The sequence below is a fragment of the Emys orbicularis genome, chromosome 22, assembly GCF_028017835.1.
Source record: "Emys orbicularis isolate rEmyOrb1 chromosome 22, rEmyOrb1.hap1, whole genome shotgun sequence".
NCBI classification, from domain to species: Eukaryota; Metazoa; Chordata; order Testudines; family Emydidae; genus Emys; species Emys orbicularis.
In genome coordinates, this window is record NC_088704.1 from 1,653,385 (window position 1) to 1,939,216 (window position 285,832).

The 285,832-nt window shown below is 54.1% G+C and overlaps 2 protein-coding genes across 3 annotated transcripts in view; both read right to left on the bottom strand.

The window, feature by feature from the left end:
- LOC135893325 (paraneoplastic antigen Ma1-like) overlaps nt 1-608 on the bottom strand; it is a 921-nt gene extending 313 nt beyond the window's left edge. Inside the window, exon 1 of the mRNA XM_065421118.1 lies at nt 1-608. This exon is cut by the window's left edge and continues 313 nt beyond it. Coding sequence (XP_065277190.1) covers nt 1-608 — 608 coding nt within the window.
- Nucleotides 609-65,096: 64,488 nt separating this feature from the next.
- Nucleotides 65,097-216,418, bottom strand: RAP1GAP (RAP1 GTPase activating protein). Of its 2 annotated transcripts, XM_065421442.1 has the most exons (24): nt 216,333-216,418; nt 169,297-169,375; nt 143,913-143,948; nt 142,761-142,808; nt 139,080-139,118; nt 137,192-137,377; nt 134,174-134,277; nt 133,948-134,026; nt 132,950-133,003; nt 130,484-130,567; nt 129,460-129,560; nt 129,094-129,223; nt 128,284-128,439; nt 127,284-127,355; nt 126,758-126,844; nt 126,096-126,236; nt 102,607-102,738; nt 100,451-100,528; nt 97,174-97,283; nt 96,381-96,494; nt 70,445-70,565; nt 70,034-70,133; nt 68,472-68,575; nt 65,097-65,273 (listed from the first exon to the last, which is right to left on the bottom strand). In XM_065421442.1, the coding sequence occupies exons 1-24, from the start codon at nt 216,416-216,418 to the stop codon at nt 65,097-65,099; spliced, it is 2,418 nt and encodes an 805-aa protein (XP_065277514.1). The 2 variants fall into 2 exon arrangements, with proteins under 2 accessions (XP_065277514.1, XP_065277515.1); XM_065421443.1 differs by lacking the exons at nt 169,297-169,375; nt 216,333-216,418 and adding an exon at nt 145,478-145,552.
- Between the last annotated feature and the right edge of the window lie 69,414 nt (nt 216,419-285,832).

The window sequence follows — 285,832 nt, forward strand, 5'->3', positions numbered from 1 at the left end:
TCAGAGCATTCCCACTCTTGGACAAGTGGCACCGTAAAATCCCTCCAGGTCTCGTAATGCTCCTCCCCTGGGGGTACAGGTGACACCCCCGAGAATGAACATAACTGCTTGTATGGAGCACTTTCATATACCGGCCTCAATGCATCTTTGAGAGTGTTTCCCAGCTCTTTGGCCCATCCCACCAGGCTGGGTGCTGCAGGTGTTGGAGTCCCTTCTAATGCCAAAATTAATTCTTCTCTTGTCCGCTTCTCATCCACCATCAGAGCTTGCAATTTCTGCGCTAAAGAATCCACCTCAAGTGACAGGGGCACACTAGGAGGGGACTGCTCTGCCCCCAGAATTGTCCAGGGAATATCTTCTACTTGCACCTCTTTGGGCACTTTATCAAGATCTGCTTCCTTGGAGTGAGTACATAGTGCTACCATGCCCTTCACTTTGCGGTTGTAAATACGGGTGTGGACCTTTACCCTCCCCAGTATTTCAGCTGCATCTAAGCTCTCCTCAATTTCATTTGGTTCCATCTCTTCTGGGAACCCCGCCACCAGTACAGCTTTGGTTACTGGGATTCGTGCCCCTCGGCACAGGTCTTCTAGTAATCCTCTCTCCATTTTTTTTTAAAGTCACTCAGGAGTTTCTTTGCTCTGTGAAGGAGAGCCCAGGATGCGCAACATAGGGGTGTGCGTGTGTGTTCTGCAAAGTCCCCGTACGGGCCACCAAGTGTAACTTTAGCGCCCACGTGGCCAAGATGGAGTCTGCTCTGCAGGCAGCTCTGGCCAAGAGACGGCGCGCGCAGGAATGCAGCAGGAGAAATCCCTTCCACCCCAGGGCACCTGTTCCAAACCCCCAGAGTGAACACACCCACCCACAGGAAAAGTACAATGGGTATAAGAAAGGGAAATATTTATTTACAGAGGGATGAGAGGAGACATACAACAAGGGGAAATATAGGGGGAGCAGTAGAACAGGGCTGCATCCAAACCAAGGCCCCATGGGCCCAGTGGTAGCACAGTCTGGAAGGGCAGACACTGAGCAATGTGTCTGCACACAGAGTTCAGGAGTCCTGAGCAAAGTTCCAGTCCAGTGGTGAGTCTTGGGTGCTCCTGGTCGTCTTCAGCGCCAGTGAACTTTCCCCCAACAAACCCAGTGGCGTAGCCAGCTTCTAAGAGGAGGGGGAGCAAACATAAAAAAGGCGCCCCCCCTTGGCTCCTCCTCTGGCCACGCCCCCCTTGGCTCCTCCTCCGGCCGCCCCTCCCCTCCCCCCCATGGCTCCTCCGGCCCTGCCATGGCACCCCTGTGGTCCCCCCCTCGCTCCTCCGGCCATGACTGCCGGCCGCCATGCTGCGCCCCCCCGCTCCTCCGGCCACGCCTGCGCCCCCCCTCGCTCCTCCGGCTCACAGCCCCATGCAGCTCTGGGCAGCCGTGATACTGGGTCCAGCTCCGGCCTGTCCTCCTCAGGCGATTCCTCCCTGGCACAGTGCTCCTCCTGGCTCCTGTCCTGGGGTGTCCCCGATCAGCCGCCCTTCCCAGGCTTCAGGTAGGTTCTCTGCTGCTTCCTTTGCGAGAGCCTGCTTGCTACCCCTCTCTCCCTCCGAGCTCCAGCCGCACTCCCTGGAGTTTCCCTCCTTTTTTCTCACTCTCCTCCTCCCCCCAGGAAAAAGATTTAAAGGGGCCATGCTCTCTAAACCCCAAAGGGATTACATCAGTGTTATAGAGGGCAAACAATTTATGAGTTTACCCTTTATAAGCTTTATACAGGATAAAACTGATTTATTTGGGTTTAGATGCCATTGGGAGTTGGGCATCTGAGTGTTAAAGACAGGAACACTTCTGGTTAGGTGCTTTCAGGTAAACCTGCAGCTTTGGGGCAAGTAATTCAGACCCTGGGTCTTTGTTGGAGGAGACGGGAGTGTCTGGCTCAGCAAGACAGAGTGCTGGAGTCCTGAGCTGGCAGGGAAAACAGGGGTAGAAGTAGTCTGGGCACATCAGGTGGCAGCTCCCAGGGGGTTTCTGTGATCCAACCCATCACAGTGGCCTGTCGAGACGAGCAAGGAGCAGCAAGAGTCAAAGCATGGCATGACCTGCCCGGGGAACGTGATCTGCCCACGGTGGGAGATCTAGTGATGTACAAGATTCCAGGTCAACACCATCCATTTCCAGCTCCTAAATCGAAGGGCCCCTATCTTGTCCTTGACCAATTAGGGCCCAGTCTGCTATTATTGGGTACAGAGAATGGAGGACGGGAGTGGGTTCACTGCACGCAAATAAAAAGGTACAAGCAGGGGATTGGGAAAGGGGACATGTACATTTTGTTATGTGTGTATTACAGGTTAATTCAAAAAGGAGAAAAGGATGGAACAATTACTAGTGCTAATCACAATTGTCACATTTACAAATTCTATTCAGATCCCATGATGTAAAGTGTCATAAGGAGAAAACACATGAACGGCTACACATGCAGCCTATGGTAATAAAGCCAATAAAAACTATGAGAATCTCCCCATAGAAAGATGTACCAACAGGAATTTGGTAGTGTCGGTATAAAGTGGCCACAGCCTGGATCAGAGAATATTCCCCGACGAGCAAATGTATGGGAGCCATTGTGGGAGCAGGTGCAGCCAGCACTTTTTAACGTATCCTTTCACTCTATTACATGGGTGGGACGCCCCAAGGAATGGAGGATGGACCAAATTCATCCTAACTGTAGTATGTACATAAAAGGATTGAAACAACAATTCAATTGGTGAGTGAGGGGACACACCTGGAATTGTGGTCGGAAAAGGGGATTGTGGGCAGCAGGGAACATGGAATCTGGGGGACAAGTGGGTAACCAAACAGTTAGTAAGCCAAAATGTGAGATTTCAACAACAAATTAATAAATTAATGGCACAGGAACTATCGGCAGTTGCCACAGGTTGAAGCACAGCAGTAAAGGTAAACTTGCAGTTAACTCATTGGGCAGGGAACCTGGTAACATGGGTGAGGGATGGCTTCAGAAGATTAACATGGGGAGAAATGTGTGTAGGTATTCAAAATGTTCAGTTAATACTGCAGTGGTCAGGAATCTTGGTGTTGCTGTGGATTATCACAGCAGCTGGTGTATTGTTAACTGTATTTGTGTTACATTGTATATGGAAACGATCAAGGGGGGCACAACCCCCTAGAGAACAGCCACTAATTATAACCTATAAGTAATGTAGTAAGCCCTCCCGCCCAGTGTACTAGATAACCCGGACCCAACCTTCTCAGGCCCACTCTAATGGGAAGTCAGGAACACTCATTGGAATAGGTGTGGTATACCTGTACGAGAGAAGGGGCAGGGCACGGAACTACACAAGGGGCAGAAGGACAGATGGAATATTGACACCTTCCACCTTGATGCCTGGGCCTATCAAAAAGTGTGTCGCCATATGTCCTATGCTTTTCCAGGGATACCTGGGCAGGAGGATCCCAAAAGAAAAAGAGAAAAAAAGGGGGTGGAGTGTTAGGTGTGACAGACCCAGACCAGTGGGGTACAGGAGTCTGGTAGAGGGCAAATATACTGGTCACTGGATGAGTAGTTTTCTGTTCCCTGAGTGACCAGAGCAGGGGCTGCACTAGAGTAATCAGGAACCTGCTAGAACCAGTTAAGGCAGGCAGGCTAATCAGGGCACCTGGGTTTTAAAAAGGAGCTCACTTCAGTTGGTGGTGGGAGTGTGAGGAGCTGGGAGCAAGAGGCGCAAGGAGCTGAGAGTGAGAGGGTGTGCTGCTGGAGGACTGAGGAGCACAAGCGTTATCAGACACCAGGAGGAAGGTCCGGTGGTGAGAATAAGGAAGGTGTTTGGAGGAGGCCATGGGGAAGTAGCCCAGGGAGTTGTAGCTGTCATGCAGCTGTTACAGGAGGCACTATAGACAGCTGCAGTCCACAGGGCCCTGGGCTGGAACCCAGAGTAGAGGGCGGGCCCGGGTTCCCCCCAAACCTCCCAATTGACCTGGACTGTGGGTTCTTCCAGAGGGGAAGGTCTCTGGGCTGTTCCCCAACCCACATGGTGAATCTTTGAGGCAAGAAAATCCGCCAATAAGCGCAGGACCCACCAAGATAGAGGAGGAACTTTGTCACACTGGTGTGAGGAGTGGGATCTCGGGGTGCACAGCGCGGCAGAAGAAGGAGGGTGATTTAAACAAAAAACAAAAAACAAAAAAAAAGGGAGAGGGTTTATTTTTTTTCACCACAATGGATGACGTAGTGCGGGCACTGATACAAGCTACGGCGGCCCAGCAGGAGGCTACCCGTGTCCAGGCAGCCGCCCAACAGGAGGCAGTGCGGCTGCAGCAAGAGACTAATCGCCTGCTGATGGACCAGGCTGCTCAAGACCGAGCTATGTTGCGGGAACTGGTAAACCAGGTAAAGTCCCTTACAGAGCTGAATCGCGGCCATGATGGGACGCGGCTCATACGGGCCAGCCATTGGCTGCAGAAAATGACACGGGAGGATGATGTAGAGGCATACCTTCTGGCCTTTGAGAGGACAGCCCTACGGGAGGCCTGGCCTCGAGATCAGTGGTCTGGCATCCTTGCCCCATTCCTGTGTGGGGAGGCCCAGAAGGCCTACCAAGATCTGCCTGAAGAGGCTGCGGCAGACTACCCCCAGCTGAAAGCAGAGATCCTGGCCAGATCTGGGGTAACGACAGCAGTGCGGGCCAAGCAGTATCACGGTTGGAGGTACCAGGAAGACAAAACCCCGCGGTCCCAATTGTATGACCTCATCCATCTCGCACGAAAGTGGTTGCAAACAGAGTCCCGGAGTCCGGAAGAGATACTAGCGGTTCTGGTCATCGACCGATACATATGGGGACTACCACCAGACCTTTGTGCCTGGGTAAGCCAGAACGAACCCTCCACCTATGATGAGGTTGTCGCCCTGGTAGAGAGGCGAAGGACAGCGAGGGAGCTGACCCGACCAGTTAAGGAAGAGGCACCCCGGGTTAAACTAGCAGCACCAAGCCCTAAAGTTCGGGTGACTGGACCACCAGGAGGGCCCAGGTGGAAAAAGAGAGAGGCTGAAGCCCCATTAGAGGCCACAAAGTGTCGGAGCACTGAGGGAGAAGAGGATCGTGATGTTAGACTGCCCAAACCAAGAGACCGGGGAACGCCTAGTGCTCCATACAGATGTTATGCCTGCGGGGAGTGGGGACACATAGCTGCACAGTGTCCCAATGCTGAGGAGCCTATGCAGTGTAACCTGGGGAACTGGGCAGATCCATGCTCCCTAATCCACCTTGTGGGGGTCTCACCAAACCCCACATATGTATACCAGACCAGTGAAACTAAATGGGGTAGGGACCACGGCACTGGTTGATTCGGGGAGTGCTATCACGCTTATCTCAGGGAAGCTCGTGAAGCGTAGTCAGCTGCTGCAGGCTAAATGTACGGGGATAACATGTGTCCATGGGACAGTTAGTTACTACCCCACCATCCCAGTAAAAATCGAGATCCAAGGGAACACTACTGAGGTAGCAGCAGGTGTAGTCCCTAAACTCCCATACCCGGTGCTCATAGGGAGGGACTTCCCAGGGTTTGGAAACTTACTCCCAGTAGGGGGATTGGAGAAAGATGGGGACCCTAAAATTGGTGAGGCATCCACAGCAGACTGTCAACCCCCAATCTTCTCTGAAATATCCCCAGATTTGTTCTCCACTCCCAGACAGGGTAGAAAGACAAAAAGGGAAAGAAGGGCAGCTAAGGCTTTGGGAACCCGAATACTGACCCAAAGCCAGAGGGTCACTCTTGTAGGTAGGTGGACCCGCGCAGCTGAAAAGGAGGCCATGCAGGAGGGAGAAGCACCTGAGTCTGACCTCCACCCTAATGCTTCTGAACCAGTAGAGGCAACAGAGACTGGGCCCCTAGATCTTGGGCAGATTAGCCCCAGGAGAGGAAATTTTGGATGGGACCAGGCAGAAGACCCAAGGTATGACAACATTAGGAAGGAGGTGACTGAAATAGATGGGGTCCCCGTGGAAGGAAAAACCCAGGGACCAGGACCCTACTTCATAATGAAGAAGGATCTCTTATACCGGGTTGCACCAGTACGGGGGCAGAAGGTACAGCAGATCCTAGTACCTCAAAAACACCAGAACGCTGTATTAAGTCTTGCTCACAGTCATCTTTTTGGGGGGCATTTGGGGGTAGAGAAGACCCTGGCACGAGTCCTACGACGGTTCTTCTGGCCCGGAGTACATGAAGAAGTGCGGAGGTACTGTGCCTCCTGCCCGGAGTGTCAGCTGCACAGTCCCCGTCCCCACTTGAGGGCACCTTTAGTACCCCTTCCCATCATAGAGGTCCCCTTCGAGCGAATAGCCATGGACCTAGTGGGACCCCTGGAGAAGACAGCTCAGGACCACCAATATATACTTGTTGTTTTGGACTATGCTACTCGCTACCCAGAAGCCGTCCCCCTGCGGAACACGGCCTCTAAAACTATAGCCAAAGAGCTGGTGGGGATCTTTGCCCAAATGGGGCTACTGAAGGAGATATTAACCGACCAAGGAACCCCATTTATGTCGAAGCTAATGAAGGACCTCTGTACGCTGCTCCATATACATTCCTGAGAACTTCGGTCTACCATCCACAGACTGATGGGTTGGTAGAAAGGTTTAACCGAACCCTCAAGGCTATGATAAGGAAGGTGGTAAGTCAGGATGGGAAGGATTGGAACACCCTACTACCCTACCTTGTGTTCGCTATCCGGGAGGTACCACAGGCCTCAACTGGGTTTTCCCCCTTCGAGTTATTATACGGGTGTCACCCCCGTGGCATACTAGATATCGTCAAAGAGATCTGGGAAGAGGAACCCAATGAGGGGAGAAATATAATAGAGCATGTAATGCAGATGCGAGACCGGATACCCCTATTGTATGGGAACATTTGGAGAAGGCACAGGAGGCCCAGCGAACCCATTACAATCGCCAGGCAAAAGTGCAACAGTTCCAACCAGGGGATCGGGTTATGGTGTTGGTACCCACGGCAGAAAGCAAGCTTCTGGCCCAATGGCAGGGGCCCTATGAGGTGGTTGAACCCGTGGGGGAAGTAACCTACAAGGTGCGGCAGCCAGGACGCAGAAAACAAGAACAGATTTATCACGTTAACCTTCTGAAACCCTGGCATGCACAAGAGGCATGCACAACGGTCCAAAAAGACCTAACCCAGGAAAACAAGCCTTCCAAACAGGTGAGAGTGTCTCCCGATTTAACACCAGACCAGAAGAATGAGGTGTCTGAGATGATCTTCCGGAACCAAGATGTGTTCTCGACAAAACCGGGTCGAACAACCGAGACCTATCACCACATCGTCACAAACCCTGGGGCCAGAGTAACAATGAGGCCCTATCGGGTGCCAGCGGCAAAAAGGGAGGAAATAAAAGCAGAAGTAAAAAAAAATGCTGGAGCTGGGGATCATCGAAGAATCCCACAGTCAGTGGTCCAGCCCAATCGTGGAGAAGGTGGAGGCAGTCCTCGATACCTTCAGGCGAGCTGGCCTTACAGCAAACCCTGCCAAGTGCGCTGTAGGGTTTACGGAGGCCAAATATCTTGGCTACATTGTGGGAAAAGGTCTGGTAAAACCCCAAGTGAACAAGTTAGAGGCCATCCAAAATTGGCCCCAACCAAGTCGCAAGAAACAAGTCCAGGCGTTCCTAGGTGTGGTGGGGTATTACCGACGATTTATCCCCCACTTTGCCACAAGGGCAAGCCCCCTGACAGACCTAGTGAAAGCCCGTGGACCTGATCTGGTGAGATGGTCTGACGCAGCAGAGGAAGCATTCACAGACCTACGGACTGCCCTCAGCAGTAACCCCGTACTGATAGCCCCTGATTTCACCAAGGAGTTTATCCTGCAGACGGATGCATCGGAAGTAGGGTTGGGGGCCGTTCTATCACAGATGGTCGGGGAGGAGGAACACCCAATTCTATACCTCAGTCGGAAACTCCTTCCAAGGGAACAAAAATATGCAGTGGTGGAGAGAGAATGCCTCGCTGTAAAATGGGCCATGGAAACATTGCGCTACTACCTGCTCGGGCGCAGATTTGTCCTCGTGACCGACCATGCCCCTCTTCAATGGATGCAGCGGAACAAGGAGAAGAACACAAGGGTGACCAGATGGTTCTTATCCCTCCAACCTTTCCAGTTCCGTGTGCACCACAGAGCAGGGAGCCGTCATGGCAACGCTGATGGCTTATCACGTGTGCACTGTCTGGCGTCCAAAGCTGCCCAACCCCTTGGCGTTGAGCAGGGGGGAGGGATATGTGACAGACCCAGACCAGTGGGGTACAGGAGTCTGGTAGAGGGCAAATATACTGGTCACTGGGTGAGTAGTTTTCTGTTCCCTGAGTGACCAGAGCAGGGGCTGCACTAGAGTAATCAGGAACCTGCTAGAAGAAGTTAAGGCAGGCAGGCTAATCAGGGCACCTGGGTTTTAAAAAGGAGCTCACTTCAGTTTGTGGTGGGAATGTGAGGAGCTGGGAGCAAGAGGCGCAAGGAGCTGAGAGTGAGAGGGTGTGCTGCTGGAGGACTGAGGAGCACAAGCGTTATCAGACACCAGGAGGAAGGTCCGGTGGTGAGAATAAGGAAGGTGTTTGGAGGAGGCCATGGGGAAGTAGCCCAGGGAGTTGTAGCTGTCATGCAGCTGTTACAGGAGGCACTATAGACAGCTGCAGTCCACAGGGCCCTGGGCTGGAACCCAGAGTAGAGGGCGGGCCCGGGTTCCCCCCAAACCTCCCAATTGACCTGGACTGTGGGTTCTTCCAGAGGGGAAGGTCTCTGGGCTGTTCCCCAACCCACATGGTGAATCTTTAAGGCAAGAAAATCCGCCAATAAGCGCAGGACCCACCAAGATAGAGGAGGAACTTTGTCACATAGGATATAGATATTCAGGCCCACATGTAAAGGCCTAGAATTTAAGAACTTAGGTGTATTTTTATCACTTAGCTAGTTATAGAGGTACAAAACAAAGAAAATCACAGTCCGCCTGTGTATGGCCCTTCTCTGACTAGACAGTCCGAGGCCTGGTTCATAGGCTAAGGCCTTTGGCTAAGCAGCAGAGGCAGCCATAAGCTGGGAAGTGTATGGTCACATCCTCACATTCCAAACTAGTCGCATTGAAATAACGTGCTATTGGGCTGTTAGGAATACAATCCTGTCCTGATATTCCTATCTCCCCCAGATAAAGATGGTCAAAGAAAACTTAGTTTGATAGCATCCTGTCTGGCAAGAAATCACTTCTCAATAGTTGTGGTTATGAAACCCTCATTTCTGTATGTTTTATCTTTATGGCCCCCACTTTTCTATTGTTAATCTGGCTGGTTCTCTAATTGTTTCTGTCTGCTGTATAAGTAATTTTGCTAGATGTAAGTTACTTAGGGTAGTGGGATATAATTGGTTAGAGAATTATGTTACACTATATTAGGATTGGTTAGATAGATTTCAGTAAAATGATTGGTTAAGGTATAGCTGAGAATATTACTATATAAATTAGAGGTAAAGAGGAGTAAGTTGGGATTCGAAAATAAGGAAAAAGGAACTTGGATTTAAGCTTGCTGGAAGTTCACCCCAATAAACATTGAATTGTTTGCACCTTCGGACTTCAGGTATTGTTGCTCTCTGTTCATGCGAGAAGGACCAGGGAATGGGAGGGTGAAGGGATAAGCCCTCTAACAAGCAGTGCGGACTGACGCACATTGATTTTCATCATCTGAGTCAGATGCCACTAACAGAAGGTTGATTTTCTTTTTTGGTGATTCGGGTTCTGTAGTTTCTGCATCAGAGTGTTGCTCTTTTAAGACTTCTGAAAGCATGCTCCACACCTCGCCCCTCTCAGATTTTGGAAGACACTTCAGATTTTTAAACCTTGGGTTGAGTGCTGTAGCTATCTTTAGAAATCTCAAATTGGTACCTTCTTTGTATTTTGTCAAATCTGCAGTGAAAGTGTTCTTAAATCGAACAACATGTGCTGGATCATAATCCGAGACTGCAATAACATGAAGTATATGGCAGAATGCGGGTAAAACCACAAAGCAGGAGACATACAACTCTCCTCCAAGGAGTTCAGTCACAAATTTAATTCATGCATTATTTTTTTAACAAGCGTCATCAGCATGGAAGCATGTCCTCTGGAATAGTGGTTGAAGCATGAAAGGGTATACGAATGTTTAGTGGTTGGTTCAAGGACTTCCTGGGACAAAGCAGGCGCATGCAGAAGCAGGAATCTTTCTCCCAGTTGTGAAGCGGGTACCACTTGAAAACTGAACCCATCGTTTCCCTTGGGTTTTGTCTGATCACCAGTTGTAATAATTTCCCCAGGAAATTATCTAATCTATGTTGCTATCGGTACTCAGTGCTACATTCTCAGATAAAAAGCAACAGAGGGTCCTGTGGCACCTTTAAGACTAACAGATGTATTGGAGCATAAGCTTTTGTGGGTGAATACCCACTTCGTCAGACGTATTCACCCACAAAAGCTTATGCTCCAATACATCTGTTAGTCTTAAAGGTGCCACAGGACTCTGTTGCTTTTTACAGATCCAGACTAACACGGCTACCCCTCTGATACTTGATTCTCAGATAGATTGTTCAGTGGGAAATCCATCCTTTCAAAATGGATCCATTGCAGTGGAAAATAGTGACTCATCTCATTGAAAAGGGACAAGGGGAAGGTTTATGATCCCAGGATGTGGTATAAACCCCTTTCCAATCTGCTTTCACAAATGACTGAACAAAAACTGAAAGAACCTCTGTGTTTCAATGAGACCTAGGACCCACTCATCATATTCATTACTAGACAGGGTAAGAGAAGAGTAATTAAATCTCATGCTTCAGGGCATCAGCTGATCATCACAGGAGTCAGGAAGGGATGAACTCCAGGTGCAGGATTGCCCTGTTGGTCAGGTGAATTGTGGGTTTGCTGTTTGTTTGTTTTGTCTTCCTCTGAATTATCAGATAGTGGCCAGCGCAGGAGGGAAGACACAGGACTCATGGACCAGTAGGCAGATTTGATATGGCAATGGATCAGAAAGGACAATACTCTGAGTCAGTATGGCAAATCTGGCACAGAACTCTCTTGATATAGGGGGAACGAGGCAGTGAAGCTCTTCTTGTTCTTGTTAAATCACAGCTGCATGGCACCTGCTTCAGGCTCTGGCATGAGGCCTTTCCTGTCCTGGATTCAACCTGGACCTCACTTTCAGCAAGATGGCCTTCAACTCCGGGAAACTGCTGCTTTCAATTAATAGCTTGATTTTTCAATCTGTTTAGAAGCTCATACGTGGCATATGGCACTGAGAGAACACGTCAAAATGTGCTTTGAATGTGGATGTCATTGAAATTAGGATTCAGTTGGGGCCATATTGTCTGATCATTAAATTCAAAGAAATGAATAGAGACACATTCACAGAGGATTAGCTCATCTGTAAGACATACACCAGGAGTGAAACCAGAGCAAGTGTGTTTTCAATAACAAATGTGCATTTAACACGTGGAGCTGGATTTACAGCTTTTCAGAAGATGTGCAATGATAACACTGCAGTGGGGGTTAGAGAAGGGCCAGGTCTCATAATGGAGTGGCCAGGAAACGTGAAAAATGTTGAGGTTTAGAAATTCCCTTTCATTCCGCTGAGCAATGATAACGAGATCATTTGAAATTTTTCACCAAAAAACACAAGCGAGGGAGCAACTTGCCCTGTTATAGCCAGTAGCCTGATGGTTGGGGCACTCTCTGAGAGGCAGGGGACTGCCTAATTCAGAGCAGTGACTTGAATCTGGGTTCCCCACATGCCAGGTGAGTGCCTGAACCACCCAACCATGGAGTCAATCTCTCCTCTAGGAGCTGTTCCATTTGGTATAAATAATTAAACATTCCCTGGGCCAGGAAATATGTGTGTGACTCTATAGCCCCTGGGCTGGAAGAGACCCACTGTCAACCTGCTGCTCTAAATCAGGCATAGCAGGGACCTGAGCCTGGGTCTCCCCATCCCTCAGTGATTGCCCCAGCTACTGAACTACTGACTATTTGAGGGTAAGTTAGTCTCGCTCACCAGCAATTCCGCCTGGGACGTGACACACCTTCCACACAAAGGTTTTGTTGAACCTGATACATTTCCATGCAAAGGTTCAATTATAACAAATCGTCATTTTCCAACGAAAAACATTTCATTGAAAAATTCCCGACCAGCTCTTCCTGCACGTCATTGCTTCCTGGCGAGATCGAGGGGACCAAACGCGGCCCTCCTGCGCCAGCATATTCTGCACAGGGCTGAGATCTGTCAGTGTAACAGAGCAGAGACAGGAAGTAAATCACCAGCTGAAACTTGAGGGCTTGAATTTTAAAGATACTGAGTACCACCCACCTCTAACCTCTCCAGCCAGCCCCTTTTACATCTGTCTGTCCGTCTGTCATAGGTTTCAGCCCCATCACCGTAGCAGATGCGTGCCTCCAACATAAGATGAGTTGTAACAGAGAAGTCTCTAGTGGATTACATGGACTCTCTTGCACTTCTCCCTTTTCAGAGTCAAAGCTCTGCTTGGGGGAGGGGTTTTGTTTTTGATTTTTTTTTACATTATTTTATTAATTTCCTCCCCTCTTCTTGGACAGATCTCCTAGACAGAAAATGCTTTGTCCCCAGCTGTCACATGCTTCATCCTGGGCTCTGAGATCTGCATTGTACCAGAGGAGCACAACTGTCTCTGTGGGTTGTAGATCAAAGGTCTGCTTTTGATGTATGTGGGGTTTGATCCATGAATTGCCTCCAAAATTAGGACCTGTGATAAATATAAAGGGAAGGGTAACAACCTTTTTGTCTGCAGTAACATAAAATCCCTCTTGGCCAGAGGTACAGAGAGAGGTACAGAATCATTTTATCTGTAAGGGGTTAATCAGTTCAATTAACCTAGTTGGCACCTGACCAGAAGGACCAATGAGAAAAGAAGATACTTTCAAATCTGGGGGGGGGAGGTTGTTTGTGCTCTCTTTGTTGTTCCCTCTGGATAGAGAGAGAGAGACCAAGCAGGTAACCCATCTCTTGAAAAGATACCTTGAAATGATACATCTAAAATTACAGAAATTGTAAGTAAAGGCAAGGAAATGTGTTAGATTATCTTTTGTTTTAGAATTTTCCCTATGCTAAGAGGGAGATTTATTCCTGTTTTTGTAACTTTGAAGTTGAGCCTAGAGGGGAATCCTCTGTGTTTTAAATCTTTTTATCACCCTGTAAAATTACCGTTCATCCTGATTTTACGAGGTGCTTCTTTTACTTTTTTCTTTATAATATAGTTCTTCTTTTAAGAACCTGATTGATTTTAGTGTCCTAAAAATAAAGGGTCTGGTCTGTACTTTTATTAAAGGCAATTGGTTGGTACATTATTCTCAAGCCTCCCCAGGAAAGGAGGTAAAGGGGCTTGGAGGTATATTTTGGGGAAATAGGAACTCCAAGTGGTTCTTTTCCTGAATCTTTGTCTAAATCACTTGGTGGTGGCAGCAATACCGTCCAAGGACAAGGAAAGGATTTGTGCCTTGGGGAAGTTTTAACCTAAGCTGGTAGAAATAAGCGTAGGGGGTCTTTCATGCGGGTCCCCACATCTGTACCCTAGAGTTCAGAGTGGGGAGGGAACCCTGACAGGACCAATGCCTTACTGGGGCATTGGAAGAGGCTCAGAGCCAGTGGAGAGAAATGCATATAGTCCTGATATGCTCACAGTGGCCTAAGCCATGGAAAAGGTGAGCAGTTGCACCCTGTACAAGCTGGAGCCTGTGCATCACCTTCACATTCGGCTTCTGTCATGGAGTCACCAGGCCAACGCTCTGCAGCTGCTCTGAATGAAGCCAGTCAGGATATTGCCATGGCAAGAACCCTACATGGCTTTGGCCTTCCTGCGTCTGTCCTCGGAGGATTCAGAACCCCTGTTTACCGTGTGCTTCCTACAGCGAGTCAACAGGCACACAGCATAGAACAGAGCTTGCTATCACAGTCCATCTTGGGGGAATCCCGGGCCAGACGCCCTGGACTCCCCCCTCCTCGAGTCCTGCACAGCAGACTGCCCTGCACTCTGCTACCTGGCCACCAACATGCCCGTTACTCCTCCCCCGGGCTTTGTCCTGCTTCCCAGGCAAAATGTCACCTGGTCGCATCCCTCTCCTGGGTCTCAGGTTATGAAGGGCATCAACCATAGCTTACGTACAGGCAGCTGGGCAGCCTCACCACTTGCCCCGAGGGCTTCAGCAAAAGTCACACAAGGTCCCTCACCAAAGGCTCTTACGCAAAGTGGTAACTGGTTAAAAGATAGGAAACAAAGGGTAGGTATAAATAGTCAGTTTTCAAAATGGAGAGAGATAAATAGCGGTGTCCCCCAGAGATCTGTTCTGGGCCCAGTCCTATTCAACATATTCATAAATGATCTGGAAAAAGGGGTAAAGAGTGAGGTGGCAAAATTTGCAGATGATACAAAATTACTAAAGATAGTTAAGTAAGGAACGGCTTCCGTATAAGGAGAGATTAATAAGACTGGGACTTTTCAGCTTGGAAAAGAGACGGCTAAGGGGAGATATGATTGAGGTCTATAAAATCATGGCTGGTGTAGAGAAAATAGATAAGGAAGTGTTGTTTACTATTTCTCATAACACAAGAACTAGAGGTCACCAAATGAAATTAATAGGCAGCAGGTTTAAAACAAATAAAAGGAAGTATTTCTTCACACAATGCACAGTCAACCTGTGGAACTCCTTGCCAGAGGATGTTGTGAAGGTCAAGACCATAACAGGGTTCAAAAAAGAACTAGATAAATTCATGGAGGATAGGTCCATCAATGGCTATTAGCCAGGATGGGCAGGAATGGTGTCCCTAGCCTCTGTTTGCCAGAAGCTGGGAATGAGCGACAGGGGATGGATCACTTGATGATCACCTGTTCGGTTCATTCCCCATGGGGCACCTGGCATTGGCCACTGTCGGAAGACAGGATACTGGGCTAGATGGACCTTTGGTCTGACCCATTCGGACCATTGTTATGTTCTTATCCAATTCCCACCACCTAGGCATTGGAGCAGTACACAGGGAAACTGATGTACACACAGTATTAATACAGGACAGTAAGGCTTACATGCAACATAACAAGGGGGAAAACCCCACTTCATCACAGCTTCCAATACAGTGAATGACAGCAGTTGAAGCTGGAGGTGATGAATGCATGGATCGCTGTGGGCAGGTCTTTGTCTGGGAGGGAGGGACGATGTTTCTTAGCAAGCTAGAGGCGAAGGAGGCATTTGTGGAAACTGTTGCTACCTGGCCATCCAAGCTCCCACTGATGTCAGTGAAAACCACGGTCCAGAATGTGCGTGTTGCAGGCTAAACAAAGGATTGGGAGGAACATTGGGTCCACCCTTGGCAGCTCCTTATGGGGCAGGTGCACTCTCCCTCAACAAGTGACCTCTCAGCGAGGTCCGTGCAGGAGTGGGTATCTGCGTCCTGCAGGAGCCTGCTTGCAAATCACAGTTTGTTGCCCTGTGTGACGGGGCAGCTCCGCCCCGCACTAGCCCCGGAAGTGACAGACAGGTAGCTCTGTCAGCGGAAGTCCCGCCCCGCCTGTACTGGGCATGCTCCAAATGCTCCTTGAGTATAAAAGGAGGGAACTCAGCTCAGTCTGGGCTAGCGGCCGAAGAAGAAGGACCTAACCGGGCAGCTCCTGCAGAGGACCAGCCGACGCTCTCAGAGCCGCTCGGAGCGGAGGCTTCTTCCGACCAGCACGAACCCCTACTGGGGGAGGAACCAGAGGAGGCGATGGCCCCGGAGACCCGCGGAGGACCCTGGGATTCATGGGTGACCCCAACTCCCAAACCGGTAGGAACCGACCTGGGGGGGGGGGGTGTGACAGACTGGTACCTTGCCCCCAGTAAGCCTCAGCGTGTTTCGGTAGGACCACCCCGCTGAGCCAGCAGTAAGGTCCTGCTGCCCTGTAACCAAGGGCTTGTTCTATGGACTTTGGCCACTTGGCCATGTTGCCCTGTAGCCAAGGGCTAATTCCCTAGACTCTGGCCATTAGGCCGTGCTGCCCTGTGACGAGGGGCGTATACCATCACAGGCTCATTCTATGGACTTTGGCCACTAGGCCGTGCTGCCCTGCAACCAGGGGTGGTTACATGGACTCTGGCCACTGGGCCGTGCTACCCTGTGACAAGGGTTTATCCTATGGACTCTGGCCACTAGGCCGTGCTGCCCTGTAACGAGGGGCGTAAACCCTCACACCCCCTCTTGTTTTTGCCAGCTGATCTTGTAAGCTCTTTCGTGCAGGGAGTTTCTAAAGCACCAGGCACATCTGTGGGGCAAGATGACCTAATAGAGGTAGCTCAGCATTTGGGTTGGTGCTCATATTTGTCATGAGGTTTCTCTGTTGTCTCAGGGAGCTATGTATGGGGCCAAAACACCATGAAATATGGTCTCCCTAGCATATTTTCACTCTCCATGAACTGAAATGCTGTGAGGAGACCAGATCTTGCCTCATGATCCAAGAGGACTGTTCTGTGGATACAGATTTCAGTCTCCAGACCCGTCAGGCCAGCCCTTTGCATCACCATGCAATTGTTGTGTCACCTGCTGGCTATGGCACCATCAGTGGAACTGAAGTTTGCACATAAGTCCCATCAGCTCAGTCCCTCCGTCTCCTGGAGCTAGGATCCTGTCAAGCCATTTTCTAGTGCTTTTCCCTGTCAGACCCTAAGAGTCTCAAGCACCAGGGCTTCCATCAATTCCTGGGGAGGGGAGAGGTTGTTCCACAGCCTCACAGCTTTCAGTGCCAGGAAGCGTCTCCTGCTATTCAGCCTGAATGTCACCTCATTTGTGCCACCCTAACCAATTCCTCTACCACCCTGGTTTCACACCCTTCAACTAGATATAGGCCATCGTATCCTGTCATGAACTATCGCTGTGCCAGACTAGATGGATTCATCTCTTTTGTTCTGTCCCATTAATCCCTCCAGTCCCTCAGCGTCTGTCTGTGAAACAAATGCACTATTCCAGTTGTGGTGACTCCACAGCCATACCAAGGGACTATCATTTCCCCGCTCTTGCCATGACCACACACTAGTGCTTGGCCAAAAACTGCACTGGACTTTCTTTACTGGTCCCCATGGCAGCTCTCTGTCCAGTCGGCTGAGCCAAAGCCCATTGAATCAAGGTTTCCAGCTGAGCTCAGTAGGCCTCTTTCAACCTCCAGGCGGCCCAGGATCCCCCCTCCCCCACTGAAGCAGCCAGGTGTTTATCACTGGTTGACCTTTTTGGGTTATTTCGCCCAGCCCATCACCCCAGCTGGAATTGCCGGGGTTTTACTAAATGGAGCCTGGCACCGGCTGTGCCGGTGCTGTTAGGACAGACCCAGGTCTAGCACTGTCACAGGTTCTGTCTCAGTGCAGGCATTCTGAAGGGGGTAACTCCCAGTGGGGCCATTGGAATGCTAAGAAAGGGAGCTAGGGTATGAACAGTTCCTTCTCTTTTCCGATGAGGAGCTTCTGGCCCCTCCACTTTTTCCCTGAACTCATTTGTGTCTCTGCTCCTTTTCCCAGCATTCCTTGCTGTAGCCTGTAATTCCCATGGTCCCTCTGGGAATGATGCCCCCCCCGGATCCCTGGGTTCTGTATTGAAACAGTAACTGGCCCTCCTTAGGTGTCTTTGGCTCAGAAGACAGAGGCTGTTTCTCAGGCACCGAAACCACTTAGGGCTGTAGGGGTCCAACCCAGCCCCATAACCTGACTGCGACAGTGATGCAGATGGTGTGAGCTGTTAGCTGTTACAACTCAAGAAAAAGAGCTTGGAGTCATTGTGGATAGTTCTCTGGAAACATCCACTCAATGTGCAGCGGCAGTCAAAAAAGCAAACAGAATGTTGGGAATCATTAAGAAAGGGATAGATAATAAGACAGAAAATATCATATTGCCTCTATATACATCCATGTTACGCCCACATCTTGAATACTGCATGCAGCTGTGGTAACCCCATCTCAAAAAAGATATATTGGAATTGGGAAAGGTTCAGAAAAGGGCAACAAAAATGATTAGGGGTATGGAACGGCTTCCGCATGAGGAGAGATTAATAAAGACTGGGACTTTTCAGCTTGGAAAAGAGACGACTAAGAGGGGATATGATTGAGGTCTATAAAATAATGACTGAAGAAGAAAGTAAATAAGGAAGTGTTATTTACTCCTTTTCATAACTCAAGAACTATAGGTCACCAAATGAAATTAATAGGCAGCAGGTTTAAAACAAACAAAAGGAAATATTTTTTCACACAATGCACAGTCAACATGTAGAACTCTTTGCCAGAGGATGTTGTGAAGGCCAAGACTATAACAGGGTTCAAAAAAGAACTAGATAAGTTCCTGGAGGATAGGTCCATCAATAGCTATCAGCTGGGATGGGCAGGGATGGTGTCCCTAGCCTCTGTTTGCCAGAAGCTGGGAATGGGTAACAGGGTATGGATCACTTGATGACTACCTCTTCTGTTCATTCCCTCTGGGGCAGCTGGTCTTGGCCATTGTCGGAAGACAGGATACTGGGTTTGATGGACACTTGGTCTGACCCATTATGGTCTTTATTATGTTCTTGTATTATGCAGGGTTGCCACCTCCAGGACACAGAAAAACTGGCTACTGGCCCCCGGCAGCGGGGTACACTACAGTGCCTGCAGGAGGTTGGAGGGGGGGCAAGGGTGCCCTGGTTCACTCTCCACTCCTCTCCCACATACCCCGTGTCAGGGGTGGTGTGAAGGGGCATGTTACAGGGTGTGCATACCCTGAACTGGAGAAGAAACGGTTAACCCCACACTATGGCCAACAGAAGTCCCACCCCTCAGGCCATGCTGGGCATGCTCCAACTGCTGACTCAGAATAAAAGGGTGCAGCCCAGCTCATTCTGGGTTGACTGCCAAAGGGGAAGGACCTTCGGCCGAAGCTCCAATTGAACAGCCGCCACAGCCATTGCCTGCAAGAGCCAGAGACCCTGCGAGCTGGATTGGAGGCCTGGAGGCCAAGGATCCATGCTGAGGAGACCCTGACGCCCCGTGGACAGCAACTTCTGGTACTACGGTAGGAAGTGACCCAGGGAGGGTGAGCGAGTGGTATCTCCCACCCGAGTGAGGTCAGCGTGTTTCGGTGGGATTCCCCGCTGACGGACCGCTCCGTCACTGTTAGGGCCCTGGGTCAGGGCCTCTTGGAGACAAGCAGTCCTGGGCCCCCCTATGCAGGCTGTCACCCCATGGTGGTGGCCCCCACCTTTCCCAGCCATATTGACTTTGGCCATTAGGCTGTAACCCCGGCCTCTGGGTTGTACCATGGTCACCCCAAGGGCCGCCAGGGAGACTAACCACGGTGATATAACTACTCTGCCCTGCCCCGAAGGGGGACGGGGTGTGCATACATCACGACACGTGGTGGAGAATGCGGGCATCAATTGGGCCCTGCTGAAAGGCCCCAGGGGGAGGAGATTATTAGTAGAGTAATCCTCCGTCACCTGCCTACTTGTCGCTTTGCCCAAGATGGAGACCGAGAAGATTTTGAAATGGATGCTGGAAAGTCAGCAGCAGAAGGCAATCCAGCAGCTGCAACAGCAGGCCCAGTTGATGCAACAGATCACGAGTCAACACCAGCTCCAGATAACACAGCATCAGGAGCAGCACCAGACCGAACAAGAACACCTGATCCAGCAAATGGCTGCATCGGCGTGCCGAACCCCAGTGCAATTGGACACCACCTGGGGGCTCTTCCCCCCCTGATCTGCCAATACAGCTGTCAAAAATGGGACCTAGTGATGACCCTGAGGCATTTTTGATGACTTTCGAATGGGTAGCCACCACTGCCAGGTGGCCACCATAGCACTGGGCTACCCTGTTAATGCCCTACCTGACGGGGCCAGCCCAGGCGGCCTACTGGGGGGTTAAACCCACAAGACGCCCTAGTATATGAGAAAGTGAAGGCCGCCATCCTGGACCAGACAGGAATCAACCTCAACACGTACTGATGGTGCTTCCACCAAGAAAGGTACCCACAGCCCAACGTGTGAGGGAGGATGTCTGAGGGACAATGCCTGGTGATGGTTAGAGCCAGAGAAATGGTCGGGGGCTGAAGTAGTGTAAAAGTTACTAGTAACCCCCCCTTAACAAAGCAGCCTTTGTCAACCAGTGGCCATTAGGGGGAAGCAAACACTTCAAGTACACAGTAGCCTGAACTTTTCAACTGTCTTCCCTTTCAAGGCCTTAAGGTAGTTAAAGCTGGTCCCAAGCCGGTTTTCACTAACCAAATAGCAAAAGCATGGGTCTGACAACCACCAATCAAGTGTTAACACGGCAAGGGCCTTTGTCTAAATGTGTATAAAGGATCTGTAAAATGTGTGTAAAACAAAGTTTTTGTACTAAGGTGCAAAGTTCTCCTTTCTTCTGCAGAATAAAGCAACCTTTTCCTTATCCCTTTCTGGCTGTTATTGGCTCTCAGCTAGGCGGACCCAATATTTCGGTAACAGTTTCTGGCGACTCCGCCGGGACTCTCCTAGCTTGGACATTGAACTCCGAACGGCTGCGGCGAACTGGGAATGGCGCCAACGGGGTGTTTCGCCCCTTTTCTCTGCTTCACCACGGCCCCTGGGGTTCGTGTTCCGATAAGGTGAGTCCTAATAGGATAAGAAAACACTATCTGGTTCTGGTTCTGGTCTGGTTCTGGTCTGGTTAAACGGTTAATAAATTTCTGTCTTATACATTTGGGCGTTAGGTGTGTGAATAAAACTGAGCCTCTCATTCGTAATTCCTCAAAGTAAAAGCCATCGTGTGCGATGAAGCTCTGAGGTCGAATTGGGATCCTTCTGTCCCGTCCCCTGTAGCGGTCAGTATTAGTAAAAATTCCTGTAATAAAATCCTATTAGGCCATAATTCCCTCTGTTCTCTGTGTAATTCTCTGTTAGAGTGTCAGCAGGCAAATGGGTGGGTCTCTGGTAAAACCCTCTAAGGATAGCCCTTTAAATTATATGTTAAGTAAATGGCCTTTACCCGGTGTTCAAAAAAGAAATAGTTACACCTTGTGTAAAAATTGATGTGGCTAGTGTTGTGAAAATTGAATTGTGAAAAGAATGTGCATTTTCCCCAGAACATGTGCAGCGTATATTGTAGTAGAGGTAAAAAAAATGCAAACCTACCAATATAGGTTGTGTTGTCTTTTTCAGATCACTGTGTGTTTAAAAGCAAAAGTTAAAAGTAAAAGGCGATCAAAAGTCTGGAAAAGTTAATTGTGTCCCTTTTTAAGTAAGAATTTTTAAGCTGTAAATAGCTTTAAATCTAAAAGCAAGCCAGAAAGCATCTGTATTAATGCAATTTTCTAACTAATAAGGTAAAAGCCACTAAAACCTGGGCTGCCTATAAAACAAATACAAAAAAATATGGGGTAATTCCTCTGTTTTGCCTAAAATCAACAAAAGTATTTGTATATAAAGGAAATATTTTAAGCAATAACTAACTACCCAGAAGGGGTAAACCTCTGTTCTTTTGTCTTTCAGATCATCAAAGAAAACGGATGCCAGCTAAATAGCATTCAACGTACTATGCATTTACTGGCACAATAGGAATTATTTTTGTGTTCTATGGCCAAAATTGTTGTTAAAATTTGCATACCAACAGTCTTTGAAAGCAAAAACATGAAAGGTTAACCCACTCCCCATATTGCCCGTGGGATCCTTCTGGCTACCTCAAATTTCTAGCCAGAGGGCTGGGGAGAAAAAAAAGCTATTAAACACCAAAGGTTGTACCAAGTAAACTCCTCAAAAGTGGGTGTGCTTGTCCTGGTTTGTTGCTCCAAAGCTCTGTAATAAAGTTATTTTACTGGAAGGGTGTATATGGCATACATTAAATAATAAAACTAATGTACTGTATAATGGCAATGTGTACTTATACACCTTTTTCCAACAATGAACACATAAAGCATAAAAGTTTCCTTTGTAGGTTAAAAAAAGCCAAAAAAAAAAGGAAAAGAAAAAAAAACAAAACCAGTTAACTGAAAAAAATAGCTAGCAAGCTCAGTCCAAAGATAAGACACTGGCCCCATCCAAGGACACTGCCCACAGCTAAGACTTGGCTGACAGCCAAGAAAAGGGGGGCCTGAATGTGCCCAAGCAACTATAAAATCTGCAAAACACTGCCGGGCATTAATAAAATGTGTTAGGTTTCTTTTCTCACAGATAAAAGAAGTGCTACCCAAAAACCCTAGCAGCCCTGCCGTTCATTGAAACAAGGAAACTAAGGCCTGGTCTACACTACCCCCCAAATTCGAACTAAGGTACGCAACTTCAGCTACGTGAATAACGTAGCTGAAGTCGACATACCTTAGTTCGAACTTACCGCGGTTCAGACGCGGTCCACACGCGGCAGGCAGGCTCCCCGTCGACTCCGCGGTACTCCTCTCACCGAGCTGGAGTACCGCAGTCGACGGCGAGCGCTTCCGGGATCGATTTATCGCGTCCAGACCAGACACGATAAATCGAACCCAGAACTTCGATTCCCAGCCGCCGAACTAGCGGCTGGGTGTAGACCTGGCCTAAGTGTACGTAAAAATCCACCAACGAAAGACTGCTTTGGCTCCATGCTGGAAAGGCCCTTTCCAAGTCCTGTTAACCACTAACACCGCTGTAAAGTGCCAAGGACTGCCTACCTGAACCCATGCTTCTCACTGTAAAAATACCCCTCCACCTCAAAAGAACTCTCCAACTAATAAGCCTATTTCTCCTTCTAGCTCTGCTGTGCCTTCTAAACAGCAGGAAAAAGAAAAAAAAGACAAGGTGAAGTGCTAGTAACCTCTCCCTTGTCCACTGACAAACCTACTGTGCCTTTGAATTTTTTTTAGAAAACGCAAAACCATTACAGGGTAATGTGCTAGTAACCTCTCCCCTGTATAATGCTGAACCATAACTGTTTCAGGAAAAGAGAAGAAGGAACACTTGCTTCATTAAAACCACAAAGTCCAGTAATTCCTAACTACAAAAGACATTAAAAACTACCCCTGGTAAAAACAAAAAATTATACACTGGCAAAAAAAAAAACTTGTAAAACCCATGCTTAAAAAGTGGTATAGTACTACACCAAAAAAAATGTATTAAAATATTAATAAACTGTAATTAACACTATACTAAAAACTGTTAAATTTTCATTACCCTTATCCAGTTTCCAGATTACCTCTACATACCCAAATTGTTCAAAGGGGGCTGCCATTAAATTAGCACAACAGAGGGCTTGGGTTATTTCCTCTTTAAAAAAAAAAAAAAAAAAAAAAAAACTTAACCAGATCCCTTTGGGATGGGGCCAATAGTGCAGCAGAAGTTTGGAATATTTTTAAAAACCAAAAACATAATAAAAAATTGGGGCACAGCTAACCCAGGTACAGGCTGGAGTTGGTGAGTTACATGTTATCTCCGCCCTTAGTTCAGTAACCCAAAAGTTGCTAACAAAGATGGTATTGAATATCACTAAGGCTGGAAAGGCATTGCAGTAAAATCTAGCATGTTCAGAAATTCAGAATTTCCTGAATAACCAGCTAATGGCCATTCAAAATGATCTAAAGCATCAGGCTTGGCCCACTGCCCTTACAGACACATCAGGAATACCATCTGATCTGTGGCCATGAAAACATACTTAAAAACTTTCTGGGTGGAAGTCCAAATGTTCTCAATGCTCCTTCCAAGCATATGAACCAATTTGGGGGGGGGGGGGAGGGGGCTTGTGCTCGCATCGGGGAAAAATGTTGTTTCTATGTTAATCATTCTGGCTTAATTAAGCAGAATTTACAAGCCATTAAAAATGCTGCTGTTGTTTTCCATGCTGTATCTCTTAATCACACCTTTAGTTTTAAAAACCTTCTTCCAGACCTTGGGTCATGGTTTACGGGGCTCTTTCAAACAATTGCTAAATGGATTTTTTTCTCTCTTTTCTTTCTATGTGTTATTTAAATAATAATACAATGTGCCAAATGCCTGTGTAATGCTATAATCAAAAGCTCTGCTGTCCATAAGAAAACCCAGTATCTGTCCCTCCAGGTTAATCGCAAATTGCGTAACAGGCCTAACAATTTTTGGATTTGTCAGGCCCGAAGGGGGGACTGTAAAAGTTACTAGTAACCCCCCCCCTTAACAAAGCAGCCTTTATGTCAACCAGTGGCATCAAAGCCCGATGCCAACTCTGTCCACATATCTATTCAAGTGACATCATCATAGGACCTAATCACATCAGCCATACCATCAGGGGCTCGTTCACCTGCACATCTACCAACGTGATATATGCCATCATGTGCCAGCAATGCCCCTCTGCCATGTACATTGGCCAAACCGGACAGTCTCTACGCAAAAGAATTAATGGACACAAATCTGACATCAGGAATCATAATACTCAAAAACCAGTGGGAGAACACTTTAACCTGTCTGGCCATTCAATGACAGACCTGCGGGTGGCTATCTTAAAACAGAAAAACTTCAAAAACAGACTCCAACGAGAGACTGCTGAGCTGGAATTGATATGCAAACTAGATACAATCAACTCAGGATTGAATAAGGACTGGGAATGGCTGAGCCATTACAAACATTGAATCTATCTCCCCTTGTAAGTATTCTCACACTTCTTATCAAACTGTCTGTACTGATCTATCTTGATTATCACTTCAAAAGTTTTTTTCTCTTACTTAATTGGCCTCTCAGAGTTGGTAAGACAACTCCCACCTGTTCATGCTCTCTGTATGTGTGTGTATATATATCTCCTCAATATATGTTCCACTCTATATGCATCCGAAGAAGTGGGCTGTAGCCCACGAAAGCTTATGCTCTAATAAATGTGTTAGTCTCTAAGGTGCCACAAGTACTCCTGTTCTTTTTGCGGATACAGACTAACACGGCTGCTACTCTGAGGGCCATTAGGGGGAAGCAAACACGTCAAGTACACAGTAGCCTGAACTTTTCAACTGTCTTCCCTTTCAAGGCCTTAAGGTAGTTAAAGCTGGTCCCAAGCCGGTTTTCACTAACCAAATAGCAAAAGCACGGGTCTAACAACCACCAATCAAGTGTTAACACGGCAAGGGCCTTTGTCTAAATGTGTATAAAGGATCTGTAAAATGTGTGTAAAACAAAGTTTTTGTACTAAGGTGCAAAGTTCTCCTTTCTTCTGCAGAATAAAGCAACTCTTCCTTATCCCTGTCTGGCTATTATTGGCTCTCAGCTAGGTGGACCCAATATTTCGGTAACAGTAGCATGGAGCAGTTTTTCCAGATCCTCCAAAGGGGAGGGAAGGCGTGGGTACAGCGGCAGCAGCTGACAACGCTTACAGAGGCTGTAGAGCTGATGGAGGACTACTTGATGGCTGACCGGGCTGGAGATGCGACTGCGGTGTCTCAGGAGTCCGAGGAGGAAGGACAGACAGGGTGAGGGGAACTCTCACACAAATGGATCCAGGGCCATCACGGCCCCTTCCCCGGCCACCACCTAAAACCACAACCCTTGAACGCCGGCACCCGGTCAGCCGAGCCCAGACCGACAAGGTAGACGGCCCGCAGGAGGGGCAGAGCCCACCTGTCATGGTGTGCGACTCACCGCTGCGGCGCCTCCTGCTGGTCATCTCAGGGAATTAGCGTTTCCAGCCTCTGGAGCGCCCTCTGCAGGCCGGTGTCCCGCTGCCGTTGGCCCCCATGTCCCTCCCAGGACCTGATGCCCCTTGTCTTTGGGGTGCTGCCCCCTGGCAATACCCACCTTGCCTCACTCGTGGGCTACTGCCAGTCACCATCTAGCCCTCGCTCACTGGGGCAGACTGTAGTGTAAAAGCCACTCATCACAGGCAAGGGGGATTTGGACCTGCTGCCTCTGCTTACCCGTGGGCTGCCCCCTGCAACTGCAGTACCTAATTGGCCTTCCACTAGGCCACAGCCTGGGGGGTTTCCAGGTCGGAGCTCCCCAGTTCCCTTGGCCTTCCCCCAGCCCTGCTCCACTCCAGGTACCTTCTCTCAGCTCCCTGCAGCCAGGTCACTCCCTCTCAAAGGTAGAGAGAGTCCATCTCTGGCTTCTGGCCCCAGCCCTCTTATAAGGGCCAGACGGGTCCTCATTAAGCCAGCCTCGGCCTGATTGGGGCATGGCCCCCAGCTGAGGCTGCTTTCCCCAATCAGCCCCACTTTTCCTTCCCTGACACAGCCCTCTCCCACAGCCTTTTAAGGCAGGAGTGGGTGACCACCCCGCTACACCACCGAAGACAGATCCTGGGATGGGAGGAACCCAAGGCAGTTGCTGGGAGTGTGGCCAAAAGGGGCTCTTTTGGCAGGACCGCCCATACATGGACTGTAGTTATGGGCAAGTCTGTGTGGCTGGCACCCAAGCCCTAGGAAAAGCCTGGAAAAACTTGTAGTCCCAGTCCGAGTAGACAGCCTTAGTAGACTCAGACAATTATTCGGGAGGGGCTCATCCCCGCCTTGAACTTTCCAGGACGAGTATACATCTACAGTGTATCTACGGAGATATACAGCCTTACCCGACTGCCTGGGTAAGACTTGAGATTTATGGCCAGGGAGAAACCCTCCAAGTTGGTGTGGCTCCCAGGCTAGCCTACCCTGTGGTGTTAGGGTGAGGCGCACGATCAATGAAAGGGAAACTCCTTGGCCATCCCACAGAACCCAATCCCGGAGAAGGGCTCCAAGTCCCCTCCAGTCACAGGACACCCCATCGAAGATGCCCAGGCGGAGTTGGAGCATGATGGAGACTTCATTCAAGAGCAGAGGGAAGATCCGACTTTAAGCCAGGCCTGGGGGCAGGCAATGACCCCAGACCAAGAAGGGGACAATACGCCACACCCACCTCGAGGACCACGGTTCGAGATCTGGAGGGACTGCCTCTACCAGGTGGTACAAGAACCCCAAATGTGTGAAGTTATCCGACAGCTCTTAGTGCCCTGGAGATTGCGTCAGAGCCTCCTGCAGCTGGCTCATGCAGTACCAGGGGCGGGGCACCTGGGGAGAGAGAAGACTTTCCAGAGGATAGCACGCCAGTTTTTTTGGCCTGGCATACACCGGGAGATAAGAGATTATTGTGCTTCCTGCCCCGAATGCCAGTGGTCTAGACCAAAGGGGGTGCCCCGGGCACCTCTCGTACCCATCCCCATCAGAGGCGTGCCATTTGAACGAGTTGGTATGGATCTCATAGGGCCACTAGAGAAGATCCAAACAGGGAATCGGTTCATCCTCATACTGGTCGATTACACGACACGCTACCCCGAGGCTATCCCCTTGTGCACGGCTACGGCCCCTACCATCACCAACCCTAACCCCTACCATCACGGCGGAACTAGTGAAGATTTTCGCTCGGGTTGGGATACCCAAAGAGATCCTGAGCGATCAGGGCACTAATGTGTCCTCCAAATTGATAGCTGACTTCAGTGTGCTACCCTCAAACCAATGGGCTAGTCAAACGCTTTAACAGACCCCTTAAGTCAATGCTCTTCAAATTCATAGAAGATGACCCTCGACATTGGGACTCGCTGTTGCCTGCCTTATTGTTTGTGGTGCGGGAAGTCCCTCAAGCCTCAACTGGGTTCTCTCCCTTTGAGATCCTCTATGGGAGACCACCCCGGGGCATCCTCAATCTCCTGAGAGAAGACTGGGAGGCACAAGAGACACGAGTCTTAGGAACTACCCAGTACGTGTTATGAATCTGTGAGCATCTCCAGGCCTTGGGCGCATTAGCTCGAGAGAACTTGTTATGGGCTCAGCAAACACAGGAGCAACAACACAAGAAAGGGGCTAGGGTACGCAACTTCGAGCCGGGGGACTAGGTTCTACTATTATTGCCCTCCGCTGAGTCGAAGCTATTAGCCAAGTGGCAAGGCCCCTTTGAGGTGTCCCGCTGGGTAGGACAGGTGGACTACGAAGTCAGGCTGCCATGGCGATGGAAGGAAGTACACACATACCACATGAACTTGTTGAAAGCCTGGAAGGACTGAGAGACTCTATTTATCGCTCCTTCACCCCCTGAACCAGAATTGGGGCCACTGGTGGGTGGACCCCTGGATCCAGGGCCGGTGGTAAGGGGAGGGGGCCTTAGCATCTCACAATGAGAACAGTTACAGCGTCTCGTACAGGACTTCCGAGGTGGCTTCTCAGGATGGACTAACCTCATAAGCCATCACATTGCAACAATCTCGGGGCAGAGGGTGAGAGACAACCACCAACCACTCCTCAGGAAGATGATTGAGATGGGAGTCGTGGAGGAATGCACACCCAGAGTCAGGGGACTGGGTGTGCATAAACCGCGACACAGGGCCGGCTTTAGCAAGTGCGGGGCCCGATTCCTGGGGCTGCACTTTTGATTGCCGGCTGGGGGAGGGGGGGCCGCGGGGCTTGCCGCGGTCCGGCCGGCGGTCCAGCCGGGGTTGCGGGGCTGCGGGGCTGCCGCGGTTCGGCCGGAGGTCCGGCCGGGGTCATGGGGCTGCAGCGGTCCAGCTGGGGTCCCAGGGCTGCGGGGCTGCCGCACTCCGGCCAGCAGTCTGGCCGGGGTCGCGGGGCTGCCGCGGTCCGGCCGGGGTCGCGGGGCTGCGGGGCTTGCAGTGCTCCGGCTGGAGCTCCAGCTAGGAGAGCGGGGCCGCAGGGCTTGCCATGCTCCGACCGGGGTTGTGGGGCCTTGGGGCAGCCGCGCTCCGGCTGGGGCCGTGGGGCAGCTGCGCTCCAGCCGGCGCTCTGGCCAGGGGAGCGGGACCCCCGAAGACAACCGCCGCTGGGGTGAGTGCGCGGGGCCCTCTTAGGCGCGGGGCCCGATTCCTGGGAATCGGGCGAATCGGCCTAAAGCCGGCCCTGCCGCAATAGGGCAAATTCGCCCTGCACTGGACGAGGAATGGTTAATCCTACATTGTGGGCTGAGGAAGCCATGCCCCCTCAACTCTACTGGGCATGCTCCAAATGCACTAGTATAAAAGGGAGCAGCTCACTTCAATTGCTACTGATTGCTGGGGAAGAAGGACGTATGCTGCAGGCTCCAGCCAAGTATCAGTTGAAGCCTGAGGCCGTGGGAGCTGGAGATGCCACAACCCAGGCAGACACCAGGGTACCCATGGAGGCCCCGCAGTCACCAGGGACAGCGCAGACTGGGGAACCCAGAGACAGCAGAGACACCCAGTCCCCAGCAGTGGGAATCATGGTAGGAAGCAGCCCAGGGGAGTTAGATAGTGGCCCGGTTAGTGAACCAGAATTTTGAGTCACCATGTTTCGGTCGGACCCCCCACTGACTCAGTGGCATGCGCTCCTGCCACCACCAGGACTGGGGTATGGTGGAGAGGGAGGGCACAGCCCCCCAACTTGGGATCCCCCCCCTTTTTTTGTGTGTGGTGGCCCCTTTCCCTGACTGAGGCCACTTGGCCTCACTGCCCCATGGTCAGGGGCAAACACATTGACTTTGGCCTTACTGCCCTGCAGACTTGGGTGAATCCGTTTAGTTGGGGATTGGTTCTGCTTTGAGCAGGGGGTTGGACTAGATGACCTCCTGAGGTCCCTGAGATTCTATGATTCTATGGCCACTGGGCATTACTTCCCTGCTAACAGGGGTGAGTATATTGACTCTGGCTCCGGAGGCATAGATGCAGGTTATGTATGCCCTGCCCCTACACCCTAAAGAAGATGGGGTGCACTTGCCCCACGCTGGACAGGGTCCTCCCAACCCTGTCACAGGTGGGTGCCAGGTGCCCCTGCCTCCTACCCACTGAGCCCAGCAAGACCGTTTGCACTGCTGCTTCCCAACAGCAACCCATCCTGCCCAAGGCACCAGGCAGCACACGTGCGCCTCTCCAGACAAGGCTGCCCAGTGGCCTGCCTGGTTGTCCCACTCTCAAGGAGCCAACTCCCCAAGTCAGGAGTTGTCCAACTCCACCTCTTCTGCTCCTGATTACTGAGCCATCATCTGTCCTTCCAGAGCGGGAGCTTGACTCTCCCAAGTGGAAAAATCCCAGCACATTACATCTTTTCACTCACTGGCAGCTGTCAGAGCAGTCCAAACGCTGGCCAAGCTGGTTAACAAGCCTACCAGTTCCCCTGTGGGCAAACAGGCCATGCTCTGCACTAGGAGGGCAAGGGTGGCACAGTGTCTCCATGACCAGCGTTACACAACACACAAACTCTCCTGGCCTTTGTTTTTGGGGGGAGGGAGTGATCAGCCTTCACAGCTACAGCAGGAGCCAAGGTGTGAACATAAGAATGGCCAGACTGGGTCAGACCGAGGGTCCATCTAGCCCGTACCCTGTCTTCCAACAGTGGCCAATGCCAAGTGCCCAAGAGGGAATGAACAGAACAGGTAATCATCAAGTGATCCATCCCATCGCCCATTCCCAGCTTCTGGCAAACAGAGGATAGGGAAACCATCCCTGCTCATCCTGGCTAATAGCCATTGATGGACCTATCCTCCATGAATTTATCTAGTTCTTTTTCTGAACGCTGTTATAGTCTTGGCCTTCACAATATCCTCTGGCAAGGAGTTCCACAGGTTGACTGTGTGCTGGGCAGGGAAAAGGGTTGCCAACTTTCTAAACTCACAAAACCGAACACCCCTGCCCTGTCCCCTTCTCCGAGGCCCTGCCCCTGCTCGCTCCATCCCTCTTCCCTCACTCTTCCCCACCCTCACTCACTTTCACTAGGCAAGGGGTTGGGGTGCGGAAGGGGGTATGGGCTCTGGGGTGGGGTTGGGGGTTCCGGGCTGGGCCAAGGGGTCGGGGTGTGTGTGCGGGGGGTGAGGGCTCTGGCTGAGGGTGGGGATGGGGATGAGGGGTTGGCGGTGCGGAAGGGGACTCTGGGCTGGGCGGGGGGGGGGTGAGGGCTCCAGCTGGGGGTGGGGATGGCGATAAAGGGTTTGGGGTGCGGAAGGAGATTCTGGGCTGGGCTAAGGGGTTAGGGTGTGGGGGGGGTGAGGGCTCCAGCTGGGGGTGAGGATGGCGATAAAGGGTTTGGGGTGTGGAAGGGGACTCAGGGTTGGGCCAGGGGGGAGGGTGCGGGGTCTCGGTGGCACTTACTGAGGAAGTGGCTGCCAGGTCCCTGTGGCCTCTAGGCGCATGGGAGGCCAGGCAGCTCTGCGCTATGCATGCTGCCTTCGTGCCCGCAAACATCGCCTCCCCCCCCCCACAGCTCCCATTGGTCACAGTTCCTGGCCAATGGGAGCTGTGGAGCCAGTACGTGGAGCCTACCAGTTCCTGGCCTAGGGGCCTTTTCCCTGTCCAGCACACAGTCAACCTGTGGAACTCCTTGCCAGAGGATATTATGAAGGCCAAGAGTATAACAGGGTTCAAAAAAGAACTAGATAAATTAATAAATTCAGGTAGAGAGCCTGCCTTAGCCCTGGGCCCCTGCTATGCTGCTGACCGGACTTTTAACATCCCAGTCACCGGTGCTGACTGGAGCCGCCAGGGTCCGTTCCGGTTGAAAACCGGACGCCTGTCAACCCTAGGTATAGTGGCCCCAATCTGTTTGTCACTATAGATCAGCAGCCCTAATTGTCAGACAAACTTTGGGAGGGGCCAGGGGCGTCAACTATCAGAAGACGGCTCAGAAGGCATTTTTAAAAAACTCATGATTTTGAGGCCAGTCTCATGATTTTTGGGTGTCTGACTGATGATTTCTCCTCTCAGTAGAGACACTGCTGCTGGACACCACAGGGTGTGTCCTGTTTCCTGGTGCGGCCTCTGCAGCTAGGGTGACCAGATGTCCCGATAAAATCGGGACTATCCTGATTCTCAGGAGTTTGTCCTGCGTCCCGACCGAAGTACAGTCAGGATGCCATTTGTCCCGATATTTTGTTTCGGGCTTTTTTTTTACATTCACCCGTCCGGGTCTTCGGCGACAATTTGGCGGAGGGTCCTTTAGTCGCTGACGGTCTTCGGCAGCATTTCGGCATCAGGTGCTTCTGTCTTTGGCGGCAAGGTTTATTACCTGCTGCCGAAATGCTGCCGAAGACCGTCAGTGACTGAAGGACCCTCCGCCAAATTGTCGCCGAAGACCCGGATGGGTGAGTGTCACAATTAAAAAGGCACCCCCCCTGCAGCGGTCCCAATATTTTCCACTTAGCATCTGGTCACCCTATCTGCAGCAGCTGCAACGCTCCCTATTCCTAGTGCTGCCTTTGCCTTCTGGTTTTTGCTCTCCCTGTGAGCTTGGGAATTGGGGTTTTTGTAGCTAACTTGTGCTCCCTCTGCTGGCTGGAGGGCTGAGTCTGCAGGAGCTGAACAAACCTCCCAGGCTCCAAAACCCCAAACAGTTTCTATGTAATTGTTTCTTGGCAGCAGAGTGGGGCAAAATGCCCCGATGAGTTGATTAGAATTCAGAGAACAATCCCACGTCTGTGCTTGTCCATCCAGTGATAGATTAGCCCTCTGTTGCCTTCGGCTGAGATGAAATATGTGCCGCCTGACCCCATTCCATTTAACATCAGACAATAAAAAAACCCTTCTGTCATCCACTGCTGTCAGCCTGGCACCACCGGCTGCAAAGGGGGTAAGCTTCAAGTAGATGCAAGAATGTATTGGACTGGGTGTCCCAGCGATCAGAGAGCACCTGGGGGGAGGGGCCTGCGGCAGAGGAGTCTCCAGGGTAGAGTGGATGAGGCAAATGAAAGGTTCCGTGTTGGTTTTACAAAGAAGATGTTGGTGCCATGCCCCAAAGGGGCAGGTGTTAGAACGATACACAAGCAAATAGTTCTCAGGCTCACACAAAAGAGCTAGCAAAGCGCATTGTGCTGGGCAGCCTGCAAAAGAGATGAAACAGAAATCCATGGTTGGGTCTCTAAATAGTCATCACCCAGAGGCCAACCTCAAATCAGGAGTGGGAACTGAACAGATACATGCTAAGAGACAGTCCCTGCCCAAAGCCTTCACCATCTCAATAGGCAAGACAGAGATAGGAAGTATTCTCAACCCTGTTTTGCAGATGGGGAAACTGAGGCACAGACAGATTAAGTTACTTGGCCAAGGAGGCTGTATCAGAGCACAGAATCAAACCCTGATTGCCCAAGTCCCATGCCACTACCCCATCCACAGGACCATCCATCCTCATGGCGTAGCCTCTAACAGCTGCTTCTCAGTCACGGAGGTCACATGTTTCAGATATGACCACTGACTATTTAATGCCTCCGTATTTGGGCACCCAACTTGAGATGCCTCAGGCCTGATTTCCACAGTGCTGAGCACTCAGCTGCAGTTTGGGGTGCTCAGAGATTCCAAAAATCAAGCCCAAGGCATTTCAAAGTGGGCACCCAATGTCCAGGAACCAGTTTTGCTTAATGAGTGAAGTGAGCTCCACGGCCCACCCCCAGTGACGCTCCCCCTCTTAGAAAGCTCCCACGAATCCTTTCAGGCTGGAGTCTGCTGAGCCTCCCACGGTTGGGCCCTATATAAGATGGCAGCAAACCACAGAGATCATCCTCAGAAATCAGGGGTGGGAGAACCGAGGCAGCTAGTGACCCTGAAATGGAAATATTGCAGGTTTCCTCCCCCAGGTGGCCTGCTACATGTCCTGGGAACCCATATTCCTTGTAAGCTGTGGGCATGCATGGGGGCAGGGACCTGGAGGTGGGGCCGGACCAGGCACAGCAATTCCTGGGATCAGGCTGAGGCCACAGAATCGTTAGGGGAGGAGATGAAGGAGCACACCAAGGGTCTAAGTTTTAAAGCTTTATTAATAAAATAACAGCGGTGAGTGCGGGGGCTCCCCACATCACTCAAAAGAAGGAAGAAAGCGTTAGTGCCCGTGCCCTAACCCACTTTCATACTCATGCACGCACAACCCAAGGCTGGCCAAGCCTGGGTGTAACGTAAGAAGAAGAGGGGGAAGGGTGGATGAGACTTCTGTCCTGTGCACAAGCCGTCCAGGATCCGCTGTTGATCTCCAATTTGCTTCAGCTCTCAAGAGGGTTTTAAGTCCTGGGGTCTTTTGGGGGTGTTTCGTTCAGGGACCTCTGTCCCCCGTGCTCTTTGTACCAGTCCAAACTGGCTTTCTGAGGTGTCCTCGGCTTTCCCAAAACACACCGGTTTCAGGGACGCGAGACTCTGTTTTCCCCCTCTCTGGCCTTCACCGTCTCGCCAGTTTTGCAATCCCCTGCCCAGCTGACCCCCCCCCCCTTTTCCCATGGTTGGCTGGGGTTGGGTAAGATGCAGATGTGGTTGCAGGTTTCTTGGCTGCATAGAGTCTGTTTGAGCGCCGTGACCTTGGACTGGAGCCGGCGTCTTATCTTTGGACTGAGGCGTTGAGTTAACCCGTTCTCTTCTCCCTTCCTCCCCCTTTGGCCTCTCGCAACCTGCAAAGGAATCTTCTACTCTACACTCACACCTTTAACCCTTCCCAAAGTGCCTTGTGATGCTTGCAACAGTGTTAGCAACATACAATGCTGATCTGCCTGCCCAGGGGACCCCCTGAGGGAGGGGGCCACTGGGTTGTGCCACTGGGTCAGGGATCTAGGTTCATTCCCCTATCTCTGTCAGAGAAGCAAGAGGATTTGAACAGGGATCTCCCACCTCTCAGGAGTGCTCTAACCACTGGGCTCTGGGATACTCTGCGGTGGGGCTCCCTCACTCTCTCCTGCTGAAGCTGTTCTGCTGTGGACAAATAATGAACGAGTGACTGGCCTGGACCCAGGGTCTCCTGTCCCCCACGCCCCGGACTCACGCTCACATCCTCAGTGATTGTTCCACGCAGGCGAAATACTGCGACAGTCAGAGAGCGAGTGTGTGAAAGATTCTGTGGTTCAGTGACTAGGGCACCCAGCTGGGAATTGGGAGACCCTTGGTCCAGGGCCCTGCTCCAATCACTTTTTCATTGTTTATAGTATGACCATATTTCCCTAAACCGAAAACGGGACGCCCCCAATTGAGCCAAGTAGCAAAGCTGGGGGCAGGGGGCAGGGGGCGGAGGAATGGGTATGGGCTGGGGGCTGGGCAGCAGCGCAGAGTGTGACTGTGTGTGAGCACTTTCAAGCTCGGAGCCAGGAGGTTAAGCAGGCAATGCCTCTTTGGGGGCTGGGAGGGCAGAGGGACAGGAAGGAGGTGCCAGGTAGTGGCAGGGACCAAGAAGACTCCAGAGAGCAGCCCTGGGGAGATGGGGGAAGGCTGGGATGCAGGACCAGCATTTCAGATTTTGGTATGGGGGAGACAATGTCCGGCTGGTGAGGGGTGGGGGGAAAGGAGCAAGCGACGGGGGGGGGGGGGAGGGTCGCTCCTAGAGTGTGTAGGGAGAGGAGCGAGCGACCGGGGAGGGGTCGCTCTTGGTCAGGTGTGGGGGTAGTGGAGCGAGTGACTGGGGGGGGGGGTCACTCCTGGCTGGTGAGGGGAGAGGAGCGAGGGAAGGGTAGGGGGGAGAGGAGCGAGCGATGGGGGGGGGTCGCCTCTCAGCCAGCAAGGGGGGGGGGGAGAGGAGCAGGTAAGGTGGGGGTCGCTCCCGGCCGGCAAGGGGTGGTTGGGGGAGAGGAGCGAGTGATGGGGGGGTTGCTCCTGGTGGGTGAGAGGAGAGGAGCGACGGGGGGGGGAGAGTTGCTCTCGGCCAGCGAGGTGTGGGGGTAGTAGAGAGAGTGACTGGGGGGGGGTCACTCCTGGCCGGTGAGGGGAGAGGAGCAGTGATGGGGGAGTTCAGTGGGAATGGCGACTCTGGTCCCGAATGCGTGTGAGCCTCCTTCACTAGCAGCTAGATATGGGAGGGGGCTGTGTGCAGGCTGCTGGGTCGTTCTGCTAGCTCAGAGCTGGGGATGAGGTGCCAGGTGAGGTTACTTTCCTTCGTTTGTCCGGCAGGGCCTATCCCCGCAGCCACAGGGCTTGTGAAATCTCTCGCACTAAAGGAGGAAGCCTCTAGACTTGGCCTACCCCTGGGGTCTCAAACTCAATTTACCTTAGGGCCAGGGCCAGTCCTCAGATCCTCCCAGCGGGCCAATAATGTCACTGAAGCTGGTGTTCAGAAAAGAAAACACTTATACTGTATTTTTTATTTCGAATTTCTTAGAAATAATAAAATTGTCATACAACTTTATACAATTCTTCTCCTGCCTGAGAGTTTTTAGTGTTTGCCAGAAACCTGGCAACGCTTCAGTTCTGTCAGTTTGTTGATATTTGGCCTCAGTGACTGAGCAGTTGAAACCTTCAGGATTGCAGCAAGGTGTGCATCAGATAGTTCTGTTCGGTCCACTTTCCCATGCTCTGCTGACAGCAGGACCTGGGCTGGGCCTCCTTGGGCACAAAAGCGGCTGAGGAGGGGGCACAGTCATGGTCTGCCCACTGGTCAGATGCAGGGGGTGAGGAGCATGGCTACTACCCTAAAGAGATGGGGCAGTGGGTGGTTCTAACCCTCCCTGTGTGTCGGGGATTATGCTCCCATCAGGTTCAGTGCCTCCTGTTGCTCCTGCTGAGATGGCCCTGTTCTACACAGCCTACCAACATTACATGGGACAGTGGGTAAAAAAGTAAATAAAGGGCCCCATTTCATTACACAGACCTGCAGTGCCAAAAGCTAGGAAGAACCTCTTTCCTTTCTTCTTATCTTCACCTTATTGTATCTGCAGGTACCAGGCACATTGGCTCCGTGCAGGCGCCACCCCCCGGAGCTCCCATTGGCCATGGAGTCAGCGCTCGGGGAGGGGGGATGGAGGCAGAGTGCCCCCTCGCGCAGGGCAACCCAGAGGGGGGGTGTCACGGAGTGTGGGGGGACACAAGGCCCTGCACCCCTGGCTTCCTGCGATTCACCATGACTCTCAGCCAGCCAGTAAAGCAGAAGGTTTATTTAGACGACAGGAACACAGTCCAAGACAGGTCTTGCAGGCACAGACAACAGGACCCCCTCAGTTAGGTCAGTCTTGGGGTCCCAGGGGCACCACAGCCCCGTTGGGGGGTCAGAGCCCCGTCTGGGCTCTCCTCCATAACCAGCCAGCTCCTGACCAACCTCAACTCCCTCCAGCGTCTCTCACCCCTCCTCCCCCGGCTCCTCCCCCAGCCTTTGTCCAGTTTCCCGGGAAGAGGTCTCCAACCCCCTTCCTGGGTTCTCACGTTACATGCTCAGGTATCCTCCCTCAAGGCCAGTCTCCCATTCCCCAATGCAGACTGTCCCAGCCAAACTCCCCACTCAGCATTCAAAGACCACATTAAGAACAGTCCCAGTTCGTCACAGGAGGCAAGTGGGGCAATTTGCCCCAGGCCCCGGGCCCCGTCCTGGCAGCGGTCCGGGTCTTCGGCGGCATGGGGCCCTTCAGTCACTCCGGGTCTTCGGCATTTCGGCGGCGGGGGTCCTTCAGTCACTCCGGGTCTTCGGCATTTCGGCGGCGGGGGGTCCTTCAGTGCTGCCGAAGACGCGGAGCGACTGAAGGGCCCCCCGCCGCCGAAGACCTGGACCGCCACCTGGTGGGTACAAGTGCCGCAGCTCCCCCGCTTTGCCACAGGCCCCCTGAATCCTCTGAGTGGCCCTGCCCTCGCACTGTCATTGGAGCCTCACGAGACACTGAAGGGCAGCCCAAAACCAGCAACCCCAAATGCCACGGCAAATGCTAACCCTGTTGTTATAAACTCACAGGCAAGCTACACAGAGCCCAGCATTGGTGCCCTGTGTGCAAATGCTGTTTCTGTGGTCTCTGAAGAATTTGACCTTAAAACTCACATTAAAGCTAAATATGGGGGAAATAATGCAGAGTTTATTAGCAGTGCAGAAGTGAATGGAGTAAGGTGTATGGCATGGAGGGACACCGCAGCAGATATCACTTTGGTTAAAGCAAGTCTTGTCAGGAAGGAAGATTATTGGCCAGGTGAAGATGTAACTTTTGTAGCCTTATCTGAGTATTTTGTCAGGGTGCCTTTGGCTAAAATCCACCTGAAATGGAAGGGATTTGAGGGCACCATGGTTGTGGGAGTAAAAAACACAATCCCTAAGGATATTATGATTGGAAATGATATTAAAGCTATGGTCAGTCAAGTTAACACAAACCAGGCACAGGAGAGGATTGATCCTAAGGTTGTGCCTATGGAGGGTTTCTCCAAAAGTTTGTCTTTGGAAAGTAGCTGTTTGGCTGTGAATGAAGTTTCTGAATGTCTATCTAATGTCTCAGAAGTAAATCTGGAATTAGATCAAGCGAAGGGAGAGGAGAACAAGGAGATTTTGGATGAGCCTAGGCAGTCTTGTGAGCTGATGGCTTTATCTAGTCAGCAGTTTGGGAAGGCAAGGAGAGTGGAAGATGAGTGTCCCTATATCTTACCTGTTTCCTGTGCGAAGAATAGTGACAGTAAAGGAAATGTGCCTGTGTCTGTCAGGGGTATTGATTTGCCTATGGAGGAAGCTACCCTAGTCTCCAAGCAGTTGTCTGTGAACAGCCCGGTGTGCTGGGACAAGGGAAATGAAATCCCAAACTGTATGTCTAGTAAAGGAAAATGTGTCTCCAACTCTTTAGTCTGTGGAGCAGACAGAAGGTGCCTTTCAGCCTGTGATGGTTGAGAGTAATTCAGTTGTCTCAGAGTTGGTTCTGGATTCAACTAAAGCCCAGGAAGGGAATGGTCCTAAGTTTGTGTCTGCTGGGGAGAATGGCACTGTAACTAGGTTGCATCCAGTTAGTGTCTTAGCAAAATCCCAGAGATCAGACAATTCTGGTGCTTGTATTTTGCCTGTTGTTCATGTGTGGTTGGAGAAGGGTGTAACAACTCTGTCTAATCAGGGTGATACCCTAGCCAGGGCACAAGGAGAGCAGAAAGGTAATTTGGTTGTGGTACCTACGGACAGTTTAACAACTTGTAGCAAAAAGGAAAAAATTCCTAAGCTTGTGTGTGGCAAAGGAAAGGAGAATGCTCCTGACCTTTCATCTAGTGAGTCTATGGGTTTGCCTGAAAGGGGATTGTGTAGAAATCTGCCTGATGGGCCAAAGGTGATCCTGAATGTAAGTAAGACCCAGACAGAGTCTGTTGTTGCTCAGGAAAGTGTTCCTTTAGAGCAAGCCCTAGGTGAAGAGGGTAAGGGCAGAATTTCTGTGAGGGGTGAATTGCTGCTTAGAAAAGCTCCTGGGGAAAGGAATCCTCATGGTAATCTCAAAAATAACAGGAGTACTTGTGGCACCTTAGAGACTAACAAATTTATTAGAGCATAAGCTTTCGTGGGCTACAACCCACTTCTTCGGATGCATATAGAGTGAAACATATATTGAGGAGATATATATACACACATACAGAGAGCATGAACAGGTGGGAGTTGTCTTACCAAGTCTGAGAGGCCAATTAAGTAAGAGAGGAGGGAAAAAAACAAAAAAACAAAAAAAAAAACTTTTGAAGTGATAATCAAGATAGCCCAGTACAGACAGTTTGATAAGAAGCAAGTGTGAGAATACTTACAAGGGGAGATAGATTCAATGTTTGTAATGGCTCAGCCATTCCCAATCCCTATTTAGCCCTGAGTTGATTGTGTCTAGTTTGCATATCAATTCCAGCTCAGCAGTCTCTCGTTGGAGTCTGTTTTTGAAGTTTTTCTGTTTTAAGATAGCCACCCGCAGGTCTGTCAAAGAATGGCCAGACAGGTTAAAGTGTTCTCCCACTGGTTTTTGAGTATTATGGTTCCTGATGTCAGATTTGTGTCCATTAATTCTTTTGCGTAGAGACTGTCCGGTTTGGCCAATGTACATGGCAGAGGGGCATTGCTGGCACATGATGGCATATATCACATTGGTAGATGTGCAGGTGAACGAGCCCCTGATGGTATAGCTGATGTGATTAGGCCCTATGATGGTGTCACTTGAATAGATATGTGGACAGAGTTGGCATCGGGCTTTGTTACAAGGATAGGTTCCTGGGTCAGTGTTTTTGTTCAGTGATGTGTGGTTGCTGGTGAGTATTTGCTTTAGGTTGGGGGGTTGTCTGTAAGCGAGGACAGGTCTGTTTCCCAAGATCTGTGAGAGTAAAGGATCATCTTTCAGGATAGGTTGTAGATCTCTGATGATGCGCTGGAGAGGTTTTAGTTGGGGGCTGAAGGTGACAGCTAGTGGTGTTCTGTTATTTTCTTTGTTGGCCCTGTCTTGTAGGAGGTGACTTCTGGGTACTCGTCTGGCTCTGTCAATCTGTTTTTTCACTTCAGCAGGTGGGTATTGTAGTTTTAAGAATGCTTGATAGAGATCTTGTAGGTGCTTGTCTCTATCTGAGGGATTGGAGCAAATGCGGTTATATCTTAGAGCTTGACTGTAGACAATGGATCGTGTGGTGTGTCCTGGATGGAAGCTGGAGGCATGTAGGTAAGTGTAGCGGTCAGTAGGTTTCCGGTACAGGGTGGTATTTATGTGACCATCGCTTATTAGCACAGTAGTGTCCAGGAAATGGACCGCTTGTGTGGATTGATCTAGGCTGAGGTTGATGGTGGGATGGAAATTATTGAAATCATGGTGGAATTCCTCAAGGGCTTCTTTTCCATGGGTCCAGATGATGAAGATGTCATCAATGTAGCGCAAGTAGAGTAGAGGCGTTAGGGGACGAGAGCTAAGGAAGCGTTGTTCTAAGTCAGCCATAAAAATGTTGGCATACTGTGGGGCCATGCGGGTACCCATAGCAGTGCCGCTGACTTGAAGGTATATATTGTCCCCAAATGTGAAATAGTTGTGGGTGAGGACAAAGTCACAGAGTTCAGCCACCAGGTTAGCTGTGACATTATCGGGGATACTGTTCCTGATAGCTTGTAGTCCATCTGTGTGTGGAATATTGGTGTAGAGGGCTTCTACGTCCATAGTGGCCAGGATGGTGTTTTCTGGGAGATCACCGATGGATTCTAGTTTCCTCAGGAAGTCAGTAGTATCTCGAAGATAGCTAGGAGTGCTGGTAGCGTAGGGTCTGAGGAGAGAGTCCACATAACCAGACAAGCCTGATGTTAGGGTGCCAATGCCTGAGATGATGGGGCGTCCAGGATTTCCAGGTTTATGGATCTTGGGTAGCAAATAGAATGTCCCTGGTCGGGGTTCTAGGCATGTGTCTGTACAGATTTGTCCCTGTGCTTTGTCAGGGAGTTTTTTTAGCAGATGGTGTAGTTTCTTTAGGTAATCCTCAGTGGGATCAGAGGATAATGGCCTGTAGAATGTGGTGTTAGAGAGCTGTCTAGCAGCCTCTTGGTCATATTCCAATTTATTCATGATGACGACAGCACCTCCTTTGTCAGCCTTTTTGATAATGATGTCAGGGTTGTTTCTGAGGCTGTAGATGGCGTTGTGTTCAGCATGGCTGAGGTTATGGGGCAAGTGATGTTGCTTATCCACAATTTCAGCCTTTGCACGTTGACGGAAGCAATCTATGTAGAAATCCAGTCTGTTGTTTCGACCGTCCGGAGGAGTCCACGCAGAATCCTTTTGTTTGTAGTGCTGGTAGGGGGGATTCTGTGGGTTAGTATGCTGTTCAGAGGTATGTTGGAAATATTCTTTGAGTCGGAGACGTCGAAAGTAGGATTCTAGGTCACCGCAGAACTGTATCATGTTCGTGGGTCTGGAGGGACAAAAGGAGAGGCCCCGAGATAGGACAGACTCTTCTGCTGGGCTAAGAGTATAGCTGGAAAGGTTAACAATATTGCTGGGTGGGTTAAGGGAACTACTGTTGTGGCTCCTTGTGGCATGTAGCAGTTTAGATAGTTTAGTGTCCTTTTTCCTTTGTAGAGAGGCAAAGTTTGTCTTGTAAATGGCTTGTCTAGTTTTTGTAAAGTCTATCCATGAGGAAGTTTGTGTGGAAGGTTGGTTTCTTATGAGAGTAACCAGTTTTGAGAGCTCATTCTTAATCTTTCCCTGTTTGTTGTATAGGATGCTGATCAGGTGGTTTCGCAGTTTCTTTGAGAGTGTGTGACACAGTCTCTCAGCATAGTCTGTGTGATATGTAGATTGTAATGGATTTTTTACCTTTAGTCCTTTTGGTATGATGTCCATCTGCTTGCATTTGGAAAGGAAGATGATGTCTGTCTGTATCTGTACTAGTTTTTTCATAAAGTTGAAATCTGTGCAAGCAGTTCCCTGCAACTGAAGGGTGTGAGAGTGATTTAATCAAGGAAGTTTCAGTTCCTAGCAGCCAAAAATTGTCTGTTGTGAATGGATCCACTGACTTTCCTTTTAAAAGATCCAGTGTGGGTAGCCTTGAGAAGGTCTCAGAGGAAGTAAAAGTTGTTAAGGAATTGAGGCAGCCCTATAACCAAGTGGCTGTGTGGGGCCAACTTGTTGGGGAGACAATGGTGTTAGAACAGGAATGTCTCCATTCTGATTCTTTAAATGAGCAGTTTGTGCTTCAGGGTTTGAGGACATATTTGGTTACTGATGTGTCAGAGCAGAGCAGTTTTATGGCTAAATGCTTGAGGATGCGGGGGAGAGCAAGCAAACTCTCACCCTCAGACTCTTTAGATTTGTGTGGTATCTCTTTAAGACAGAGTCCAGCCTTGGAAATGATAGCAGTTACGAATATGAAAACTGGTGGACTGGCTCTGGTCAGGGGTAGTGCAAATTACTTGCCTGGCTGGGAAAGGAAGGACTTGCTAATAGTTGTTAGCACAGAGGGCCCACCCCATCAGCCAGTGAATTCTGTTAAGCAAGAGAAATCAGGGTTTGATCCTGCAGGACAAGGAGGAAAGAGAAAACTGAATTTTGCAAAGGGAAGCCACAGGTTAACCCTAAAATGCCCAAACTCCAATGGTATTGAGCCAAAGGTGTGGCATGACAAACATGATTGTAGATGGACACTTGCAATGAACTTGTTGTTATTGCTAATGGTAAATTTTGTAATGAATGTGTTGCTATTGCCACAAACTGTAAAAATGTACAATGTGCCTAATCTTTTGGAAAATCCCTTGAACATGTTAAAAGGAATACATGAGAACACACGTTATGTTAAAAGGCCTTGTTACACTGATGTTTCACAGTTAATGCCTGTAAACAATATTGGAACTTTTCACAGGGGAAAAGACATTCCAGACCTAATGTGCTGTATGAAAAGGAAGACTGAGGCACACTACCATATTGCTTTCATGGCTAAATGCCAAGATTCCTGTACTATGAAGAACATTAATATCTGCATTTATTTGATGTTAATAGGGTTCCAAACATTTGCCCGAGCTTGTATGGATAAAGTAGCTGTTTTCTTTAGCTCTTGGCAAGATCACATGAGACATACAGGAACCATGCTGCAAGAGCAGATCCAATCCACTATTGTTCTAACTATGTTTTACCTTGAGTTTGTAAAGAGGTTCAATCATGTTGTTGAACATGACTTTGATAAACCATTTCTGTTATACACTGGTATGGCTTCTAACCCAATACTAGCTGTAGTGAGACAGACCCAAGGATGGGGAGCTCTTGGGATGCAGTCAGTGATGTTTGTGTCATCCCTTCCTGCATCAATTTTGCATTGGGGGTGTGACGTTATTGACATAAACTGGGACCATATAGATCATTGTTGCAACCAAGGTCTTGTAGTGGCACCCAAATCTTGTATAAAGGGGGTCAAATGGGGTGTCTAAGACAAGGTTATGGTTTACTGGTTATGATTATGCTGTCTATATGTGTGTATCAGTTTTGTAGTTGAAGTTATGAATATTGGCTCTATACTGTCTGTATGGCAAACTTATGCTATGCTTCTGGGTGACATCCCAGACAAGCCGGTGTTAGCTCTGCCTAGCCTGCTTGATGGCCCATTAAGGACCATCAGCTGTACAATGGACCCATTGAGAGAAGGCAAATATGCCTTCAGACTCAGCAAAGTATGCAGGGACTGGCCCATGTGACTCCAGACTCCATTTTGCTGTAATTTTCCACAGTAAGAACAAAGAGGTGTTCTTACACCTGGAAAAGACTATATAAGGCTGATGCCTCATCTCCATTTTGTCTTCAATCCTGCTTCTTACCTCTGGAGGGACTTTGCTACAAACTGAAGCTCTGAACAAAGGACTGAGGACCCATCCCAGCTGGGGATGTTCCAGAGACTTGATTTGAACCTGCAGTTTATTCCATCACTGCTACAAGCCTGAACCAAGAACTTTGCCATTACTGAATGTAATTGATTCCATTTAACCAATTCTAACTCTCATCTCTATCTTTTTTCTTTTATCAATAAACCTTTAGATTTTAGATTCTAAGGGATTGGCAACAGCGTGATTTGTGGGTAAGATCTGATTTGTATATTGACCTGGGTCTGGGGCTTGGTCCTTTGGGATCAGGAGAACCTTTTTTCTTTTACTTGGGTATTGGTTTTCATAACCATTTGTCCCCATAACGAGTGGCACTGGTGGTGATACTGGGAAACTGGAGTGTCTAAGGAAATTGCTTGTGAGACTTGCGGTTAGCCAGTGGGGTGAGACCAGAGTCCTCTTGGTCTGGCTGGTTTGGTTTGCCTTAGAGGTGGAAAAACCCTAGCCATGGGCTGTAACTGCCCTGTTTGAGCAATTTGTCCTGAGTTGGCACTCTCAGTTGGGTCCCGCCAGAACCGCATCGTCACACGAGTCACGCCACCTCCCAGCCCGTTTCCCACCCTTTTCCCTCGCTCCCTAGGCCTCATGCACCCCTGCTGACTCTGCCCAGTGATGCTGCCTCCATGGCTGACTCTGCCTGGCAACTAATGATGCTGCCTACAAAGCTGACTCTGCCCAACGACTAGTGATGATATCACTGTCCCTCTCCCCCAGCCAATGAGAGCTGCGGGGGGCGGCGTCGTCAGCAGATAGGGCAGGCAGCTTGGCTGCATTTCTCCTGCCTGCTCCCCTCCTGCACCCCCCCGCCCCCCTCGGCCGGCAGCCACAAGGGCTGGATGAAAGAAATTTTTAAAAAGTTTCCGCGGGCCGCAGTGGGGAGGTTCTCGGGCCGCAGATGGCCCGCGGGCCGGGACTTTGAGACCCCTGGCCTACCCAAAATACTGAGTTGATGACCTGCCAGGGCTGCACCTAAGTGTATTAACTGAGGCTGATCACAGCTTAAAAATGGAAGTGCAGCCCACAGAGAGGAAGCTAGAGCAATGCATGCTGGGACCTGGAGATCCTCAAAGGTATTTAGGCACCTAACTTCCATTGATGTAAATGGGAGTTAGGCACCTAGACACCTTTCCGGGTCTGGGCCTTTCTGTTTAAGGAGGGCACAGGGCTGTAGGCTACATTTGGCCACGATGCCCACGGGCCTTGGTTTGGCTGCCCCTGCCCTAAAGGAAGACCTACATGGATCTGTAAAAAGCAACAGAGGGTCCTGTGGCACCTTTGAGACTAACAGAAGTATTGGAGCGTAAGCTTTCGTGGGTGAATGCCCACTTCATCAGACGAAAGTAATGGAAATTTCCAGAGGTAGGTATAAGTCAGTGAGGAGATAACGAGGTTAGTTCAATCAGGGAGGGTGAGGTGCTCTGCTAGCAGTTGAGGTGTGAACACCAAGGGAGGAGAAACTGCTTCTGTAGTTGGATAGCCATTCACAGTCTTTGTTTAAGAAAACAAAGACTGTGAATGGCTATCCGCGGGCTATTTCTCAGTCTTTGTCCTGAGAAAACTACAATGCATTGGTGACCTCCCAGAAAACACCATCCTAGCCACCATGGATGTAGAGGCTCTCTACACAAACATCCCACACACAGATGGAATACAAGCTGTCAGGAACAGTATCCCTGATGATGAGACAGCACAACTTGTTGCTGAGCTCTGTGACTTCATCCTCACGCACAATTATTTCAAATTTGGTGACAATATATACCTCCAGACCAGTGGCACCGCCATGGGCACCCGCATGGCCCCACAATATGCCAACATTTTTATGGCTGACCTGGAACAACGCTTCCTCAGCTCTCGTCCACTCACGCCCCTTCTCTACCTACGCTACATTGATGACATTTTCATCATCTGGACCCATGGGAAGGAGACCCTGGGAGAATTCCACCATGATTTCAACAGCTTCCACCCCACCATCAACCTCAGCCTGGACCAATCTACACGGGAGGTCCACTTCCTAGACACCACAGTACAAATAAGTGATGGCCACATTAACACCACCCTATACCGAAAACCCACCGACCGCTACGCCTACCTTCATGCCTCCAGCTTCCACCCCGGACACACCACACGATCCATCGTCTACAGCCAAGCGCTGAGGTACAACCGCATCTGCTCCAATCCCTCAGACAGAGACCAACACCTACAAGATCTTCACCAAGCATTCTCTAAACTACGATACCCACACAAGGAAATAAAGAAACAAATAAACAGAGCCAGACGTGTACCTAGAAGCCTCCTGCTACAAGACAGGCCCAAAAAAGAAACCAACAGAACTCCACTGGCCATCACCTACAGTCCTCAGCTTAAACCTCTCCAACGCATCATCAGTGATCTACAACCCATCCTGGACAATGATCCCTCACTTTCACAGACCTTGGGAGGCAGGCCAGTCCTCGCCCACAGACAACCCACCAACCTTAAGCATATTCTCACCAGCAACCACGCACCGCACCATAACAACTCTAACTCAGGAACCAACCCATGCAACAAACCTCGATGCCAACTCTGCCCACATATCTACACCAGCAACACCATCACAGGACCTAACCAGATCAGCTACAACATCACCGGCTCATTCACCTGCACGTCCACCAATGTTATATATGACATCATGTGCCAGCAATGCCCCTCTGCTATGTACATTGGCCAAACTGGACAGTCACTACGCAAGAGGATAAATGGACACAAGTCAGATATCAGGAATGGCAATATACAAAAACCTGTAGGAGAACACTTCAACCTCCCTGGCCATACAATAGCAGATGTAAAGGTAGCCATCTTACAGCAAAAAAACTTCAGGACCAGACTCCAAAGAGAAACTGCTGAGCTCCAGTTCATTTGCAAATTTGACACCCTCAGATCAGGATTAAACAAAGACTGTGAATGGCTATCCAACTACAGAAGCAGTTTCTCCTCCCTTGGTGTTCACACCTCAACTACTAGCAGAGCACCTCACCCTCCCTGATTGAACTAACCTCGTTATCTCCTCACTGACTTATACCTACCTCTGGAAATTTCCATTACTTTCGTCTGATGAAGTGGGCATTCACCCAGGAAAGCTTACGCTCCAATACTTCTGTTAGTCTCAAAGGTGCCACAGGACCCTCTGTTGCTTTTTACAGATTCAGACTAACACGGCTACCCCTCTGATACTTAACTACATGGATCTGGTGACAGGGCTGTTCACAGTAACAGATGTAGGCCTTATAAGACTCAATGCCCAATTACAGTCCAGCGCCCAGTCCCAGAACAGTGGGGAGGAGCTGGGATGGAAGAGCCTGGCTGTGAGGGGCAGGAGATGCCCCAGTTATGGAGTGATTGAGAGGCTGAGGAGGGAGACCTTCCTCGGGGAGCACATGCCATACAGTGGAATTCCATTAATAGCTGAGCTAAGTGACTTATTCTTGGATCAGAAAACCAGTGAGCAGCTATAGACAAACACAGAGGGGGAGCCTGCTGTCAAGGAGGGCTGAATGAACTGCTTTGGATAAAATCAGAGCTGACTCAGTGGCATAGCCAGGTTCTAACATCAGGGGGAGCGAACACATAAAAAAAGGTGCCATTCCAACTCCTTCCCTAAATCCCCGGCCCCGCCTCCTCCCCGGCCTTGTCACATTTCCCCTTCACCCTGCCCCCTCCCTCCCAGACTTTCACGCGGCAAGCCTGGGAGGGAGGCGGGAGCGGCAGCACGCTCAGGATTGGAGGAGACGGTCATAGGTGCTGACTTTTGGTTTTGCCGGTGGGTGCCCCACCTGGCCCTGCCCCTTCCCTGAGGCCCCACCCCACTCTGCCCAAGGCCCCATCCCCACTCTGCCTCTCTCTGCTCCCCCTCCTGGTGGCTCAGTCTAGCACCTGACTCCACCCACTCACTCAAAGTGACACAGGAGGTTCCCCGCCTCAGGGTAGGAAAGGTTGCCTACTGGTTAAAGCACAGGCCTGGGACTCAGGTGTTCTGAGTTTGATTCTCTGCTCTGCCACAGACACCCTGCTTAGTCTCAGGAAAGTCACTTCATCTCTCAGTGCCCTAGATTCCCCCCTTCCAAATGGGGCTAATGATTCCCTGCCTCCTAGGCTAAATCCATTCATGCCTGTGTGATGATGGGGGCAATGGAGGTATCAAGGTTTTGACATTCACAGCATCCCCTGGCAATGAGTTCCACGGGTTGACTATGTATTGTGGGAAGAAATACTTCCTTTTGTTTGTTTCCTATCAGCTTTAAGACGCCTGAGGGTGTATTTCCAGTAGATACAAATGTTATCATCTTTTTCCAATGGCAGTGTGCTTTCTTTTCCTATTAAGTTACTCAGCAATTAGAAATAAAGTCTTAAAAACATTGTAATCTATTTATACAATGCATTTGATATTTCTCCAGCACAAATGAAAACACACTCCAGTTCAAGATATTAAAGGTATAAAGATTCAAAACATAAAAACAAATTTAAAAATTGAACTTGCATTTACAAATGACTGATCTAAAAGCCTGTTTTAGCTCTGGAAACAGTGCAGTTTTACAATGTAATAAGAAATCCGGGTATGTATCTACAGTGACTGAACTGGATGATTCTTAACTGTGTCTAAATGAAAATACAATATGACACTATATGTCTTAAATGTTAAGAAAATTTGCCCTCTAAATAATGTCATTTTCAAGGGATAGTCAAATGTTAAGGAAGTTACTAAAGAGACCTGTTCAAAGGCTGTAACAACCAGGTAGAATTAAGAGCACTCCGGGAGGGTTTTTTTTTATTATTAATTATTATTATTATTATTATTAACAAAAGTCCCCAGGATCCATTGACTATTTCAAGAAAAAAGATTGAGAAGGAGACGTATGTACAATAATACTTCCTCTAATTTCCATCAAGAGCAATTGAAATGTCTCAGGGAAGCAGTGACTGTGACACTGAAAATAAAACCGATTAGTTTTGTGAGAGAGACTTGAGATCAGCACTCACCAGGTCCCTTCTCATGGCTAAGGCTAGCCAGACACTGCTGTCTCCTGGGTCTCATCCTATCAGCTGGGGGAACTATTTACCCACATGAAGTGCTTTGAGTGCACCTCTGGCCCAGGGGCTGCTAGCACTGCTGCTGGCTGGGGGTGCGGGGGTGGGGGGTGGTTTTCTAACTCGCACAGGCTTTCAGCCGCTCAGCCTGAGGGGGCATTTGAGAAACTCATTAAAGAGTGCGAATGGGATGGGGCGGACAGAGCAATCCAGACAGCTCTCCTGCTCCCAGTCTCCGAGCAGCAGCAGCAGCCCACACAATGGGGAATTTACATTGCCCAGAGCCCAGGGGAGAGAGGAGCTGCTGATCCCGCTCCTCCGGGACAGCCGTATCAACTTCTTGCTCAGGGAGAAGTAAAAGCCTGCTCTGCCCTGGAAACGGACCACTTTTACCTGCCGTGGGAGCCGGTTAGAAACTGCAGTCACACACTCCTCATCTCAGCCCCGGAGCCAGCGAGCGAGCAGGGCTGGGGGGGGGGGGGGGGGTGCGGTGCGGAGCCGAGAGCAAGCTGCGCAGAAAGGCGCCGCTTTTGGAAAATGTGCTGAGGGGAAGCGGCTGCTTCCCCTGCACCCTCCCTAGCTACGCTCCTGAGCTGACTGACCCTCTGCCCACAGCTAAAACCAGCCTGAACCCTGGATTTTTGTGGTGAATTCTTTCCCCCGCCCATCTTCATGTTGATTTTTTGCAGCTGCCTTTGCCATTCTAGGTTCTGGGAGTGGATCTGATGTGGGGCCCCCTGCTGCAGAAACCCCATGAATAATGAGGATCTGCATCCGAAGTTCCATAATCCAAGCTTGGCTCCAGTTGGAAACTGAACCTGCAGCCCCTTCCCCAGACTGGCACAAGTGAGTTGTGTTTTAATGTAAGGACAGCTGCAGATCCTAGCACTTCCTCTGGTGTGTCTTGGCCATGTCAGCAGTTTGGATCTGGCTCGCTACGTCCTGGGTTATTCTGGGATCAGAAGCAGATATGCTGTGCTGGAAAGGTTGTTCTTGTGAGATTTCCAGGCTTGAAGGCAAATTCTCTGCTGGTGTCAATTGGTGGTACTCCACTGACTTTCGTGGAGCTGCATGGACGAGCACCGGTCATTCAAGGGGCCCAGGGTGTGAAGAAAAACCACACTGTGGGGTGCTTACTGGAACCAAAGTTTAATTTTGTGAGGTTTGTCCATCGCTACCTGAAGGCCCATCAAACCAAGAAGTGAGCCAAGGAAAATCTGACCCAACTTGAAGCTTTGCAGGTTAAGACTGTGGAGAATTGGAAGTCCTGGCACAGTCAAGGAATTATGATGTAATTGGAATAACAGAGACTTAGTGGGGCAGTTCACATGAGATGGTCGAGTTCAGGATCCTGCCAAATGGAAGAAAGGAGAGCAGCAGAATACAGACCCTGGACTTCAGAAAAGCAGATTTTTACTCCCTCAGGGAACTGATGGGCAGGATCCCCTGGAAGGCTAATCTGAGGGGGGAAAGGCTGTATTTTAAAGAAGCCTTATTGAGAGCACAGGAACAAACCATCCCGATGTGCAAAAAGAATAGCAAATATGGCAGGCCACCAACTTGGCTTAACAGAGAAATCTTCGATGAGCATAAACACAAAAAGGAAGCTTACAAGAAGTGGAAACTTGGAGAGCTGACCAGGGAGGTGTAACGATGCTGCCTCTAGTGAGACACTTCTGAGAGTGTCAATTCAGGACAAATTGCTTAAAGCAGGGCAGTTACAGCCCAAGGCTGGGGTTCCTTTGCACACCAAGGCAAACCAAACCAGCCAGACAGAGAGGACTTTGGTTTTACCCCACTGGCTAACCACAAGTCACACAAGCAATTCCCTTAGACACTCCAGTTTCTCAGTATCACCAACAGTGCCACTCGTTATGGGGATGAATGGTTATGAAAACCAATACCCCAGTAAAAGGAAAAAGGTTCTCCCGATCCCAAAGGACCAAGCCCCAGACCCAGGTCAATATACAAGTCAGATCTTACCCACAAATCACGCTGTTGCCAATCCTTTAGAATCTAAAATCTAAAGGTTTATTCACAAAAGGAAAAAGATATAGATGAGAGCTAGAATTGGTTAAATGGAATCAATTACATACAGTAATGGCAAAGTTCTTGGTTCAGGCTTGTAGCAGTGGTGGAATAAACTGCAGGCTCAAATCAAGTTTCTGGAGTACATCCCCAGCTGGGATGGCTCATTCAGCCCTTTGTTCAGAGCTTCAGTTTGTAGCAAAGTCCCTCCAGAAGTAAGAAGCAGGATTGAAGACCAGATGGAGGAGATGCAGCAGCCTTTTAGAGTCTCTTGCCCATGGAAGCACACCTTTTGTTTTTACTGTGGAAAATCACAGTAGCAAGATGGAGTCTGGAGTCACATGGGCAAGTCACATGTCCATGCATGACTCAGTTTGCAGGCTGATGCCATTGTTCACATGTTAGTTTGAACATTCCCAGGAAAGCTCAGATGTGGATTGGCATCTCCCAAAGTCCATTGTCAGTTAAGTGTTTCTTGATTGGGCAGTTACTGGGACTAGTCCCTTCTTAAGAAGCTGACCAAATGCTTCATTGAGGCTACTTAGAATCAAAACACATTGAGATACAAGTACAGAGCCAATATTCATAACTTCAACTACAAAATGATACACACATACAGATAGCATAATCATAACCAGCAAATCATAACCTTTCCATAGACACCTTACACGACAACCTCTGTACAATATTTGCTGCAAATATATAACAGTGGTTGCAACAATGATCTATACGGTCACATGTTATGTTAGTAACGTCACAGGACGAGTAGAAGAATATTTCTCAAGCATGCAGGGTGTAATCGGGAAGGCCAAAGCACAATTGGAGTTGCAGCTAGCAAGGGATGTGAAGAGTAACAAGAAGGGTTTCTACAGGTATGTTAGCAACAAGAAGGTGGTCAGGGAAAGTGTGGGACCCTTACTGAATGGGGGAGGCAACCTAGTTACAGATGATGTGGAAAAAGCTGAAGTACTCAATGCTTTTTTTGCCTCGGTCTTCACAGACAAGGTCAGCTCCCAGACTGCTGTGATGGGCAGCACAATATGGGGAAGAGGTAAGCAGCCCTCAGTGGTGAAAGAACAGGTTAAGGACTATTTAGAAAAGCTGGACATGCACAAGTCCATGGGGCCAGATGCAATGCATCCGAGGGTGCTGAGGGAGTTGGCTGATGTGATTGCAGAACCATTGGCCATTATCTTTGAAAACTCATGGTGATCGGGGGAGGTCCCGGATGATTGGAAAAAAGCAAATATAGTACCCATATTTTAAAAAGAGAAGAAAGAGAACCTGGGGAATTACAGCCTCACTTCAGTCCCCAGCAAAATCATGGAGCAGGTCCTCAAGGAATCCATTTAGAAGCACTTGGAGGAGAGGAAGGTGATCAGGAACAGTCAATGTGGATTCACCAAGGGCAAGTCATGCCTGACCAACCTGATTGCCTTCTATGACGAGATAACTGGCTCTGTGGATATGGGGAAAGCGGTGGATGTGATATATCTTGACTTTAGCAAACCTTTTGATACGGTCTCCCACAGTATTCTTGCCAGCAAGTTAAAGAAGTATGGATTGGATGAATGGACTATAAAGTGGATAGAAAGATGGCTAGATCCTCGAGCTCAACAGGTAGTGATCAATGGCTCCATGTTCAGTTGGCAGCCAGTATCAAGCGGAGTGCCCCAGGGGTCAGTCCTGGGGCCGGTTTTGATCAACATCTTTATTAATGATCTGGATGATGGGATGAATTGCACCCTCAGCAAGTTCGCGGATGACACTAAGCTGAGGGGAGAGGTAGATACGCTGGAGGGTAGGGATAGGGTCCAGAGTGACCGAGACAAATTGGAGGATTGGGCCAAAAGAAAGCTAATGAGGTTCAACAAGGACAAGTGCAGAGTCCTGCACTTAGGAAGGAAGAATCCCATGCACCGCTACAGGCTGGGGACCGACTGGCTAAGCAGCAGTTCTGCAGAAAAGGACCTGGGGATTACAGTGGACGAGAAGCTGGATACGAGTCAGCAGTGTGCCCTTGTTGCCAAGAAGGCCAATGGCATATTGGGCTGTATTAGTAGGAGCATTGCCAGCAGATTGAGGGAAATGATTATTCCCTCTATACGGCACTGGTGAGGCCACACCTGGAGTATTGTGTCCAGTTTTGGTCCCCCCACTTCAGAAGGGATGTGGACAAATTGTAAGAGTCCAGTGGAGGGTAATGAAAATGATTTGGGGGCTGGGGCACATGACTTACGAGGAGAGGCTGAGGGAACTGGGCTTATGTAGTCTTAGGGTGACCAGATGTCCTGATTTTATAGGGCCAGTGCTGATTTTTGGGTCTTTTTCTTATATAGGCTCCTATTACCCCCCACCCCCTGTCCCAATTTTTCACACTTGCTGTCTGGTCGTCCTATTTAGTCTGCAGAAGAGAAGAGTGAGGAGGGATTTGATAGCAGCCTTTAACTACCTGAAGGGGGATTCCAAAGAGGATGGAGCTCGGCTGTTCTCAGTGGTGGCAGATGACAGGTAGAAAGCCAAGGCCCTGGGAGTGAAGGCACTGCTCTTCTGCTGAGGCACGAGGCTTCAGAAAGAAAACAAGTAAGTTTATGGGTTGGTTGAGATGAAAACGGGATACTTGGTAGAAATTTTGGTAGAAACTTGGGGTGCAAGCCCAGGGAGATTTTGTCCTTATGGAACGCAGTGAAAGATCATGGCCTCAAGTTCACCTGTCCTTGTTCAGAAAGCAATAGCCACTAGGAAGGTGACCTTCATGAAAAGGAGGGACAGAGACCATGAAGCCAGTGGCTTGAAGGGTGGTTTCATTAATGCTGAGAGAATGAGGCTGAGTTCCCACTGGGGGGCAATAGGTTGTATGGATGGGAAAATCCTGAGACCTTTTCAAAACCTGGTAATCAAGGGATGTGTACATATGAAGTACCCTTTCCCGGGGGCGGGGGAGTGGAAGGCACTGATAGCAGCTATGTGGACCTTAAGAAAATTGAGGGCGAGTCCCAACATCTTTAAGGATAGTCCAAGAGAAGGGAAATGTCCACGTCCTCTGGGCAAAGCCCTCCCTGCTGGGCCCAGGAGGCAAAGCATTTCCACTTGGCCCGATAAGAAAGCCCTGTGGACTCTTTCCTGCTGCCTGAAAGGCTGTCTTGCACGGCTGACAAACACTCCCATTCTAGAGAAGATGTATATGCAAATACCGTAAAAGCTTTGTTATCTGGCATGTTGGGGGAATGGGGGGTGCTGGTAAGTCAAAAATTCCGGTTAACTAAGAGGGAAAGAGTTTGGGTGCGGGAGTGGGCTCAGGGCTGGGGTGCAGGAGGGAGTATGGGGGCATGGGCTCTGGGAGGGAGTTTGGGTGCGGGAGGGGGCTTGGGGCAGGGGGTTGGTGTCTGGGAGGAGTTTTGAGGTGCCAGATCCGGGCAGAGCTCATCTCGTGCAGATCCCCGCAAGCAGCGACATGTCCGGAGAGGACAGTCAGGCGTGTGTGCTGCCTCTGCGTGCTGCCTCTGCCCGCAGCGCTGCCCCCACAGTTCCCATTGGCTGCATTCCTCTGCCAATGGGAGCTGTGGAGCTAGCACTCAGGATGGGGGAGGGATAGCTCAGTGGTTTGAGCATTGGCGTGCTAAACCCAGTATTGTGAGTTCAATCCTTGAGGGGGCTACTTAGGGATCTAGGGCAAAATCAGTGCTTGGTCCTGCTAGTGAAGGTAGGGGACTGGACTCAATGACTTTTCAGGGTCCCTTCCAGTTCTATGAGATAGGTATAGCTCCATAAATTTATTTATTTTATATTTATAAGTCCCCATGGCCGTTCCTCCACCTAGGAGCATTGATTGCAGCCAATGGGAGCTGCAGGGTCAGCTGCAGGCAGAGGCAGCGCGCAGAGCCCTCTGCCTTTGTCCCCCTCCAGGGACCACAGGGACGTGGTGCCGGCCGCTTCCGGGAGTGGCAAGGGGCTGGCAATCCTGTGGGCCGGATCCAAAGCCCTGACAGGCCAGATCCAGCCCATGGGTCGTAGTTTGCCCACCCCTGAGCTAGGCTGTTCTCAGTGGTGGCAGATGACAGAACAAGGAGCAATGGTCTCACGTTGCAGTGGGGGGGGTGTCTAGATTGGATATTAGGAAACACTATTTCACTAGGAGGGTGGTGAAGCACTGAAATGGGTTACCTAGGGAGGCGGTGGAATCTCCATCCTTAAAGGTTTTTAAGGCCTGGCTTGACAAAGTCCTGGCTGGGATGATTTTCTTGGTCCTGCTTTGAGCAGGGGATTGGACTAGATGACCTCCTGAGGTCTCTTCCAACCCTGATATTCTATGATTCTATGTTTCTGTGATTCTGTGAAATATCAGAGCTCTGTGTGTGGGATAGGCAGGGCTGAAATACCAGGGGTGCTACAGTTAGCATGGAGGTGCACCAGCAGAGCTGTGGATGGGGAGAGCAGGGCTGGGCTAACACAGATCCTGGAGAGGGTCAGGACTGGAACAGCAGAGGAAAGGAAGGATGGTGCAGCATTAAGAGTGCTAGCTCAGGCCTTGGGAAATCCCTGTTCAGTTCCCTGCTCTGTCACAGACTTCCTGGGTGATGGCAGGCGAGTGACTCAGTCTCTCTGTGCCACCCATAAAATGGGGCTGCTTTTGCTGTGCTCCCAGGCTTAGGGCATGCACAATGGAGAGGGAAGTGCAGGGAGCCTGCTGCCCGTCTGCAGGGAAGTGAGTAGAGTGTAAATAACCCTCACACCTGAGATGGAGCAGGGTCCCTGCTGCTGAGTGCAACCTGCCAGGGAGAGCCTGGGCTTGAGAGGGGAAAAGGTGCTCTCAGGCAGGGCTGGGCGCTGGAATGTCAGCAATGTTGGCAAGGCCGGCTGCCTTTCTGGCGTCCCCATTGTTCTGAGTGTGCTGTCAGTTCACTGGCATTAGCAATGCCCCAGCCTGAGGACATCAAAGCCAGCACCAAGATGAATGGGTCACAGCTGTCCGGCACAGCCGAGAACCTGGTACGGCCACCGCTATGCCTGGGAAGTGCTGAGCAGGGGCCTGCTGGCTAGGCAATGACCCTAGCAACGACCCCTTCAGACCCTGGGCCTCTGGAGAACCTCCCTGGATGTCTGACAAGTGAAAATTAATGATGGCCCCTGGTGCTTGGGTAGAGGAACCCAAAGGCCAGGGACACTGGAACAATGTGTGGGGGTGCTGCAAGCCATTGGATCAAACTGTAACCCCTGTATGTATGGAAACCACTTCAAGCCAGGGGGTGCAGCAGCCCCCCCCCACCCCTAGTTCCAGCACCTATGCCAAAGGTTCCCTTCGAGCACCCATCCATATCACTGCAGAGAAGCATGGGGCCAAGTTTTGGAAGCTGGTGCCCGCAGCAATGATGTGGGGGTCTCAGTCAGCAGCTGCCAGGGAGTCTTGTTTTCAGTGACTGTATTTCCAGGACTAAGGCCTTGGTGGCTGTAGTCCTTTCACAGTTGCTCCTTGCCCAGGGCAGCCATCTCTGGGTCATGGCATGGCACAGGAATACTCGCTGCAGCTGGTGCTGCGCCTCTCTGGCTGGCAGCAGCGCCTGGACTGGGCTCTGAACCTGAGACTGGAAACTTCCCTGGGGACGAGCCCCCGAGGAGGCAGCGTTGGCGGGCAAGCTCTCATTGAGCGATGGGAGCTGCTGCCCTCCTGACGCGTGGTGAGTGCAGACGAGCCCATTAGCAGCTGATGGTTCGGAAAGGAGCTCGTCCCAATGGGTAGGGGAGAGTGGGTGTATGGGTAACCTACTCACAACAGCAATAACAAGCCCAGTAGATTGCAACGCACATTAGGAAGGGGTCAGTATTGTTATCCCTGATTTACAGCTGGGAAAACTGAGGCACAGATATGGGACATGACTGTCCAAGGTCACCCAGCAGCAAAGCCAGGACTAGAACCCAGGTCTCAGCACAGTGCATTGTCCATTAGGACACACTGCTCACAAAGTGATGCCTCAGGCGCTGGCGTCTCTGAGCTCAGCCTGGTTGGCCCAGCACCACAAAGGAGAAAATCCCAGACTTAGTGCTTAAGTCCCAATCCCACTGCCATCCCCAAACCCCCACTCAGCTGCCCCCGAACTCAGCACCTACGTGTTCAGGGCAAAAGGTGCCTCAGCACCTGTGCTGCTGCGCAATCCACAACCCAGGGGAAGCCGGGGAGTGATCGTACCTGCAGGGCCAAGCAGGTGGGTGTGCTCAGAGCATGCCGAAAGGATCGAGCCCTATTTGATGGTGGTGCCTACCTTATTGCTTTGAGCCCACTGGTTAGAGCCCATTCCTGAGAGGTGGGAGAGCCTGTTCAAGCCCCTTTTCCTCTCAGGTCCAGGCCTGCCACATCCACGTGAGTGCGCCAACCACTGGGATGGGCACCACCATGTCATTCTCTGGCTGTTTTGTGTGGTGCAGGCAGATAGCTGACTCAGTCCTGCCAGCATGACTTGGGTGCCTGAGCCACCTGTCCCAGAGAGGGGCACCTATTTGTGGCTCGCTAGCAGAGCTAGTGCCTGCCTGCAGCCCAGACATGGTTGCCTAGCTCCAGGACACGCCTCTCATCAGGTCTCCCACTGGTGAGCATAGGTAACTCCCTGTTAAGCATGCTGGCTTTTGGGGAGCACGTTCTTAGGTGCTGGTCTCGCCCCATTCATCAGCTTTGTGCGCCCCATGGCCCCTAAAATGTAGGCCCTGCAACGCTCAGCCTTGCCACATTTAAGTCCTTCTGTGGATCCAGGCCATTGTGTCCGGCCCTAACTTCCCTCTAAGCTGTGCCTCTCCCCGCTGGCCCCAGCCTAGCCCTTGACCTCCCGTGGCCAGGGGGAGAGGTGCCCCTCTCCTGGCCCCAACCCGGACCTGCTGCGGCCCGGGGAGAAGCGCCTATCCCGTGGCCCCAGCCCCAGAGCTCTGCCCCAACCCTGAGCCCCCCTCTCACACTCCAAACGCCTTGGCCCCACCCCCTGCCACACATCACCTCCTATTGGTGCACATAACAAAATTCATTCTGCACATGTGAGGGAAAAATTAGAGGGAACAATGGTCCGGCCTCTTCTGGGCATGTGAAGAAGAGCCTGGACCTGTGTCATGAGGAAGTTCCCTACTGCCCATGTAGCCTCACCACAGCTGTGAGGTGCTAGGTGTGTACATCCAGCCATTTAACTCCAGTGCCAGCAGCTGTTGCCTAAACCCCTCCCCACACCAGCAGGAATTGGCCCGAAGGAGCTGGAAGTGCTGCCATAGAATAGAATCCTAGAATATCAGGGTTGGAAGGGACCTCAGGAGATCATCTAGTCCAACCCCTGCTCAAAGCAGGGCCAATCCCCAGACAGATTTTTGCCCCAGATCCCTAAATGGCCCCCTCAAGGATTGAACTCACAACCCTGGGTTGAGCAGGTCAATGCTCAAACCACTGAGCTACTCCCCCCCAACCAGGCTTAAGGACTTGCTTGAGTCTTTGGGGGCCTCGAGTCTTTCTAAAAATGTGCCGGGGTGGAGTGGGGTGCATGATGTGGTAGTGTGGGGGCAAGGGGGCTTTCCCCATGCAGGCCCAATGAATGGGAACGTCTCCTGTTCTAGCATCTGGCGGGGCTCTCTTTAGACTGGGGTATTCCAAAGTCCTTGTCCCCATTAGCACCCCAGGAGACCTGGGGTTGAATCCTGCACTGGGTTGTGATTGAAAATGAATGTATTTGCCGGCCTTGCAAAATTTCCAGCCAGCTGCGCAGTCTCTTGTCAGAAGAAGCCAAGGCCCCATCAGTGGGTTAGAGAATGGCACCTTTCTGGAGAGTTTTTAAGCCAAACTATTGAAGTCTAGTGCAGCGGTGGGATGCTCCATTCAATTTCCTAGCGGTTTCTGGAGAGGCCTGGTTGATTATTGGTTACATTAAGAACATAAGAACATAAGAACGGCCGTACTGGGTCAGACCAAAGGTCCATCTAGCCCAGTATCTGTCTACCGACAGTGGCCAATGCCAGGTGCCCCAGAGGGAGTGAACCTAACAGGCAATGATCAAGTGATCTCTCTCCTGCCATCCATCTCCATCCTCTGACGAACAGAGGCTAGGGACACCATTCTTTACCCATCCTGGCTAATAGCCATTTATGGACTTAGCCACCATGAATTTATCCAGTCCCCTTTTAAACATTGTTATAGTCCTAGCCTTCACAACCTCCTCAGGTAAGGAGTTCCACAAGTTGACTGTGCGCTGCGTGAAGAAGAACTTCCTTTTATTTGTTTTAAACCTGCTGCCTATTAATTTCATTTGGTGACCCCTAGTTCTTGTATTATGGGAATAAGTAAATAACTTTTCCTTATCCACTTTCTCAACATCACTCATGATTTTATATACCTCTATCATGTCCCCCCTTAGTCTTCTCTTTTCCAAACTGAAGAGTCCTAGCCTCTTTAATCTTTCCTCATATGGGACCCTCTCTAAACCCTTAATCATTTTAGTTGCTCTTTTCTGAACCTTTTCTAGTGCTAGAATATCTTTTTTGAGGTGAGGAGACCACATCTGTACACAATATTCGAGATGTGGGTGAACCATGGATTTATATAAGGGCAATAATATATTCTCAGTCTTATTCTCTATCCCCTTTTTAATGATTCCTAACATCCTGTTTGCTTTTTTGACCGCCTCTGCACACTGCGTGGACATCTTTAGAGAACTATCCACGATGACGCCAAGATCTTTTTCCTGACTCGTTGTAGCTAAATTAGCCCCCATCATGTTGTATGTATAGTTGGGGTTATTTTTTCCAATGTGCATTACTTTACATTTATCCACATTAAATTTCATTTGCCATTTTGTTGCCCAATCACTTAGTTTTGTGAGCTCTTTTTGAAGTTCTTCACAATCTGCTTTGGTCTTAACTATCTTGAGTAGTTTAGTATCATCTGCAAACTTTGCCACCTCACTGTTTACCCCTTTCTCCAGATCATTTATGAATAAATTGAATAGGATAGGTCCTAGGACTGACCCTTGGGGAACACCACTAGTTACCCCTCTCCATTCTGAGAATTTACCATTAATTCCTACCCTTTGTTCCCTGTCCTTTAACCAGTTCTCAATCCATGAAAGGACCTTCCCTTTTATCCCATGACAGCTTAATTTACGTAAGAGCCTTTGGTGAGGGACCTTGTCAAAGGCTTTCTGGAAATCTAAGTACAGTATGTAATTCCTAATAAATTCTATAGCAACTGTCCATAATGACTGGAAAGGGGGGGAGGTGGGGACTACAGGTCAGGTGAGATGCAGGCGCTCAGCCACCATTGTGATGAGCCCTAGGGTTACCATATTTCAACAATCAAAAAAGAGGACGGTGGGAGCCCCGCCCTAGCCCCTCCCACTTCCCGCCCCCTGACTGCCCCCCTCAGAACTTCCAACCCCCCCGCTCCTTGTCCCCTGACTGCCCCCTCCTGGGACCCCTGCCCCTAACTGCCCCCCAGGACCCCACCCCCTACCTAAGCCTCCCTGCTCCTTGTCCCCTGACTGTCCCCTCCTGAGACCCCCCCATCCTAACTGCCCCCCTAGGACCCTACCCCCTACCTGTCCCCTGACTGCCCAAAACCTTATCCACACCCCTGCCCCCTGACAGACCCCCCCAGAACTCCTGACCCATCCAACCCTCCCCCTGCTCCCTGTCTCTTGACTGCCCCCTCCAGAACCCCCCTGCCCCTTCTCCGACCCCCTGGCCCCCTTACCGTGCCGCTCAGAACAGCGTGTCGGGCTCCACGCTGCCGCGCTCCCCCACGGAGCACATAGCCCGGTTCCCGCTCTCGCAGAGGGCTGCTGAGCGGCGCGCTGGGCAGCGGGGGGGGGGGAGCAGGGGGAGGAGCTCCAGACTGCTGGAGGCCCGATGCGAATGGCCGGCGATCTGCGAATGCAGGGAGGGGGGGAGAGAGAGGAGGGGAGTGATCTGAAGCTGCAGGGGAGAGGAGGGGGGAAGCGGAGGAGGGGCTCTGGCTGCTGGAGCCCCGTGCGAGTGGCTCAATCCGGCTGGCTGCCCTGTCAGCCGTGCCGCGCTCTGCATGGGGGCGGGGGTGTGTGTGAAATCCGGACATTTACAAATTCCCCCCGGACGCTATTTTTAAACTCAAAAAGCCGGACATGTCCGGGAGAATCCGGACGAATGGTAACGCTATGAGCCCACTAGAGATGTCTGGCTCAGCTGGGAGCTGCCTGTTTCCCAGCACTCGCTCTGCGGGCTGTACCCTTTGCTGCCCCTGCAACCCGGCCTGTTGCTGTGCAGCTCCTGTCCCTGCTTGGCCGCCAGGGACCCTCTGGCTCTGCCTGTGCCACTGCTCCTGCCTCCTTGGCCGCTGGGGCTGGGGCCGGGCCAGCACAGCCCTGGCAGGGGACACACCGCACAGGCCACCTGGGCACAAGGCCAGGTCTGCAGCAATGGCACCATCTAGTGGCTCTGGGGAGCACGGCACCAGCATAACCCTGATCCCAAGGACAAGGCCCCAAAGCCGAGCAGGTGGCATGCAGACAGCTATGCACTGGAAGGGGGTCCCCGTGAGGGCTGATCCTGTGCCTCAGCTGACACTGGCTGGCGGGGACAGCTGTTTCCTTGGCGGGGGGAGAGGGGAAGAGCAGGAAGGAACCCAATGAAGTCCAGCTAGCGGGACCCCCCTGACCCGGAGACCTGCGGGGAGCAATGCAGCCCAGACAGGAGGGGCGCCCAGCCATCTGGCTGCTCGGCTCGGCTTGGCCCTGGTGCTCCGGAGTCATTGGGTCCCAGCCTGGTGTCACAGGCGCTGGCTTGCAGCTGGCCCCCACATACTTTGTCTTGCTGTGGCTGAACCTAGGGGTGGGGGCCCGCCCCGACTCCATCCCCTTTGCACTGGCTCCAGGCTCTGGGGAGGCACACTGCGAGGTAGTCTTGCCTAGCAGCTGCAGCACAGCCCCCTGGAGGGCAGGAGAGCGGGGGAAGTGGGGGTTGAGCCTGATGGACTTTAGGCAATTTGAGATTCCTGGGGCTCACTGAGTTCAACTGGAACGGGGAGGTACCTGGCCCTTTCGGAAACAAGGCTCAAGGGCCTGTAGCCTCAAACATATTACACCTCCTAACTGCCATTGATTTCAATGGAATTAGGTGCCTCAATGGCTCTGGGCCAAGGTGCTTCCGGTCTGACACCAAAATCAGGGAGCACCTTAAATTATCCTCAATCTGCATCAGTGTCACAATCTGGGGCATGTGGCGTAGCCTTGCCTTGGAGTGGGATTTACCCCATCACAACTGAGATCCTTGCCTACAAAATCCTTGAGCTATGCAAAGTATCATCCCTGTCTGGATGGTCCAGGACCAGGCCAGATTCCGTGGCCCTTGGCCCCCTGCTCCCCAAACCCACCTTGGAGCTGCACAGGGGGTTCATTTTACTTTCCAGCCTGTGTAGCCTAAAAATCATTTTTGCAAAGAGCATCATCTTACAATAGCGATAAATAGAACTTTATTTTATACATAGGTCACCAGAAACACAAACACAATCTCGGATTTAAAAAAAAAAATTAGTTTCTGAACATTAATTTAGAATTGGATCCAATGCATTTTATGTCGCTTTAAAAAAAATGAATACAACACAGACATAAAATACCCCTGGGTGTTCACAGCATAGTTAAATTACCTAGACAGTAGGCAGTTTAAAATTCAATACACACACATCCTGGAGCTGTACCTTCCTGCCCGCAGAGGAAGCCAGTTCCATTTTTTTGTTTACAATGTGCTGTGCATGCCCCCACCTGAAACCAGAGCCCTGGCTACACACCAAGGCCATCCGACTTCAGGAGCTAACGGCCTCGGAGTGGCTGGTGACCCCTGCGGCGGCCAGGAAGCTGCTGTTCGCAGTGCATCATGTGCTGCCCGTAACCCTGGGCAGTGGCACAGGAGAGGTTAATATCACAGCTGGCAGACTTTGCCCCCAAAAATGTTTTTTTCCAACAAAAAAGGTATTTTTCAGCAAAATGATTTTTTTTGGTGGAAAATTTTTATTTTGGTCACATTCCCTCCCCCCCCGCCGCCCAGTTTTGGGGGTCCCTGGCTAGGTTTAGGGACTCCTGGCACCCCTGTGTCACTTTAGTCAAAATGTTCCGGTCTGTCAATGAAAAAACATAAATGGAACATTTCTGGGTTAAAATATTTTCACAAAAAATTGGAAATTTGACCAGAAAAGTGTTTGTGAAAACTCACTATTCAGGGGTTTCGGGGTCATTTTTTTTCATCAAAAACAAAAACCAAAAAAATAGTGCAGGAAGCTTTTTGGGGAAAAAATATTTTTTAAAAAAATCCCTGAAAAAATGAATTGGCTTTTCCCGCCCAGGCCTGTTGAACCTACCTTGTGCCTCTGGGCTACTGGTGCAGCATGTCAGCTTGCTGGCCAGTCACCTGCAGCAGGAGCCGGGGTTAACCCGTGTGGCTGCAATGGGTCTGTCAGTGCCCCGTGGCTCTTTGGGATAAACGTACTCTAAGGCCGTCAGGCTCTGATTCCACCCCGATCAGGCCTGGGTGCCCCAGAGCTGGGCAGTCGTGAAGCCTAATGCAGCCGAGCTCTCTCTCAGACCCCAGTCTGAAGGCACTGCCCCCGCATTGCTCCCCCAGCCATTCGCATGCCCCACCCAGCCCGCAGCCCTGGCTGGCATCACTAGCCCATGCTCTCCGCAGGACTCTACTTCCAGGGTGCTAAGAACAGAGTGGGGGCTGGGGCGCCCCCTGCTGGCCACGGTTTAGAGCTACAGTGGTGTTTGTGGAGTGTATGGGCATCACTAAGGGCAGGAGGGGAGCAGTGTGCACAGGGAGCCCTTGTGCTGGGGCCCAGGTGAAGGCCCCCCCCCCCAGCCCCGCACGCTGCCAAGCTCATGGAGCAGCTGGGACATAGGGTGCCACAGTGAGGGCACTCTGCAGAGAAGCACTGCGCAGCCCTATGTTACCAGTGGGGGGGGGGGGGGCACTACCGACAGAGGTTGCTGAAAGTCTGGGCTGGTGTCCCACAGCACTGGGGCACAGACCTCCCCGGCTTTTGCCTCCGTGCCCAGGCCAGCCACACCCTCACTGCAAACCAGTCTGGCTTGCAGAGGTGAAGGGAAGGGGGAAGCAGCCCTCCCTCTGGCAGGGCAGAGCCATTCCAGGCCTGGCTCTTTCCTCCGCACCCTGGGCATCAACCCAGCGCCATGGCTGCTGTTCGAGGCCATGGTAGGTGGCTGTGTACAGATGGGGGTAGAAGGGGGTATATACACCTGCCACTGGCAAGGGCCAGGTGCTGGCTACATCCCTGCAGACCGGCCAGCCTGTCGGAGAGCTGCAGGGGGGCTGGCACTGCAGTTGGAGGCATGGCCTTCCAGGCCAGGGCCAGGGTCAGACCTTCTTCCTTGGACCAGGGTCCCACTTCTAGTTTGCCAAGTCTCCCAATTCCTCCTTCCCCCAGGACTCCTTCCTAGCCTGGGCTCTGCCAGTGACGCTAAGCTGGTTCCCAGGCACCCTTCAACCTAAGTACCATCTACGTGCCGCCCTTCCTCCTCCGGGGCTGAGTCAGACTCCCAGGGATGGCCCTGAGGGAGGCTTTCAGGATAAGACTGGCCAACGTGGCCCCACAGGCGGGGAACGGGGACCCAGCTGGCCGGGAGAGGTGGGGGCTGGAGAGTCTAGCTGCCATGGGTGATTGGCCGTCAGTGGGGAGTTGCTGGGCTCTAACACACCATGGCATCGTTCCTGGCAGCTGGGTGCCTGGGTACAAATGGCTTCCTCTATGGCGAGGTTCCTTCAAGGCCTGCCAGGTGCCTTGGGCTGCAGGGCATGTCCCAGGGTCCAAGGGCTGGGCATGGACCAAGTGTCCCATCAGCAAAGTGCAGAGCAGGCCGAGCTGGGTGGGGACTGGGGACACGATGGGCAGGGCCACCGGGAATCTCTTCCAAGGTCTCGATCGCTTGCGGGAGAGGCTTTGGGCGCGGGCGGATGGCCTGTTGCCTCCTTGGCCATGTGGTGGGACCTTCCAAGTGTGCCAGCTCCGGCTCTCAGGCAGCCAGCGCCTGAACGCAATGTGGGAAGGGAAGGAGGGAGCTGGCCTGGCCATCTAGGCGACAGGCTTTGGCTGCTGGCTTCGGCGATGGGCCAGTCGTCTTCGGCTGTGACAAAGGTCGGGGCCCTCCGCAAGCCCTTCAGCTTGTGCTTCTTGTGTGGGTGCTGCAGGCGAAGGAGAGTGGGGCGAGGGCGCTGGGCACAGGCCGTGAGAATCCCCGTCTTCTCCAGGCTGGGGGAGAACAGAGACGGGGTAACCATGGGAACAGAGGCGGAAGGGACGACAGGCCAGAGGGTGGGACATGGGGAAACACAATCTGTGCCCCAAGATCTGGGGAGACCACGGCCCAACAGGAGACGGTACCCCACAAATGATCCATCTGCCAGCTGACATTGGGGTGACATCCTGCGCCGGTGCTGGCAGGTCCCGGAGCCCTGCGGTTTCTGCACACGTGGAGAGAGCTCTGTGTCCTGGGCAGAGCACTGGCCATGTGCCAGCTATGCACTTGGCGTGGGCTGGGAAATCTGAGGATTCAGGGCTGTGAGTGGGGGATTTCTCGCCCTCCAGCCAACCTGTGCCAGCTGTTGACTGGGACTAACAGATGCAATGGGGATCCCCCCGGGGGGCCTGGAAACCCCTTGCCCAGGAGCATTGAGGAAGCAATACAGACAATCCACAGAACGTGCTGCCCTCCATCGCCTCCTTCATGGACGGGGCAGGAATGGGGCAGCCCAGGAGCTCTGCCCACCCCACACACAGAGGGCAGCTCAGAGCTGGCTCAGCAGCTCTTGGGCCGGCTGCTGACATGGCACAAGGCAGCTGCCCAAAGGCCCAGGGCCCGGCTCAAGTGCCAGCCCCCAGCACATAGCAGAGCCCAAATCCCAGGAGGGCAGTGGGGGGGCGCTTGTACTCCCAGCAGGAGGGGGAGACCTGCCCCCCCATAACCATCCTGTCCAGGTTCCTGCAAAGCCCTGCCCTCCACCCCTCCCAATCATCCCTCCCCAGTTACCGGCAAAGCCCTGCCCCCCCAACCATCCCTCCCCAGGCACCAGCAAAGCTCTGCCCCCCCCCCCAACCATCCCTCCCCAGGCACCAGCAAAGCTCTGCCCGCCCCCCCCAACCATCCCTCCCCAGGCACCAGCAAAGCTCTGCCCTCCCCCCCCAACCATCCCGCCCCAGGCTCCAGCAAAGCTCTGCCCTCCCCCCCCAACCATCCCGCCCCAGGCTCCGGCAAAGCCCTGCCCCCCCCCCCAACCATCCCTCCCCAGGCACCAGCAAAGCTCTGCCCTCCCCCCCCAACCATCCCGCCCCAGGCTCCGGCAAAGCCCTGCCCCCCCCAACCATCCCTCCCCAGGCACCGGCAAAGCTCTGCCCTCCCCCCCCCAATCATCCCGCCCCAGGCTCCAGCAAAGCCCTGCCCCCCACATAACCATCCCACCCCCAGGCTCCGGCAAAGCCCTGCCCCCGCATAACCATCCCACCCCCCAGGCACCAGCAAAGCTCTGCCCTCCCCCGCAACCATCCCGCCCCAGGCTCCAGCAAAGCCCTGCCCCCCAATAACCATCCCACCCCCAGGCTCCGGGAAAGCCCTGCCCCCCCCATAACCATCCCACCCCCAGGCACCAGCAAAGCCCTGCCCTCCCCCCCAACCATCCCTCCCCAGGCACCAGCAAAGCCCTGCCCTCCCCCCCAACCATCCCTCCCCAGGCACCAGCAAAGCCCTGCCCCCCCCCCAACCATCCCACCCCCAGGCACCAGCAAAGCTCTGGCCCCCCAACCATCCCGCCCCAGGCTCCGGCAAAGCCCTGCCCTCCCCCCCAACCATCCCTCCCCAGGCACCAGCAAAGCGCTGCCCCCCGAACCATCCCTCCCCAGGCACCAGCAAAGCGCTGCCCCCCGAACCATCCCTCCCCAGGCACCAGCAAAGCTCTGCCCCCCCAACCATCCCTCCCCAGGCTCCGGCAAAGCCCTGCCCTCCCCCCCAACCATCCCTCCCCAGGCTCCGGCAAAGCCCTGCCCTCCCCCCCAACCATCCCTCCCCAGGCACCAGCAAAGCTGTGCCCTCCCCCCCAACCATCCCTCCCCAGGCTCCGGCAAATTAGGCAGGACTGAGGGTGCTGACCTTCGGGGGATGCACATCCACGGAGACTAGGTGAGGGACTAGCAGCTCTGCATGGACAGACACACAGATGGGGACATTAACCACAATACTGGGGTCACAAAGGGGTGCAGGGATAGCTCAGTGGTTTGAGCATTGGCCTGCTAAACCCAGGGTTGTGAGTTCAATCCTTGAGGGGGCCATTTAGGGATCTGGGGCAAAAATCTGTTTGGGGATTGGCCCTGCTTTGAGCAGGGGGTTGGACTAGATGACCTCCTGAGGTCCCTTCCAACCCTGATATTCTATGAAACCCACAGAGAGCCACCGCTTTGGTGTTCATCCAGCCCTGGGGCAGACGTGCCTTGGGTGCGGCTTCAGCCCAGCCACAGAAGGGTTTAATAGTTCTGCGTCTGGCACACGGGCTAGGCCAGAGCGAGTGGCTGTTCCTGGCCCAGGAGTTGTCGTCCCACAAGCAGGGACCGAGACACTTGGTGCCCCTCGCTAACTTGGCCCAGCCCTGAGTGCGGGAGCAGACGGAGACTCACAGGCAAATCTGGGATAAGGGTGAGTTAGAAGCATTTGACCCACAGGTGTGGCTGTAGGCCACGGGCTGCACGTTGACCCCAGGGGGTCTGGACAAAAGCTGTCTCCTTGAGAGCAAAGCATTGTCCACTGGTGCTGAGCCTACGACAGCTGCGTGAGGATCTCTGGAGCCCCAGACCAGGGACACGCTCGGACTCCCAGACCTGCGGCAGGCAGGATGGCGGAGTGCCCGGAGCTGGGTCTATTGTGGCTCCTTTGCAGCCAGTGGTGCTAGCCACCCCTGGGGGGAGGGAGGGAAAGCATGCAGTCCCTGCTGAGCGCTTTGGAGAATCCCGCTTCACACAACAGGTTCCAGTCCCCTCCCCCCATCCACCCCCTTCTGCTGCTGTTGGCCAATGCCCCAAAGCAGGGGTGATGGGGGGCTCAGAGCGTCCTGCACAGGGGGCATAGCAAGGGCCGGAACGCTGCAGCTAGCCAGGCAAGGCCGCCCAGAATTGGGGGGCACGGGGGCATGGCACCACATTCACAGGCCTGAGAGAGACGGTCAGGAATTGGCCCTCTATGCCCCAGGCTCTCAGGTGGGGAAGGGGAATGGACACTGCTTCTCTTCTGCAAAGCTGTGCTGGTGTCAAGGTGCTGAGTAGTGGGGGCTCCTCAGGGTAGCACTGGAGTCCCTCTACCCCCCCCCCTCGCGGGCAGGCCCTAGGAGTCCTGGCAGGTGCCATCCTGCACGTAAAGGCCCACTGGCCTCTCCCTGGGACCCTGGCCCTTAGCCCCAGCACACTTACCAGGTGGGGCGTGTGCCGCTCAGACCTCTCAAGCTGGATTTTGATCTCCGGACAGGCAGGGTCTCCAGGTTTCCTGGGCTCCGGCTGGGGAGACTGGGAGGGTCCTGGAAGGCAGAGTCAGATGGGGATGCGAGCTCCCAGCACGGCCGGGAGAACTAAATGCCTGACGCTTAGTAGCCAGAGACCTGGTGCACAGGCAAGTGGTGGAGCCCTGTTCATAGCGGACGATGCAGGGGACTGATTCCCATTCGGCCCAGGCCAGAGCTTGGGCAGCAGTGGGGGAGGGGATGGGGGCTCTGAGTGCTCCCCGTCTAATGGAGGCACGCAGAGGCCTGCATGGCACCCGGTGTAAATTACTGCCCCGTTGGGGCTGCTCTAACGTATGCCCTGCTTCCCAGAGCAGAGAATAGCTGCAGGGCAACGTCCCTGACCACAGCCTGATCCACCCCGGTGTGCCTCCTGCCCTGCCCTGGCTGGGAGCAGGGCAGGTACAGAGGCCTCATGCCAGTGTTTCACTGGCAGTGGAAGCTCCCTGCACATGCAGGCTTCACTGGGCGCCATTTCTGCTCCCCTTTAAGGCTGCTTGACGCTTCCCGAGAGGCACAAAGGAACCTGGCTTCACTGAAGCCAAACCCAGCATGCTTCGCATTACCAGCTAGCTGTGCTTGCTCCCAGCTGTGCTATCTCCAGCAGCGTAGAGCAGCATGAGCAGAGACGGCAGCTTCAGCCCTGCCATGGCCTGAACTCAGGGCTCTGCCTTTCCCCCGACACCCCACCAGCAGCATCTCCCTGCAGTGGGATTTCTAGTGCCCCCCTGAGCTGGCAGCAGGAAGATTTCCAGCCAGCTGGAAAGTTTGAACCCTTGCAGTTCTTTTCCTGATGCTACGGGCCCCTGAGGCTCCACTCCCCAAACAGTGTGTATGCCCCAACCCCCCCAGCTCTCCACCCAGCATGGGAAGCAGTGCGGCCTAGTGGACAGTGCACTACACTGGGATTCAAGAGACCTGGGCTCTATTCCCAGCTCTGCCAGGGGCCTGCTGTGTGAACTTGGGTGCCTCAGTTCCCCCATCTATAAAATGGAGACTCAGATCCCCCTGCTAATGGCATCTGAGCGCCCAACCGCTTTGACATGTTATACAAGAGCTAGCGATTATCGTCTGCCCCTTTGGCGCAACCAGCCCCAGACGCCAGGCTATCTTGCCCATCCCCAGAGCTGTTCGCTGGCAAGGTAGGTGGACACATGGGCAAACGCAGAAGCTTGAGGTGCTACAGCAGGGGTCGCTGTGCCGTGGTATGGTGCTTGGCAGAGTGTGTGAACAGGGAGGTGGGGGGGCACTCGGCTCTCCTTCCCGCCATGGCTGGGGTCCGGTGCAGTGTGATTGCAGCCCCCTGCTGGCAGGTCTGTGGCAAAGGCCAGGCTCCTGCCCCATAGATGCATCAGGAGGATCTCAGAGAGGCAGCGCCGGGGGAGGGCACAGAGGAAAGGGGGAGGGGGCAGGTGGTGTGGGGGGTAGGGGCCGGCGGTGGCTGGGGCCGCACTGGGTGGGGTCCCGGTCGGGTACCTGGAGAGCTCCCCCCGCTGGCAGTGCTGAGGCTGTCATCCAGCCAGGTGCTGTAGATGAAGGAGTCTCGCTTGTGGGGCGTCCCCGAGGCCTGGCTCTCCTGCAGCACACACAGGAGAGGGATGGGGGGCGGTGAGGCAGACACTCCCCGGCTGATGAGCTCCGGAAATGGGCTCTTCCTGGAAGACTTAGAGTCCCCTCCCAGCTGAGGATGCTGGGTCCTCCCCAGCCACCTAGCCCCCCCGTCCCTGCTGACAGGGACCCCCCACTCAGGAGACAGGCTCCATGGCTGCGATCCCCCCTCAGTGCCCCATGGCCAGCAGGGACCCGACTGTGCAGCGAGGGCCCCTCCAGCCCGAGGCTGAGAGGGCAGGGAAAGGGGCCAGTGCACCAAGCTCCATCCTGACTTACCGCGCCCGGGTCATCGTCAGCACCCTCGTTCTCCTCCACCACGCTGCCGAAGCTGCTGGCGCTGGATGACGAGCGGGAGAAATCCCGCAGCACCTCGGGCCTCTGCAACGCCGGCTCCCCCCTGCAGACATGGGGCAGTCAGACCCAGTACCCCCCTAAAACCTCCCCCCCGAGACACTGGACAGTCAGACACAGCACCCCACTAACTCCCCCCCTGAAACACAAGGCAGTGAGACCCAGGAACCTGCTGTGTCCCCCCAAGACACAGGGCAGTGAGACCCTGTTCCCCCTGAGACACTAGCCAGTGAGACCCAGCACTCCCTGTGACGTTATTGACATGAACTGTGACCGTATAGATCATTGTTGCAACCAAGATCCTAGAGTTGCACCAAATCTGGTACAAAGGAGGTCAAGTAAGGTGTCTATGAAAAGGTTGCAATTTGCTGGTTATGATTATGCTGTCTGTATGTGTGTATCATTTTTGTATGTGAAGTTATGAATATGGGCTATGTACTTGTATCTCAATGTTTGATTCTAAGTAGCATTAGTGAAGCATTTGGTCAGCTTCTTGAGAAAGGACTATTCTCAGTAAGTGCCTAATCAAGAAACACTTAACTGACAATGGACTTTGGGAGACGCCAATCCACATCTGAGTTTTCCTGGGAACTTTCAAGGTAACATGTGAGCAATGGCTGCTCTACCTGATTTGTGATTTGCCCATGTGACTCCAAACTCCATCTTGCTGCTGTGATTTTCCACAGTAAGAACAAAGGGGTGTCCTTCCACATGGCAGAGGATATAAAAGGCCCTGGAAACCCCTCCATTTTGTCTTCAATCCTGCTTCTTACCTCTGGAGGGACTTTGCTACAAACTGAAGCTCTGAACAAAGGACTGAATGACGCATCCCAGCTGGGGATGCTCCAGAGACTTGATTTAAACCTGCAGTTTATTTCATCACTGCTACAAGCCTGAACCGAGAACTTTGCCATTACTGTATGTAATTGATTCAATTTAACCAATTTTAACTCTCATCTGTATTTCTTTCTTTTTATGAATAAACATTTAGATTTTAGATCCTAAAGGATTGGCAACAGTGTGATTTGTGGGTAAGATCTGACTGGTATATTGACCTGGGTCTGGGGCTCAGGCCTTTCGGATTGGGAGAATCTTTTTTCTTTTACTGGGGTATTGGTTTTCATAACCATTCATCCCCATAAGGAGTGGCACTGGTGGTGATACTGGGAAACTGGAGTGTCTGAGGGAATTGCTTGTATGACTTCTGGTTAGCCAGTGGGGTAAAACCGAAGTCCTCTCTGTCTGGCTGGTTTAGTGATGCCTTAGTAGTGAAGGACCCCCAGCCTTGGGCTGTGACTGGGCTGTGACTGCCCTGCTCTAAGTAATTTGTCCTGAATTGATACTCTCACTAGTGTCCCACCAAAGGCCGCTTCGTTACACCCTCCTACACCCCTCCCCGAGACACTGGGCTGTGAGACCCAGCACCCCCCAACACAAACCCCAAGACACCCCCTGCACCCCCCTGAGACACTGGCCAGTGAGACCCAGCATCCCCCTGTTCCTCCGAGACACTGGCCAGTTAGACCCCACACTCCCCTTGCGCCCCCCCGAGACACTGGACTGTGAGACCCAGCACCCCCTGTGTCCCCCCGAGACACAGGGAAGTGAGACACAGCACCCCCTTAACTGGCCCCCCAAGACACAAGGCAGTGAGACCAAGTACCCTCTGTGCCCCCCCGAAACACTGGGTAGTGAGACCCAGCACCCCTCCTGTACCCCTCCGAGACACAGGGCAGTCAGATCCAGCACCCCCTTTACCCCCACAAGACACAGGGCAGTGAGACCCAGCACCCTCCCTGTACCCCACCCCTGAGACAGAGCAGCCCTCTGGTACCCCCCCAAGACACAGGGCAGTGAGACTCAGTACCCCCCGTACCCCCCCGAGACACAGGGCAGTGAGACCCAGAACCCCCCATTTGACAAAGTGGGGATTCCTCAAGGAATCAATTCTGAAGCACTTTGAGGAGAGGAAAGTGATCAGGAACAGTCAGCATGGATTCACCAAGGGCAAGTCATGCCTGACCAACCTAATTGGTTCGCTTTTTGTGAACAGGGGCTGCTAACAGGGAGTTTCACAAAGGAGTTCTCCAGGTGAAGGAGGAGCAATACAGCACCCTTTTGGGGTAAGTGACTGTCTGTAGTGTGTGTTTGTTTGTGTTTGGGGGTTACTTGCTGTGTGCTGAGCTTGTGTTTGTCAGTCTGTTTGTTTGTTTGTTTGAAGGACCGTGTGCTGTGGCTGGCAGTTGGAAGCTGTGAGCTTCAAAGGAAGGTTTGAAACCTAGAAGCCTCTGGTAATTGGCTGAGCCTTAATCAGTGGGCGGGGCATTCATACAGGCCAGGGCTTTATAAAGCAGCGCACAAGTGACCAGGGAGCTTTTGCGAACAGGGGCTGCTAACAGGGAGTTTCGCAAGGGAGTTTGGAAGGGGAGTGGGAAGGGGCGAGGGTCCCTTGCCGGTTCTGTCTGTTTTCCCTTTATTCCCCTTAAAACTTTAAACTTCTTGCTTAAACAACCCTTTCAGCGGACAGGGGGCTGCAGACGGGAGTTTGACAGAGGGAGGCTTACGATGGTTAGGAAGACCCGCAACACCTGTGCCAGCACTGCTTCTGTCTCCTCCACCTGCGCCTGTAGCCAGACAGAGCGCCTGAGCATGGATGCTTCTACCCAGATCCTGGTGTGGTTTTGCAGAGACTGTAACTTGCAATTTCCACTTACTGATATCCAGGCTGGGGGGACCATCCAATGTGAAAGGTGCCTGCTGGTGGAAACTCTCAGGCAGCAGGTGGGAGAGCTACAGGAGGAGGTGGCTAGGTTGAGAAGCATCCGAATCCACGAGCAATTCCTGGACAGTGTCCATGTGGAGACAGCTGAGGTAGCTGTCACACCACTGGTGGAGGAGGAGATGGCTCAGGGTGGACACTGGCAGCTGGTTTCTTCTGGCAGCAGGCAGTGCTCCACCCCTGCTCCGAACCCTCCCGCTGTGGTAATAGGTAACCGTTATGCTCTTCTTGATACAGGAAAGAAGGCATCACCCCCTACAGTAAAGGAGGAGAAGCCTCGTACCCCTAAGGCTGGGAGGTCTGCTGCCACCACTGCGAATAGGAAACGTAGGGTAGTGGTGGTCGGAGACTCTCTGCTGAGGGGGACGGAGGCGCCCATCTGTCGCCCTGACATTTCATCTCGGGAGGTATGCTGCCTGCCGGGAGCCTGTATCCGAGACGTTACGGAGGCATTGTCGAGGATTATCCAGCCCTCTGACTACTACCCCATGCTACTCATCCATGTGGGCACAAATGATACTGCGCGGTGTGACACTGAGCGGATCAAGAGTGACTACAGGGCTCTGGGAGTACGGGTGAAGGAGTTTGGAGCGCAGGTGGTATTCTCTTCAATTCTTCCTGTCAAAGGTAGGGGCCTGGGCAGAGACAGATGCATCCTGGAGGTGAATGCCTGGCTGCGAAGATGGTGTCGCCAGGAGGGCTTTGGCTTCCTAGACCACGGGATGCAATTTGAGGAAGGACTGCTAGGCAGAGATGGCGTTCACCTTTCGAGGAGGGGAAAGACCCTATTTGGACACAGACTGGCTAACCTAGTGAGGAGGGCTTTAAACTAGGTTCGACGGGGACAGGTGAGCAAAGCCCGCAGGTAAGTGGGGAACATGGATACCTGGGAGATGGGTTGGAAATGAGAGGGAGTGTGGGCTATATTGGCACAGAGAAAGGAGGGTCAGGACAAAACTGGGAGGAAAGATCAAACCAGTATCTTAGATGCCTATATACAAATGCGAGAAGTATGGGTAATAAGCAGGAAGAACTGGAAGTGCTAATAAATAAATACAACTATGACATTGTTGGCATCACTGAAACTTGGTGGGATAATACACATGATTGGAATGTTGGTGTGGATGGGTACAGCTTGCTCAGGAAGGATAGACAGGGGAAAAAGGGAGGAGGTGTTGCCTTATATATTAAAAATGTACACACTTGGACTGAGGTAGAGATGGACATAGGAGATGGAAGTGTTGAGAGTCTCTGGGTTAGGCTAAAAGGGGTAAAAAACAAGGGTGATGTCATGCTAGGAGTCTACTACAGGCCACCTAACCAGGTGGAAGAGGTGGATGAGGCTTTTTTTAAACAACTAACAAAATCATCCAAAGCCCAAGATTTGGTGGTGATGGGGGACTTCAACTATCCGGATATATGTTGGGAAAATAACACAGCGGGGCACAGACTATCCAATATTCTTGGACTGCATTGCAGACAACTTTTTATTTCAGAAGGTTGAAAAAGCTACTAGGGGGGAAGCTGTTCTAGACTTGATTTTAACAAATAGGGAGGAACTCGTTGAGAATTTGAAAGTAGAAGGCAGCTTGGGTGAAAGTGATCATGAAATCATAGAGTTTGCAATTCTAAGGAAGGGTAGAAGGGAGAACAGCAAAATAGAGACAATGGATTTCAGGAAGGCGGATTTTGGTAAGCTCAGAGAGCTGATAGGTAAGGTCCCATGGGAATCAAGACTGAGGGGAAAAACAACTGAGGAGAGTTGGCAGTTTTTCAAAGGGACACTATTAAGGGCCCAAAAGCAAGCTATTCCGCTGGTTAGGAAAGATAGAAAATGTGGCAAAAGACCACCTTGGCTTAACCACGAGATCTTGCATGATCTAAAAAATAAAAAGGAGTCATATAAAAAATGGAAACTAGGACAGATTACAAAGGATGAATATAGGCAAACAACACAGGAATGCAGGGGCAAGATTAGAAAGGCAAAGGCACAAAATGAGCTCAAACTAGCTACGGGAATAAAGGGAAACAAGAAGACTTTATCAATACATTAGAAGCAAGAGGAAGACCAAAGACAGGGTAGGCCCACTGCTTAGTGAAGAGGGAGAAACAGTAACAGGAAACTTGGAAATGGCAGAGATGCTTAATGACTTCTTTGTTTCGGTCTTCACCGAGAAGTCTGAAGGAATGCCTAACATAGTGAATGCTAATGGGAAGGGGGTAGGTTTAGCAGATAAAATAAAAAAAGAACAAGTTAAAAATCACTTAGAAAAGTTAGATGCCTGCAAGTCACCAGGGCCTGATGAAATGCATCCTAGAATACTCAAGGAGCTAATAGAGGAGGTATCTGAGCCTCTAGCTATTATCTTTGGAAAATCATGGGAGACGGGAGAGATTCCAGAAGACTGGAAAAGGGCAAATATAGTGCCCATCTATAAAAAGGGAAATAAAAACAACCCAGGAAACTACAGACCAGTTAGTTTAACTTCTGTGCCAGGGAAGATAATGGAGCAAGTAATTAAGGAAATCATCTGCAAACACTTGGAAGGTGGTAAGGTGATAGGGAACAGCCAGCATGGATTTGTAAAGAACAAATCATGTCAAACCAATCTGATAGCTTTCTTCGATAGGATAACGAGTCTTGTGGATAAGGGAGAAGCTGTGGATGTGGTATACCTAGACTTTAGTAAGGCATTTGATATGGTCTCGCATGATATTCTTATCGATAAACTAGGCAAATACAATTTAGATGGGGCTACTATAAGGTGGGTGCATAACTGGCTGGATAACCGTACTCAGAGAGTTGTTATTAATGGTTCCCAATCCTGCTGGAAAGGCATAACGAGTGGGGTTCCGCAGGGGTCTGTTTTGGGACCGGCTCTGTTCAATATCTTCATTAACGACTTAGATATTGGCATAGAAAGTACGCTTATTAAGTTTGCGGATGATACCAAACTGGGAGGGATTGCAACTGCTTTGGAGGACAGGGTCATAATTCAAAATGATCTGGACAAATTGGAGAAATGGTCTGAGGTAAACAGGATGAAGTTTAACAAAGACAAATGCAAAGTGCTCCACTTAGGAAGAAAAAATCAGTTTCACACTGTAATAGTCCGGTGCGGGGGTCGCGCCCTCTTAGGGGCCGTCGGGCGCCAGGCCGCTTCACTGCACGGCCAAGTCAGACCTCGTACCCGGGAGGTCTAAGGGTTCCGCCCCTTTGGCAGGGGCTAAACAAAAGGCTCCCTGCCGCTGCAAGGAGTTCCCGCCCTCAGGCAGGGCGGGACAGTGGACCCGTCCTAAGCTCCGGTTCCTTCAGCCGGAGCTGGGGACTTACACAGTTCAATAAGCCCGAAGGCTAGCTCAGAGCGGGGTGATACCCCAGGGTTCGAAGAGGGGCTCAGGTCCTTGTGGGAGGAGCTGAGCACTAACCAATAGTTCAGGGGGGGGGGCTCAGGTCCTTGCAGGAGGAGCTGAGCGCCCCAAACTTAGCAACTCCAGTCCCTCAGTCAGGGAGTGAGCAGGCAGGTAATGGCAACCCAGGCCCTAGGTCAGGGCGGGGCAGCAAACAATCAGCCCAGGCCCACTGTCAGGGCTGAGCAACAGAGTCAGTAATTCAGCCCAGGCCCTCAATCAGGGCGGGGCAGCAAACAGTCAGTCTAAACTCAGGCCCTCAGGTAGGGCTGAGCAACAGAGTCAGTAGTTTAAGCCCAGGCCCTCAGGCAGGGCGGGGCAGCACAACAGCAGTTCTAGGCTCAGGCCTTCAGGGAGGGCTGAGCAACAACACACGCAGTTCAGGGCTCAGGCCCTCAGGGAGGGGCTGAGCAAGCACACACGCAGTTCAGGGGCTCAGGCCCTCAGGCAGGGAGGAGGAGAGACTGCCACCCGACGTGGGGGTGGCAGGGGGGAACACAGGCCCACCCACTCCACTGTGTTCCAGCCCGGGGCCCTATCCGCAGCAGTCCGTCTGCCGCGGGGTCAGTGGGGATCCTGCCCGCAACACACTGACATAGGCTCGGGGTCTGCTATCCCCGGGCTACTTCCCAACTCCTCCTCCTCCATGGGTACCTGCTCCTCGCTGGGCTCGGCAGCGGGGTCCCACACCATGGGCTCCTCGGGTTGCTGGGGGTTGTCTAGGTCGGGCCGCTCCTCCGGTCTCGGGTCCGGCTCAGGTCCGGGTGGCTCCTCGGTGTACCGTGCTCGGGGCAGGCTCGGCCAGTCCACCTCGGGGTACCTTCCTTGGGGCAGTCTCGGTCGGTCCGCCTCGGGGTACCGCGCTCGGGGCAGGCTCGGCCAGTCCACCTCGGGGTACCTTCCTTGGGGCAGTCTCGGTCGGCCCGCCTCGGGGTACCGCGCTCGGGGCAGGCTCGGCCAGTCCACCTCGGGGTACCTGCCAAGCGGGAGGTTTGAGCGGCGCTGGGTATTAGAGTGCCTGGGTCTGGGGAGGCTCGGCCCGTCTGCGTCCAGGTACCGGGCTCGGGGTAGGCTCCGTCTCGCAGGAGCTCGGGCCGGAACGTCTGTCCTCTCCGGCCGCTCGGCTCCAACTGAGTGTTGGGGCCGGGCTTTTATACTTCCTGTCCCGCCCCTTGACTTCCGGGGGGCGGGAACAGGTGGTGGTAGCTCCGCCCACTTGAGTGGCGGCTCTGGCTCTTCCCCCTCTGGGGTTGGCTCCGCCCACCTGGGTGGCTGTTCTGGCTCCTCCCTCTCAGGGGCCGTCGGGAGCCAGGCCGCTTCACTACACGGCCCCCCCCTCAAGGCTGGTTCCCGTGCAGCGGGGCCAGCCCATTCCTCACCCCCCAGCCGAGAGAGGAAATCCGCGTTCGCGTGCTCCTTACCAGCTCTATGGCGGACCGTGAAGGCGAACGGCTGGAGGGCCAGATACCACCGTTGCACCCGCATGTTGTGGTCCTTCATGCGGGTCAACCATTGAAGGGCGGAATGGTCGGTGACCAAGGTGAAGGGAACTCCCAGGATGTAATACCGGAGCGCTTCACAAGCCCACTTCACGGCTAGGGCTTCCTTCTCGACCACCGCATAATTCTTTTCCCGTGGGAACAGTTTCCGGCTAATATAAAGGACCGGATGTTCCTCACCCCCTACGTCCTGGGACAAGACAGCCCCGAGTCCCACTTCCGAGGCGTCGGTCTGCAAGACAAACGTCAGGTTAAAGTCGGGGCTATACAAGACCGGCTCGTTGCAGAGGCACCTCTTAAGAGTCCGAAAGGCCTCGTCGCACTCAGTAGTCCAGTTCACTTGTCGTGGGCGGTCCTTTGTTAGGAGCCCTGTCAAGGGGGCTGCAATCGCGGCGAACCGGGGGATGAATCGCCGATAATATCCGGCCAAGCCTAGGAACTGCCGCACCTGGCGTTTTGTGGTTGGCGGGGGGCAGTTAGCGATGGCCTGGACCTTCCCGATCAGGGGTTTTACCTGTCCATGCCCGATAGCGTAGCCCAGGTACTTAGTCTCTTGCCAGCCGATGCGACATTTTTTTGGGTTTGCAGTCAACCCGGCCTCCCGCAGGGACCTCAGGACGGCTGCGACTCTCTCCAGGTGGTTCTCCCATCGCGGACTGTAGATTACCACGTCGTCTAGATAGGCGGCCGCGTAGTCCTGATGGGGCTGGAGGAGGCGGTCCATTAGGCGCTGAAAGGTGGCCGGGGCTCCGTGGAGGCCGAAGGGCATCCTCGTGAACTGATAGAGACCCGTGGGGGTGGCAAAGGCAGTTTTCTCACGGGAGGCGGGATCCAGGGGGATCTGCCAGTACCCCTTACTCAGGTCCAGGGTGGTGATATATTGGGCCTCCCCCAGGCGGGCCAACAGCTCATCTATCCGAGGCATGGGATAGGCGTTGAACTTGGAGATGGCGTTGACGCGTCGGAAGTCAATGCAGAACCGCTGGGATCCGTCGGGTTTTGGCACCAACACCACCGGGCTGCGCCACTCACTTTGGGACGGCTCCACCACGCCCAGATCCAACATTGCCCGTACCTCCTTTTCCACGATTTGTCTTCTATGATAGGGCAGGGGCCGGGTCGTCCCCCGGATCACTACCCCAGGTTCGGTTTGTATCCGGTGGTATACCAGGGAGGTGTATCCCGGCTGGTCCGTAAACGTGCGGGAGAAAGCTCGGAGGAGGCACCGAGTCTGTCGGAGCTGGTCCTCCGTTAAGGTCTCCCCGAGCTGGGGTTCCTCGGGGTCTCCGGGGTGGGGAACCTGGGGTCCCAGTTCTGGTTCTGGTGGGCAGGGGTTGATCAACAGCCCTTCTCGCTCCCTCCAAGGTTTAAGGAGGTTGACGTGATAGCGCTGGATCCTCTTCCTCCGGTCCGGCTGATTAATTTCATACGTGACCGGGCCCACTTTCCTGACCACCTCATAGGGTCCTTGCCATCGAGCCAGGATTTTCGATTCATTAGACGGCAGAAGGAGTAATACCCGGTCCCCGGGTTGGAACTCCCGAGTCTGGGCTCCCCGGTTATACGTCTCCGCCTGCGTCTCTTGGGCGGCTTTTAAGTTCTCCCGTGCCAGATCCCCCGCCTGCCTTAGGCGTTCCTGAAGTTGGAGCACATACTGTAGGAGACCCCGGGCCGGGGAGGGAGCCTGTTCCCAGGTCTCTCTCATAAGGTCCAGCAGGCCCCGGGGTCGCCGCCCATACAGCAATTCGAAGGGGGAGAACTTAGTCGATGCCTGGGGAACTTCCCGTATGGCCAACAGCAGAGGTGGGAGGAGCTGGTCCCACCGGCGAAGGTCCTCCGGGGAGAACCGACGCAACATCCCTTTCAGTGTCCGGTTAAATCTCTCCACTAAACCATCGGTCTGGGGATGATAGACGGAGGTGCGGAGTTGCTTGACCCCTAGGGTTTCACAGACTTGCTTGAGCAGCCGGGATGTAAAATTGGTCCCTTGATCCGTGAGGAGCTCTCGGGGCAGGCCTACACGGGCAAAGACCTTTACCAGCTCCATGGCGATGGTGCGGGCCGAGATGTTCCGAAGAGGAATGGCTTCCGGGAACCTGGTGGCATAGTCCATCATGACGAGGATGTACTGGAAGCCTGCGCTGCTCTTCGGGAGGGGCCCCACCAGGTCCACGGCCACACGTTCAAAGGGGGTTTCTATTAGAGGCATCGGTACTAAGGGGGCCTTCGGGTTCCCGGCGGGGGCGGCCAGCTGGCATTCGGGACACGAGTTGCAATAGTCCTTCACTTCTTGATAGATCCCGGGCCAAAAGAAACGTCCCAGGATCCGGGCTAGCGTTTTGTCGTGCCCGAGGTGCCCAGCCGCCGGGACGTCGTGGGCCAGTTTCATGACCGCCCGGCGGTGACACCTCGGCACAAGAAGCTGGGTCCGGATGTCCCCGGTACGGGAGTCCTTCTCTACGCAGTACAGGCGTTCTCGTCGTAGCTCGAAATGGGGCCATTGCGCCGCTCGCTGGGAGTCGAGAATCGTCCCGTCCACGGAGGCTAGCTGTTCGTAGATTCGGCTGAGTGTGGGGTCGGCCCGTTGGTCCCGGCAGAAATCTGCGGGCGTCGGGGAATCCTCTTCCCCGCCCCGGGGTGGGTTTTCTCGCCCCTTTGGGGAACTGGTGGGGACGGGGGGTTCCCTCTCGTCCCCCTCGGTCTCCGGGGACTCCCCTCCCAAGGCCGGTGTGGCCTGCGGGCTACTCCCGAGATGGTGACGTAAGACGGTCGGAAAGTCGGGCCAGTCCCGCCCCAGGATCACTGGGTACGCCAGCCGGGGCGCCAGCCCCACCGTCATCTGCCGGGTGACCCCGTCAATGGTCAGTTGGGTCCGGGCACTGGGGTAGAGTCGTACATCTCCGTGGATGCACTGCAGGGGAATCTTCTCCAGGTGACCGTCGGCCGGCGGACCTAAGGCCTGGCAGACCAGCGTTTGGCCGCAGCCTGAGTCGAGGAGGGCTACCGCTTGGCGTCCCTCAATGGTCACGGGTACGGTGATCTTGGCCCCTTGCGAACGTCGGGCCCGTCCTTCCCCTGAATATACTTGGCCAAATGCACACCCCTGTTCAGGGCAATCCCGCCGCAAATGGCCATACTTGCCGCAGGAGTAGCAGGGTCCCAGGGTGGCTTGCTCCGGCCGTGGCCGTGCCCCTGGGTCACCCCCGGGGGAGGCCCGGCTATATCCCCCGGCGGTGGCTACCGGATTCCGTGGGAGCCTTCCGGAGGGCACGGTCACCCGGGCCCGGCCTTCCATGCTGCGGGAGGGAACACTCGTGGCTGTCCGGGAGGGCGGCCCCTTCTTTTCAGGGTTGGGGCGCTCCGTCCGGGCTGGGACCGCCCGGCCAGCGGACCCCGACGGGACCTCAGCCGCGAGAAAGTCTTCCATTAAGGTGACGGCGGCTGACACCGTCGTGGGCCGGTGGCGGAGGACCCAGGATCTTCCCCTCGTCGGGAGGACCTGGGTGAATTGTTCCAAGATCACTTGTTCCACTACCTCTTCTGCTGTCCGGCGTTCGGGTTGTAGCCACCTTCTGCAAGTCTCCCGTAGTTCCTGCGCCACCATCCGCGGTCGGGCCCCTGGGAGATAGACCAGGTCCCTGAAACGTTGGCGGAAGGTCTCTGGACTCACGTCCAGTGCGTCCAGAATAGCAGCCTTCACCAGATTGTAGTCCTGGGCTGCTTCCGCCGACAGGCCCCGGTAGACCGTCTGGGCAGTCCCCGTTAAGTATGGGGCCAGGATGGTGGCCCACTGTTCCGGGACCCAGCCGGCAACAACAGCCACCCTCTCAAAAGTGACGAGGAAAGCCTCGGGATCATCCTCGGGTCCCATCTTCGTCAACCGAATTGGGGGGCTGGGCCGCGGGGTCCCTGGGACGACCCCAGGTAGGGGTTCCCCCTGTCGGGCTAGGGCCGCTGCAAGCTGCTGGAGGCATTTCTGCTGGAAGTCCTGCTGCTGGGCGACCAGTTCGACGATCAGTTGCCGTTGTTGGACCCCTAGCTGCTCTACCAGCTGCTGCTGCTGCTGCTGGGCGGCCTGGTGCTCCTGTTGGCCCCACACCAGGGCCGCCGGTTGCTGCTCCTGACTCTCGGTCATGCGGGTCAGGAGCTGGGATAGGTCTCCCTCTCTAGCGGGAGGCCTCTCTCCCATCGCCCCCTTCTCACCGGCATCTAGGGCTCGTGCCCACATGCTAGGCAACTAGCCCCACGTTGGGCGCCACGTGTAATAGTCCGGTGCGGGGGTCGCGCCCTCTTAGGGGCCGTCGGGCGCCAGGCCGCTTCACTGCACGGCCAAGTCAGACCTCGTACCCGGGAGGTCTAAGGGTTCCGCCCCTTTGGCAGGGGCTAAACAAAAGGCTCCCTGCCGCTGCAAGGAGTTCCCGCCCTCAGGCAGGGCGGGACAGTGGACCCGTCCTAAGCTCCGGTTCCTTCAGCCGGAGCTGGGGACTTACACAGTTCAATAAGCCCGAAGGCTAGCTCAGAGCGGGGTGATACCCCAGGGTTCGAAGAGGGGCTCAGGTCCTTGTGGGAGGAGCTGAGCACTAACCAATAGTTCAGGGGGGGGGGCTCAGGTCCTTGCAGGAGGAGCTGAGCGCCCCAAACTTAGCAACTCCAGTCCCTCAGTCAGGGAGTGAGCAGGCAGGTAATGGCAACCCAGGCCCTAGGTCAGGGCGGGGCAGCAAACAATCAGCCCAGGCCCACTGTCAGGGCTGAGCAACAGAGTCAGTAATTCAGCCCAGGCCCTCAATCAGGGCGGGGCAGCAAACAGTCAGTCTAAACTCAGGCCCTCAGGTAGGGCTGAGCAACAGAGTCAGTAGTTTAAGCCCAGGCCCTCAGGCAGGGCGGGGCAGCACAACAGCAGTTCTAGGCTCAGGCCTTCAGGGAGGGCTGAGCAACAACACACGCAGTTCAGGGCTCAGGCCCTCAGGGAGGGGCTGAGCAAGCACACACGCAGTTCAGGGGCTCAGGCCCTCAGGCAGGGAGGAGGAGAGACTGCCACCCGACGTGGGGGTGGCAGGGGGGAACACAGGCCCACCCTCTCCACTGTGTTCCAGCCCGGGGCCCTATCCGCAGCAGTCCGTCTGCCGCGGGGTCAGTGGGGATCCTGCCCGCAACACACTGACATAGGCTCGGGGTCTGCTATCCCCGGGCTACTTCCCAACTCCTCCTCCTCCATGGGTACCTGCTCCTCGCTGGGCTCGGCAGCGGGGTCCCACACCATGGGCTCCTCGGGTTGCTGGGGGTTGTCTAGGTCGGGCCGCTCCTCCGGTCTCGGGTCCGGCTCAGGTCCGGGTGGCTCCTCGGTGTACCGTGCTCGGGGCAGGCTCGGCCAGTCCACCTCGGGGTACCTTCCTTGGGGCAGTCTCGGTCGGTCCGCCTCGGGGTACCGCGCTCGGGGCAGGCTCGGCCAGTCCACCTCGGGGTACCTTCCTTGGGGCAGTCTCGGTCGGCCCGCCTCGGGGTACCGCGCTCGGGGCAGGCTCGGCCAGTCCACCTCGGGGTACCTGCCAAGCGGGAGGTTTGAGCGGCGCTGGGTATTAGAGTGCCTGGGTCTGGGGAGGCTCGGCCCGTCTGCGTCCAGGTACCGGGCTCGGGGTAGGCTCCGTCTCGCAGGAGCTCGGGCCGGAACGTCTGTCCTCTCCGGCCGCTCGGCTCCAACTGAGTGTTGGGGCCGGGCTTTTATACTTCCTGTCCCGCCCCTTGACTTCCGGGGGGCGGGAACAGGTGGTGGTAGCTCCGCCCACTTGAGTGGCGGCTCTGGCTCTTCCCCCTCTGGGGTTGGCTCTGCCCACCTGGGTGGCTGTTCTGGCTCCTCCCTCTCAGGGGCCGTCGGGAGCCAGGCCGCTTCACTACACACACATACAGAATGGGAAGAGACTGTCTAGGAAGGAGTACGGCAGAAAGGGATCTAGGGGTTATAGTGGACCACAAGCTAAATATGAGTCAACAGTGTGATGCTGTTGCCAAAAAAGCAAACATGATTCTGGGATGTATTAACAGGTGTGTTGTGAGCAAGACACGAGAAGTCATTCTTCCGCTCTACTCTGCTCTGGTTAGGCCTCAGCTGGAGTATTGTGTCCAGTTTTGGGCACCGCATTTCAAGAAAGATGTGGAGAAATTGGAAAGGGTCCAGAGAAGAGCAACAAGAATGATTAAAGGTCTTGAGAACATGACCTATGAAGGAAGACTGAAAGAATTGGGTTTGTTTAGTTTGGAAAAGAGAAGACTGAGAGGGGACATGATAGCAGTTTTCAGGTATCTAAAAGGGTGTCATAAGGAGGAGGGAGAAAACTTGTTCACCTTAGCCTCTAAGGATAGAACAAGAAGCAATGGGCTTAAACTGCAGCAAGGGAGGTCTAGGTTGGACATTAGGAAAAAGTTCCTAACTGTCAGGGTGATTAAACACTGGAATAAATTGCCTAGGGAGGTTGTGGAATCTCCATCTCTGGAGATATTTAAGAGTAGGTTAGATAAATGTCTATCAGGGATGGTCTAGACAGTATTTGGTCCTGCCATGCGGGCAGGGGACTGGACTCGATGACCTCTCGAGGTCCCTTCCAGTCCTAGAATCTATGAATCTATAATTGCCTTCTATGAGGAGATAACTGGCGCCGTGGATGAGGGGAAAGCAGTGGACGTGTTATTCCTTGACTTTAGCAAAGCTTTTGATACAGTCTTCCACAGTACTCTTGCCGGCAAGTTAAAGAAATATGGGCTGGATGAATGGACTATAAGGTGGATAGAAAGCTGGCTAGATCGTCGGGCTCAACGGGTAGCGATCAATGGCTCCATGTCTAGTTGGCAGCCGGTATCAAGCGGAGTGCCCCAAGGGTCGGTCCTGGGGCCAGTTTTGTTCAATATCTTCATTAATGATCTGGAGGATGGCGTGGACTGCACTCTCAGCAAGTCTGCAGATGACACTAAACTGGGAGGAGTGGTAGATACGCTGGAGGGTAGGGATAGGATACAGAGGGACCTAGACAAATTAGAGGATTGGGCCAAAAGAAATCTGATGCGGTTCAACAAGGACAAGTGCAGAGTCCTGTACTTAAAGAATCCCATGCACTGCTACAGACTAGGGACCGAATGGCTAGGCAGCAGTTCTGCAGGAAAGGACCTAGGGGTTACAGTGGACGGGTAGCTGGATATGAGTCAACAGTGTGCCCTTGTTGCCAAGAAGGCTAACAGCATTTTGGGCTGTATAAGTAGGGGCATTGCCAGCAGATCGAGGGACGTGATCATTCCCCTCTATTCGACATTGGTGAGGCCTCATCTGGAGTACTGTGTCCAGTTTTGGGCCCCACACTACAAGAAGAATGTGGAAAAATTGGAAAGAGTCCAGCGGCGGGCAACAAAAATGATTAGGGGGCTGGAGCACATGATTTATGAGGAGAGGCTGAGGGAACTGGGATTATTTAGTCTGCAGAAGAGAAGAATGAGGGGGGATTTGATAGCTGCTTTCAGCTACCTGAAAGGAGGTTCCAAAGAGGATGGATCTAAACTGTTCTCAGTGGTAGCAGATGACAGAACAAGGAGTAACAGTCTCAAGTTGCAGTGGGGGAGGTTTAGGTTGGATATTAGGAAAAACTTTTTCACTAGGAGGGTGGTGAAGCACTGGAATGGGTTACCTAGGGAGGTGGTGGAATCTCTTTCCTTAGAGGTTTTTAAGGTCAGACTTGATGAAGCCCTGGGATAATTTAGTTGAGGATTGGTCCTGCTTTGAGCAGGGGGTTGGACTAGATGACCTCCTGAGGTCCCTTCCAACCCTGAGATTCTATGATTCTATGATACTGTTTTGCATGGATGCTGTGTGTGCCTCAGTTTCCCTGTGTATTGCACCTAGACATTGGTGCAATACACAGGGGATTAAGCCTGTGTGACTTTTGCGGGGGTTGCTCCATCTGCCTGCATGGGTGCTATGGCCACTCCTTCATAACCTGAGAGCCAGGAGGGGGATGCGACCAGGTGACTCTTGGCCCGGGAAGTGAGACAAAGGCCCGAGGAGGAGGAGCGGGCAGGGTAGGGGCCAGGCAGCTAGAAGCGTGGGCTGGCTTGGGGCTCAGGGGGAGGACCAGCGCCCTGGCTCTGGGATCCCCTCCCCCCAAGATGGACTTGGCTGAAAGTCACTGATTTCTGTGCTAACAAGTTCTGCCCTACGCTGTGTTCCTGTTGACTAATAAACCTTCTGTTTTACCGGCTGGCTGAGAGTCACTGCTGACTGTGGAGTTGGGGTGCAGGGCCCTCTGGCTTCCCCAGGAGCCCAGCCTGGGCGGACTTGCTGTGGGAAGTGCACGGTGGGGCAGAGGATGCTGAATGCTCCGAGGTCAGACCCAGGACAGTCGAAGCTGTGTAAGCTTCTTGCCCTGGAGACAGTCTGCTCAGAGAGAGAAGGCTCCCCCAGAGTCCTTACTGGCTTCATAGGGAATAGTTCCAGAGCATCGCCCTGGTGCTCCGTGACAACCGGTGGCAGTGGTGGGATAAACTGCACCCCGTGGACAGCATCCTGCAGTAAGTGACTGGAGAACCGTAAAACGAAGGGGGATTAGCAAGAGACGGGCATGTTGGAGGCTCCAAGAGGTGCGGTTCCAGGAGGCGGAGGCTTAACCCTGAGAGAGGTGGACCCCCGAGATGGGCTGTTGCACTGAAGGGGTTCCTCCCAGGGATAGTGGGGAGCTGAGAGAGCCGAGGCCTGAGAGTCCGAGGGACAGGCAGGGCCGGTGTAACTGCTAGGCGAACTAGGCGGCCGCCTAGGGTGCCAAGATTTGGGGGCGCCAAAAAGCGGTGCCCCCCAATTTTTTTTTTACACTACTGTATTCATTTTTGAAAGTTTATAATAAGCGATGCTCCAGGGGGAGGGAAGGGGGAGGAGGGGCGCAAGGTGGAAGTTTCGCCTAGGGTGCAAAATATCCTTGCACCGGCCCTGGGGACAGGCATGCTGAAGACTCAGAGAGGTGCGGTTCCAGGAGGCGGAGGAGCCTACGGCTCAACCCCGAGAGAGAGTGGACCCCCGATAAGGCTGTTGCACTGAAGGGGTTCTGTGATGGGTTGGATCACAGAAACCCCCCTGGGAGCTGCCAACTGATGTGCCAAGACTACCTCTGCTCCTGTTTTCCCTGCCAGCTCAGGACTCCAGCACCCTGTCTTGCTGAGCCAGACACTCCCGTCTGCTCCAACACAGACCCAGGGTCTGAATTACTTGCCCCAAAGCTGCAGGTTTACCTGAAAACAGCTCACAGAAGTGTGCTTGTCTTTAGCACTCAGATGCCCAACTCCCAGTGGGGTCTAAACCCAAATAAATCCGTTTTACCCTGCATAAAGCTTATGCAGAGTAAACTCATAAATTGTTCGCCCTCTATAACACTGATAGAGAGATATGCACAGTTGTTTGCTCCCCCAGGTATTAATACATACTCTGTATTTAATAAAATCACTTTTGACTTATTAATTAACTCAAAGTTGGATTTAAGTGGTTCCAAGTACACCTCTACCCCGATATAACACTGTCCTCGGGAGCCAAAAAATCTTACCACTTGCTTTGATCCGCCGGAGTGCGCAGCCCCCCCCCCCCCCCCCCCCGGAGCACTGCTTTACCGCGTTAGATCTGAATTCGTGTTATATCAGGTCGCGTTATATCGGGGTAGAGGTGTAGTAACAGACAGAACAAAGTAAGTCACCAAGCAAAATAAAATAAAATGTCTAATCAAACTGAATACAGATAATCTCACCCTCAGAGATGCTTCAGTAAGTTTTTTCTCAGACTGGACACCTTCCAGGCCTGGGCACAATTCTTTCCCCTGGCACAGCTCTTGTTCCAGCTCAGGTGATAGCTAGGGGATTCTTCATGATGGTTCCTCCCTCCCTTTGTTCTCCTCCACCCCTTTATATATCTTTTGCATAAGGCGGGAACCCTTTGTCCCTCTGCGTTTCCACCCCCCCTCACTGGAAAAGCACCAGGTTAAAGGTGGATTCCAGTTCAGGTGACATGATCACATGTCACTGCAAGACTTCATTGCCCACTTGCCAGCACACACATATACAGGAAGACTCACAGGTAAACACAGCCATCTGCAGACAATGGTCCTTGTTAATGGGAGTCATCAAGATTCCAAACCACCATTAATGGCCCACACTTTACATAATTACAATAGGCCCTCAGAGTTACATTTTATATTTCTAGTTCCAGATACAAGAGTGGTACATTTATACAAATAGGATGATCACACTCAGTAGATTATAAGCTTTGTAATGATACCTTACAAGAGACCTTTTGCATGAAGCATATTCCAGTTACATAATATTCACTCATTACCATATTTTATAAAACCATATAGACTGCACAACGTCACAGGTTCCTCCCAGGGACCGTGGGGAGCTGAGAGAGCCCAGGCCTGTGAGTCCGTGACCACGTGGGAACAGCGTGGAGACGGTCTATAACCATCTCCTTAAGAAGGACGTTGTAGAGCTGGGCAGAGAGAGGGGGCTGCGTATTGGAAAGCTCACTAAGGCACAGCTGATTGCTCACTTGGAAGACGAGGATCGCTCTAAGGAGCCGGTTCCTAACCCAGCTGGGGCCGCGAGAGAGGCTGGGAGCAGCCAGGCAGCCCCAGGGTTCACACTGGTTCCTGACCCAGCTGGGGCCACAAGATAGGCTGGGAGCAGCCTAGTGTCCTGGAGACCCGTGTCCCTGACCAGCATGGGGGTCTCCACCGGGTTCCCCATCGGTGGATCTGAGATGGATGGAATTGGAGCTGAGATCGAAGGAGTCAGAGGACCATGAGAGACAGGAAAGGCTAGCCCCCTTCCTGGGTCCCAAGGCCATAGAGCTGTTTAGTCAGATGGGCGGGGTGGCAGACTGGCTCTCACTCCTAGCCCCAGCGTATATGTCTGCGTGCAGGGCCGGCTCCAGGCACCAGCCCACCAAGCTTGTTCTTGGGGCGGCACCTGCAGGGGGGCGGCGCGGTGCGGTGCTCCGGCTCCGGCCGCCGGGGAGAGCGGAGCCGCAGTGGGCTCTCCGCCCTCCTCCCGGCGCTCTGGACGCCGGGGAGAGCGGCCCGCGGCCGGGCTCGGCGCCCTCCCCTGCCGCGCTCCGGGGAGGGGGGGGGGGCGGGGGGCAGCGGGAGGTTTTTTTGCCTGGGGCGGCAAAAAAGCCAGAGCCAGGCCTGTCTGCGTGGATTCTCCTGGACTCAGGCCCCTCGGACCCCCAGTGGGAGCGGAAGGTGGTGGTCAATGGGGAAACATTCCTGGGGTGGCGAGACCCTGGGACATAGAGAACTATTGTCAGGCCTCAGGTGGTGCAGCCTCACCAGATGCTGTAGGGCTGTGTGACCTGAGTGAAGGTCCCCGGGAGGAAGCCCCTCGCCCTGCCTATGGCCCGGATCCCTGTGCAGACCCAGGAGGGGCCGGGCTGGCTGGTAGTTGGGGTTCTCCAACATATCAGCTGTGAAGTCCTGTTGGGGGGTGGCTGTATCTATTTGGGACAGGATCCAGGCCCTGCTCCTGTAATGGCTGAGGATTTGAATTTGAATCCAGGGAACCAATTGGGTGAGACTGAAGCGGTCAGTGAAAATGCAAATGACCTGCTGGCTGTGGGAAGGAGCTGCTAGGCTCAGGATACATAAGAACGGCCGTACTGGGTCAGACCAAAGGTCCATCTAGCCCAGTATCCTGTCTACCGACAATGGCCAATGCCAGGTACCCAGAGGGAGTGAACCTAAGAGGTAATGATCAAGTGATCTCTCTCCTGCCATCCATCTCCACCCTCTGACAAACAGAGGCTAGGGACACCATTCCTTACCCATCCTGGCTAATAGCCATTAATGGACTTAACCTCCATGAATTTATCCAGTTCTCTTTTAAACCCTAGAAGAATCATAGAAGAATTAGGGTTGGAAGAGACCTCAGGAGGTCATCTAGTCCAACCCCCTGCTCAAAGCAGGACCAGCCCCAACTAAATCATCCCAGCCAGGGTTTTGTCAAGCCAGGCCTTAAAAACCTCTAAGGATGGAGATTACACCACCTCCCTAGGGAACCCATTCCAGTGCTTCACCACCCTCCTAGTGAAATAGTTTTTCCTAATATCCAACCTAGACCTCCCTCACTGCAACTTGAGATCATTGCTCCTTGTTCTGTCATCTGCCACCACTGAGAACAGCCTAGCTCCATCCTCTTTGGAACCCCCCTTCAGGTAGTTGAAGGCTGCTATCAAATCCTTCCCCCCCCAACCACCACTCTTCTGCAGGCTAAATAAATCCAGTCCCCTCAGCCTCTCCTCATAAAGTCATGTGCCCCAGCCCCCTAATCATTTTCGCTGCCCGCCGCTGGACTCTCTCCAATTGGATGCAATATTCCAGATGTGGCTTCACCAGTGCCCAATAGAGGGGATAAATCACTTCCCTCAATCTGCTGGCAACACTCCTACTAATGCAGTCCAATATTCTGTTAGCCTTCTTGGCAACAAAGGCACACTGTTGACTCTCATCCAGCTTCTCATCCACTGTAATCCCCAGGTGCTTTTCTGCAGAACTGCCTCTTAGCCAGTCTGTCCCCAGCCTGTAGCAGTGCATGGAATTCTTCCATTCTAAGTGCAGGACTCTGCACTTGTCCTTGTTGAACCTCATTAGATTTCTTTTGGCCCAATCCTCCAATTTGTCTAGGTCACCCTGGACCCTATCCCTACCCTCCAGTGTATCTACCTCTTCCCCCAGCTTAGTGTCATCTGCGAACTTGCTGAGGGTGCAATCCATCCCATCATCCAGATAATTAATGAAGATGTTGAACAAAACCAGCCCCCGGTTATAGTCCTAGCCTTCACAACCTCCTCAGGTAAGGAGTTCCACAAGTTGACTGTGCGCTGTGTGAAGAAGAACTTCCTTGTATTTGTTTTAAACCTGCTGCCTATTAATTTCATTTGGTGACCCCTTGTATTATGTTCTTGTATTATGGGAATAAGTAAATAACTTTTCCTTATCTACTTTCTCCACATCACTCATGATTTTATATACCTCTATCATATCCCCCCTTAGTCTCCTCTTTTCCAAGCTGAAAAGTCCTAGCCTCTTTAATCTCTCCTCATATGGGACCCGTTCCAAACCCCTAATCATTTTAGTTGCCCTTTTCTGAACCTTTTCTAGTGCCAGTATAGCTTTTTTGAGATGAGGAGACCACATCTGTACGCAGTATTCGAGATGTGGGCGTACCATCGATTTATATAAGGGCAATAATATATTCTCCTTTTTATTCTCTATCCCCTTTTTAATGATTCCTAACATCCTGTTTGCTTTTTTGACCACCTGCCTGTCTGTAACCAGAGCCCTGGAGCTGAGTGGGACAGAGAGATGCTCCCGGCCCCCCTGCACACGGGGGAGGTGGCTCACGCTGGCTCTGATGCTGTGAGCAAAGCAGCGGGCTTCCTGCCTGACCTCACTGGGACAGCAGGGGCAGAGCTGAGCCCAGGGGGATCAGAGACCCCAGCTGAGTGTGGGGAATAGGGTGACCAGATAGCAAGTGTGAAAAATCGGGACGGGGGTGGGGGGTAATAGAAGCCTATATAAGAAAAAGCCCCAAATATCGGGACTGTCCCTATAAAATCGGGACATCTGGTCACCCTAGTGGGGAACCACAGGCAGAGGGGACAGCTGCCAACCAGGGCTGCCTTGTCCAGAGGGTGCAAATGGCCTGGGACAAGGGTAAAGCAGCCTTGGGACACCTGTCTGTCATAGAGGAGCCTTTTCAGAAGGTGGCCCTGGACTTGGTGAGGGACAGATGGGAGGGGAAGGCCTCCCCCAATGGAGAATCAGTGGTAGAGTATGTACTGACTTTCCGGGAAAAGCTCGCTGAGCTCATGGGTCTGGCCAGGGAGCACCTAGCCAGGGCCCCAGGGAGGCACTGGGAGCACCTAGCCAGGGCCCCAGGGAGGCACTGGGAGCACCTAGCCAGGGCCCCCGGGAGGCACTGGGAGCACCTAGCCAGGGCCCAAGGGAGGCACTGGGAGCACCTAGCCAGGGCCCAAGGGAGGCACTGGGAGCACCTAGCCAGGGCCCCAGGGAGGCACTGGGACCACCTAGCCAGGGCCCCAGGGAGGCACTGGTATGACCACTCAGCCTACGGCACCAGGGACCAGGTGATGGGTCTCGTCCCGGTGAGGAAGAATACGCTGCAAGCTGCCTGGGACAGGCCCTTCAAGGTCATCCAGCAGGTGAATGAGAAGAACGATGTGGTGGAACTGCCCAATCGGGCTCACAGCCACCAGGGGACAAGGTCAACATGATGGAGCTGTACTGTGACAGGGAGAGGCTGGTACTGGCTGTGTGTGGTCCCTGAGACCAGAGCCGGCCCCTTGCTGGAATCAGTTCCCCTCTCTGACCAGCTAACCCCTGCCCAGCAGGCAGAGATCAGAGAGATGCTGCATTCGTACCCACAGCTGTTTTCCAACCGGCCTGGGCTCACTAACCGAGCTGTCCACTGGGTGGAGATGGGAGCCGGCCCTCCCATCAGGAGTTCCCCATTCAGAGTAACGGGGAACACAGCCCAGGCCCAGGAGGGAGAAGTCAGAGACATGCTGGCTTTAGGGGTGATCCAGCCATCCACCAGCCCCGGGGACCACTCCTGGGGGCCTCTCCCGTAGTCCCCAGGAAAGATGGGCCGATTCTGTGTGGCCTATCGGAAGCTCAAGGCCATCACCATGTCTGCCCATATCGAGGCCTGATGAGATCCTAGACAAGTTGGGGGGGGACTTGGTACCCCATGACCAGGGATTTCACCAAAGGCTACTCGCAGATTGTGACGAAGTGGGACTGTTCTTAATGTGTCCCCTAATACTGCCTCAGTTTCCCCTATGCATTCCCCTGTGCATTTATTAAGTCTCTAGGTGGTGGGATAAAGGCCAGTGTGCATAAATCACTGACCCTCTGTCTCCTAGTAACAAATGGCCAGGGCCCTTCCCCCCTTGCAAGGGGATAGCTAAAGGTGAACAAAGAGATCAGGTGACCTCCTGGCCCGGGAAAGAGACAAAGCCGAGAGGAGGAGGGGCTGTGGGGAGGGGGTTTCAGTTTGGAGCTGGCTGGGGACTAGGAGTGAGGGCAGAAGACGGGGGTGTCTGGCTCACGGGACCCCAGGATGGATCCGGCTGAGGGGTCCGGTTCTTTGTACCTACAAGCTCTGTTTTAGACCGAGGTCCTGTCATCTAATAAACCTCTGTTTTACTGGCTGGCTGAGAGTCACGTCTGACTGCGAAGTGAGGGTGTGTGCAGGACCTTCTGGCTTCCCCAGGACCCCGCCTGGGCGGACTCGCTGTGGGAAGCGCACGGAGGGGCATATGCTGAATGCTCCAAGGAGAAACCCAGGAGGTGAAGCCGTGTGAGCTTCTTGCCCTGAAGACAGTCTGCTCCGAGGGAGAGGAGGCTCCCCAAAGTCCTCACTGGCTTTGCGGGGAGCAGTTCCAGAGCATCGCCTGAGGACTCCGTGACACAGATGCCAGGTTGAAACCTGCTTTTGTCACCCCTTAGGGGCTGTACAAGTCCCTAGTCCTACCTTTCGGCCTCAAGGAGGCACCGGTCACCTACCAACACCAGGTGGATCAGTTACTGAGGGGGATGGATAATTTTACCCTTGCGTACACTGATGATATTTGTGCCATTAGCCAGACCTGGGAGGACCAGGTGTCCCAGGTGAAGAGGTGTCTGGGTCGCCTCCAGGATGCAGGGCTGACTATAAAAGCTGGGATGTGCAAGGTGGGGATGGCAGAGGTGTCGTACCTGGACCACAAGGTGGGGACCGGCTGCCTAAAGCCAGAGCCAGCCAAAGTGGGGGCAATCAGAGACTGGCTTGCTCCCCAGACTAAGAAACAGGCCCAGGCCTTTATTGGGATGGCGGGGCACTCCCGGAGGTTTATGCCCCACGTTAGTCTGTGTCAGCTCCCATCACTGAGCTATGCAAGAAAGGTAAGCCAGACAAGCTGGTCTGGACCGGGCAGTGCGAGAGGGCTCTGCATGCTGAAGAAGGATCTGGTCAAGGTCCCGGTGCTGGGAAACCCAGACTTTGACAAGACCTTTATGGTGTTCACCGATTCCCCACACAATGCAAAGGGGGGGGGGGGGGGAACCACCACATCATGTTCCTAAGCAGGAAGCTGCTGTCCCGGGAGCAGGGCTATGCAGCCATAGAGAAGCAGTGCCTGGCCATGGAGTGGGCTCCTAAAAGGCTGCAGCCGGATCTATTTGGGCGGCGCTTCACTGTTTACTTGGACCATTCGCCCTGCCGTGGCTGCACCAGATGAGAGGGGCCAATGCCAAGCTCCTGAGGTGGAGTCTGTCCTACCAGGATTATGAGAGGGAGGTGGTCCACGTTAAGGAGAGTGCAAATGTTACAGTTGATGCTATCTTCCGGAGAGGGAGACCTGAACTTCCCCAGGTCACTGGCTAAAGTGACCCCGCTCAGTTTGGTCTTGAAGTGGGGAGAGATGTGACAAAGTAGGGATTTTCCCTTGTTATGTTGTATGTGAGTCTTACAGTTTTGCATGAATGCTGTGTGTGCCTCAGTTTCCCTGTGTATTGCACCAATGTCTAGGTGGTGGGATTAAGCCTGTGTGACTTTTGCGGGGGTTGCTCCAGCTCCCTGCATGTATGCTCTGGCCACCCCTTCGTAACCTGAGACCCAGGAGGGGGACGCCACCAGGTGACTCTTGGCCCGGGAAGCGAGACAAAGGCCTGAGGAGGAGGAACAGGCAGGGTAGGGGCCAGGCAGCTGAAAGTGTGCGCTGGCTTGGGGCTCAGGGGGAGGACCAGAGCCCTGGCTCTGGGCTCCCCTCCGCGCAAGATGGACTTGGCTGAAAGTCACTGATTTCTGTGCTAACAAGATCTGCCCTACGCTGTGTTCCTGTTGACTAATAAACCTGTTTTACCGGCTGGCTGAGAGTCACTGCTGACTGTGGAGTTGGGGTGCAGGGCCCTCTGGCTTCCCCAGGAGCCCAGCCTGGGCGGACTTGCTGTGGGAAGTACACTGTGGGGCAGAGGATGCTGAATGCTCCGAGGTCAGACCCGGGAAGGTCAAAGCTGTGTAAGCTTCTTGCTCTGGAGACAGAGAGAGGAGGCTCCCCCAGAGTCCTGACTGGCTTCGTAGGGAATAGTTCCAGAGCATTGCCCTGGTGACTCCGTGCCCCCCCCATCCAAGACACTGGACAGTGAGACCCAGCACCCCCCTGCACCCACCAAGACACACGGCAGTGAGATCCAGCACCCCCCAAAACTCCCCACCGAGACACAGGGCAGTGAGACCCAGCACCCCCCCGTACCCCTCCAAGAGAGAGGTCAGTCAGACCCAGCACCCCCCTAAACTCTCCCCTCCCCCCCGAGACACAGGGCAGTGAGACCCCACACCCCCCCCGTACCCTCCCGAGACACAGGTCAGTCAGACCCAGCACCCCCCTAAACTCTCCCCCCCCCCGAGACACAGGGCAGTGAGACCCAGCACCCTCCTGTGCCCCCCAAGACACGGCAGTGAGACCCACACCCCCCTAAACTCTCCCCCCCCCGAGACACTGGGCTGTGACACCTAGCACCCCCCTAACTCTCCCCCTGAGACACAGGGCAGTGAGACACAGCACCCGCTCCGTGACCCTCCGAGATACAGGGTACTGAGACCCAGCACCCCCCTAACCCACCTCCAAGACACCCCCTACACCCACATGAGACACTGGGCTGTGAGACCCAGCACCCCCTATGCCCCTACCCCGAGACACAGGGCAGTGAGACCCAGCACCCCCCTAAACTCTCCCCCTGAGACACAGAGCAGAGAGACACAGCACCCTCCAACATGTCCCATCCTCTCCCTCCCCCACCCTTGGAGAGACAGGGAACTCAGACCCCTCACTGGCTGCCCCTGGACAAGTCTCTTTCCCTGGTCCCACCCATGGGTGCCCAGAGCCCTGCGGCGGGGCTGGGGCTGGACCACCCTCTGATGGGCATTTTCAGAGTAGAGCAAATGAGTGCAGATCAAGTGAAAAGGACCCTCTGCCCCCTGGCCCAGCGCCTCCGCGTGGGAAATGCTCTGGTAGCTTTTGCCCACGTGTATCTTGCTCTCTGCTGACAGCCCATGTGGCTCCCTGGGAATCCCAGCCCTGGGCCAAGGAGGAACTAACTTGTTCTTCGTGGTGGGCATCTCTGGAGAGCTCTGGTTGGACGAGTTCTCCGACTTGGGCTCCTGGGACATGTGGCCGCTGTCAGGCGTCTTCTGGGGGCCTGCTGGGTTCTCCCTGTGAGAGGCACCAGCGACATGCTTGGACCAGGGCAGGGGGAGCCATGCTCACTGCTGGGCAGCTCTCAGCTCCAGCTGCCTCCCGGGGGTACCAAGATTTTCCAGCTCATAGCACGGCAGGGCTGGATTGGTGACTGGTGTCCCTGTCCTGGTCTCCCCTGAGCTCAGTGCCAGCCGTGGTGCAGGGCAAACCCCGGTGTGGCCAGGTTGGCCTGGGCCTGGCAGTGTGGGAGCTACTACTGCTTGGCAGCATCCCCACTCCCCTTGGGGTCTAAGCCAGGCTGAAATCAGGGTGAATTGCGGGAAGCTGCCCTCATGGGGAGAGCACAGCCCGCCCCGCCCCTGGCAGTCTGACCAGGGGCCAGGCATATCTACTGGGAACAGCCTTGGAGAGACGGAGCCATGTAGTGAGGTGCCACGGGGGAGGTTCTCTGTGCTCACTGGGGTGGCCCCTCCCTCCTCCTCCCCATCACTGCTTGGGGCTCTGCTCCCTGCCCCTGCTGTGCCCTGTCACTCAGCAGGCTGCCTCCCATTGGCACGGGTGCAGCACAACGGGGCTGGGGCAGGGCAGGCGGGACCCAGCTGTCTCTTCCTGGGGGTGCGGGGGTGAATGGAGCTGGTGCTCTCTCTTGCAGGTCTTGGTGCCCCCGCTCCTCCCCTGCCACGGCTTCACCCACCTTTTCTCCTGCACCTCCTGGATGTTCTCGATGCCGATGGCGCTGCTCCTCCGGGGGCTGAAGGGGCCGGATTTCTTCCGTGTCGGGCTCTTCCCAGGAACAATCAGCGACTGGAAAAGATTTGATCCCATCAGCCAGACAGTCCTGGGAAGCCCTGACTCCCCGCGGGGCACTGCCACTTTCCCCCCTCCACAGGGGCCCACGCTGGGGCGGGGGGGTTGGACTTGGACCAAGGGCAAAACCAAATTGGAGCTGGAGCCAACCCAGCAATGGGCAGGTGCCCCCATCCTGAGGGCTGCTCCCCCTACAGCATTCGCCAGAGCACCGGAGTCCCCTGCTTAGCTGGGTCCCACGGGTTACTGCTCACACACATCTCCCACTAGGGAGCCCTGTGTGCCACCAATGCTGGGCATTGGGCTCAGGGCCTCCTCCAGCTGGAGCCCCATCAGAGCGCCAGAGGGCTGGGTGGAGAGGAGGAATTCGGCGATGACTGCCCCATCACGTGGTGCCAGCTGCTAGCCATGGGGCAGAGACTGGGGCTGGGCAGGGCTGATGGGGTCTGAGGGCCTGATGCTATGGGGGAGTGAGCGTCTGTCCAACCAGAGAATGCCCAGCATTGGAGGGGCACTGCTGGGGTGCCTGCACCATGCCAGAGGGGCTGGAGCGTGGCCTCTCAGCCGGGCTTCCTGACATGGGGAGAGGTGACCCATGCCTGTGGGGCACTCCAGCACAGCTTGAAGCAGTCACGGCCCTTTGCAAAGCCCTGCACCCACCTCTGGCACCTTTCACCTGAGGATCTCCAAGTACTGCACGGACTGGACCGAAGCCCTGTGAGGAAGGTACCGTCACCCCCCTTGTAGAGGTGGGGAAACTGAGGCACAGTAAGGGGATGTGACAGACAGGAGAGGAACACAGGAGTCTGTACTCCCATGCCCCTTGCTCTAACCACTGGCTTGCACTGCCTGCCAGCTCAGGCAGGGCTATGCACGGCGGCTGTGTCCATAGCTGGATCTCTCCTTGGAACCAGCGACACTGGCTGGGGACGGGGCGGGGAGCAGTGGGGTCAGGCCAGGGGCCAGTCTGGATTGACCCCAGTTATGCAGATCAGAGTGCAACAAGCAGAGGGGCTAGCCCAGCTGGGGACCCAGTCGTGTCAATGAATTAACATTTGCTAGCCCCCGGCCAAGGTGAAGGGAAGGCATGGGGCCACATGGGAACAGGCAAGGCTGGGCTGCAGGCACTAGCCTCCTGCTGGCTTCTCAGTGGTCAGGGGGGCGGTCTGCACTGTGGTTAGCCCGAGCGATCTATGCCCAGAGACTTGTATGGAGTCAGCTCAGCTCCGGTGAGCTCAGCCACACTGCGGCATAACTCTCCCCTGCCAGGGCCGCGCTGGCCCAGCCCAGGGCTTGTCGCGCTGCAGGGGGCTGGGCTGCGCTGCTCTGTGAACACCTTCCTGATGAATAGCAGGAGAATTCATCTGTCCTTCGGGGCACAGTGGGTATGGTGGGAAACTCTGGCAGACTGGCAGGGCCGGTGCAAGGATATTTCGCGCCCTAGGCGAAACTTCCACCTTGCGCCCCCCATCCGGCCCGGGGAGCCAGGGCCGTCCCTAGCTATTTTGGTGCCCTAAACAGCCCCCCCGCAGGGGGGCTGTGTGGGGCCCCAGGCCTCCATGGGGGAAAGAGGGGGCCCAGGCCTCTGCGGAGGGGCTGTGTGGGGCCCCGCCCCAGGCCTCCACGGGAGGGGGGGGCTGGTCCCAGGCCTCCGTGGGGGATGAGGGGGAGGGGGGCTGGCCACTTCATGTGGGAAGTGGAGCGACCCGGCCCCAGCCTGCTCCGCTCCCCTGGCTCCCAGCCGTGCCGGCGAGTGCAGGGGGGCAGTTCCCCCTTCCCCCCAAGCCTGGGAGCCAGGGGAGCGGAGCAGGCTGGGGCCGGGTCACTCCACTTCCCGCAGGAAGTAGCCAGCCCCCTGTCCCCCACAGAGGCCTGGGGCCCCAGCCTGTTCTGCTCCCCTGGCTCCCAGGCTTGGGGGGAGGAGGGAGGGAGGAACCGCCCCCCAGCACTCACCGGCGGCGCGGCTGGGAGCCAGGGTAGCAGACCAGGCTGGGGCCGGGTCGCTCCACTTACCATATGGTGAGTGCAGGGTCAGGCCTGGCTGCAGTCTTCAGGGGAGTGAGAGCGGGGCTGGGGCGGAGCAGGGGCGGGGTTGGGGCGGAGGCCATGGGGAAGAGCCAGGGAGCCCCCCCTGCGGCAGCTCCCCGCCCCCCCTCCGCCCGGAGAGCCCCCCCCCGCGGCAGCTCCCAGCCCTGAGGTGCCCCCCCTGCAGCAGTTCCCCCCCTCTGCCCTGCGGTGCCCCCCCGCGGCAGCTCCCCGCCCCAGCTCACCTCCGCTCTGCCTTCTCCCCTGAGCACGCCGGCGCCGCTCCACTTCTCCCGCCTCCCAGGCTTGCGGCGCCAATCAGCTGTTTGGCGCGGCAAGCCTGGGAGGGGAGGAGAATTAGAGTGGGGGCGGCGCGCTCAGGGGAGAAGGCGGAGCAGAGGTGAGCTGGGGCGGGGAGCGGTTTCCCTGCACGCCCCCCCCCTTACTTGCTGCAGGCAGCCCTCTCCGCGCCCCCGTCCCAGCTTACCTCTACTCCACCGCCTGCCCTGAGCACGCTTTTTGGCGCCCCCAACCACTTGGCTCCCTTGGCGGCCGCCTAGTTCGCCTAGTGGTTGCACCGGCCCTGCAGACTGGCACCACTGGCAGCGAGCTGCATCCTCACTGCAGAGTGGTCACTGTAGCAGCTGACGAGTGATGCACACTCGAGCTGTAGTCTGTACCCGCCGGGTCAGCCACAGCTACAGCCACGGCCCGGCGTGTGCGGAGGGAGCGGGAGGGGCAAGGCTGGTGAGAACGCGAGTTCACTCTGCAGTGAGGCCAGGCCTGAGGCAGAGGGCTGGAGGCCCTGGGCTATGAGGCGGGGAGGCAGCTGCAAGGGCTGGACACCGCAAGGGGTGGAAGGCAGCAAGACCAAGGGGCTCTGGGTGCCAATACCTAGGCAGGGGTGAAAGCAGCAGGTACCAGGGAGGCTGACACGCCTCTCTCCCTACCCGACCCCTCGAACTTAGCTGCAGAGAAGCACCACCCTGCAGCACCAGAGGCCAGCCGGGCTGCCCTGCATGCTGGGATGGCAGCCAGGCCCAGCCAGCCAATGTCCCCCATCGCATGTACAGCGCTGGCTCCAGAGAGGAAAGGGGTGCAGGGAGAGGGGAGAGAGAGAGAGAGAGAGAGACATCAACCTCTTCTATGGTTCCTATCCCTATGGCGCTGCCTCGACGTCCGCACCTACTTGGCGCTTTTCCAGGGACAAGCAATGACTGGCAAGCGGACAGAGGAGAGAAGCAGAGCAGGGGGAGGGGGAGAAGAGGGGAGGGAGAAAAAGAGAAGAGAGTCATGCAAAAAAAATGGCTTGACCATCGTAACAAAGGGCTTGTTAACAGCACCCTATAGTTGCCCGTCGCCAGATGCGCATGTGGGTGTCATGGTGGGCTATGTGGGGAGACACTGTATCTGTGGTGGGGATCCCCACTGAGCAGCTACTGGCGCTGGATGGTTGATTTGGAGTTGGCAGCTCTCATGGGAAGGCCTGAGGGGGTGTTGTGGGGCTTGCACAGTGGGGAGAGAGGAGGGTGGGTGGGGAGCAGCTGGGAAAGGGGGCAGGACTGCATGACACAGAAGAGAAGGGGGCTAGCTCAGGGCAACTTTTGCAGACAAAAGCAAACTCCTCCTTGCACCCTGCCCCAGGCAGGTCAATCTCTCACAATTGGGGAAACTGAGGCACAGAGGAGGCCATGGTTTGCCTAAGGCTACACCACAAGTCAGTGTCCAAGCTAGGGATAGAACCCCAGACTGCTGGCACTTCTCCTCCCCTGAGGCCTAGCCAACCATCCCTGGGCACCGGGGGCTCAGCTCCTGCTGTCACTGCCAGGACCGGCAGAGTGGCCATGGCTTTCCGTAGGAGCAGGAGCCCATGGTGGGGGACTGGCCATTGCCGCGCTCAGCACAGCCATGGAGCCCAGCATTCCAGGGCGGTAACACCACCGAGTGCAGCCCCATCTCCTTCCCTGCCCAACTTTGGGGCCTCAATCCTCCTTTGGGGGCACATGGACATTTAATGCAAACAAGCCCTCCTTTACCCAACATGCACAGTAGCTGGCACATCCTATGCATCCCTCAGACCTTGCCTGGCTGTCGCCCTCACCGAGCAGAGCCAGGGCCACCACTGGACAAGGGGGGAGCCGCGCACGGGGGCAGGGAGCTGTAAACTGAGCTGAAGTGCAGTGCAGTGGCATGGCCACACGATGGCGCCAGCACCTAAGAGCTTGGCAGTGGGCTGGTTCTGAGAACTGGGTGAACTCACCCAGACCCTGAAGCTAGTGCTTCCTCTTCCCACTCCCAGCGGGCACTGACACCGGTGCTTGGCCCTTCCCTAGCCCCTTCCCTCCAGGATCTCCATGCATTTCACAGGCATCGATTACTATGCCTCACAGCCCCCACTCTCTCCCTGGAACAGATGGGGAAACTGAGGCACAGAGCGAGGCTATGACTCACCCCACGTCACAGAGCCAGTCAGTGACAGAGCTGGGCAAGGAACCTGGGAATCCTGACTCCAAGCTCCCCTATGCTAACCACTGGACCACACAGCCTCCCGGGCGGGCTTGGCCACACAATGGGGGAGTTAAAGCTGTGGGGATCAGAGCAGGGGGCGGGGCTCAGGGCAGGATGGGGTCAGACAGATAGGGCTCAGAGCAGGGGGCGGGGCTCAGAGCAGGGGGCGGGGCTCAGGGCAGGATGGGGTCAGACAGGTGGGGCTCAGAGCAGGAGGCTGGGCTCAGGGCAGGATGGGGTCAGACAGGTGGGACTCAGAGTAGGAGGCAGGGCTCAGGGCAGGATGGGGTCAGACAGATAGGGCTCAGAGCAGGGGGCGGGGCTCAGGGCAGGATGGGGTCAGACAGGGCTCAGAGCAGGAGGCGGGGCTCAGGGCAGGATGGGGTCAGACAGGTGGGGCTCAGAGCAGGAGGCGGGGCTCAGGGCAGGATGGGGTCAGACAGGTGGGGCTCAGAGCAGGGGGCGGGGCTCAGAGCAGGGGGCTGGGCTCAGGGCAGGATGGGGTCAGACAGGGCTCAGAGCAGGAGGCGGGGCTCAGAGCAGGGGGTGAGGCTCAGAGCAGGGGCGGGGCTCAGGGCAGGATGGGGTCAGACAGGTGGGGCTCAGAGCAGGAGGCGGGGCTCAGGGCAGGATGGGGTCAGACAGGTGGGGCTCAGAGCAGGGGCGGGGCTCAGGGCAGGATGGGGTCAGACAGGTGGGGCTCAGAGCAGGAGGCGGGGCTCAGAGCAGGGGGCGGGGCTCAGAGCAGAAGCAGGCCCAGCAGGGATGCGGGGACGGTCACACTCACTATGCCCGCGGTTTTGGCCATGTCTGGGTTGTTGTGGCCGAAGCTGCCGCTGTGGCTGGTGGACACCGTGTTCTGTTTCTTGCTGCTGAGGCCCATGGCATCCATGGACTGGCTGCGGCTGCGGATCACGCGCTGGAAGGGAATTCATTCGCCATCACTCGCTGCCTGCGCTGCTTCCGCACTGTGCTCAGGGCCACCAGCCCACAGCCGCTGGCCATCCCTGGGCCCAAGCACAGAGCTGCAGCAGGCTGGAGGGGAGAGACATCGAGACACGCTCCAGGGACCAAGGAGGGGGTTGTGGGAAGCAGAGCCTGAGACAAACCCTATCCCCCAACACCAGCTCCCCCGGACAAACGGCAGTGTGTGGCGGCATGTGCTGGGCCTGTCACCTTGAGCATGGGCTGTGCTGGGTGGGCCTGGACCACGAGCCAGACCCCGGCAACGGAGAACTCTTGATGCTCCAGAAGGAGGCAAAAGCCCCCTTCCCACTAATGTACGTAGCAAGGGGTGCCCATGGTGGGGCTGGGGGTTCCTGCCTGACCCCTGCAGCAACCAGCTGCTGTCCTATGGCACGAGAATTGATAACCAGCCACCAGCCTACGTGAATGGCTGTAGGACGATCCACTCACTGGACGTGGCCTATGAGCCCAGGTGGCAGGGAACTCCACACAGTGACTTCTTGCCTTGGGAACAGTGAACTCCTAGTGGTTGGGGGACAGCCGAGGCCAACAGCCCCCGTACTGATGGCCCCACACGCTGCCCCCCCCAACACAGAGAGCATGAGCAGACTGGAGGGGCAATGCCCAGCTGTGGGGGCACAGTAAAGCGGCCCACTCCCCGTTGCAGGCTTCCCGGTGCTGTTTGCTAGTTTGTACCAAGCTCCTGGCCCAATGCCGGCCCCATCTGAGCAGCTCCTCCTCCCAGCCCCGCCCTAGGGCGCCTGCATTTCCTCAACACCCCCCAGCTGGGCTGGGGTGGGCTGGCAGCGGCTAGCTCAGTGCTGGGACCGGAACAGAGAGGAGCTGGGGGCGGACAGCACATCCGGCTCCTGGCCTGGGGCTGTAACTAGCGGAAAGGAGCACTGCACACTTCATTTCACCTGTACTTCCTTGGGGGGATGCGCAGGAAAGCCTGGGACACGTTTCACTCTCCTGTCCCACCAAACAAAGGAACCCAAAAGCCAACGTGGCTAGTGCTGAGAGCAAGGACTGGCACCAGGACTCCTGGGTTCCACTCTTGGCTCTGGAAGGGATCGTGTCTAGTGCTCAAAACGGCACTGGCAGCCAGGACCCCTTCCGAACTGGAAGGGAGTCGGGTCTAGGGCAGCCAGGACTCCTGAGTTCTATTCCCAACTCTGCTTTCCTGTATGACCTTGAACAAGTCACCTAGGCTGGTGTTTTCAAAGGTGTGGAGATCCCCTGGGCATTGGGCACCCAATTCCGTCAGTCCCTTTCAACCCTGCAGCCATAACTTCCCAGTGCCCCGATCCCCCTGTGTAGGAGTGACCCCACTGCCCAAGGGGCTGCAATCCTTCTGCTGGGCCAGGCCAGCTCAGCACCCCTCCTGTGCGTGAAGGGCCTGCCTGGAGGCAGATGCCATGGCTGAGTCCTCAGGAAGGGGCATTTGCCTGGAGGAGCTTTTGCTGCAGCAGGGTGAGATGGGTGCCAGCGTGGCCCACTGCCAGGCTCTGCCCCAGCTCCAATGCTGTGCTTCAGCATGGACCGTGGTGAGTGCCACATGCAGGCACCAGACCGGTGGGGTGCCAGTGCCATGCAAGAGGCTGACTCAGGCAGGTGCTTGCCAGCCAGGCTGGGAGAGAGACAGACGTGGGGAGGGGGAGACAATGGGAGTCCTGATTATTAGTGCTCCCTGCTGGCTAATACGGGGAGCTGCGGATGTGCCCGAGAGTCAGGGGTAGACACTATGCACCTCACCGCTAGTCTGCAGTCACGTCCCCTCTCTCCTCCTTGGCTAGGTCTGTCCCCATGCCAGGGGGCATGCAGGAGACGGTGCAGCTCCCATCAACCTGCTTAGTGCAGGCCAAGGCCTGAGGGCCAGATCCAGAGTCACTCTTGTCCTCTATGGATTTAAGGCTCCCCTGAGAGCTGACATACCCCTTAGGTCCCTGGGGAGCAGTTGGACACACTTCTCTACCCCACCCATCCAGGCCAGGTTAGCAGGGCCAGGCGAGTCCATCTGTGCCCTGTGCGACACAGCGCTGCTGGGAACTTGGGTGCGCCCCTGGGCCAGGTGGGCAGGCAGGGCCGGCTCCAGCATTTCTGCCACCCCAAGCAAAAAAAAAAAAAAAAAGCCGCGATCGGCGGCGGCAGTTCAGCGGCAGGTCCTTCGCTCCTAGAGGGAGTGAGGGACCTGCCGCCCCCGAATTACCGCAGGTGCCGCCCCTCTCCCTTGGCCGCCCCAAGCACCTGCTTGTTAAGCTGGTGCCTGGAGCCGGCCCTGTGGGCAGGAGCCGGAGCCCCCACAGTTGAAACCCAGACAGCAAAACTGATCAGCAAACTCAGCACACCAGCCACACGCAGGCAGCTCTGTCACGGGGAGCATTGAGCCCTCTGCAAAGATGGCTGGGCCACCAGGCCAGCCTGTGACGTTGCACTCCATATGCTTTTATGAAAATATGCTAATAAGTGTGAATATAACTGGAATATCCAAGAAGGATGTGGAAAAATTGGAAAGAGTCCAGCGGAGGGCAACAAAAATGATTAGGGGTCTGGAGCACATGACTTATGAGGAGAGGCTGAGGGAACTGGGATTGTTTAGTCTCCAGAAGAGAAGAATGAGGGGGGATTTGATAGCAGCCTTCAACTACCTGAAGGGGGGTTCCAAAGAGGATGGAGCTCGGCTGTTCTCAGTGGTGGCAGATGACAGAACAAGGAGCAATGGTCTCAAGTTGCAGTGGGGGAGGTCTAGGTTGGATATTAGGAAACACTATTTCACTAGGAGGGTGGTGAAGCACTGGAATGGGTTATCAAGGGAGGTGGTGGAATCTCCTTCCTTGGAGGTTTTTAAGGCCTGGCATGACAAAGCCCTGGCTGGGATGATTTAGTTGGGGATTGGTCCTGCTTTGAGCAGGGGGTTGGACTAGATACCTCCTGAGGTCCCTTCCAACCCTGAGATTCTATGATTCTATGCTTCATGCAAAAGGTCTCTTGTAAGGTATCATTACAAAGCTTATAATCTACTGTGTGTTCATCCTATTTGTATAAATGTATCATTCCGGTATCTGAAACTAGAAATATAAAATGTAACTCTGAGGGCCTATTGTAATTATGCAAAGTGTGGGCCATTAATGGTGGTGTGGAATCTTGATGGCTCCCATTGACTAGGACAGTTGATTGTTGTCATAACTACAAAGGGAGGGTAACAACCTTTATGTCTGCAGTAACCTCAAACCCCTCCTGGCCAGAGGTACAGAATCATTTCACCTGTGAGCAGTGGTGAGCTGGAGCCGGTTCACATCGGTTTGCAGAACCGGTTCCTAAAGGGGCGGGCGGGTGAGCAAACTCCGGTCCGCAGGCCACATCCGGCCCGCGGGACCGTCCTGCCCGGCCCATCTGAGCTCCCAGCTGGGGAGGCTCCCCCGGCCCCTCCCCCGCTTCCCTTCTCCCCCGCAGAGCCCCAGTGCACCATGCTGCCGGCACAAGCGCTCTGGGAAGCTCTGCAGCTCCTGCCGCTTTGAGCGGCATGGTAAGGGGGTGGGGCTGCAAGCTCCAGCGGCCGCACAGCATCCTTATACAGCAGCATGGTAAGGGGGCCGGGCCGGGGCTGGGAGGAAGGGTTGGATAAGGGGCAGGGAGCGGTTGGAGGGGGCAGAGGCTCTGGGGGGGGCGGTCAGGGGACGGGGAACGGGGGGGTTGGGTAGGCATGGGAGTTCCGGGGGTCTGTCGGGGTGGTGGTGGATGGGGTCGGGGCAGTCAGGGGACAGGGAGCGGGGCGAGTTGGGTAGGGGGTGGGGTCCTGGGGGGCAGTTAGGGTGGGGGGTCTCGGGAGGGGGTGGTCAGGGGACAAGGAGCAGGGGAGGGGGTTGATGGGTTGATGGGTTGTGGGTTCTGAGGGGGGCAGTCGGGGGCAGGACGTGCGTTGGGGTCGGATGAGTGGTGGTGGGGGAGACAGGCACGTGGGGCTTGTACTCACCGTGCGGTTCCCTAGCGGGTCTTCAGCGGCACTTTGGCGGCGGGGGGGGTCTTCACTCGCTCCGGGTGAAGTACCTGCCGCCGAAAACCCGGAGCGAGTGAAGACACCCCCCCCCCCCCCCGCTGCCGAAGTGCCGCTGAGGACCCGGTAAGGAATCAGTTCTTAGGATTTTGGGAGCTCATCACTGCCTATAAGGGGGTTAATCAGTTCAATTAACCTAGTAGGCACCTGACCAGAAGGACCAATGGGACAAGAAGATACTTTTAAATTGGGGGGTGGTTGTTTGTGCTCTCTGTTGGTTCCCTCTGGATAGAGAGAGAGAGAGAGACCAAACAGGTAACCCATCTCTTGAAAACTTACCTTAAAATGATACATCTAAACTTACAGAGATTGTAAGTAAAGGCAAGGAAATGCATTAGATTATCTTTTGTTTTAGCTTGTGAATTTTCCCTATGCTAAGAGGGATGTTTATTCCTGTTTTTGTAACTTTAAAGTTGAGCCTAGAGGGAAATCCTCTGTGTTTTAAATCTTTTTATCACCCTGTAAAATTACCTTCCATCCTGATTTTACGTGGTGCTTCTTTTACTTTCTTCTTTATAATAAAGTTCTTCTTTTAAGAACCTGATTGATTTTTAGTGTCCTAAAAATAAAGGGTCTGGTCTGTACTTTTATTAAAGGCAATTGGTTGGTATATTATTCTCAAGCCTCCCCAGGAAAGGGGGTGAAGGGGCTTGGGGGGATATTTTGGGGAAATAGGAACTCCAAGTGGTTCTTTTCCTGAATCTTTGTCTAAATCACTTGGTGGTGGCAGCAATACTGTCCAAGGACAAGGAAAGGATTTGTGCCTTGGGGAAGTTTTAACCTAAGCTGGTAGAAATAAGCATAGGGGGTCTTTTATGCGGGTCCCCACATCTGTACCCCAGAGTTCAGAGTGGGGAGGGAACCTTGATATGGCGGCAGCGTGGTGGGTTCATTTTGAACCAAAAGCACAGACCTCAGGATATTAAAAGGACAATTTTTTTACTTTGGGCTTGAAAACCAAAGAGGTTTTTTTTCAAAAGGACACTTTTTTTTTTAGCTGAGAGCAGCTGGACTTTTTTTTCTTCTCTGCCTGAGGGCAGAGTAGTTAAGTTCCTGCAAGGAAATTCACAAGCTGTTTTTTTTTGTTTCTTTCTAGCTCTCGGGTTAGGCTAGGCTAAGCGCAGGAAGGCTAGGATGATGGAAATGAGGTCCAAAAGAAACTAGAATTAGCCAGATTGGAAGCTGAGAGAGACAGAAAGAACATGAAAGACAGATGGCCTTAAAGCGCTTGGAGTTGGAAGCAGAGGAGAGGAAACAGGCAAAACGCTTGGAGATGGAAATGGAGGTGAAACGCTTGGACACAGAGTTAGAGCTGAAGCGCTTAGATCTGGAAAGGGCTAAGCTGGGTCTACCAGATAACCCTAACAAATCTTTCTCCAGGTACCGCTCCCCATTCCAAAAAATTCCTCACCTACAAGGTAGGCGATGATACAGAGGCCTTCTTAGAAAATTTTGAAAGGGCCTGCCTTGGTACAGCATCTCTACAGACCAGTATGTGGTGGAGCTGAGGCCGCAGCTCAGTGGACCCTTAGCAGAGGTGGCAGCTGAAATGCCTAAGGAACACATGAACAGCTATGAACTTTTTTTTAAAAAGGCCAGAATTAGAATGGGGCTAACACCTGAGCATGCCTGTTGGCGGTTCAGAGCCCTAAGGTGGAAACCAGACGTGGCATTTTCCCGACACGCCTACCACATTGTAAAAAATTGGGATGCCTGGGTATCAGGAGGAAGCATTAAATCTCTGGAAGATCTGTCTTTACTAATGCAAATGGAGCAGTTCTTAGAGGGTGTTCCTGAGGAAATAGAAAGGTACATTCTAGATGGGAAGCCCAAAACTGTAATCGAGGTGGGGGAGATCGGAACCAAATGGGTGGAGGTGGCAGAAAAGAAAAAAGCTAGTAGCAGTTGGAGCAGATACCAGAAGGGACAACCCAAAACAACACCCTACCACCGGGGGCAGCCCAAGGCCCCACCTACATCCCAAGGAAAAACCCATACCCCTTATTGTCCCACCACACCAGTCTCCAGCAACCAATGACCAGTCAGTTGGGCAATGTTTTAAATGTACTAAGCTGGGGCATGTGAAGGCCAACTGCTCCAAGAACCCCAACAGATTGCTGTTCATTACACCAGAATCACACAAAGTTCCCCAGGCCCAGATGCCTCCCAGGTACCCTCAGAGCGAAGGGAAACTGTGAGTGTGGGTGGGAAGGGACACTGGAGCACAGGTGTCAACTATCCACCAATCATTAGTGGACCCCAAATTCGTCAACCCATAGGCCCAAGTGACGATTCAACCCTTCATGTCAAACTCTTTAAACTTGCCTACAGCCAAGTTGCCTGTCCAGTACAAGGGCTGGTCAGGAATGTGGTCTTTTGCAGTCTATGATGATTATCCCATTCCCATGCTGCTGGGGGAAGACTTGGCCAACCATGTGAAGCTAGCCAAGAGGATGGGAATGGTCACCTGCAGCCAGGCTAAGCAAGCCTTCACACCTATCCCTGTTCCTGAGCCTTCTACCAGGGCCCAGTCTGAGTTACCAGAACCCGAAACTAAGGTGGTAAAACTGGATCCCCTGCCAACGACTGCAACAGCTGTAGTGGATTCAGTCCCAGAGACCCAACCAAAACCAGTCCCAGAACCGGAATGGGCAGAGCAACCAGCACCAGAACCATTGCCAGCACTGAATCCAGCACTTGCAACCCCGTCTACAACTCCAATGCCAGAGGGCACTACCGAGCCTGCACAGGCAGCAGCAGATAAACCTACGCAAGAGGCTCAGCCGGAGCCTGAAATACAACCTAATGCACCAGCGGAGAGCAGTTCACAGTCAACGGAAACAGCCCCATCACCTACATCACTTCCAGAGGGACCAAGCCCAAGTCCACAATCCAGTGAGGAACTGATGTCTCCAGCATCAAGGGCACAGTTCCAGGCTGAGCAGGAAGCAGATGAAAGCCTCCAGGGAGCTTGGACGGCAGTACGGAGCAACCCACCGCCTCTCAGCTCTTCTAATCGATCCCGGTTTGTTGTAGAAAGAGGACTTTTATACAAGGAAACTCTTTCTGGTGGGCACCAAGAAGACTGGCATCCTCAAAGACAGTTGGTAGTTCCAACTAAGTACTGGGTAAAGCTCTTAAGCTTAGCCCACGATCATCCTAGTGGCCATGCTAAGGTGAACAGGACCAAAGACCATTTGGGGAAGTCCTTCCACTGGGAAGAAAGGGGCAAGGACATTTCTACTTATGTCCGGTCTTGTGAGGTGTTCCAAAGAGTGGGGAAAACCCAAGACCAGATCAAAGCCCCTCTCCAGCCACTCCCCATAATTGAGGTTCCATTTCTGCGAGTAGCTGTGGATATTCTGGGTCCTTTCCCAAAATAGACACCCAGAAGAAAGCAGTACATACTGACTTTCATGGATTTTGCCACCCAATGGCCGGAAGCAGTAGCCCTAAGCAACACCAGGGCTAAAAGTGTGTGCCAGGCATTAACAGACATTTTTGCCAGGGTAGGTTGGCCCTGGATTCGGGAACTAATTCCCTGGCAGGGACCATGAAAAGCCTGTGGGAAGCTCATGGGGTGAATCACTTGGTTGCCACCCCTTACCACCATCAAACCAATGGCCTGGTGGAGAGGTTTAATGGAACTTTGGGGGCCATGATATGTAAATTCATAAATGAACACTCCAATGATTGGGACCTACTGTTGCAGCAGTTGCTTTTTGCCTACGGGGCTGTACCACATCCCAGTTTAGGGTTTTCACCATTTGAACTTGTGTATGGCCGCGAGGTTAAGGGGCCATTACAGTTGGTGAAGCAGCAATGGGAGGGGTTTACGCCTTCTCCAGGAACTAACATTCTGGACTTTGTAAACAACCTACAAAACACCCTCCGAAACTCTTTAGCCCTTGCTAGAAAAAACCTAAAAGATGCTCAGAAAGAGCAAAAGGCCTGGTATGATAAACATGCCAGAGAGTGTTCCTTCAAAGTAGGGGACCAGGTCATGGTCTTGAAGACGCTCCAGGCCCATAAGATGGAAGCATTGTGGGACCAGCCATTTACGATCCAAGAGCGCCTGGTAGCTGTTAACTATCTCATAGCATCCCCCACCTCAACTCTAAAGCCTAAAGTGTACCATTTTAATTCTCTAAAGCCCTTTTATTCCAGAGAATTAAAGGTTGTCAGTTTACAGCCCAGGGAGGAGATGACGCTGAGTGGCCTGAAGGTATCTACTATGAAGTAAAAAGTGACGGTGGTGTGGAAGAGGTGAACCTCTCAATGACCCTCGGACGTCTGCAGCAGCAGCAGATCAAGGAGCTGTGCACTAGCTTCGCGCCGATGTTCTCAGCCACCCCAGGACGGACTGAATGGGCATACCACTCCATTGACACAGGTAATGCTCGCCCAATTAGAGCCCAACCTTACCGGGTGGCTCCTCAAGCCAAAACTGCTATAGAACGGGAGATCCAGGACATGCTACAGATGGGGGTAATCCGCCCCTCTAACAGTGCATGGGCATCTCCAGTGGTTCTAGTTCCCAAACCAGATGGGGAAATACACTTTTGCTTGGACTACCGTAAGCTAAATGCTGTGACTCGCCCAGACAACTATCCAATGCCACGCACAGATGAGCTATTGGAAAAACTGGGATGTGCCCAGTTCATCTCTACCTTAAACTTAACCAAGGGGTACTGGCAAGTACCGCTAGATGAATCCGCCAAGGAAAGGTCAGCCTTCATCGCCCACGTAGGACTGTATGAATTTAATGTGCTCCCTTTCGGGCTGCGAAATGCACCCACCACCTTCCAGAAACTTGTAGATGGTCTCCTAGCGGGATTGGGAGAATCTACAGTCGCCTACCTTGATGATGTGGCCATCTTTTCTGATTCATGGGCAAAACACCTGGAGCATCTACAAAAAGTCTTCAAGCGCATAAGGGAGGCAGGACTAACTGTTAAGGCTAAAAAGTGTCAAAGAGGCCTAAACAGAGTGACTTACCTTGGACACCAGGTGGGTCAAGGAACTACAAACCCCTACAGTTTTTATATAATCAGTAGTATGTCTAAAGGTACATGTGTCTTGTTAACTCTGTTTTCTCCTAGAACTCCAGGAAGTAATCACAGCCAGTGTGGAACCGAACGTCCAACACTATCTGTGATTTGGGGGGCGTGTCATAACTATAAAGGGAAGGGTAACAGCTCTCCTGTGTACAGTACTAAAATCCCTCCTGGCCAGAGACTCCAAAATCCTTTTACCTGTAAAGGGTTAAGAAGCTCGGGTAACCTGGCTGACACCTGACCCAAAGGACCAATAAGGGGACAAGATACTTTCAAATCTTGGGGGGGGGGGGAGAGGAAGGCTTTTGTGTGTGCTCTTTGTTTTAAGGTGTTGTTCGCTCTTGGGACTGAGAGGGACCAGACATCAATCCAGGTTCTCCCCATCTTTCTAAACAAGTCTCTTTTATTTCAAACTTGTAAGTAAAAAGCCAGGCAAGGCGTCTTAGTTTTACTTTATTTTCTCAACTTGTAAATGTACCTTTTACTAGAGTGTTTATCTTTGTTTGCTGTACTTTGAACCTAAGACAGAGGGGGGTCCTTTGAGCTCTTTAAGTTTGATTACCCTGTAAAGCTATTTTCCATACTGATTTTACAGAGATGATTTTTACCTTTTTCTTTAATTAAAAGCCTTCTTTTTAAGAACCTGATTGATTTCTCCTTGTCTTAAGATCCAAGGGGGTTTGGATCTGTATTCACCAGGAGTTGGTGAAAGGAAGGAGGGGGGAAGGGTCAATTTCTCCTTGTTTTAAGATCCAAGGGGGTTTGGATCTGTATTCACCAGGGAATTGGTGAAAAGTTTCTAAAAGCTTCCCAGGGTAGGGAATGGTGGCAGCGGACCAGAACTAAGCTGGTAGTTAAGCTTAGAAGTCCTCATGCAGGCCCCTACATTTGTACCCTAAAGTTCAAAGTGGGGATACAGCCTTGACAGAAGGAGATTCCACCACCTCCCTAGGTAACCCATTCCAGTGCTTCACCATCTTCCAAGTGAAAAAGTTTTTCCTAATATCCAACCTAAACCTCCCCAACTACAACTTGAGACGGTTACTCCTTGTTCTGTCATCAGGTACCACTGAGAACAGTCTAGATCCATCCTCTTTGGAACCCCCTTTCAGGTAGTTGAAAGCAGCTATCAAATCCCCCCTCATTCTTCTCTTCTGCAGACTAAACAATCCCAGTTCCCTCAGCCTCTCCTCATAAATCATGTGTTCCAGCCCCCTAATCATTTTTGTTGCCCTCCGCTGGACTCTTTCCAATTTTTCCACAACCTTCTTGTAGTGTGGGGCCCAAAACTGGACACAGTACTCCAGATGAGGCCTCACTAATGTCAAATAGAGGGGAATGATCACGTCCCTCGATCTGCTGGCAATGCCCCTACTTATACAGCCCAAAATGCCGTTAGCCTTCTTGGCAACAAGGGCACACTGTTGACTCATATCCAGCTTCTTGTCCACTGTAACCCCTAGGTCCTTTTCTGCAGAACTGCTTCCTAGCCATTTGGTCCCTAGTCTGTAACAGTGCATGGGATTCTTCCGTCCTAAGTGCAGGACTCTGCACTTGTCCTTGTTGAACCTCATCAGGTTTCTTTTGGCCCAATCCTCTAATTTGTCTAGGTCCCTCTGTATCCTATCCCTACCCTCCAGCGTATCTATCACTCCTCCCAGTTTAGTGTCATCTGCAAACTTGCTGAGAGTGCAGTCCACGCCATCCTCCAGATCATTAATGAAAATATTGAACAAAACCGGCCCCAGGACCGACCCTTGGGGCACTCCGCTTGATACTGCCTGCCAACTAGACATGGAGCCGTTGATCACTACCCGTTGAGCCCAACGATCTAGCCAGCTTTCTATCCACCTTATAGTCCATTCATCCAGCCCATACTTCTTTAACTTGGTGGCAAGAATACTGTGGGAGACCATATCAAAAGCTTTGCTAAAGTCAAGGAATAACACATCCACTGCTTTCCCCTCATCCATAAAATGATACATCTAAAATTACAGAAATTGTAAGTAAAGGCAAGGAAATGTGTTAGATTATCTTTTGTTTTAGCTTGTGAATTTTCCCTATGCTAAGAGGGAGGTTTATTCCTGTTTTTGTAACTTTAAAGTTGAGCCTAGAGGGGAATCCTCTGTGTTTTAAATCTTATTATCACCCTGTAAAATTACCTTCCATCCTGATTTTACAGAGGTGCTTCTTTTACATTTTTCTTTTGTGATAGACCCAGACCAGTTGGGAACAGCAGAGTAGCAGAAGGGAGATATACTGGCCACTGGATAAGTAGTTTTCTGTTCCCTGAGTGACCAGAGCAGGGGCTGCTCCAGGCTAATAGACCACCTGACTCCAATTAACCTGCTAAGAGTCAGGTGAGGCAGTTAAGCACCTGACTCTAATTAAGGCCCCTCTGATGCTATAAAAGGGCTCACTCCAGTCAAGCCAGGGGGAGCCAGAGGAGAGGAAGTGTGTGAGAGGAACTGGGAGCAAGAGGAGTGCAAGGAGCTGAGAGTGAGTAGGCGTACTGCTGGAGGACTGAGGAGTTACAAGCGTTATCAGACATCAGGAGGAAGGTCCGGTGGTGAGGACAAAGAAGGTGTTGGGAGGAGGCCATGGGGAAGTAGCCCAGGGAGTTGTAGGTGTCGTGCAACTGTACCAGGAGGCACTCTAGACAGCTGCAGTCCACAGGGCCCTGGGCTGGAACCCGGAGTAGAGGGTAGGCCCGGGTTCCCCCCAGACCTCCCAACTCCTGATCAAACACAGGAGGAATTGACCTGGACTATAGCTTCTACCAGAGGGGAAGGTCTCTGGACTGTTTCCTGACCCACAGGGTGAATCTCTGAAGCGAGCAAATCTGCCAATAAGCGCAGGACCCACCAAGGTAGAGGAGGAACTTTGTCACACTTTATAATAAAGTAGTTCTTTTAAGAACCTGATTGATTTTTAGTGTTGTAAAAATAAAGGGTCTGGTCTGTACTTTTATTAAAGGTAATTGGTTGATATATTATTCTTAAGCCTCCCCCGTGTGGAAACAGGGTTAAAGGATTTAAAGATAGGCCTCTTAGTTATAAGAAACAGAGCAACTGTCATGCTAAGTCTTAGCTTAATATCGCGGGACCTGTAGAAGCAGGGCTCACGTCAGAAGCGTGTGGGAAGACAGCAGAGTAGAGTCTGCGTGACCCAGCCTTGAGATAGCGATGTTTGAGAACAGAAGTGAGAAAATACAGGAATGGGCAGGACATAATATAAACAAACTGCAGATGTTTTTAATTAATGCATGCCACTAAAATGTATAAATGCTTGTGTGATATTGCTTGTATTTTGAAGAAACTGAGGCAGAGATGCTCTCTGTCAGCTGTGTTCTTCCCTTGCAATTGCATGTCCTGAATAAAGCTGTCTCTGATTTTGTTGCTTCCAACCTGAGAGTGGAGTTCGTTTCTTCCACAATATTTGGTGCCATATGACTTGGATGGCTACGCACGGCTGAGGCAGCGACCGCTACTACAGACCGTTCCCCTTCGAACCCCAGGCGCCAAGCCAGAGGTAAGAGACATTTTGAAATCTCTACTGGGGTGTCGGAGGAGGACTGACCGTGGGGCTGTCTGTCCCTTTGGGCTCACACCATGTGAACTTTTACTTATGCAACAAGATCAGACGCAGAACAGTGTTGGGGAATTGATTGCCCCATGTAAGGTCAGTGATATGTGTACGCGGGGCTGGGAAATGTGTTGTTGCCCCAGGGTAAGCCAATGTGTGACTTAGGTCAGACCTATTGAGTTGAGGGGTTGTGGTAACGCCCTCAGAGAAGAACACAGGTGTGTTCAGTCCGGACAGAGGGGTTGTGGTGATGCCCTCAGGTTTTTTAAAAAACAAAAACAAAACAAAAAAACCGATGCATCGTGGTATGAAGGAATAGAGGCCTTGGTGTGTGTGTGTGTGTGTGTGTGTGTGTGTGTGTGTGTGTGTGTGTGTGTGTGTGTGTGTGTGTGTGTGTGTGTGTGTGTGTGTGTGTGTGTGTGTGCCACTGTGAATGAGGGTCACCGAAAGACGCCCACAGCTCCCTGCGAAGCCCACAAGCTTGTGACCAGGGATTTCTCTAATGCAAGCCCAGTGGCTACACCTTAGTGGATCGGTAGAAGATCTGACCCAAGGCGGGCTGTCTCTGCATGGCATGACCGGCGAGGGGTCTGCCTGGGTCTAGTATTGTGTGACCCCCATCTTCCCTCCCCCTCTCCTCCCCGCATGAATCACTGACTGATCTGATCACCTTACCGGAGGCAATTAGAGTACGCGGCATCATCTCTCTGAGACTAGCGGACGCTCTTTGCTGAAGGGAGGTGTAGGAGGGTTGTGGACATCCTCAATAATCTTTCCTGTGTGAGTGCCTGAGGAGTGGTGTGGTGATTTTAGCTTTATGAGCCGCTGCACTCAGCGGACAGGATAGAGATGTGTCTTAGTTTATGAGCTGCTGCAGCGGACGGGGCATCCCCACATGCTTAGAGAATGGGTGGAAATCAGTCCAAGGACTTGTTAGTACTTAGAGAATTGGAATTTTTACACACATGATGATCCATCTAAACAATTCCCACTAGAAGGTACCTTCGATTCAAATGGGATCATATGTCTTAGAGGTGCTCTCTAAGACACAAAGTGTAGGATTTAAAAAGCATCCGGATGCCTCCCTACCCAAATTATTTTTTGTTAACCCCTTGGCTTCTTTATATCCCCAATTAGTTAAGGCTGAAAGCAAGGAGGGATAGGAACGGATTAATTTGAAAAGACAGCTTGGTCTAGAGATAAGGAGAAAGCTGCTGTGCGTTCAAGGGCAAGAATCGACACAGACCATGCCAAGTATAGAAAACAACAAAGTTTAGAGGCTGCAGAGATGGAAAACACAGATGAAACAGCGAAAGGAGGAGCCGAGCTTCGTGTTCCTGGAGCTGATGTGGTTTGGGAATGCTGAAGAAGCCACAGGCTTCCAGCCTGGACTGGAATACCGAGCAAAGGGTCTCTGAAAGAGACGCCCCGGGAGAGCCCAGGGCATAAAAGAACAGCCCTCCCAAGAGCGGAAGCAAGTTGGAGGTTGCACAGTGTATCTCTGGACAATCTGTATACAGGATGATCTCCCGTCCACCTCCCCCCCTTCTCTGGACATTATACACCGACATGGCCAGTCTGGACGTATGTGTGTGAGTATGAAAGTGGCTTAGGGATTGGGGCATTAACATTTTTCTTCCCCTGAGTGATGTGGGAGCATTCCCAACACTCTCTGTTGTTGTTTCATTATTATTTTATTAATGAAGCTTTAAAATTCAGTCATATGGTGTGTTTTCTTTATCTCCGCCCCTACGATCCTGTGGTCTCAGCCTGATCAACTAAGACCCAGGCAAATTGGTAACAAAATCTGTCACAGTTTTGGTGGAAATTTGAGAAAGGGGGGAGCCCTGCAGAATGCACACCATCTATTTGTTTTGCCCTTGTTATTTTATGTTTGCTTTGCTTGGTACTGTTGGTATTATATGTTAAGAATTGCATGATTAAAGGTGTGTTCTCTCTCAGCCGCAGTAGGTCTGGGAACCAGAGAGGGGTTTAGCATTTCTCTCTCCACCCCAGTTGACGGGGAAGGGTGGCAGGTGGATCTACCCCCGGTCGTAGCAGGACTGGGCTATAGAGAAGTTGGGGGAAAAGGGAAGAGACGTGTACCCGACACCTAGGAAAAAACTGAGCAACTGAAAGCATAGATAAATTGAATAGTTAAGATGCCAATTGGCCATGCACCTTGCCAGGTGGCAAACCTCACGAGGGAAGACTCGGGTAGCCTTGTGAGTAAGAATGTTTAAGGGAAGAGACCAGGAAGGGTGGGGGCTAGTTGAGAAGCCCACCCTCCTTGCTAAATTGGTAGTGGAACAAAGCCTGTGCCAGTGGAAAGGAATGATGCAGCGAGGAAAAAATGATCGGGCCCAGACAAGCAGGCAAGCAACAGCTAGAGAGATTGGAAAACAGGTTGGAAACTTTGAGGGCATAGTGAAAGGAAACGAGTAAGTAAGTATAAGCATGGGGATTTCAAATCCCCAGGACAATACTTGAAATGGTGACTTGAGCTGATAAAAAGTGTCATTTGGGAGACAAGCAAGTGATTTAAGGAAAGAGAGTGAGAAGTTAACTCTGTAGTTGCTAGAGGGAATCAAGCAGTTGAACTTTGTAAAATTCTAAAGAGGAAAATTCTTGGTGTCTTTGAAATGTTTGTAAATAAATCCAGGCAAAGAGATTATTTGATTGCAATCATTTGGCTATGAACAATTTAGTCGAATTAGCTAAAGAAATGTAAATATACAGTGCTACTTAATTAAAATCCTATTAGGCTCTGAGGGGCTACAATAAGTGGTGTTTTCTTTCAGATTGCTCTGTGTTTTAAAAGCAGGAGTTAAAAGTAAAAAAGCAATCAAAATTCTGGTAAAAACAATTGTGTCCCTTTTAAGTAAGTCTTTAAGCTGTGGATAGCTTTGGATCCAGAAGCAAGCCAGACAGCATCTGTAAATTATCTAACTGATAAGGTAGAAGCCACTGAAACCTGGGCTGCCTATGAAACAAATACAAGAAAATATGGGTAATTCCTTTGTTTTGCCTGCAATTAACAAGAGTATTTGTATAAAAAGGAAATATTTTAAGCAATGACTGACTGCCCAGAAGGGGTAGACCTATGTTCTTTTTGTCTTTCAGAAAATCAACATACCATGCATTTACTGGCACAATACGAATTATGTTCTGTGTTTTATGTCCTGTCTTGTGGTGTTTGTCTTGTGGCCAGAATTGTTGTGTTTAATATTTTCATAGGACAGTCTAGTTCAAAATCAAATAGAAGGGTTAAATCAAAATGCAGATACTTGTTTTATTCAACTTGGAATACCAAGTGTTTGGATAATATCAGGAAAATGTGATATACTAAAGTTTAATACATTTGCTTAAGTAAGAAAAAAGCTTTATTGGCCAGATCTTTTAATTGAAAAATTGTTGTTAAAATTTGCATACCAACAGTCTTTGGAAGCAAGGACATGAAAGGTTAACCCACTCCCCATATTGCACATGGGATCCTTCTGGCTACCTCAGATTTCTAGCCAGAGGGCTGGGGAGGGAGGAAAGCTATTGGACACCAGAGGTTGTACCGAGTGGACTCCTCAAAAGTGGGTGTGCTTGTCCTGGCTTGTTGCTCCAAAGTTACTTTATAAGTTATTTTACTGGAAGGGTGTATGTGGCATACATTGCCATTATACAGTACTTTAGTCTTATTATTCAATGTGTATGTGTTCATTGTTGGGAAAAGGTGTATGAGTGAAGAATGAAAGTTTCCTTTGTAGGTTAAAAGAAGCCAAGAAGGGGAGAAGGAAAAAGAACAGAACGAGTTAACTGGAAAAAAAACCCTATAGTTAACAAGCTCAGTCCAAAAATAAGAGGCTGGCCCCGTTCAAGGACACTGCTCATAAGAACAACATAAGAAAGGCCGTACTGGGTCAGACCAAAGGTCCATCTAGCCCAGTATCTGTCTACCGACAGTGGCCAATGCCAGGTGCCCCAGAGGGAGTGAACCTAACAGGCAATGATCAAGTGATCTCTCTCCTGCCATCCATCTCCATCCTCTGACGAACAGAGGCTAGGGACACCATTCTTACCCATCCTGGCTAATAGCCATTTATGGACTTAGCCACCATGAATTTATCCAGTCCCCTTTTAAACATTGTTATAGTCCTAGCCTTCACAACCTCCTCAGGTAAGGAGTTCCACAAGTTGACTGTGCGCTGCGTGAAGAAGAACTTCCTTTTATTTGTTTTAAACCTGCTGCCTATTAATTTCTTTTGGTGACCCCTAGTTCTTGTATTATGGGAATAAGTAAATAACTTTTCCTTATCAACTTTCTCAACATCACTCATGATTTTATATACCTCTATCATGTCCCCCCTTAGTCTTCTCTTTTCCAAACTGAAGAGTCCTAGCCTCTTTAATCTTTCCTCATATGGGACCCTCTCTAAAGCCTTAATCATTTTAGTTGCTCTTTTCTGAACCTTTTCTAGTGCTAGAATATCTTTTTTGAGGTGAGGAGACCACATCTGTACACAGTATTCGAGATGTGGGCGTACCATGGATTTATATAAGGGCAATAATATATTCTCAGTCTTATTCTCAATCCCCTTTTTAATGATTCCTAACATCCTGTTTGCTTTTTTGACCGCCTCTGCACACTGCGTGGACATCTTTAGAGAACTATCCACGATGACGCCAAGATCTTTTTCCTGATTCGTTGTAGCTAAATTAGCCCCCATCATGTTGTATGTATAGTTGGGGTTATTTTTTCCAATGTGCATTACTTTACATTTATCCACATTAAATTTCATTTGCCATTTTGCTGCCCAATCACTTAGTTTTGTGAGATCTTTTTGAAGTTCATCACAATCTGCTTTGGTCTTAACTATCTTGAGTAGTTTAGTATCATCTGCAAACTTTGCCACCTCACTGTTTACCCCTTTCTCCAGATCATTTATGAATAAATTGAATAGGATTGGTCCTAGGACTGACCCTTGGGGAACACCACTAGTTACCCCTCTCCATTCTGAGAATTTACCATTAATTCCTACCCTTTGTTCCCTGTCCTTTAACCAGTTCTCAATCCATGAAAGGACCTTCCCTTTTATCCCATGACAGCTTAATTTACGTAAGAGCCTTTGGTGAGGGACCTTGTCAAAGGCTTTCTGGAAATCTAAGTACACTATGTCCACCGGATCCCCCTTGTCCACATGTTTGTTGACCCCTTCAAAGAACTCTAATAGATTAGTAAGACACGATTTCCCTTTACAGAAACCATGTTGACTATTGCTCAAGAGTTTGTTTTTCTATGTGTCTGACAATTTTGTTCTTTACTATTGTTTCAACTAATTTGCCCGGTACCGACGTTAGACTTACCGGTCTGTAATTGCCGGGATCACCCCTAGAGCCCTTTTTAAATATTGGCGTTACATTAGCTAACTTCCAGTCATTGGGTACTGAAGCTGATTTAAAGGACAGGTTACAAACCTTAGTTAATAGTTCCGCAACTTCACATTTGAGTTCTTTCAGAACTCTTGGGTGAATGCCATCTGGTCCCGGTGACTTGTTAATGTTGAGTTTATCAATTAATTCCAAAACCTCCTCTAGTGATACTTCAATCTGTGACAGTTCCTCAGATTTGTCACCTACAAAAGCCAGCTCAGGTTTGGGAATCTCCCTAACATCCTCAGCCGTGAAGACTGAAGCAAAGAATCCATTTAGTTTCTCCGCAATGACTTTATCATCTTTAAGCGCTCCTTTTGTATTTTCATCGTCAAGGGGCCCCACTGGTTGTTTAGCAGGCTTCCTGCTTCTGATGTACTTAAAAAACATTTTGTTATTACCTTTGGAGTTTTTGGCTAGCCGTTCTTCAAACTCCTCTTTGGCTTTTCTTATTACACTCTTGCACTTAAGTTGGCAGTGTTTGTGCTCCTTTCTATTTGCCTCACTAGGATTTGACTTCCACTTTTTAAAGGAAGTCTTTTTATCTCTCACTGCTTCTTTTACATGGTTGTTAAGCCACGGTGGCTCTTTTTTAGTTCTTTTACTGTTTTTCTTAATTTGGGGTATACATTGAAGTTGAGCCTCTATTATGGTGTCTTTAAAAAGGGCCCATGCAACTTGCAGGGATTTCACTTTAGTCACTGTACCTTTTAACTTTTGTCTAACTAACCCCCTCATTTTTGTATAGTTCCCCCTTTTGAAATTAAAGGCCACAGTGTTGGGCAGTTGAGGTGTTCTTCCCACCACAGCTAAGACTTGGCTGACAGACAAGAAAAGGTGTGTGTGTGTGGGGGGGGGGGGGGGCTTGAATGTGCCCAAGCAGCTGTAAAATCTGCAAAACACTGCCAGGCATTAATGAAATGTGTTACGTTTCTTTTCTCACAGGTAAAAGAAGCACTACCCAAAGACTCTAGCAGCCCTGCCACTCCTTGGAACCAGGAGATTGGATCTATGTAAAGGTCCACCAACGAAAGACTGCTTTGGCTCCATGCTGGAAAGGCCCTTGCCAAGTCCGGCTGACTACCAACACTGCTGGGAAGTGCCAAAGACTGACTGCCTGGACCCATGCTTCTCACTGCAAAACGACCCCTTCGCCTCGAAAAAATTCCACTCCTTCTATTGATCAGCCTGTCTCTCCTTCTGGTATTTCTTTTCCGCCTTCTGAACAGCAGGAGAAAAGGACAAGGTGATGTGCTGGTAACCTCTGCCTTGTCCACTGACAGAGCTAACCTGCATTCAGTATTTGCTACAGAAACCAAAGCACTACAGGGTGCTGTGCTGGTAACCACTCCCCTGTCTGATGCTGAGCCACGATTGCTTCAGGAAAGAAAAAGGAATACTCGCTCTGCTGAAATTGTCAAAGTCCTGGAATTCCTGACTACAAAAGACATTAAGAACTGACCCTGGTGAAGGAAAAAAGAAGTATACACTGGCAGGAAGAAACTTGTGGGACCCATGCTTGGGAATGTGGTATTGATTGGATTTTGGGGTTTATTCTACAGGCTGCGCCCTGTGTTTTTGGATAAGTACCTTCAGCATGTATTACCCTCCCTAGTTGGATTTTAAATGACAAATACCAAAAGCATCTTGTTGCCACTGCCCCTGCCATCTCCTCCATTACACTATTACCCTTGTAACACATCCAAATACAGACAATGCCATATATCTGATAAAACCCAATGGCCAAGGCCTTCACACTTTAGTGATTTATTTAAATATTGTTCGAAAAAAAGTATTTTTAAGGTTCAGGATATCCCATATAAGCGAACAATTGAGTGGAAAAAGACTGGTCAGAGGAGATAAAAGTATATGACATCACTACAAATGAGCTTCAAGAATTTGAAATTAAGGTTTTATAATGGGGTTGATATAATGGCCATTCCAGGGGTCTGTAGTACATGAGGGGGAAGGGGTCCTTATTGTTTTGGTTACCCAATTAGTAAATAATCAGACTCATCCTCAGAGAATGTGTTCTGCTACTGGAAATTTTACTTGTACTGAAATGATCCCAGTAACTAATAATTTAACCTGTACCATATTGCAACATATCCCTTCCTATGCTATTAATGCCTCTCGAAAGTACCTGAGAATATTTAAACAATAGATGTGGTATAATGCTATCCCCGAGAGAGATGTACTAGGATATCGAATAACAATAATTAATGCCACATTAGGGACTGTAAAATTTATCCTGCCCCTATCCAGCTTTCAAATCACTTTCATGTATCCAAATTGCTCAAGGGGGCTGCTATTTGGCTAGCACAGCAAAGGGACAGGTCTCCTCTAGGAAGAAAAGAGGCTTAGCTGGACACTTATGGGATGGTGCATATAGTGCAGCAGCAATTTGGAATATTCTTAAGGGCCAATAACATGATGAGAAATTAGGGCAACTAGAAAAGGCCACTGGTCTTATTACTGGAGCACAGCTGACCCAGGTGCAAGCTGGAGTTGGTGAATTACATGTTATTTCTGCCCTTAGTTCAATGACCCAGGAGCTGTTGACAGAGATGGTATTAAAAATCACTGAGGCAGGAAAAGAATTGCAGTGGGATCTAGCATGTTTGGAGATTCAGGATTTCCTGAATGACCAGCTAATGGCCATTCGGAGTGATCTCGAGCATCAGGCGTGGCCTACTGCCCTTCTAGTGCTTCAGGATTAGCCATCTGATTTGTGGCCATGAAGACATACTTAGAGATTTTCAGGATGGATGTACAAGTACTTGCAGTGCTCCTTCCAAGCATGTGGGCCAGTAGGAGGGGTGTGGGCTCCCACATACCGAATCCTGCCAGGTCCATGGGGAGGATGCATGTGGGACTGGATAATTCACCATGATTCATAGATTCTAGGACTGGAAGGGACCTCGAGAGGTCATCGAGTCCAGTCCCCTGCCCCCAGTGATATCTGGGAGATTAGACCACCTGGTAATGCCTAGTTGATTTGTTAGTGCTCCTGGAATAACACCTGATATTTGGATTGGAATAGGGAATCAGTGGACATTTTGGCCCTTGGCACTCCCGCAGCTTTAGTGTGTAAGGAAATTGAAGCAAGGGGAAGCTGTCACAATGTTTAACAAAGTTTGTTGGGAAGGTATGGGACAAGGAACTACCCTGACAAGATAGTTACTGTTCCAAGCTAATGATAGCTGTGTATACATTAAGGCCACCTCTTTGCTAGATATGCATTTTAATCTCACCATGACCGCAGGAAATCACATTATTTATTGGCCAGCAGACAAAGCCCTACAATCAGACCTTAGGTATCAAATTCTTTTAATTGGACCACTTTAATACCTGACCGATTTCAGAATTTGCGCTTACTCCTACCAGAGGTTCAGAAAATTTCTGACTTACAGGGTCAAATCCATGTGCTTCAGAATATATATTAAATTGGAAAACATGCTTTTCATACAGCCTACAGAGTGGCTACTTTGGGTACTAATTATGATGTGATGTGCTATGTAACTAAGGCAGTGAAACAACCCCAGCATATTATACATTAATGCTTGTATTGCTTTTGTTTAGTCTAGGAATGTGTTGTTGTTGTAAGGAGTGTAATAACAAAAATGCCTTTCTTGTTCATACTAATCATGCATTATCGTTATATCCAGCTAAGATGTATAGGGCTAGTCCTGATCCTTTTGAGCTATAAACAGAAATACAAGACATGATGCAATTGGAGGTTTAAGGATGTTGGTTGTGCTAAAGACAAGCACAAAAGAGGGGAATGTGGAAACAGGGTTAGAGGATTTAAATATAGGCCTCTCAGTTGTAAGAAACAGAGCAACTGTCATGCTAAGTCTTAGCCTAATATCGCGGGACCTGTAGAAGCAGGGCTCACGTCAGAAGCGGGTGGGAATACAGCAGAGTAGAGTCAGCGTGACCCAGCCTTGAGATAGCGATGTTTGAGAACAGAAGTGAGAAAATACAGGAATGGGCAGGACATAACATAAACAAACTGCAGCTGTTTTTAATTAATGCATACCACTAAAATGTATAAGCTTTATACAGAGTAAAATGGATTTATTTGGGGTTTAGATCCCATTGGGAGCTGGGTGTCTGGCTGCTAGAGACAGGAGCACTTCTTAAGCTGTTTTCAGTTAAGTCTGCAGCTTTGGGGCACGTGGTTCAGACCCTGGGTCTGTGTTGGAGCAGACTGGCGTGTCTGGCTCAACAAGGCAGGGTTCTGGAGGCCCAAGCTGGCAGAGAAAATGGGTTCAGAGGTAGTCTCAGCACATCAGGTGACAGTCCCAAGGGGGTTTCTCTGATCGAACCTGTCACACAGCCTACAACAGAACGGCAATCCAGTATCTGGCACTTCCCTAGCCCCTTCCATGAGGGGAACCCAGAGGCTGGTCACCACGCTGTCCCCTTTGACAGATGGGGGAACTGAGGCAGGGTGGGGGAGTGACTGACCCACAGCCACACGCAGAGCTGGGAATGGAACCCAGGACTCCTGCCTCCCAGCCCCTGCTCTAACCATTGGATGCTACTACATCCCTTTAAGGCAGAGCCCTGCAACTGTGGGATGTGCCCACCTGGGGGGCACGGAGGAACTTTGGGGTGAGTGCAGTGGGGCCCTGGCCAGCCCTCATGGGGGATGCAGTGGGAGTACCACGCAGCTCCCCTCCGCCCCCAGGCTCCCAGCTCTGCTCCAGCCACGGCCCTAACCCTAGCCTTGCCCCCAGCCTTCAGCCCCGACTGTGGCCTAGCCACGGCTTCCACTCCCGGCCCTGGCCTTAGCCCTGCCCCCACCTATGGCTCTGCTCCCAGCCCCAACCCCAGTCCTGCCCTCAGCTTCAGCCTCCAGCCCCCTTCCTGGCCCCAAAACCACCCCCAGCCTTGGCCCCCTTACCCCTGGCGCCCCCCCCCCCAGGAGCCATGGCCCCGCTCCCGGCTCTGGCTCCCGAGGGGTATGGGGGGGGTGTGCAAAGAGGGGTAAGGGGGGGCATGACTGTGAAAAGTTTGGGGACCACTGCTTGAAGGGCTAAAAGTGTGGGTTCCCCCTGCCCTCCAACACATCCCTAGATCTTCTGTCTCCTTCCCAGTGCTCTGAGTTGACGTGCAGCTTCCCAGGCCTTGGCGGTCCCTGGCTGGAGAGCTGCGCTGCCAGGTACTGGGCCACGCCCCTCTCACCTTGAAGGACTCGAAGAAGCCTCCGCTACCCCCGCTGCCATTCTCCAGCTTGTCCTCATCCCCGCCCAGGCCCATCATGGACTGGCTGTTAACATGCAGCTCCTCATACAGCGTCTCCAGCAGAGCTGCCCGCGTGCGCTCCTGTGGCAGGAGGGGCACAGGGGGCGTTAGTGGCATTGGAGGCATGGGCTGGGGGCAGTAGCGATCAGGAACAAAGGGGGCAGAGGGGACTGAGTATTGGGGGGACAGAGGACGAGTTGTGATTCTGTCCCTGGCTCCGGCTCGATGCCCGGCTGTCGGCCCTGGAGAGCGGGGGTGTCCCCAGGAGCCTTTGGCACATGCTGCACTGCCACAGGACCAGCTCAGTGGCCGTATCCTGGGCCCGGTGTAACAACTGCATGCAACTGTGCAGCGAGGCATGGCCCTGGCCCCAGAGCCGACGACCGAGGGCACCGTCTCGCCACCCTTGCTCCCAGAGCCCTAACGCGGGCACTGCGGCACATCGGCTCTCACAGGAATGAGGGCTCGTGGATAGAGAGACGGGGCCAGAATGAGGCATGGGGCAATGGGTGAGGGGAGGGCAGGTACTGGGCATTGCTGGGGGGGGGCTAGGGAGGATGCCAGCTCAGAACGCAGCACCTGGCACGTGGCTCCTGACCCACCTCCAGCTTGGCAAACTTCTCGGCTTTGTAGCAGGCGTACTCGGCGTTGATCAGCTTGGTCAGCAGAAACTCCTGGAACTCGAGGCCCTGCGGGAGGAGAAACCCCACGTCAGCCTCTGCCTTTCCCTAGGGAATGAGCTCAGCAGGCAGCCAGCATCAGCCAGGGCGACTTGGCAGCGGACGAGCAACCCCTAGTGGTGGGACTAGCACATAGCAGCAGGAAGCTCCACCCACCTTGGCCCCAGCCTTGGCCCCGCCTGCCCCAGAGTTCCAGGCATTACCGCAATGGGACAGGACAGGAACCAGCAGACTCTATGGCTGCTCTGAGGGCCCCCTGGGCTCCTTGTCCAGGGAGAGCGGCATTCCCAGCAGAGAGCGTGACTCCCGCACAGCCTGGTCTGGAAGTGCAGACGGACGAGCTGGCCCCAGGGAGCTCCCTGGGACTGGGAAGTTCAACATGTCCCCTCTGGGCAGGTCAGTGCCTGCCTGGGGGCAGCAGCTGGCCTCAGGCTTCCTCGCCTCTCACCTTTCTGAAGATGGCTGGGTCAGGCAGTGGGGGGCCAAAGAAAGGCACGTCGTCCCGGGCTGTGATGGAGACCTGCAAGACATGGCGCTGTCAGTCCCACCTGAGCCACGTGCTGCCAGGCCAGTGGGTATGTCTAGACGAGGGAGGGCCCAGATGGGGTGGGCAGCTCTTTCCTGCAGGGCCCCCTGCCTTGCCCCACTTACTGGACACTGGGGTGTCTTCATGGCACAGGGGAATCACCCTCCCGACAGCCTGGGCAGGAGCGCTGGGGCCTGTAGTGCCCAGGAGCGGTGCATCCCTCCGAGCGGTATGCCTGCCCAAGAGCTCACCCCTCCCAGCCCCGCTAGGCTGCGCTGAGCAGCGGCCTCCAGCCCCTCTGGCCAGGACTCTCCGGCAGCATGTGGTGACAGCAGTGCTGCTCCCCCCAGAGCTGCCATCTCCCCAGATCACTGGGGCCAGCGGCTCAGCATTGAACCAGGACCTTCCACTTCAGGTCCACAGGGTGTCCTTGGGTCAGCATCAGCCTGGCTCCGGGTTCAAGCACCTCACGCCCAGGCCATGTGCTCTGGACAGGGCTCCCCCTCCTCCAGTGACCATCCCAGGGGGAGCAGTGATAACACCCATGCTTCACATGATCATTAGCCCCAAGAGGTAACTGAGGCACAGAGAGACAAAGAGACTGGCTCCATATCACACAGAGTCAGTGGCAGAGCAGGAACAGAACCCAGGAGTCCTGACTACCAGCCCCTATCTATAACCACTAGGGACTGTCACTCCCATATTAAGAACCTTGTGGCCCATTTCTGAGTGTCATGGATTGCTTCCCATGCCCAGTGCTCTGCCCAGCCCTTTTCCCTCAGCTCCCAGTCTCTAGCTGGGAGCAGGTCTGTGGCCCAGCCCCTGCCCTGTTAGTGCCATGGTAACTCGGTGGTGCCGCACCAAATGGGCTGGGTCCCTGGCAGGCTGCGACTCACAAGCAGGCCCCCGGGCGTGCGCTCACCTTGTAGAGCGTGCTCTCGGAGCAGGGCTTCTCCGCCTGCACCACGATGTAGGCGTGCAGGAAATTGGAGGCGATCATGTCCGGCACGAAGGGCGTGTTCTCGTCCTGGAAGACGATGGCCACAATGTCGTTCCCGATGTGCCTTTTCCTCTGCAACTGAGCACAGCAGGGAGGGCGTTACTCCCGCAGCCCAAGCCCCGTGCCAAGGCGGCCAGGCCCAGCACAGGTCAAGGAGCGGAAGTGGTGGGAGATAGATCAGGGAGACTGGGAGCTCAGCGAGGGGCAGGAGCATGGACAGGCTGAGCCAGAGGGACAGGGGGATCCCCTGGCTGCCCTTTGTCGATATCCCCCCTCCTCTCTGGGCCAAGACGGGGCCTCGGCACTAGCGAGTGTCTCTTCACTCCAGCGGGGGAATGGGGCTGGGCTGGGGCTGAGCAGGCCAGGGGCTGCGTGGGTCGGGGGGGCTGGTTTGGGGCAGAACCACTTGGGATGGGAGTCACATTGGTCACAGTGACTGCCTAAAAGAAGGGTGATATGCAGGTGCATGAAGAGGGTGGGGTGTGTGCACATGAAGGCTGGAGGGCTGTGTGGGGCTGTACTTTAGGGGGTGTATACACGTGTGTGCCCATATATGTGCAGACATGCATTTCCGTGTGCAGCCCCTGCCGGGGTGGGTGGGGTGCCCATGCAGGGCTGGGAGGCTGTGTGGGGCTGTACTGTAGGGGGTGTATACACATATGTGTCCATACATGTGTAGACATGCATTTCCATGTGCAGCCCCTGCCGGGGGGTACTGCAGCTCTCTCCTACCTGCTGGGCGTCGCCCTCGGTGTAGGGCAGCTTTGTGGACACGTGGAACATGATCTCCTTGCTGCGGAAGGTGCAGTAGACGGATTCTGTTCCCGTCTGGCCATGGGTCACGTCCAGCCCCCCCCGGAACCTGCCACCAAAAAGACCCAGGCCTCAGGCAGATGCCCACCCTGCCCTGTCCCTCCACTCCCAAGGAGCCCGGGACAGCAGCTGCAAGGCCAGGACGATCTGTCCCGCAGAGACTCACTGGATGGGACAGCGAGTGGCACAGGCTTAGCATAGAGGGGCCAGAGCAGTGCAGGGGGCCAGCCTCCCTCCTCTCCACACACAGGCCCAGCAGACCCAGGCTGGCAGGAGCTCGCTCACCCCTTGAAATCCTGCAGCTGGACTTTCTGGCCCAGGAAGTCGAGGAACTCCACAAAGGCCGGGCTCTCCTCGGTGGTGCCAAACAGCTCCTCCTCGGACGTCTGCAACATGGCCAGCAAAGCAGAGGAGTTAGGACAGGGCTGGGCCCCCTGGCCAGCTTAGCATGAGCCCGGGGCTGTGCTGGGTTGAGGCCTGTCCAGACAGCCTGGCTGGAGAGAAGCTGAGTCTGTGAGAGGGGGCAAAGAAGCCACTAGCGGAGATGGCGCTTGTAAGGGTGCAGGGGCGAAGAGCCTCTGCTGCAGCCGAGTCTCCCCCCGGGTCTATGCCATGAGCTGAGCTCTGACCTGCAGAGTGAACCCGCAACGCCCCCGAAGGCAGTGCCTGCAGAGAGCATGACAGCCACTGGGACCCAGCTCTGGGGAGTACCCATCGCAATCCTTCATCTGGGGCTGTCGCAGCCCCTCACCAACAGCCTGTCTGTGCACCCAGCTTCGGGGTTCTCCCCATTTGACTGGTGGGGAAACCGAGGCATGGGGGCCATGACTTGTAAAGGGTCACTGGAGAAGTAGGTAACAGAACTCTCCAGACTCCCAGTTCCCAGCCTTAACCATTAAGTGATGCTCTTCACCCCATCCCACCCCCGGTAACAGAACCAGGGCAACGCTATGTAGTCAAGGGTACGGTTTAGCTAGATAGCCTCTGCCATGGCTCCTGAATCCATTACAGCTCTTGGCAAAGCAAACGGGCCATTGCTGTGCTGAGATGAAAGCAGCTAGGAGGGCGGGATGCCAGGGAGACGTCTCTGCTGTTTAGGAAACCCGTCTCCAGCCGCTCCTGCTCGCCAACGGCCATGCTGAGCTGGAGTGGCAGCCGGAGGGTTGGGGGCTCCCGTCCCCGCCGCAGGCTGCTTGTCAGAGGGGAAAGCCGGGGATGAAGGCTGGCAGGCTGGGGTAGCCCCAGCCCCCTGTGGGATCGATTCACCGTCCCGGAGAGCCCAGCCCCCGCTCCACAGAGACTGACCCACCTGGCCCAACTTCTGGTAGATGACACCGAACTTGAAGTGATTGCTGAGGACGTGCTCGTCGAAGGTGACAATGAGACGGGAGGCCTGGGGAGACGGGAGAGGCTGGTTACATCCGGCTGCCAGGAACCCCTGCTCCCTCTGGGTTGTGACAGGGACCCGGCCCTGGGGGGACTCATGAGCCACGCATGGGGCAGGTTCCTCTCAGGGCGGTAGGTGTGGGGTGTGAGGCATGGGGCGGTGCAGAATCTGGATTTCGGGGGGGGGCGTCTCATGATTTCGACATTTCTTCCGTCCCAGAACGAGAACATTTGAAATTTCCCACAAACCAATTTTCTGAAAGATAATTAATCTGGGGCCGATCGAAGCTCTGACAAAATCTGACCCTTCCCTTCCCAGCGCCACTTTTTGCCCCATTTTTATAATACACAATTCTCAAAAAAAATCACAAAAAACTGGAAGGAAAAGTTGTTTCAAAATGGAAAACCGAAATGCCGCGTTTGGAAAAGATCAAAATGGGGCACTCCGAATGGGACACCCCCAGCCCTGCACCCGGCAAGGATGCCCCACGCCTGGCAGGACATGCCTGGCCCCACGCAACGCCCCCAGCCCTGCACCCAGCACTTGATTTCCATTTGGAAATGAATTTACCAAGGCGAGACGATTCCATGGATTGTTTGCTGTCTCTGAACTGGCGTTTCCAATGGAAAAAATCCCATTAGAAAATTTCCTCCCACGCGCAGGTGGGCGAGGGGCACCCTCGGAGCAGGAACAAGCCACACAGACAGGGACTGGGCTGGCTCTAACAGGCTTTTCCCATCTCTGAGATCTAGGACTCTGGTTCTTGTCCCCACCTGGTGCAAGCCCAGCTCTGTGTGAACTCCTAGCACAGCGACCAGGAAGCCCCACAGAGCAGGGCCCTGGGGGCTGGGGACCCGTGGAGCAGAGGGCACCTGAGCTCTTTTCCAAATCCAGCCCTTTGTGCCTGCATCCACATGTAGTTACCCACAATGCTCTTCTGCCTGTCAGCAGAAAAGGGATGGAGCCAGAGCTCTGGGACATTTTGGGAGGGGGTGTCTGGGAGTCACCCAGGGATGCCCCTCTTTCCTGTGAGCTGGGGAACCAGAGTGCTGTCTGGTGTCCCCTTCCCCACCTCAGTGGACTTCAGAAATGTGCTGTGGGAGGGATGGACTCTCCCGAGTCCCAGGGCTTCCTCTGAACCCCCACCCACCCCAGGGGTGGGAGCTTCGCCATAGAGCAGCCGGACCCTAGCCCAGCCCAGGACAGAATGCCCTGAGCTGAGTGCTCTGCTCTCAGCCCTGTTGTCAGGGGGCAGAAGGAGGCCAGCCCTGTTATAACCCAGCCAATGAGGTAAGCCCCTAGGACGGGGCGCCTCTCCTGCAAGGAGGAAGCTCCTCCAAACCCCTGGGTGGGGCTCTATGCTGGTCCGGGAGCACCCTGAGAAAGGCTCCCGGGGGCGGGGGCGGGGGGGCGGGCTTGGTGGTGCTGCTTCTGGCCACGGGCAAACCTGGCAAAGGAGCCAGCCAGGGTCAGGTTTGGGACTAAAGCTGAACTAAGTTCTGATTGGCTGTGGAATGCCCAGCCTGCCCATCCAACATCCTGGTGCCTGCTGAAGGCTGGGGTTCCCTGCTGGGCCCCCTGGTGGGAGCCAGGGCCGGCTCTAGGCACCAGCGCTCCAAGCATGTGCTTGGGGCGGCACTTTCCAAGGGGCGGCACTCCGGCTCCTTTTTTTTTTTTTTTTTAGGGGTGCAAAAAGCTGGGAGCCGGCCCTGAGCGGAGGTGAGCTGCGGCGGTGGGGGGCGCGGGGAGGGCTGCAGGAAGTAACCGTGGAGGGGGGGGCAGAGGAACCGCTTCCCCCCCCCACTCACCTCCACTCCACTGCCACCTGCTCCCCCGAGTGCGCTGCTGCTCCGCTTCTCCCCCCTCCCTCCCAAGCTTGCCGTGCGAATCAGCTGTTTTGCAGCAAGCCTGGGAGGGAGAGGGGAGAAGCGGAGCGGCGGCGGCGCGCTCAGGGGAGCAGGCGGAGCGGAGGTGAGCTGGGGCGGTGGGGGGCGCAGGGAGGGCTGCAGGAAGTAACCCTGGGGGGGCAGAGGAACCGCTTCTCCCCCCAGCTCACCTCCGCCTCCTCCCCCGAGTGCCGCCGCTCTGCTTCTCCCCCCTCCCAAGCCTTGGATGGAGGGGTAGGAGGGGAAATGCGGCGCGCCCGGGGGAGGAGGCGGGGCCGGGGATTTGGGGAAGGGGTTGGAATGGGGTGGGGAAGGGGCGGAGTTGGAGCGGGGCCGGGGGGGCGCGGGAAATTTTTTTTGCTTGGGGCGGCAAAAAACTTGGAGCCGGCCCTGGTGGGAGCCCCCAGTGGTGAAGAGGCAGGCTGGGTGTGCATATGCACACGGGAGCTGTCAGAAAGTGCAGGCTGGCTTCCCTCCCCCCGGCATGCTGCCTCCAGCCTACCTTTGGGTACAACACCGGATAGAACCGATCCACGTTCACGTCCTCGCACGCCAGCTGAAACACAGACGAGAGAGTGAGAACGTGCATGTCACGGAGTGTGGGGGAGTCCAGGCCCTGCACCCTCACTTCCTGCGATTCACTGTGACTCTCAGCCAGCCAGTAAAACGGAAGGTTTATTAGACGACAGGAACACAGTCCCAAACAAACCAGGACCCCCAAGTCAGGTCCCTCGGGGGGGGGGGGCAGGGAGCTTAGACCCCAGCCTTGGGGTTCCCTCCATTCCCCCAGACCGCTCCAAACTGAAAAACCCCCTCCAGCCGTCTCACCGGCTCCTCCCCCAGCCTTTGTCCAGTTTCCCGGGCAAAGGTGTCGCCTGGCTGCAACCCCCCTCCTGGCTCCGGTTACAGGCTCAGGTATCATCCCTCAAGTGAAGTCACCCCCTGCTCTCCCATCCCCCAATGCAGACAGTCCCAGTAAACTCCCCTGCGACATCCCTAGGTCAATCCGCCCCGCTCCCTGCTCCGGCACAGTGCAACTCAGAACCATGTGTGTGCACGTGTCAGGGGGGAGGAGGAGGGGCGCGTGCACTACTGTCCCCTGCTGGATGGGAGCAGCCAGAGCTCACGTGTGTGGGGTTTTGGGGTGATGCTCTCTGTTCTCTCAGGCTCCCTTCATGGAGCAAGGTGGGGGTTTGTATGTGTGCCCCAGCCCAGCCCCTGCCCCACACCAGGCTATCAACTTCAGCGCCCTGAGAGAGAATGGGCTGTACAGCCACAGTGCCCCGGCTGCCGGCCACGGCCGCTGGGCAGGCTGCAGATAAATGAATCCCTGCTGAAGCCAGGAATGGCCCCAGCCATAGGGCACTAACTGGCCCCCACAGCCCGGCGTTCTCCTCAGCCCTGAGGCAGAGAAACGGGGCCTGGCCTGCGTGAGGGCTGAGTGAGATCAGGGTACAGGCTCAGCCCATGGAGCTGGAAGGGTCCCGCTGAGGTACCTGCCTTGGCCATCTGCACGATGTTGGGGAACTCGGTCAGGCAGGAGATGGGGATGACGTCATGGTAGGTTCGGCACTTGGTCCTGCAATAAGAGACGAGGGTGTCACAGGACCTGGCTGGGCGCCCCAAGAGCCCTGGCGCCTGGCCCCCGCAGCGAGGGGGAGGAGGCACTATCTAGGCCCCTGTGGCTCAGGCATTGCCCCGGGGACACAGAGGGCCCCACGCTCACCTGAGCAGCAGCCGCAGGTGCTCCTGGTCACCAATTACATCATACTTGAGGGAGAAGACGAGGTGGCCCAGTGCCGTGTCCAGGGAGTAGTAGTTAAAGTGCTCCTGGGGGAAAACAGATGAGCCACTGAGAGACCAGAGCGCAGCCTCCCAGCAGGAGTGGGCATAGCTCTTTGGTCCCGTCAATGGTGGGGGGGGACAGTCCACTGCTGCCCTCTGGGGTAACGGCTGCCCTCCTGGGCTCACACAACAGCCTGGCTCCCGTGAGCAGGAGCTAAGAATTTCTGCCCCTTGGGCCCCAGCGCTGGGCAGGATGGGGTGCCCCCCTCAGGGCCTGGGGCGCCTCCAGGCGACAGAGGGAGGGAGGGGCAGTTTGCTGGTTAGGGCCTTGCGCATCCTGGCAGGTGAGGGCCAGCTGGTGACCAAGGAACTGGGGGGGAGGGGGGGTCGGCTGTTAGGCTCAGGCAGCAGGTCAGACACCTGCCACCATGCGCGGGAGGGCGGGGGGCTGCAAGTGGCTGACGGGTCCCATGTCGGCTACTCCAGCTCATGCTGAGCGCTGCCCCCCACAGGCTGCTGGGCCAGGCTGGCATGTCCTGCAGAGCCCCCGCCTTGGGACTCGGAGCAGGACCCCATGACCTGGAGATGTCCCACAGGGTCTGTCAACACCTCACGCCCCTCCATGGCCTGCTGCAGGGTCAGGGTCAACAGAGCCAGGGACCCGATGAGCCCCAGAGACCAGTGGGCAGCACAGGTAGGGGATGCACCTGGGGAACCCCAAGGAGTCTAGGCTGCTGCTCCCACTTCCCCACCAGCTGCAGGTGAACTTGGCCAACGAAGCCATTCCCAGCTGCCAACGGGGCACCCCTTCACGCCATAGCTCCCTCAACTACTGGCTGCATGAACCAGGGCAGGCCGGGACCTGGAGGTGCCTCCAGGGGGGTTCAGATGCTCTAACACAGCGGCACCACAGGCCTTTCCTAAGTGCCCCCAGCCCCAAGCGAGGGGCACCCAGAGCAGCTGCGTTGTGGGATCCACCCCATAGCACAAACCGCCCCCTCCATGATCACGGCGCAATGGGTCGGCCTTGCCCATGGGGAGAGGGAAGGCCCAACACACGGGGAGCAAACCCCAGAGCGGCATGGGCCATCCCAACCCCAAAGGCTGTGTACGTTTCCAACACTGGCAGAGCTTGGGCTGCCAATCCCATGCCTTTGGATTTGAGCGCCATCCCTGGGACCAGTGGGCATGGCCCTGGGCACATTCCAGGGGGATTAACCATGGGTAGCCCCGACTCACGCCAAACAACTGGGGACATGCAGTAAAGGTCTGTCCCGCAGCACTGCTGGGGGCCTCACCCCCTTTCCCCAGAACATTTCTCCCCACCAAGACACCAGTGCTGCCCAAAACACTGTGATGCAGCCAGCAACGCGCTCCAGCATGCCGCAATCCCCAGAGTCCTGACAGGGTGGGGAGGAGAACAGTGCAAACAGACAGCCGAGTCCAGGGAGCATTTAAATCCCACGGGGCGGATACAGCCGGAGCTGTACGGCATGTAAACAAGGCCCCAGCGCAATGCTCTGCTGGAACAGCAGGAGCAGAAGGGATGCAGCAATGCAATCGGGGGGGGGGGGCGTGCTCTCGCCATTGGAGGAGGGTGCAGGGTTGATTCATGCTAGCATGGCTCAGGGCCACGGAAGAGACAGGCTGTGTCCAGGTGCTGGGAAATTAATCCCAGCAGCAAGGGGTGCAGAAAAGCAACAGCTTGTAAGTACTCCAGCAAACAGCGTGATAACCTTGGGCAAACAGAGCCCGGGACTGCAGCCCACACCCTGAAGGAGAGCCCAGGGGCCTCAGGCCACGGCATGGGCTTTCCCAGGCTTAGGCCTGTTTGACTGAGGATAATAGAGGAGTGCTGCTGTTCTAACCATGCAGCTTCTTCTCAGCAACTAGCAGCACTAGCAGGATCTGTGATCTGGCCTGTGGGGGCTAGAGACGGTGCCAACCTCACCTACCCTCAGGTACCCCAGTTCTGTGCATGTGGGGGGTAGGGAAAGGCCTGAAGCCAGCTTTGAACTCCCCCTCTTTGGTGACCTGCCCAGTGCTTGGAGTGGGGTAGAGGGCCCCTGGGAAACAGAGAACTGCTGTAGAGCAGCAAATGCCAACCATGCTCCTGATCCACCCCATGCCAGGAACGGGAGCATGGCTGGCACAGAGCCCTGACACCAACTCCGTACTGCTCAGGGAGGCCCCCACATAGGGTGGCTTTTCAGGAAGTCTTTTCTGCTCCCTTAAAGGCCCCTTTATGCCCCCAGAGCATCTTAAAGGGGCCTCAGCACAATGACTAACCAGACCCCTAAACTGGATCCAAACGCTAGCAGTATCCGCTCCACCCCCTGAGCCCCAGGAACCTGGCTAATTCCCAGCTGCATGTCACCTGGGAGCTGGTGAACTGCGGGAGCCGCTGGGGAGCGCTGGGCCTGGGAGGAGGGGCAGGGAGCTGGGCAAGGCAGGGCTCTTGGGGGATCTGAAATCAGACTGTGGTTTGTGTGTTAAAGAACCCCGACGGTGGAACATCCTGGGCACCCCCGATGGCGAGATGTCCCAGGTCACCATTGCTTCCCCAAGCCCCTCTCCCCAGACAGGAGTCGAGTTCTTTTCCTTGTTCGATTCCCACAATTCCAGTCCCCCCATCCTGTTCACATGGGAAATTTGCTACATGGCTTCCTTGGGGGGCCCAATGGGGTCGGCTGGGTTGTTCCAGGGACAGAGAGCACATGGGCTGTCCCCAGCCTGCAAATGAAGCAGAGCCCCGTATGAGCCTGCTCCAAAATCCATTGAAACCAGGGGGAGTCTGAGTCCCACAAGCACCTGGAGCCAGGGAAACCGGTCTGGGCGGGGAATCACCAGCAAAGGGATGGAGAACAGCCAGTCTGTGCTAAAGGCAGCGCATGGCGAGCGCCTGGATCAAATTCCCGCTGGGCCGGGGCCGGGGGGTGGGTGGAGAAGGGGTGCCTACCTTGCCCAGGAAATGCTTCCTGTAGATCCTGGCCATGTGGTTACATTCCAGTTTCACCTTGGAGGTTGGAGACGGGAGCGACTCGGTTTCGGGGATGCTGGTCAGCTCATGGTTGGTGCCTTCGATCCAGTAGCCCCCGAACTGTGGAAGCAGGATGAGGGGGAACGGCCCCTCGCGCCCCAGCACCTGAAGAGAGAGGGAAGCCAGGAAACTGCACTGAGGAACGCTGACCGGCTCCCCAGAGCAGCGCCACAATCCTGATATGGAGACCCAAAGCCCTGTGGAGCATGCACCTAGGGTTTCTACAATGCCACTCTTCTGAAGGAGCCCAAGGGCCTTCGCAAACGAAGCGTTCGCCTCGTCAGCCTCGGGGGCCCAAGGCAGCAGCCAAGGGATGGGAAGCAGAGAGGGCACTGAGGGAGGCAGGGCAGTGCTCACTGTCAGGAACCAGGCCCATAGGGAGCACAGGCTCAGCACTGTGAGGGAACATCTTTCATTGGGCCAACTCCTGCACTTTGAGGTGATGAAAGGTCTCCCCTCCCCCGTGGCTCTCTAATATCCAGGGACCAACCTGGCTACACCAACACTGCAAACTGCGGAGGGGCCAGGAGGGGCCAGGAGCACAGCACCCCGCGGCGCCATGCTGGGGCAGTCAGGGAGAAGAGCACCCACTGCTGGCTAATCACCACCACTCCCTGCTCACCCACCCACAGCCTGGCCAGGCCAGATGCTGCATAGCTTAGGAGATCTGCTTGGATCCTAGCCCAGCCCCGCACAGCTGGGGACAGACACTGCATTGGCTCACCAGGAGGCTTCCAAAAGTGGGGTGCACTGAGCCCTCTTACCTTATAACTTGCCTTAGAGCAAGATAGCGGGGACTAGTGCTTAGCGCACTGGCCTGGGCCTCGGAAGACTTAGGTCTGTTCCCAGCTCTGCCCCTGGCCTGTGGGGTGACCTTAGCAAGTCCCCGCCCCTCTCCGTGCCTCAGTTTTCCCATCTGTAAAAGGGGGCTGTAAAGCACCTGAAGAACTCTGGGTGGAAAGTGAGATCAAAGAGCTACAGCTTGTTCTCAGAGCGAACTGACACTTAGCAGTGCCCTAGGAAATCAGCCAGCGTAGGGCCCGGGATGTCTGTGCAGGAATTGGCTGATGGGGAGGCAGCTGAATTTCAATAGGAGGCGCTTCCCTCTTGGTCTCTATTGAAGCAATGTCCCAGCCTGCTGCTGGAGGGATGGATGCCTCAGCCAGTTGCTAAGGCAGGGCAGGCAGGCTAATGGTTGTTAAATACCCTGAGGCCCTTTCCTTACACGTTGGAGCCTTGGCCTCAGTACCCCAGCCTGGTAACCACGCCCATCCCTTCCACTCCAACCCCACCCTCCCGGTGCTACATGCCCGCCGAGATCCCTGGGGGAGCTGGGGGATTTCCCAGCGCCCCCTATGGGTTGGTGCCATCCCTACGAGTGCCCAGAGTGTACCCTGTCCTGTGATCTGGCAGGGCCGGCCAATTGCTGCAAGACTCAGGCGCTGGTCTGTCAGGGCAAGGGGAAGATCAGCAAGTGCTTGGGACGCTGCAGAACAGCCCGCCCCTCCCTGCTTGTCCCCTCGTTACGCACCATACTCCCTACCCCTGCCCGCCTGTTCATCCCATTCACTCTGTGCCTTCCCAGGGACTCACATCCTGCCCTCCTCTAGACCTGCCCTGCTGCAATGCCAGATGCGGGTGGCTGGGCAGAGCGGGCCTCACCCTGCCTTTGTCACATGTCTCCTTAGACTGGAAGCTCCTTGGGGCAGAGACCATGCCTGGGGGTATGTGCAGCACCCCCAGACCGAGCTCTGGTCTCCACAGCAATGTAAATATGACACAGGCAGAGCACGGGCACCCTCATTACCTCATGGACGCTGGGATATGGGATATAATCCTCTTCGGTCTGAAAAAGACAAACACAGCAGAGGATCATCGACTGGGGGAGTCCACCCTGTGTGAGAGCCAGGCCTGCTGCTGCCCTCCCTGGGCCCCAGCCCCCTAGCCAGGCCTAGCCTTCCTTCAAGGACCTGCCAGGCAGAGAAGAGGCTTATCCTCAAAGCCCAGCATCCACATCTCCCCTGGGGGATGGAGCTCAGAGAGCAGAGCACTTTGGGGTGCGCACTAGTAGTGGAAGCTGTAGTGTAGACAGGTCTCTACCACCAGGGGAACTGCACAGGTGCACAATAATGGGACGCCTCATTGTAGAAAGTGGTGCTGCACAAGGGGCCTGGGAGGCACTCGAAAGCGGAGCAAATATCTGTGATGGGGCAGGCAGGACCCACCAGACGCCAGCCCCCTGCGAAGGCGATCGAGGAACAAAGCCAGACAGGTCATTGGTCAGAGGCGGGTCAGCACGGAGGGGTGTCGGCAGAGCTGGGTGCGGAGGGGACCCCGGAACTGGAATAGCTGAGGGGGCTGCGGGTCAGCACTGAGGGGTGTCGACAGAGCTGGGTGCGGAGGGGACCCCGGAGCTGGAATCGCTGAGGGGGCTGCGGGTCAGCACTGAGGGGGTGTCGGCAGAGCTGGGTGCGGAGGGGACCCCGGAGCTGGAATCGCTGAGGGGACTGCGGGTCAGCACTGAGGGGTGTTGGCAGAGCTGGGTGCGGAGGGGACCCCGGAACTGGAATCGCTGAGGGGGCTGCGGGTCAGCACTGAGGGGTGTCGACAGAGCTGGGTGCGGAGGGGACCCCGGAGCTGGAATCGCTGAGGGGGCTGCGGGTCAGCACTGAGGGGGTGTCGGCAGAGCTGGGTGCGGAGGGGACCCCGGAGCTGGAATAGCTGAGGGGACTGCGGGTCAGCACTGAGGGGTGTCGACAGAGCTGGGTGCGGAGGGGACCCCGGAACTGGAATCGCTGAGGGGGCTGCGGGTCAGCACTGAGGGGTGTCGACAGAGCTGGGTGCGGAGGGGACCCCGGAACTGGAATAGCTGAGGGGGCTGCGGGTCAGCACTGAGGGGTGTCGACAGAGCTGGGTGCGGAGGGGACCCCGGAACTGGAATAGCTGAGGGGGCTGCGGGTCAGCACTGAGGGGTGTCGACAGAGCTGGGTGCGGAGGGGACCCCGGAGCTGGAATCGCTGAGGGGGCTGCGGGTCAGCACTGAGGGGTGTCGGCAGAGCTGGGTGCGGAGGAGACCCCGGAACTGGAATCGCTGAGGGGGCTGCGGGTCAGCACTGAGGGGTGTCGGCAGAGCTGGGTGCGGAGGGGACCCCGGAGCTGGAATCGCGAAGGGGGCTGCGGGTCAGCACTGAGGGGGTGTCGGCAGAGCTGGGTGCGGAGGGGACCCCGGAACTGGAATAGCTGAGGGGGCTGCGGGTCAGCACTGAGGGGTGTCGGCAGAGCTGGGTGCGGAGGGGACCCCGGAACTGGAATCGCTGAGGGGGCTGCGGGTCAGCACTGAGGGGTGTCGGCAGAGCTGGGTGCGGAGGGGACCCCGGAACTGGAATCGCTGAGGGGGCTGCGGGTCAGCACTGAGGGGTGTCGACAGAGCTGGGTGCGGAGGGGACCCCGGAACTGGAATAGCTGAGGGGGCTGCGGGTCAGCACTGAGGGGTGTCGACAGAGCTGGGTGCGGAGGGGACCCCGGAACTGGAATAGCTGAGGGGGCTGCGGGTCAGCACTGAGGGGTGTCGGCAGAGCTGGGTGCGGAGGGGACCCCGGAGCTGGAATAGCTGAGGGGGCTGCGGGTCAGCACTGAGGGGTGTCGACAGAGCTGGGTGCGGAGGGGACCCCGGAACTGGAATCGCTGAGGGGGCTGCGTGTCAGCACTGAGGGGTGTCGACAGAGCTGGGTGCGGAGGGGACCCCGGAGCTGGAATCGCTGAGGGGGCTGCGGGTCAGCACTGAGGGGTGTCGGCAGAGCTGGGTGCGGAGGGGACCCCGGAACTGGAATAGCTGAGGGGGCTGCGGGTCAGCACTGAGGGGTGTCGACAGAGCTGGGTGCGGAGGGGACCCCGGAGCTGGAATCGCTGAGGGGGCTGCGGGTCAGCACTGAGGGGTGTGGGCAGAGCTGGGTGCGGAGGGGACCCCGGAACTGGAATCGCTGAGGGGGCTGCGGGTCAGCACTGAGGGGTGTCGACAGAGCTGGGTGCGGAGGGGACCCCGGAACTGGAATAGCTGAGGGGGCTGCGGGTCAGCACTGAGGGGTGTCGGCAGAGCTGGGTGCGGAGGGGACCCCGGAACTGGAATAGCTGAGGGGGCTGCGGGTCAGCACTGAGGGGTGTCGGCAGAGCTGGGTGCGGAGGGGACCCCGGAACTGGAATCGCTGAGGGGGCTGCGGGTCAGCACTGAGGGGTGTCGGCAGAGCTGGGTGCGGAGGGGACCCCGGAACTGGAATCGCTGAGGGGGCTGCGGGTCAGCACTGAGGGGTGTCGGCAGAGCTGGGTGCGGAGGGGACCCCGGAACTGGAATCGCTGAGGGGGCTGCGGGTCAGCACTGAGGGGTGTCGGCAGAGCTGGGTGCGGAGGGGACCCCGGAGCTGGAATAGCTGAGGGGGCTGCGGGTCAGCACTGAGGGGTGTCGACAGAGCTGGGTGCGGAGGGGACCCCGGAGCTGGAATCGCTGAGGGGGCTGCGGGTCAGCACTGAGGGGTGTCGGCAGAGCTGGGTGCGGAGGGGACCCTGGAACTGGAATCGCTGAGGGGGCTGCGGGTCAGCACTGAGGGGTGTCGACAGAGCTGGGTGCGGAGGGGACCCCGGAACTGGAATCGCTGAGGGGGCTGCGGGTCAGCACTGAGGGGTGTCGGCAGAGCTGGGTGCGGAGGGGACCCCGGAACTGGAATCGCTGAGGGGGCTGCGGGTCAGCACTGAGGGGTGTCGGCAGAGCTGGGTGCGGAGGGGACCCCGGAACTGGAATAGCTGAGGGGGCTGCGGGTCAGCACTGAGGGGTGTCGGCAGAGCTGGGTGCGGAGGGGACCCCGGAGCTGGAATCGCTGAGGGGGCTGCGGGTCAGCACTGAGGGGTGTCGGCAGAGCTGGGTGCGGAGGGGACCCCGGAACTGGAATCGCTGAGGGGGCTGCGGGTCAGCACTGAGGGGTGTCGGCAGAGCTGGGTGCGGAGGGGACCCCGGAACTGGAATCGCTGAGGGGGCTGCGGGTCAGCACTGAGGGGTGTCGGCAGAGCTGGGTGCGGAGGGGACCCCGGAACTGGAATCGCTGAGGGGGCTGCGGGTCAGCACTGAGGGGTGTCGGCAGAGCTGGGGTTGGGCAGGACTGGAAAAGCAAGGAGGGCTGGTGTTCAAACTAAAGCGCAGTGGCAGAGCAGAGGCTGGGAACCCTGTACAGCTCCTGCTGAGCAGCCCTCAGAGCTGGGGGCTGGGGGGGGGGCATCGATTTCTCTGCCTCTAGTCAGAGCCCCTCTGTGGACGCTGAGCTCGATACAGAGCGCAAGGGGCACCAGAGCCACCTGCAGCCGGGCAGTGCGCCGCACGGTGCAAAGCACAGGCCCCATCCGACACTGCAGAGGGCATCCCAGCATGAGTGGGTAACCCCCAATGTGCTGGGGCAGGGAGAGCCAATGCCCCTGCCCCCATGCAGCATCCTCTGGGGCCTACCTTGAGAGGGGGTGGGAAGGAGCATCGCTGTTCATCCATTCTGCTTCCCTGTGAGAGACAACAAGGAAGAGGGAGTCAGTGAGTGGCCCTGGCACCAGAGTGCGTGTTTGCTCTGCGGGTGGGGGCTGCTTCCTGCTTGGCACAGATCTGCAGGCAGCTGTGGGTCGCAGCCGCGTGGCTGTCCCTGCTCTGTATCCTCCTCCGAGTCGATGGCTGTGGGAGGGACTTGGGGGTTGTGTCTACCTGTGGCAGTGCCTGGCAGGATCTCTGCAAGCATGCCCATGTACTCACAGCTGGGGGTGGGGCGCTGGTTGTCACTGAGGCTGCGCAGCCTCTCCTAGAGTCCCTGTATCGCCGTGTGTCTGTGCAGTGCATCAGGACAGCGACAAGTCCCAGGGCTACAAAGGCCCAGGAAGCCATTCAGCTCTGCTCACTTGGAGAGCTTGGCTTTGCATGCTGAACCAGCTGGGCAGAGCCTGGTTCCCAGTCTGGGACCCACTCCTGCAGATGCCTCTGCTCGGCGACTTAGCCACTGCCAGCAGCCGTCTCAGAAACGCCAATCCCATTAGGGGATGACAGATCAGCTTCATCCTCAGTCCCAGGTCAGGGTCCACAGAGAGACCCCCTCCTGAGGGGAGCCCAGTGCAAAGGGCCTTTCTAGAAAGCACCTAGGGGTTTGCAGGGCCCCCATCTCCCTGGCTCTGCTCAACCTGCAGCATCAGAGGAGACCCTACTCGTGCCCGTCCCCTCCAGAAATGTATTGAATCAGCTGCAGCGAGACACTGAAAAACTCCAGCCACAGCGACAGCCTCCGCCGAATGGTACCGAGTCGACACCCTGTCTAACCTCCTCCAATCTCTGAGCCCCCAGGGCTGCTCCCGCCCTGGCTCTCCCAGGGGACACAGGGCCTGACACATGGGCCCTGGCGGACCTCTCATCCCAGCCGGGGGTGGAGGGTGAGGGAGCTCCCCGGGCTGAGATGGACCCAGAGCAGAGTCCCGCTGGGAATCCCTTCCCCAAACCAGCCTCCACTTCTTGGCTGGCTCCCCAGAGCCCGCGTACCCCCCGCCCATGCCTCCTAGTGTGTATTGCACCTTCCTTCCTTTCTTCTGCTCAGCCAGCCATGGGCCCAGCTCCAGGGAGGCGACTCACCTGCATCTTTTCGATCATCTCAAACAACTCTGAGGTCTGCAAGAGAGAGAAAGCAGCCTGCATCAGCACGACGGGCCGAGACCGTGCTCTGCAATCCCAGCAGGCCTAGAGCGCCTATGGCCATAGGGCTGCCATCAGTGCCCTGCATGGGATAGCCAGGCTGTCCCCATCAACCTCAGGCAGGGCAGGCTGGGATAGCGGGAGGACTTTAAGGATAGGTCTGACTCAGACTCAGAGACTCAGAGACAGCCTAAATTTCAGCCAGGTCCCAGCCCCTGCCCCCAGCCTGGCCCTCACTCCCCCCATCTGCCCCACCACTGCTCTCAGTAACTGCGCTGACCTCAGGCCTCCGCTGACACCCCCACTGCCGGGGGACTCCCTCCCCAGCTGAGTCTGATCTCGGGGCAGTCAGTGAATCATGCTGGCTGTGTGAGCCAGGGGTAACGCTCCCTGCTCGAGCCAGTCAGCCCTTGTCCCAAATGGGATGAGAGCTGTCCTCCTTTTAGGCCATGCACCCTCAGCCTGCAGGGTGGGGGCAGTTCTGGCCTGTCCCAGGTGGGAGTTGTCTGGCCCATTGATGAGGCTCGGATACGATGGGCTGGATTTCCCAAGACACTACATGGAGAGCCCCAATATGCCCTGCTCTTTGGAGACCAGCACAGGGTGGGGGCAGGGGGAGCTTGCTCACCAGAGGACAGAGCTGCTAGATGGGTGAGCCCCCCCCGACACTTACTGAGATACCCATGTGCAGGGTTAGCCCCCCAACAGATACGTAGCTACAAACATACACTCACTTGTGTTGAGATACAGCCGTGTACATGGCCAAACACACATGTGCACATGCACCCGTATAGGAATCCACACACACAGGGAGAGAGAGAGACAACCTCCCCTCCCCCCCCATAAACACCCTTGTGCACCCAGACATGCTCCTGAACATAGACACACCTGCCAACATGCATGTGCACAAAGACACCCTGCTCACACACCCACATGCAAACTACAGACACATTGCACACACCCCCACGTGCACCCCCAAGAACTCGTTCACATGCACTCCTGGACACACACCCCACATGCGCACACACAGTACAGGCCCCTGCTCACCCAGGCGTGCAGGGTTAACCACTTTCCCTTCTAACACAAGCAATCACGCTTAATTACTTGTCTTGGCTCCTTGAGCGCTCAGCAGCTCCCTGCTGGAGTGGGCGGAAGGGCTGAACACAGAGCCCTGAACTTCATATGAAACAGGTAGACTGGAAAGGACGCCCGGCTGGTTCAGGGGCTCCTCCCACCCACCCGATCCCCCTCCGGGCCAGCTCTTCTCACTGCCTCCCCCGCATCCCAGCCCCATCCACCCGCTTTGGCGTGCGTCCCCTCCTGCCCTTCTGTCGCCCCAGCCTGCAGACCTGCCACAGCATGCTTCTCTGGGCCAGTGGTCGGGGTCACTGTCGGGCACCACCCAAGCAAACCCAGCCAGGACAGGCGAAGGCTGCTGGAGGCCCCAGGGTCCCCGATGCTGATGCCACTGCGTGCCCGAGACGCTGCTCTTGAGCCAGACTCACGTTCCAGCCGCACTCGGCTGAGTCGCTCCTGTGCAGCCCTGGTGCACCAGAGGAGAAGGGCTGCAGCCGAGCCATCCTGATGGGCTGGGGCTCTCCTGGGGCACTTCCCCACGCACCACACAAGCCCCAGCTGCTCTGAGCTCTTGTGGGGCAGCCAGCCCCCGCCCCTCAGCCCCGGGATTCCAGGAGGCATGGAGGTGAGTGGTGGCTCGCCCGGTGCTGGGATTCGCTGGCACTCGGCTCCATGTGTACTTTATGGGCGTGGAGCCAGGTGCAGGAGAGAGCCGTGCCAAGGGGCAGGTCTCGCTGCTCCAGCCTGCCCCAGGCTGTGCAGAGGAGCCAGGGAGTTGGCTGCAGATCACCTGAACGGCCAGGGGTCTCCGCCACCACGCACTCCCGGCGGCTGGGTGTGTGCAGGGCCGGCTTTAGCAAGTGCAGGGCCCGATTCCTGGGAATCAGGCGAATCAGCCTAAAGCCGGCCCTGGGTGTGTGAAAGACTCAAGCTGCTCCCACCGGCTCCCAGGCCTGCGCTGTAACAGACGGCAGCTCAGCTCAGCCCATGCCAAGCTCTCCGCTGAGCCCCAGCCCTGCATCCTCAAATACCGCCCCAGTTATGGGGGAGGGGGCAACTTTCTCAGCACTACTGCTCAGAGGTCATGTGAATGGCAGACCGAGGCTGCTTTCACACACAGCCCTCGGCACGGGGGAGCAGCACCCACTAGGCCAGTGGTTTTCAAACTGCAGGTCGTGACCCAGTACTGGGTCATGGAATGTCAGGCACTGGGTCGCGGCGGCTCTGGTCAGCACCGCCGACCGGGCCGTTAAAAGCCCCGTCGGCAGTGCTGCCCGGCTAAGGCAGGCTAGTCCCTAACTGTTCTGACACCACGCTGTGCCCCGGAAGCGGCCAGCAGCAGGTCCGGTAGGCGGGGGGGGCGGGGGGCACAGGGCTCTGCGCGCTGCCCCTGCCCCGAGAACCGCCCAATGGGAGTTGGGGGGGCGGTGCCTGTGGGTGAGAGCCGCGTGGAGCCGCTTGTGCACCTCTGCCTAGAAGCCAGACCTGCTGCTGGCCGCTTCTGGGGTGCAGCGTGGTCCGCGGTGCTAGGACAGGCAGGAAGCCTGCCTTAGCACCCCCACTGCCCCGCTGAACAGTAGCCGACCAAGATAAGCCCATGTCCCAACCTCGCGCCCCAATTCCCTGCCCCAGCCCTGAGCCCCTCGGAAACCTGGAGCCCCTTCCTGCACCCCAAACCCCTCATCCCCAGCCCCACCCCAGAGCCTGCACCCCCAGTCCAGAGCCCTGACTCCCTCCTGAACCCCAACCCCCTGCCCCAGCCCAGAGCCCCCTCCCACAACCTGAACCACTCACTCCCAGCCCCACCCCGCAGCCCTCACCCCCGCACCCTAACCCTGACCCAGCCCTAAGACCCTCCTACACCGCAAACCCCTCATCCTCAGCTCCGTAGGGTCACGGGCATCAACAATTTTCTTCAGAAAAGAAGTTTGAAAACCACTGCACTAGGCCAGCCAGCCACCAGCGCTCCCCTACCCTGTCCAGCCCCACTGATCCAGAGCCACCATCCCCCACCCCGAGAGTTAGGATGCTCTAGTGCCCCTGCCAGAGTCTTGGAGCTAGGAGCCCAGGGTCGTCATCTCAGCTCTCTGCCGACATGGATGACACACAGCCTTCCGTGCCTCAGTTTCCCCTCTCAGATAAAGGGACCAATCCCCCTTCGCAAAGTGCTCCGGGATCCTTTGATGGCAGGTGCTACAGCAACATAAGGCACATCCTAGTTACCAGTGCAGCTCTCGGCCTCCTCAAGCGCTGGCACCACATGCAGTGGTATATGCATTTGCTACTGGCACCTGCTAGGTGAGCTGGGCTGTTAGCTCCAGCTGTAGAGGTTAGGAGGGGGCTAAAGTGCAGGCAGCCGTCCCGCCCATGAGTGTGGAGTCCAGACAGCACAGGCTGGGGGTGTAGGCCTGACCGCCAGAGAGCGCCCCAGCATCAGCGTGGGTATGTCTACACTGCGCTGTAAACCAGGGCTCAGATTCCGGTTTGTGCCAAACCCCCCTCCCGTTCACACACAAATCTGTCTGACTCAGGATGTGAGAGCAGGGCCTACCAGGGGGTGGGCAGGGTCAGAGCCCGAGTCCTGCTGTGACTCGGGTCTAAGCCCTGCCTTTGCGCAGTGTGGTCACAGTTCAAGCTGCAACCCGGAGTCAGAAGGTCTGCACAGTGCAGTGTGGATGGGTTCGCATGGTTCAGACCCGGGTCCAGCTGTTGTAAGCCCAGCTTTACAATGCACCGTGGACACTCAAGTGTGGGCCTGGAAACCGAATCCACAAATCTGGGTCCCACAGACCCAGTTTCCAATGCAGTGTGGACACACCCTGTGCATCCAGCAGCCACATCAGAGAATCCCCTGGGCAGACATCACAGCCCTGGGGTTTCATTCCCAGCTGTCACTGTCCTGCTGGGGACCTTGACCAAGTCCTGTCCCCTTGCTGCTCCCACCTCTGTCTGTGTGGATTGGAAGCCCTGTGGGCAGGGACTTGCTTGCTGTGGGTACAGCCCAGCAAACGGAGCCTTGGCTCTTGGCAGGGACCTCTGGGCACCCCTGCAACATAAGTCATTCCTAATACTTCAAATCAGAGGCAGCAGCTGTTTGGATTACAGTCTCTTTAAGGGAAGTGGCTGGCAGTAGCTGTGTGCTATTAGCCAGGTGAGGGTAATTAAAGCAATTAGCAGGCTGCAGGAATGAATCTCCCGCCTGTGAGACATGGCACAAATGAAAGGGAAATACAGGTCCCCTGGCTTGTCTGGTGCTGCTTGTGACAGATGGAGCCAGAGAACGAAGCCACAGGAAATGCAGTCACATATAGCCCGTGTGCGTCATGGTACCACATGTCAGAAATAGCAGCAGTTAATCCTAGCACATTGCACAGTGCTTAATACAGGTATACACAGGATTCCTTTCACCCCCTCTGGGGAGGAATGCCGCAGCCACTCTCTACAAAACTGCACAACATTTTAGGACAGGCAGGGAAGAACACCACCTCCAATTAAACTGAAGGAATGTAGGTCGGAAGAATGTAGTTACTACTGCCAACTGCAGTGTGTCCAGGACACCAGCAATAATGACCCAGTTTATGTGAATAGTCCCACGGGATCTTTGATGCCAAGTGCTCCGGGCTTTGGTTCTGCAGGCATTTTAACAGGGCTGAACAAAATGTCTATATCTAGCAACAAAGAATGCCGGTCACACTTACAGAATGGGGGCTCGATCGTGGGCAGCAGTGACTCTGAAAACAATTTGGGGTCATGGTCACCAGTGCCGGAGCCGGGGAGGCCAGGGGGCCATGGCCTCCCACTTTTTAACAAAAGAAACATATGTGCTCTCTGTGGGATATTTAAGTATTAATTCCTCCATCACTTTGGCCTTGGTCCCCCAACTTCTACAAAGATCCCAGCGCCCAAATGGCCATTGTCTCCCCCTGTCCTTTAAAACCTGGCTGGGAGGGAGCATGCAATGACCTGGCCCAATTGGTCAGCACCAAGGTCCCACTTTGCACTGAGCCACATACCAGCAGCTGGGCCCTCACCTGTTGGCTACCAAAACTGCAGCAGAGGCTTCAGTAAATGCTGGGGACCTGCCGGGTCTGGGAAGCAGGAAGGACCTGTCACCTGAGGGCTTCAGGCTGGTCAGAAGGGAAAGTAAGGTAAGGAGGGGGCTGGAGATCTGGGAGGGTCAGGCCTTTGGGGGATGGGGGATGAGGAGCTGGAGGGGTCAGGCTGTTGGGGGCTGGGGAGCTGAAGGGGTCAGGTTGTTGGGGGGTAGGGGCTGGGGATCTGGGAGGGTCAGGCCGTTGGTTGGGGGGGCTGGGGATCTGGGAGGGTCAGGCCATTGAGTAGGGAGCTGGGAGGGTCAGGCCGTTGGCTGGGGGGGGCTGGGGATCTGGGAGGATCATGCCATTGATGGGGGCTTGGCTCAGCACTCTTGCAGTCCTTTTGGCACCCGTGCTTATGGGGGATGATCAGCTGAACATGAGCTCCCAGTACAATGCTGTGGCTAAAAAGCAATCCATGGACGCCTAAACAGGGGAATGTCTAGTATGACATTTTCCTCTCTGCTTTGCACTGGGGCGCCTGCTGCTGGCATCCTGGTTCCAGTCCCGGTGCCACAGCTCAAGGAGGATGCTGATAAACTGGAGAGGGGTCAGAGAAGAGCCAGGGGAATGATGAAAGGGTTAGAAAACCTGCCGTACAGTGACTGACTCACGGAGCTCCATCCATTTAGCCTAACAAAGAGAAGGTTCGGGGGTGACTTGATCCCAGCCTGTAAGTACTTACATGGGGAACAAATATTTCATAAGGGGCTCGTCAGTCTGGCAGCGACAGGTCTGACCTGACCCAGTGGCTGGAAGCTGAGGCTAGACACGTTCAGACTAAGGCGAACATTTTTACCAGTGACAGTAACTGGACCATTACCACTGGACCAATTCACTGGGGTCGTGATGGATTCTCCATCCCTGACCGTTCTCAAAGCTCTGCCCTAGGGATTACTGTGGGCAGGTCTCTGGCCGGAGCTATCTGGGGTCACACTAGATGGGCACAAGGGTCCCTCCTGGCCTTGGAAGCTATAAGCACAGGGCAGTGACCCAATGCTAACTGAAAGGGAAGAGTGCCCTCTACTGAATCATCACCTGCGTCTCCGCAGCAACCTCAAGTTTTCTTGGTCTCCCATCCAAGTACCATAGAATCATAGAATAGAATAATAGAATATCAGGGTTGGAAGGGACCTCAGGAGGTCATCTAGTCCAACCCCCTGCTCAAAGCAGGACCAATCCCCAACTAAATCATCCCACCCAGGGCTTTGTCAAGCCTGACCTTAAAAACCTCTAAGGAAGGAGATTCCACCACCTCCCTAGGTAACCCATTCCAGTGCTTCACCACCCTCCTAGTGAAAAAGTTTTTCCTAATATCCAACCTAAACCTCCCCCACTGTAACTTGAGATCATTACTCCTTGTTCTGTCATCTAGTACCACTAAGAACAGTCTAGATCCATCCTCTTTGGAACCCCCTTTCAGGTAGCTGAAAGCGGCTATCAACCCCCCCCCCCATTCTTCTCTTCTGCAGACTAAACAATCCCAGTTCCCTCAGCCTCTCCTCATAAGTCATGTGCTCCAGCCCCCTAGTCATTTTTGTTGCCCTCCGCTGGACTCTTTCCAATTTTTCCACAGCCTTCTTGTAGTGTGGGGCCCAAAACTGGACACAGTATTCCAGATGAGGCCTCACCAATGCTGAATAGAGGGGAATGATCACGTCCCTTGATCTGCTGGCAATGCCCCTACTTATACAGCTCAAAATGCAGTTAGCCTTCTTGGCAACAAGAGCACACTGTTGACTCATATCCAGCGTCTTGTCCACTGTAACCCCTAGGTCCTTTTCTGCAGAACTGCTACCTAGCCATTCGGTCCCTAGTCTGTAACAGTGCATGGGATTCTTCCGTCCTAAGTGCAGGACTCTGCACTTGTCCTTGTGGAACCTCATCAGATTTCTTTTGGCCCAATCCTCTAATTTGTCTAGGTCCCTCTGTATCTTATCCCTACCCTCTAGCGTATCTACCACTCCTCCCAGTTTAGTGTCATCTGCAAACTTGCTGAGGGTGCAGTCCACACCATCTTCCAGATCATTAATGAAAATATTGAACAAAACCGGCCCCAGGACTGACCCTTGGGGCACTCTGCTTGATACCGGCTGCCAACTAGACATGGAGCCATTGATCACTACCCAGTGAGCCCAACGATCTAGCCAGTTTTCTATCCACCTTATAGTCCATTCATCCAGCCCATACTTCTTTAACTTGCCAGCAAGAATACGGTGGGAGACCGTATGAAAAGCTTTGCTAAAGTCAAGGAATAACACATCCACTGCTTTCCCCTCATCCACAGAGCCAGTTATCTCCTCATAGAAGGCAATTAGGTTGGTCAGGCATGAGTTGCCCTTGGTGAATCCATGCTGACTGTTCCTGATCACTTTCCTCTCTTCAAAGTGCTTCAGAATTGATTCCTGGAGGAATCAGCCAGGTTCCCCTGCCATGTAGCCTGGCATGAGATCGGCAGGGCCACAGGCCAATGGGCTCTGGGGAGGCAGGGCTGGTCTCGACTGCAAGCACATTAGGCAGCTGGAACGGCTAGTGCGTGTGATGTTGGAAGGACTGGGATGGGGGATGGGAAGGGTTCAGGTTAGAGTTGTGGCGGTGAAAGATTTGGGGAGGGCTAAGAGGGGATGATTCTTTCAAGCTGAGAGGGCTACAAAGTCCTGGCTGGGCAGGCAGTCTGGGGCCCTGTAGCCAGTGACTCTACAGCAGTGCAGCTTCTTGTGGGATTCACCCCTTGTGGTTCCTGATACTGGGGGGTGGATCTCCTCAGTCCTTCCCCTTTCAGGCAGGGGTGGTAAATTCTGAAGGCCAGAATTCCCCAGCCCACGACTCTTGAGAGCAAGAAACTGCCCTAGTATCTGTCATTCCACCTCAATCAGCGGTTCTCAAACCAGGTGGCTGGGCTCATGCAGGAGGTGGGGATAAAGGGGACAGCTGGAACCCCACCACCCAGGGCTCTACTTCCCCTCCACCCCTCAATTCCTCACCAGGAGGCAGCGGCGCTCTGGCTGTCAGCTGGGGGGGTGGGGCAGCAGCAGCACAGAAGTAAAGGTGGCAATGGGGGCTAAGTCTGCTGTGAAAAGTGATATTGATGAATACCACATTGCCACCCTTACTTCTGTGCTACTGCTGGCATGGTGCTGCCTTCAGAGCTGGGTGCCCGGCCAGCAGCCGCTGCTCTCCGCTCTGCCTTCAGAGCTGGGTGGCGGTATATGTATTTGGGTGGGGTGGAGCGTAAACAACTACTGTCACAAAGAAGGGGGGGGCCTGATCAAATAAGTTTGTCACTTAGACCAGTGTTCTCAATGGATAAGCACATCAGCTGGATGGTTCTGCTAAAATGATTGGCGAGAAGTAGTTACAAATGTTGGCATGTAAACTGACACCACTAGGTTTCAGAGTCAACACCCCTTTGAGATGAATGGGAACAATTCATGCAACCCTCAGAGCTATTGTCTCAGGGCAGCAGGATTGCAGCACCTTGACTTTGTGTGTAATGCACTGGTTGCTCAGCTCACACAGCAAGGATAATGGATCTACTAACGATGGCTCTATTATAGCCAGTCTCCTTTAGTTCAAGTGTCAGCTGCCTGCATTTTTGGAGCTGTAGGTCCAAGGTTCTAAATCTGGCTTCCTAGAAGCATTTGTGACTTACAGCATCATCATTTCTTGTCTGTAGCCATGAATGTGTTCCACTGGGTACTGTAGACTGTTACCAAAACTCATTCCCATCCGATGAACCCCAGATGAAATGAGCTGGGGGTGTCAATTCAGTTCCTACAAGGGCAGCATCCACGTCCCATCACCTGCCCCCATTTTCATAGGCATCCCCAGTGATTAGGACCTGAATGGACCGTAGAGTCTGACCCCTCCGCTCCTGGTTCGTAGGGTCATTCGTGAGGCACAATGGCTGGGGCAGGGAGTGCCTGGGGGCTCTTGATCTGCAGCCACGCAGTTTGTAGCACGAGTATCCAGCCTTCACCCCAGCACCTTTCCTCAGCACACACCGCACTTGGATCCTCAGCTGGTGCGAAACCATGTCCCTCCACTGTCTCAGAGTCATAAAGGACTTTCCTCCTGGGTCAGACTGGCAGTACCTTGGGGGAGGGGTTCATCTTCCTCTGCAATATGGAGTGCAGATCACCCACTGGGACCAGCTGGGTATGTCTCAGCTAATTCATTCCCTGCAATTGTAGGGGCCTCGAGCATTGGTGACCTCTTGTTCTCTCCTGGGCTCTGCCAGTGGCTCACAGCAGTTTAGTCTCCTGAGGGCTGAAAGGTTTTAGTCTAACCCAAGTTATTAGGCTTAGTATAAAGGTAACAGTGAAATTTAAGGGCCTGTGACACACAGGAGGTCAGACTAGATCGGGGTGGGGAACATTTTTTCTATCAGGGGCCACAGATCCACAGAAAAAATCAGTTGTGGGTCACATACAGCACCGCGGTGGGGGGTGGGGCCAGAAATGAGGGGTTCAGTGTGTAGGAGGGGGCTCCAGGCTGGGGCCAAGGGGTTTGGAGTGCGAGAGTGGGCTCAGGGCTGGGGGTTGGGGTGCGGGAGGAGGTTCGGGGTACAAGCTCCGGGAGGGAGTTTGGGTGCAGGAGGGGGCTCAGGGCTGGGGCAGGGGTGCGGGTGGGAGTACGGGGTCTGGGAGGGAGTTAGGGTGCAGGAGGGGGTTCTGACCTAGGGTAGGAGGGTTGGGGTGCGGGCTCCGGCTGGGCGGCACTTACCTCAGGTCGCTCCCAGTCAGCGCTGCAACGAGGTTAAGGCAGGCTCCCTGCCTGCCCTGGGTCCGCATTGCTCCCAGAAGGGGCCTCCATGTCCAGCCCCTAGGCAGAGGGGCCAGGGGGCTCTGTGCGGTGCACGCTGCCCGCGTTCACAGGCGCCACTCCCGCAGCTCCCATTGGCTGTGGTTCCCGGCCAATGGAGCTGCGGAGCTGGCACTGGGGATGGGGGCAGCGCATGGAGCTTCCCTGATTGCCCCTGTGCCTAGGGGGCCGCAGGGACAGGCCAGCCACTTCCGGGAGCTGTGTGGAGCCAACCAGACTTTTAATGGCCTGGAAATCCCAGCTTCCTCCCACAGCGGGGCGAACTGGCACTTACAGCTCCAGCCCCATGGGGGGGCGCTGAAGCTTGGGGCTTCCAGCCCACAGCATGGAGACTTGCCATGGACCGGATGAAATGAAGCAGGGGGCCGGATCCAGCCTGCGGGCTGTAGGTTCCCCACCACTAGGCTGGATGATCACGTGTTCCCTTCGGGCCCTAGGCACCGGCACTGGGGTCTCACCCCTGGGAGGATCTGGGCCATGACAGTTTCATTGTGTTTTAAAGGGCCATTTCCCTAGTGAAATACAGTGATGCCCAGCAGGAGCCAAATGCTAATAAATCTCCCACTCGTATCCAGTGCCAGCAGCAGAGAGGTGCTCCAGGGAAGCCTGTGGACTAGACTCATCTTGGAGCTGCACCGGCCAGACCCCAGGAGTTTTGAACCAAACTGCCAGCCATACAGCAAGCAAACGAGAAGCAGATGTCATGGCTCAGATCTCGGAGGGGACCCCATCAGTCCTGATTTGAGCGCTGCTGCCGCTTTCCCTAGGGCTGGTGCCTTCTCCTGGCAGGTTCCTCTGCTAGTGAGTCCTTCTGCTCCTCAGCTTCCTTGTTAACCATGCCCAGCACGTGGAAAAACTCTGTTCCCCAACGCTGCCCAGGCTGGTATTGGAACTCCCTGGTGAGCGTGTGGTACAGGTGCCCTCTGCGCTGACCCACCTCCTTTCACCTGCTGAATTCATTCCCCTAACCCCAGGCTCAGATGTGGCCCAGCAGGAGCCACCTGCAGCACACATGGTGTGGACTCCTCTGCAGCCACCTTCACCTGGATTATGGGGCTGCATGGTTCAGATGCTACGAGTCCCATCCATCAACCCCAGCCAGCCCAGTGACTGGAGTATCTGAGAGGGAGCATGGGCCAGTGGTTAGGGGCTGGCACTAACTCAAGACAGGGCTCAATTCCCTGCTCCTGCCACAGACTCCCTATGCCTCAGCTAGATGGAGATAACAGCCCTGCAGGGGGGCATCAGGATTGGGAGCTGCTCTGGTGCTGGGAGGCACCTCCGATGTGTGGTCCCACCAGTGTCTCTCCTCCCGTTTCCAGTCCTGCTAGTGCGTGAAGCCTCACCAGTCTTATGGGCTTGGGAGAACAGGAACCCGGGACTTTCAGCCCCCAGTGAGATTTGCAGGCTAAGGCCTGGCCACCAGTAGACCAGGGGAGACATCTCCTAAAGGTCTAAAATCAAAAGAGGGAAGCAGCACTCAAACAAGAAAAAGGTCAGGGAAAGTGTGGGACACTTAATGAATGGGGGAGGCAACCTAGTGACAGATGATGTGGAAAAAGCTGAAGTACTCAATGCTTTTTTTACCTCGGTCTTCACAGACAAGGTCAGCTCCCAGACTGCTGCACTGGGCAACACAGTATGGGGAGGAGGTGAGCAGCCCTCAGTGGTGAAAGAACAGGTTAAGGACTATTTAGAAAAGCTGGAGATGCACAAGTCCATGGGTCCAGATCTAATGCATCCGAGGGTGCTGAGGGAGTTGGCAGCTGTGATTGCAGAGCCATTGGCCATTATCTTTTAAAACTCATGGTGATCGGGGGAGGTCCCGGACGATTGGAAAAAGGCAAATATAGTGCCCATCTTTAAAAAAGGGAAGGAGGAGAACCCGGGGAACTACAGAACGGTCAGCCTCACCTCAGTCCCTGGAAAAATCATGGAGCAGGTCCTTAAGGAAACCATTTTGAAACACTTGGAGGAGAGGAAGGTGATCAGGAACAGTCAACATGGATTCACCAAGGGCAAGTCATGCCTGACCAACCTGATTGCCTTCTATGATGAGATAACTGGCTCTGTGGATGAGGGGAAAGCAGTGGATGTGTTATTCCTTGACTTTAGCAAAGCTTTTGATACGGTCTCCCACAGTATTCTTGCCAGCAAGTTAAAGAAGTATGGATTGGATGAATGGACTATAGGGTGGATAGAAACCTGGCTAGATTGTCGGGCTCAACGGGTAGAGCTCAACAGCTCGATGTCCAGTTGTCAGCTGCTATCAAGCTGAGTGCCACAGGGGTCGGTCCTGGGGCCAGTTTTGTTCAATATTTTCATTAATGATCTGGATGATGGGATGGATTGCACCCTCAGCAAGTTCGCGGATGATAGTAAGCTGGGGGGAGAGGTAGATGTGCTGGAGGGTAGGGATAGGGTCCAGAGTGACCTAGACAAATTAGAGGATTGGGCCAAAAGAAATCTGATGAGGTTCCACAAGGACAAGTGCAGAGTCCTGCACTTAGGACGGAAGAATCCCATGCACTGCTACAGACTAGGGACCGAATGGCTAGGTAGCAGTTCTGCAGAAAAGGACCTAGGGGTTACAGTGGACAAGACGCTGGATATGAGTCAACAGTGTGCTCTTGTTGCCAAGAAGGCTAACTGCATTTTGAGCTGTATAAGTAGGGGCATTGCCAGCAGATCGAGGGAAATGATTATTTCCTTCTATTCGGCACTGGTGAGGCCACATCTGGAGTATTGCGTCCAGTTTTGGGCCCCCCACTACAGAAAGGATGTGGACAAATTGTAGAGAGTCCAGCAGCGGGCAATGAAAATGATCAGGGGGCTGGGGCACATGACTTATGAGGAGAGGCTGAGGGAACTGGGCTTGTTTAGTCTGCAGAAGAGAAGAGTGAGAGGGGGTTTGATAGCAGTCTTCCACTACCTGAAGGGGGGTTCCAAAGAGGATGGAGCTTGGCTGTCCTCAGTGGTGGCAGATGACAGAACAAGGAGTAATGGTCTCAAGTTGCAGTGGGGGAGGTCTAGGTTGGATATTAGGAAACACTATTTCACTAGGAGGGTGGGTGAAGCACTGGAATGGGTTACCTAGGGAGGGGGTGGAATCTCCATCCTTAGAGGTTTTTAAGGCCCGGCTTGATAAAACCCTGGCTGGGATGATTTAGTTGGGGTTGGTCCTGCTTTGAACAGGGGGTTGGACTAGATGACCTCCTGAGGTCTCTTCCAACCCTAATCTTCTATGATTCTATGAAACGGCTTATTCAGACACACAGGAACTCCCTTGTCTTCACTAGGCTGCTGTACCTGGAGAACACAGACTGAAATTAAGGGCTTCTATTCACTCTGTAGCGCTTTGGTGAAGATGCTACTACACTGACAGGAGAGTGTCTCCTGTCGCCATAGTTAATCCACCTCCCAAGAGGCGGTAGCTAGGTCGACCCTCTCCCTTCGATTTAGCGCTGTCTACACCAGGGGTCAGGTTGGGATAACTACGTCCCGCAGGGTGTGGATTTTTCACGCCCCTGAGTGACACAGTTATACTGATATCAGTCTGTTGTGACTTGAGATAGTCAATACAGCTCTAACACCTAGCTGGGACATGCTCCACATGATTGATCCACACTTTATGTTTAGTATAAGCTGATCCCTAGAGTACAGAGCAAACATTTATAGATGAAGAAATGTGAGGGGAGTGTCCACACTAGCTTTTTCTAATGGGTTAATTACCTCGAGGTAATTGGCAATCAATTGACTCTAGGTACAAAAGTCTAGTGGAGATTCTACTCCTGGTGGAATTCTGTGCCACTGCACATGTGCAGAATTTATGGGCTGAGTAGAATTTTTTTCACTGAAGAAAATACATTCTGCTGGAAAGGTGTTGCAGTTACTTCTTTTGCCCACCTGGGGCCGCTGTGGCACCAGAACAGAGAGCAGCCACTCCCGGGTGGGAGCAGCCCCTGGTGTGGATAGGGAAGAAAAAGAAGCTGCGTTCCTCACAGCACCCCACCCATGGGGCCAGGTGAGGAGGACCGGGATATGGGGGGATGGACAGCGTGAGGCACATAGGCTGCTGGGGGTGTGTGTCACAGACTGGGGTTCAGAAGGTCTAGTGGGGGGACGGACTAGGACAGGGGCTGAATGGGAGTGGGGGTGCAGGGCCACATGGGGATGGGGGAAGGGGGCAGGACCACATGAGGGGAGGGGGTGGCTGAGTGGAGACGCAGGGACACATGGGGAGAGGGGGAGGGAGGGGTAGCTTAGTGGGGATTCAAGAACACCTGGGGTGGGGGGTGCAGGGACACATGGGGACAGGAGTAGATGTGCCTGACTGAATGAGAGAGGCCAGGAATCAGCCAGGGTCTGCATGGGAGAGGCTCCCTAACAATCCCCTCCCCACCCCCAAAAAAACCCCTGTTCCATATTTCTCCCACCCACACCAAACAACCCTCCAAGTTCACACCCAGGCTCCTTCCCAGCAATGACTTCCCTCTCCCTCAGCTCCTCCATTACCCCTGACTCCCCCAAGCCTTTGCACTGCTTCTGAGAGGTGCAGGAAATATGGCTCTGTATTTAGTTTAAATGAATTATTACTCAGAGTTCTGTATTAATATGTCTAGTAAGGAATCTATTTATCAAAAAACATTTCCTGAATCTTTTTTGTGTGTCTGTATTGTTACAGACATACTTACTGACAGATATTTTGAAATAAATTACCAAAATAATTGAGACTGGCGTGATTATATTGTGTTATTTTGACAAATAAAATATGCCGATTTTTGCAGAATTTTAAAATATTGTGTGCAGGATTTTTAATTTTTAGGGCAGAATTCCCCCAGGAGTACAAAGATGTGGCCAATGCATGTGTGCATGACTTGCGTGTGCCTTGCAGCATCAATTTGCGTACTGAACGGTGTGATTGGGTGTGTGCCTGCGGCTTTAGCACCCACGATGGAGTGGGTGTGAGCATGGGGAATCTCAGCACCCCATACTTTGGATTGAAATACAGGCACATTAAGACACCTCTGCACTGGCATTAGAACTGGAAGAATACTTGGCACTTAGAACAGTGCTGATCTCACTGTAGGTGAACGGCCCATGAGTCTGGTATTGCTTTATTATCTGAGATCATTTGCAGAATCATTTCTAATTCTTGGCTTGGGGCCCACGTGTGGGCAGCTCCCCAGGAGAATTCAATCCCCAGCACTCAGAATATGAGTCCCATTGGCTAGCTTGGGCTGGCAGTGTGGTAGTGCTTCAACCACAACACTGGAAGGGCCCTGCTGAGTCACTGAGTCCAGTCCTCTGCCCATCCTAGAATCTGCCCCCTGCCTGGAGGGCCCTTGGAATCCAGTCCTCAGGGTGATCACACATGCAGGACCCACTGTCTTTGGGAGATTCTCTAATATACTCTTAACATTCCCTGCTTTCATAAACATTCCTCAGTTCTTTTCAAGCCTGGCTATGGGCCCATAGCCAGCCTGCCTGCGCACCTCAACTGCTTTACCCTCACAACACCCTTTGTGCAGACGGGGAACCGAGGCACAGAGCCGCTGAGGGGGTGCCTACACTGCAGCTCTTGGAGACAGGGGAGTGGCCACAGCGGGGGCCCAGCTGCCTGCGTTGTTCCCCAGTGTTCCAGGCAGGCTCCAGCCAAGCTAGCTCAGATACATCTGTGCGTGCTGCAATCACACCTTGACTGCAGTGTAGACATACTCCGAGTGACCTACAGGCTACACCTGGCAGAAACTGGATTGGATGTCAGCATTCATATGCCCTTGCACCTGCACCACATGCTTGTGGGAAGCCAGCACAGCAGAGGTGTGAACGCGTAGACAGAGCCATCTCGCTCGAGCACAGGAACAAGTTGTTATCTGCAAAAAGAACAGGAGTACTTGTGGCACCTTAGAGACTAACAAATTTATTAGAGCATAAGCTTTCGTGGGCTACAACCCACTTCTTCGGATGCATATCCGAAGAAGTGGGTTGTAGCCCACGAAAGCTTATGCTCTAATAAATTTGTTAGTCTCTAAGGTGCCACAAGTACTCCTGTTCTTTTTGCGGATACAGACTAACACGGCTGCTACTCTGAAAGTTGTTATCTGAGGCTGGTGAGGAGTCGAGGCAGGATGGGCCATGAAGACGGCTACATGCCCAGCACGGCCCACAGAGCCCAACCCCCAGGAAGTTCTGACAGCAGCAGCCAAGAGCTGAGCCAAGCTCCGAGCATTTCACCACGGAACCAATGAACCAGGCTATTCTGGGCAATACCTGAAGGTGCCAGATGAGGAGAGCAGCAGCCAGTCTCTGCAAAGTATCATCCTGAAGTGCTATCGTCAGCCCCATCCCCGTGCAGTGCTCCAAGTGGGGACCAGCCCTCCTCGAGTCAAACCGTGGGTGCGGCTGTAAATAACGTACAGCCCCTGAGCGACATGCTCCTGCTACTGGAATGTTTGTACAGAAAGGGAAACCTGAGTCTCTGACCGGCACAACAGGTGGCTGAATAACAGAGCGAGATCACCATGCACGGGGCCCAGGCTTGCAGCTGGCTACAGGAGAAGGCCCAGTGCAATTGGGGTGCATATGAAAGGCGACACCCCTTGAAGCAGAGGCGATGGCCCTGCTCCATAGAGCTCCACTGGTCCACTCCTGGGGTGCAGTTCCGGCCTGAGACCCTGCTCGAGGGAGAATTCCCCTGGCACAGGGGGCATGCTGAGGGGCAGCACATGCTGCTACAGTATTTCTGGCTGGCACTGCAAGTCCTAGGGAGCCTACGCGAGGCTGCTGCAACTTGCTCTTCCTGTTGCACCCCCGGGCTACACCTCCTATACCACACCTGGTGGAGGCCAAATGCTGCCTTCACAGCCAGCACGGCACTGCACTGCTGGGCCATAGGGAGCTTGGAGACAGGATGATGTCAATCTGGCTTGGGAGAGGATCCCAGTCTGGGAACAGGCAAAGGCTGCAAACCCCAAGGAGGGGGATGCATTGTTGGGTGTGGCACACAGGGGTCATGGCTGGGACTTGTGGGAGGAGAGGGCGTGAATATCAGAAGAAACATCCTGACTGGGGGGCGGAATAGGCTAAAGCACAGGACAAGGTCCCTAGGGGCAGATCAGCTCTTCCCTCCCCGCCTGCCCTGGTGCTGGGTCGTCCCAGGCGGTCAGGGCAGGTGCCAGGGTAAGTGGGGGGCGGCTGGCACAGGTCACACTGCCCATCACATGACTTGCTGGCAGTGACATTGCCCAGCTGTATCTTGTCTGTTCGTCATGCAGACCAGCAGAGGCAGATAGCCAGCAGCCGGCAGTAACAGGCTCTGCAGGTGCAATTCTGGGCTGGCGGGCTGAGTCTGGGTGCCAGGGAAGGCGGCATAGATCTGCACGCTGCGGGGGCATTCAGAAGGGCACTGAGAAGAGGGGGGAGGTGATTTTAGGGGCCCTGGTTTCTAAAAACCCAGCAATAATCTCGAATGGAGATGCAGGAATTTTATCTTCCCCAGGAAGTGACGGAGCTGTGGATGGTCTGGGTGAATGGAGGGATCGTAGCAGACACATGGCTCTCCTGAATAATTCCCTCCCCCTGATGTTAGAACCTAGCTATGCCACTGAGCAGGAGTGGGGGTGGGAGGGGTGTATACTGTCTGCCCTAGCCAGGGAAGAAGTTACCGAGGATTTTCTTCTTACCTGCAGGGATTAACTTGCTGGGGGAGAGGATCCCTGCCTGGGCACGGGGGCTGGCCCCGGGATCGAGGGGAGGCAGTCTGCACCTCCGTGGTCAGGAGCTCTCCCATTGCTGGAGCTCCCGGGGGGCCTGCAGAAGCAGGGCATCCCGAGGATGCAGGATGCAGGACAGGGTGCATCATACTGTGGGGCACTGAGGCGCCGGGTGCAAGGGTGACAGGAGGAAGGACCGAAACTGCCATGTGCAAATGTAACCCACACGCCTCCTGGGGGTGGTGTTCTGTCCCATCTAGTGGCACTGAGAACACTAAGAGAGAGAGATCAATGAGTCTGCTCTATAGCCTTGTTGTACAATGGGTACTGTGCTATATAATTGGTTATATTTTGGCTATATACAGTGTATGTTTTATAGTAAGAATTAAGGTATCAGAATAAATGAATAAGATAGTGGATACTAGTATTAGCCATTTTCTTTTTATTCATGCCTTGCAAGTAACAGACATGATCTTGTCTGTGTCTGTTAATAAGATTAGAGGAATTTCAAAGGCCTAGGCCCCAATGTAGGAAAAGATAGTTGCAAGATTTAGTAAGGCCTAATTTACGATGCCTTTCTTGTTCAACATAAAACACTGCTATTTGTTACCTTTTGAAGGTCTCTGTAAAGAACTGTTTGTGTGAATGAGGAATGCAGGCATCAGGAAAAGATAAGGTGTGAAGGCCATTGCTGAAGACAGATGGCCAAGGGAGGAGGAGTGAAGAGACTTAAAGACACCAGAGAATCATCAACACGCATCCATGGTTGAGGAGGGGCAGACTGACAACCCTGAGGTGAAGGCTGGCACCCTTAAAACACAAGATAATTGATTAAATCGAAACCAGACAGGATGACCCTCCCGGAGATGTTTTGGGCCATCAGAGACCAGTGGCGTAGCCAGGTGGAGGGAACAGGGGGAGCGATTGAAAAAAAAAAGGCGCCATCCGCAGCGGCGCTTTTACTCACCTGGCGGCGCTCCGGGTCTTCGGCCGCAGGCCCTTCACTCGCTCCGGGGGCCTTCGGCCGCGGGCCCTTCACTCGCTCCGGGGGTCTTCGGCCGCGGGCCCTTCACTCGCTCCGGGGGTCTTTGGCAGCACTGAAGGTCCCGCTGCCGAAATGCCGCCAAAGACCCGGAGCGACTGAAGGAGCCGCCGCCGAAGACCCGGAGCGACTGAAGGAGCCGCCGCCGAAGACCCGGAGCGACTGAAGGAGCCGCCGCTGAAGTGCCGCTGAAGACCCGGAGCGCTGCCGGGTGAGTAAAATAAAAGCGCCGCAGCGGGTGGTGCATTTTTTTTTTATCGCTCCCCCGGGTGAGTAAAAAGGCACCAAGAAATTGGCAAGGCTCAGTGGGGGAGCGGCAGCTGCCCCGCTCCCCCCCTAGTTACGCTACTGCAAAAGATAACAACCACTGAGGAGTAACCGGCCATAAACTGACACAGCAAAATCCATAGACTTCAACAGAGAAAAAGGACTATAAGAACAGGGTGCTTTGCCATGGGGCTTTGGGTTCATCTTGCCACAATTCCAGGAGCATCGGATCGCGACCGACAGAGCCCGGCTCCCCTCTGCGACCAATCTGGCTGGCCACTAGATTGATCCAGACTCTGGACTGGTAACTATAAACATCGACTGGCAGGACTGTGTGCATGGTGTGTGTGTGTGACTGAAAAGCATATGCTAATTGCTGTATTCTCAATAAATGCGGCGTGTTGCCTTTTCCGCTATAAAAAGATCTCGTGTGGTTTGTTTAAGCATAACAGCCTTAGCTAACAGGCAGTTGGCTTTTAGCTCATGCGGCAGAGGCTCATGCACTAAGCTCCAGAGATCCCCGGTTTGATCCTGCTCTCCGCCAACCAGGGTCTGTCGGCATTACACAAAGAAGGGTGGCGAATCCTAAGCATGTGCAACTAGCCCCCAAGGCAGAGCCGGAAAGAGAAGGGCCCCGGATCCAGCAGCAGCTAATGTCGCTTCCTGAGCAACCAGCTGGAAGATCCAAGGGTAAAAAATGCCTGTGCAGTGAGTGGAAAAATTGGAGCAGCAACAAAAGAAGAAGGAACAGGGTCGGCCGAGGCTGCAGGGCAGGAGAAGGGCAGAGACGGGCTCTGCAGAGTACGCTCATGCTGCCCCAGGGGAGAGGATCTGCAACCACTGGAAGGGGGAGTCTCAGAGAGTCGGCTCTTTCCTAAGCGACACAGGGGCCATTACATGCAGGGCTCTAAAATGACTGGGGGCTAAACCTCTTTTCCTCCTTTTCTCTGTCCGAAGGAGAAGACATTCGGACAACCAGAAGGGATGGAAACCTCCTACACATAGGAGAGGATATTTGGAACTATCAGAAGCCGGACACCTGCCAAACAATCAGTGGGGCCACTGGACAATTGAGGTGCTAAAGGAGCACTCAGGGAAAACAAGGCCATTGTGAAGAAGCTAAATATTCTCTGCATCAGTCTCCACTGCAGAGGGTGTGAAGGAGATTCCCAAACCTGAGCCATTCTTTTAGGTGACAGATCTGAGAAGCTGTCCTAGATTGTCCTAGATTTCAACAGCTTCCACCCCACCATCAACCTCAGCCTGGACCAATCTACACGGGAGGTCCACTTCCTGGACACCACAGTACAAATAAGCAATGGCCACGTTAACACCACCCTATACCAAAAACCCACCGACCGCTATGCCTACCTTCATGCCTCCAGCTTCCACCCCGGACACACCACACGATCCATCGTCTACAGCCAAGCGCTGAGGTACAATCGCATCTGCTCCAACCCCTCAGACAGAGACCAACACCTACAAGATCTTCACCAAGCATTCTCAAAACTACGATACCCACACAAGGAAATAAAGAAACAAATCAACAGAGCCAGACGTGTACCCAGAAGCCTCCTGCTACAAGACAGGCCCAAAAAAGAAACCAACAGAACTCCACTGGCCATCACCTACAGCCCTCAGCTTAAACCTCTCCAACGCATCATCAGTGATCTACAACCCATCCTGGACAATGATCCCTCACTTTCACAGACCTTGGGAGGCAGGCCAGTCCTCGCCCACAGACAACCCGCCAACCTTAAGCATATTCTCACCAGCAACCACGCACCGCACCATAACAACTCTAACTCAGGAACCAACCCATGCAACAAACCTCGATGCCAACTCTGCCCACATATCTACACCAGCAGCACTATCACAGGACCTAACCAGATCAGCTACAACATCACCGGCTCATTCACCTGCACGTCCACCAATGTTATATATGCCATCATGTGCCAGCAATGCCCCTCTGCTATGTACATTGGCCAAACTGGACAGTCACTACGCAAGAGGATAAATGGACACAAGTCAGATATCAGGAATGGCAATATACAAAAACCTGTAGGAGAACACTTCAACCTCCCTGGCCACACAATAGCAGATGTTAAGGTAGCCATCTTACAGCAAAAAAACTTCAGGACCAGACTCCAAAGAGAAACTGCTGAGCTCCAGTTCATTTGCAAATTTGACACCATCAGATCAGGATTAAACAAAGACTGTGAATGGCTATCCAACTACAGAAGCAGTTTCTCCTCCCTTGGTGTTCACACCTCTACTGCTAGCAGAGCACCTCACCCTCCCTGATTGAACTAACCTCGTTATCTCCATACTGATTTATACCTGCCTCTGGAGATTTCCATTACTTGCATCTGAAGAAGTGAGGTTCTTACCCACGAAAGCTTATGCTCCCAATACTTCTGTTAGTCTTAAAGGTGCCACAGGACCCTCTGTTGCTTTTTACAGATTCAGACTAACACGGCTACCCCTCTGATACTTGTCCTAGATTGAGGTGTCATTAGAGAAGGTTTTGGAACAAACTGATAAATTAAACAGTGATCGGTCACCAGGCCCAGATGGATTCACCCTAGAGTTTTGAAGGAACTCAGATATGAAATTGCAGAATTACTAACAGTGGCCTGTAACCTATCATGTAAATCAGCCTCTGTACCAGATGACTGGAGAATAGCCAATGTAATGCCTATTTTTAAAAAAGGCTCTAGAGCCAATCCTGACAATTACAGGCCAGTAAACCTAACTTCAGTACGCAAATTCACGCAAATTGCTGAAACTATAATAAAGAACAGAATTATCAGACCCATAGATGAACACGATTTGTTGGGGAAGAGTCAATATGGCTTTTGTAAAGGGAAATAATGCCTCGCCATTATTAATCTACTAGAATTCTTTGAAGGGGTCAACAAGCATGTGGACATGGGTGATCCAGCGAATGTAGTGTACATGAACTTTCAGAAAGCCTTTGACAAGGTCCCTCACCAAGGCTCTAAGTAAACTAGCAGTAAAGCAGACATGGGATAAGCGGGAAGGCCATCTCATGGATCAGTAACTGGTTAAATGATAGGAAACAAAGGGTAGGAATAAATAGTCAGTTTTCAGAATGGAGAGAGGTAAATAGTGCTGTCCCCCACAGGTCTGTACTGGGACTTGTGCTGTTAAACATATTCATAAATGATCCAAAAAATGGGTAAACAGTGAGGTGGCAAAATTTGCAGATGATACAAAATTACTCAAGATAGTTAAGTCCAAAACTGACTGTGAAGACTTACAAGGGATCTCACAAAATTGGGTGACTGGGCAACAAAATGGCAAATAAAATTCAAGGTTAATAAATGCACAGTTATGCACAATGGAAAACATAATCCCAACTATACATATAAAATGATGGGGTCTAAATTAGCTGTTACCACTCAAGAAAGAGATCTTGGAGTCATTGTGGATAGTTTTCTGAAAACATCCACTCAATGTGCAGCAGCAGTTAAAAAGTGAACAGAATGTTAGGAACCGTTAGGAAAGAGATAAATAATAAAATAGAAAATATCATAATGCCATTATATACATCCATGGTACACCCACATCTTGAATAGTGTGTCACACCAACTCAAAAAAAAAAAAAGATATATTAGAACTGGAAAATGTTCAGAGAATGGCAACACAAATGATTAAGGATATCAAGCAGCTTCCATATGAAGAGAGATTAAAAAGACGGGGACTGTTCACCTTAGAAAAGAGACAACTGAGGGGGGATATAATAGAGGTCTATAAAATCATGACTGGTGTGGAGAAAGTGAATAGGGAAGTGTTGTTTACCCCTTCACATCACACAAGAACTAGGGTCACCCAATGAAATTCATAGGCAGCAGTTTTAAAATAAACATAAGGAAGTATTTCTTCACACAATGCACAGTCAACCTGTGCAACTCATTGCCAGGCGATGTTGTGAAAAACAAAAGTATAGCTGGGTTCCAAAAAGAGCTAGAGAAGTTCCTGGAGGATAGGTCCATGAATGGCTATTAGCCAGGATGGTAAGAGATGCAGCCCCATGCTCTGAGCTTCCCTAAACCTCTGACTGCCAGAAGCTGAGGCTGGACAACAGGGTCACTTGAAATCGCTCTGTTCTGTTCATTCCCTTTGATGCCTCCAGCACCAGCCACTGTCAGAAGACAGGATACTGGGCTAGATGGACCATTGGTCTGACCCACTATGGCCGTTCTTATGTTCTTAGAGAGACAAGGTGGGTGAGGAAATATCTTTTAATGGACCATCTTCTATTGGTGAAGGAGACAAGCTTTCGAGCTTACACAGCACTCTGGAAAACATACTTTTATGTTACGTTAACCTACAGCCTCAAATCGGCAAGTCCAGACAACCCATCCTAGGAGTGCAGGGGGAGAGAGAGGACAGACCTTGAGAACCTCTGCCAACAAGATCTGAAACATCATGGAGAGCTGAAGTGGGGTCAGAGGGTTAAGAGGGATGCAAACCTGATACTGATCTGAAAGGGACAGCAGAGCAATCCCGGCAATTCTCATTGCATAAGACTAACTGTAGTCCTGAGTCAAAGAAAAACTAGGAGAAAAAAACGAGCACCAAACAGTCAATAGGAGTCTTTCTATTTGCTTCAAGGCCCTTTGAGTCTGGCCCCAGGGGAGAAACAGACCCAGGAGCAATTAGCATCCTGAGGGTATCCAGATGAAAACCTGCCAGCAAAGAAAACCAACCCAAGTGGCTGCAGGGCTCACAGAGGGTATCCAGGCTGAGGACTGGCTGGGTTCCTCGGAACTCTGGCTACAAGGTTTCCCTAAACCTCGCTCCACAATTAACCCATAAGGAGCCAGACAGATCAGAACCTTGGGTGTGGCAGAGGCAGGTTCCCATTTGGGGTTGGCTGGGGCACTGACCCTGCCCACAGTGACACCTCAGGGTGTGAGAGGACAGCGAAGCAGAGGGGGTAGGGTGCCCAAATGTCCCAATTTTATAGGGACAGTCCTGATTTTTGGGTCTTTTTCTTATATAGGCTCCTATTACCCCCCCACCCCCGTCCCGATTTTTCACACTTGCTGTCTGGTCACCCTAAGAGGGGGGCTTAGAATGTGATGTGACAGGGAAATGGGCAATGGGCTTCTGGGTCATGTCCTCTGATGTCAGCCAACAAGGACGGACCAGTGCCCTTGTCCACAGCTCTCCCGCAGTCACCCTGGGTCTCTGAGGACACGGTACCAAAGGGAAGGACCCTGCCCTGGCAGGGGCTGGGTTAGGCGATGGGTCTGTGCCATCTTTGATGCCCATCCTCACCCCCTGCCCTGGCACCCACTCCCCACTCATCCGCCTCTATGAGCCAGGCTGGTGAAGCAGGGGCAGGGCAGGGGCTGGCTGGCAGGGGCCAGAACCCTCTGCCCTCTAGGCAGGCCCCAGCACCAGGCAGAGCTGCAGGCTCTCACCTCTGCCCTGTGCTCATTTCCCTTGCAAATACTGCAGGGGGGATCAGCTGGGGAGGATGTGGGAGGGCCTGGGCATGAAAAGGGAAGGAGCGCACTCTTCAGAGGAAAGAGCCGGTCCAGATCCCACTCCTGTCGCTCTGCTGACCCCTGGCGGGGTTACTCCAGACCTGAATCTGGCCCGCTGTGTTTTGAGGGCGTTCACCTACCCAGTGTGGGGGAAGTGACCTTGGGACAAAATCCCCAGCAGGGCACTACCTGCAAACACACCTTTCCTTCCTGCCCAGCTTGTGCCCGGCCCAGGCACCACCTGCAGGAGGTGGCACAAATCCTGGAGTAGGGCAACCCCAGCTCGAGGGAGCTTGGCTCTGTTGTGCCAGTGCAGAGAGGGGCTGGCAGCTACCCACCTCAGACTGTACAGCGGTGGTATTTCAGGGTGAGCATCCCACAGGGTCTCTGCCCCTGAAGTGCCAGCCTGTCCAGGCTGCAGAGACCTACCCATGGCACCTACACACATCCACTAATCAAAGCCTCGGGCAGCAGCGACCCTCCAAGAAATAGAAACTGAGGCACGGAGCGGGCAGGGACTTGCCCAAGCTCACACTAGTCAGACGCAGGGCTGGAAGTGCAACCTCAGAGTCCTGACTACAGGCCTCCTGCTTAGGCCACTAAACTCCGCTGCCTACCATGGCAAGCGCTCCCCCTGCAGAGCCAGCAGCTGGGGTGTCCCCACCCAGGGCCTGTCTGCAGCCACGGCCCCCGGCTCAGTCACTGCTGCAGGGACCCACACCTGGGTGTCCCGGGGGGCTGGGGAAGGTGCTGCGGCATGGGGGGTATGGAGAGGACTCTTACCTTGGGGTGGGGTGGAGCAGAGCCCACCCAGGGCAGCTCTACGGTGTGTGAGACATGCTGGCTTGGCCCATCGTTCTTCCTGAAAGAGAAGAAACCCGCATATTACAGCTGGCCCCATGGCTGTGACCTTTCCAGCTGGGCTGGGGCCGGAGGGGCCGGGAGGAGAGAGGCCAGCAGTGGGGATCCCAAAGGAGTCGAGGAGAGGATAGGCCGGGGAGCCACCAGGTGCCGCTCAGCAGCCGCATCAAAGGGGAGATGCAGCCTGGTAACGCATCCAGGAGAGACACAGCGCTGCAGGGGCCCGTCAGGAGCTAGCTTCAGGTCACTTGCATTTAACGAAGATCCCCAGGAAAGTGCAGCAGCAGCAGGCTCGACTGGACATTGCTCCAGTTACGAACACGCTACCGAAGCAGCCAGCGGACAGCGCAGCTGCTCCATGGACTGCAACAGACACTCCTGCACCTGGTACCTTGTGTCTGGCTAGTGGACTGCAACCTGCGTTCCCTCATCCATCACACCTGGCCAGAGCCACGCAGAGACAGCTAGTGAATTGCCACTCTCAGGAGAAGGAGCAACAGCAGCTGCGTAGCTGCAAAGGAGATCGGGTTATTATCCAGGCAGCTGGTACTAGCAATGAGGGGTTCACACCGGCGCAGGCTTAGAGCTGCAGCAGATGGCCCCTTCACACCACTTTGAGGGATTGAACTGGGAACTCTGCCCAGCTGAAAACGAGGGTGACAGCTCAGCCCCCAGCCTTAGAAACCCGCTTGCCGGGTGGCCTGAGAGGAAGCAGATTACAGCTCCCCTGCTCTCAGGCAGCACACAAGGCCACAGATCCCAGAATGCATCATTGTCTGATCCAGCACGGAGCGTCTGGTCCGGGAACCGGTGCTCTCATTGGGAGCGCCAAGCTCTGGGGTGCATTTTGGTTGCCCCACGGCAAAGGATCCACATGGCCCAGTTCTCAGCATGCAGGAGCCACAGATCCCAGTGCAGGTGGCTGCATTACCTGCCCTGGACCCAGCCGCTGCTGCTCAGACCCACTGCTGGGCAGGCCTGCTGGGCAGACATTCCCAGCTGTGTTTGCCTTACTCAGGCAAATATTAACGCTGGCACCGCCAGATAGGCCCACCAGCAACGACAGGGGCAGTGCTACCATGCTCTGCACCCAGCGAAATCCTTCTAATTGCCATGCAGACCCCGCACCAGCGAGCCTTGCATGCCTGCTCCCCGAACGCAGGGACCACAGTCTGTCACCCCCCTCCTCCCGCTAGGGTCTGTCTCACAGCATGGGCTGGGCTCCAAGCCCACGTACGCCAGCCCAACCCAGTCCCTGCACTGGGGTCAGGGAGTCACTCCGAATTGACACCACACACATTTTCACGCCCATTACAGCAGCACCTGGCTGAGATCAGGGCCCCTGCACGGGCACTGCCCAGACACAGTGAGCTGGGCCCTGCCCAAAGGGCTGAGTCTGAACAGGCCAGGCAGCCGTGGGGGAGCAGCGAGCTGGAGGGGGGAGGGGAGGGCTGTGCCCAGGCCAGCAGCAGAGCCAGGGACAGAACCAGCTACACTAGCCACTAGACCATGCTGCCTGCCACTGGCCGCTCTGGGACTGAAGGCCGCTATCTCCAGGGAGTGGCAGGCCCAGCACCCCCCAGCAAAGGGCCTCAGCCAGGCAAACAGGGAGCTTGGTCTCTGGGCCGCGCTCACTCCTTGGCTCTGCTGGCCTGCCAACAAGGGGCCGGGCATCAGGGCAGCAGCTTGTCCTGGGGCCTGAGTGAGCCCCAGCTCCTTACTCCATGCAGAGCCAGGCACAGATGCCCTAGGTCCCTCCTGACACACGGGACTCGTACCTGTTGCTGGCTCCACGGGCGCATGCCAAGGCTGGAGAGTGACTCACAGGATTGGGCCTGGCCAGGAAAGTCACCAAGGAACCTTGGCAGAGCCCCCCAGTGTGCAGCGCCAGCAGTGACTCCTGGGCACCCACTTCCCTGCCACCCTCCCCCCAGGGCCCGGAGCCAGGGCATGCTGGGCGCCCCACCCCCAGACCACGGAAAGCTGGGTGCTCCTCCCCCAGAACCACGGCATGCTGGACACCCCTCCCCGAGGACTCAGAGTCATGGAACGCTGGGCACTCCCCTCTCCCAACCCTTGCAGGGCCTAGAACTGCAGCACACCGGGCACCCCCCACATCCCTCGCAGTGTGTGCGGTGTGACACGCTGGCACCCCAACATTCACCACTGTCATGTAGTTAGGATATGTTTTGTACAAAGTGCGCCTTGTGATGTATCATTCTAAAAGTTTTGATCTGCTAGACATTAATATCTCGTTCGATTGTATGTGCTATCATCATATGTGAAGTTATGAAGTTTGGCTATGTGTGTGTTACTGAAACATGTTGTGAGGCTGAACGCAGCCTTTCAGGTACAACAGTAAAAAGGCCAAACAATGTTAATGGTTTATTGAGGAGATGCACACAAGCACCAAGATTACCCCAGGAACTGTGTGCAATAGAAACCCCTCAGAGATAAAAACAACAAGGAGTCTGGTGGCACCTTAAAGACTAACAGATTTATTTGGGCATAAGCTTTCGTGGGTAAAAACCTCACTTCTTCAGATGCATAGAGTGAAAGTTACAGATGCAGGCATTATATACTGACACACGGAGAGCAGGGAGTTACTTTGCAAGTGGAGAACCAGTGTTGACAGGGCCAATTCAATCAGGGTGGATGTCGTCCACTCCCAATAATAGATGAGGAGGTGTCAATTCCAGGAGAGGAAAAGCTGCTTCTGTAATGAGCCAGCCACTCCCAGTCCCTATTCAAGCCCAGATTAATGGTGTTAAATTTGCAAATGAATTTTAGTTCTGCTGTTTCTCTTTGAAGTCTGTTTCTGAAGTTTTTTTGTTCAATGACAGTGACTTTTAAATCTGTAATAGAATGACCAGGGAGACTGAAGTGTTCACTTACTGGCTTATGTATGTTACCATTCCTGATGTCCGATTTGTGTCCATTTATTCTTTTACGTAGAGACTGTCCGGTTTGGCCAATGTACATGGCAGAGGGGCATTGCTGGCACATGATGACATATATAACATTAGTGGATGTGCAGGTGAATGAGCCCTTGATGGTGTGGCTGATGTGGTTGGGTCCTCTGATGGTGTCGCCAGAGTAGATATGGGGACAAAGTAGGCAACGAGGTTTGCTACAGGGATTGGTTCCTGGGTTGGTGTTTCTGTGGTGTGGTGTGTAGTTGCTGGTGAGTATTTGCTTCAGGTTGGGGGGTTGTCTGTAAGCGAGGACTGGCCTGCCTCCCAAGGTCTGTGAGAGTGAAGGATCATTTTCCAGGATAGGTTGTAGATCGTGGATAATGCGCTGGAGAGGTTTTAGCTGGGGGCTGTATGTGATGGCCAGTGGTGTTCTGTTATTGTCCTTGTTGGGCCTGTCCTGTAGTAGGTGATTTCTGGGTTTTTACCCACAAAAGCTTATGCCCAAATAAATCTGTTAGTCTTTAAGGTGCCACCAGACTCCTTGTTGTTTTTGTAGATACAGACTAACACGGCTACCCCCTGATACTCTCAGACATAGCACTGCATAATGGGAACTGTTTGACTCAGGTCACAGCAAAAGAGCTTTCCAGCAAGTGGGAAGAAGATATAAAAGGGGGACAATGACAACACTGGGGGACCTCACTCTCCCTGCAACAACACACCTGGAAACACCGGAGTCGCAAGGACTGAACTGTCGGAGTGATGGTCCGAGGCTAGAAGGATCTTTAGCCTGTGTATGAAAACCTGGGAAAGTCAAGGCAACTTGTGCCTTAAGAATCTGCCAGCCTGTTTACCACTCAGGATGAGAATTTGCTAATTTATATCTGTAACCCCTTTGGGGTTTAGAGAGCATGGCCCTTTAAATCTTTTTCCTAAGGGGGAGGGGGAGAGTAAGAAAAAAGGAGGGAAACTCCAGGGGGCAGCGCTGGAGCTCCAAGGAGAGGGAGAGGCAGCCTGCAGGCCCTGGAAAAGGGAAGTTTGGGCAGCTGAGGGTCCTGTACTTTAGTAAAACTTGAGTAGACTATGGGTATGGCTTCTGGTGGTGCACCCAGACAGTCAATTGCTCGTTCTCCATTGGCTGTGGATTTTTCCTCCACAATGGATACCCGTTGGCATAAAGCTCTCAATTCAGGGGTCTCCACATTCATTTGATCATTGGGTAATAAATCCTTAGAGTGAGGCTGCCGAGACAAGGCATCTGCATCCATGTTTGTTCGACCGGGTCGATACTGCAGAGTGAAATCATAGGCAGAGAGTGCTGCTAACCACCGGTGCCCTGCTACGGATAATTTTGCTGTTGTCTTGATGTATGTCAAAGGGTTATTATCGGTTTTTACAGTGAACTTGGCCCCATAGAGGTAGTCATGGAACCTCTCTGTGATGGCCCATTTCAATGCCAGGAACTCCACTTGATGAGCAGGGTAGTTTCTCTCAGGCGGTGTGAGACCCCGACTTGCAAACGCTACCGGTCGGAGTTTGCCCTCACGCTCTTGATAAAGGACAGCGCCTAAACCGGTGTAGCTTGCATCGACATGAAGTTCATATGGCTGGGTGGGATCAGCGTACACCAAAACAGGTGCTTGCGTGAGCTGTTGAATGATTTTACGGAAAGCTTCTTCACACTCAGCAGTCCACTGCTTTCCAAAAGGTGCACCCACATTAAAGTATTGATGCAGAGGTGAGTTCCCCTTCTTCTTATTTGTGGGGGGGTATCCCTTGGTGAGCTCTGTGAGTGCATATACAATGTGCGAAAAATTCTTGATAAACTTGCGGTAATAGCCACAGAATCCCAGAAACGACCGTAATTCCTTGAGAGTTGTGGGCCTTGGCCAGGTGGTTACCGCCTTCACCTTTTCTGGGTCTGTAGCTATACCATCTGCAGACACTATGTGTCCCACATACCGCATGGATGTCTGGCAGAAGATGCACTTGTCTAAGGATAACTTGAGGCCAGCCTGTTCCAAACGATCCAGGACTTTGCACAGTCGAGTCTCGTGTTCTTCTAAAGTGCGCCCGAACACTATGATGTCATCCAGGTACACCAGACACTCCAACAGGTGCATGTCCCCTACCACCCGCTCCATGAGTCTCTGAAACGTGGCTGGAGCTCCAGATACTCCCTGAGGCATGTGATTAAATTGGTAAAGCCCTAAAGGGCAGATGAATGCTGTCTTCTCCCGGTCCTGTGGTGCCATGGGCACTTGATAGTATCCACTGCGGAGGTCAAGGACAGAGAACCAGCAGCTACCATTCAGGCTATCCAAGGCATCTTCCACCCGGGGCATTGTGTATTGGTCAGGGATCGTCCGCCGGTTCAGAGTGCGATAGTTGACGCACATGCGCACCTTTCCACTTTTCTTTCGTACTACAACGATCGGCGATGCGAAGGGGCTCCTGGATTCCTCAATGATACCTGCTTGAACCAGTTCCTGTAGGTGCTGCCTCACATCTTCAATATCAGCGGGGGCTAATCGTCTTGACCTCTCTCGAAAAGGCCGACCATCCTGCATTCGGATATGGTGCTCCACATCATGTGCACACCCAACATCCCATTCGTGCATAGAGAAAACAGCCTTCCTCTTGACTAACTTCTCACACAGGCGGTCCTTCCACTCAGCAGGAATGGGGGAATCCCCAAACTGGAAACTATCCCTCCCAAAAGGTCTAGCCTTGGTCTTCTCTTGGGATGGGGGCCCCCTTGCTCGCTGGTATGCGGCTTTACATAAAGTGTGCATTGGCAGCTCCTGCAGATAGTTGTTCCCTGCCATCTCACGGCATTTCCACGCCAATCTCTGGAACAGGTTTGCATTTGTCCCTAGGATTAAAGGTGCATACTTTCTTCCCTTTGGATCTGGGCAGACCAGTGCCAATGTTTCTATTTCCTGGTTTACCCCTGCAACATTCTTTGGAAACTGAACATTTAACAGGATATATCCCAGATAGAGGCAGGAGTCACAGCCATTCCCCTGGCCAGACAGGGGATGCAAGGGTAAATGCTGCAGGTGTTCTCGGTAGTAAGATTCATAGAGTATGGTGACCTGTGATCTGCTGTCCAGCAATGCCTCACACGATCGTCCTTCTATACGAAATGGTACTATAGCCTGGGGGCCTATCAGCCCATCTGGGTAACCCCTGTTTGTGTTTTTTTCTGGGGAGCCTTGGAATTTCAGGGTCTTGGGTTGCTCCTTCCCCAAGCCCTGTTGGTGTTTCCCTGAAGCTTCCTAATGGTCTGCTGCAATCTCTGAGATACCCTTGCATGATCTGTCTTGTTTTGGCAGTCCAAGGCATAGTGACCATCTCTTCCACAGTTATAACAGAAACCTTCTCGCTGGCTATCACCCCTCCTGCTACTCTCCCCTCTTGAGGATGGCACAGTATGTCATCCTCAAGCCTTCATCATGGCCTCTTCTCAGGTCAAATCTCTCAGTGCTGCTGCCACTGACGGGGCATCTTCCATCTCTCCAAGCACTGTGGTGGTGCGACTCCCTGCCATCTTCGGCTGCACCACTGCATCCACTTGCAACAATCGCTCCTCCTCTTCACGTATCTCTCGAATGAGCTTGTGGAATGGGGGTGGGTTTTGGGCCCGCTCCCTCAGCTGCAGTCGCCACAACATCAACACATCTTGTCGGGTGCCCCGAAGGATTTGGTCCAACCTAGCGGAATCAATACACTTGGTGGGGATGCCCTCCTTCTGCACTACCTGCTGTAGCAAATCCTCTAGTCTCCTGATGAAATCCGACAATCGTTCGTGGGGCTCCTGATAGGTATGGCAGAACTGATAATACAGGTTTTCACTGCTATCAGTAGTACCGTAGACACTCTCAAGAGTGGTTAAATAGTCTTGCACTGTGGCAGCTAGTTGGGAGTCTTTCAGGGCTTGGATAATTAGCATGGCAGGTCCCCTCAGACTCTCAAGCACACGTTTCCACTTCTCAGCATCAGAGCATTCCCACTCTTGGACAAGTGGCACCGTAAAATCCCTCCAGGTCTCGTAATCCTCCTCCCCTGGGGGTACAGGTGACACCCCCGAGAATGAACGTAACCGCTTGTATGGAGCACTTTCATATACCGGCCTCAATGCATCTTTGAGAGTGTTTCCCAGCTCTTTGGCCCATCCCACCAGGCTGGGTGCTGCAGGTGTTGGAGCCCCTCCTAATGCCAAAATTAATTCTTCTCTTGTCCGCTTCTCATCCACCATCAGAGCTTGCAATTTCTGCGCTAAAGAATCCACCTCAAGTGACAGGGGCACACTAGGAGGGGACTGCTCTGCCCCCAGAATTGTCCAGGGAATATCTTCTACTTGCACCTCTTTGGGCACTTTATCAAGATCTGCTTCCTTGGAGTGAGTACATAGTGCTACCATACCCTTCACTTTGCGGTTGTAAATACGGGTGTGGACCTTTACCCTCCCCAGTATTTCAGCTGCATCTAGGCTCTCCTCAATTTCATTTGGTTCCATCTCTTCTGGGAACCCCGCCACCAGCACAGCTTTGGTTACTGGGATTTGTGCCCCTTGGCACAGGTCTTCTAGTAATCCTCTCTCCATTTTTTTTTAAAGTCACTCAGGAGTTTCTTTGCTCTGTGAAGGAGAGCCCAGGATGCGCAATGTAGGGGTGTGCGTGTGTGTTCTGCAAAATCCCCGTACGAGCCACCAAGTGTAACTTTAGCACCCTCGTGGCCAAGATGGAGTCTGCTCTGCAGGCAGCTCTGGCCAAGAGACGTCGCGCGCAGGAATGCAGCAGGAGAAATCCCTTCCACCCCAGGGCACCTGTTCCAAACCCCCAGAGTGAACACACCCACCCACAGGAAAAGTACAGTGGGTATAAGAAAGGGAAATATTTATTTACAGAGGGATGAGAGGAGACATACAACAAGGGGAAATATAGGGGGAGCAGCAGAACAGGGCTGCATCCAAACCAAGGCCCCACGGGCCCAGTGGTAGCACAGTCTGGAAGGGCAGACACTGAGCAATGTGTCTGCACACAGAGTTCAGGAGTCCTGAGCAAAGTTCCAGTCCAGTGGTGAGTCTTGGGTGCTCCTGGTCGTCTTTGGCGCCAGTGAACTTTCCCCCAACAAACCCCTCCGGTGCCCTCTTCTGCCGCTCTCTGCAAAGCCACACAGAGCGACCCCCTCCCCACTTAACTAGCCAGCAGCCTCCCTCCTTGTTCCCAATGCAGAGTCCCAAGCCCCAGTACTCACAGCCCCATGCAGCTCTGGGCAGCCGTGATACTGGGTCCAGCTCCGGCCTGTCCTTCTGGGGCGATTCCTCCCTGGCACAGTGCTCTTCCTGGCTCCTGTCCTGGGGTGTCCCCGATCAGCCCTGTCCATCCCAGGCCTCGGGCAGGTTCTCTCTGCTTCACTTTTCCAGGGCCTGCAGGCTGCCTCCCCCTCTCCTTGGAGCTCCAGCGCTGCCCCCTGGAGTTTCCCTCCTTTTTTCTTACTCTCCCCTTCCCCCTTAGGAAAAAGATTTAAAGGGCCATGCTCTCTAAACCCCAAAGGGGTTACATATCCTACCTATCTAGTGTGTTAAGATCAGTTTGTGGTTTTGTTTATTTACTAGGTAATCTACTTTGATCTGTTTGCTATGATTTATAATCACTTAAAATCTATCTTTTGTATTTAATAAACTTATTTTATGTTTTAATCCAAACCAGTGCGCATTTGACTAAGATGTCTGGGGAAAATCTCAGCTTGGTTACCATAAGTGTGCACAGTCCTCATCACATTGAGGGAGAGGCAGACGGGCATTAAACCCATATACTGGCCAGATTTGACCAGGGCAGGACGGTACTGCTCTGGAGTCCTAGGCTGGGAAGCTAGTGGTTAGAAAGCCTGTGTGTAACTGCAGCTGGGTGTGTCCTGACCTGTGTGAATGCTGGTGAAAGTGCAGGCTTGGAGGGCTTTGCAGCTTGTCACAGCAGCACAGTGCAAAGGGAGCCCAGGCTGGTGGGTCAGAGGGCTCAGTAGTACCCCAGTTCCAGGTGGCACCCCGAGGGGAACCTGTCACACATGGCACACTGCGCACTCCCCTTCACAGGTAGGGTTGCCAACTCTCCAGGATTGGCCTGAAGTCTCCAGGTAGGGTTGCCAACTCTCCAGGATTGCCCTGAAGTCTCCAGGAATTAAAGATAAATCTTTAAAGATTATGTCATGTGATGAAACAGCCAGGAATACGTCTGTGACGTTGTTCGGTCTATATGGTTTTATAAAAACATGATAATAAGTGAATATAATGTAACTGGAATATGCTTCATGCAAAAGGTCTCTTGTAAGGTATCATTACAAAGCTTATAATCTACTGAGTGTGTTCAACCTATTTGTATAAATGTACCACTCTTGTATCTGAAACTAGAAATATAAAATACAACTCTGAGGGCCTATTGTAATTATGCAAAGTGAGGGCCATTAATGGTGGTTTGGAATCTTGATTACTCCCATTAACCAGGACCATTGTCTGCAGATGGCTGTGTTTACCTGTAAGTCTTCCTGTATATGTGTGTGCTGGCAAGTGGGTAATGAAGTCTTGCAGTGACATATGATCATGTCACCTGAACTGGAATCCACCTTTAACCTGGTGCTTTTCCAGTGAGGGGGGGTGAAAACCCAGAGGGACAAAGGATTCCCGCCTTATGCAAAAGATATATAAAGGGGTGGAAGAGAACAGAGGAGAAGAGGAGCCATCATGAAGAATCCCCTAGCTATCACCTGAGCTGGAACAAGAGCTGTACCAGGGGAAAGAATTGTGCCCAGGCCTGGAAGGTGTCCAGTCTGAGAAAAAACTTACTGAAGCATCTCTGAGGGTGAGATTATCTGTATTTAGTTCGATTAGACATAGATTTGTGCATTTTATTTTATTTTGCTTGGTGACTTACTTTGTTCTGTCTGTTACTACTTGGAACCACGTAAATCCTACTTTCTGTATTTAATAAAATCACTTTCTCCTTAGTAATTAACTCAGAGTATGTATTAATACCTGGGGGAGCAAACAACTGTGCATATCTCTCTATCAGTGTTATAGAGGGCGAACAATTTATGAGTTTACCCTGCATAAGTTTTATACAGGGTAAAACGGATTTATTTGGGTTTAGACCCCATTGGGAGTTGGGCATCTGAGTGTGAAAGACAAGCACACTTCTGTGAGCTGTTTTCAGGTAAACTTGCAGCTTTGGGGCAAGTGATTCAGACCCTGGGTCTGTGTTGGAGCAGACGGGAGTGTCTGGCTCAGCAAGACAGGGTGCTGGAGTCCTGAGCTGGCAGGGAAAACAGGAGCAGAAGTAGTCTTGGTACACTGGGTGGCAGCTCTCAAGGGGGTTTCTGTGATCCAACCCGTCACAACGTCCAACCACAATTGCCAACCCTACTCGCAGGGCCCAGAGCCATGGCACACCAGGCACCTCTCCCCAGGGCTGAGGCTCAGCACACCAGCTGGGCTCTGTGATCTAAGAAAGCCTCCCCCAGGGCTGTCAGAGGGAGACCCAGGCCTTCCCTCTGTAGGGCAAGTTTTGGGAATGCTCCCTCAGGGGCTGGCTGTCGCTGCAGCTGTCTGTGGCCCCAGGTCTGCTTAGATCCTAGCAGAAGGCAGACACACAGTAAATCACCGGCCAGCGTCTGTCTGGGAGCAGGATCAATCTGGGGGTGTGGGACTGACATCAGCATCTGGGGATCCAGCGCTTCCTGGAGCGACCCTGACTGAGCAGTGAGACACTCCTGGCTGCCTAGGGAGCGCAGCTGCAGGGCAGGTCGTGTCCCTGATCAGCCCAGGGAAGCCGTGTGGGGGGGGAGAAAGGCACAGGGTGACCCAGATGCATCTGAGTGCCCCCATGCAGTCACTAAGGTCCTCAGCTTTTGCCTTCCTGCTGCTCACTCAGAGAGCACTCTGCCCGCCCGCCCGCGGAGCGCTCTGCTCACCCGCCTGCCCGCCCACCCGGGGAGCGCTCTGCTCACCTGTCCGCCTACGGAGCGCTCTGCCCACCCGCCCACCCGGGGAGCGCTCTGCTCACCTGTCCGCCCGGGGAGCGCTCTGCCCGCCCACGGAGTGCTCTGCTCACCTGCTTGCCCGCCCGGGGAGCGCTCTGCTCACCCGCCCACCCGGGGAGCGCTCTGCTCACCTGCCCACCCGGGGAGCACTGTGCCCACCCGCCTGACCAGGGAGCTCTCTGCCCGCCGGGCACACAGATGGGCTCCCAGACACAAGTAAAGCTCTGGAACATGCACAGAGCAAACGGGTAGGAAAATGCACTTACAAAGCGATTCTCCATCAGCCTGGGCCTGCTAAGGGGAGGAGACAGTCTGAATTATTACAGCACAACATCACAGCAACACAACCCCACCCAGCACAGAGCCACAACACCACAACACAACCCCACCCAGCACAAAACCACAACACAGCACAGAGCCACAACACAGCATAATACAACCCGTCTAACGCAGAACCACAATACAACCCCACCCAGCACAGAGCCAGAACACAGAACCACAACACAATCCCATCCAACACAACAAAAACCCCTCTGACAGAGAACCACAACACCAGCACAACACAACCCCATCTAGTATAGCACAGAACAGAACATCAGTACAGCACTGCATCATAGAATATCAGGGTTGGAAGGGACCTCAGGAGTTTATCCAATCCAACCCCCTGCTCAAAGCAGGACCAATCCCCAGACAGATTTTTGCCCCAGATCCCTAAATGGCCCCCTCAAGGATTAAACTCACAATCCTGGGTTTAGCAAGCCAATGCTCAAACCACTGAGCTATCCCTCCCCCTCCTGCTTCCTTCCCTGATAAACTGAGGGACGCAGCCCACCCATGTACCTATTTGCTACACCAATACTGACTTGGACTCTAAGTACATTCTATGGGTGACATATCTGAGATCACATTCACTGATGCTTTAAAAAAAACTCCCACACCCCCATCTAGGTCTACACTAGTTATGTTCTATGTATGTATCTAGTGAACCTTGTAATGCACATTTGTCATCTCTCTTAACTCCAGTCTGACCCCAGCTGTACAGCACCTTCCTCCTAACTTGTGTAAACCTGATTTTAAACATTAGCTTTAATAACATTCTCACCCAGAAACACATCTGACATTACACTTCATCTTAGTTCTAAAACCAAAATGTTTTAGCATCACAACACTGAGAAACAGCACAGTGACAAAAAACCAACACAACACAGCAACAGAACAGCAACACAGGACAGTACAATTGTGCAACCCAGACCTGCACTAAGCCACAAAGTAATGCAAAGCCACAACACAGCCCCGTGAGCAGAGCCTGCAAACACTACACACCATTATAAAAACGGAACAGTCCAACCCCCTCCTCTCCGCTGTTGGGATCTGGCCTGAGTGCAATGCCAGTCCCACCGCGAGGGATGCGGGGCTCTGGGATCCTGGCCAGCCCCCGATCAGTCCCACACAGAGGGGCCACTACACACTTTGCTGCTTTTTCTAAGCAGCAGCCCTACGCATGGGCCTGGCTCCGCTCACACACCCCAAGACAGTACCACTGCAGCCTGGCCCTGCACTGCCCAGTCCCAGACACTACAGAGAAAGGGTCAGGATTCAGCCACCCTATTTCCGCCAGCCTCCAGCCCACTTGGTTTGACATGGTTGAAGGTCTAGGCTGTGAGCTGTGGGGAAAGTGGTGCTGGGAAGCCAGGGGTGATCCGCCGGGGTCCTGCTGCAGCCCTTCCTGGGGATGGAGTGCCTCTGGAGTAGGGAATCTCTCTCTCACCTGTGCAGTTCCAACGTCCCATCCCACCCACGCTGGGAAGCAGCAGAAGTTTCCCAAATGCATCCCTGGCAGCAAAGTCCAGCAGGGTGAGGGCAGGCCCTGCCCCATGGGCTGCAGACATGCAGCTCGCGCCGTGGGTGCAAACGTCTGCCAGGGGAAAAGGCAAGTGACTGACTCCTTGCCCCGTAACTGGAAAGTAACAAGGATCAGGTTGGCCACAGGGAATGGATAGCGTAGGCCGTGGAGCGCCCAAGAGAGGCCCTCTCCTGCTTCAGACACGAGCATCCACCCCAGGAGGGCAGGCAGCACAGAGCACTGGCTCCTGGGAGCGGGGTTTCCTACTGCTCGATTCCCCTATGAGCCAGGAATGAGCCTTGCCTGGAGCGCGAAGGGGTCAATAGCGAGTTGGCCCACGAGGAACTGATGCCAGAGCAGGTGTCAGTGCCTCCTTGGTGGCTGGTGGGAGGGTTGCAGGGCACAGCGCTGGAGAGGGGCTCTGTCTGAGTGACACGGTCAGTTTCTGCTTGGTGGAACTTGACGCCTGCAGCTGAAACCAAGAGCACCAGGACGGAGCTGGCAGGGTGAGGAGAGTCGAGGGGGTTACAACACGGCACCAGCTCCTGCTCCACACAGTTGCGTGTCCCTGCCTGTGCCAGGCAGCAGGTTGATGATCCCAACGGCCCCTTCCCACCTCACATTCTAGCACCCCAGGAGCCTCTGTGGGGAGAAGGGGGCTGGGATGAGCCAAGGGGGAGCCAGAGAGCTGGGAACCCTGCAGCCCTCCAGGCTGGGAGTCTTTGCACTGGGACAAAACCGCTGCTTCTCTGGCACTAAGTGCTGGACCGGCCTAGCTGTTGGGGTCTCAGGTGTTTATGCTGAATATCCCGTCCCTCAGGCGCAGGCACTAAAACCATCCACCCAAGAGCCACCTTTGCACGCCAAGGCCACCAGGGTGCCCGAGCCTGCGGGGGCTCAGCCCGCTGCCTTGGCAAACGCCTGGGGGCAGAGGCTGGGAGCTCAGCCAGGCTCCGCAGCACCGAGCCAGTGACATGTCGGCACGGAGCCGGCCTCCTCTGCCACACTCCCAAGGGGCTCAACCCAGAGAAGCCCTGTGCTCCTAGAGGTGCCCTTCCCACCCAGGAATGGCGGCTCTTGGGCCAGGCCTTAGTGCTCTGAGCTGGGCTCCCCACACACTAGGGGTTTCCACAGCAGAGCCCGCTCCACTGATATGAATGGAGGTTTTCCCATGGACGTCCCTAATGGTGCTAGCTGTGCCCCAGAGACATGCTGCATCCGGCTTTACCTCTCTCATCATAGAGGCTAATGTAGGCCGGCTGCCCCACACCAGCTCTGCTGGCTGCAGGCACTGCCCACGCAGCCCTGCCCCTCCAAGAGGGGCTCCCTGCTCAGGGGCAAAAGGCAGGCACCTCTGGGTCTCACCTGGTCCCCACCCTGCCTCCTCCAACGCAGTGCTGCAAAGGCTTCTGGGACCAGGCTCCTGGAGGAAGGTGTGGCCGGTACCAGAGGGAAGGGGACGGGCTGGGCAGTGGGAGGGTTTAACCTACCTTGGATCCCAGTAGCCTGGCAGCAGCAGCACAGGAGGGCAGGGAGGTTGCAGGCTTGGCGGAGCTCACCTGTGGGGGCTGGGGATGCGGAATTAGCACGGGGTGCCTGGAGCAGAGGGGGGCACAGAATGGAGCCCTGCCAGCTGCCTGAATTCCACCAGCATCTTCCCCTGTCTGGACCCCAAGAGGGCTCATTGGTTGGGGGTACACCCACATACTACACCTTGCACCCCACACACCCCCAGAGCCCCCCAGAGCCCCCTACACATACACCCAGAGCCCCCCCACAGCACCCCTACACAAATATACCCAGGCACATGCACTTCCTTGCTTGTGTAAAGCACCTGCCAGCCCTCTCCCTCCGTCATTGTGGATCTAGGTACCACACGCAAAAGGAATAAGAAAACACAGTTCCCTCCCTGCCCCCGCTGGCAGGAACCGCACTGAGGCCAGCTGCTTTCACAGAGGCCCCCACTGCGGCCCTGCCTGCTCTGAGTTGGCAGCCTGGAGGCTGATGAGGCTGGGTCCGCTCTCGTGCTGCCCAGTGGGACCCCGCTCCCCATGCCGGGTTTAAGGCACAGGAGCTGGCGGGAGAGCTCCCCACGTGATGCCTGCCCTGGCCTGGTGCCAGGCCTGCGGCCTGCTGCTGTTTGGCAGGGCCAGGGCCAGGGCCGGTTTGCAGGAACCTCGCCCTAGGCACCACCTGCCTGGGAGTGAGCAGACCGGCTCCCCATTGCCAAGGGGACAGGAAAGCTCCAGCAGGCAAGACACATGGCCTTGGAGCTGCAGCAGTGGAGAATGTGCCAGGACTCCCTGACACCTGCCTGATCCAGCCTCTGAGACAAACCTTCCTCCACTGCAGACTCCAGCCTCCCCGCACAGACTGGCTCCATTCGAGGGCTCCCCCCCACCCTCCCAGTGGGTACAACAACCCCTGCATCATCCCCACCCCTAATGCAGCACCCAGCCTGCCGCTCACCCACATCCTCCGGCCCTGCTCATCTGTTTGCCTTAGCAGGATTCCAGAGCAGCCCCACTCTCCCCGCATACCCCTCACCCAGGACACAATGCTGGCAAAGCCACTGACCCTGCGCTGGGACCCAAACTCCCCCTCTCCTCCCCCCCCCCCCAAATGGGGGAGCTCTGCATTGGGCCTGGAGAGCTGCCTAGCTGTCACTGGGCTGCCTACATCTCAGCATGGTGCATTAGAGACACAGATGGGGTGTGTGGAGCTGATGGCGGGTGAGTCTCATTAGAGATTGTCCTACAGATATATCTGCTCTCATGGGCCCAGCCCAGGCCCCCACCTCCGCTCCCGTTCAGTATTTATCACCACTGGGCCCAGGCCCCCAGGGGGCTCAGACCGGAGAAATGGTCCCTGGCCCTTCCAAGGGCTAACAGGCAGATCCCGACAGGAGAGGGAGCCCAAGGAAACAAGGGGCCAGTGCCAGGCAGTGTGATGGGCAGGGCTCAGCCCACCAGCAGCCCAGTCATTGTCTAGTGTGTGGTAGGCATCCTGGCAGAGAAGAGTTTTTAGAAGGACAGCAAGGCCCAGTGCATGACCCCGCCCTCCCATTTGCTATGGCATGAACCACTCCCCCTCCCCATTGCAGCACTGGAAAAGGGGTGGGTTATTTTGAGTGTCTGTGCCATGCTTTAGCAGGGGAGCTGTGACGATGCTGCCTTTTTCATTCTAATTTCTTCTGCAGTTTCTGTAGTATCAGGTAAGGGCTGTGCTCCTGCCTCCTGATCACTGGCCATTAACAGCTCTCTCAGTTCTTGATCTGTAGCTTTCTTTCTAAAGCTTATCCCCTTTTCTGAACACAAATCTTCCAGGGCTTTTTTGTCAAGGCCTCATATGCTCTTTGCTCATCCATTGCAATTGCTCTTTAACCAACCAAACTCTCAATACCAAAATTCCAATTTGGATAGTGTGGGGTTTTGACCCAAAGCTTAATTGACCTGGTTCTGTGGATCCTGCCAACTACGCCACTGTGACGGTGCTGCCTGTGGGAGCCACCTGAGGTCACTCAATTAGGGTGAACTGCAAACAAAACGGGGCAGACAAACCCCAGAAGCTGGTGGTTATTCCAATACTTAGATTTACCAAACCAGCACAAAACAACTTCTATAGTACCTCACTGGTTACTCAGAAGTCCAAACAATGCAGTTCCTTTAAAGTACCCAGCCTCAGGCCTCCATCCAGACACACATGTCAGATATGATGATGAAAATCTTATCTCATCATATAAAAGAAAAGGTTCTTCCAACCCCAAAGGATCAGCCACACTCCCAGGCCCAATTATAACTTAGATCTTACCCAAAATACACGCTATAGTCAATTCTTGTTAACTAAACTAAAATTTATTAAAAAAGAAAAGAGAGAGGGTTGGTTAAAAGATCAATATACATACAGACTTGAATTCAATTCTTGAGGTTCGGATACATAGCAGAGATGAGCTTATAGTTGCCAAAAGTCCTTTTAGATATAGTCCATAGGTTATAGTCCAATGTCCATATTCAGGGTGGCTCTAGTCAATGACTGGGGATCTCAATCCTTATGGCTTATGGTTTCCTCCTCTTGAAACCCAAAGCAGATCTGAGATGAAGAAGGATCGTGTCCCAGGGTTCTTATACATTTCCAGCAGCCTTTTGGCCTGAGAAAACTCTTAACTCTCCTTCTCCCAAACATCCTGGCAATTAGCACAGGGTAATTTATTCATTAAACAGTTCAGATACAGGTTACCACAACCTTCAAAGAGACATATAGAAAATAATACTATTTCACTTAAGTATCTTCCTAAATGTTAATACTCCTTTTTTGATCTTTGAATCAAAGCTATAGCAATAGACAAGACTTGTTTGCTTACCTCACAAGACCTGAGCAAACACCTACCCTTCTATCTCTAACAATACAGACTTGCATTTTAAAGCTCTATTCATTTACAGATCTTCCTAACCAGTTTCTAAAGTTCGGCCATGGGTCAGGTCAGTCTGTGAGTTAATTAACTCTTTCTGGCCCTGTCACCTTTCAATGAGATATTATATTACACTCATAACGTCACAGGAGCTGAGGCAGAATCAGCCTGCTGTTGCAGGGCTCAAGTTGAGAACCGCTGACAGAGGGACCTGTTTGCCAATGCCAGCCTCTCCTGAGTACCTGCATGGCCAACTAGCCAGCATCCTCACTGAGGTGAGCGCTCAGTGCCGGAGTGGCATCCCTCCATCCACGTCAGAGATCAACCTGTCATTAACTGTGCCCATGGTCATGAGAGACGGCGGGGAGCCCTTGGTAACGTCTCTTGGGGCGGGGAGCCGGTGTCACAAACCTAGCGTAAGAGGATTGGGGGGCCACATGGGGTGTGAAGAGCTTCAGTGCTGCAGTCCCAGGTCTCAGAGATGGGAAAGGCCCCGTTGAGGCCCTGGGGAGTCACAGCAAGACTCTTCCCCACAAGAGTGGTCAGGCCAGTCATTTTCTCTCCCCCATGCCGCTGTGGCTCTCTTCTCCACAGGCTGCAGCAGCTCTCTCATCAGCCTACTCACTGCCCCGAGTTCCTCCTCTCCTGCCTGTGCATTTCCATCCCCGGGATCTCAACAGGGGCATTAATGGGTTAAGGCTAAGATTCTGTCATGGTTATTTTTAGTAAAAGTCATGGACACGTCACGGGCAATAAACAAAAATTCCTGCAAGCCGTGAGCTGTCGGTGACTTTTGTTGCTGCAGCTCCATGGTTTCCCCCACCACCATGGTAGCTGGAAGCTGCGGGATCCCCCTCCACCCCTGCTCAAGGCTGTTGCCCGTGACTGGAACCCTGCCGGGGACCCGCTGACTGCCATCTCCAGTCCTGGCCCCTGGGGCTGAAGCAGAAAATGTCACAGCGGTCTCTGGAAGTCATGGATTCCGTGACCTCCGTGACATAAACGTAGCCTTAATTATTATTGATGGACGCATCTCTCGGGCCGCAGCTTGGCAGGACACTTCACAGTGCCCTCCCTGAGGACCGAGAGCCTAACTCTGCCCCCAGTACTCCCATGCAGCCCTTCCTCCTCTCTCGCTTACCCCCTGGTGTAAAGCAGGAGTAGCTGCACTGGCACCACTGGAGCACCTTCCATGCTAACGTAGGGAGAGAAGAATCAGGCCCAGCTAGAACACGATGGGGAGGGGGGAAGTGGAAACCTTGGGAGGAAAGCAGGGCTCCCATCATGCGTCCCCAAGTCACAGTTCAGACGCGGCAGTTCTGGTCAGGGCCACCCAGAGGATTCAGGGGGCCTGGGGCAAAGCAATTTTGGGGGCCCCTTACATAAAAAAAAGTTGCAATATTATAGAATATTCTCATGGGGGCCCCTGCAGGGCCTGGGGCAAATTGCCCCACTTGCCCCCCCCTCTCTGGGTGGCCTGGTTCTGGTATCACTCCCTGCCCCAGGAAGGAATGACAAAGCCAACTCTGGCGTTTCCAGCTCTGATGGGAATTTGGTGATGGGTTTGTTTGTTTAATGGAGATATCCCATCTCCTAGAACTGGAAGGGACCTTGAAAGGTCATCAAGTCCAGCCCCGTGCCTTCACTAGCAGGACCAAGTACTGATTTTGCCCCAGATCCCTAAGTGGCCCCCTCAAGGACTGAACTCACAACCCTGGGTTTAGCAGGCCAATGCTCAAACCACTGAGCTATCCCTCCCCCCCCAAGTTGCTGACTTGACTAGCAGAGCTTTCTGCCAACCTCGCAAACTTTCAGTCAATGGGCTTCCGAAACCCCAACTGCATGATGCAATGGACACAACAGACCTGATCTTTACGGGTTCCAGCTGCTGCCTGGACTCCAATGCCCAGCACCAAGCTGAGCTGCACGGAGCTTGGCCAGCAGCCAGGGGATTGCACATTGCAGCACTGGGCAGCTGTATCACTCCAGGGCCATGGTGTAGCATGTGCTGGGCCATGGTGGCCCCCCGCCTAAGGGTGCCTTATAGGACTAAGTACTGTACCTGCCATACTTTGAACTCATTGGAGCCCCAGGTTCAAGCCCTGCTAGGGTCAGCTCAGCTACTCTCTTTCTCCTTTCTCCCCCCCCCCCCCCCTTGAGGTGACGAAATGGAATCCCTTGAAAGTTTATCCTACGATGGCTTTCTAGGTAAGGCATCTGCTCTGAGGGCATGAGAACGCTCCCCCAGAGGAGGAGTTGTAACCACAACCCCACTCCCTGCTACCACAACAAAGGGAGGTTCATATGGAAAGAAATTATTATTGCAGATAGTCCCATTACATGGTGCCCAGAGCCATATTTTCCCCTAGCTCCGCTGTTGTGCAGCCTGCAGCAGGCTGGTGTCTGCCACCCTCCACCCTAGAGGTGGCTGCATTTCAGGGGTGCTGGATACATCCAGACCAGAGCCAAACACTGGGGTCCTTGCTCTAGCAGATTCTCCTTGACTTCATTCAGAGTACTGACTCAGTGAAAACAAAATGAGAGGCCGGATTCTCCACTCACTCACACCAGTGCAAATTGCAGCCCCTGGAGTCACCCCAGGGTAGAACTGGGGTGAGCCAGTGGTGAGTCGGGCCAAGGATTCAATGACTGTGGTTTGTGAAGTGCTTTGGCAGGAAAAGTACTAAACCTGCTTTCAGCCCATGCTCCGGGGTGAGCATCATCCCCTCCTCGGCTGCACGGGAGCTACTGCGGAACGCGGGCTGACCACTAGCATGGCTTGGTACATTCGGAGCACCCTGCACAGCAGAGACACTAGATCAAACCCAGTCCCCGTCTGACCCTGCACAATGGAGCCTAGCAATGCTTTTCTCTTTGCACTCTGCGTCCCCAGGGAGCACACACTGTGTCTAGCTTCTCTCCACCAGACTCCGGGGGTGTAATCCTGGCTCCACAGACATCGACGGGCCCACCCCAATCTCCAGATACCCACCAGCACCAGTCTGACTGCGAGGTGGCACCATGTCAGCTTAGAAGTGACACTACTTTGGGGTGGGCAGAGCAGCAGAAAAGCATTGACGCTACTGGACACTGAATAGATTTGGGAGACAGACATCCACTGAAATTCAGGATGGCAGAATAGGATTAAATCCATAGAGCCCTGGACTGCCCAAAGGGATGGGCTATACTCTGCTATTACAGGAACTGGCCATTAGGTGACACTTTTGCTCCAAGCAGAGCTCTGCAATAAACCACATTTCTAGTTTGAGAGAGGAAAGCGAAATCCTGATAAATATTAGAGCAGAGATGGGCCCAATCCCCAGCTCCAAACACCCCGACCCAGCGAACACTAGACTCAGCTGAAATAACGGAGGGGATTCTGGGTAGGCCCCTCCTCCAATAGTAAAAATAATGCTGAGTGCTTGTGCTTTGCAAAGTACTGTGCTGAATGCCCAGTCAGCGCACCCACGCTCCTCTGAGCAGCTGTTGGGAACCAACAAGATTGCAGCTGCAGTCATGCAAACCCACCTTTGAGACCGTTCTGGGGGCGCTCTGGTGCCATCCCGAGACTCGGGACACCTGGGTTTAATCCTGGCTCTGCCATGGACTGCTGGCTGACCTCCATTCCTTTGTCTGCCCTGTCCATTTAGATGGTGAGGGCTTTGGCTCAGGGCCTGTCTCTCACCCTGGCTGCAGAGCCTGGCACAATGGGGTCTCTGGCTGCTGCCGGATTACAAATACTGATAATCCTAATTTTGCCTTTTCATACCATGTGATTCTATGCCCATCAAATGTCACACTGCTTGAGATTGTGTTTTGTTTAGCACTGAGAGCGAGAACATGTTCGCAGGGCTAAGCCTCCTGTTCTTGAGACCGGCCTGGTTCTGAGCCACATGTTTGTGAGACTCAGTGCGTAACACGAAAACAAGAACACGGCCGTGCTCCTGATGGAATGGGAAAGACCCTGAATTTCCAGCACGCCTGCCTGTTGTCATGGCCATTTCAGAACCATTGCAAAACACACCTTGATCACTTGAGCTACGGAAGCAACTTCATTACTACTAGCAGCACTATGCTGTTATCCTCTGTTTGGACCAGCTGCTAGAGAGGAATGGCACACAGTTCCCACGCTCGGTACCTTGAATATGTGAAAGTTTCCAAGCACTGGAAAGTGTCAAGCCAGGCTTTTAGTGTGCATCACACAGATCCAAATTAGACGCCTGTTTCAGTTCCAATCCAGAGACTTCTAAAATCTTGTATGGTTTGGGTGCCATCAACCCAAAGCCAACTTCTGCTCCTGCCTCAGCCTTCAACCCAAACCCTGGTCCTGCCTGACCAGAAGCCCAAACGCTGACCTAAATTGCTAGTGGGTGTGGTTAGAACACCAAATCCCTGGCCTTGGCTAGTCCCCCCTGAGTTTGCCTTGCCGGTGAGAAATGGAGTTGGCTCTCCTCCCATTTGGACTTGTCCATTACAATCAATATTTTTGCTGTGCAGTGGGCGGGCTGAGCTGTGGCACCAGGACATGTGTGTTTCCTGGCAGACATCCCTGAAGTTAGACATGTTACTCCCTTCCAACCCCCAAGCTGGTCAAATTCCCCACTTGCCATTGTCTTCTGTGCCAGCCACAAGAGGGGACCCAAGAAACCCGCTGATGGGGAATTCCTTTATTAATGCCATTCTGGGACCAATCTCCGTGGGTGGAGAGGAAAGCTCCTTCCCCTGTGCACCCCCCCACACACTGAGTCCTGGGGACAGGGCGGTACCCTGCTTATTCTGAGGGGTCATTTCATCTACTGTAGCAACTGAGTTTTAATCAAATCAGCCTGAAGATCTCCTGTGGCGGGAGCAATCCCAGTTAGGCCAGCACTGTCTGATTAGTATGCATATGCACAGCCCCATTGCAGTAATGTGCCTTTCGCTGCCATGACTTCACTGCAGGACCAGCCATGATTTCCCCTGCCGTCCTGCTTCTTCAGCACAAAGTCACCCAAACATCACTGGATGGCTGGGCCTGTAGAATTCAGGCCCCATCTCTCCCGGTATTCAGAATGTAGGGCAGTGGATCTACACGGAGCAGGCCATCAGATGGAGCCATGCCTGCTGCAGGAGAGGGAGGATCTGAGCAGAATGACTCTGCACATTCCCCACAAGCAGCTCCTCTGAAGCTTCCCCAGATAACACCTGAAGCTTCAGACAGAGACCAGTGGGGTCTTTGCAACACAATGCAGTATAGAGCATCAGCCTGGAGACAGAAGGATGGTAGAGCACCGAGTAGGGTCTTTCTGGCCTCGCTTCTCTACAATTTCACCTCCAGTTTTTACCCATCTGTGGGCTGTGAGTGTCTCTTACACAACACTGTGTATACATTACTGTGTTTCAAAGGGGGAGGGGGCAGGGTAAGAGAACATGTGAGGAAATCCCCAAAGTTAAGGATGTTGACTCAGTCTGTGTTGACTCTGCCATGATGTTCAGCCTAGGCCAGGGGTCTCAAAGTCCCGGCCCGCAGGCCATCTGCGGCCCGAGAACCTCCCCACTGCGGCCCGTGGAAACTTTTAAAAAAGTTCTTTCATCCGGCCCTTGTGGCTGCTGGCCAAAGGTGGAGGTGGGAGGGGAGCAGGCAGGAGAAATGCAGCCAACTGCCGGCTCTGTCTACTGAAGGTGCCGCCCCCCGCAGCTCCCATTGGCTGGGGGAGAGGGACAGCGATACCATCACTAGTCGCCAGGCAGAGTCAGCTATGGCCATTATCTTTGAAAACTCGTGGCGATCGGGGGAGGTCCCGGACGATTGGAAAAAGGCAAATATAGTGCCCATATTTTAAAAAGAGAAGAAAGAGAACCCGGGTAACTACAGACCGGTCAGCCTCACTTCAGTCCCCGGCAAAATCATGGAGCACGTCCTCAAGGAATCCATTTTGAAGCACTTAGAGGAGAGGAAAGTGATCAGGAACAGTCAACACGAATTCACCAAGGGCAAGTCATGCCTGACCAACCTGACTGCCTTCTATGATGAGATAACTGGCTCTGTGGATGAGGGGAAAGCGGTGGATGTGATATATCTTGACTTTAGCAAAGCTTTTGATACGGTCTCCCACAGTATTCTGGCCAGCAAGTTAAAAAAGTATGGATTGGATGAATGGACTATAAGGTGGATAGAAAGCTGGCTAGATCCTCAGGCTCAATGGGTAGTGATCAATGGCTCCATGTCTAGTTGGCAGCCAGTATCAAGCGGAGTGCCCCAGGGGTCGGTCCTGGGGTCGGTTTTGATCAACAGCTTCATTAATGATCTGGATGATGGGAAGGATTGCATCCTCAGCAAGTTCTGAGATGACACTAAGCTGGGGGGAGAGGTAGATACGCTGGAGGATAGGACTAGGGTCCAGAGTGACCTAGACAAATTAGAGCATTGGGCCAAAAGAAATCTGATGAGGTTCACCAAGGACAAGTGCAGAGTCCTACACTGAGGCCTTGGCTACACTTGTGAGTTTGTGCGCAATAAAGGAGCCCCGGGGGCACTAGCTCACTCCCCGTCCACACTGGCAAGGCACGTAGAGCGCTCTGACTCTGCGGCTACAGCGCTGCTGGTACTCCACCTTGGCGAGAGGAATAACGTTTGCTGCGCCCCCGCTGGAGCGCCGTGGCACCAGTGTGAACACCTTGGTCCTATAGTGCGCTCTGATTGGCCTCCGGAAGTGTCCCACAATGCCTGTGCTAGCCACTCTGGTCATCACTTTGAACTCTACTGCCCTGCCCTCAGGTGACCAACATTCAGACCTGCCCTTTAAATTCTCTGAGAATTTTGAAAATCCGCTTCCTGTTTGCTCGGCCAGGTGTGGAGTCCTCTCAGCGCATCTGTCCAGGTGACCACGCCTCCACGCGCCAGGCGAGCCCCAGTATGGAGCAATGGCGAGTTGCTGGACCTCATCAGTGTTTGGGGGGAGGAAGCTGTCCAGTCCCAGCTGCGCTCCAGCCATAGGAATTACGATATCTTCGGGCAGATATCAAGGGACATGATGGAAAGGGGACATGACCAGGACGCACCGCAGTGCAGGATTAAAGTGAAGGGGCTGCGGAATGCCTACCGCAAAGCCCGCGAGGCAAACAACCGCTCAGGTGCTGCCCCCGCGGCCTGCTGTTTCTACAAAGAGCTGGACGCGATACTTGAGGGCGACCCCACCTCCACTCCGGGGACCAATATGGACACTTCAGAGCCCAGTGCAACAAGGCAGGAGGAGGAGGAGGAGGAGCAAAGTGGGAGCAAGGGTGCTGAGGCGGAGGAAGACACCCCGGAATCCCTAGATGCATGAAGCCAGGAGCTGTTCTCAAGCCAGGAGGAAGGTAGCCAGTCGCGGCGGCCGGTGCTTGGGGAAGGACAAACACTAGAGGACAAACACGGTAAGCGGCTTTTATTTTGGGAAGGAAGTTATTCGGTGCGGGCTCTTGGGGCGAGGAGGGTTAGGGCTGCATGCATGAATAGATGCGGAATAGGGCGTTGATGTGCTCTCTCACATCGGGGTAATCAGCCTCATTGAACTCTTCAGAGGTCTCATCCAGAACTTGGGTGATGCACTCGCGCATGTTTCTTGGGAGAGCCACCGTGGTCCTTGTCCCAGTCAGGCTAACTTGTCCGTGCCACTGTGCCGTGAGGGGTGGGGGGACCATTGCTGCACACAAGGAAGCTGCATATGGGCCAGGGCAGAAGCCACATTGCAGTAGAAGACCCTCCCTTGCTTCCCAGGTCACCCTCAGCAGTGAGATATCTTCCAGGACGAACTCCTGTGGAAAATGTTGGGACAGTGTTCAGTATAGGGGCCCCCTGCCGCTGTTGGCTCTCCCCAAGGCACAGAAACCCACATGACAGTACAGCCATGAAACAATCAGTCACACTTGACCCTGTGCTTACTCACCATTTTGGGGCTCCCGTGGGTTCATAGAATCATCGAATCATAGAATATCAGGGTTGGAAGGGACCTCAGGAGGTCATCTAGTCCAACCCCCTGATCAAAGCAGGACCAATTCCCAACTAAATCATCCCAGCCAGGGTTTTGTCAAGCCGGGCCTTAAAACCTCCAAGGAAGGAGATTCCACCACCTCCCTATGTAACGCATTCCAGTGCTTCACCACCCTCCTAGTGAAATAGTGTTTCCTAATATCCAACCTAGACCTCCCCCACTGCAACTTGAGACCATTGCTCCTTGTTCTGTCATCTGCCACCATTGAGAACAGCTGAGTTCCATCCTCTTTGGAACCCCCCTTCAGGTAGTTGAAGGCTGCTATCAAATCCCCCCTCATTCTTCTCTTCTGGAGACTAAACAGTCCCAGTTCCCTCAGCCTCTCCTCATAAGTCATGCGCTCCAGACCCCTAATCATTTTTGTTGCCCTCCGCTGGACTCTTTCCAATTTTTCCACATCCTTCTTGTAGTGTGGGGCCCAAAACTGGACACAGTACTCCAGATGAGGCCTCACCAATGTCGAATAAAGGGGAACGATCACGTCCCTCGATCTGCTGGCAATGCCCCTACTTATACAGCCCAAAATGCCGTTAGCCTTCTTGGCAACAAGAGCACACTGTTGACTCATATCCAGCTTCTCGTCCACTGTGACCCCTAGGTCCTTTTCTGCAGAACTGCTACCTAGCCATTCGGTCCCTAGTCTATAGCTGTGCATGGGATTCTTCCGTCCTAGGTGCAGGACTCTGCACTTGTCCTTGTTGAACCTCATCAGGTTTCTTTTGGCCCAATCCTCTAATTTGTCTAGGTCCCTCTGTATCCGATCCCTACCCTCTAGTGTATCTACCACGCCTCCTAGTTGAGTGTCATCGGCAAACTTGCTGAGAGTGCAGTCCACACCATCCTCCAGATCATTAATAAAGATGTTAAACAAAATCGGCCCCAGGACCGACCCTTGGGGCACTCCGCTTGAAACTGGCTGCCAACTAGACATGGAGCCATTGATCACTACCCGTTGAGCCCGACGATCTAGCCAGCTTTCTATCCACCTTACAGTCCATTCATCCAGCCCATACTTCTTTAACTTGGCAGCAAGAATACTGTGAGAGACCGTATCAAAAGCTTCGCTAAAGTCAAGGAATAACACATCCACTGCTTTCCCCTCATCCACAGAGCCAGTTATCTCATCATAGAAGGCAATCAGGTTAGTCAGGCACGACTTCCCCTTGGTGAATCCATGCTGACTGTTCCTGATCACTTTCCTCTCCTCTAAGTGTTTCATAATTGATTCCTTGAGGACCTGCTCCATGATTTTTCCAGGGACTGAGGTGAGGCTGACTGGCCTGTAGTTCCCCGGATCCTCCTTCTTCCCTTTTTTAAAGATGGGCACTACATTAGCCTTTTTCCAGTCATCCGGGACCTCCCCCGATCGCCATGAGTTTTCAAAAATAATGGCTAATGGCTCTGCAATCTCATCCGCCAACTCCTTTAGCACCCTCGGATGCAGCGCATCCGGCCCCATGGACTTGTGCACGTCCAGTTTTTCTAAATAGTCCTGAACCACTTCTTTCTCCACAGAGGGCTGGTCACCTTCTCCCCATATTGTGCTGCCCAGTGCAGCAGTCTGGGAGCTGACCTTGTTTGTGAAGACAGAGGCAAAAAAATCATTGAGTACATTAGCTTTTTCCACATCCTCAGTCACTAGGTTGCCTCCCTCATTCAGTAAGGGGCCCACACTTTCCTTGACTTTCTTCTTGTTGCTAACATACCTGAAGAAACCCTTCTTGTTACTCTTAACATCTCTTGCTAGCTGCAACTCCAAGTGTGATTTGGCCTTCCTGATTTCACTCCTGCATGCCTGAGCAATATTTTTATACTCCTCCCTGGTCATTTGTCCAATCTTCCACTTCTTGTAAGCTTCTTTTTTGCGTTTAAGATCAGCAAGGATTTCACTGTTTAGCCAAGCTGGTCGCCTGCCATATTTACTATTCTTTCTATACATCGGGATGGTTTGTTCCTGCAACCGCAATAAGGATTCTTTAAAATACAGCCAGCTCTCCTGGACCCCTTTGCCCTTCATGTTATTCTCCCAGGGTTATGTGCACTCGCTTTGGGATGGGCAAATTATGCTATTGTGTAGACTGTGCTTGCCCTTAAGTACGGGGGAAACATTGCTCTGTCTGGTGTGAACAATGCTGCCTCTGCTAAATGTTGCATTTTGCCTTTACAGATGCAACCTTGAGATCTCAGCCATCCATGTTATCACTGGCTGAAAGACTCCAAAGAATCAGAAAGAGGCCATATAGAAGCAAGGAAGACATGTTGCACGAAGTAATGCAGCATTCAAGTAATGAAAATCAAAAAGTGCACGAGTGGTGGGAGAGTGAAAGGAGGGTCCGCTAGCAGAATGTGGATCGCCGACACCAAAGCACAAAGTGGCTGCTAAGCATCATGGAGCGCCAAGCGGACTTGATACAGGCGCTCGTAGCAATGCAGGTGGAGCACTACCCCCCTTCAGCCCTTGTCCCAAAACTCTTTCCCTTGTGCCCCCATGTCACCTCCAACCCACTTTCCCCAACATCCAGGTTCTTAGCACCACCAGCTGCCTCCAACACCTGTAGCTTCACCACCCAGCCCTGAAAACTGCGACCCTTACCCCCTGCACTCAACCCCCATCACCATGCAGTATAGCCAGCCTGAAGTGCAGCACTCATTGCACAGCACTCCAGACAGGACATACGCAAATCTGTGATTGTACCATTCCCCACCCCACCCCCTTGCCCTTTCTGTTTCTCAAGCAGTTGTGTCTCTTTTCAATAAATGGATTTTTTGACTTTGAAAACATTCTTAATTATTGCATGAAGTAAAAGATACCTTAGCCCAAGAAAGCAACAGGCACTGCAAGTCAGCGTAGCAAACACAGATTCCTACTAACATTGGAACCACTGCACTTCACTCCCGTGCAGGGCACCAGACATTACTGGTGGCTTTCAGCCTCAAATTGCTCCCTCAAGGCATCCCTAATCCTTGCAGCCCCGCGCTGGGCCCCTCTAATAGCCCTGCTCTCTCACTGTTCAAATTCAGCCTCCAGGTGCTGAACCTCAGAGTTCCATGCCTGAGTGAATCGTTCACCCTTTCCTTCACAAATGTTATGGAGGGTACAGCACGCGGATATAACCGCGGGGATGCTGTAATCAGCCAGGTCCAGCTTCCCATACAGAGAGCACCAGTGGCCCTTTAAACGGCCAAAAGCATACTCCACAGTCATTCTGCACCGGCTCAGCCTGTTGCTGAACCGCTCCTTGCTGCTGTCAAGGCTCCCTGTGTAGGGTTTCATGAGCCACGGCATTAAAGGGTAAGGATCACAATGGGCATTTCGACTTCCCCTACGGTGATCTTCTGGTCTGGGAAAAAAGTCCCGGCTTTCAGCTTCCTGAACAGGCGAGCGTTCCGAAAGATGCGTGCGTCATGCACCTTTCCGGGCCAACCTGCGTTCATGTCAATGAAACACCCACGGTGATCCACAAGCACCTGGAGAACCATCCAGTATTATGCGTGCCATCTATTGCCCCTCCGCAATTAGGGAAACTCATTTGTGCAAAGCCAGCCACAATGTCATGCACATTACCCAGAGTCACGGTTCTTCTGAGCAGGATGCAATTAATGGCCCTGCAAACTTGCATCAACATGATTCCAACAGTCGACTTTCCCACTCCAAATAGGTTAGCAACCAATCGGCAGCTGTCTGGAGTTGCCAACTTCCAGATTGCAATAGCCACCCGCTTCTCCACCATCAGGGCAGCTCTCAATCTCATGTCCTTGCGCCGCAGGGTGGGGACGAGCTCCTCACATAGTCCCATGAAAGTGGCTTTTCTCATCCGAAAGTTCTGCACCCACTGCTCGTCATCCCAGACTTGCATGACGATGTGATCCCACCACTCAGTGCTTTTTTCCCGAGCCCAAAAGCGGCATTCCCCTGCGGTGAGCATGTCCGTGAATGCCACAAGCAAACTCGTGTCATATGCGTTACTCGAGTCGATATCGTCGGAGCTCTCATTGTCACTTTGATCATAAGGAATAACTCGACTGCCAAACGTCAGCACACTCCTCAGCAGTTTGGGCTCCATTCCCGCAGACCGAAAGGGAAGACAGAGCACGCAGTACAAAAAACGTTGAAAGATGGCCCCAAATGTGGATGGAAGCAAAGAGAACGCTGGGATGCGAACTGCTGCATCACAGGGCGTTGGGACAGGACCCAGAATGCCCCACACTCCACGCCCCCTTCCCACAAACCACAGCACCAGAATGGGAAGAGGTGCTCTGTGGGATAGCTGCCCATAATGCACCGCTCCCAATCATAGAATCATAGAATCTCAGGGTTGGAAGGGACCTCAGGAGGTCATCTAGTCCAACCCCCTGCTCAAAGCAGGACCAATCCCCAACTAAATCATCCCAGCCAGGGCTTTGTCAAGCCTGACCTTAAAAACCTCTAAGGAAGGAGATTCCACCACCTCCCAAGGTAAGAAGGCCAACAGCATATTGGGCTGTATTAATATGAGCATTGCCAGCAGATTGAGGGAAGTGATTATTCCCCTCTATTCGACACTGGTGAGGCCACACCTGGAGTATTGTGTCCAGTTTTGATCCATCCACTACAGAAGGGAACTGGGGTTATTTAGTCTGCAGAAGAGAAGAGTGAGGGGGGATTTGATAACAGCCTTCAACTACCTGAAGGGGGGTTCCAAAGAGAATGGAACTAGGCTGTTCTCAGTGGTGGCAGATGATAGAACAAGAAGCAATGGTCTCAAGTTGCAGTGGGGGAGGTCTAGGTTGGATATTAGGAAACACTATTTCACTAGGAGGGTGGTGAAGCACTGGAATGGGTTACCTAGAGAGGTGTGGAATCTGCATCCTTAGAGGTTTTTACGGCCTGGCTTGACAAAGCCCTGGCTGGGATGATTGAGTTGGGGTTGGTCCTGCTTTGAGCAGGGGATCGGACTAGATAACCTCCTGAGGTCTCTTCCAACCCTGATATTCTATGATTCTATGGAAGCAGCATCATTAGTTGCCAGGCAGAGTCAGCCATGGAGGCAGCGTCACTAGTTACCGGGCAGAGTCAGCAGGGGTGGCATGAGGCCTAGGGAGCGAGGGAAAAGGGTGTGAAAAGGGAGGTGGCATGACTCGTGAGGCTCCAATGACAGCGCGAGGGGGCACTCAGCCTCCGTCCCCCCTCCCCGAGCGCTGACTCCATGGCCAATGGGAGCTCCGGGGGGTGGCGCCTGCACAGAGCCAATGTGCCTGGTACCTGCAGATACGATAAGGTGAAGATAAGAAGAAAGGAAAGAGGTTCTTCCTAGCTGTTGGCACTGCAGGTCTGTGTAATGAAATGGGGCCCTTTATTTACTTTTTTACCCACTGTCCCATGTAATGTTGGTAGGCTGTGTAGAACAGGGCCATCTCAGCAGGAGCACCAGGAGGCACTGAACCTGATGGGAGCATAATCCCCGACACACAGGGAGGGTTAGAACCACCCACTGCCCCATCTCTTTAGGGTAGTAGCCATGCTCCTCACCCCCTGCATCTGACCAGTGGGCAGACCATGACTGTGCCCCCTCCTCAGCCGCTTTTGTGCCCAAGGAGGCCCAGCCCAGGTCCTGCTGTCAGCAGAGCATGGGAAAGTGGACCGAACAGAACTATCTGATGCACACCTTGCTGCAATCCTGAAGGTTTCAACTGCTCAGTCACTGAGGCCAAATATCAACAAACTGACAGAACTGAAGCGTTGCCAGGTTTCTGGCAAACACTAAAAACTCTCTGGCAGGAGAAGAATTGTATAAAGTTGTACGACAGTTTTATTATTTCTAAGAAATTCAAAATAAAAAATACAGTATAAGTGTTTTCTTTTCTGAACACCATCTTCAGTGACATTATTGGCCCGCTGGGAGGATTTGAGGACTGGCCCTGGCCCTAAGGTAAATTGAGTTTAAGACCGCTGGTCTAGGTGGTATGTCATAAACATACAGCTAAGGGTAGCATCAAATCCCTCCTTTCCCTGTAAAGGGTTAAGAAGCTCAAATAACCCGGTTGGCACCTGCCCAAAAGGACCAATGAGGGGAGAAGATACTTTCAAATCTGTGGGGGAAGGTTTTTGTTTTCTCTCTCTCTGTTGTTCTCTCCGGGTCAGCGAGGAATCAGGGCAGGGAAAATACATCTCCCAAAGCCAGACCTGAACTAGGCATCTAAGATTACAAATCGTAAGTACTGTAATAGGAAGGAAATGCGTTAGGTTATCTTTTGTTTTAGTTTGTAAATTGTCCCTATGCTATGAGGGAGATTTATTCCTGGTGTGGTTTTTTGTAACTTTAAAGTTTTGCCTAGAGGGGAATCCTCTGTGTTTTGAATCTGATTACCTTGTAAAATTACCGTCCATCCTGATTTTACGGAGGTGCTTCTTTTACTTTTTCTTTATAATAAAGTTCTGCTTTTAAGAACCCGATTGGCTTTTAGTGTCCTAAAAACCCAAGGGCTGGTATGTGCCCATTTTGTTAACCTATTTGGTTGGTATATTATTCTCAAGCTTCCCCAGGAAAGGGGGTGAAGGGGCTTGGGGGAATTTTGGGGGAACAGGAACTCCAAGTAGTTCTTTTCCTTGAATCTTTGTCTAACTCACTTGGTGGTGGCAGCAGTACTCATCCAAGGACAAGGACGGATTTGGGCCTTGGGGAAGTTTTTAACCTAAGCTGGTAGAAATAAGCTTAGGGGGTCTTTCATGCGGGTCCCCACATCTGTACCCCAGAGTTCAGAGTGGGGAGGGAACCCTGACATGGTTAATGACAGAGGTTAATAGACTCACAGTTTAAGGTCAGAAGGGACCATCGTGATCATCTAGTCTGACCTCCTGCACATTGCAGGCCACAGAACCCCACCCCCCAACTCCTGTAACAGACCCCTAACCTCTGGCTGAGTTACTGACATCCTCAAACCATGATTTAAAGACTTCAAGTTACAGGGAATCCACCATTTATTCTAGTTCAAACCAGCAAATGACCCGTGCCCCATGCTGCAGAGGAAGGCCAAACCCCCGCTAGGTGTCTGCCGATCTGACCCAGGGGAAATCCCTTCCCAACCCCACATATGTCGATCAGTTAGACCCTGAACATGTGGGCAGGGCCCATCAGCCAAACACCTGGGAGAGAAGTCTCTGTAGTAACTCAGGGTATGTCTACACTGGAAACTTCAAAGTGCTGTCGTGGGAACGCTCCCATGGCAGCGCTTTGAAGTGTTAGTGTGGTTGTGCGCAAGCGCTGGGAGAGAGCTCTCCCAGTGCTCCTGGTAATCCACCTCCACGAGGGGATTAGCTCCCAGCACTCGGAGCCTGTCTACACCAGCGCTTTAAAGCGCTCAGACTTGCTGCGCTCAGGGGGGTGATTTTTTAACACCCCTGAGCCAGCAAGTTAGAGCGCTATATAACGTAAGTGTAGATAAGCCCTTAGAGTCCTCCCCACCTAGTATCCCATCACTGGCCGTTGGAGATATTTGCTGCTAGCAGATCAGCTTCATGTCATTGTAGGCATTAGGGGAGGGATTTTCCAAAGCGCTAAGCAGAGCAATGCCAATGCTGACCCCTTTCAAAAATCCCAGCCCAGCTGCTTAGGCCTGGTCTACACTACGAGGTTAGGTCGACTTTAGCCGCGTTAAATCAAATTAAGCCTGGACACGTTCACACGACGAAGCCCTTTCTTTCGACTTAAAGGGCCCTTTAAACCGGTTTCTTTACTCCACCTCCGACGAGGGGATTAGCGATAAAATCGGCCTTAGGGGGTCGGAATTGGGGTAGTGTGGACGGAATTCGACGTTATTGGCCTCCGGGAGCTATCCCACAGTGCTACATTGTGACCGCTCTGGACAGCACTCTCAACTCAGATGCACTGGCCAGGTAGACAGGAAAAGCCCCGCGAACGTTTGAATTTCATTTCCTGTTTGCTCAGCGTGGAGAGCACAGGTGACCACGCAAAGCTCATCAGCACACGTAACCGTGATGGAGTCCCAGGATCGCAAAAGAGCTCCAGCATGGACAGAACGGGAGGTACGGGATCTGCTCGCCATATGGGGAGATGAATCAGTGCTAGCCGAACTCCGAAGCAGTAAACGAAATGGCAAAATATTAGAAAAGGTCTCCAAGGCCATGAAGGACAGAGGCCATAACAGGGACGCACAGCAGTGCCGCGTGAAAATTAAGGAGCTAAGGCAAGCCTACCACAAAGCCAGAGAAGCAAACGGAAGGTCCGGGGCAGAGCCGCAAACATGCCGCTTCTACGCGGAGCTGCATGCCATTCTAGGGGGTGCAGCCACCACTACCCCAACCGTGTGCTATGACTCCCTCACTGGAGAAACACACAGGGAAGCGGGTTCGGGGTACGAGGAAGATGAGGATGGAGATAATGTAGATAGCTCACAGCAGCAAGGAAGCGGAGAAACCGGTTTCCCCAACAGCCAGGATATGTTTATCACCCTGGACCTGGAACCAGTAACCCCTAAACTCACCCAAGGCGTGCTCCCATCCCCTGAGGGCACACCAGGGACCTCTGGTGAGTGTACCTTTGTAAATATTACACATGGTTTAAAAGCAAGCGTGTTTAATGATTAATGATTAATTTGCCCTGGCAATCGCGGCCAGTACAGCTACTGGAAAAGTCTGTTAACGTGTATGGGGATGGAGCGGAAATCCTCCAGGGACATCTCCAGAAAACTCTCCTTCATGTACTCCCAAAGCCTTTGCAAAAGGTTTCTGGGGAGGGCTGCCTTATCCCGTCCGCCATGATAGGACACTTTACCACGCCAGGCCAGTAGCACGTAGTCTGGAATCATTGCATAACAAAGCATGGCAGCGTATGGTCCCGGTGTTTGCTGGCATGCAGACAACATCCATTCCTTATCGCTCTTTGTTATCCTCAGGAGAGTGATATCATTCACGGTCACCTGGTTGAAATGGGGCGATTTTATTAAGGGGATATTCAGAGATGCCCGTTCCTGCTCTGCTGAACAGAAATATTCCCCGCTGTTAGCCACGCGGTGGGGGGGAGGGGTGAAGTGATCATCCCAGAGAATTGGGTGTGGGGGGGAGGGGAGTTAGTTGGGTTTGTGCTGCATGTTAACCCTGAAACCGCAGCCCCTCCTTTTACATTGCAAACCCATTTTAAATGGCCAACCCAACGGGTGCTTGGTATGGGAAATGAGAGCGCTACTGTTTGAAACCATTCCCACATGTTAAGAAGGTTAAAAAAGCCAAAAGACTGTGTCTTACCATGGCTGCCTGCAAGCCGAAATCTGTGGCCTGGCACTGCGTGAGTGATCTCTCACACCAAACCGGCAGGCCCTCAATATAAGAGGAAAAATGCGACCTTGTAACGAAAGCACATGTGCTGTGTAATGTGAACAGAAAAATTTAACGTGAAAGAGTGTACCCATTGTTCTCTAAAATGTGTCTTTTTTAATCACCTCTCCCTTCTCCTCCACCAGCTGCAAATGTTTCTCCTTCACAGAGGCTAGTGAAGATTAGAAAGAGAAAACGGAGGACGCGGGATGACATGTTCACAGAGCTCCAGATGTCCTCCCACGCTGACAGAGCACAGCAGAATGCGTGGAGGCAGTCAATGACTGATTACAGAAAAGCACAATATGAACGAGAGGAGAGGTGGCGTGCTGAATCGCGGGATGAACAGAGCAAGTTGCGGGCTGAAGATGATAGGTGGCGTCAGCTTGCAGACAGAAGGCAAGAGTCGATGCTCCGGCTGCTGGAGCATCAAACTGATATGCTCCAGCGTATGGTTGAGCTGCAGGAAAGGCAGCAGGAGCAGAGACCGCCGCTACAGCCCCTGTGTAACCAACAGCCCTCCTCCCCAAGTTCCATAGCCTCCTCACCCAGACGCCCAAGAACACGGTGGGGGGGCCTCCGGCCACCCAGTCACTCCACCCCAGATGATTGCCCTAGCATCAGAAGGCTGGCCTTCAATAAGAGTTAAAGTTTTAAACTGCAGTGTGCCCTTTTCCTTCCCTCCTCCCCCACCCATCCCGGGCTACCTTTGCAATTATCCCCCTAGTTGTGTGATGAATTAATAAAGAATGCATGAATGTGAAGTAACAATGCCTCTGCAAGCGGTGCTCGAAGGGGGGAGGGGAGGGTGGGGTGGTTGGCTTACAGGGAAGTAGACTGAACCGGGGCGGGGGGGAGGGTTCATCAAGGAGAAACAAAGAGAAGTTTCACACCGTACCCTGGCCAGTCACAAAACTCGTTTTCAAAGCTTCTCTGATGCGCACCACGCCCTGCTGTGCTCCTCTAACCGCCCTGGTGTCTGGCTGCGCGTAATCAGCGGCCAGGCGATTTGCCTCAACCGCCCACCCCGCCATAAATGTCTCCCCCTTACTCTCATAGATATTGTGGAGCGCACAGCAAGCAGCAATAACAATGGGGATATCTTTTCGCTAAGGTCTGAGTGAGTCAGTAAGCTGCGCCAGCGCGCTTTTAAACGTCCAAATGCACATTCCACCACCATTCGGCACTTGCTCAGCCTGTAGTTGAACAGGTCCTGACTCCTGTCCAGGCTGCCTGTGTACGGCTTCATGAGCCATGGCATTAAGGGGTAGGCTGGGTCCCCAAGGATCACGATAGGCATTTCAACATCCCCAACGGTTATTTTCTGGTCCGGGAAGAAAGTCCCTTCCTCCAGCTTTCGAAACAGAGCAGAGTGCCTGAAGACGCGAGCATCATGTACCTTTCCCGGCCATCCCACGTTGATGTTGGTGAAACGTCCCTTGTGATCCACCAGGGCTTGCAGCAGCATTGAAAAGTACCCCTTGCGGTTTATGTACTCGGTGGCTTGGTGCTCCGGTGCCAAGATAGGGATATGGGTTCCGTCTATGGCCCCACCACAGTTTGGGAATCCCATTGCAGCAAAGCCATCCACTATGGCCTGCACGTTTCCCAGAGTCACTACCCTTGATATCACCAGGTCTTTCATTGCCCTGGCAACTTGGATCACAGCAGCCCCCACAGTAGATTTGCCCACTCCAAATTGATTCCCGACTGACCGGTAGCTGTCTGGCGTTGCAAGCTTCCACAGGGCTATCGCCACTCGCTTCTCAACTGTGAGGGCTGCTCTCATCCTGGTATTCTGGCGCTTCAGGGCAGGGGAAAGCAAGTCACAAAGTTCCATGAAAGTGCCCTTACGCATGCAAAAGTTTCGCAGCCACTGGGAATCGTCCCACACCTGCAGCACGATGCGGTCCCACCAGTCTGTGCTTGTTTCCCGGGCCCAGAATCGGCGTTCCACGGCATGAACCTGCCCCAGTAACACCATGATTTCCACATTGCTGGGGCCTGTGCCTTGTGAGAGGTCTATGTCCATGTCAATTTCCTCATCACTCTCGTCGCCGCGCTGCAATCGCCTCCTCGGCTGGTCCTGGTTTTGCTTTGGCATGTCCTGGCTCTGCATATACTCCAGGACAATGCGCGTGGTGTTCATAGTGCTCATAATTGCTGCGGTGATCTGAGCGGGCTCCATGATCCCAGTGCTAGCTATGGCGTCTGGTCTGAAAAAAGGCGCGAAACTAGTATCTTACGGACCAGGGGAAGGAGGGAGGGAGGGAGGGGCGAGTGACGACATGGCGTACAGGTACAGGGAATTAAAATCAACAAAGGTGGCTGTGCATCAGGGAGAAACACAAACAACTGTCACACAGAATGGCCCCCCCCAAAGATTGAACTCAAAACCCTGGGTTTAGCAGGCCGTTGATTTCACGGCGGGAGGGGGAAGCTAATGAATACAGAACAAATCTATTTTTTACATCTTAAGACGACGGTGCAGCATGACTGATAGCCCTCGGCATCTTCTGGGTGCTTGGCAGAAAATAGCATACTATGACTGATAGCCATCATCATCAAGACAGTTCGATAGGACTGAGCATGTCTGCCCAGGTGCCCATGATTGACAGCCACTGCAGTACGATGACGATGGATAGCAGTCATAATATACCATCTTCTACCAAAAGGCAAGGGGCTGGTGCAATGCAGCCCTACGGCTGCCAGCCCCACGGCTGCCAGCACCCAGATCGCCGATGAAGGCTACCAGTCATGCTGCACCGTCTACCGCCAAAAGGCAGTTAGCTGCTGCTGCTGTGTAGCAATGCAGTACCACGTCTGCCGGCACCCAGATGACATATGGTGACGGTGAGCTGAGCTGAGCGGGCTCCATGCTTGCCGTGGTATGTTGTCTGCATAGGTAACCCAGGTAAAAAGGCGCGAATCTATTGTCTGCCGTTGCTCTGACGGAGGGGGAGGGGCCTGATGACATGTACCCAGAACCCCCCGCGACACTGTTTTGCATCATTCAGGCATTGGGATCTCAACCCAGAATTCCAATGGGCGGCGGAGACTGCAGGAACTGTGGGATAGCTACCCATAGTGCAATGCTCCGGAAGTCGACGCTAGCCTCGGTACTGTGGACGCGGTCCGCCGACTAGAGCACTTAGAGCATTTTATGTGGGGACACACACAATCGGCTGTATACAACCGATTTCTATAAAACCGGCTTCTATAAATTCGACCTAATTTCGTAGTGTAGACATACCCTTAGAGACCCATAATGAGCTTGGGAAAAATACCTTGCTAGACGGGATCAGACAGACCGTTTCTTTTTAACCCGGGGAAGGGGAACTGGAGTCACGATACAGGGGCAGCATCGCCATGGGCAGGCTGATTCCCTCCCACAGCACCTGGACACTGAGTTATCATCCAGACTCCACTTGCTCCTCCCTGCGGGCTGGCTTTATGGCTAACTCAGGCACAATAATACAGCGTAACCCTCAGAGGCCATTTCCCTGTGCTACCTCCTCTCCTCCAGCTCCCATGGCCTCGGGGAGTAAACAAACAGACCTGCCACCAAGTCAGCACAACTGCAGCAGCTTTATGCAGGGCTCTGACATCCAGCAGGCGAGACATGACCTGGGCTGACATGACCATGTAGATCACTGTTGTTACCACCGTTGGACAATTGCAACAAATCTTACACAAAGTATGTCATGTAAGGTGTCAAGGGAAAAGTTATGATTGGCTGGCTATGATTATCCTGTTTGTATGTGCATATCATATTTGTATCTGAAGTATGAATATTGACTATATACCTGTATTCCAAATGTGTTTGTTCCTGGGGTAACGCCACACAGTAGTTTGCATCTAGTCTAGCCAGCACATTGTGAATGGACCATTCAAGCTGATGGCCCATTAACAAACACAATGGACCGTTGAAGAAGCTTATCCCTGCCTGCTGGCCATCCTGTGGACACCTTAGCCAGAATATGGGTAATGGCTCCTGTTATGACTCATCAAAGCATTCAAGGGCATGTGACTGCCTCATGTGACCCTGGACTCCATCTTGTGCCTGTACTTTTCCACAAACTAAGAGTGAGAGCTGTTCCTCTGTAGCCCACACACCTTCTGGGTGTGGTGTTCTGTCCCATCTAGTGGCACCAAGCCCACTTAAAGATTAATGAATCTACTCTACAGCCTTAGCTAAGAGCCAGTTGGCTTTTGACTCGTGCACTAAGCTCCAGAGGTCCCATGCACTGAGGTCCCAGGTTCAATCCCGTCTTCTAATGACCAGGGTCTGTCGACGTTACACCTCCACATAGGAGAAGGTATAAAAGACCCTAGAAGCATCTCCATTTTGCCTCTTCTCTGCTCTGATCTCTGGACTACGGACTTATCCTAACAGGAGCATTACAACCAATGGACTGAGGACCTTCCAATCTTTCGGAAGTTACCAGAGACTGTACAAGCCAGCAGTTTATTCAATCACTGCTACAAACCTGATCCTGCAACTTTGTAGTGAGTGTATGTATTTGATTCCTTTAACCATTTTAACTCTCTCCTCTTTCTTTTCTCTTCTACATAAACCTTTAGATATTAGCTACTAAAGGATTGGCAACAGTGTGATTATTGGGTAAGATCTGAGTTGTATATTGAGCTGGCCATGTGGCTGATCTCTTGGGATTAGAAGAAATCTTTGTTTGATGAAAATGGTTTGAAATGATCACACATCATATAGTCTAGTGTCTGGGTGGTGAAATAAGTGCTGGGATACCTAAGGAGACTGCATTTCTGACTTCTTGTGAACCAGTGTGGTGAGACAGACATTTACTTTTGTTACTAATGGAAGAATAACCAACCGTTTGGGGTGGGTCTGCCCCATTTCTCAGCAGTTTGTCCTGAATCTGGTTTTCTTAGCTGTGACCCACTGGATCTGATCACACTTGCCAAGCTTTGACACTGGTGCAGCCCCAGTCGCTCCAGAGCAGGTACTCCAAGGGTTATCTGCTACCTTACTACCCATTGCTTTGTTTGAACATCCCCGGTCCTGTCCTGTCCTGTCCAGTGCCGCCCCAATTAATCACTCCTGCTACCAGTGCTGCTCCTGTCTGCTGCTCTCTGTGCTAGGATCCCATCCCAGTGAGTGCAGGTGGGAGAGCAAGAAACTCGGTTAACCCCAACGCTCCCATTTGCTAAAGCCAGGGCCTTGCTCCCCAGCTCTTTAGAACATACTTGAGCAGCCATCAAAACAACTAGCAAGGACCAGTGCAATCAACAGCTGATTTGCTGGCAAAACAATCCTGGCTCTGAGATGAAAGCAGAGGCCTCATTGCGGGTGAACCTGATGAGATCTGCCAGTGCCCAGAGGAACAGGGAGGGGGGTGCAAAGGCTGCTTGCAGGGAAAGCTACTTATGACTCTTACTGGTGGGCTGTAGGGCCAGTACAATGTGACGCACGTTCCTGCGTGGGCAGCTTGGCCCCAGTGTGAAAACAGTCCCTGTTGTGTGTCCTGGCCAGGGGCGTGGGGAGGAGAGGGGCTCAGCGTGACAATCTGCATGGTAACACCCCCAGAATGTGCACTGGGAGCCAAATCTGTCCTGCCTCCTCCAGGGCTGCAGCTCCCTGGAAGCACAGCCAGAATCCAGCTCCTGAGCGTGCTCCCCAGCCTGTCTGCTGAGTGCGGGCACCTGGGCTGTCACAGCTCCAGCAGCAAGTCTCTTGCCTTCTCTCTCTCTCTTTCCTTACTCAGAGGGGTAGCCGTGTTAGTCTGGATCTTTACCCCTCTGATACTTGACACCATGCAAGGCACTGCATTTAGCCGTATGGAATGGAAATCTATCAACCTCATGAAGAAACTTGCACAAGTACAGACAGATCTCATCTTCCTTTCCAAATGCAAACAGGGCTCTCTGTTGCTCTTTCCTTACTGTTTTCTCTCTCACTTTCTCTGGCTTTCCTATTTTCCCTCCTCTCTGATCTATTCCTGGGCACTTCTCCATTCCTTGTGGGATTTCGGCCTCTGCTGCCCAGTCCTTAACATAAGAACATAAGAAAGGCCGTACTGGGTCAGACCAAAGGTCCATCTAGCCCAGTATCTGTCTACCGACAGTGGACAATGCCAGGTGCCCCAGAGGGAGTGAACCCAACAGGCAATGATCAAGTGATCTCTCTCCTGCCATCCATCTCCATCCTCTGACGAACAGAGGCTAGGGACACCATTCTTACCCATCCTGGCTAATAGCCATTTATGGACTTAGCCACCATGAATTTATCCAGTCCCCTTTTAAACATTGTTATAGTCCTAGCCTTCACAACCTCCTCAGGTAAGGAGTTCCACAAGTTGACTGTGCGTTGCATGAAGAAGAACTTCCTTTTATTTGTTTTAAACCTGCTGCCTATTAATTTCATTTGGTGACCCCTAGTTTTTGTATTATGGGAATAAGTAAATAACTTTTCCTTATCCACTTTCTCAACATCACTCATGATTTTATATACCTCTATCATGTCCCCCCTTAGTCTTCTCTTTTCCAAACTGAAGAGTCCTAGCCTCTTTAATCTTTCCTCATATGGGACCCTCTCTAAACCCTTAATCATTTTAGTTGCTCTTTTCTGAACCTTTTCTAGTGCTAGAATATCTTTTTTGAGGTGAGGAGACCACATCTGTACACAGTATTCGAGATGTGGGCGTACCATGGATTTATATAAGGGCAATAATATATTCTCAGTCTTATTCTCTATCCCCTTTTTAATGATTCCTAACATCCTGTTTGCTTTTTTGACCGCCTCTGCACACTGCGTGGACATCTTTAGAGAACTATCCACGATGACGCCAAGATCTTTTTCCTGACTCGTTGTAGCTAAATTAGCCCCCATCATGTTGTATGTATAGTTGGGGTTATTTTTTCCAATGTGCATTACTTTACATTTATCCACATTAAATTTCATTTGCCATTTTGCTGCCCAATCACTTAGTTTTGTGAGATCTTTTTGAAGTTCTTCACAATCTGCTTTGGTCTTAACTATCTTGAGTAGTTTAGTATCATCTGCAAACTTTGCCACCTCACTGTTTACCCCTTTCTCCAGATCATTTATGAATAAATTGAATAGGATTGGTCCTAGGACTGACCCTTGGGGAACACCACTAGTTACCCCTCTCCATTCTGAGAATTTACCATTAATTCCTACCCTTTGTTCCCTGTCCTTTAACCAGTTCTCAATCCATGAATGGACCTTCCCTTTTATCCCATGACAGCTTAATTTACGTAAGAGCCTTTGGTGAGGGACCTTGTCAAAGGCTTTCTGGAAATCTAAGTACACTATGTCCACCGGATCCCCCTTGTCCACATGTTTGTTGACCCCTTCAAAGAACTCTAATAGATTAGTAAGACACGATTTCCCTTTACAGAAACCATGTTGACTATTGCTCAAGAGTTTATGTTTTTCTATGTGTCTGACAATTTTGTTCTTTACTATTGTTTCAACTAATTTGCCCGGTACCGACGTTAGACTTACCGGTCTGTAATTGCCGGGATCACCCCTAGAGCCCTTTTAAAATATTGGCGTTACATTAGCTAACTTCCAGTCATTGGGTACCGAAGCCGATTTAAAGGACAGGTTACAAACCTTAGTTAATAGTTCCGCAACTTCACATTTGAGTTCTTTCAGAACTCTTGGGTGAATGCCATCTGGTCCCGGTGACTTGTTAATGTTGAGTTTATCAATTAATTCCAAAACCTCCTCTAGTGATACTTCAATCTGTGACAGTTCCTCAGATTTGTCACCTACAAAAGCCAGCTCAGGTTTGGGAATCTCCCTAACATCCTCAGCCGTGAAGACTGAAGCAAAGAATCCATTTAGTTTCTCCACAATGACTTTATCATCTTTAAGCGCTCCTTTTGTATTTTCATCGTCAAGGGGCCCCATTGGTTGTTTAGCAGGCTTCCTGCTTCTGATGTACTTAAAAAACATTTTGTTATTACCTTTGGAGTTTTTGGCTAGCCGTTCTTCAAACTCCTCTTTGGCTTTTCTTATTACACTCTTGCACTTAAGTTGGCAGTGTTTGTGCTCCTTTCTATTTGCCTCACTAGGATTTGACTTCCACTTTTTAAAGGAAGTCTTTTTATCTCTCACTGCTTCTTTTACATGGTTGTTAAGCCACGGTGGCTCTTTTTTAGTTCTTTTACTGTTTTTCTTAATTTGGGGTATACATTGAAGTTGAGCCTCTATTATGGTGTCTTTAAAAAGGGCCCACGCAACTTGCAGGGATTTCACTTTAGTCACTGTACCTTTTAACTTTTGTCTAACTAACCCCCTCATTTTTGTATAGTTCCCCCTTTTGAAATTAAAGGCCACAGTGTTGGGCAGTTGAGGTGTTCTTCCCACCACAGGGATGTTGAATGCTATTGTATTATGGTCACTATTTCCAAGCGGTCCCGCTATAGTTACCTCTTGGACCAGCTCCTGCGCTCCACTCAGGATTAAATCTAGAGTCGCCTCTCCCCTTGTGGGTTCCCGTACCAGCTGCTCCATGAAGCAGTCATTTAAAGTATCGAGAAATTTTATCTCTGCATTTCGTCCTGAAGTGAAATGTTCCCAGTCAATATGGGGATAATTGAAATCCCCCACTATTATTGGGTTCTTAATTTTGATAGCCTCTCTAATTTCCCTTAGCATTTCATCATCACTATTACTGTCCTGGTCAGGTGGTCGATAATAGATCCCTAATGTTATATTTTTACTAGAGCATGAAATTTCTATCCATAGAGACTCTATGGAACCTGTGGATTCGCTTAAGATTTTTACTTCATTTGAATCTACACTTTCTTTAACATATAGTGCCACTCCTCCCCCTGCATGGCCTGTTCTGTCCTTCCGATATATTTTGTACCCCGGAATGATTGTGTCCCATTGATTGATCTCAGTCCACCAGGTTTCTGTGATGCCTATTATATCTATATCCTCCTTTATCACAAGGCACTCTAGTTCACCCATCTTATTATTTAGACTTCTGGCATTTGTGTACAAGCACTTTAAAAACTTGTCCCTGTTTATTAGCCTGCCTTTTTCTGATGTGCCAGATTCTTTTTTATGTGACTGTTTATCATCTGATCCGGCCCTTACATTATACTTTTCAGTCCTCTGCTCCTGACTATAACCTGGAGATTCTCTATCATCAGACTCTCCCCTAAGAGAAGTCTGTGTCCGATCCACACGCTCCTCTGCAGCAGTCGGCTTTCCCCCATCTCCTAGTTTAAAAACTGCTCTACAACCTTTTTAATGTTTAGTGCCAGCAGTCTGGTTCCACTTTGGTTTAGGTGGAGCCCATCTCTCCTGTATAGGCTCCTCCCATCCCAGAAGTTTCCCCAGTTCCTAATGAACGTGAACCCCTCCTCTCTACACCATCATCTCATCCACGCATTGAGACTCTGAAGCTCTGCCTGCCTACCTGGCCCTGCGCGTGGAACTGGGAGCATTTCTGAAAATGCCACCATAGAGGTCCTGGATTTCAGTCTCTTCCCTAGCAGCCTAAATTTGGCTTCCAGGACATCTCTCCTGCCCTTCCCTATGTCATTGGTACCTACATGTACCACGACCACCGGCTCCTCCCCAGCACTACACATAAGTCTATCTAGATGCCTCGAGAGATCCGCAACCTTCGCACCAGGCAGGCAAGTCACCATACGGTTCTCCCGGTCATCACAGACCCAGCTATCTACATTTCTAATAATCGAATCTCCCATTACTAACACCTGCCTTTTCCTAGAAACTGGAGTTCCCTCCCCTGGAGAGGCAACCTCAGTGCGAGAGGCAACCCCAGAACCATCTGGAAGGAGGGTCCCAACTACGGGAAAGTTTCCCTCTGCTCCCATTGACTGCTCTACTTCCCTGGGCCCTTCTTCCTCCTTAACAGCACAGGTGCTGTCTAAGTGGAGGTGGGACAATTCTACAGTGTCCCGGAAAGCCTCATCAACATACCTCTCTGCCTCTCTCAGCTCCTCCAGTTCCGCCACCCTGGCCTCCAAAGTCCGCACATGGTCTCTGAGGGCCAGGAGCTCCTTGCACCGGCTGCACACATACGCCACCCGCCCACAGGGCAGGTAATCATACATGCAACAGTCGGTGCAATAAACTGGATAGCCCTCACTCTGCTGCTGGGCTTCTGCCTGCATTGTATCCTAGTTAGTGAAAGGGTGGTTTACAGAAGGGAGTTTTGGAATGTGGTTTGGTTTATAGGTTTTAGGGGGGGGCCACGGGGATGGGGTTACGGCTGGCGAGGGACTCCCACTCCCTTCCCACTCCCCTTCTAAACTCCCTTGCGAAACTCCCTGTTAGCAGCCCCTGTTCGCAAAGCTCCTTCAGGGACAAGGTCCCCGATCAGGGTGCAAGTTACTCTTGGCAGCCCCTTTCCAACACAAGGAAGAACAACTCCCTGGGTGAAATGTCCATGCGAGGGGAGGGGGTTCTCTCCAGGCTGCGGCAGGGAGGTACAGCATTTGCCCATCACAGTCCAAACCTCCCACCCCATTCCTCTGCTAATTGCTAAGAGCAGCCTATCCCCCAGTGTGAGTGCACAGAGAGGGGTTACCTGTTACCCTGCAGCCGGAATGCAGCTGGGACATGGACAGAGCACTGGGGAGTGTTATGTCTCCAAAAAGACAGGTGGTGCATGCTGCCCCCCTTGCGTCTTTATTCCCTGTACACAGGGCTTTGAAGGGCTTTTTACAAATGTATTTAACAAAAGCTTTGGACAGCTGGGGATCTAGTGAAATAATCTATCCCCTACCCGATCCGTGCAGTACTCAGTGCCCATCTAGGGCTGGCACTGGGCCACACAGAGACCTTGCTGAGCCTGCTCCAGCCCTGCCTAGCAGGGCTATGTCACTAAGCTCTGGCCACAGAGGCTCATGCTTGCCGACCCTAGGTCCCCACGTTTGATCCCCGCTGCCAGCGACTCAGCCAGGGGTGAGAGACTGAGAAACCTGCTTTGCTTTTGGTCAAAACATATTTAACTCCAATGCCTAATGAAAATGGTGGAGAAAGGAGTTGTCAGATATCAGCCAATCCCCCATGTTCTCCCCCTCTCACATAAGGTAGGAGCAACACACAATAAACAACTCCTCAGCCACCTACGTGTCCCCCAGCAAAGCCTGACTTGCCAATCCTGACCTTTGGAAGGTAAAACTCAAGCAGGAAAACTCCACAGTATAAACATCTCTTTTTCAGACTTCTTTGCAAGCCTAAAGAAGGAAAAGAGGGTCCAAAGCCCATTTATCCCTGATTTATTGCCCATCTCCTGTCACTGGGTTGGGTTGAACTCAGGGCTTGGGAAAAGAGGCACATTGAAATACCTGGGGACGGACATACAGAACGGACACTGCTCATTTAGCAACAGCGCAAGCACCCCCTATCCTGCCCAGCAGTGCGGGTCCAAGCCCAGGGTGAAGGGTGGTCAATCCATTCAACACTCAGTCCTTGACCTCTCTGGGCCCTGTGGAGACTGCCTGTGCTTTGGCGTCCTGCCCACTAGGAACCAAACTGAGAGCCAGCAACTCATTTCACATCAGCCACTAAAGAGCTTCCAGCTGATAGTAATAATACATTTGTATGACATTAGCACCCACAGGCATCAACCAAGCTCAGGTCCCAGTGTGCCAGGCACTGCACAGAGGGTAAGCGACAGCCCCTGCACCAAGTTCCCCCCTTAGTCTTCTTTTCTTAAGACTAAACATACTCAGGGTTTTTTTTAACCTTTCTTCTTAGGTCAGGTTTTCTAATCCTTTTCTCATTTCTGATGCTCTCCTCTGGACTCCCTCCAATTTGTCCACATCTTTCCTAAAGTGCGATGCCCAGCAGAGACCTCACTAGTGTCGAATAGAGCGGGACAATTACCTCTCGTGTCTTACAGTCCTATTAAAACACCCCACAATGATATTAGTCTTTTCCACAACCATAGCACATTGTTGACTCAAATTCAGTTTGTGATCCACCAACCCCCAGATCCATTTCAGCAGTCCACCGCCTAAGCCTTGTTATACCCCATTTTGTAGCTGTGCAGTATTATGCACTAGTCTTGATTGAATTTCACCTTGTTGATTTCAGACCAATTTGCAAATTTGTCAAGGTTGTTTCGAATTCTAACCCTGTCCTCCAGAGGGCTTTTGTTCTGTTTGTACAGCCCCTGGTGCATAGCGTCCTGGTTCCTAACTGGGGCTCCTGTGTGTTACTACAACGCAAATAAATCACAATGATAGCCCATCCCCAACCTCACGGCCACCCCGCCACCCCTCCAGGTCACCATCTTTGATGTAATATTTTAAACTTCTGTTTGGAATTCCTCAGCTCGGAGGACGGCTCTGCAAGCAATGAAATACGGGAGTGTGAGAACCCAGCCCAGCCCTCCCCACTGAGGACAATGAAGGACACCGCAAAGGGCTCTACCTTTCATGCTTCCTCCTCTTTCTGGCTCGGTACAGCAGGCTGATGAGCATAGCCAAAGCATGCAGCTTCACTCTCTTAGAGGGCATACTGGCCTCTCGCCTTAGGGACACAGCATGAGACTAGCACTCTGGAGTCACTCCTGCAAGCCAGCTGGCCAGGCGTGGGACCATCCTCAGACCCTTCCCTTCTTTCCCACCTCAGGAGAGACTGCCCAAGCAGGAACCGTCGGCAGAAGCAGATCTCCCTGTGCAGTGACCCACCAACTGACTCGTTGCTTAGATGTGCCTGTTCTGAAATTCTGGCAAATTTCCTCTCCATGCAGGTTGGTGAACTTCCCCTTTGCCGCCCCAGCCTGCATGGCTGCTGCAGAGATCCAGGTGAGCAGCAGAGACACAAGGGGAAGGTTTCCCTCTTCTGCTTTAGCATCTGCTAGGTGAGCCCACCTGCTCCTCTGGAGAGCTCCTGCTCTGCAAACTGCAAGCCGCCAGGAGACCCCAGCCCCCTCCCTGGGGCTGTGGGAGGTTAGCGAGTCTCCATTAACACTCCCCAGCTGTCTCTCTGGGGCTTGATGACCCTGAAGCTGGATCGCCACAGAAGAAAGTGCGTGGAAACCACCCCCTTGCCGTCATCTGCTCCCAGCTGCTCGCCACATGCAGTCAGGCTGCACTGTGCCAGAGAAAGCCCACTCCAGGTTCACTGCACCACACACCAGGCCCCACCACCCCCACCCCGCCCCGCCTCATGCCATCCTGAGCCCAGCTGGAGGCTCGTTCTGCTGGAGAAGGTTAAACAGTCTCCGGGACTGAGCAGCTAGCGCTGGCTGGGAGCGGATGCTGAGCTGAGCTGCCGGCCGGGCTGGAGTTCAGTGCTGGGGGGGTCCGTGGGAGGCTCTGCTCCAGAGGCTGGGCTTGGATCTGGCTAGGCATGGGCAGCCTTGCAAAATGAGAAGGGGGCTGGTAAGGGGTCACTGGTGATGAAGTCCCACGGCACTGGGATGAGGGGCAGGATCAGAAAGAGCGGGGGGCCAGATTGGGTCATGGGCTAAGAGGGATACTAGCAAGGAGCCCCACAAAATGATCAAAGCACTTCACTGGGGCAGCTGGGGCAGACTCACCCTGCCACTGCTCCAGTTACCCCTATAGGCCGAACCCTAGAAACTCAGTGTTCACAACACGCGCCCCATGAACCCACCTCCTGGGAATGGAATGGGAGCACAGGAGCAATCCACACTCAGCAGCCCCCTCCCAGACACAGAATCCGAGCCCCCAGCTGCTGGCACCTTCAAGCCAAACCTCCCGCCAAATGTTACTGGATCGCAGCTCCCAACCCCCAGGAATGGTGGGTCACTTGTTTTATTGCCATTGTACAAAGAGGGAAACCGAGGCACAAAGTGCCCACACAGCTGGTCAGCAGCTGAGTGGGAACAGAGCCCTGATCTTCTGGCTCCCAACCTAGTTGTTCTTTGGCTGTCTGCGGAGGGCATCACAGCACTGTACACACGCTCCAGGAAGGGAGTGTTGTCTAGTGGCTAGCACAGACTGTGTTCTCTGTAGCTGAGCTACTGTGCAAATTTGGGCAAGTCTCTTCGCCTTCCTGTGTCCCTGTCCCCCCCGCTCCCCCACTCTTTGGATTGCGATCTCGTCGGAGGTCTCCCGGGTCTGTTCAGCACCTGGCACAATGGGGCCCTGACCTCCAGTGGGCCATTGGGTGCTCCTGGAACTCCCCCTTCGGGCCCCAGGGCTCATACTATCCTAGTGCCCGACATGGGGCAGGAGGAGGAGCTAAGCAAACACTGCGCTGTGGGCAGGGCAGCCCCACGGGAGAGGGTGGGGCCAGGAACAGAGAAGACTGCACCGGCAGCAGCAGCAATGCCCTTCTGTCGACATTCAGGCAGAGGCTGGGTCAGCACCATGGAAGGGACGCGCAGAGCAGGAAGGACAGTTGATGGCGGGGGCTTGGTGCAGCCAGGTTTCCTGGAGCGATTGTTGCCTGGGGGCTCCCGGAACCAGGGTCACACTGGCCCCAAGTGGCAGTGCCTGCAGGGTGCTCGCTGTATGAGCCCCAGGAGACGGAGCTGACAAGCCAGCATCTCCAAACAGGCTTTCAGAACCATCCTTAGGGAGCCTGCATCCCACACACAGCTGGGGCTGCGTGGCCTCAAGGGAGAAGCTAGGTTCTGAGGTGGCCAGAGGTGATGAGCCACGGCCCTCGGGAGAAAGGGCCAGCTGCGCTGCAGCCTTCTTGCTGCAGATGCCACGTCAGCCTGAATGCCCTGGGGGGCAGCGAGATCCCACAGCTCAGCAGAGATTGGGGCATCACCTCTTGGTGCTGAGCTCCTGGCACCTCGTCTCCCAGCACCGGACTTTGAGGCTCAACTAGATCAGGTCTGTTTGTCCAGGGAGCACCAAAGCAAATGACTGACATATCTCAGCCGCATGCAGGGGCCAAGGCACGGGGAGGAGCTGACCCTAGAACCATCAAATCCCACTGGGGATGGAAGCTGACTGCAGTTACTACCTAGAACGCTCACCAGCGAGAGGATGTGTGAACATCTCATATAGCTCAGTGCAGCAACACCATGGAGCCCTACACGCAGCACTACCCTGCCCACTGCACGCAGCCCTGCCCGGCCCTGGGCCCTGCCCGGCCCTGGCCCCTGCCCACTGCACGCAGCTCTGCCCGGCCCTGGGCCCTGCCCAGCCCTGGGCCCTGCCCACTGCACGCAGCTCTGCCTGGCCCTGGGCCCTGCCCACTGCACGGAGCACTGCCCGGCCCTGGGCCCTGCCCACTGCACGCAGCTCTGCCTGGCCCTGGGCCCTGCCCACTGCACGGAGCACTGCCCGGCCCTGGGCCCTGCCCACTGCACGCAGCTCTGCCTGGCCCTGGGCCCTGCCCACTGCACGCAGCCCTGCCCGGCCCTGGGCCCTGCCCAAGGCATGCAGCTCTGCCCGGCCCTGGGTCCTGCCCACTGCAAGCAGCTCTGCCTGGCCCTGGGCCCTGCCCACTGCAAGCAGCTCTGCCCGGCCCTGGGCCCTGCCCACTGCACGCAGCCCTGCCCGGCCCTGGGCCCTGCCCACTGCACGCAGCCCTGCCCGGCCCTGGGCCCTGCCCACTGCACGCAGCCCTGCCCGGCCCTGGGCCCTGCCCGGCCCTGGGCCCTGCCCATTGCACGCAGCTCTGCCCGGCCCTGGGCCCTGCCCACTACACGCAGCTCTGCCTGGCCCTGGGCCCTGCCCATTGCACGCAGCTCTGCCTGGCCCTGGGCCCTGCCCACTGCACGCAGCCCTGCCCGGTCCTGGGCCCTGCCCACTGCACGCAGCCCTGCCCGGCCCTGGGCCCTGCCCACTGCACGCAGCTCTGCCCGGCCCTGGGCCCTGCCCACTGCAAGCAGCTCTGCCCGGCCCTGGGCCCTGCCCACTGCACGCAGCCCTGCCCGGCCCTGGGCCCTGCCCACTGCACGCAGCCCTGCCCGGCCCTGGGCCCTGCCCACTGCACGCAGCCCTGCCCGGCCCTGGGCCCTGCCCACTGCACGCAGCCCTGCCCGGCCCTGGGCCCTGCCCACTGCACGCAGCCCTGCCCGGCCCTGGGCCCTGCCCATGGCACGCAGCCCTAGTTGGCCCTGGGCCCTGCCCACTGCACGCAGCCCTAGTTGGCCCTGGGCCCTGCCCACTGTACACAGACCTGCCTGGCCCTGGTCCCTGCCCACTGCACGCAGCCCTGCCCGGCCCTGGGCCCTGCCCACTGCACGCAGCCCTGCCCGGCCCTGGGCCCTGCCCACTGCACGCAGCCCTGCCCGGCCCTGGGCCCTGCCCATGGCACGCAGCCCTAGTTGGCCCTGGGCCCTGCCCACTGCACGCAGCCCTAGTTGGCCCTGGGCCCTGCCCACTGTACACAGACCTGCCTGGCCCTGGTCCCTGCCCATCATATACAGCCCTGTCTGGCCCTGGCTCTGGGCCCTGCTCACGGCACACAGCCCTGCCTGGTCCTGCCCCCTGTGTGCTACAGACGAGCCTGCCCAGCCCTACACCCTGCCTGCCACAGATGGGCTGCTCAGCACTGGGTTCTGCCTGCCACAGATAGGCCTGCCTGGTCCTGGGCTCTGCCCACTACACCCAGCCCTGGGCCCTCCCTACCACAGATGGGCATGCCCGGCCCTGCCCACTGCACATGGTCCAGCCTCAGGCCTATGGCCAGACTCGTATGGCCAGAAGGGACCATCATGGTCATCTAATCTGACCTCCTGCACATCACAGGCCACAGAACCCCACCCACCCACTCCTGTAACAGACCCCTACCCATTTATTCTAGATTAAACCAGCAAGTGACCCATGCCCCATGCTGCAGAGGAAGCGGAAAAAAACCCAGGGTCTCTGCCGATCTGACCTGGGGGAAATTCCTTCCCCACCTCGAATATGGCAACCAGTTAGACCTGAGCATGTGAGCAAGACCCACCAGGCAGACACCTGGGAAAGAATTCTCTGTAGTATCTCTGGGCCCTCCCCATCTAGTGTCCCATCTCAAGCCATTGGGGATATTTGCTAGTCGCAGATCGTCCACATGCCATTGTAGGCAGCCCAATCATCCCATCCCCTCATGGACATATCAAGCTCAGTCTTGAAGCCAGTTAGGTTTTTCCCCCCACTGCTCCCCAACCAGGGGCGGCTCCAGGCACCAGCGCACCAAGCGCGTGCCTGGGGCGGCAAGCCGCGGGGGGGGCCTGCTGGTCGCTGTGAGGGCGGCAGTCAGGCTGCCTTCGGCGGCATGCCTGCGGGAGGTCCGCCGGTCCCGCGGATTCGGCAGCAATTCGGCGGCGGGTACACCGAAGGCGTGGGACCGGCGGACCTCCCACAGGCATGCCGCCGAATCCGCGTCACCAGCGGACCTCCCGCAGGCATGCTGCCGAATCCGCGTGACCAACGGACCTCCCGATGGTGTGCCGCCGAAGGCTGCCTGACTGCCGTGTTCGGGGTGGCAAAATACATAAAGCCACCCCTGTCCCCAACATGCTCCCCATCACTCATGACCATGCACCCAGACCCTAAACTCAGCCTAGGCCTGTCTGCCCCTGCAGTCCAGCACTGCCTGACCAGCTGAGGTGCTATAAATCCGCCATAATGGGGCAAGCCCCCTTCCACCCCCCGGGCCTTGTGCGTATGTGGCAGCTCCCTGCCCACAGTCCCAAGGGAAAGCAGCTGAAATGCCCCTTCTCTCCAGGCCATGCCTGTGCCAGGTGCAGGGAGGGTCATTTGGAACCCAGATTCAAACAGGATAATGGGTGTCTCCTCCAGCGTCCCCCCTCATCCTCACTGCTTCAGCCCTGCTGCTGCATGGGCCCTGCTCTGCCTCTCCACAGCTTCTGACGCTTCAGCCTGGATCTTTCGCCCCCTCGATGGGAGTGACAACCTCCCACCCCGCTGGATGCGCTCCTTGGAGGCTGGCTGCACTTCAGCTTCAAACCAGCCGCTCTCACAAGGGACCCCGGGGATATGGAGCCAATGAAGGACTCCCTTGTGGCCAGAAGATGAGTGTCTCCCCAGTGCTTTGAGAGAGCCTTCCCCATCGACTGGCTCTCCAGGTGGGGGGAATGATGGCCTTTCACTGATTGCCAGAGGATTTTAGTACAGATCCCCAGGCCCGCATCCCAGTGGAGGGAGTCCACTGATTCTGGGCTTTTCATCTCAGCCTTTATTGACACTCCCCAGACGGGAGATAAGGCAACTGCATCGGGTGAGGCTTATCCAGTCAGAGCCCCGCAGACAGGAGCATGGGCTCTGCCCGGGCTGCACTCAGTGTGTGTACTTGGAGTGTGTGCCCGGCCGGCATGGTAACCCGGTCAAAGGCTGGCATTTTGCAGGCCACTGCTCGTCCTCATGGCCCCATTAGATGTTACTGCAGGGGTATGACCAAGATCTACAGAGACAGACACTCTGATTATGCGTACACTGGCACTGGCTCGCTCTGGAGAGCAATCTCCCACCCCAGATTGGCTACATCGGTGGAAAGCAAGACGTGATCAAGCTGTTTATGCTGGAAATCTAATTACACCAGCTAACGAACGCAGCAGCTGCGGTCTTAGTAACCAAGCCCACTCCCAGAGCAGCTGCAGGCACAGTTGCAAGCTAGGGAGGGCTGGGACTAGAACCCCCATGCCTTCAGCGCCCCAGAAACAGCCTTTTACCCTTGATGCTAATAGAGAGTGCCTTCAGCTAGTAGCGGTTACTGGCCCAGCCGCTAGGGGGCACTGTTCTCTGCGGCACACTAAGGCAGGGCATGGCCCAGTCTCCTGGGCCTCTGAATCAGGCTTGCCAATGACAATGCTGAGTGCTGCTCCCCACACAGTGAGAACGGGGCCGCTAGGACCCCGCTCCCTGACGGGTGCAGTGCCAGGAGGGTGCATTGGGATCCTATTCCAATTCTCTCTTTGGCTTAACCCACACGCGGTGCTGGCAGATCTGGTGCTGCAGAGACGCATTACCCATGGGCAGCCTGGGCACAAGCGTCCAGATGCTGTCCCCTCAGCCCCACCCAGGTGTCCGTCACCAGGACTCAGTCGCTCCTCAGCTCTCCAGTGAGCTTGCCCCAGTTAGTGCCAATGGTGACGAGGCTGAGACTCACAAGCTCATTTCACATGCACCACTGAGCCATGGTCAGATGTGAACAACCGAAGGGCTAATCCCAACAGTGCTGCCTTAGCAACTCGTATCAGAGATCACCTCCTAGCCACAGGCTTCTCTTCACACCCAACTAGCCATGCGGGGGGACAATGGGGACTCTCCTTGGCCTTCATCCTAGTCTCTGAAAGTAACCAGGAGGCAGGTGAGGGATCTATTCTATAGATGAGGAAACTGAGGCAGAGGGGCAGTGACTTGCTCAAGGTTCCACAACAAGTCAGTAGCAGAGCTAGAAACAGGACCCAGACATGCTCTGACCATTAAATCACACTCCCTCCCAGAAGGAACACTGCTTTACAAGCACGGCTTTTGTTCCAGTAGCAGGCAGCTCACTTACAACCAGACACACGCAGCTGAGGATGGATCTATCCCAAGGATTCAGGGATAGACGAGGCATCATCCGTCTCAAGTGACTCCTCACCAGAGCCTGATCGGCCCTTTCTGACTGGGCCACATGCTTACACAGTTCATCCAGTCTCAACCATCCAAGTTCCAGGGATGTCCTTGAGACCTGCACCTGCTGCCAAGCCTGGGCCGTATCCCTTCTTCAACATGGCTCGTTGGGAATTTTTCGACCAAATGTGGGTCTTCCCCTTTGCCCCCAGAAAATGCTGAATCATCAAAACCCAAACTTTTCACGGAAACGTGTCGGCTCCAATACAAATGGCATCCGGAAAGTTCCCAGGCCTAGCTGGAATTTCTGGTTCAAATGAAAAAGGGCAGGACTCCCAGCGAGCTGATAGCCAGGCGGCAGGGCACTCTCCTGAGGGAGGGAAACCTGAGATTCATGTTTCTGCTCTGAATCAGGCTGACCAAGGACTTGTACTAGGGCCCCCCGGCACCCCCCAGGCTGCCCTAAACAGCTGGCTAGTCGGGGCTCGGTCTCTCTTCTTTTTCAGGAAAAATTCCAAATTTTGAATGTTTTTCCAAAACGCCATTTTCGTGTTTGGACAGTCCCATTAGTCAGAGACACACTGGGCAAGAAACTGCTGTCCAGGGAGGTTCCTGGGGCACCATTTGCTAAAGACACTTCTGAAAAAAAAGGCCTCCTTGAAAGCAAATCTTCAGCCGTCGCCTGTGCTCCCTGGACTTCTCTGATTGCTAAGGTGCAGCTGCGTGGGAGCAGGGGTCTTTGGTATGGAAGAGCTCATCTGTTCCCTGGGCTTAATCCACACCTGAAGTCACAGTCCTTGGGCTGGGATATCAGTATCCATGGCCTCTAGGGACTTTGGATAATTAATTCAGTGTAAGAATGAAGTGAATGGAGTCCTTGGCAAATGTCCCCCGTTAAGGACGGTACAAAACTGCCAGCACCATGTATAATTGAAGAACCACAACAGCAGGCATGGCCCTGCTAGGCTGGCTGGTATTTCACAGCCCCCACATCACTAATTAGCTGGTGTCTTCCTTTCTTGTTGGATTCCCATGACATAACCCCCTCATTAATCTCCGTCCTGCTCAGCTCCTCATTAAGAGGAGGAACACACGCAGCATTCCAGAGAGCCCCAGGAGCCGATGTGAACTGGGGATTGCCTGTGGGCTCCCACCCTTCCAGCGACTCACTGGGGGAGGTAAGTCAGAATGACAAATGGGGGGGGGGGTTAATTTTGTAAAGGTGAGCTGCCAAGAAAAATAAATTGGGTGTGTGCCCTAGTTCTGCTAGAGGAGGCCTGAAACTCCCCGCCCCCTCCAGCTTATTTTTAATCGTAGGAATATCAAATCTCGTCTCCCTTATTTTTGCTGGAGATTTCCCTGGAGGAGAGAGCCCTCAGTTGTGTGTGTCAAATCTTTCACCAAGAGAGTTTTTCTCCCAAGAGTTTGTAGGGCATTTAACTCAAATGAGTGTTGAAAAAACAACAAGCAAATAAGATTTTTAACAAGTCTGATCAAAAATCCCTTTCCCGGCCAGTCTGTACTGTTCCGTTCGCTGGTCACCATCCGACTGGTGCTCAGGGGCCAGTCTTCTGGGATAAACAGGACCCAGAACCTCCCATGTAAAAAAACTAGCCTTAAAAAACTGAAAACAAATGCACCCCAAATTGTCTTCGAGCTCTCCTTTAAGCATGACAAAGAAGCAAACAAAGGAAGAACACACACATTCCCCGCCCACCCCTGGCAGGTCACGTTTCACTGGAGTTCCAGAGCAGGAAGGGCCCACTGCACACTGACTGTGAGGCCTCAATCCCCCACTCAAACTGCGTCAGTCACCACCACTGAAATGCAGCCACCTCTGGTGTGGGGCACCACACAACAGCTGAGGACAGGAAGGGAAGAATCCTTGCTTCAGTTGAAACTGCATAGGAAATGTAGGAAGGCAGGAAGTAATGACCCAAGTTGGAATTTGGCCAGGACACCAGGATTACCGATCCTGATGTTCCCAAAAGTGCCATGGGAACCTCTTGGGAGACCCAACCACTGAAACCTGAAGAGGATTCATGCAGTCTGGATCCTGGAGGAAGCAGGAGCCAGGATAGGCCCCAGGGGGCTGCTGGTCTCTGCCAGGCAGATATTTCCACCATGGGTTTTCATGTCATCTGGGCTCCTGCAACAGGTGGGTCATTTCTGCTGAGAAACCCACATTGATTTCCCCGCATGCCCCTGGATTGTCAGTTACAAGGCAGCCCATCCCCTCTGCTGCAGGAATGACTGAAATAAACAATGCAGCTCTGCATGCCAAAGCCAGACATGGCTCCTGCCCTGAACTATGCAAAGACAGGCAACCAGCCTGACAGTGCATGCAGGCTTAGAATGAGTGGGCACACAGATTCATGGCAGAGCCCAGCAGGGTCTGTTCACAGGAGGAAGCTAATAGCCAAACCTTAGAGTCATGTTTGGTGAATTTGCTGCTAGATTCACTTCATTGCAGAATTGTGCTTTGGAATCTAGTATGGTTGGGAGGAAAACTTTCAGAATATGAAGCAAGTGTAATTGATGCAGTGCTGTCTGCCTGAGTTTGCAGACAGCCTGAAACAATACTCAGTTATAACGGTCTCATTCATCTTAAATGGATGTTGACTCTGAAACCTAATGATCACATTCCAAAATCAAGACTGTTAACTAATTCAGTGCGGCACACCTCAGCAGAAACATTCAGATGATTTTATTATACCATGATCCAGATCACCCTCCACACCTTCCCTAGTGCCACAAACCCAGCTGCCCCAAATCACTAGCTTCCTCCTCACATCCCAAAACAACATCTACGGGGCAGTTACATATTCTCAGTCCAAAAAGTAGGCTACCCATTGAAAAGTGAAACTTTGGGGCAGAATTTAAATAAGCCAAATTTCATATAAACAGAAATAACTCAGGGAACAATGTATTGAATGCATTATTCGTGTTCCTATTTCAGTTATTAAAACATCCCCTTTTCAATGTTACTGACGTGGTCGCCGAATCTGCAGTCTGGGCACCGCTGCTAGGCACAAAGATGCTCCCCCATTACCCACAATGCCCAAGGATACGCACATGACCCACAGTCCCTCGAGATGCACATTATCCAAAACAATCCAGGGACGACCCATTACCCACAATGCCCAGGGAATGCACACATATTACCCACAATACCCAGAGAACATGCAGTGCCCAGGGAATGCACACACATTACCCACAATACCCAGAGAACATGCAGTGCCCAGGGAATGCACACACATTACCCATAAATGCCCATGTTAAGTATCTGCAATGCTAATTGTTGAACTGGAGCCCCACTGGAGCCTGTGCTGAGCGTGTGGCTGCTGTCACCCCGTGCTGCTCACACATCATACCCAGACTGACTGCAAAGTGAAGTCCCGAGCTAGTCACACCCCAAACCCACCCACCCGCACATGGTTGCTGATGTTCTCCTTCTTCCCACTAACAGCCTAGAGGTGAAAGGCTCAAAAGCCCCGGACTCAGCTAGTTCCCATCTACTGTCAATTCCACCCATCCCATGCTGATCAGAAGGGCTCCTGTGTTGTGACCCTGCCCAGCCTTCTAGCTGATCTGCAGAGCTTCCCCTTACCCCCCTCAGGAATATGTCTGGATGGTAGAGCAGGGGGATTCCTCTGCTCTCCCCTGACTGAATCTCTCTTGTTCCTAGGAAAATCCAAGGAGTTCTGCAGCATTAAACAATCATTAGCTGTGGTTGTGTGCATGTCCCAGATTGCCGCCCTGCATAGAATTCATGGAGTCACTTAAAACACAAGGAGAGAGCGAGCAGCCAAACTGTTATATGTTGATAAGGGGAAAGGAGCGAAACTGCCAAGAAATTAGATCTCATTTTGGATAATTAAAGGGAAGGTGGCAGCTTTCACCCCAGGCTGCATCTTCTCAAGAAACCATAAAATGCACAGAACATTGCTGGCTGCGTCTCTGCAAACACCTAATGCCCTGGCTGCCTAGGGGGTGCCACCCTGAACATGTCTGTGACTCATGCTAACAGCATTTTGGGCTGTATAAGTAGGGGCATTGCCAGAAGATCGAGGGACGTGATCATTCCCCTCTATTCAACATTGGTGAGGCCTCATCTTGAGTACTGTGTCCAGTTTTGGGCCCCACACTACAAGGAGGATGTGGAAAAATTGGAAAGAGTCCAGCGGAGGGCAACAAAAATGATTAGGGGGCTGGAGCACATGACCTATGAGAAGAGGCTGAGGGAACTGGGATTATTTAGTCTGCAGAAGAGAAGAGTGAGGGGGGATTTGATAGCTGCTTTCAACTACCTGAAAGGGGGTTCCAAAGAGGATGGATCTAGACTGTTCTCAGTGGTAGCAGATGACAGAACAAGGAGTAATGGTCTCAAGTTGCAGTGGGGGAGGTTTAGGTTGGATATTAGGAAAAACTTTTTCACTAGGAGGGTGGTGAAGCACTGGAATGGGTTACCTAGAGAGGTGGTGGAATCTCCTTCCTTAGAGGTTTTTAAGACCCGGCTTGACAAAGCCCTGGCTGGGATGATTTAGTTGGGGATTGGTCCTGCTTTGAGCAGGGGGTTGGACTAGATGACCTCCTGAGGTCCCTTCCAGCCCTGAGATTCTATGATTCTATGATTCAATCAATTAACGTCCCCTAATGAGGGCTGAACTCCCCTGGCAGGGCTGTGACAGCAGGAGAGGCCTGGCACCCAGGGCATCCCACAGGGCATGGAGGGAGCCCATCTAGCTCATCTGTAATGGGGCACAGTCAGAGCAGGAAGTGAACCCTCCATTACAGTCACAGCATGGACCAGCCTGAGGATAACCGCCTGTAATGAATCCCTGTGCTACTGACAACTGCTGGGCCAGAGCCGTGCGTGTCCTGCAGAGCCAGACTGGCACCCTAACAATCACCTCCAAGAACACAGGCCTCCACCACTTGAGCTAGAGGAGAACTCCCTGGGGTGACCCTAGGAGCAGGTCTCTTACCCTCTCTGGACCAGATGATCTCATGCATACACCCTTTTTTCTGGTGACTGGCACAGCCTTAGTCACAGCCCCTGCCTCTTGGCACTGCTTCTTATGAAAAATAAAAGCAGGCCCATGGGAAGAGGGGATCCTGTGTGCTGCAGGGGGTGTTTGTTTTGAAAAGTATGTTTCTGGTCAAATTGAAATAAAAATCATGGAGCCATTTCCCTGGGTCTTGGTTTTGGCCCCTGTTTGAGCAGACTGAGTCCCTTCGCTGCCAGCAATATGCTGCAGAGTAAATGACCCTCAGGACATTTGTCGCTCTGCACCTTGCGGCTTGCTGCTGTTTGCATCCTGAGCACTGTAAGACCCACTGTGACACTACTGGGGGGGGGGGAATGGGGGGGAACTGCTTAGCAGCAGGATCAGGACAGGGTTTTTCCTATTCAAATCTGCATCAGAAGGTGCAGTGAGAGGCTCTGGGAGAGGCTAGCTGGCTGATGTGCCATGGCACCAGTTAGACAGGGAGATTCACCTCCAGCCTTCTCCCCCGTGCCATACGCCCTGGTGGGAACGTTCCGCAATGGCTGTGCAATCCCTGAGGGCTTCACCGCTCTGCCAAAACCACAGCATGCACTTCTGAAATGTGACTTCTCTGGGACACAAAGGAACTGGCTGCAGCCTCTGTACCATCCCAAACCGAGGAGTTGCTGGTATTCCCCTCCAAAAGAGGAGCTTTCAGACCTGGACGTCTTCTGGGTTTGCATGGGAGTAGCCCCCAAGATGGCTGTGAGTTGGCCAAAAGTGGGTGGGGTGAACAGGGGATGCTAAGTTATATCAAATCACTGGTGAAAGGCAGCACAGAGAGAAACAATGTTGACCAGGAAGACTGACAGACACGGGGCTAGCAGGGCTAATTCAGCCACGTGCACAGGTTTGATTCCTAATAACAAGCTTTTCCAGGACCTAAGGCCAATGTGGCCATTCAATTATTTTTCCTGCCTAAACATGGCAACAGTCTGAAATTGACTAGAATCAAAGTGAAACTGACTAGCCCAGCAGCCTCCAAAAGACCCCCAGCATAAACAGGGATTAATCAACACTAAGGGAGAAGCAGGCTGATCCAGTGGGTAGGGTGCTAGCTTTGGAGACTCGGCTTCAGGTCCCTGGTCTGCCACAGCCTTCCTGCGTGCCCTTGATCAAATCACCTAGTCTCTCTGGGCCTCAGCCCCCTCATCTGTGCAATGGGGATACCAGTCCTGCCCTGCTGCACAGGGTGTGGGAGGATAAATCCATTCGTGACTGGGATGTGCTCCAGTTCTGTGGCACTGGGGCCAGGTAAGGCTCTCAGACAGAAAGTCCCTAGTAACAATCCAAGCTGTTGTCAGTGACATTTGGTTTTTAAAAGCACATAGGGCCAAAACCCAAAGTTCAGGGAACTGTCAGCATTTGGCACATGGCTTTTAAAGTGAGAGTGGCCTGAATTCTGCTCTCCCCAAGTTGAAATCAGGAGTAACTCACTGCACTCGCCCCAGGGTCAGGGAGAGGAAGAATCCAGCCCAGAGCTTCTCATAGACTTGAAGGTCAGAAGGGACCATTATGATCTTCTAGTCTGACCTCCTGCACAACGCAGGCCACAGAATCTCACCCACCCACTCCTGTAACAAACGCCTGACCTATGTCTGAGCTATTGAAGTCCTCAACTTGTGGTTTAAAGACTTCAAGGTGCAGAGAATCCTCCAGCAAGTGACCCGTGCCCCACGCTGCAGAGGAAGGCGAAAAACCCCCAGGGCCTCTGCCAATCTGCCCTGGAGGAAAATTCCTTCCCAATCCCAAATATGGTGATCAGCTAAACCCTGAGCATGTGGGCAAGACTCACCAGCCAGACACCCAGGAAAGAATTCTCTGTAGTAACTCAGATCCCACCCCATCTAACATCCCATCACAGGCCATTGGGCATATTTACCGCTAATAGTCAAAGATCAATTGATTGCCAAAATTAGGCTATCCCATCATACCATCCCCTCCATAAACTTATCAAGCTTAGTCTTGAAGCCAGATATGTCTTTTGTCCCCTCTACTCCCCTTGGAAGGCTGTTCCAGAACTTCACTCCTTTAATGGTTAGAAACCTTCGTCTAATTTCAAGCATAAACTTCCTAATGTCCAGTTTATATCCATTTGTTCTTGTGTCCACATTGGTACTGAGCTTAAATAATTCCTCTCCCTCCCTGATATTTATCCCTCTGATATATTTATAAAGAGCAATCATATCTCCCCTCAGCCTTCTTTTGGTTAGGCTAAACAAGCCAAGCTCTTTGAGTCTCCTTTCATAAGACAGGTTTTCCATTCCTCGGATCATCCTAGTAGCCCTTCTCTGAACCTGTTCCAGTTTGAATTCATCCTTCTTAAACATGGGAGACCAGAACTGCACACAATATTCCAGATGAGGTCTCACCAGTGCCTTGTATAACAGTACTAACACCTCCTTATCTCTACTGGAAATACCTCGCCTGATGCATCCCAAGACCGCATTAGCTTTTTTCACAGCCATATCACATTGGCGGCTCATAGTCATTGTGTGATTAACCAATACTCCGAGGTCCTTCGCCTCCTCTGTTACTTCCAAGTGATGCGTCCCCGGTTTATAACAAAAATTCATGTTATTAATCCCCAAATGCATGACCTTGCACTTTTCACTATTAAATTTCATCCTATTACTATTACTCCAGTTTACAAGGTTGTCCAGCTCTTCCTGTATGATATCCCGGTCCTTCTCTGTATTGGCAATACCTCCCAGCTTTGTGTCATCCGCAAACTTTATTAGCACACTCCCACTTTTTGTGCCAAGGTCAGTAATAAAAAGATTAAATAAGATTGGTCCCAAAACCGATCCCTGAGGAACTCCACTAGTAACCTCCCTCCAGCCTGACAGTTCACCTTTCAGTATGACCCGTTGTAGTCTCCCCTTTAACCAGTTCCTTATCCACCTTTCAATTTTCATACTGATCACCATCTTTTCCAATTTAGCCTCTCTACTGCTGTCCTTCACAGGAATTGTTTCTACTGGTTGTCAGCTCCAAATGGGGAGCTTACAGCATAGGGGCCAGCCCATGGGCGTGTCGCCAGCATCCACCCCAGCAGCATGTCCCCTGCCAGCTGCAACCTTCACAGCTAGCACAGGGGCTGGGGGCAGGCACACAGTGAGACAGACAGCCCCAGAAGATTTGCTAATGCAGAAAGGCTGTTGCTTTGCTATTGTTCTTGTTGGTAAAGGAAAACTGGGCCCATGTCCCTCGGAGCGCTGCTCCCAAACAGCCTCCTCTAAACGGACAGCGAAATGGAAGCTGGCACATGCGCCTCCCCTGCGGCTAACATAGCCTTACTGTGCCTTTATAGGGCATGCTGCAGACCCCATCTGATTGCTGGGTTTTCGGGGCAGGCAGAGTGGGTGCCAAGGGACTTGCAGTGGGGTGGGGCAGGGCAGGGTGTATTTTGTTGCTTTGAATTCCTGGCTGGCTAAGTTACTGCATGCTGAGAGCTCGGTTATATTCCGGTGCAGTTATTCCTGGAGGGACTGTGATTCTAAATAACCACCAGGGCACTCACTGCTGTGGAGAGGCTGTATTTAAATTGTAAAAGAACTAGATAAATTCATAGAGAATAGATCCATCAATGGCTATTAGCCAGGATGGGCAGGAATGGTGTCCCTAGAAGCTGGGAATGGGCGATGGGATGGATCACTTGATGATTCCCTGTAAAAGCAGCAAAGAGTCCTGTGGCACCTTATAGACTAACAGACGTATTGGAGCATGAGCTTTCGTGGGTGAATACCCACTTCGTCTGTAAGGTGCCACAGGACTCTTTGCTGCTTTTACAGATCCAGACTAACACGGCTACCCCTCTGATACGTGATGATTCCCTGTTCTCTTCATTCCCTCTGGGGCACCTGGCACTGGCCACTGTCGGAAGACAGGATACTGGGCTAGTTGGACCCTTGGTCTGACCCAGTAGGGCCATTCTTATGTTCTTATTGTATTGTACGGAAATCTAAATAAATAAATACATTTGTCACCATTTTAAAAGCTTCCTGCCTATGGGACAAGCAAAGCCCAGGGCCATTTTCTCTGTGTCGTCTCACAGCAACAACCCATGTGTGCGAGCGAACAGAACAAAGTGGCTGCTCTGCAGCGCCCGCTGGCTATGGGCATTCAGGAGCCACAGCCCTCCCCTACCTGTGGCAGAGCCATGCCACACAGCATAGCCATGGCCACAGTCTGGGCAGCTCAGGGCAAAGCTGGGCTCAGCTCGGCTCTTGTGATTTACACATTGGGCGGGGCCATATCAGCCTTCGTTTGGGGTTTGCATCAGGCCATCTCCTGCTCTCGGGTTTCACTTGGAAGTGAGGCTCAGCAAAACCACAAACTCAAGGATCCTTTTAGCCTTGCACTCCATGAACAGTCCTACCAGCCTGTGACCCAGGGGCTTACAGGGGTCCGCTCCTAGGGGCTTTACAAATGGATGGTGCTCTATTGGAAACCCATAGCAGGGCCCAGGCCCACTGACCGAGCAGAACGCCCCCCCCCCCATACACACAAGCATAGAACCACCATTCAGAGGCCGCCCCCTCTGGCACAGCTGCCCTATTCCTTTCCTCTTGTTAATTACTATTACGTGTATTGGGTTAGCATCTAGAGGCCTCAGCTGAGATCGGGGGCCTGCTGTGCCAGGCGCCGGCTGGACCCTGCCGAGATCGAGGGCCCCCCGTGCCGGGTGCTGCCCAGACACCTAGTGAGAGCCAGTCCCTGCTGTATGGAGCAGGTCTCAGTCTCTCCCAGGGGCCAGCACAGGCTCTGTCCCTGTCGATGGGCCGGAGCCAGGAGCCGCAGCTCCCTGCTCTCTCTGCCTGAGAGGAGGCGACAACAGGCGCTGCAGGATTGGTGCCAGTTGCTATGGCTACACGGAAGAGTGGAAATGGGGGGACGGGGGAGGGAAGACACTGACGGAGTCCCCCAGGGACTCTGCTCTCCAAGCTGCAGCCTGGGCTTGGCTGATGCCTATTAGCACAATCGCCCTGACGCACCCATGCGCCCCTTCCCGCACATGCCAGAACAATGGGCCCCTCCAACCCAGCCTCTCTGACACCCTGCTGCAGTGGATCAGACCAAGAGCCCATCTAGGCCGGCCTCCCATCTCTTCCACGGGCCCAAACCAGATGCTTCAGAGGAAGATGCGAGGAACCCAGTAAAGGACGAATGGGGACCAATCTGCCCACAGGGGAAGTCCCCCACTCCCTGGGCACAGCTCCTCCTGCGATCTCTGGCGGAGAACTGGCAGCACCCTGCCAGGCGTACAGGGAGCCATGTTCCCGGGCTGGCCAGGCAGCTGTAATGCAGGATGGTTCTAGCTACGCTCTGTCCCACGGGGCTAGCGCTCTTTCCTGGGCATGGAAACTCCCCGAGTGAGACCAGAGGCTGCATTTCCTGCCCCCCGCCAAAACCAACATCCATGGCTGGGGCTCAGCCTCCCTAGTGATTCCTGAGGAAACGCCTGCCCCACATCGCCCCAGACGGACATCAGTGCCCCAGCCCTGTGCCACAAGCACCATTCTCCTGGCTCAGGAGTCCCTCAGACCACGCTAGAAGGGGTCAGTAGAGAGCCATGCTCAGCACACCCACCGATGGCCCCAGCCCTGTCAGCACTGTGAACTCAGGATCTGAGTTCACACAGCTGGATTGGCTGCAACGTGGCTGGGAAACTATATTGGCCCCAAAAACCACACTAAGGAAAGTGTGGGGTGGCTTCAACGCCTCACAGATGTGTGTATTTTATGCACACAGCACCATCACCACAGTACAGATGGGGAAACTGAGGCACTGGGAGGGGAGCTTCCCAAGGACACCTAGTAGGTCAGTGGAAGAGTGGGGAACAGATCACAGGGCTCTGCCCAATTCTTCATCCCCACTACAACTTCTAATGCATCTCAGCCTAGGCCAGGCTCTGGTTTGATCTCTTCTCTCAGATGGAGTAATTCCCACCAGCCACCACCCCAGTGAGGGCAAACCCTCTTCAGAAGGGGGCAGCATAAAACAGCAGCTAGTGTAAGGGCCTGGGATGCAGGAGACTGGGCTATTCCTGAACATAAGAATGGCCAAACTGGGTCAGACCAAAGGTCCATCCAGCCCAGTATCCTGTCTTTCGACAGTGGCCAGTGCCAGGTGCCCCAGAGGGAATGAACAGAACAGGTAATCATCAAGTGATCCATTCCCTGTCGCCCATTCCCAGCTTTTGGCAAACAAGAGGCTAGGGACACCATTCCTGCCCATCCTGGCTAACAGCCATTGATGGACCTATCCTCCATGAACTTATCTAGTTCTTTTCTGAACCATGTTATAGCCTTGGCCTTCCCAACATCTTCTAGCAAGGAGTTCCACAGGTTGACTGTGCGTTGTGTGAAGAAATACTTCCTTTTGTTTGTTTTAAACCTGCTGCCTATTAATTTCATTTGGTGACCCCTAGTTTGTGTGTTATGATAAGGAGTTAATAACATTTCCTGATTCACTTTCTCTATACCAGTCATGATTTTACAGACCTCAATCATATCCCTCCATCCTTAGTCATCTCTTTTCCAAGCTGAAACGTCCCAGTCTTATTAATCTCTCCTCATATGGAAGCTGTTCTATATCCCTAATCATTTTTGTTGCCCTTTTCTGAACCTTTTCCAATTCCAATATATCTTTTTCGAGATGGGGCGACTACATCTTCACGCAGTTGTCACGGAATGTGGGGGAGGCAGGGCCCTGCACCCCTCTTCCTGAGATTCACCGTGACTCTCAGCCAGCCAGTAAAACAGAAGGTTTATTAGATGACAGGAACACAGTCCCAAGCAGAGCGTGTAGGTACAACCAGAACCCCTCAATCAAGTCCTTCTGGGGAGTTTAGGGAGCTTACACCCCAGCTTGGGGTTCCCTGCGTTGCACCACCCAGCCCAAACGGAAACTAAAAAAAACTCCTCCAGCAGCTTTCTCCCCCGTCCCCTCTCCTTTGTTCAGTCTCCCGGGCAGAAGGTGTCACTTCTCCCAACCCCCCTCCTGGCTCAGGTTACAGCTCAGGTAGCTTCCTTCAAGGGAAGTCCCCCATCTCCAGTGCAACTTCCCTGCAACATTCCCAGGTCAGTCCGCCCTGCTCCGTCACAGCAGTATTCAAGATGTGGGCGTACCATGGATTTATACAGAGGCAATATGATATTTTCTGTCTTATTATCTATCCCTTTCTTAATGATTCCCAACATTTTGTTTGCTTTTTTGACTGCCGCTGCACATTGAGTGGATGTTTCCAGAGAACTATCCACAATGACTCCAAGATCTCTTTCTTGAGTGGTAACAGCTAATTTACACCCCATCATTTTATATGTATAGTTGGGATTATGTTTTCCAATGTGCATTACTTTGCATTTATCAACATTGAATTTCATCTGCCATTTTGTTGCCCAGTCACTCCGTTTTGTGGGATCCTTTTGTAGCTCTTCATAGTCTCCCTGGGACTTAACTATCTTGAGTAGTTTTGTATCATCTGCAAATTTTGCCATCTCACTATTTACCCCTTTTTCCAGATCATTTATGAATATGTTGAATAGGACTGGGCCCAGTACAGACCCCTGGGGGACACCACTATTTACCTCTCTCCAGTCTGAAAACTGACCATTTATTGCTACCATTTGTTTCCTATCTTTTAACCAGTAATCGATCCATGAGAGGACCTTCCCTCTTATCCCATGACAGCTTACTTTGCTTAATAGCCTTTGGTGAGGGACCTTGTCAAAGGCTTTCTGAAAATTTAAGCACACTATTTCCCCCTGGCCACATGCTTGTTGACCCCCTCAAGGAATTCTAGTAGATTGGTGAGGCATGATTTCCCTTTACAAAAACCATGTTGACTCTTCCCCAACAAATTATGTTCATCTAACTGTCTGATAATTTTGTTCTAGTTTCAACCAGTTTGCCCAGTACTGAAGTCAGGCCTGTAATTGCCGGGGTCACGTCTGGAGCCCTTTTTAAAAATTGGCATCACATTAGCTATCTTCCAGTCATCTGGTACAGAAGCTGATTTAAATGATAGGTTACAAACCACAGTTAGTAGTTCTGCAATTTCACATTTGAGTTCTTCAGAACTCTTGGGTGAATCCCATCTGGGCCTGGTGACTCACTGACTGCCTATGGGGCCAGGCCCGCCTCCTGTCCCTGTGTCTCGCCTCCTCCAGCTGGGAACTGGGGGTCAGATAACACCAACCTAAACCCCCCACCCATTCAAAGCACTCTGAGTTCTAGAGCCCAGTGCCCTGATCCAGCAGAGCTCCAGGCCCAGCTGATGCCATTGCTGCGGAGAGGGGAGGGGGAGAATCTCTTCCTAGCGCAAGTACTTATCCAGCCCCGGGATTGTGGTATCCGAGTGCCTCACTAATAGCAGGGCACAGCTGTTACCCCCACTGTACAGATGGCAACTGCAGCAGAGAGGCTAAGGGACAAGCCCGAGGTCACACGGGAAGGCTGTGGCAGTGCTGAGGATTTCCCAGGTCTTAGCTAGTGCTCTGGCCACTGGGCAGCCCTTTCTCCCCTCTGAGTGGCTCTGTGGTGCTTCAGGGAGCCCTGGGAGCTCAGAGTCTGCAGCTCCCGTTCCAAGGCAGGAGACCGTCACCAATGGCGAAGCTAAAGCCTCCCCCATGCGCTGCGGGGGAGGAGGGTACTATGGGGTTAAAAACCCAGAGCAAGCTGCCCCTTGGCTCCCCGGCGCTCAGCGACATCGACACTCCAGCTCTACGGTGCCACCTAATGGCTGCCTGGTCCGGCCCCCATGGGGCCAATGCAATGCTAGGCTCAGGGGCTGACATGCAGCTGGTGCGGGTCAGCGTGCACCCAGGCCCCAAACCGAGCCCTGCCCTCTGGAGGCCGCCTCCTGCCCTGTACAGCGCATGTCACAGGAACCTGCCAGGACCCAATGTGGCCAATGCCCCTCAGGCCCATGCCAATGCCAGGCTCTGCCAAGCTGGCAGCATCCCTCTCACAGGGACAATGCCCCTTTCAGCTTGGCACCGCCCAGGCACCCAGAGCGTCTGGGAGGTGGCCAGGGAGCCGTCTAAGTGCCCATTGTCGGCTCTCAGGCTGCTTTGGCCCCTCTGCAGGAGCCCTGCAGGGGATGTGCCCCGGCCCTCACGTCCAGACTCCAGCTATGAACTTGGTCCCAGAAATCCCCGTCCTGCCCCTCCCTTCACTCCGGCCTGGCCCTGCCCTGCCCCACACACTGCCACAGGCAGGTCACTGCGGGCGCTGAGCCAGGCAAGCACCTACCACCTATCCCTGTGTGCTGGCTGCATGCTTGGAAACCCAGCCCCTGCTCATTCCACACAGACAGTGGCCCTAAGACCCAGGATCCCACGAGATCCTCAGGGCCCCCTGGCATAGCCTCAGGACGTCTGCTCTACTGCAGCTCCCATTAGCCAGGGGCAGAACAATGGTCACTGGAATCCTTCAGCTCAGCCATTCTAGAGCCAACCCAGCTCCTCATGTCGTGTCCTGAGCAACTAGTCCCAGCCCCTCCCTGCGCCCCCGGCAGCTGGCTCTGAGCCCATCCCAGCTCCCTGCAACCCCCCACGCGTGGCTCTGAGCCCACCCCATCGCTGTGCCCCACAACCCTGGGTGGGCTAGGCCTCTTGCTAATATTTCTCTGTCCTTCCAAGTGGGGGCTCCAGAAACTGCCCTGAGAGCCACAACACTCACAGCCTCCCCGCACCCCCAACAGCCTGAGCCCCTGGCCGCCCCATGCCTCGGAGAGCCCCATCTGTCCCCACTCCACCCCAGCCTCCTCCAGGATGCGGCAAGGACCACAGGGCCAGTCACCTACTCACCGGAGGCGTCTGTGATAGATGAATGACTTGTCCACCCTGAAAAACAAGATGGAGAAGCCAGTTAGACGGGTGGCCATGGCCCTAGGGGACAAGGGCCCCTCCAGCCTGCAGGGCTCCCTCATCCATCCACATCACCCGGCTGGTGACCAACGGCCTCCAGGGGGACATCGGGGCCGCGAGGAAGGGGAGCTGTGTCCGGAGACCTGGAGAGCAGGCAGGGAGGGGCAGACAGCTGCAGAGGAGAATGCTCTCTCGCTTGTGTGTGAGGGGATGGGCAGTCAGGGCTAGCCACGCAGGGCAGCACCAGGGGGCGAATGGGACACGGGGAGCCACAGGGGAGAGTGTCTTGCAGGCAGCGGGAACCAGGCAGGGAGAGGAGTGATCCAAGCCAGGCCTGTAGCCAGCTGAGCCCTGTGGTGGAGCTGAGCTGAGCTGAGCTGAGCCGAGGAGGCGATGAGCTGGAGGGAACAAACCTCAGGCCCAATCAGCCAAGCTGGCAGAGAGAAGCCACGAACCCAGGCAGAGAGGGCACCAGCACCAGGGAGAAGCAGGCCCAGAGAGCCAGCTCCCAGGCCCTGGCATCGGGCATGACTCAACTCAACAGGGCTAGAGGGCTTTGGAAAGGCCAAGCATTCTCCCCATGACCTCACAGCTTGAGGTGCTGGGACCCCTCCAGGCCAACCCCACGCTCCCTACCCCACACCCTTCACGCCCACTGACCACAGTGAGCACTCCCAGGATTGGACCCTATTGAATTGTGGCTGGTGCTTGGGACCGTCTTGGAGAAAGGGCTGGATGGCCAGGCCTGCTTATTATTAGCCACCATTCATCCAGGCCCTTCACAGCCCCCCACTCTACCCTGTTCCCTTCCCCCAGAACTTCCCACCATCCGGGGGGAACCTCCCAAACATGCCCTGAAGCCGCGGGCAGCAGCAGGGGAGGGGGAGAGGCAGGGAGCTGGGCAGAATGGTGCCTGGGTGGGATCCTGGCCCAGTCTCATTCAGTCCAGAGAGCCTGGCAAGCCATTATTACTGGGTATGTTGAGGGGCGCATAAAGGCCACAATCATGATCCAGGCCCCCATTGAGTTCGGTGCCGTGCAAACCCCAACAAAAAGCCAGTCCCTGCCCCTCCCCCATTCCGCCGCCTGCAGCCCAATCTGTCCTCAGAGCAGGGGTAAAAACAAGTCTTGCGTCCTGGAACCTGTCCGGCCAGCTCAGGCATCAAGCAGCTTCCTGTGCAGCCCTGGGTCTGGCTTAAACAAGACACTGTCTGGAAACACACCACGGACACTGCTTCCCCCAGCAGCAACCTCATCTCCAGAGGCTGTTTCACCTGGGAGGAACCCGCCCCGCCCCACGACTGAGACACAGACCGCCTGAAATGCAGCCACCTCTGGCATGAGGCACAGCTAGGGTGACCAGATGTTCCAATTTTATAGGGACAGTCCCAATTTTTGGGTCTTTTTCTTATATAGGCTCCTATTACCCCCGACCCCGTCCCAATTTTTCACACTTGCTATCTGGTCACCCTAGGCACAGCAGCCAGGGTGCTGCAAAACACAGCAGGGAAGTGATATGCTGAGGCAAACCCCTCCGCTTACGCGGAGTCCAAAGGGGCTTGGAACAGCCCCCAAGCCAGCCTGGCCTGGGCCTTCATGAAAATGGGGAGAATTTTAAACTTGGAGGGCCAGATCCTTAGCTGGTAGGAATCAGCATTATGCCATTGACTTCAATGAAGCAGCAGCAATTCACACCAGCTGGGGTTCAAGCCCATTGACTTCACTTGGGTTACAGCCAATTCTCACCAGCTGAAGATCTGGCCCCTCATTTACTCTTCTCCATGCCCTCTGGCTGCATCTTCCTGGTCTCAGTCAATAACCAGACTAGTGAGTTTCCAGTTTGTTTCTAGTCAGTTTCACTTCCAGGTTCTCCTGTAGGGCTCTGGGGGCTGAACACCCAGAGGAAGGGTTAAATCCCAAATCTGAGTTTTGTTTTAAGGTAACGAAGTTCTTCCTAGCCTCTTTGGTCTGGGTCTCTGGGGATTGCTGGCTGCCTCCTGGGAGGGGGCCGTTCTCTTTCCCAGGCAGGGCTCTTGACTCAGGGCTTAGGCCTGGTCTATATGAGAAAAGAGACAACAATTTAACTAAATCAATGCACTGAAACTGGGGCAAACTCCTTAATGCCGATGCACTTAAACTGGCTTAACCGTAGCTGACGGCACTTCAGCTTGCATCAGTGAATAACCCCATTAAGTTAAACTGATTTATACAAGGGTTAAACCAGGTTCAGTGCATGCATGTGTGAGTGGCTGACACTGAAAACTGATCGGGGACTCCAAAGCTAAAAGCAGGAGCTGCTGCAGCTCTCTAGTGGGGTTGTAACAGACTCAGGCCCTCTGCAGACACTGGGCACAGCTGGGGAAGAGATTTCTCCATTTAACTAGCTTAGTGCAGTTAAACTGGGGCAGCTTTCCTCATATGCATCAGGCCTCAGCCCAAAGCCCCCCAGCTGCAAGGTGGCAGAGGGATTAGCTGTCGCTCCTGGTCTCACTCCTGACTGAAGAGACTGATGCTGAACTGGGGGCCAGCTGAGCTCAGCTAACAGAAGCGTGGCAACGTTTCCCAGTCCCGCAAGTGCCGTGGACACCTGGTCAGGCAGCAGACAGGCAAAGGAGGGTGTTACGGGTGCGCCAATTCCTCTGTCATTAGCACTGAGTGGGCAGTGCAGCGTGTGCTGGGCAGGGCTGGGGCTGGAGACACTGTACGAAGAGCAAGGAGCTGGCAGGCAGGAGCTCTGGAGTCTAGCCCCAGATCTAAGTGAGGCCGACACGGCGACATCGCACAGGGCTGTGACAAATCCAGCCCGAATGATGCAGTGAAGCCCACCTAACCGTCGGTGTAGACAGCGCTAGGTGCTTCCCTCAACCTAGCTACTGCCTTCGGGGAGGTGGATAAACTGGGAGAGCCCCTTGGGCTGGGCAGTCGCAGCGTGCCAGCTGGCACGGGGCAGTGACTAAAATGCACCCTAACAACCGTCACCCCCCAGCAGTGCCCCAGAGCTCACTCCAGTGAGTTCAGCGTGTGGGGCTGTGCCCACAAGTGCCAAGGTGCACATCTGTGGGAGGAGGGTAGCCTTGGTGCAAGGCATTGCACAGCTGTGCTCAGCAGTTGCCTAGGCGACAGTCAGCACCCCACCTGGTGCATGGAGGAGCCCTTCTGGTGCTGTTTGCAAGGCAAGGTGCCCTGGAGAGGCAGGTACGTGCTAATGTGCCTGAGCCCCCGCGGCCTGGCGATGTACAGAGGGTATCCTGGCAACTAATGCACTGTGAGCCCGGCCCCAGAGCAGTAAACACATTCCAACCAGATGAGGGTGAATTTTCATTTCTCCCCCAGCCCAGCCTAGCCTGGCTCCATTCCCAGCCCTTCAGAACAAGACTGGGGGTCATGGGGAATGATCAGCTGAACACGAGCTCCCAGAGCAACACCCTGGCCAAAAGGGTAATCGGGTACCTGGGTTATGCATTCAAGTATCTCGAGTAGGAGTCGAGAGGTTATTTTACCTCTGTGCTGATGGCATTGGGGTGCCTGCTGCTGGCATCCTGGCTCCAGCCACAGCTCAAGGAGGATGCTGATAAACTGGAGAGGGGTCAGAGAAGAGCCAGGGGAATGATGAAAGGGTTAGAAAACCTGCCGTACAGTGACTGACTCACGGAGCTCCATCCATTTAGCCTAACAAAGAGAAGGTTCGGGGGTGACTTGATCCCAGCCTGTAAGTACTTGTGGGGAACAAATATTTCATAAGGGGCTCGTCAGTCTGGCAGCGACAGGTCTGACCTGACCCAGTGGCTGGAAGCTGAGGCTAGACATGTTCAGACTAAGGCGAACATTTTTACCAGTGACAGTAATTAACCATTGGACCAATTCACCGGGGTCGTGATGGATTCTCCATCTCTGACTGTTCTCAAAGCTCTGCCCCAGGGATTACTGTGGGCAGGTCTCTGGCCAGGGTCTGGCCTGGTAACTAGGGGGCATTGTAGACAATGGAGTCAGCGTCACCCCCAGTCTAGCTCCAACATCTCTCAGCAGAGGCACAGCAGGGTAGATAGGAGCGCTGGCTGGGGGAGCTCCCAGGGAGCCAGTTCTTGCCCTGGCCAGTCCCAGGCCTGTGTCTCTCTCCATTCCCCAGCCCTTGCAACACCAGCTCTACAGTGGGGGCAAGCTCAGAGCTACTCCCAGAGTAGAATCCCTCCCGCCTCCACCCCAAGAGACGGGATTTCCAGCCACCTTTGTGCAATGGGGGAACAAGACCTGCCAGGTGCCTGCCCAAGGGAGGGTGCCAGTTCCCCATGGGTGGGGCTGAGCCCGGCGGGCGAGGCAGGACCAGGAGGCCAGGCCGGGGCTGTCCAATCAGCTTGCACCTCTCGGCCAAGGCGAACAAGGGACCAAGTAATGCCCGCACTGATAAGGCCAGTCTGAGCCCCAAACAACTCGTGGCATCTCAGCTGTGGTCAGACACGCCTGGGCCGGCCCAGGGCTCTCTGCTGACCAGGGCAGGGTTCAAAGCAACACAGAGGTGAAACGCTACAGCTCCCAGTGGGTGTGTCTGCACATGCCCCACCGCACACGGGCACGGGGCAGCAGCACTAGCCCCAGTGCTCAGCGATGGGAGCAACCCACCTTTGTGCAAACCCAGCAGCACCCCTTAATCCTCTGCTGCCTGCTCGGTGTCTCCAGCGCCTTCATTGCACAGGGCGGGCTCTGGGACAGGCCCTTGGAGTCACAGCACAAGTGCGGGGTCCCTGCCCCCCAGGGGAAGGCACCCAGGCACTTCCAGGCAGCAAGCCAGAGCCAGCAACATTTAGGGATGGGGTCCTGAGGTTCCCTGTCTGGGACCCACCAGCCTTTGGAGACAGCCAGATACTGGAGGGTCTGGGCCAGGCCCACCCAGCCCCCAGTGGCCACACAAGAGGCCATCGATCCCTGGCACCGGAGCGATTATTTCCCCATGTCCCCAGCTCTGCCCCAGTCCCTAGCCAGGGGCTGGCGCTGCAGTGTGTATGCTGGCAGCACCTTTCCAGGGAGCAGCACGGCTGGGGCCATGGGCGCTGGGGCCAGACACAGGCAGGCGCTGGGAACTGATGCTGCAGCTCCAGGCTCAGGGGGCGGCTGGAGCCCCATCCTGGCAGACAAGAGTCCCCAGCCCAGGAAGTGCCGGTGCCTGCGGGGCGCATCGGGAATGAGGGCGAGATGCAGGGTCTAAGCAGGGCCTGAAGGCTCAAGGCCACCAACTGATCACAGGCCAGGGCTGACCTGGCAGGAACCTGTTGTTTTAGCCCATTGGCTGTACTGCCCTGCATTCAACATAGCCCCCAATCCCCCAGCACAGCCCCCCATCTCCCGCAGGACAGCCCCCCATCCCCCCAGCAGAGCCCCCCATCCTCCCAGCACAGCCATCCCCCCCTGCACAGCACCTCCCCCAGCACAGCACCTCCCCCCTATCCCCCAGCACAGCACCTCCCCCCTATCCCCCCCAGCACAGACGCCCAGCACAGCCCCCCATCCCAGCACCCCCATCCCCACCGAGCACAGCACCTCCCCCAGCACAGCTCCCCATCCCCCAGCACAGCACCTCCCCTGCAGCAGACCCCCATTCCCCAGCACAGCACAGCCCCCCATCCCCCAGCACAGCACCTCCCCCCCCGCCCCCAAGCACAGCACAGCCCCCCATCCCCAAACTTCCCCCCAATCCTCCAGAGCACAGACCCTGATCTCCCCCACACACCTCAGAGCCCCCATCTCCTCCGGAGCATAGACCCGCCCCAGCCCACTGCCCTGCAGACACTGGCCTCCTCCAGCCAGATCTCCCCAGGCCACCTGATGAGTATCCTCCAGCCCCCTGGCTCCCATCAGACACCTGCCCCCTGGCTCCCAGACTGGCTCTAGCCCCAGGAGGCACAGAACTCCTCGTCCGGGTGTCACAGGGCTTGGAGGTGACTCTCCCATAACGCTGGGCCCAAGCCCCTCAGCCTCGAGGCAGCAGGCCCATTGTCCAGCCCCGTGGGCAGCCCAGTCCTGGCTCCCTGCCAGGGCCCATGTGCTGAACGAGAGCCACGATTCAGCAGGAGGAAATCACCGCAAACAGCATCGGGGCAGGCGGCCCCCTGAGCCGGGGCAGGCAAGCGCTGCATGCACCACGCAGCTCGGCCAGTGCCCCTCAGTCCTGACCTGCAGCGCCCGGCTAGCCCCGCCCTGCCCCCCCAGCTCTGCTGGGCGCCTCCATCCCCCGCCCACAGCCCCACCCTGCCCCCAGCTCTGCCAAGCCCCTTCATCCCTGCCCCCAGACCCCTGCCCCCCCCCCCAGCTCTGCCAGGGCCCCTCCATCCCCACCCCGCCCACCCCCAGCTCAGCCAGTGCCCCTCAGTCCTGACCTGCAGCGCCCGGCTAGCTCCGCCCTGCCCCCCCAGCTCTGCTGGGCGCCTCCATCCCCCGCCCACAGCCCCACCCTGCCCCCAGCTCTGCCAAGCCCCTTCATCCCTGCCCCCAGACCCCTGCCCCCCCCCCAGCTCTGCCAGGGCCCCTCCATCCCCACCCCGCCCCCCCCAGCTCGGCCAGTGCCCCTCAGTCCTGACCTGCAGCGCCCGGCTAGCCCCACCCTGCCCCCAGCTCTGCCAAGCCCCTTCATCCCTGCCCCCAGACTCCTGCCCCCCCCCCCCAGCTCTGCTGGGGCGCCTCTTACTGTTCCCTTGCCAATTGCCCTGTGCAGTGCTGGTTAATGGCTCAGGAGGGCAGGGGGTTAATCCGTGTCTGGCCGGCGCTGTGGTGGGTACAGCAGGGTCTGAGCACCCAGGGCCATCATGATTACTGGCTCAGTGCAAGTCTACCAGCCCCTCCAACCTCAGTCCACTGCTGAGCTCTGAGCTGGGAGCCTGCCCCCAGCTGACTCTGCAGGGCCAGGTCCTAGCCCGCTGCTGGGACCTACATTCTGACGCTGGCCGACAGCCCCGTCATCAGCCGCCACCTCCGTTCACAGCTGGGGAGTGCTCACCACAGCAAGGGACCCCATCCCCTCCTGAACCCACAGCAAACCCTCCCCAGACACGGCCCCAGCCTCTGGGAGGACGGTGCAGCCACAAGGGACCTTCCCACTGTCTCTATAGGCAGCTCCTTGCCCTGCTCTCAGACCCCTCCCGAGAACTAGGGGGTGGGGCCAAACCGAACACCCTCCTCCCCCTTTCTCTTGCAGGGACCTGGGTTTGAATCCTGATCCAGGTTGCAAGTGAAACGAGTTTGCCAGGCTGAATTTCTACAGAATGCCCCCCGCCCCGTGAGAGAGAGAGAGAGCATCCGAGGGACATGCAGGGCTGGAGCTAGCGCTCAGTCTTTGGAGGGCAGATGCAGAAGGAGGTTTAAAAATTCTCTTTGACTCTGACACCAGCACTTCCCACAGCCCCCAGAGCCTGAGGCGCACCCCCAAACCTCAGCTGAGCCCTCCGCCCCAGCAAGCGCCCTCCTCTATCTGGGCCTGTTCACGGCTGACTCCCACCAAGCGGGGACACCTGCCCAGAGAGGAGGCAACCTCAGATGGGGTGGTTGGGAAGAGGGACTGAATCTAGGCAGGGAGTGGGGTCCAGTGGTTAGAGCAGGGGCTGAGAGGCAGGACTCCTAGGTTATATTCCCCGGCTGTCACTGACCTACTGGTTTGGCGCTCAGACTAGGTCGTGAGCATGGTCTCTTCTCAATGCATGACGCCCACCTGCTGCATCGCCAGCACCCTCCAGCCCAGGGGCACGAAGAGGAGGGAATGACGAAGGCAAGGGGGGAGGGCTAGCTCAGTGGTTTGAGCATTGGCCTGCTAAACCCAGGGTTGCGAGTTGAATCCTTGAGGGGCCACTTAGGGATCTGGGGCAAAATCAGTACTTGGTCCTGCTAGTGAAGGCAGGGGGCTGGACTCAATGACCTTTCAGGGTCCCTTCCAGTTCTATGAGATAGGTATAGCTCCATATATATATATAGATAAGTGTCTGAGCGGGAAACTGGGGCCCAGAAAAGGAACTTGCCAATGGCTACATGGTGAGCCAGTGGCCATGCGAAGAATAGAACCCAGGAGTCCTGCTGCTGAGTCGTGGGCTCTCCCTATAAGGGCAGCTTCCTTGCCTGGAGAGAGACTGCTGAGTGGTACAATCTCTGCTTCTCTTCTGAGCTCTGGGTGCATGGGCACATCCCACACTCGTTCTCCCGCTTGTCACTCACAAATCGTCTGTCCTTGGTCCCCAGGGGCTGTGAGCCAGACCCCCCAGCCCCTTGCACCCAGTGCGGAGAGCTCACAAGCTCTTGCTGTCTAGCTCCCTGGTGTGTGCAAACACCTGCACGGTCAAGCAAGAGACACCCTCACCCCCACCTGTCTGAGCCACACAGGTACGGACCTGACCAAAAGTGCAGGGGCAGAGCTGGAATAGCAGGTACTGCCGCAGGGCAGCAGCACGGGAAGATCACAGAACCAGGGGAAGGGTGGCCAGAACTGGACTAGGAAAGCAGGCAGGAAATAGGCTGTAGATCAGGACTCGCAGAGCTCGGTGTGGGGGGGGAGCCCAGGGCTGCAGGTCAAGATTAAGGGGTGCCAGCAGAGCTGTGTGCGGGGAGCCAAGGGCTGGGATAGGAAGGGGGCTGCGGGTCAGGATTGAGGGGTACCAGCACAGTTGCTGGGGGAGCTCAAGTCTGGGTTAGAAGGGGGCTGTGGATCAGAAGTGAAGGGCACTGGCTGTGGGGAGCCCAGGTCTGGGGTAGCAGGGTGCTGCAGGTTGAGAGTGAGGGGCACCGACAAAGCTGCATGAGCAACTTTGCCCAGCTCCGTTGCTCTCATGTGTGCGGGTCTCAGGGACCCCTCCCTGCCCACAGATGCCGGGTGCTCCCTGGGTGCAGCGATCCCAGGCGAGTGGCCCTGGGCGGGGGCACCTACCCTCCGTAGGCTCCGAAGGTGAAGCTCCGCTTCCTGGCGCTCATGCCGGCAGGCGCGGGCAGGCCCAGCTGTTGGAGCTGGGGACGCCAGTGACAGCCTGTCCCGATCGCCGGCTGCTGCAGCTGCAGAGTCCAGAGCCAGTTACGCTACCGGCCTCGCCTCGCTGCCTCCCCCGCCCCCTCCCCGCCCGCTCCAGCTTCCGTCCCGCCCAAACTTTGCCCGGCTCCAGCCAGCACAGACAGGGCAGGCCCTGGCTCTGCCAATGGGCAAATGTCGCCCAGCAACCCAGCCGTGCCTCGCAGGGCCCCTGAAGCAGGGAACCACCTGGAGCAGCTGTCGAGGAGCTGCCCAGGGAGCCATTAACTCCACATCTCCACTGGGCACCAGGGAGCCCATTAGCTGAGCGGGGCTGGTGCCAGCCATTCACCCACGGGAGCCTCACCAGCACCAGCCGTCTCTCATGGGTACAGAGACCCCAGCCCCGTCACACCATCACCGATGGGGCCTCGGCCCCAGCCACACCCGCTCCTGGAGGGTTAGCACCATCAGCACAAGGAGCCTCAAGCAGGGAGCGCTCTCCTCTAGGCCACAGCTGGTCCCCAACCCGGCACTGCCATGGAGAAGCTCACAGCAGCATCACAAACCTACACACTGGGCATCACAGCATCGAACTGGAGAGAGGGAGCTGTACAAAATGGGGGGGGTGAGGTGCGCATGTTTGGGGGGACTACACAAAATGTGGGAGAGCCTGGGCATATTTAGGGGGCTTCACAGACCAGGAGGGGGGCTGGGCATGTTTGGGACCCATTGACCACAACCCCCAGGCAGCGTGAGCCCAACAAGCCTGTGGATTGTTCCCAGGGGGAGGTGGGGGAGGGGAGGGAGGGAAGGGACACTGGCAGCCCTTGTTCTGTGCCCCAGGGCAGCGCCCACTCGGCCCAGCTCGGCTACTGGGGAGCCTGCCAGGCTGGGCGGGGGGGAGTGAGAGGCATTCTTGGCCGCAGGGCCAGGACGGGCCCAGCAGGGAAATCAATGGGGGGGGGGGCAGAGTATCGGGTTATGTGGCTGCCAAGCACCGACCCGCCCAGCCCCCAACTATACAGCCCTGCACAACCCCACACACACACACTATATTCCTATACACATGCACAAACACACTGTACCCCCTGCACAACCCTACACACACACACAGTATATCCCCTGCATACTATTCACACACACTGTACCCACTGCACAATCTTACACAGACACAGACACACACACACTGTACCCGCGCCACGACCCTCCACACACATACACTGTACACCCCTGCATAGACACACACACTACTTTCTGCATAGACAGCTGCACAAGCCTGCTCTACACACTAACCCCTGCACAACCTTACACCCCTACACAACCCTACACACCCACAAACACACACACTATATCTTCTGCATCATCCAAGACACACACACTGTATGTACTCTGCACACCCTACACACACACACACACATTATATCCTCTGCATTATCCTATACACACATTATACCCCCTGCACAACGCTCCTACACAGACACACACAATACCTCTGCACAACCCTATATACACACACACTATACGCCCTACTCTCCACTGTACACTCCTTCGCAACCCACACAATACCCCTTGCACAGCTCCCCACATTATACCCTCCAGCGCAACACACAAACACTATACCCACACACACACACACAATATCCCCTGAGCAATCTTACATCCCCCACACAATACCCCCTGCACAACCGTATACACACAGAATATACCCTCTGCACAATCCTACACACAAACACACACACTACACCTTCTGCACCATCCTAGACGCACACAGTATGCACTCTGCACAATCCTACACACGCTATACCCTCTGCACCATTCTATACTTCTACAGATACACACAATACCCCTGCACAACCCTATACATCCTACACAACCCACCACTGTACCCTCCTTCACAACCCACCTACACACACACTACACCCCAGCACAATCCCCCCCACACTATGCACCCCGCACAACCCCCCCAACACACACTATACCCCCTGCAAAACTCCTCTACCCACACTATATAACCCTAAATACACAATATAACCCCTGCACAAGCCCATCACACACACACACACACACACTATACCCCTGCAAAATTCCCACAAATACCCTCTGGCACAACCTATACAAGCACTACCCCGTACACACCTCCCTGCAGAACCCCCCTCCACAAACACACTATAGCTCCCTGCACAACCATTCACACAGTATACTCCCAGCACAACCTACACACACATACTCTGCCCTCTGCACACATACCACCCACACTCTACCCTCTGCACAACCCACCTACACACGCCCACACTATCCCCCTGCAGAACCTATACACACATACCATACCGTACAGCACAATCTAAACACACTACACCCCCTGCACAACACACACACACTGCCCCCTTGCGTGCCCCCCACTATACCTCCTACACAACCCCTCCCACACCACACTACACACACAATACTCTCTGCACACACCCCAGCACACTCACATACCCTATCATAGAATATCAGGGTTGGAAGGGACCTCAGGAGGTCATCTAGTCCAACCCCCTGCTCAAAGCAGGACCAATCCCTATACCCCCTGCACTCACACCATACCCTCCCTCCCAGCACAACCCCCTCACCACACACACGCACACACCCACTGCTGCTGGCTTCCCACACAGCAGCACACCACAGCCCATGTCAGCCACCTCACCGCTGGGCACCCTCCCTGAGCTCCCCTGCCAGCACCTCCTGGCTCTGTCCTGCAGCCAGGCAAAGGGGCCCCAACAGCCCCCACAGCCTGGCTGTGGCTGTGTCCAGCCTCACATGCTGAGCAGGGCTGGGCCGGTCCGGTCCGTGCCTGGTGTGAGGAACTGGGACTGTTCTTAATGTGGCCTTTGAATGCTGAGTGGGGAGTTTGGCTGGGACGGTCTGCATTGGGGGATGGGAGACTGGCCTTGAGGGAAGATACCTGAGCATGTAATGTGAGAACCCAGGAAGGGGGTTGGAGCCAGGTGACACCTCTGCCCGGGAAACTGGACAAAGGCTGGGGGAGGAGCCGGGGAGAGAGGCTGGAAGGAGTGGAGTTTCAGGAGCTGACTGGTATAATGGAGGGGAGCCCAGACGGGGCTCTGACCCCACAATGGGGCTGTGGTGCCCCTGGGACCCCAAGATGGACCTAACTGGGGGGGGGGGTCCTGTTGTCTGTACCTGCAAGACCTGTCTTGGACTGTGTTCCTGTCGCCTAAATAAACCTGCTGCTTTCCTGGCTGGCGGAGAGTCCTGGTGAATGGCAGGAAGCCGGGGGTGCAGGGCCTTGTCTCCCCCACACGCCGTGACACCTGGGCACAGCGCTAGCAATACCCCGAGTGCGCACAGAGCACTGGGAGCTGCTGCATGAGACGTCGCGCCACGGCCCGGCCCATCCTCAGTCACTGGACGTCTCATGGCCCCTTCACATTCAGAGCCAGCCCTGGCCTCCTGCCCAAATCCCAGCTCAGGGGATATCCCCGTCCACCTCCCCAAATCAACCCTGGCAGCAGCAGCGATGGGGAGTCGCAGTCGCTCAGTGTCCTATATCATGGTGTTGCTATGAGCGGTTAAACAGCACCCCAGAAGTGGTTGCATCTCAGTGGCTGGGAAGGCAGAAGCTCCTGTCCTGGAGGAATCCCCATGAACACTCATGAGACTCATGCAGCTCCAAGACACCCCCTCACCCCCACCCCAGACACACAGGAATAGCTCAGGGCTGGGCAAAGGGGCTGGCCTGAACTCCGAGAGAGCCATGCTCAGTCTATCCCTGCCCTGCTGCCATGGGCTCAAGCATGGTCCCCTGTCCCCCACTGAGTCTGGCCCCTGACATCTCAGGCTCTATCCACCCAGGCAAGAGCCCCCCTTGTACGTTACACATGTGGAGTAAGTGCCTCTGTGCCAGCCCCAGCTCTTCCCCTCTCCACACCCAGCATCCTGCCACGCCAGCGTGCCTGCTGCTGGGGCACTGGCCTCATGGGGCGCAGCTCCAGGGGGCACTGCTCAGAAGCCAGGGATCATTAACGAGCCAAGGTTCCTAACGCCGGGGCCATGGCTCTCCAGCCTGGGCGGGATGCGCAGCCCAGCGAGGGGGGCAGTGCCACCAACTAACGCTCCAGGGGGCAGGCTCACACCTGTGGCTGCTTTGCCCTTCCCCTGCCAGACCCTGCCACTGCTCCCACGGCAGGGGCAGCACCAGAGACATCTCAGGCCCCAGCCAGGCCGGAGGTGGGGCCATGCTGGCCCCTTGCTGTCACTGTGCCCAATCGCTGCCTCTGGGAGATGGGGCCACCAGCAGAGCCTCCGTTCAGGCCTGGGGCCCCGACTCCAGCGTGAAAGAGACCAGGTGCCTGTTCTGCTCACCTGGCTCCCTGAAAAGCAGGAGCAAACCAGCCTTGGGCTCACTAAGGGCAGGGCCAGGCAGCCCCAGGAACCACTGAAAGCAGAGTGCTGCAGGAGGGGAAGGAACCTCCCAAGCCCTCAGGCCAGCCCCCCCGCACTGAGGCCTTTCTGCTGGAGAAGGTGGATTTTAGCACACGTTAATGCTGACTGCTGCAATGAGAAGGGGGAAGGGGCCTGGGGAGGCACCTGGTCACATGGGAGTGGACAGCTGTGCAACAACTGGATCTAAATAAAGGCTTTGAAACCCCACCCCCACCCCTAGTACCTCACTCTCTGAGGCTGCTTCTCAGCTGCTGGGTGGTAGGGATGGTCTCTGTGTTGCACAGGGGCAGGGTGGCAGGGGAGGGGGGAGCGAGTGCATTCTGACCCCCCTCTCAACTACTCCCACCAAAGCCTTTGAAAGTAGAGCCAGCCTCCCCTCCAGCATGTTCTCAGGCCCCCTGTGCCAGTGCCGGCTCAGCCACTTGACAAAGCAGCAGCAATCAATGGGGCTCCTCTGAGAAGCAAATGCAGTGAGCGAGTGGCGCAGTTAAAGACCATAATGGCCCAGAATAAATAACCCTGGGACTGGCTAGATAACCCGGGTGCCAGGAAGGGAGGTGCAGCCGGAAGGGGTGTGAACCCAGACAGAGCATCTCTCTGGCAGTGCAGCACACACACACACAAGTGCACGAGCCAAATCTGCCAGGCACTAGCTCACGTGCACGTATACAAGCAAATGAGCACAATCGTACAAACACGGGCATGCCCCCCCTCCCCCACGCACTCACGCTGAGGGTGTGCTGCTTCCTGCAGCGAGGGAAGGGGCTCTTCAGTCATTAGCCCACCTCCCCCAGAGGCGGCAGCTAGCTCAGCCTCGCAGTGTGTATGCAGGGGAGCGACAGTTCTCAGAGCCCTGACTGATGCAGCAGGATCACCCTAAGTTGTGGGTGCAGAGCAGGCCGGGCCTCAGTGACACCCACCCGCAGACATGGGCATATGCCCACGCATGGATCGCACACGGCCCTCACACCCCCTCCCATAAACAGACACAGACACCCCAATGCACACGCAGACACGCTGCACAATGCAAACATGGGCAGGCACAGGCACGTGGCTGGGGCTGTCCAGGAGCCTGGCTGGGGCCCCCCTCCCCATCTCAGCACCGTTGTTGGACCAGGCCTCGCCACTGCCATAAGGACAATGAGGTGTCAGCAGAACAGCCCCTTCTCCCAGCCCAAGGCAGCGCTGCCTCCCCACCCCAGGGGGCGCGGCTGCCCCTGCAGGGCCTAGTCAGGGCTGCAGGCGCGGAACAGGTGGCCAAGGGCACCCTCTGCTGCACAGACAGCGAAGGAGAGGTGGGAGCAGCGAGGGCTTTGCCAGCACCCTGGACAGCACCAAGCTGCCTGGGGGAGCATGGGAGGGGGGACTCGGGCTCGTGCCCAGCCCTCCATGTTTGCTTGCAGAGCCAGGATTTCCTGAGGGCCCCCCCCTCCTCGGCCACCTGCTGTCCATAGTACAAGGCCGCTGCACGGTGACCTGCATGGAGGGGCAGGCGCACAGGGGCCAGTGTCTCCATTAATGGCCAGCCACATGCCATGTACTGGGCTGGAACTGACCATGAAGCTGAAGAGTGGAGAGGAATCCACCCCTGGGGTCCCTGAGTAGACAGCCGTGGGGGGAGGGGGGCCAGATCTCAGCTCGAACCAGGCTCTTTCCCAGCTTCTCCTCTCCACCTTTGCCTTGATCTCCTCTTCTCCTGCGTCTCCCCTCAGCCAGCACCCCAGCTGCCCACCCCCCAGCTCCCTGGGTCAGTCGGGGCTGTGGTGTATCCGAAGGATCTCTGCAGCAACCCCCACTGCTGTCAGCAGGGCGGGCTGGCTCCAGCAGACCTGGGGGGGATGGGACACAAAGAACCTATCTATCGTCTCGTTCACTATTGAGACACCAGTGCCGGCGCCCCATTGGCCCACCATGCTGCCGCCAATGCCCGCGGGGCAGATGGTCAAACAAGCACTTTGGACAGGGGTGGCCAACCTGAACCTGAGAAGAAGCCAGAATTTACCAGTGTACATTATCAAAGAGCCACAGTAATACGTCAGCAGCCCCCACTCCCAGCGCCTCCCACCCACCAGCAGCCACACCGATCAGCGCCTCCCCCTCCCTCCCTGCACCTCCCGATCAGCTGTTTCCTGGAGCGCAGGAGGCCCTGGATTGGAGGGGGAGGAGCGAGGGCACGGCAGGCTATGGGAAGGGGGCAGGAAGGGGTGGAGTGGGGGCAGAGAATGTGGCAGAGCCAGGAGTTGAGCAGTGAGCACCCCCCGGCACATTGGAAAGTTAGCGCCTGTAGCTCCAGCCCCGGAGTCGGTGCCTATACAAGGAGCCGCATATTAACTTCTGAAGAGCCGCATGTGGCTCCGGAGCCACAGGTTGGCCACCCCTGACTTTGGGGGTTTCTCCCACGTTGCCCCTCGAGCCCAGCAGGCGCTATGTAAACTTCCACCAAGCTCTCACTGTCCACCTGCAGATCCCACCTTAACAAGCCCGAAGGGTGGTTGGGCAGCGGGTTGCCAAGGGCACTGCCTGGCCTGCTGACAGCAATGTCTCCTTGTGTTCCCGTCTTACTTACATCGCCAGCTCCCTTGGGCACTGACTGTTCCGCATTCGTACAGCGCCTAGCACACTGGGGCCTGCTGCACGACTCCCAGCTGACACACACAATGCAGATGGGGAACCCCGTGGGCTCAGCCGTCCCTTTGAACAGGTGCCCAGAAGAGAATCGCTCCTGGAACAAGCTGTGCCCTGCTGGCTCCACTGCAGGGGAACCAGGCAGCCCAGCTCTGGCTCTTCTCCTTCCTAGTGGCAGTGGAGAGCTGGGCTGGCGAAGCCGCCTGCCACTACGGATCAGCGCGGAGACACTTGGGGCAGAGATGGAGTTTTCTAGGGGGATTTTCCACTGAGTGGACAGAGCTGGGCCCATGCTAGCACTTTACCCTCCCCCTGGGCCATTGGAAAGGAATTCAGATCACATACTGCTTCCAAACGCCAAGCCACCCCCTCCAAACCAGGTTCAGCATGAATCCGAGCCTACGGCCACAGTGAAACCCTCCCCGCACATCCACCGAGCGACAGGGGCCAGACGTGAGCAGCCACTGGACAAACCACATCCCGGCCGTCCCCGGCTGCGCTCGCATGGAGAGCAAAGCACCGAGAGCCTGCGGGCAGGTCACCAGCCTGCAACAACCACTGGCAAGTTGCCCCTTCGGGATCGCAGAGTCCAAGCCACCGGGGCCCACCAGCCCAGTCCGGGGCATTCCCTTCACCAGCCAGTCAGGTCAAAGGGCTTGTCTCCCATGGGAGGGGAGCAGCCGGAACACACTGGGCCAAAGCACAGATGTGACAATGTCCCACAGCGAAGGGCAGGAACGGCCGAGCAGAGGCAGCCACAGCCTCGCGCTTCCCATCCACGCTACTGGCACCAGCCCAGCCGGGCCCCAAGCCAAAGAGTCCAAAGTTTTGCAACCAACTTCTCCAAGTGCTGCTTGTGGGGGCTGCTGTGTGCGGACATGAGGGGCAGTGCAGGAGCTGGGCACTCCAGGAACGCCAACACCCTGCTGCCTTGTGTAGGCAGCCCCCAGACGACCTGCCATGTGCCTTCTGCTAAGCAGCAGGTGATCAAAGGAGCCCCCGCCCACAGCTCTAAGCGCAGCTCTGATCCCACAGAGCTTGGCTGGGGAGGCAGCGGTTGCCTCTGGGGTGGAGCACAACGAGGATGGCTATAACCATGGGTGTGTTTGCAAACCAGGGCATGGTGCTGCCCCCATCTGAACAGCCGCCAGTTTAAATTCCATCAGTGCCAGCCTGGGAGGGAGTCGTGGCTGGTGACGGACCCCGTGGTGTGATCAACATTTAGATGTCATGGCCCTTCAAAGCCAGCTGTGGGGCGGAAGGGCAGCTGGAAGGGCAGACGGGTGCCCTCTACAGCCAGAGCCAAGCAATTAGGGGTCCCAGTGGATATGGCACCTTCTCCCGGCTGGCCATACTAGCCTAGAGAAGACAAGGCCCTTTGCCCAACCAGTCCCCAGGGGGCTGTGTTTAATGGGCCAGCCAGCTCCAGAGAGAGGCCCTTGGTGGGAGATGCTGGCACTGCCGAGTGCCACGCCCGGGGGGCGGGAGGTGAAAAGCCACTCATGAGGTGGCTGAGCCAGGAGCCAGCACTCCTGGCGTTAAATCCTTTCCTCAGCCTGCAGCCCGGTCACTGGGCAGTGACACTCAGCAGAGCAGCACTGGGAGAGCTAATGAATCCATTGCTGTGGCACCCCAGGGCAACGTGGGCACTGAGTGACCTTCCCTGCTAGATGGGTCTGACTGCCTGGCAGCCTCCACTCCCGCCAAGACCAGCTGGAGCCGCCGCTGCACTCAGCGGGTGTCTCTCCCGTGTCCTCCTTGGGCTCCCGCCTGGGGGGAAGAGGGTCCCTGGCTCTGAAACAAGCTGTTTGCTGCAGCTGCTCTCGGCTCCTCTCTGGCTGCGAAGGGCTTTGCACGTGTCAGTCGCTGCAGCAGGAGGGATCTTGGCCAAGGGCAGGCAGGCAGCCCGGCGCGTCACCCTGGGAAGGGAGTGACTGTGGGGGAGCTGGATTCAGGCTGCAGTGGGCAAGACATGCTGGGCCCGATTTGTCCCCAGAGGAGCCCGTGTCTCCAGGGGCTTGACAACCAGGAGAGGTTTGGCCCAAGCAGCCAGGGCTACAAAGGGGTTTTCTTTGCAGTGGATTCAGAGCTGACCTTGGAGGTTCTTCACCAGCAGGAGGCTCATGAGGACTCCCCAGGCAGCCCACTGTGTCTGCAGCGTTAGGGTCCGAGGTGGCCTGCGTGTCTCGCACAGACAGACCCCCTGCTCTTACGGGTGGGGATTCCTGGGAACGCGGCCTCACCCGCCGCAGGCCCGATGGCTCAGGCAGGGGCGAGTCCAACACTAGCCAACCCGGCTCAGGCACCGGAGGCGTAACCGGGGGCCTCCATTCAGCAGCCAACCCAGCAAATCCATTGCATGTGGATCAAGAAGATGGGCAAGGTCTAACGTGATCACATGCAGCACCACTACACACCACTGCAGTCAGCAAGTCCCTTGCCAGCCTACCCTGCTCGCTGGGCCCGGGGCCATGCCAGCAGCCTGGCTCACACTTGGGAGCCGCTGCCCAGCCAGAGTCACGCACACAGCAGAGAGAACCCAGCGCCAGAATAGCCCCTTCCTCCCATACTCCTGCAGCACCACACCCAGGAAACCAGCTGGCACCATTCCAACCGCAACTCCTCTGACCCCCCAGCATGTCATCCCACAGCCCCCTCCCCACACCTCCTTCTCCCGCTGCTCCGTCCCACATGGCTCCCAAGCGCCCAGAGCGAGCCCTCATGACCAAACCCTGCCCGTGCAAACGCTCCCAAGAGGGAATCCAGGGGGAAAGCAGCCCCATGGACATTTGGACACACGGGTCTGTGCTCGGGCACTGCCCCCGGCCAGCTCCGCTCCCAGTCCATGCCCAGCGCTCGGCTGGCTCATTTGTGTTCTCACTGCACTGTCTGAAACCCTCCGGGGAGGGCAGGGAATGGGAGGAAGGAAAACCTGGAATTTCACCCAGTGCTGGTTGGGCTGGATTTGGCTTGATCAGAAGGAACCAGCCCGGCTCCCACGAACCAGCCATGCCCTGATTCCAACCAGCCACCGGTGCTGCTGGGGGGGGAGGTCACATGTTCTGATGCCCCATCTCAGGGTTCGGAGCTCGCAGGGAGGGTCCTTGGGGCCCTGAGCCAGCACAGCGGGGCGTGGGCAGGGCCACGCAGCAGCTCAGCGAGAGCAGCGTGGGCGCGAGTGACAGAGCAGCACTGCCAAGAGGGGAATGAGTCACCCAGAGAGACCCCAGGGGGTATGCAACCATGCCAGGCAGGCACGCACCACTGTGTCATCAGGCCTGGCAGGGTGACCTGCTGCAGGGCTGGGTGGTGCCAGGAGTGGATGGCACAGAATGAGATTTGACACCACTGTGCCATGAGTACCTGCTCCAAGAGATCCAGCTGGGTGCCCAGGGCACCCTGCCCAGCCGGGCCAGCTCTGCACAGACCTTCACGCATCTCCTTCCAGACGAGAGGCTGCTGGGCGCTGACACTGAGTGTCGCCAGGCCTCTCCTACCCACGTCCTTCGGCCTTAACCCCAGCCCCAAGGCGAGGCGCCATCTTGCCCTGCCCTCCACCTGGAGTTAGCTCACCCCCGCTCCGGCAGAGCGGGGCCGGGCAGGGGCAGCGCCTGGTGTGGAGGAAACACGATTGTTAGCAGCACTAAAAGCTCCTTCCCCCTGGTGTCCCCTCATTTCCTGTTCACACCGACAGGCCCCACGGCCCAGTCAGGTGGGGCAGCAGGGCACTTACGGAGCTCACCCCTTGACCTTCTGGGGTTCTGGCAGAGAGGGTGTGACTGACCCAGAGCCCCCCCGAGACCAGGCTTGGATGAAGGCAGAAGGTTAAACTGAAAGACAGCACAGCCCTGCATGTGCCTCCCCAGAGCCCCCCCAGAGTACAGCCCTGCACACACCCCCAGAACCCCGCTGAACCTCCCCAGAGCACAGCCCTGCATGCCCCCCAGAGCCCCCTGAACCTCCCCAGAGCACAGCCCTGCACGCCCCCCAGAGCACCCCTGAACCTCCCCAGAGCACAGCCCTGCACACCCCCCAGAACCCCCCTGAACCTCCCCAGAGCACAGCCCTGCATGCCCCCCAGAGCCCCTCTGAACCTCCCCAGAGCACAGCCCTGCACGCCCCCCAGAGCCCCTCTGAACCTCCCCAGAGCACAGCCCTGCATGCCCCCCAGAGCCCCCCTGAACCTCCCCAGAGCACAGCCCTGCACGCCCCCCAGAGCCTCCTGAACCTCCCCAGAGCACAGCCCTGCACGCCCCCCAGAGCCCCCTGAACCTCCCCAGAGCACAGCCCTGCACGCCCCCCAGAGCACAGCCCGCTGCGCTTAGAAATGGTATTGCCCTCAGCCCCTACCCCACCACACTCCCCCAGTGCGAGCGTAAGTTACCGGGGAGAAAACAGCTCCCAGGAGGAACAACACAACTATATATAACCTGTGCATACACCCCTCCTCCCAACGCACCCCTCTCCCCCGCCGATCTGCCACCCCCACACACAGCACTGCCAGCCCCAGCGTACAATACGCATGTGACAAGATCTCCACAAAATCAGGAATTGGCTTCAAATCATGAGGTTTAAAATCTCTCTTCATTTCCGTCACCCTGTCTCCTGAACTCTGAGTCAGGCGGGCACCTTCTGAGTGCTCTGCCCCCGCACGCTGGTTTCAAGCTGCCCAGCACCAGGAGGACCAGGAACTTTTTTTAAAGACTAAAGCAAGATTCTCGCCCCAAGATCTGACTCCTGGAGCTGGGACTTGAAGAGAAACCGAAAACTGTGAGACTTTCTGAAGCACTTAGAGGAGAGGAAAGTGATCAGGAACAGTCAGCATGCATTCACCAAGGGCAAGTCATGCCTGACTAACCTAATTGCCTTCTATGAGGAGATTACTGGCGCTGTGGATGAGGGGAAAGCAGTGGACATGTTATTCCTTGACTTTAGCAAAGCTTTTGATACGGTCTCCCACAGTATTCTTGCCAGCAAGTTAAAGAAGTATGGGCTGGATGAATGGACTATAAGGTGGATAGAAAGCTGGCTAGATTGTCAGGCTCAACGGGTAGTGATCAATGGCTCCATGTCTAGTTGGCAGCTGGTATCAAGCGGAGTGTCCCAAGGGTCGGTCCTGGGGCCGGTTTTGTTCAATATCTTCATTAATGATCTGGAGGATGGCGTGGATTGCACCCTCAGCAAGTTTGCAGATGACACTAAACTGGGAGGAGTGGTAGATACGCTGGAGGGTAGGGATAGGATACCGTGGGACCTAGACAAATTAGAGGACTGGGCCAAAAGAAACCTGATGAGGTTCAACAAGGACAAGTGCAGAGTCCTGCACTTAGGACGGAAGAATCCCATGCACTGCTACAGACTAGGGACCGAGTGGCTAGGAAGCAGTTCTGCAGAAAAGGACCTAGGGGTTACAGTGGACGAGAAGCTGGATATGAGTCAATAGTGTGCCCTTGTTGCCAAGAAGGCTAATGGCATTTTGGGCTGTATAAGTAGGGGCATTGCCAGCAGATCGAGGGACGTGGTCATTCCCCTCTATTCGACATTGGTGAGGCCTCATCTGGAGTACTGTGTCCAGTTTTGGGCCCCACACTACAAGAAGGATGTGGAAAAATTGGAAAGAGTCCAGTGGAGGGCAATAAAAATGATTAGGGGGCTGGAGCACATGACTTATGAGGAGAGGCTGAGGGAACTGGGATTGTTTAGTCTGCAGAAGAGAAGAATGACGGGGGATTTGATAGCTGCTTTCAACTACCTGAAAGGGGGTTCCAAAGAGGATGGAGCTAAGCTGTTCTCAGTGGTAGCAGATGACAGAACAAGGAGTAATGGTCTCAAGTTGCAGTGGGGGAGGTCTAGGTTGGATAATAGGAAAAACTTTTTCACTAGGAGGGTGGTGAAGCACTGGAATGGGTTATCAAGGGAGATGGTGGAATCTCCATCTTTAGAGGTTTTTAAGACCCGGCTTGACAAAGCCCTGGCTGGGATGATTTAGTTGGGGATTGGTCCTGCTTTGAGCAGGGAGTTGGACTAGATGACCTCCTTAGGTCCCTTCCAACCCTGATATTCTATGATTCTATGAAAACCCCACAAGACCCAGCAAGAGCTGACTGCACGGCCCCCCCCAATCCACTCGCCACATGGGCATACGCACACACGCTGTACATGTACACAAACACACCCTGTATGTACACACACACACAAACCCTGTACATGTACACACGCACCCCCTGTACGTGTGCGCACGCACACACACACACATGCATCCCCTGTACAAGTACACACACACAGTACATGCACACATGCACACACACACACACCCTGTACACGCACACACGCACGCACACGCACTCCCTGTATGTGTACACACACATGCACCCCCTGTACGTATACACAGACACACACACATATGTGTACATGCACGCACACACACCCTGTACACGCACGCACACACACGCATGCACCCCCTGTACGTGCGCACACACACACATCCTGTATGTGTGTACACACACACACACACGCGCACACACCCTGTACATGCGCGCACACACAAACACACATGCACCCCCTGTACGTACACACACACCTCCCTCTATGCACCTGCACACCCAGCTCGACACCCAGCAAACCAATACTCCAGCTCAGCATGGGGACCCACCCCACCCTTCCTGCAGCCACACCCTGATACCCCCCATTAGCACCACCCCGGCTTCTCTGGACCCAGGGCTTCCCAGGTGCCCGAGACCCAGCCCAGTGGATTCGGGCCAGTCCATGAGCTCTCTGGCGATGGGCCCCAGGCCTGGGTGGAAGGGAAGGGATGAGCTGGGGTTTAGGTCTGGCTGCCCCTAGGGGCAGATCCTCCAGAGAGCTCGGCACACCGGGAGTGGCTCCTTTGGCAAACCCGCCCCAGCTGCCGGCACGGAGCAGCTGGACATCCGGCCCCGAGCCTCTCGGTGGGAGCGGCTGGTACGTAGTGCTTGGGAAACCCTGGCTCTGGGCTGGAGAGAGAAGGCGCCGGACCCCCGCCCCACCCGGTGCCACGAGCCAGCAGAGCTCTCCTGGCTGCAGCACAGCTGCACGCCAGACGCGGGTCCGGCCCAAGGAGAGCAGCAGGGGATGGATGGAGGCACTGGAGAGAGAAACGCTCCAGCCTCAAACACCCCATCCTGCCCCCGCGCCTGGCAGCACTGGTGCGGTGGCAGGAGACGCCAGCGCACCGTCCCCGGGGCGGGGTGCGAGCGTGGCTCTGGGAAACGTCAATGGGGAGATTTCTCTGGGGAGGGAGATCAAAAGCACCTCGCCCACCCTGCAGCTCCCTTTGTCTGGCTGTGCAGCCGGCTGCTTGTCCTGGTTCCAGAGCGACTGGCCTGGCCCTGCCTGCAGCTAGAGAACAGGCCCATCTCTAGGTCAGAGCAACCAGATCGTCTCCGCCGAGCTCTGCCCGGCCCCACACACGGAGCCCATCACGGAATTCAGCAGCCTCCCAGCTCACGGGAGCCTGGGGATCAGTGCCACAGGCAGAGAACAGGAGGGACCGAGGGCACCAGCAATGGCAGGGTAGTGGGTCAGGGAGATGTCCCGCAATAATCCTGGCAAGGGACCCACACGCTGCAGAGGAAGGCAAAACTCCCCCTAGGGCCCTGCCAATCTGACCCCTGCAAATCCTCTCCCGCCAGCAACCAGGCTGACCCAGTAGGCCCTGGGCACATGACAAAAACCAGCCAAGCCCCTGAGAGAGAGAATGCGCGGTGTCACCTCAGAGCCCTGGCCCACCTCACCCAGCGTCCCAGCTCTAGGCCTGACACTTCAGAGGACGGAGATTGAAAAAAACCCTCCCAGAATATACTGTGGGGGGGGGGGGGGGAATTCCTTCCTGACCCCTGCCAGTGGTCAATCAAAACCCTGAAGCATGAACGTTAGAAGATAAGATGTAAACCAGAGGTGAGCAGCAGGCTGCTGAGCGCTGCCCCCCACCATCCAATTGCATGCACAAATGTGTCCAAAAATCAAGGCCTGCGCTCTGACCCCTTCCCCCCCGATGCTCGTTACACGTTCCTTCCAGAGTGGTGCCAGCTGCGGAGCTGCAGCTGCACAAACAAAGGGGCCAATGCCACAGACTACACCAGCTCTGCTAGAAAACTCGGGTGGGGGGAGCCTGGGAACAGGAAACCAGCAAGTCCCGAGGGCTCTGGCAAGCAGCAGAGAGGCAGGATTCCGGAAAAGCTGTCCACGCGGCTGGCCCTGCAACGGCCGAGGGTGAGGCAAAGTGCAGCAGGTTTGTATGGAACGGGCACTCATGGGGCCTCCCCGCTGGTCACTGAGAGACAGGAGAGACAGGCGCCGAGGGGCAAAGGCCCCCCAAGACTTGAAATGGGTGGGGGGGGGAAGTGCCGATGTAACAAATTAATGCAAAGCAACCCAGCAAGAGGGGCAGAGGAGCACAGTGCCGAGCAAACGCCGAGACAGCCAGCAGGGAACTGAGCCCCACGGCAAGGGGAGACACTGCAGCAGCCTCCCACAGCTTGGCTCGGGGCGCGAGACAGAGACGCTTGGGCAGACGGTGCGATGGAAGTGCAAAGAATGGGACTGTGGGGGAGAGGAGTGTGAATGAAAAGTCAGCGTGCGAGGGGTCCGGGGGCACTGGTGTGCGAGTGTACGTGCACACACTCGCTGGCAGGCCAGGCTCTGTGCGTGCATACAGCATGTTGCAGGAAACATGGGCGTGCAGTGCGTACACTGGGTGCTGGGTGCGGGCGGGGGCATGCTGCACACGGGTGTACGCTGAGAGCGCGCATGCCCACAGCCGGGCTGAGCGAGTGGATTAGACGGAGCCAGGCCATGCAGGTTGCGCCGGTCGATCGCTGCATGGTCCCTGCGTGCGCCTCTTGGGAGGGCGACAAGAAACACGGTAAAGAGCAGGGGAGAGGGGCAGTTTGTTTGCACCCAGGCAAGTTCAGCAGCAGCCTGAGGAAAGTCTCACCATAGTTCTGCCAGTGATTCTCAATCCCAACCCACAGCCGCCTGCTCATCCAGCCCCCCACAGCTTTGCCAGTGCCCTTCAATCCCGACCCCATGCAACAGCACATGCTGGCCAGAGGCTGATCTAACTGAGCACAAAGCATCAGCCCTGGCCCGAGGGCAGGGGCTTGCTGGTCTGAACCAGCCCATTTAGCACCACCCTCCCTGATGCTGCCCAATCCCACTACTGACACCAGTACCCATAAAGCACCGAGAGCAGCAGGGAGGGGCAGCCCAGAGCAGGCTGAGACCCCTGGTCCAGGCGGCTTGTGCAATGCAGCACTTGACAAAGAGCGTTCCCGACCCCAGCAGTCCCATAGCCTGCCAGTGGGTATTGCCTGACATAAGCGAAGAGCCAGGCTCCCACCTTTATGTGAGTCTTGTGCGCCCAGCACCTTCCGTTGTCAAACCCCACGGTTAGCACAGAAATGCCACGTTGAGCTGCAGGCTAGGATCCAGGGCACCTGGGTTCTATTCCCGGCTCTGATATCGATTCCCTGAATGCCCGGGGACAAGTCACCTTCCCCCTCTGTCAACAGGGACTGAAAATACCAAACCACCTGGACAAAGTGCTTTGAGATCCTCAGCGAACAGGGGCAGGCAGCCTGGAGCTTCCCCTGGCTGGGAGAGAGCAGCACTACCCTCGCAAAAGTGGAAGTGACTCTGGGATGCAGATTGGGAAGGGATCGCTGGGCACCAGCCACAGCTTCTTCCTCCCTCCTTCACCTGGCAGGCACCAGCTGTGCTAATGCTCTGCGGGAACCCATCCAGTAACTCAACCCTACACAGCCTAATGCAGGGCTCCTCTTGATGGTAACAAACACACAGATCAAGGTCACAATCAGGTCGGAAACCCAGCACACACACCCATCAAGGAGCTGCACCACATGGAGACAAGGAGGTTTCAAATGCTCCCTTCCCCAGTGGTCCATGTGCCACATTCCCCCGTAACTCTTGCCAGCTGTGGAAGCCCAGCTGGGCACACTGCAGCTCTGGAGGACAAGGAAAGGCCTGACGGAACATTTCAGCCCATTCTCACACCCTGGAAATGTCTCTCCTCTGTCACGTTCCCCCTGCCAAGCCCAGCTCCACCAGCCCAGAACAGCTGTGTGCACTTCAGCAGGCATCGCTGGGGGCTGGACAAGGGAAGCCAGCCCTGGCATGACACACAATGGGAAGCCAAGTGCTCCAATCTGCAGCAGGCCGGATTTCACTGGGCATTTGCCCTCCTTGTTGTGCAGGGAGGAGGTGGCTCCTGGCCAGCTCACGGAATCAGAGGGGAAGCAAGTCCTTTCACCTCTAGGCCACCGGTTTGAGTCCTGTCCAGAATTGTAGCCACAGAGCTTCCCTGGGGTGAAGTGAATTGGGGAACTCTCGCTTCAGCGGATCCAGAGCTGCCATTGAGTGAATGGGCCACAGGTCTGGGACTCGCCTGGGCCCTGCAGAATGTCCTGAGCATTATAACCCTGCTGGCTCTCTATGGGTCCCCCTGGGCTCAGCAGATGCTGTCTAGGACCCACGTCCTGGCGGAGAGACCAGTAGTCAAAGTACCAGCCATGGGGGCCTTGTGCGAGTGCCACCCGGTCTGCATGTGCCCACGCTAGGACCCCTCATCCTGTGCGTGCCAGTGGTGGCATGGCAGCACTAGCGGCAGTGCATGCCTGGCATGGTGGGCACAGCTGGCTAGTCAGGACCAGCAAAGCCATCCCCAGCTCTGCTTGAAGGGTGCTAACTCACAGTGGTGCTACAGCGCCCCCTCTGGGCCATGGGCTGCACGCAGAGCTGTTAGTTCTCACACCCCACTAGCCCATGGAGGCTGGGCTGGGCTGGAGCAACGCACCAGGGAAGCAGGGTCACTCTCCCCGGCCCCAGAACTCACCTTCCTGAGGCCTTGGGGCAGATTGAGCCTGGCAGTGTCACCTGCCCAGGGGCTGTGGTGAGCCTTGGCACAGGCAGTGCCAGCAGGCGCCTAGATGCATTGTGTCTGAGGAGCAGTTGGTGCCAACGTGCCAGCACCCGCAGCACAGCTGGATTCCTGTCCCTAAGGCAACAAGCCCTTTCCACGCTGCACCCGGGACTGCGGTGGGTGGGACACCCCGGGGGGGGGGGGGGCTTCGCTTCCCCTGCCCATTGCGTGGGGGGTGGTAACATGGGTCCCCGAGGGAGCTCCAACCCCTGCAGCTTCAGGAGCTGTCGGCTGTGGGGAGCGCGGTGGGGGGGGGGGTCAGGCAGATCCACCCACAGCCCAGCTCAGAGAACGGAGCCGGCGAACACCCCCAAATCCAAGCCCCGGCCTCTGCCCATCTCTGCCCGCATCTCGGGGCGTGTCAGCCCAGCAGGCGAGCCGCACTGTCCGTGTGGGCAAAGACGGGAAACTAAGGCACGGGGAGGGGACGCGACTTGCCCGAAGCCGGGGGTTGGTAGAGCCGAGAAAGGGGACCCAGGAGTCCGGGCTCCCTCGGTCCCTGCGAGCAGCCGCCGGAGGGGCCGGGGCCGGGGCTGGGGGGGTCTCTTACCGCAGCAGGCGCGGGAGGCTCCCGGGAGCGCAGCCGGCGATGCCAAGCGGGGTCCCAGCAGCGGCGGATCGGAGCCGAGCCGAGCCGTGCGCTCCCCGGCGCAGCCGCTGCGGCTCTGAGCCGGGCGAGGCAGAGCCGGCGCGTCACGTGAGCCAGCCCAGCCCGGCGCGGGCGCTGCCAGTGGCGCGCGGGCCCTGCGCCCCCGGCCCCGCTGCCAGCCCCGTGCCACGGGCCACAGCCTCCCTCCGCGGGAGCCAGGGTCACCCGTCCGTGCATGGCCACGCCGGCTGCCCCTGCGTGCCCCGAGGCGACCCAGCCCGGCGTCACAGGGCGGGCACTGGGCGCTGGCGCTGGCTCGGGCCGATCGCTGTGTGCAGCCATTGGCACGGGCCAGTCTGCCCTGGGAGTTGGTTCGCACCAGGGCCCCAGCTCGGGCCAGGGTGCAGGCCACCAGAGTCCCACCGGTGGGATGAGGCATAAAACCAAGGCTATTAAAATCCCCAGGCACCTTCCCCTAAAGCAAGCATCTGGGCCAAACCCAGCTCCCTCAATCCCCGTTGCATTCAGTTGGACACAGCGTCCCATATCCTGGGCAGTGCGTTGTGGGCGACTCTGCATTTCGGGGGCAGGGGGTCACACTCTGGCTCTCTCAGAGAGAGCAAAATCATGGCAGGGAGAAGGGCCCTGATCCTGTGAGGTGCTCAGCACCCTCAACACCCACTGCCATCAACAGGGCGAGGGCACTGAGCACCAGGCAGGCTGGGGAGGCTCCAGGATGGAAAGATAAAGGCCCTGGCCCTTCTCAGCAGACCCCGGTTCAGATCCCTGCTCTGCGTGACCTTGGGCAAATCATGTCACCTACGCTGAGTCTCTGACCAGGGGGTAGACCAGGGCCAGTGCTGCCATCGGGACCACCTGGGGGCACAGGAGTGGGGGAGATGCCCGCTGGGGCCAGAGATAGAGATGCTAAGCTTTCAAACCCCCCCCCAATGGCTGGTGTGCTCGACCTCTCTGTGCTCTGGCCTCTGCTAGGCTGCTCTGCACAGGGCGGGCTCCAACCCCCTCCCCCCAAGGGATCCGGGCAGGGAAGGAGCTGTCAGCATTGGGCCAAAGGGGAGCTCCACTCTGGCACCTGTTGGAGGCAGGGAAAGGAGCTGCAGGCTGGCTGTGGGTGCCGCAGTGAGGGCGGGGCCGGGGCATTGAGATGGCAGTGGGGGCGGGGCAGAGTCGGCAGTGGGGGCGGGGCATCGAGAAGAGCAACAGTGTGCTCAGGGGAATGCTCAGAGGGGTCTAGCCTTCCATCAAGGGGGTAAGAAAGGAATGGCTAATTGTAGGGGTACCCTTGAAAAGCAGCATGTAAACAGAACTGGGAGAGCAGGAAGCTGCGGGTCAGGATTGAGGGGCAGCAGCAGAGCTGGGGGGAGCCTAGCGTTGGGACAGCGGGGGGCTGCAGATTGGGATCAAGGGGCAGCAGCAGAGCCATGGGGGGTGAAATATCTGCATTGCTGAGGACTCCAGAGTAGGGGTGCCCAGGGCCCCCAAGCCCTCCACCAGGGCAGGTGCTTCAAAGTCATCTACAAGTTGCAAAGTAACATCCTGGGATGACTCGGCCTCGCACCAGCCATTTCAAAGGCAGGTGGGAGAAAGTGAAAGGGGCCGGCCTGTATCTGACAAACCCTCCGGGGCCCGGGGGTCAGCCATGACTGTGTGGGGAGAGGGCCCCCTACTGAAAACCAAGCGCCATCCTGCAGGGGCTGGGTTTCCCTTGGAGGTCCCCCATCCATGCCCTGAGCAGCACCCCCCCTAACTAGTACAAGCAGCCCAGGGCATGTGGCTTTTGGTATCCGGCATGGGTAGGGTGACCATACGTTCCGTTTAGGCCAGGGCATAAGGTGACCAGACAGCAAGTGTGAAAAATCGGGATGGGGGTGGGGAGTAATAGGATCCTATATAAGAAAAAGACCCAAAAATTGGGACTGTCCCTATAAAATCGGGACACCTGGTCACCCTACCAGGACAGTCCCTTTTTAAGCTCTGTCCCAGCCATCCAACTTGATCAGTTGGCAAGAGCAAATGGGACAAATGCCCACTTTTGTCAAAAAAGTGTGGTGTGGTGTAGAGGAACGTGGTGGGGGGGGCGAGCGGAGATGCCAACCCCACGTGGTGTGGGAGGCAGCATTCCAGAAAGCAGGGGGCCGGTAGGGTTCCAGCGACTGGCAACAGCCTCGCGGGGGCGGGGGGGGAGCTTTGGTGAGTGGCTGAGTGTGTCCCATTTTCCCGCGAGGCTGTGGGGGGAGATGTTGAGGGGACATGGGCCCCACCCTTCCCCAAAGGGCATTGGGGTGAGCGGGGGAACTTGAGAAAAGGCCTCGCAGACACAACTGACCTGAGCACCCCAAATATTTGGAGAAACAGGAGTTGGGAAAGGCCAAGCACTGGGTCCCTCCAGGGGAAATAGGCCGGCCAGCTCAGGGAGGCAGGAAGCAGGATCATTCGGGGAGCCGCTCAGCATGCCCCATTGAGCACAGCGGCTTGGGGAGGCTGATGCAGGAGGCAGGGTCCTAGGCCGGTGATGGGGGATGGGCTGTCAGTGATTCTATCACAAGGCAGTTAGTCAATTAACCTAGAGGAGAGCCAGGGCTCAAGGAAGCCCTGTGGAAGATGAAGGAAGAAGCAGGTTGAGCCTGTAAAAAGGGATGAAGCCAATGATGAGCTCCCAAAATCCTAAGAACCGGTTCCCTACCGGGTCCTCAGCGGCACTTCGGCGGCAGGGGGGTCTTCACTCACTCCGGGTTTTCGGCGGCAGGTCCTTCACCCGGAGCGAGTGAAGGACCCGCCGCCGAAGTGCCGCCAAAGACCCAGTAGGGAACCGTGCGGTGAGTACAAGCCCCACGTGCCTGTCTCCCCCCCGCCACCCACCCATCCGACCCCAACCCATGTCCTGCCCCCGACTGCCCCCCTCAGAACCCGCAACCCATCAACCCCCCCCTTGTCCCATGACCACCCCCTCCCAAGACCCCCCCACCCTAACTGCCCCCCAGGACCCCACCCCTACCCAACGCGCCCCACTCCCTGTCCCCTGACTGCCCCAACCCCATCCACCACCACCCCGACAGACCCCCAAGACTCCCACGCCTCCCCAACCCCCCGTTCCCCATCCCCTGACCGCCTCCCCATAACCTCCGCCCCCTCCAACCGCTCCCTACCCCTTATCCAACCCCTCCTCCCAGCCCTGGCTGGCCCCCTTACCATGCTGCTGTGTAAGGATGCCACGCAGCTGCTGGAGCTTGCAGCCCCACCCCCTTACCCAGAGGTGAAAGTAAGCCGGTATGCCCCCGTACGGCGTACCGGCAAGAGCCGGTGCACCGTACCGGGGTGGCCCAGCTTCCCCAGGGGGCAATTTAAATTTAAAGCAGGGGCTGGAGCCCCAGGCCCTTTAAATTGCCACCAGAGCCCCACTGCTGGAGCCCTGGGTAGCGGCAGCAGGGCTCTGGGGGCTATTTAAAAAGTCCAGGGCTCCTGCTGCTTCTACCGCCCCGGCCCTTTAAATAGCCGCCGGAGCCCCGCCGCTTCCCCAGGGCTCCGGCGGCTATTTAAAGGACCAGGGCGGTAAAAGCAGGGAGGCCCGGGGCCCTTTAAATAGCCCCCAGAGCCCTGGGGTAGATGGGGCTCCAGCTGCCTCTGCCGCCCAGGTCCTTTAAATAGCCGCCGGAGCCCCGCCGCTTCCCCAGGGCTCCGGCGGCTATTTAAAGGACTGGGGCGGTAGAAGCAGGGACGCTCCAGGCCCTTTAAATAGCCCCCAGAGCCCTGGGGTAGCGGCGGGCTCCGGGGGCTATTTAAAGGGCCGGGGCTCCAGCTGCCTCTGCCGCCCCGGTCCTTTAAATAGCCGCTGGAGCCCGCTGCTTCCCCCAGGGCTCCGGCGGCTCTGCAAGGGGGGGGAGGGGCCAGGGGGAGCCTTGGCCTCCCCAGCTGGGAGCTCAGGTGGGCCAGACAGTTTGCCCACCCACCCACCCCTTTAGGAACCAGTTCTACACCGGCTTTTAAATTTAGCAACCGGTACTTGCGAACTGCTGCGAACCAGCTCCAGCTCACCACTGGATGAAGCTGAGACCAGAGGGGACCGGCGCTGGGAGAGGCTGAGAGCTGGGCCTGGAACTCGGGGTGTCTCGGGCTGCTGGAAATACCGGCTGGAAGTTACGGTGACAAGTTCCAATGGATGAGGAACGGCTGCATATTAAGAAGAAGAAACATAGACTAGAAATATTTGTCTCTGACAAGGGAGCAGGCAGGGCTGGCAAGGGAGTAAGGGAAAGGATCGGTAATTATCCAATCCCTCGCTGAAGCTGTTATTCCCTTGAAATCAGTGGCAGGGTTCAGTGAAGCGGGGTGTGATGGGTTGGATCACAGAAACCCCCATGGGGCTGCCAACTGATGTGCCAAGACTACTTCTGCCCCTGCTTTCCCAGCTTGGGACTTCAGTGCCCTGCCTGGTTTGAGCCAGGCCCACCCAGGTCTGAACCACGTCCCCTAACAGTTGTAGTCTTAATTGAAAGCAGGTTAAGAAGTACTCTTGGCACATCAATTGGCAGCCCCAAGGGGGTTTCTGTGATCCAACCCATCACAGTGGCGTAGTCGGCAGGATCTGTGCACAGCTGATTGCTTTGAGATACTGGTAGTGATTTTAAGTGAGTTTTAAGCAGGGAATTGGTCCTGCTTTGAGCAGGGGGTTGGACTAGATGACCTCCTGAGGTCCCTTCCAACCCTGATATTCTATGATTCTATGATTAAGTGTGGTGGCTGGAGAACAGACAAAGTGGTTACTGGTTTGTTATTTTCTGTTTGCTGTTCGGGTAAGGGCAATAGGGCAATAGGGACAGAAAAGGAAGCAAAATAAGTAAGAGTGAAGATCAGAAAAATCTAGAACTACACATGTTGCAAATTGCCCAGAAAGGCTGAACACTGGGCCCTGGGAAAGTCTCTGTTAACTAAGAAGCCCCTGAGCTTAGTGCATCTCAGTTTCAGTGAAATGCAGATGGGTGTGGCCCAACCTCTGTGTCTGTGCTGAAGCTGACTGGAGTGTCTAACTTAGCAAGACAGGAGTGGAGGGGTGCCTGTTCTGGCAGGAGGGGGTTCTCTGTGGTATCCCAGCTCATCAAGTGGCAGTCTCAAGGGAAAACAAATGGAAATTGATGTGCAGTTTGCCCAGGAAAAGACTACCCTGGAAAAAGAAAAGGCTGCCCACCAGCAAACCCTGGACTTAAAAGACAAAGCAAATTGAGACCCAGAAGCACGAACTGGCTGTAATGGAGTGGAAGAGGTGCACAGAGACATGTATCATAAAATCATAGAATCATAGAATATCAGGGTTGGAAGGGACCTAAGGAGGTCATCTAGTCCAACTCCCTGCTCAAAGCAGGACCAATCCCAACTACATCATCCCAGCCAGGGCTTTGTCAAGCCGGGTCTTAAAAACCTCTAAAGATGGAGATTCCACCACCTCCCTTGATAACACATTCCAGTGCTTCACCACCCTCCTAGTGAAAAAGTTTTTCCTAATATCCAACCTAGACCTCCCCCACTGCAACTTGAGACCATTACTCCTTGTTCTGTCATCTGCTACCACTGAGAACAGCCTAGCTCCATCCTCTTTGGAACCCCCTTTCAGGTAGTTGAAAGCAGCTATCAAATCCCCCCTCATTCTTCTCTTCTGCAGACTAAATAATCCCAGTTCCCTCAGCCTCTCCTCATAAGTCATGTGCTCCAGCCCCCTAATCATTTTTATTGCCCTCCACTGGACTCTTTCCAATTTTTCCACATCCTTCTTGTAGTGTGGGGCCCAAAACTGGACATAGTACTCCAGATGAGGCCTCACCAATGCTGAATAGAGGGGAATGATCACGTCCCTCGATCTGCTGGCAATGCCCCTACTTATACAGCCCAAAATGCCGTTAGCCTTCTTGGCAACAAGGGCACACTGTTGACTCATATCCAGCTTCTCGTCCACTGTAACCCCTAGGTCCTTTTCTGCAGAACTACTTCCTATCCATTCGGTCCCTAGTCTGTAGCAGTGCATGGGATTCTTCCATCCTAAGTGCAGGACTCTGCACTTGTCCTTGTTGAACCTCATCAGGTTTCTTTTGGCCCAATCCTCTAATTTGTCTAGGTCCCTCTGTATCCTATCCCTACCCTCCAGCGTATCTACCACTCCTCCCAGTTTAGTGTCATCTGCAAACTTGCTGAGGGTGCAATCCACGCCATCCTCCAGATCATTAATGAAGATATTGAACAAAACTGGCCCCAGGACCGACCCCTGGGGCACTCCACTTGAGACCGGCTGCCAACTAGACATGGAGCCGTTGATCACTACCCGTTGAGCCCGACAATCTAGCCAGCTTTCTATCCACCTTTTAGTCCATTCATTAAGCCCATACTTCTTTAACTTGCTGGCAAGAATACTGTGGGAGACTGTATCAAAAGCTTTGCTAAAGTCAAGGAATAACACATCCACTGCTTTCCCCTCATCCACAGAGCCAGTTATCTCCTCATAGAAGGCAATTAGGTTAGTCAGGCATGACTTGCCCTTGGTGAATCCATGCTGACTGTTCCTGATCACTTTCCTCTCCTCTAAGTGCTTCAGAATTGATTCCTTGAGGACATGCTCCATGATTTTTCCAGGGACTGAGGTGAGGCTGACTGGCCTGTAGTTCCCCGGATCCTCCTTCTTCCCTTTTTTAAAGATGGGCACTACATTAGCCTTTTTCCAGTCATCCGGGACCTCCCCCGATTGCCATGAGTTTTCAAAGATGATGGCCAATGGCTCTGCAATCACATCCGCCAACTCCTTTAGCACCCTCGGATGCAGCGCATCCGGCCCCATGGACTTGTGCTCATCCAGTTTTTCTAAATAGTCCCGAACCACTTCTTTCTCCACAGAGGGCTGGTCACCTTCTCCCCATACTGTGCTGCCCAGTACAGCAGTCTGGGAGATGACCTTGTTAGTAAAGACAGGGGCAAAAAAATCATTGAGTACATTAGCTTTTTCCACATCCTCTGTCACTAGGTTGCCTCCCTCATTCAGTAAGGGGCCCACACTTTCCTTGACTTTCTTCTTGTTGCTAACATACCTGAAGAAACCCTTCTTGTTACTCTTAACATCTCTTGCTAGCTGCAACTCCAAGAGTGATTTGGCCTTCCTGATTTCATTCCTGCATGCCTGAGCAATATTTTTATACTCCTCCCTGGTCATTTGTCCAGTCTTCCACTTCTTGTAAGCTTTTTTTTTGCGTTTAAGGTCAGCAAGTATTTCACTGGTCGCCTGCCATATTTACTGTTCTTTCTACACATTGGGATGGTTTTTTCCTGCAACCTCAATAAGGATTCTTTAAAATACAGCCAGCTCTCCTGGACTCCTTTCCCCCTCATGTTATTCTCCCAGGGGATCCTGCCCATCAGTTCCCTGAGGGAATCAAAGTCTGCTTTTCTGAAGTCCAGGGTCCGTATTCTGCTGCTCTCCTTTCTTCCTTGTGTCAGGATCCTAAACTCGACCATCTCATGATCACTGCCTCCCAGGTTCCCATCCACTTTTGCTTCCCCTACTAACTCTTCCCAGTTTGTGTATCCTGGAGCTGGAAGTTGGGGTCCTGGTGACTGCTGTGGTGGGAACAGGGACTCTGTAGCTGGAAGCAAGGGACCCCAAGGACTCTGTAGCTGGAAACAAGCCCAACCTGAGTGAAAGGGGGGGGATTTTACTGGCCAGCGAAAGGTCTGTCATAGCTGGTAGCTGTGAGCCTACAGCTGGATCAGGGTCTCTTTCCCTTTTGGGGGACACAGGAGTGTCTGCCCCAGAGGGGAGCCCAAAAACGAATTTCAGGTATACTGCCTCCGCTACGGTCAGAGTCCAAGTCTCTGGCAGTAAGTTCAGGAGGCGGGTTTGACGTTGCACTCTATATGATTTTATAAAAATATGCTAATGAGTGTGAATATAATGTAACTGGAATATGCTTCATGCAAAAGGTCTCTTGTAAGGTATCATTACACAGCTTATAATCTACTGAGTGTGATCATCCTATTTGTATAAATGTACCACTCTTGTATCAGAAACTAGAAATATGAAATATAACTCTGAGGGCCTATTGTAATTATGCAAAGTGTGGGCCATTAATGGTGGTTTGGAATCTTGATGGCTCCCAGCAACCAGGACAATTGACTGTAGGTGGCTGTTTTACTTGTAAATCTTCCTGTATATGTGTGTGCTGGCAAGTGGGTAATGAAGTCTTACAGTGACATGTGAAATAATTTATTTCACCTGAACTGGAATCCATCTTTAACCTGGTGCTTTTCCATTGAGAAGGAGGGGGTGGGAACCCAGAGAGGGACAAAGGATTCCCGCCTTATGCAAAAGATATATAAGTGGGTGGAACAGAACAAAGGGGGCAGCCATCATGAGAAATCCCCTAGCTATCACCTGAGCTGGAACAAGGGCTGTACCAGGGGAAAGGATTGTGCCCAGACTAGGACGGCGTCCAATCTGTGAAAGAAACGTATTGAAACATCTCTGAGGGTGAGATTTTATCTGTATTCAGTTTTATTACTGTATTAGGCTTAGACTTGTGTGTTTTATTTTATTTTGCTTGGTAATTCACTTTGTTCTGTCTGCTATTACTTGGAACCACTTAAATCTTACTTTCTGTATTGAATAAAATCACGTTTTACTTATTAATTAACCCAGAGTATGTATTAATACCTGGGGGGGGGGAGGAATAGCTGTGCATCTCTATCAGTGTTATAGAGGGCGAATAATTTATGAGTTTACCCTGTATAAGCTTTATACAGGGTAAAACGGATTTATTTGGGGTTTGGATCCCATTGGGAGTTGAGCATCTGAGTGTTAAAGACAGGAACACTTCTTAAGTTGCTTTCAGTTAAGTCTACAGCTTTGGGGAGCATGGTTCAGACCCTGGGTCTGTGTTGGAGCAGACTGGCGTGTCTGGCTCAACAAGACAGGGTGCTGGAGTCCCAGGCTGGCAGGGAAAGCAGGGGCAGAAGAAGTCTTGGCACATCAGTTGGCAGCCCCAAGGGGGTTTCTGTGATCCAATCTGTCACAAGGGGGATATACTCAGAATGCAAGTGGAGATTTATTATTAAAAGGAGACATAAGAACAGGCTGACAAAGTTCTTTAAATGACAGTTTTGGGGAAAATAAAAGTAATTTGCCAATTACCTTTTCATGGCAGAAGCAAGAGGGGTAATGTCAGGGGTTCCACTAGACATGACAGAGGCTGAAATTAAAAGGGGTCCAGGTGAAGACCAAGTGCTGTTTGTTAAGTGGCTGATTAGCAGGAGAGGGGAGAACAAAAACCATCCACTGCCACCCGAGTAACATTTAAAGGTACAATGGTACCAAAAGGGTTAATAGAGGGTGTCAACTCTTCTGAGTTAAACCATCTATCCTGACCCCCATTGAGATGTTGTAAGTGTCCCAGGTTTGGGCATGTGGCAGCTGTCTGGGAGGGGAAGACGAGGTGGGGAATGTGGAGAACACTCGTCTGAGAACTGTTTGCAAGGAAGGAACAGAACGAAAATGCAGCAATTGTGGGATACGCGCAGTGCAGCAGACAAAGGGTCTGTCAAACCAGAGAGAGACAGAAAATTAAAATGACCCATAATGTACCTTATGCAGAAGCTACCAAAAGACATTCACAGCCAAGTGTGGAGAAGGCGGAAAATGCCTGTGAGGGGGAAAAGCTGCTGGTACAACAATCCGCAGTTCAGGGCAGGAGAGTGAATATCAGGGGAATAAATGGAGAGGTGCTGCTTGTAGGCACAGAGGAATTTGTAGCATTTATGACAGAAGTGATTAATTGCACTTTACAGACAGGGAAGAAGATTGAAAGAATAAACATAACAAAAGTGGCAGAAAAGTATTTGCATGTAGGCAATCTCTCGAAAGACTGCATCCTGCAAGTTTAAATGAAGACAATGTAGTTTAAACAACATGGTTCTAATGGCTTTTTGCTGGAACACACATAGTGTAATAACACGTGGTTAGGAACTAAAGAAAGCTGGTTTTGAAATGGACAACAAACCTGATGTGATATACATACAGGAAACATTGTTTAGTTTTCCAGGATCTGATGTAATCGGATGTGTCACGGACTCACAGATCGTGCCCACTCTTGGCCCCGTGCGGTCCGCGGGGGGTGCCCCTTTTAGTGAGACAGCCCTTCTCGGGGGTCCACTCTCTCTCGGGGTCCGGCCCCTCCACCTCCTGGATCCGCACCTCTCTGAGCCTTAGCACGTCTGTCTCTGCCGTGGGCCTCCTCAGGGAGTCCACTCGCTCTGGACCCCCGGGGCCTCCACCCCCGAAGGGGTTGATGCAACCCTGTTCTCTAGACCGGAGTGACTCTCAGCCAGCATGACACAGAAGGGTTTATTGAGAGTTGAACACAGCACAGGAAACTCTCTGACCCTCAGGCCTGGCCTCCCTCAGCCCAGCACATCCCAGTCTCTCTGCATCCAGGTGGGCTCTGCCTGCTTCCCCTCTCCAGCCCAGAGCCCCCCTGCTCGCCACTGGGCATCCGAGATCCCCGGCTCCAGGCCCCGCCTCTGTCCATTGTCTTCCCTCCAGGTAAACAGGGTTGTAAACCGGGGCCTCCTCTCCTGCTTCTCCCTCTGGCTGGAACCGGCTGGTTAGGTCACTGGGTCCTCACTCTGCAGCCCATTGTCCTCCCACTGGCCAGAACCGGCTGCGTCTCCTCAGCTGGGCCTCTGGGTCACCAGGTCGCCAGGTCACCGGTCGCTGGGGTATCCATCCTCCCGGCCACCAGCTGGGTCCCCACGTCCTCTCTCCGGTCCTCTGCAAAACACACTCCCTCTCCCCTCACCTCGTTAAACCAGTAACACCCAGGGAAACTGAGTCCCACCCCCTCCGCATGCAAACCATTGAAACTCCACAGAAAACAAGAAAACCCCCCACTTCGTCACAGGATGTGACAGAGAAATAACAAGAGGAGTGATCTGTAGATATAGATGAACAGAACTTACATTTTAAGTACAAACCTGTTGAGATTCCTCTGCAAAATAATAGCACCTTTCTATGAATCTATACTGTTTACAATTGATATAAAAAACTAGACAATCTTGAAGTGGAAGAGCTAGTTAAGGCCGTCAAAGGCCGGTATATTATTAGTCGAGACCATAATGAATTATGTGGAAGCTGATTAAAATGGCTCAGTCCTAGAGCACCTGCTATGGTTAATTTGGAGGCTGGAACCTTTGCATATTTAGATCTGGGAGTTGCAACAAGGAGTATAGCAAGTAAATGCACCTTGGAAATCTATAAAGAAGATAGAATGGGAAGTGATCACTTCCCTGGGCTAATTGCATATCACGGCCAAGGTAATGTTGAAAACACTGAAGGAATTCCTACCAGGAGCCTTAGAAAAGCAAACTGGGGACTCTTTAAGAGTAAGTGTGCTGAGTAAGTACCAATTGTATAAGTGATAATCCAGAGGCATTTCATGATAATATAATGAAGGGAGTTGTAGCAGCAGCCAGCCTAGCTATCTGTAAGACATGGAATGCCACAAACTCAGAAATCCAGTTCCCTGGTGGAATGAAGACTGTAAAGCAGCAGTTAAACAAAGCAGGAAGGCATACATACATACAAACCAACAAAAAGTACAATGAATAGCAAGGACTTTATGAACTACAACAGAGATAAAGCAGTGGCACAAAGAATTATGAAAAAGGCAAAGAGGGAGAGCTGGAAAAAGCATTGTCAGGAATGACAAAGATCCCAAGGTTTCAAAGCTATATAAACAAAAGAATGAATGAGTGAAATTTATACCTGGTCTTATGGTAAATGATAAAGGTGAAAGTTGTAACGTAGGAAAAGTGGACATTTTAGCAAAAAAGTTCCAAAAAGTTAGTAGTGATACAAATCAAAGTTAAAAGTTTTGTGAACAAAAAGGAATGTTTGCTGAAGAAAATGGTGGTCTCTTACATGGCTGGGTAGAATATAAAGATAACACAGAATTAATGTCAGCATACAGGAACTCAGAAAAGCTACAGACAAGAGTAAAAATACAGCCCCAGGTAAAGATAGCATGTGCAATGCAATGCTTAAGTACCTGCCAGGAGGAAGTTTAAGAATTTTATTGAAATTATATAATATATGGGGGAAAAGAATACTACGGGCAGAATGGAAGCAAGCAGTGGTTTTACTGACAGGAAAACCTAGCACAAGACTCGATGCATACTGATCTATAGCCCTCAAATCATGTGTGGAAAGAATGCGAAATGAGAGATTAGTACCAGACTTGGAAAAAAATGAAATTATCAACTGTGTACAGAGTGGGCTCAGGAAAGGGTGATGCAGAGCTGATCACGTTACAAGATTAGAAACAGAAATACAAAAACAGGAGGAACAGAGTTTCTGACAGCTGTCTTTTTGGACCCTGAAAAAGCATCTGACATGCTATGGAGGGAAGGCTTGCTCTATAAACTAGCTGCAACTGGAATAAGAGGAAGAATGTTCTGGTGGATAAGAGACATCTGAAGTGACAGAACCAAGCAAGTGAGGGCCGGCGTGCTGGAACAAGGTGTATAGTGGGGTGCTGAGAGCCATTGAACCAAACTGTAAACCCTGGATATGATGGAAACCACTTCAAGCCAGGGGGTGCGACAGCCCCCACACACCTGTCGTTCCAGCACCTAGAAGTGAGGATGGGGGTAGCTTTGTTGAATATTTATACACTTACTTACTAATGGCATTGCCCCAGGGAGTGTTATCGGCCCAGCCTTCTAACAGTATGATTAGCTATCCACCTGACAGCACACAGGCAGGAACCGGTAGTACCCTATTTGCAGAGGCTGTGCTCTATGGTATACCACAGAAGAGATAAGATAGCTTTGGAGAGAAGCAATGAGATGCTCAAGGCAGGGCTGGCGCTTCCACTAGGCGACCCTAGGCAGTCGCCTAGGGCAGCAGGATTTGGGGGACGGCATTTTGCCGCCCTCGGCGGAAATTCGGCGGCAGGGGGTCCTTCCGCTCCGGACCTTCGACGGAAATTCGGCAGCGGGTCCTTCACTCGCTCCGGGACCCGCCGCCGAAGTGCCCCGAAGATGCGGAGCAGAAGGACCCCCGCCGCCGAAGACCCCAGGCCCCCTGAATGCTCAGAGGAGGAGCGCTGCTGCCTAGGGCGGCAAAACCCCTGGCGCCACTCCTGGTTCAGGGGATATCAGAATGGGGAGATATTTGGGGATTTCAGTTCTCACTCGCTAAAACAAAGGAAATGCTTTTCACCAAAAGGAGGCTTGGGGCAGAATGGAACCTCTCCCTGTGCAGGAAGAGCGCAGGCAGTTCACCGAGGTACATTCCTCGGAGTTCTGTATGGAGAATATCAAGACAGTGTAAAGATGGGATGAATCTGCTTGAAGGTGTTGCTGGGAACAGCTGGGTGCAGGTGAGAACATGCTGTGGATGCTGTGGAGAGCACTAATAAGACGAGCTGTAGATTAGGGATGCCAAGCCTTTCATTCAGCTTCTAGATCAACACTTACAAAATGAGACCCAAGCCCAGCCCAAGCTCTCGACTCACATGTGGTGCGAGTATTCCGACGTGCTGCAGGTAGCAGCCGGAGAAAAGCCTGGACAGTTAAGGGTGAAACTTAGAGGTAACCATCTGGGCGAAGGTTAATGGAACAGTACGAGCACTAAACAAATACACCTCTACCCCGATATAACGCTGTCCTCGGGAGCCAAAAAATCTTACCGCGTTATATCGAACTTGCTTTGATCCGCCGGAGTGCGCAGCCCCGCCCCCCCGGAGCACTGCTTTACCGCGTTATATCCGAATTCGTGTTATATCGGGGTAGAGGTGTATACAAAGACTGTTGGGAATTAAGCAGACAAGAAGTATCTGGGCACTAGAAACACCCACGTGCTAACAGGGTCAAAAGATGGTAAAAGACTTGGGTGAAAAGGAAGAACTGGGAGAAAGTGAAATCTTTAGTCCTGGGAAATCAAGCCATAGCTCAACGGCTGCCTCTCCAGCTGTGGATTTGGAATTGTGAGATCAAACAAAGGGAAGAGCAGGACCATCAAATGTGATGATTACGTTTTCGGAGTTTGTATGTGGCAATGGGGCCAGCGTTGCCAAGTCTTTATTGAAAGCTCTAGAGATGGCAACACGGGTAGAGGGGGAACAGCCTTTTGTAGCCCTGAATTTGGAGACTAGCCAATTGTGTGGTCATTATGATGGCCAAATTGATGGGCAAACGGTTGGCACTGACTGCTGTCCTATCTGCATACACTGCAGAGCAGAAAGGGAGCCTTGGAATGCAGGATTGACTTTGTCAATGGAATATTGGTCTCAGCTACGGAGCTAATACCACTAGGTGTCCATACAGTCCTAGTGTGGATCCCAGCACACGTTAGGATATCGGGCAATGAAATGGCAGATAAAACAGCAAAAAATGCCTTCCAAAGGAGGAGGTTGGTCTAGACACCCGTCTGAGTAAACAGGACTCCAGAAGTTTGGTTAAGAGAGAACTTAAGAAGGAATAGCAAGAACCATGGGCCCAAGAGAAATGAGCGATGCCCTCAATGCGAGGCTAATGGCGTGCTGAATACTATTGCTAGAAGAGGGGAAGTCACTATATTTAGAGGGCTACCAGGTCACGGTGACTGCAATGGGAATTCACATTGACTAAACAAGCACAAAGAGGGGTTGTGTGACACATGCAAAGGCCAAGAAAGCTGAGCATCTGCTGGGGCAATGCAGAGAGAATGAGACAGAAAGAAAGATTCTTTATGAAGCACTGAGATGCCTGAAGGCGACAGAGCATTGTCTGAGGACCGGGGAAGTGGGGTAGCAGTACAAAAGCATTCCTGGGCTTGTTTAGGGATGCAGGGCTGAGTAAGAGGATACAGATGTTTGCGTATGTGAAAGCTGTGGTGGATGGCGGTCGTGGTCTCGCGTGCTGAGGCTGCTGCGCCATGAAGTGACCCGGAAATAAAGAAGAAGACGGGAGCTGCAAGGGAAGTTGTCGGCAGTCACTCCCTGGGGGGAGGGAGTTTGGACCCCTAAACCCAGAAGTGGGGCCAGAAGATGGAGAGGGGAAATGGCAAGGAGGCTAGGGATAGCGACAGGGTCTGGGAGCCAGCAGACTGTAGTTGCTGTGCAAAGGGTCTCTGGGCTGGAACCCGGAGTAGTGGGCGGACCCAGGTTCCCCTACCAGCCACTGAGAAGGTGGCACAGGACCTGGCCTTGGGCCAGAAGACCGTTTGGAATGGCATGCAGACCGCAGATCCAGTGGGACTTTGGTACCCCTGAAGGGCAGGACTGTACAATGACCTGGGTGAAGGGCTGAGTCACAGAGAGGCAGCACCACAAGCCCTAGAGAGCCGGGGGGGGACGCAGTGTGAGCAATTGGGGGGGGGGGGACAGGGGAGGAGTCATCAGAACTGAAAGGAGCTAATCCCCAGACATGGCCACAACAAGGCGCCCCAGCGGTGAGTGACGCCTGTGACAGTGGGTCAGGGAGCAGGACGACAGGAGGTGGAGAAGCAGCTGAAACTGAATGCTGCCCAGCTGGGGCAGGAGAGGGTGTCAGGAACCAAATCAGCCAGGGCCAGCAGCCAGCAAGTCACTGAGGGACAGGGGTCCAGCTGCTGCTGCCAGGCTGATGCAGGGCTGGGTCATCGACTCCAGCTGCCTGCACAAGAACAGCATTTTCCTCTATGGTAATTCCTCAGGTGGTTCATCTGCCTCAGGCCTGAGTCCCCCTCAGGTCTGCCGGTGCCCCTAAATCCCGACCCGCAGCCCCTGCTCCCGGCCCTGGGCTCCCCACACACAGCCCTGCCCTCCCCAGGTTCCCCCTAGACTAACAGCCCCCTCTTCAAGGCCTGGTCTGGCATCAGGAACTGGGATCTTGATTTGGGGAAGCTCCTTAAACCCTAACTGTGTGTTTAGAGCAAGAACACAAGCAGCGACTCATCTGCATCCCACCCCAGTCCTCATCCCAATCCCAGCCCCCACATCCTCCGGGAGCTGCTATAGTGCGCAGCTCCTTTCATCGCTCCCAGGCACCTGGGCAGACAATGGGCACCAGCTGCCCCATCCCGCAATCAGAGAACGACCCCAATCAGCAAAGGAGCTGCCTAATTGCAGCCAGCTGGAGACAGACCCCCCCCCCCCCCCCCCGCCGGGGTCTCTCCTGAGGGCCCACTCCCACCCCCTCCCCTGCTTTGTTCCAAACTGAGCCTCAGGAGCTGCCCTGGTTTTAGGGCTCACGGGGCCGCATCCAGAATGGCTGGAAACTCTTTGGAGCCAGGTATCCAGGACGGAGAAGATGGAGGGTGGGGAGTCGGAGCCCCCTGCCCCCCACCAGCCCATCTGGGGGAGCCGGAGCTAATACAGCTGCTCCAAAGGGCTCGTCAGGCTGGGGCAGGGCCAAGCAAGGCAAGGAGGGGGGCTGGGTCTGTCGGCCCCTCCTGGCTGGTGCCTCCCTGGGGGCAGGGGGCGAGCACCCACCATTGGATTATTTTATTCCTGAGCCCCCTGGCACCTGCTTTTCAGGCCAGCAGCTCCATCTGGCTTCCCCATAGCATCCTGGACAGAAGCCCCAGGGGGTCCCATTGCCCCTCATCAGCAGTGAGTGGGTGGGGATATTTAATAGCTGGTGGAGGGTTTCTTCTGAGCATGCGCCAGGCAGCTGGCTCCAGCGCTGTGTGTGCCAGGGGAATGGGGTGGAACCAGCTTGTTTAGCAGCCCTGGAGGTACCGGCCTGGCTTGGGGGCATGTCCCCACTGATCACTAGGCAGTCCCTCTCCAGGACACCTGCTGCCTTGGCATGGCCACACCAGCCCCGGTGCTGCGTGGGAATTGGCACAGCCCCTTCCTGTCCCTTACCTTGAGGGGGCACTGCCTGCCCCCCAGGATCCTGGCGTGCTGGGGGCTACAGACCCCCAGGTGAGAAACAGTCGTTGCCAGCCTGGAGGGTGTGACGTTCCCCTGGTGTTATCAAGCCCTGTGATCTGCTAGGTCACTCCAATCCTCGGCTCTGGGAGCCAGCCTTACCCTGCTCTGCTGTGAGAACCCCCACTCCTGGGCTGGTCACGCACAGCCTCTGGCATGTAAGCTGCTCCTTGGATTGTGTAACCAAATGACACTAGCCAATATCTCCGGTCCTAGACACAGCCCTAGGAATCTCCGTCTTGCAGTGTCCAGTTATGCCCTCTGGACGTGTCAAGCTTATATGAGTTCATCAATTTAACAAAGAAATTGATATGTACCAGGCTTGTTATCCCCAGGGGAGTCTCTGACACACTTCAAACCACATGCCCTGCCTCAGGTAGAATAAACAAACAGATTTATTAATTACAAAGAAATTTTAAGTGATTATAAGTCAAAGCACAACAAGTCAGATTTGGTCAAATGAAATAAAAGCAAAACACAATCTAAGCTGATCTTAACACTTCCAATGCCCTTACAAACTTAGACGCTTCTCACCACAGGCTGGCTGGCTGCCCTTCAGCCAAGCTCTCCCCTTTGATCAGCGCTTCAGTCGCTTGGTGGTGGTGTCTGTAGATGGAGGTGGAAGAGAGAGAGCATGACAAACATCTCTCCCTTTTATCATGTTCTTTCTTCCCTCTTTCTTGGTTCCCGCTTCAGAGTCAGGTGAGCATTACCTCATCGTAGTCCCAAACTGACCAAAGGAAAGGGGGTGACTCCCTCAAGAGTCCAACAGATCCTTTGTTGCTGTCTAGGCCAGCGTCCTTTGTTCCTTTGAGGCTGGGCTGGGTTTGTCCCATACATGCCCTGATGAGGTGTGAACTGCCCCTCTGCTCCTGGGGAGTTTTTTCCTGGGCTTATTTTAAGCCATAAGGATACATTTTCCGCCTCATAACTACATACATGAAATTATAACCTACAACATCATTATAACAACAATGCTCAGTGCATCATGAGCCTTCTGAAGACACCGATATGACAAACTTTGCATTGGTTACCACACAATCATTTTACAAGGATGAACATGGAGGTGCTAGGTGTTCCCCAAGTTACAGAGCATCACAGAGGGGGAGCCCCCAGAGTTGGGGGGAGACTCTTTAGCCTCCTCCCCACACCCTGCCCTTCTCCCAGCAGTGCAGCACTGGGGAGAGCAGCTCACAGCTCACCCTGAGCCCCTCATCCCCAGCCCGGGGACCCTGACACGGCATTTCACACACTACTAGCCTGCCAGGAGCTTTCACCTTTGCTTGGCCAGCTGTTCCCCCCACGCCAGTGCCGGGCGCTGTGAGTAATGAGCTACTCCAGCCTCTGCCAGGCCCAGCACCGCCTCTCCTGGGTCCCACCCTCTCGCTGTGCCCATGACCGTCTGCCCCACTGAGGGCAAAGTTGGTACATGGTGCCCGGTCTTGCTGCTCACACCCCACACATGACTATCACCCACATGTGACTCATCAACTCTGGGGGAACCACAGCTACTTGTGCCTGCCTAGACCAGCCCTCTGTCCACCTAGTTCTGAAGCTGGCATGGTGCCCGGAGCCTGCCAGTCGCTCTGCCCCGGCCCAGCCCATGGTGAGTCTGGGAGAGCAGTCGTGGGAGGGGACAACCAGCCGGCTCATTCAAGCTGTGCCCTTCTCCAGCTGGTGCGGGTGAGTCTCCGGCCTTGGAGAGGCAGGGGAAGGACAGCTTCACGCACTCACTGGGGAGGCATGGGTAGGTCTGATGCCAGCGGGCATCTCTGTCTGGACACTGCACTCCAGCAAGTCGCTCCAAAGCAGGAGCCCCCCCCACCCCCCCGCCAGCAGTGAAGATGTTGTTGAAAGGCAGGATCCTGGGCTAGATGGACCGTTGGTCTGACGCCCGCCCAGCCACGGGGAGTGTGAATGGGCTCATCACCTTGGTGTGAGTGGGGATTGCTGCTTCCTGCTCCTCTCACCACCCCATGAGCAGCCCAGCGCCACAACTGGCTACAGCGCTCGATGCTAAGGGCAGCCGTGCACAGGGCATGGGAGATAATTATCCCACCAAGCAGCGGGCAGCTCTGGCACTGGGCTGGGGGCTCTGCTGGAGGCAGCAAGGAATCACAGAGCACAAGCCATGAGCCCTCCCTGCAGGCTGGGTGCCTGCTACATGGCGAGCTCTGCTGAGTGCCCTGCTCCGAGCCACGTCGCTCGCCCCTCGGGCTGGCTGCGGTAACATCCACATCACAAGCTGTCTCTGCACTGTGTGCACGTGTAGTGCCAGCACAGCGGGGCCCCGCTCCCTGACGTAGGCACCCATGCCAGCAGAACGGAGCTGGCGTACCCTGGGCACACAGGACCTCAGCTACAGCACAGTGACACTCCCTTGGGCATCACCGGCGTGGCACCACCCTGCCCCGGCCGGAGCCCTGGGACTCTGACCTGTACCCACCCCCCACCATGCACTGCCCAGAGCCCAGCTCCTTCGAACGCTCGCCAGCAAGGCTCTCGGCCCAGCCCACAGCTGCCCTGCTCTTGGGGTGTCAGTTACACCAGGGCCAAGTGTTGCAGAACAATCCCATTCTGTTCCAGCAGCATTTTGCACCCGTTTGGCCAGGGTAGCTTTGTGTTCAGTTATAGTTCCGGTGTCTCATGCTCCCATTCTCCTCTGTGGATTGGGCTCCCTGGTTGGGCTCCCATAGTGCACTTTGGTGAAGTTGCTCAGCTGTGGTGCATTGTGGGAGACAGAGGCTAGGTCTACACTACAGCGGGGGTCCGACCTAAGATACGCAACTTCAGCTACTTGAATACCGTAGCTGAAGTTGCGTATTTTAGGTCGGCTTACCTGGCTGTGAGGACGGGGGAAAGTCGACCGCTGCCGCGCTGCCGCCGACTCCGCTGCCGCCTCTTGCCGTGGTGGATTTACGGAGTCGACGGCAGAGCGATCAGGGATCGATTTTATCG

Bases quoted from the DNA above. Each gene is read 5' to 3' on its own strand.
- RAP1GAP (XM_065421442.1), bottom strand. From the start codon at position 216,418: ATGCCCTCTAAGAGAGTGAAGCTGCATGCTTTGGCTATGCTCATCAGC. The intron at 102,739-126,095 runs GTGAGAGGGGCG...ATTCCCTTCCAG, and splicing joins GCTTCTTCGAGTCCTTCAAG to CGCGTGATCCGCAGCCGCAG. The intron at 65,274-68,471 runs GTAAGTGTGCTG...GTTCTCCCCCAG, and splicing joins AGCGGCACACGCCCCACCTG to CCTGGAGAAGACGGGGATTC.